At 39.6% G+C, this 288,358-nt stretch overlaps 3 protein-coding genes across 4 annotated transcripts; all 3 read right to left on the bottom strand.

The window, feature by feature from the left end:
• Positions 1-7,945: 7,945 nt before the first annotated feature.
• LOC124863256 (E3 ubiquitin-protein ligase RBBP6-like) lies at positions 7,946-30,431 on the bottom strand. The gene is made up of 19 exons (XM_047357565.1): positions 29,879-30,431; positions 25,597-25,699; positions 24,315-24,363; positions 21,902-21,946; positions 21,698-21,786; positions 21,485-21,569; positions 19,242-19,381; positions 18,939-19,111; positions 18,656-18,759; positions 18,356-18,526; positions 18,058-18,212; positions 16,499-16,601; positions 16,356-16,422; positions 16,149-16,188; positions 15,732-16,058; positions 15,149-15,265; positions 12,496-14,505; positions 10,815-10,914; positions 7,946-9,620 (listed from the first exon to the last, which is right to left on the bottom strand). Exons 1-19 carry the CDS (start codon positions 30,042-30,044, stop codon positions 8,634-8,636), a joined length of 5,031 nt encoding a protein of 1,676 aa, XP_047213521.1. The 5' UTR covers positions 30,045-30,431; the 3' UTR covers positions 7,946-8,633.
• A 10,818-nt stretch (positions 30,432-41,249) lies between these two features.
• Positions 41,250-77,342, bottom strand: LOC124863167 (voltage-dependent calcium channel gamma-3 subunit-like). The gene is made up of 4 exons (XM_047357433.1): positions 76,369-77,342; positions 58,986-59,069; positions 53,758-53,898; positions 41,250-51,409 (listed from the first exon to the last, which is right to left on the bottom strand). The coding sequence occupies exons 1-4, from the start codon at positions 76,583-76,585 to the stop codon at positions 50,898-50,900; spliced, it is 954 nt and encodes a 317-aa protein (XP_047213389.1). The 5' UTR covers positions 76,586-77,342; the 3' UTR covers positions 41,250-50,897.
• Positions 77,343-96,101: 18,759 nt separating this feature from the next.
• LOC124862727 (protein kinase C beta type-like) lies at positions 96,102-241,609 on the bottom strand. 2 transcript variants are annotated; one of them, XM_047356804.1, is made up of 17 exons: positions 241,173-241,609; positions 239,387-239,418; positions 184,967-185,049; positions 171,339-171,450; positions 171,026-171,154; positions 161,958-162,114; positions 158,881-159,015; positions 156,645-156,741; positions 153,521-153,664; positions 142,612-142,785; positions 139,462-139,553; positions 136,544-136,606; positions 135,520-135,658; positions 135,361-135,441; positions 133,688-133,795; positions 129,360-129,500; positions 96,102-99,935 (listed from the first exon to the last, which is right to left on the bottom strand). In XM_047356804.1, the coding sequence occupies exons 1-17, from the start codon at positions 241,349-241,351 to the stop codon at positions 99,780-99,782; spliced, it is 2,022 nt and encodes a 673-aa protein (XP_047212760.1). In that variant the 5' UTR covers positions 241,352-241,609; the 3' UTR covers positions 96,102-99,779. The 2 variants fall into 2 exon arrangements, with proteins under 2 accessions (XP_047212760.1, XP_047212759.1); XM_047356803.1 differs by lacking the exon at positions 96,102-99,935 and adding an exon at positions 120,431-125,695.
• Positions 241,610-288,358: the final 46,749 nt, after the last annotated feature.

The raw sequence follows: 288,358 nt of genomic DNA, 5'->3' as shown, positions 1-288,358 counted from the left end.
CAAAGAAGTTCAGGTTTGGTCTCATCTAACTAGAATACCTTTTGCCATTTGATTGCAGTGGCTCATGGTTTCTGGCAACCTGTAAATAGGACTTCTAATGTCTCTTCTTGCCACTCCAACTTAACGGCCAGATTTGTGGAAGGAACCATAAATAATTGCCTTTTAGACAGATTCTCTGGCCTCTGAAGCCAATTGTTTGCACTGGGTGTTTTTAGGGGTATCAGAGTAAAGAGGCTACATCCCACAGGCTGCATTTCCCTGATGCAAACAATAACAGTGCACTTTATGGCTTTTAGAAATGTCAGCACCCATCTGTTGTTCATGGAATGAAGGCTGCATTACCAACTACATACACAAAATGTAGATTTAATGCAACACAAAACTGAGAAAAAAAAGTGCAATGTTAACCAGTTAGAGGCCACAGTTTGCCAGGCGGTTTGCACTCTCTCAAAAAGAGGTGAGGTTGGATTTAAACCCATTCTTAAACAGGACAACACTGGCCCTTGGCAAAGGCACAGGCTCACAGTCGCTGCAGCCTGAGAGGCTCATTGTTATTCTGCACACAGTTGTGGTCACAGACAGGGCCAGGCAGGCAGAAATCTGGACACACACACACACGCACGCACGCACGCACGCACGCACGCACGCACGCACGCACGCACGCACACACACACACACACACACACACACACACACACACACACACACACACACACACGCACGCACACACACACACACACACACACACACACACACACACACACACACACACACACACACACACACACACACACACACACTAGGGGGTGGCAAGTTGTCAGGACACCTTACAAATGCTAAATTCCAAACCAGATTAAGAAACACAAAAGCAGGTCTAATTTGCATGAACACAATCACTCAAGCTGCAGCACACACATTCCATCAGTTCCAGAGAAACATCTGCCCTCAGCAGACTCCCTCAACACTCATCTCCTATAGAGTATAAAGAACACCTAAACCATCACAAGAGTCTTGGTGTTACCAGTGTTTATATCTGTTGTTTTGAGTGGTGTTAAAACGAATGCGTCTGGATAGGTACAATCGAAGATCGCTGTCCGACTCTGCATGTCTTAAACTTGACTTTGACTTTCCTAAACAGAACACCCACCGCTGTCCAAAACAGACCTTTAGACTCGGTGTACGTAATACTGTGATTATGGTATTGATTGACGTTAACAACCAATTTCCCCACTACTTTTTATCTTTTTCATCATTACGATGTGAACCATCAGCACCACTGTCGCTTAATTTAATGATTAATTTAATGATGATCACTTAGATCCATATCAGACCTAGGATTGAGGACAGTTGAAGCCCATCAAAGTTGCCGAATAAATTATTGGAAAGCATCGTTTTAATGAAATATTGCATCCAAGCAGCCCATTATACTGATGTTGTGATTCAATGTATTCCCCTGGGTACAATCTTCTACTGATCAATGATGAAGGGAATCTTTTCAGGAAATGTTTTTGGGTAGAATTAACTTTGTTTTGACTTGAATGATGAACTATGATTCCTTAAATGGGCAGCACAGTGATAATGCTGTTTGTAGAACTGGGTTTGAATCCTGGCCAGAGCATTTCTCCTCTTTTGCTTTTCATGCATGGGTTCTTTCTGGGTACTCTAGCTTCCTCCCACTGACCTCTCTAATTTGCCCTCAGATGTGAGTTTGTATGGTTGGTTGTCCTGGTGGTCTCTGTGTTGCCCTGTGCTAGGCTGTTGACTTGTCCAGGGTGTATTCAGGACAAGTCACCAGGCTCAGATTGTCTAAATTTACACAGGTAATTCAGGACAGGCAGAGGTATCATTCATACTTGCATGTTCTTTACCCTGCATAGGCAAATGGGATAAAGAACATGGATGGATGGATGTTAGTACCTTCAGACCATCTTAATTACCCAAGTAAATTGACAAACCTACCAATCTATGAAGACATTTCCCATATTTTTTAAAGCTTGTGTTAATCTGCCACAATTTATTTGCCGTTGTCCTCCCTTTTTCCTTTTATCAGACTAAATTTGAGAAAAATATGTCACATTTACTGAAAGCTCAAACAATATCCAAACTCACAACCCAAAAACAGGCCACATAATTACCACATAAATGTGCTAAAATGTATAATGTTGTTATTATATAAATTTTGGACAAATTTATGTATAAATACCTGTACCTGTAAGAAACCACTCAATAGATACAAGTGCAAAGCTCCCCAAACCGTCCTCACAAGTGTTTGCTGATGTAGAGGACCCTAAACAAGCCAATTTGCATATGTCCACACACGAACACGAACACACACACACACACACACACACACACACACACACACACACACACACACACACACACACACACACACACACACACACACACACTCTTCGGGCAGACCTGGCACTATGCCAGAGCTGAAACACCAGCATTCATCAGTAGCACAAAAGAAGGGAACACGGATGAAAGAAAGAAAGAAGAAAGAAAGAAAGAAAGAAAGAAAGAAAGAAAGAAAGAAAGAAAGAAAGAAAGAAAGAAAGAAAGAAAGAAAGAAAGAAAGAAAGAAAGAAAGAAAGAAAGAAAGAAAGAAAGAAAGAAAGAAAGAAAGAAAGAAAACAGGCACACAAATAAGGAGCAAACAGGAAGGAAGTTGCTGCAGCGGATGTTAGGACAACAGGCTACAACACGAGGCTGAAGTATAAATCTGACAAAGCATACATTGTCTCTGGTTCATGCTACTATGGAAGAGCAGGAGGGATGCTTTTATTGAGTGCTACAGGGCGCACCTCTCTGCCTCCCTGGATCGTTGTGCATCCATCTTATCTATTCTCATATGTGCTTTTCACACATATCTGTTAAATATCATTTTCTTTATCATTTCAAATTTGCCTCAAAGCAGAGCCTTTTGTTCCTCTACAGCACTATTGCTACACAGTTGTTGACTTTTAGCTGGTCTGTCATAAATGGTAACAGTGTGCTACCTTCTGTCTGCTGAGTGTCCCACACCAGAAGTAACACACATTGAAGCGCAAAAGGACAATATTTTCACAGTTGCAAGCGTTAGAGCAAAACAGTAAAAAGATCGCATTGAAATTTAATAGCTGAGGCTGAGGATAAAAACAGCAGAGGGTACCTTTTCTTCTGTAAGCGCTGAAGATGCCAGACTGTCTGGAGTGTCCTTGCATCCCTCTGTCGAAGGGTTGGATGACAGCCAAGTCGGGGCATCCCTCACAAACGATTTCCCCTGTTCAGTCCCAGTATCCCTTGGCGCTGGTTTCTTCTCACAGCAATCCAACATGGAAAACACGGAAAGGCACACAGAGGCTGGATCTTTGCCATGTCTTCATGTGGCGAGTCAATGAAGCACGAAACGGTTGGGTAGAAATCAGCAGACAGAGGGCACAACAATCCAAGCTAACATTGGTGAACATGGTTTTTCTTTTGGTGCAACATAAAATCCAGACTAGGAAGCCACAATGCATAATCTTCCTGTGTCAGTGCATGTTTGTCCTTGAAAAGTCCTGCCTCGGTTTGTGTGATGTATGAACTCTGCACAAGAAAATAAAGGAGAATATCTGTTGTGTTCAATGAGTGTGTGTGTTCCTGGCGTACAGATTATATGAAGGGCTGTTGCAGCTCACATTCTTTTGGTTCTGCATTCAGGGGCATGTCCAGAAAGTTTTTAAAGGGGGTCAGATGGTGGCAACAGATAAACTTGGGTTGGCCAAGTTTATCACCAATCCAAACAAGCCAACTAAAACACAATTTCATCAGTTTTACTATGCTGTCATTACACATGCACATCTCAACGGGCCATAATATCACTGAAAAGTTTATTTATTTAAGCAACCGAATTCAAAAGTGAAATCCAAAGTCATCACACAGATTGCCATATTTTATGCTTTTATTTGTATTATTTTTGATGATTTATGTCTTGCAGCTAATTAAACCCCAACATTCAGTTTGTTAGAAAATAAGAATAGTACATGAGGCTAATTCCTAAAAGATTATACTACAAAAATGTCATGTTATTGATGTTATTCATGTTATTGTTACTACACAATCAACTGACTGACATCCTCCACAAAGAAGGTTAGCTACACAAGATCATTGGTAAAGAAGCAGGCTGTCCACACAGTGTTGAGTGCCAAGCACTACAATTGTTGCATTCATGACATCCTTTTCAGTAGGTCGACATGTATAGCCCTTACAAAAGTATTCATCTCCTTTTTTCATATTTTGTTGCCTCACAACCCGGAATTAAAATTGGTTGTTTGTGAGTTTGCACTTTTTCATTTACAGAACACGCCAAAAACTTTGCAGATGTTTTTTTTTTTTTTTTGTAAAGCAAATAGGACAAAAGAACAGAAAACTTCAGCGTGCATAACTGTTCCCCCCTAAAGTTAGTACTTTTGTAGAGCCACAGTTTGTGGCAACTACAGCTGCAAGTTGCTTTTGATAAGTCTCTAAATCTCTTAAAATGTTGGATTGTTTTTCTTGTGAACAGCGATCTTTTTTTTAAATTTACATTTCTGCCACATAAAACTCAATGAATACCTTGGCTGGGCTTATGTTTTGACAATACTACCCCAGCTGTCAAAAATCTTCTCAGAAAAAAAAATTGTCATTCAGAAGTTTTATTCTCATATGTCGGATGCATTCTGGACTAAATCCAAACTGAGCACCATTTCCAAGATTCAGAAATACAATAGTAGATCACTAGAAGATTCCTTGGTTTATATTTTTCCAGTCAGAGGATTCATTTAAAATCCAATTATGCTGCTTCTGTCTGAGCTGTCTATTTATGCAGTCAGTACATGGTTGCAATCAGGAAGCATTAGCTCTTATATGATTAAAACAGGCTCCTCCTCCCTTACTCTATCATTCACATAAACGCCTGTTCACTGAACATGACTGCCAAAGAGTAAGTCAGTTATAACTGATTATTCACCATGTTCATGCTCACACATTTTCTCTCAACAGTTCCAACCAAACAGCTCAGTGGATGCATATTTTTCCACTTTGCTGACAAAATGTATAAATGAAAAGAAACTAGTAAGCTATTGATATGGTGCAGCTAATTGTTCTACATATTTGTTCAGATTAATTAAGAGGTTTGAGAATTTGACAGCAACACCGCACAAAGGAAACTGAAGAAAGTTTTTTTTTATGAACTGAATGCTTTGCTTTCTGGGTTTTAGACTGATGTCTCTGTTCTGATGCATTGGTTGGTTAGGCATTCAGGGGTTTGTTGTCTACCACTTCCTTTCACTTGTCCTAAAATGTTTTGCAGTGCCTGTAATTCTATAAACGTTTGGAAAGTTGAATGTGTTTACAGTTTGCAATAATGTAACATGCTAAGGATTTCCTACCTAATTAACCTGTTAAAACATAGTAATCTATTATGAAGTAGATTTACAGAATTACTTTTCAAATTCTATATCAAAGCACAAAAAGGTTTAAAATGAGCACCATTTAAAAAGCTATTTACATGCCAATTTAATTAAGCTAATCACATCTTTAGAAATACGTTGTGTTAAATGCAGAATGCAAAAGTGCCCACAGACAGACGTGGTGACTGATGTGCTGAAGTGGAGGAGCACCTGTGCCACCTTAAAACCACATAGTGCGGCTTGGTGTTGTTGCATTTTTAACTCCTGCATTGCTGCTCAGTTTCCTGCTGTTTTTAACCAGATCGGGGACGCTCCTGAGCCAGCATGCAGTGAATCTGAGGAGCTTACCTCATGGTTTTATTCTACGTGTCACAGTTTTGGACTCTGTAGCTCCACTGAAAATCAGGCAGCCTAAAACTAAATCTGGGGCCCTGGGTGAATCACCAGACAGGACAGGTGCACCGTCAAGCTGAGCAAGTGGAAAAAGAACAAACTGCAGGTGACAAAATATTAAAGGAATGCTGGCATCATTTTCAAACAAGTGTAAAAAAAAAAAAAAAAAAGCCAAAAGAAAGCTTTTCTCTGATAGTATCCTGTCACAATCCTGGTGTTTTGTTTTTTTTTTCATAATTTCTTTATTGAAAGGATCACATCAACGAGGGCCTCAATGTCACTTGCTAGTAGTGACCCATCAGTCTCTGTTGTCTACTCTGTTGTTAACCAGTCTGAGCCTGTGACTGTCATCCTTACATAAGATTGTTGGTCGCTTAAAGCCTGCAGGTTCTCCACATGATGCTGTTTCTCCGACCTTCAGGCCGCCGCTACAGAGCACTGTTTACTAAAACCAGCCGCCACAGAGACAGTTTCTTCCCCCAGGCTGTTTCTCTGTTGAACATTCAATAAAGTACAGAACAACAGCATACAGATGTTGCAAATACACCTTTTTATTATATATGTGTATATTGTACATTGTAAATATGTATATTCTGTAATGCAATAACAGAACAAAAGAGCAAAGTGTACCGGAGTCAAATTCCTTGTTTGTATGTACGAACTTGGCAATAAAGCTGATTCTGATTCTTCTACCTCTCTGCGGGCTTTTGTTCTTACTATTGCTAACAGCAGTTTGTGTAAAGTTTAAAGCATGCTGTTGTTCAACCCTTTTTCTAAAAAAACCTGCTGTAGATCCCAGCTTTTGCTAACTATAGGCCAGTTTCTAAGCTATTCTTCATTTCTAAAATTATCAAGAAGGTGGTTTATGATTAGTTAATGGCCTTTTTGGAAGAGCACAATATTTAAGGTTTTCCAATGTGGTTTTAAAACTTTACACAGCATCAAATTAGCTCTTTTAAAAGTTTTTAATGATGTATTTTTAGCAACTGATTCTGGTGACTGTTGTTTCTGTCCTTTTGGATTTGAAAAATGTTACTCTCTTGTTTTTGTAAGTGGGTTATCATCAGGGACACACTAATCGACTGGTTCAGATCATACTAGGAAAATCGAACCTTTCGTGTTAACCTTGGTAGCCACTGGCCACGTATCATCCTCTATCATTTGGTAGTGCCAGAGGCCTCAGTTTTGGGGCACCTTCTTTTTGCTGCTTGGCTCCGTATTGAGGAAGCAGAATGTTCCGTTCCGCTGTTCAGCTGATGATAGATTTATATTCTGCTTAAAAAGAAAGATGTAAACTGCAGCTAAAATGTCTTGAAGACTAAAAGACCTGGATGGCTCAACTTTTTAAAGTTCAATGAGAGTAAAACCGTAGTCATGGTTTTAATGACACAGCTAAGACTCCTACTACTAAGTTTGGTTTTTTGGCCCAGTATAAGTTGGCCATTACAAACCTTGAAGTTAAAGTGGATGCTGATCCTAAATTTGACAGCCAGATCAGGGCAGTTGTGAAATCAAGTTTTTTTTTTATCATTTAAGGCAGTTGGCCAAAATAAAGCCCATTCTTCTTAGGAGGCACTTGAACAGTAATCCATATCTTCATTACTAATCGGCTGGATTACTGTAATGCACTTTATGTGGGAGTTAGTGGTTCTTCTATTGCCCAGCTCCAGAGAACAAAATGCCATAGCACATCTCTTCTCTTGTAATCGCAAATATGAGCACATTTCTCCCATTTTTGTCTCACTCCACTGGCTGCCTATATGCTTTTGGATTCATTTTAAAGTTGTTTAGGTTAGTTTTCACTGCATGACTGGTGGTGTGTTTTTTTTAAGTACTTAAAATGTTTGTATTCTGTGTATGTGTAATGGCATTTGTAATTTTAATGTTCTTATGTATTCTGTACAACAGTTTGGTCCTTGTGGTAGTGTAAAGTGCTTTATAAATAAAGCTGGATTGGATTGAATTCATTGTAAAATACAATTTTGATTTTATAATTTTATAAATATTTAAACTTTAGGGTACATAAACTAAATGTGTACTGTAACAAATGTTTTATTATAAAATGTCCTGTTTACCAATTTGCTAACTGATAAAAACGACTCAAGAATTAAAAACAAATAAAACAATATTGCAAGTATGGTTCCTTTTTTTTTATTTCCTCCAAACAGGAAATATCAGACCTTTCTCTTGTAAATAATCAACTCAGCAGCAATCTTTAACATTTACAAAATTAAAAAGAAACAAAAAACAACACAGAGTGTGGAAATCATAAATATTCACAGTATCTGTTCTGAATCAATCACAGCTTCTCTTTAGGAATCCTCTACTGGCACCCCCGTGTGAGGCAAATTAAATTCCTGACTCATTTCCTGTCAGAGGATGATCTCATTCATTTCAGGTGTAACAGGTTCTGTTCATACGTAATGCAGCTGCTGGTGGTTTTCAGTGTGTCAAGCATGTGCATAAGCAACCAACTTAAAATTATTCAAAAACATTCTGAGCCTTGACATTTGATTTTGCACACATTTGTTTTTGTATTGTGTTTAAAGTGCTTTCCTTCACAACTTTTTAGCAAGCCTTTTGGGTTGATGCATGTCAGATATGACAATATTAATGTGATACAGAAAGTACCCTGGAATAATAAAAAAAAAACAATTATTGCAATAAACCCAGACACCTTTTTGGTCAGGAAAGGAAAACATTCAAGTATTTTTGTCTCACAGTAAAGAAAATGTAACAGAGCAGCAACTCTTCTCCATACGTCCTACGTTTGCTGCTTGAAGACTTTTTTGTGCAGCTCTGGTGTGGCCTGTCCTTTTTCTATCAGTATGCTTCTTTACCTTCTCTCTGTTCATCCCTGCTGCTCCTGCGGCTGGCAGATGAACGGACGCTGCTGCTGCTACTGCTGCTGGATCTACGTCGCTCATCTAGTCTTTGGGCCCTTTCCTCCTGACTCCCACTTTCTCGCCCACCCACCACCTCAGAATATTCTCTCTCCCTTTTGCCATCTCCTAAAGTTTTCCTCTCCTTTCCTGGCTTCTCTTCTTTCTGTACCCTGCTCTCAGTTCTGTTTTTGTTTTGCATTAATTCCCAGTCGATTAGGCCTCTCTGAGAGCCGGCCGGTGGCTCGAAGGAGTGCGTGCCTCTGTCCCTACAGTAGCTGTAAGCAGGTGGTGAGTGTTGAGTCCCTGCAGGTCGATCTTTATAACCGTAGTCTGCTGCTGGACGGTGATAACTATAGTCAAAGTGGTCTTTGTCTTTACTATTAAAGTCCAGGGATGCATCTCTGTGTCTCTTGGCTGCATTTTGATCAGGCATATAGGTATATCTGGAGGATTTTCTGCTGTGACTTGAAAAGCTCTGGACACTCTCTCTTAGCAGTCCTCTGTTCTCTGTATTGTTTGAAACTGACAAATGAGATGAGTGAGACGAGGACAAATTTCTCTTTGACACTGGGGCATCCCAGTCTCTCCTTTCCTCTTCCCTCATTCCTTGCTTTGACCTCTCACTCTCTCTTCGTCTTTCGTTTTCCCTTGTTCTCTCTTTGTCCCTCTCTCTCTCACTGTCACAAGAGGGAGCCACAGTAGAGTATGACCCCGATGAAGCAGAGTTTCTTTCCTTCTCCTGGTCTCTGCCTCCCACGGCCACCCTGTTCCTGTCTCTCCCTCTCTCCACTGATCTGAGACTCTTCTGTTCATTGTCTCCCACTGATTCAGTGTTGTTCCTCGTCTCTGATGGCTTAGGCTGAGTCGCTTTAACTTCTCTTGTTGTCACATCTTTTTCATTTTTCCCCCACTTGGAGTGAAGTACCTGAGAAAAAGAAGTCAAGTGTGACTTGTACAGAACAGATCTTTCATCAGAGGATAATATCTAGCACAATGTTTGCTCTGACAGAAGAAGTCGCAGAGAAAGCTTGTTAGATGCAGTCAAAGTGAAATGCCTAAAAGCATTGAGTTGCTGCCATGTGATTGGCTGATTAGAAATTTGCTTTAACAAGCAGTTGGACAGGTGTACCTAATATAGTGGCCGGTGAGTGTATGTGTGTATATATATATATAATCTTTTTCATTTCTAAGCACATAAGGAAGGCAGGTCAGATGAAAAGCAACCTCTCAGAGCTTTCTTTGTTAGGAAAGGCCAGATGATGAAAGATCAAACCTTTTTCCCAAAGCATCAGCTACCAAATCCTGTAAGCTGTGGAGTAGGGCTCTATAGATTAAAACTGAACCCAACAGAGGGAGAAAAAAAGCTAAGCAAAGATCATTTTCAGCATCCACCAATCACAGATTTTGTAGCCATTCCCTGGTTTTATGTAAGGCTCTGACTTGCCTGTACAGATTAACTGTTTTTTTTTTTCAATGAAGAACTACAAATGGCAAAATATCTTTCTTTAGGAAATCAGTAATTGAACTGTCAACAATAAAAAAAAATGTTAATATAAACTTGTTTTCTTCAAAAACAACCCAAATTTATAGAGCATCCACAGAAATCTCAAATTAAAATAAAATTCTCCAGGTTATGGGATTTAGACATTTGACTTTTGGGTGAAATTTCAGGATGAAGCTAAAATGAACTTTAACCTTTACAGGTGAACTTAATGTGACCTTTTCTAAACTTTTGAATGGACATGTCCAACAATGTTTCAGTACTTTTTGCACAACTTGCTGTTCTCTAACAAGGAGCCGAATTCACAACAGGTGTTTGACCCATGAATCAACCAATAAATCCCCTGGTTCAATCAGAATCGGTATTTAAACAGACACACCCAACAACTGATTAACATCACCTCGCTAGCGAGGCTTCAAACAAAATGTTCCAACAGAGATACAGAGAGACTGGAAGCGACACAGAAAGGCATAGAAATGGACGTCCTTTGAACACATCCCACACTGATCAACTCTTCATTGTGAGCAGTGCCCCGTAGAACCAGATGAAACAAGTTGTTGATCCGGTCATAATGCAGCGTCTTCTATAACAACAACCCTAACAGCCCCAGTATATTACCTGTGTAGGTTCAGTCTGTGAGACTTTAGCTCGGCCCTTTGACAGATCTTCCAGTAGTTTTCCCCCTGCGGTCATCTCCTGTCTCCCTTCAGTATCACTGCTGTTGGGTAAAGAGGTTTTAATGCATTTACAACAAACACAAACAGATTTATAAATCACTAATACTGTTGTAAAATGAAGTAAACAAAATAGTGCCCTGCAAAAATATTTACACCCCTTAAACTTTTCCACATTGTCACATTAAGTCGAGCTCAAACTGTATGATTATTGGTCCTCTGGTTTCTGTATGACTACTAATTATATTCAATTATATACAATGACAGTCAACCACCAACAAATACCAAGTAGCATCAGAAGTTGTCCACCACTGGAACTCTCTTGTCCTCTTTTTCAGAGTGATGAGTCTACATTTCCTCCTACTAATCCTCTCCCTCTCTTCATCCTAACGTCTGACTGACAACTGCATAAACACCCTAAACTTCTTCATGTACTGTTGGACTGGTATCTGTGTCAGACCTTCCCAGCGTGATTCTGCTGCAGCGACACATTGTACAGTGTGACAGAGGAGATCCGTTCAAGCTGTGAGCCAACCTAGTGTTGGTCCAACACAACGTAGCGCATCATTTGAAAGGAAAATGACACACGGTTTTCTGAAAAGTGTGGCGTGCATTTGAATTCAGGTCCTTCTAATTAGGACCATCTCAAAATCCAGTGTAACAAATCATCATCGGAAGTCACCTAGAGCTCGGGAAACTTGGAGATTTCTGCCCGATTTTACCACCGATTCCCATTCGGGGGAAGTCTGCATCAGTCTGTACTAGCTGTGGTCACACACAAAAAAAAGTTGTTGGTATAAGATGAAGACTAGAGTCTGCAAAAATCTAAACAGAACCGACCCGACCTCAGGTGCAGTCAAACTGTAGGTAGTGTGAACTGATTACCAACCCAACTGCAAAGGCATGCTACCGACAGCCAAGGAAAAAGAGAGGCTGGGAAACGATTGCAACTATGAGCCCATTTTTCCTAAAAACTTTGCAATGATGCAACATTCTAAACAAACACAAAACAGCAGTAGCCATAATGCAAACTGTCAACTAATTAATCCCAGTGGCAAAATAAAAGCAAGATAAAAGAGACAGAGAGACTAGAATACAGTAAATAATAAAGGACCTCATTGAACTAATCCAAATAATTTAAATATTGAACATAAATTAGTAAATGTCTGAAATGTATAAAATAAAGAGCTTTAGTTGGGGCTTAATTTAACTTTTAACTTTTCTTTTCAGTCGGTTGTGGCAGATGATCGTTTACGTTGAGCCTGTTTCTGTTAAGAGGGTTTTCCTTTCTGCTGTTGCTACATGCATGCTCAGTATGAGGGATTGCTGCAGCGTTAACGACACAATGCGAGCAATTGTCCACTGTCGCTACATGCTCATCCAGGAGGAGCGAATGCTGCAAGTCACTGACTCGAAGCAATCTGCTTCTTTTTAACCAATGTGAGTAAGCATCCAATTCCACTACAACAAATTGAAGTTTCTGGTTTTAATGTGACAAAATGCGAAAAGTTCAATGAACACGTTTGTAGTTGTATAACAAGGTTGAAAGAAAAAGCTAATGAAGTCAAACAAATGTGTAGTCCCTTATTAACTATCATAAATGATAAACATGGAGTAATTCTGACCTGCTGTGTTTTGATGCGTCGTTCTGTCTATCATGGAGGTTTTTTGGTTTGCTTCTCTGTGAGCTTGACCTCACTGCTTTGTCTTCCTTCTGTGCTTCACCTCGGTTTTCTCTGCTTGTACTGCCTTTCTTTAGGACCATCTTCTGGTCTCTGCAGCCATCTTTTCCTTTATCTGCCTCTTCTTCCTTTCCTGTCGTTCTCTCCTTCTTGTCTTCCAGTCCTTTCAGTGCACAGTGCCATAAATCTAAGTCCTCCTCCCCTTTCTTGTTTTTCTCCCCATCCTTTTCTTTCTCTCTAGGGATTTTCATAGACACATCCTTATGGTCAACATTGGAGGTAGCTTTGTTTCCTGACTCTTTAATCTCCTGCCAAATAGATGGTTTCTCTTGTGGCAGAAGTCCAGGGCTTGATTCTTTGTTTTCGTTTACTACAGTTTCTGTATTTTCTTTCTTGAACTTTTCCTCTGTATCACTAGATGGCTCTTTTCTTTCCTGAGTACTAACCCCCGAACTAGAAGAATTCTGTTCAGTCTTCTCGTCCTTCCTTTTCCCATCCAAGTTGATGTTGATACTTATTTTCTTCTGAGAAATCACCTTTATCCCTCCTTCCCAGATGTCTTTTTTAGTCAGAGGCGATGCATTGTTACTTTTCTTCTCTGTACTTTGTGTTCGTCTGTCAGAAGGCTTCAAGGATTCACGTTTAAGGCTGTTGGGCTGTTCTGCAGTTTTAGGTTGGAGGTATTTGTTACTTTTAGTCTTGCTAGGGATATCACTCGGTTGGTTATTTATCTCCTTATCCTGCTTTTTCCTCTTTTTGTCCCGCTCAGGAGTCTTGCTGCCTTCAGGGTGTTGATGTACTTCTGTGCCTAACCTATCTGAATCTGTGCTGGGCTTGGTTTTGTGTTTTCTTTTTCTGTTTTGACAAGAGTCTGAACCTTTGCCTATTCTTGACCCTTGCTCCCTTTCTAAGATTTCCTCTTTGGGTTTTTCTTTTTTGTCTTTGTCTAAACGTCGATTTGGTTTCAGAAGAGCTTGGACTAATTTTAAGGAATCGCTAGCAGTTTCTTCGTGTCCTACTGGTGAGCCATCCTTGCAGCTGTTTGGTTCAGTGTTGCGTCTCCTCTTGTCCTGCCTGAGAACATTTATGGAGCCTGAAGAATCGGAGGATTCAAACTTCTCTGGCTTCTTCTTTTGCTTATGTTTCAGGGGGCTACAGTCATCGACCTTTTTCTTTATTTGTGGATTGTCATCTGTTATCATTTCTTGAAGATTTATTTCCTCACTGCTCTTTGTTAGAAAGTCTGGTAGACTGCTAACCTTCTCGGTGCCCTTCTCCAAGTTGTCCTTCAACTGAAGCTGGGCTCCTGATGGTGCAGAGGGTCCATCATTGGACGAATGAGAGGGTGAAGACTGGCTGCCATTGGATTGAGGGGATGAAAAGCTGTCGCTTGAGGGGTGACATATCGGGGAGCGACGGTCATTTGAGGAATGAGAGGAAGAAGAGCGAATGTAAGTGGAATCCTCAGATGTTGGACAACCATCATCCTTTCTGACTGTTTCTCCCCCTTGTTTTAGGTAGATAGAGTCCTGAGTATTTGGTGGTGGTGGAGGAGGAGGAGGAGGGAAAGGCAGCTGGTGAAAATGGCTGATACAGCTACTGAAATATTTTTTATACCATTCTTGGTACTCCTTCTTCCACTGAAGGTAGCATTGCCTCTCCAGCTTCAGATCACTTATATCATTCAAACCCTTAGAACGTGAGGATTTTCTTGCCTCCCTGGATGAGCGCTCCCCTCGCCTCTTTGAGCTGTGGCTGCTTAAAGCTGACCTCTTGCTGTGGTGGCAGTTCTTCCGGCTGCGGTCCGAGGACATCTTGGACCTAGAATGGGAGCCACTAAGAGGTGAAGAAGATGAGGACGGCATGGGAGAGCGAGACCGTTTGTAGCCAAAAGACCTGGAGTGGTTAGAGTGGCTGTGGAAGTCTCTGTGATTGGTGTTAGGAGAGCGATGACTGAGGAAAAAAAATAAAAAATGGAGTTGGACACCTCTACTCAAAGCAATACATAACGACTGCTGTTCCCTTGCTGGTCTATAGATTCCAAGGTACATCTTTTTCAAAAGGTTAAAGATATTTCTTTTTTTTTTTAAAACAACACTCTTGACACAAAAAAAAAAAATGTAGTTTTATATGTAGCTGGACTTTCTGGAGGTCACACTTATTTAAGTTTGATCAAATGTTATTTTTTGATGCATTTTGGAGAGCATGCCAAGCTTTCTGTACAACCTGTGGAACTTCATCACATTTGATGTGTTTTGCAGTTCAACATTTGACCAGTACATGAAAACTGAATTATCTTTACGTTTAATATTTCAACAAATTTAGGACTTCAAGTATGTTTAACCGTTTAACCCTACCGTTAAAAAGCAACACTCAAGTAAAGCACACTGTTGGTACAAAAGCTTTCAAAGCTAAAGGAGAATGAGTAAAAACCTGATCCTGCCAGAATTTGGATCATAGATGAAAATCTTTTTGGCAGATCATCAGCATATTTTAATCCTTCACAATCTAACATAATGCCCACACATAGTTTAGGAGAAAACAAAGTAAACAGAAAACAACCCCCCTTCCCGCGCCGAGCAGGAGAAAGAAATACCTTGATCTGGACCGGGAGCGGGAACCAGAACGACTGGATGACCCAGAGTAGGAGCGGGAAGATTTGGATTTGGAGGACTTTGAAACAGAGTGAGAAACGGACCGTTTGTGAGGTGACCTGTGTAACAGAAAAGTGAACATTTATCGAGGAACCATTTCCAGCATCAGCTTAGAGAATAGATTTGAACGATTTTACAGAAAAGTCTGACTAGCAGCTTTAATATAAGTCACAAATGCTTGTTATATCGGATCAATTTTAGTTATTCGTTTTACAAAGATAAAAGGGTGTCCGCTTTTAAACTAAATCATTTGGGACGCATTTACGCTTCTTCTCTCCAAAGCAAAACGACTAAATTAATATCCTCCAAGAGCAGCTGTTGTTTTTGCAGGTTAAAATTATTTGAAAAAAGTTGCACAAAATATGATCTACTATTAGATTTTCAAAGATGCAAAAAAGGGATATAAATGTTCCTGAGTAAGAATTGTTTGTTAAAAATGAGTGAGTCAGGCTACAGTATTGCATCACTGAAGTGCAAAACATGGCTGCTTGAGATAGGTGTGAAACATCTGAATATTTATGTTACCTTTCCTTTTTCTTTCTCTGAAACCTGTACCACTCCTTAGGGATTAAAACTGGGATGGAGGATGTGGAAGAGGAGGAGCAGAGGGAAGGGATTGGGGCTCCGGGTGGGATCGGAAGCTTCCAGGTGGGTGTGGTTGGTGGGTATCCAGGGAAGTAACTGCTGAGAGGCTGGTGGGTGTGAACAAATGTGTGAAAAGGAGGGGAGGGAAAGAGAGGCAAAGGTGTGGTTGGTAATGAAGAGCATGATGATGAAGAGGAGGACGTTTTAGGCTGCTCTAAGCTAGATTCAGTCAAGCTTCCAGCAGGATATGTGGAGGTGGAGCAGATGCTGAGGGGGGGGGAGAGTAAAAAGGTATCAGACTCGGAGGCAGAGCACAGAATCAGAACCAGAGAAATTCTTGAACAAATATGACCATACCTGTCCCTAGAGGATGATCTAGAGGGTCTTGTAGTTGAATCTGTGGATTAGATGAAAAATATAGAACTACTCATTCATTAGAGCTCAGAGTACTCTACTGTGTAATATCTATTTAATCTAATTACCTATGGACACAAGAAAATATCAAAACAAACAAAAGAGATCATAAAATTACAAAAACAAAAAGCAGTTTAGAGAGTTACTGACGTGAAGAGGATTGCCTTTGATTCACACAGTCTGTCTGAAGCTGTTCTGTCCCTTCCATAGAGTTTACCTGAACAGACAGAAACATAAAACTTTATCAGGAACACACAGTATGGTTGTGTTTTATTGACAATGAGTCTCCTCACCTGTGAAATCAGCTGGGATGGAGCATCAGGGGAATCTCTGTCTGAAACCAGGTCAGATGGAGCGACGGTCTCTAAGCTATCATGTGTCTTTTCTAATTCCTCCCTGAGAAAAAATATATATAAACTCATCAGCACCACATGAATACTATCACTTATAATGGCATTACCACTGTTTATTCTAGTAGCACAATCTATCAAGTTTAGGAAAATACAACCTTCAATTACAGAACATTTATTCAGTGGAGAAAGATATTAATGTTTAATAAATTCTCAGGTTCCCCCATTATCATTTACAAGCCATTCAAAACACATCTAAGTGAAGCATTTTTTGATTTATACAAGTTGATCAGTTTTCTGAAGTTCTTATTAGTAATCCATAACTTTCTGTTTTTCTGTCTTAGAAATATGACATGACACCGAGGCCCATTTCTTTTAACCAGCTGGTCACAATCCTGGATGAGGACCCATATTTATCTCGCCACCACGCACACTGAGGAGGATTGGAAAGCAAGATGGAAACATCTCGAAAGATCACTGCTGGAGAACTACGGCAAAGAGCAACATCTTGGGGCCACAGAGTCTCCATAATACCCATTAAAAACCATCAACATGCCAGCTGGTTGCTTGGGAATAATTTTAGGATGCATTTGTGTCCCACCGTCACAAACAAACACACAGACATTCCTAATCTCTGCTTGAAGTTTAACTGGAACTGTGGGCTTTGGCCAGATGAAAGCCGGCAGCAAACACTCAAGTACCGGTAAGTATGATCTGAAACGAAGGATGAATTTGTAGAAAGGCACCTCATGCCCACAGGGGGTCTGTGATATTGTGACTGGGTTTTTCTTCCAAAGGACCCAGGTAAGCTTGCTTAAAATGCATGATATCATTTACATGTTGAAATACCAGATTTGAAATAACTTTCTGGTGACCTCAACCGGTGGGTCAACAATGGGTTTTTGGGCAGAATAACGATCAAATTATATATGATTAAATCAAGACTGAAATGCTAACCCAGAATAAATACAATAAATCAATCACATTCCATAGCCATCTCAGTAACCACACCAGAAAACCGAGAGGAACCGAAGAGAGCTTAATAGAGGATCCAGGACTCTGGATGATCTAAATAGATAAGGCAAAAAGGCATGGCCACGGATCCCTCTCACTCCATCTCTGCTCCAACCTCATTAGGTGCTACGGAAGTAGTACAGGTACTGTCCCATTTGCATATGGACATACCAACAACTGTACCACAAGTAAAATCTGTTGGAGATTTGTTGGTGTGGCTGGTTTTAGGTTGTGTGATAAAGCAAACTATAATTTAATCAAAGTTTTTGATCCAAATGAGAAAAAGGAGCAACAACAAATCCAAAAAAAAAAAACAAAAAAAAAAACAGCAGTCAAGCATGCCAGTAATCCTGTCCATGAACAATGATAAATTGTAATGACCAGTTAGCCAACATGTAAGCAGGGCAAACACCACGGAAATACACTCCATTAGAGTACAGGTCATACTGTCCTTTATCAAACATCACTGTTTATGTGTGATAACATACTTGTTGGGTATCACAGCAAGGCTTTGCTCAGGCTGGGGAGAAGTGTTCTCAGAGGAGTTTCCAACAGGGGCAGGCTCTGGAGTTGCAGGGGGCCCATCAGTGCTTTGTGGTAACGATGGGGACGGTTTTGGTTTAGGCTTGTTCACAAGAGACTCCTGATATCCAAACAAGACAAGAACAATTAACTGGATGCAAAACAACTGCAGAAAAGCAAATTTTAGTATTTTGAGAAATGATTCTAACTTCACAAATGTGCCAGATACACACATAAAACTTCATTTCTAAGTATATTAATTACCTGCTCAGCGCAGGGTGACTGGAGAGGCTTCTTGATCTTGTTCTGAACGTTGGGACGGGTCAGAATCAGGACAGGGCTTGGTTTTGGAGCTGTATTCTGAGACTGGGTAGCGACAGACATCGTTCTCTGGCTTTTGCCGCAGCCTAGATCTTTTTTAAAATTGTTAACAGCCTGCGTTGGGTGTTAGAAAAATAGTCAAATTATTGAATTGCATTTGCATACAAGTAGGGAAAAAACATATAGTAAGCCTAGGGTAACAGAGATATTAAAGTATTATATTCAGGTTTTCTGTTAATTTACCTGTCTAATAAATTTATTGGCTATCAAGGTATCAGGGGAGACATCTGATTGGCCACATGTAGGGCACAGATGGTCCTCTGACTCAAGCAAGGTTGTTCGAATACCTGGGGAAGACAAAGATGTTCAGTGGTAAACAACTACTAAATATTTCGAAACATGGGCTTAGCAGCTTCTATAATTTTGGGGGAGACAAACTGGTTCTTGCTCTGCAGGTACAGATACCACAAATAAAGTTATTTAGCATGTGTGTGTGTGTGTGTGTGTGTGTGTGACAGAAACTCACAATCGTCACAGTAGCTGTTTCCACAACAGGGTATGACAACAGCATCACTCAGCAGGTCACGGCATATTAAACAAAGGAGTTCATCAGGTATGGGCTCTTCCTTTTCTTCACATTTAGGTTGCTCTTGTAGAATGAAAGGAGGCTTCTCCTTCTTTCCAACAGCATATGCCTCACTGTGATCAGAAACGGAAAAAACACTAAATCACTTCATATGACACAAAATATCGCAAGACCTTCCATATATAATAAACAGTTCAACCAAAACAAACATTTAAAAACAATGAAACTTTGATGCACACTTACGCATCTATGGCAGGAATTGCATAGCGTCCACAACTGGTCAGCATGACTCCTTTAATATTGGGATCGTCCACCTCAACCATGAAGGAACGAGGGATTCCCGTGCTCTTCTTTATCCGTGGAGGAGCTTCAACATTTTTATCCTGCAGTCAAACACTTTCTTTTACATTTATTGTAAAACATTCAAGCAAGGCTTGTTATGGAAAAGCAGAACAATGGATACATATTGCTGTGGTTAGCAAACACCCACCCCAGTGTCTTTAATCAAACTTTGGAAACCACAAAAAGAAAACAGCAGCCTAAACACATGGTGGCCTGTCAATGTTGTACATCTACACTAATGTCCTCTAAAACGTCGGTGACAAGGCAGCACGGACAGACAAGACTCAACTGAGGTTTTCTGTCAAAAATGCAGAAAACGTCAACACCACCACTCACCAAAACGTCAGCACAGTGGAGGTAGCATCCTGGTCTGTCTGGATTCATATTGCTAGCACTTGTCTTTAACCAGTGGTGCTCAAAGTTAGTCCACAAAAGCAAGTGTCCTACATATAGAGAGGGTAACTAAGCCATTTTGTTCCGGTGTTTTAGAGCTGAGACACATCTTAAAGTGAGCCCCGGCTCAAGGACAGAAGTTGGACATCCCTAGTTAAGGCTCTATGTATTAAGGGTGTTAACGCTAAAATGTCGCAGTCCGGTACGTATTCGGTATACTCCAATCAAGTAAAATTATTCACTTTCCAAGTAAACCCAAATTGCACATTTTGTCCATAAAACTGCTGGTTTGATCTTCATAGACAATCAATGCGCATATATTTTATTTTATTATAATTTTTAGGTAGTCATTTTATACCTTTGTGTAGAATAGTGCTTGTTAGTTAGGTGAAGGTTTTGGACCAGAATAGTAATTATATCGGGGCTATATGGTTTCAATACATATTCACATATATAAAGAGAAGCGTTTGTGTTTATTTCATGCAAGAGTGATTCATCTATCAAAATAAGGTCAAAGTTCCCCCACTGTTCGGTGAAGCATCTGATTAAGGAGTGACATTTAGCGTGGTTTGGTTAATAATTATCAGTTATTAATGATAATTAACTAATTGTAATTATTAAGTGCTTTGAGCCCATAATCACCAAACCAGAGTGTGGTGATTACTGAAATAATAGTCAACTGATTTAGTAATAGAATAATTCAATTCAAATTCAAAAATACTTATCAATCCCAAAGGGAAATTAAATGATGTTGTAGCTCAGATACAGGTTTCTTCAAAGAACTGTTATAGAAATATATATATATATAAATATATACTTGAGGAGTTCTGGATAGAGCATATCTACAGACAAAGGTTTTTCATAATATTTGTAAAATGTATTATTTGTACAGCTTTGGCTTAATTCACTCCTCTGAGTGGGTTGTTCTTTCAGCAAATTGCATGTTTTAGAGTCTGTATACTTTAGTTAATGATTATTCAATTACTAAAAACTATTATTTCAATAATCGATTAATCATTATTAACTGTTTCAGCCCTACATAAAACATGAATTAGTATGTTGAAATGAGCTGATGAAAACAAGTCATTTCATTCAGAATCCGTCTCTGAGGATCTAGCGGTGGAAACATTTCCAATCAGCTCCTTCTCAAACTGGTTTTGAAAGTGACTCCACAGAAGGAAAATGCTAAAGCGGGGCTACTCCCCCTGAGAGTTGTAGCTGGTTCAAATCGGTCATTAAGCTAGCGTCGAACTGAAGGTTCACCATTAAGCGTGGTACCCTGCAGACTGTCCTCTGAGGTCCACCTGCAGCTGTTTAATTGACCTCAGGAGGTTTGAACATTTTACTGTCTGCACAGCTACATCAACACTGCTGTTAAAAGACACGCCTCCTTAAGTATGCTCAGGTGAGACTTAGTATAGAAAAAAAAAAGGCTAATAATCGTCATATTATTAAGGTGCTAGGAAATGTTTTTAAACATTTCCCTTTGACAGGCCAGTCATATCGTTATACACATTTGATTACTGTGCAAGACTAATGCCAGCCAAAGTCCTTTGGTTGGTGAAAAAAGGAAGACCACCACAAAGTTATCCCCCTGGCTAGTTCTTGTATATTAGCCAGAACAGGCCTCTAAAATCTCACAAAAAATAGATCATATACATTTAACTTATCTACAAATCTGGCCGACATATCCATGAACACTGGAGATGCAGGTCAGTCCAGAGTGCATGACATGCACTTGCCAAACTCACTGGACAGTTCCTGATGTGGTGTCCAGTGTTCCCACAGCGATAACAGGTATAGTTCTCTGGAAGGACAGGGCCAAGCTTAGAGTTCCTACAGAAAAAAGGGAAGCATTAGGGGACGGACATGACACACACCGAATTGTAGGCAGCAATACCAATTCTGGATTAATGGATAAATGAGTTAGTATATTAAAAAAATGCCCTGAAAACATCCCTCACTTCATCATTTCACAGCTGGACTGATTCATCATAACCCTGATCTTATCCTCTTCTGAGACATCCGCTTCTGCCAAGTTAGCCAGCTGCATCTACATTAATGGATGATTTAAAGAATACAAGTAAAGTTGGGTTTATTGCCATTTATTTCAAACTGATACAGAGACCCCCAACCCTACAAAATATTCATGATGAAACCAGGCATACCTTGGAGAAAAACCACAAAGCCCTGGTAGAACTTGAGTCACTTATCTGGTAAAGTTGGAAAAAAAAAAGAAGTTTGAATTACACATCAAAATTAAACAACCAAAAAAAAAAAGAATGAAATTATAATTTCCTTTGGGATTAATAACGGACCTTTGAATTGAATTAAACCTGCTCTTGTGAACTGACCAGTACTACAATCTAACTGTGGATAGAGTGGCCCCTTTAAAACGACACACTTTGACCTCTACGTAATCCTGAAAACGAACATTTTCTTTGATTTTAGCTTATGCAGCAGCTATTAAAGGTTCATAGTTAATGTCAGTGTCATTTGTGTGAGTGTGTGTATATATATATATATATATATATATATATATATATATATAAATGACACTATCTTTTTGAAACAAATGCAGCAAAATAGGTAAAGAACAAATAAAATATCAAATAATGGAAAAATATTGATTGCTCTACAACGATAATTGTGTGCAGGTTTGTCACAGGTAGTCACAGATTGTGATTATGGCTTTATTTGATATGTTAGCAGGTTGACATTAGCTTTATTCAAGGTAAATGTTTGAGGACGTAAATCCTTACTGGAACGAACAAATTCAGGAAACCTAAATTGTAAATGACATTATATTGTTGGCATACTTTAATTTTTCTTCTTAGCCGACAGGAAATGATGCCTGGTTTCTTAATTTTCGTTTTAATAACCTAAAAAACAGTGGCATGCATTTTCTCAATCCCCCACTTCTCTAATGCTTTCCCACTAACCAAATTAATTAGGTGACTTCTTACCTGCTGTTCTGTGAACGTTTGTTAAAGAACATTAGGCATCAAAGAGCATCATAAGGACCAAAGAAGACAGCAGATATGACAGGAAGAAAGTTTAAAGCAGGAATATTGCATTAAAGAATATCCCAAGCTTTAAACATTTTACGCAGCCCTGTTAAATCCATCGACTGAAAATGGAAACAGCATTGTACCTAGCTAATACATGGCCATTTACATTAACTGGGAGACTGGCCAAGGAGAGCAATAATCAGAGAAGAAGCCAAGAGGTAACTCTGGAGGAGCTGTAGATTTCCATAACCCCAGTGGAAGAAGCTTGATACATGTGGGGTAAACCAACACAGTTAAAACACAGTGGTGGCAGCATCATGCTGAGAGGATCAAAACAAAAACTTCTATTTGTAAAAATGTCTAAACCTAGATTTCCTTTTCCTTCCACTTGACAATCTTGGGCTGACTTTGTAAGATACTTAGTATGTTGTGGATGTAATGTGACCAAGTGTGTAAACATTTAAGTGGTATGAATACCTCTGCAAGCCACTGCATCCATGGGCCATCACTACACAGATAACAGTAAAAAACTAAATAAAATAAAGGGCAGGATAAGTTTGTATTCTTGTCCATATTACAACAAAGGTGTTCTTTGGTTTACCTTCAATGCACAGAACATTGAATTAAATGTCTGATTATGAGACAAAGTCAGGTAAATGAACTGTAAAAAGCACTCGGAACGTCACACAAATTATTACAAATTACTTTATTGAGAAAGCAAACAAAAGGTAAAAGGGAAAGCAATCCATGTGAAACTTAAATTATTAAGAAGGGAAGACACTTCACCTACTGAAAAACCAGAGAGAACATTAGGTCAGAGAATATCAATTTATATGTGCACCATTTAAAGGGTTTTATTTTACTCTAAATTAAAAGTGCAACATGAAAAAGGTCACCAATGTAACACTTAGCTTAAGGACTAAAGTTAAGCCTGAATTTCTGATCCTTAAAGCTAAAAAATAAAAAAATCACTTTAATCTTCCTTGATTAGACTTCCTATGTCATTAAGCATTAGCATGAAACGTTTCAATAATATTCTTGCTGATTAAAAGCAAGAAGAGAAAACAGCTCAATAAAAATACCTTTTTAAAAAAAGGATCCAGTGGAGGTGGAACCTTTTTTTGTTTGGAGCTGAGGCAGTTTGTGAGACCGGTGATGGTTGTCAGCAGAGCCATTAACTTCAAACAACGGTTGGGTTTATCAGCTGTGAATAGCTGGCCTTCATGATAATGTCCGACCCACCCGTGGAGCTCTCACGCCCCAAACAGAGATACTGAAAGAGGTCTGACAATGACCAGTGTCTGGTGACACAGCAGCGTGTTTGAATAGCAGCTGAGAGGTTAGCAAAAAGGAAACTAAATTTTCCTGCATATTATTTACAATATTTGCGGTTCCAGGTGTTTTTTTCTTGCAGAAAGAAAACCTAACTATAGCTACTCATTTTTGACAAAAAAAAAGTCTTGATAAATATTTAGCTTGTTATATAATTTGTCGTTTACACCATATAGTTCCTGTTGTGTTGATGTTAAACGTAACATTACTGGTTTAAAATATGTGCTGGGCTACCTACTTTTCTGTGGGATCCAAAGGCATTGGGAATATGGACATCTGATCTTTCTCTGAAAGACAGAAGAAATTATGTTTTAATAAACTGTAAAATGGAGATAAAGAATGTATTTACACTTACCAAGCAAGTGGTAAAAGAAAATCTGCCGCTTAGTTTGAGTGGGTGGGGTGGGGGTGCATATTTGGCTGCCTTTTGAACAAATCAACTGGAGGTCTTCACTCTTCAAATACAAAGTCCATTTTGTCCTCTTCCAGGTAGTTAGTTTTACACAACCACGAACATTTAAAGAGTTCCTGCTTTAAATAAATGAAAAGTGTGCTGCTAAGCGCAATGTCCCTTCACCTTTCAATCCTCACAGTATTTCTAAACAGACAATGTTTCGTTTTAAAAGAGCATTAGAAAATCTAGACATACAGTCAGTGTGAAAACGCAGCAGAACAGCAGCTATCGTCACTGACACACGAGTCCGCTCCAATTACAACCTGATCTATGAAAAACCGCAAAACAACTATAGCTGAAAATTACTGGAAAACAACCAGATATGTTCCATTTAAAGATGCAGCAATCCTAACTACTGTGTTAGTGTTAAAGCAATATCCCGAGTCAGTATAGCAACACAGTCTAAGTAATCACACAGATTACAATTTCTGCTAACATTAAACCACATAGCTGATTGATAAATCCTACTTATAATTATCTACCTTAAACCCCATCAGAAAAACCATTTACTAAAGAGTAATTAAACAGACTTTTTGTAACGCTGTTCTCAGAAGCACAATGTTTGGGTGTTTCGTTGTGTGGAGCGGCCTCATTCATTTCCACTAGTTATGGGCCAGTTACTGGTAGGTACACCAAGGTTTTAAAAGGGCAGTAGTTCTGGGGAAAGCATTCAAGTATTTTAAGTGTATTTTATAATGATAATGTTTGGTAAATTGCATAGCAAGCACTAGCCTGAAGGCTGTGTTGTACGGATTCATTCTGTTGCCTTGACCGCTGCATGCCGCATTTGTTACCGCAAACCTGCCACATGTACAAAACAATGTTAATGAAGTAAAAACAGGAAGTACCCATGTGTTTGATGCACACCAACTTTTCTGAATAGTTTTGTTTATTGCTATTCTAAACTCCCCTGTTGAATCTCAGCCTGACTACTGGCATTGAAGGTTTCTCATCAAAAGGGAAGGCATGTAGGCAAACAAGGCTGGTTATTGTCTACTACTGCAGAGATGCCAACATTAATAACAATTTAAGAATTCAACTGCACAACTCAAACATACACACTTACTTGTGGTTGGTCTTGCTATGTGAACTGGACTTTCCAATGATAGGGATTCTCCTGACTATGACAGAGGAGCCTTTGGGGATGTGAACACCATCTTCTGTGAACTCTGAGGGGGAAAGAGGATCAATATAAATGTTAAAAATACTATTGCTTGTAAAAGAATGAAAGATTTTATTTCTGCCATTTTTAAACACAGGTTTTTGAGATGATTCTGAAACTACAAGCAGAAATGTGTAAGGATAAAAATATTTCACTACCGTTCCCCATGCTCTCCTAGAGGACTGCAATGTGGGTTCAAATACAGGCACATCTCAGTAGAGCGGAATATAATAAAGACAACTTGTTTTACTGATTGAAATCAAAAAGTGACACTCATATCTGTTCATTACACAGATCATTCAAGTCCAACATAGAGTTTCTCAGAAAATTAGATCAAACCAATTATCTACCTCTATGAGCTTACTGGTAACTATGCCCATGCACAATACAGAAAAAGCAGTCAATATTTGGTTGGACCTCCTTTTGTTTGAATCACTGCATCAATGCAGCGTGGCATGGAGGCTATCAGCCTGGAGCTTTGCTGAGGTGTGATGGAAGCCCACGCTGCTTTCAGTGTGGTCTTCAGCTGGTCTTTGGGGTTGAGTTATCTTCCTCTTGACAGGACCTCCAAGCTCTTGAATAGGCTTTGCTTCGCGGTCTCTCCAGGCGGCAGTTATCCCTGCTGCTCGTCCACCTTTTCTTTTCGCTTATTTTTACATTAAGATTGGAACCAGCACTCTGAACGGTCAGCTTCTTTAGCAATGACTTGTTGGGTCCTACCCTTCATGAGAAAGTTGTCAAATTATGGGAAATCTGTGAAGTCAGTCATCAGAATGACTGAAGAGACTGGGTCAAAACAACATTTCTGTGCATTAAAAAAAATGGTCTTATGGAATATTTTAATTTTGAGAATGTGAATTTTTGCTTTTAATTAGCTGAAGACAAAAAATAATCAAAATAACAGAAAAAGACAGTAAAATATAAACTCAAAGACAAATCTACGCGGGTTTCACTTTTTGAATTGAATTAATAACTTTTTGATAATATTCAAAGTATTTGAGATCCAGCTGATTTTACTCATAAATGTGACATTCCTTCAATAAGACCATCCGTCATCAGTTCTCACAGATTGTTTTACGTAAACATGCAACGTAATGTAACCATATTTGTCATCCATGTTTGTTAAGATAGAACAAATACAGGCAAAAGCTATTTATCCATCGTCTATACCCGTTAATCCATGCAGAGTCATGGGTGGCTGGGTGGGGCCCATCTCCATCAGTGATTGGAGGAAGGTAGGGGAACAGCTAGGACAGGTCGCCAGTCCATCACATGGCAATGATTTAAAGTAACAAAGAAACCCTACAAGTCTTGTTTTTGGACTGTGGGAGGAAGCCAGAGTACCCTGAGAGAACCCACGCATATAAAAGGAAAGAAAATGCAAACTCCAGGACTGGAACCCAAGACCTTTTTACTGCAAGGTAACAGTGCTTGCAGTACCACTACGCAGCCCAACATATTACATATAAATACATTAAACCAGACATGTCAGTGTTTTTCTTTCCATTTTAAACAGAAATACACTGCTATTGTTTTTCACTGGTATGTATATCTCTAAACATAATGCTTACTGTGATGGTAAATTATTCTGAATAGGGAAATCTTATTTTGCTGAGTTATATATACACACATACAGGGGTTGGACAATGAAACTGAAACACCTGTCATTTTAGTGTGGGAGGTTTCATGGCTAAATTGGACCAGCCTGGCATTGATTGCACATTGGACCAGTAAGACCAGAGTGTGAAGGTTCAATTAGCAGGGTAAGAGCACAGTTTTGCTCAAAATATTGAAATGCACACAACATTATGGGTGACATACCAGAGTTCAAAAGAGGACAAATTGTTGGTGCACGTCTTGCTGGCGCATCAGTGACCAAGACAGCAAGTCTTTGTGATGTATCAAGAGCCACGGTATCCAGGGTAATGTCAGCATACCACCAAGAAGGACGAACCACATCCAACAGGATTAACTGTGGACGCAAGAGGAAGCTGTCTGAAAGGGATGTTCGGGTGCTAACCCGGATTGTATCCAAAAAAACATAAAACCACGGCTGCCCAAATCACGGCAGAATTAAATGTGCACCTCAACTCTCCTGTTTCCACCAGAACTGTCCATCGGGAGCTCCACAGGGTCAATATACACGGCCAGGCTGCTATAGACAAACCTTTGGTCACTCATGCCAATGCCAAACGTCAGTTTCAATGGTGCAAGGAGCACAAATCTTGGGCTGTGGACAATGTGAAACATGTATTGTTCTCTGATGAGTCCACCTTTACTGTTTTCCCCACATCCAGGAGAGTTACGGTGTGGAGAAGCCCCAAAGAAGCGTACCACCCAGATTGTTGCATGCCCAGAGTGAAGCATGGGGGTGGATCAGTGATGGTTTGGGCTGCCATATCATGGCATTCCCTTGGCCCAATACTTCTGCTAGATGGGCGCGTCACTGCCAAGGACTACCGAACCATTCTTGAGGACCATGTGCATCCAATGGTTCAAACATTGTTTCCTGAAGGTGGTGCCGTGTATCAGGATGACAATGCACCAATACACGCAGCAAGACTGGTGAAAGATTGGTTTGATGAACATGAAAGTGAAGTTGAACATCTCCCATGGCCTGCACAGTCACCAGATCTAAATATTATTGAACCACTTTGGGGTGTTTTGGAGGAGCGAGTCAGGAAACGTTTTCCTCCACCAGTATCACGTAGTGACCTGGCCACTATCCTGCAAGAAGACTGGCTTAAAATCCCTCTGACCACTGTGTAGGACTTGTATATGTCATTCCCAAGACGAATTGACTCTGTATTGGCCGCAAAAGGAGGCCCTACACCATACTAATAAATGATTGTGGTCTAAAACCAGGTGTTTCAGTTTCATTGTCCAACCCCTGTATATACGCACATACACACGATCATGTCCTACCTCATTGTTTCCAAGTGTGCCACTAAAAAAAACTGCTAGAAACACAGAAGCAATCTGGACGCTCCAACCATTAGAAACATAATGGGATGAAAATGGAATTCAGCTTAGTTTATATTTGGACCTGGTAAATTAAGGAAGGCTGAAATAGTTTGCTCCTCTATAACATAGATCTATTTGATTAAATTTGCTTTCCTCGGCGAAGTAGTAAGAATGTTTTTTTACTTCTAAATAAGCAGCTTTTGTCCCCAGGAATGAAATTAAGGTTGAAACAAAATTAAAAACAGAAACACCGACAGGAACTCAGAGCACTACACCTTGCAACATAAGGTCCGTGAATATACAGTGCCTTTGGAAAAGTAATCATACCCCTTGAACTTTCTCACATTTTCCCATGTTATAACCAAACCTCATCCAACAGACCGACAAAAGATGTAACAGAGTTGTTAAATAATGCAAAGTTTCCAAAGTGTTTTAGAAACTGTAACCCATTTATAATTTCTCTTCCACTTCACAGGATACACCATTGGTCTGTTTCACAAAATCCTAATTTATTCTAACATAGAAGTCTTTAACTGTAAAGAAAGAAAATGGGATAAAGTTAAAAGACGCGAATACCTCAAGACATTGAAGGTCACTCTTTGTAACCTGTCATTGAATCCTGAATCTACTGTTGAAGGGCGTATCTGCCCAGCGTTGGGTCTTTTCTAAGGAAAAGTCATTAAAAGAGCTTATGATGGATTTCCAAACTCATTTGCAGAATGCTGACAGAGACTTCACTGATCAGGTTTAATCCGCACCTTTTTCCTCTCCCACTTGCTTCTGCTACCGCCTTGGATTGTGCCTTTATCTTAAACCATATGTCTGGGGCTGTATTTAAGCCTTTTGGTCATGACTAGTGTCTGCCTTTTTTTTTTTTTTTTTTTGCCATTTTTAAATCGACATCTCCTGCTGGATGCCAGCGCTGACACCACTTATCTACCCACGTCAGGCCGTTTAATGCATGAGGCGTGAAAGCTGCAGGAATGTTTGCTCATTCATTAAACCTCTTTTGTCCCGGCGTGACTGTTCTGGAGCCCCCAGTCAATCTGAAAAAGAGGTGACGGGAAGTCAGCTCCCATTAGACAGCTGTCAATGCTGGACCACGTGTTTTTTTTTTTCAAACTGTAAACCGTCAACCTGTAATTTAACTGTTAAAGAAAAGCAAAAATAAAGGATATGAAACTTCCATTTACATGCATTAGATTTTTTTTTTTTTTTTTACCTTCTTTGGTCTGTGCGTTTGTGATCTGCAGGTCGCAGTCCCCGGCTCTAAGCTTCTCCCTGGCCATGATCTGCTTTTTCAAGTCAGTCAGCGAGATGTTCGGCCCGTCAAAAACCACCGTGTCGTAGCTGAGTTTGGAGGAGAACTTATAATGAATATGAGCCATGCTGAAAACAAACTAAACGCCCGATTCTGGAGTGTAATGAAGCTCGGCAGCTGGTTGTCTATCTCCTTTGATTCTACTTGCAAGTGTTTCAGAGGTGAAGGGGGGGCTAACCGACGTTAGCAGCAGCAGTTTGGCAAAGAGCGTCGGTGGTCTGCCGCTGATTGACTCCAACTGCCGGATTTAAAGTGGGTCTCACAGGATGACATCTCCCGGTTTCAGTCGGAACAGGTGCGGAGACTCAACCCGGACCGCATTCATTCAGTTTCAAGTCTACTTTTAACTTTTATTCGCTCTAATGTCGCTTTCAATCCCGAGGAGAGTTCGCTGACAGAAACCACCAGCTGTTTCCACAAGCAACGGCTCGTCAGCAAAGTGCACGAGCCAGCCCGTGCTGCGTTCACGTAAACTCCGCACAATACGACACCCGATTCTCTGAAACGCGTTTCCCACATCAGAAGTCTGAGTGAAAACATGTCATAGAGTTTAGAGTAGCTAACGCCTAAACCTATTCAAACTATTATCATATTTCAAAAATGTATATGATTTTCAATTCAACTATTTATCCCGCTAGATTATTTAAGCACGAAACAGTATTTAAAGAGGCGCGTTACTTCCCCCTCCCCCTTCCCCTCCCTCCGAAAACACTGGATAACTTTTAAACGCTAATTTGGATCACTTTTAGTTTAAACACAATATTGTTATTTTTAATAACATAAAAAGTACACTTTGCGTTAAAATGTCAACACGGGGCACACTCCAAAACCTGAAGGTCGACAGAACAGAAAAATTAACATATAATAACTTACAATAAAGACTTTACATCGTAATGTAAAAATTTTGAGATCGCAAATATAAAATCACATCATAACTGTGAATATCTCCGTTACAATCCAGTTGTTCACCGGTCTACCAATGTGCCAACTAAAGAATCCACGAGAGGGAGACAAAGCACAATTTATTTTTGGTGTATTGCAAAGACCAGACAGATTAATTTTTTGGCATTTATAAAGCAGATGAAACATACGTAGTTATTAAGTTCTATGCATGAAATGTCGTGTAAAAGGATTATTATTATTATTACAGACAGCATGACTTTTACGTTTTACTGTTTGACTACAACCACAAACAAATTCTATGGACTGAATTGCCACAAAATAAGATACGGATATTTGTGCTTCGGGGTAGAGGCACTAACTATATATTCATATTTGGTTTATGCTTAAATTAGCTCAGCTCAGTCTTGTTGCTACACTAAAAGCAAAAAAGAGAAAAGGTAAGGCATGTTTGTCAAAGAAAGTTAAAAAAGGAGCAATGACTGTATGAATTAGAGCTTTAATAACATCACCACAGGTGGGGGTGGGGGTGGGGGAGGGGCACCACATAAATACACATGACAACAAAGCATCCAGTTGCTAACGGTAAGCTGGTTGGCTGGATTGAGATAAATGAAGGGGTAGAAAGAACAGATTTGAGAAGTGCATTCTGCTCCCAGCTCTCTTCCTCCTCCTCTGCCTCTTTGATTTATCTCTGTCTTTGCTGCCTGCTCTGCTCAGAGGAGGGATTTGCCCTATCTTCCCTAGCTTAGTGCACAATCGTGAAGGCAGTGGGTGGATGGAAAGATGCGGAAAGAAGAAGAGGAGGAGAGGATGAAAGGGAAACAGCTGTTGCCTTTAAACTGATGTTCTTCTTATACTGATATGATAAACGATATGTTCACTGACTCAGCCATCAAAGGGCAGCTTGGAAACAATTACACCCTCGGTTTTGTGTGTGTTTTCTAAGCATGTGTGTGTGGTTATCCATCTGTAATCCAAGCTACAAATGTTTGAAAATGGGTAAAGTGTTGAAGAAAACATGGCAACCTTTATGTCTGGAATGAAAAAAATACAGCGTTCATGAGAGATGTGGAAAAAGGTAAACTTGTATGATTGTACAGAAAAAGAGTTGTGTCTGTTACAAGAAAATATACAATATGAGGACATAATCACTATTTTGAGTAAAGAGAAGCACAGTTATAAGGTACTATGTACAATGTAGAAAACATTAAAACATGATATGTAACTGTGGACATTTTTTTTCCCTTTATATCCTTGTGCAATATACCAGATAAAATAGAAACCATAGCAACAACAATAAACTATACCAGCATATCAGTGATTCATAAGTAAGTCTTTAGACTAAAACCTGTGCCATATTAGATAAATATTATACTTTAATTTTGTTAAGATGCAAAGAGGTAAGCTATTCCATTTTTAATAAGTGAAGGAGTCTTTTTGTAAGAGCTGTCAATAAGGCAGTGTGGACCCCATTAAGTCACTTCAGTCGTCCAATGTGGAATTTAACAGATCATTTTAAGAGAACTGATATTTCTAGTTTTCACTATACTTCACATATGGAGAGAGAGGCTCCTGAACACTTGTTTTATAAACAAGTTAAAAGTAAAACATAACCTAAGAATTTTTCATAGTGGTTTCAGAGACTGAAGTAAATCAATCATAACTTCCTATATGTGAAGATGTTTTTTTTTTAATGTAATGCAGATATTAGATTAATCTATTGCAATGTGCATTTAGGACAATTGTTTGTCCTGATTTATGATATATAACTATATTACTGGATTTTGCAAAACAATATTAATTAGTGCCTTGCTTCCTAACAATAAAATCAAATGTAACCATGTATAAAGTAAAAATGTCATAGTCAGAGCACAATATCCTGTGGAACTCCATGAACTCCAAGAGTGTGGGATTTCCACTTCAATAAGAGGCAAGAGAACCTTGCAAAGGGTAGCGAGGGCAGCTGAAACGAAAATGAAAGCATCCCTACAATATGTACAAGATCTATGCACAAGCTACTGCAGGAACAGAGCTCAGAACATTGTTTAGGAACCCTCACACCATCCTAATAAAGGTTTAGAACTGCTGCCATTAGGAAAATGGTATGTCAACATCAAACGGAGAACCACCAATGTACTACACAGGTTTCTTCCTCAAGTTATCAAAATGCTGAACTGCTGTTAAGTTTATTTACTTGATATTATTCTATTAATTTGATTTGATTGATTTATTAAAAAACATACTATATCAGTTACTCTAACAAACTAAAATCTATCTCATAATAATGTCTTAAACCAACAAAAAGCACATTTTTGACATTCATTGATAGTATCCTGGCTTATGTAAGACAACTTTGTGGTTGATCCTTTAAAATATAGCAGTGAGGCCTGACAAATTCAACTACAAATCCATAGTTGGAGACCATGAGAAGACTGGTTGGACCATCTGTGCTGTGATGCTGCTCCAAGGAGCAGCTTTTCTTGGATTTAGACCACGTATCTGAAATCGCCTCTACTAACCCATATTTATCCCGTGTAGATCTGCACTGCTTTCAAACAGAAGCAAGCATAAAAATATTGTAAGACAAACATCGTTCCAGTTTTGAAGAAGTTGAACTTTACCCGTCTTTTACTTTATTAGCATTATATTTATCAGTCCAAGCCTGGTGCTCAAGGCACACTGTCCTGCATGTTTTAGATATTTGACACACCTGATTCAGATGACTGCAGTTCAGCAACAGCCTGTCAATCAGCCATCAATTGAAATCAGGTGTGCTGAAGCAGGGAAACATCTAAACCAGGCAGGCCATTGAGGGGCAGGGTTGGAAAACATTATATTATTTTACTAATTACCTTTGTGAACCAGTAAAATAAAATAATATATAATGTTTTCCAACCCCGCCTCTCGCCCATAGACTGCTAGAGATAGGCACCAGCTTCCCCGCGACCCACTATGGAATAAGCGGTAGAAAATGACTGACTGACTGACCTTTGTGAATCTAAATGTTTTACATACAGTGGCTCTCAAAACATTTGTAATGTGACATTTATCCTGCACAATTCAACTGAAAAACAAGTTTATTTAAGAAAAACAAATAAAACAAAGGCTGCATGGTGGTGCAGTTGGTAGCACTGTTGCCTTGCAGCAAGAAGGTCCTGGGTTCAATTCCCAGCCTGGGGTCTTTCTGCATGGAGTTTGCATGTTCTCCCTGTGCATGCGTGGGTTCTCACCGGGTACTCCAGCTTCCTCCCACAGTCCAAAGACATGCCTGTTAGGTTAATTGGTGACTCTAAATTTCCCTTAGGTGTATGAATGAGTGTGTGCATGGTTGTTTGTGTGTTGCCCTGCGATGGACTGGCGATCTGTCCAGGGTGTACCCTGCCTCTCGCCCATAGACTGCTGGAGATAGGCACCAGCTCCCCTGTGACCCACTATGGAATAAGCGGTAGAAAATGACTGACTGACTGAAATAAAACAAATAAAAAAGCTGCAACAATTTTGATGTATAAATCTGCCCACTCTTAAACTAATACTTTGTTCAAACGATCTGCCTCAAATGATCCACCATCATCCCGGTGCCCAAGAAACCCACCATCCTAGGATTAAATGACTACAGGCCTGTAGCCCTGACGTCTGTGGTCATGAAGTCCTTTGAGCGGCTGGTGTTGAAGCACCTGAAAGACATCACAGGCCCCCCGCTGGACCCCCTGCAGTTTACTTACCGAGCAAACAGGTCGGCAGATGATGCTGTTAACGTAGGTCTACACTTCATCCTGCAACACCTCGACCGTCCAGGGACGTACGCCAGGATCCTGTTTGTAGTCTTCAGCTCAGCCTTCAACACCATCATACCAGACATCCTCCACCAGAAGCTCACCCAGCTCAACGTCCCAGCCTCCACCTGTCAGTGGATCAACAGCTTCCTGACAGACTGACAGCAGCAGGTGAGACTGGGGAGCATCTTCTCCCGCAGCAGATCAAAAAGTACTATCTTGTCCCTGTACATAAATGACTGCACCTCATCAGACTCGTCCGTGAAACTCCTTAAGTTTGCAGATGACACCACTGTTATTGGTCTGATCCAGGACGGTGATGAGTCTGCATACAGACAGCAGGTGGATCTGCTGGTACACTGGTGTAGTCAGAACTACCTTGAACTGAACCCACTCAAGACTGTGGAAATGGTGGTGGACCTTCGGAGAACACCACCCCCATACACCCCCCTCACCATCCTCAACAACACCGTGTCAGCTGTGGACCACTTCAGATTCCTAGGAACCACCATTTCTGAGGATCTGAGATGGTCTTCCCACATAGACACTGTTCGGAAGAAGGCCCAGCGATGAAAAAACCCCCCAGAGAGCAAAGTGTACCGGAGTCAAATTCCTTGTTTGTATTTATGAACTTGGCAATAAAGCAGATTCAGATTCTGATTGTTAAAGCACCTTTTGGTTCGGTGTTGGCATTCAGTTTTCTTGAGTTCACACCTCATATCAGTTCTAGTGAATCCAATGGACCTGAGATTTCTTGTAGGAATTTTCTGACATTTGCACCTTTAAGCTAAACCCATAGTTTGAAGAGAAATTACAATCAATGAAAACGATCTTGTTGTACATAGGTGTCAGTCAGGAGAAAGGTACAAATAATGTCACAGACTATATGTACACTGCTCAAAAAAATAAAGGGAACACTTAACACAATATAACTTGAGGTAAATCAAACGTCTGTGAAATTAAACTGTCCACTTAGGAAGCAACACTGATTGACAATCAATTTCACATGTTGTTGTGCAAATGTAATAGACAACAGGGGGAAATCTTTGGCGATTAGCAAGACGCTCAATAAAGGAGTGGTTCTGCAGGTGGGGACCACAGACCACTTCTCAGTACCGATGCTTTCTGGCTGATGTTTTGGTCACTTTTGAATGTTGGTGGTGCTTTCACACTCGTGGTAGCATGAGACGGACTCTAAAACCCACACAAGTGGCACAGGCCAGTACACCAGGAGACATGGAGGAGGCCGTAGGAGGACAACAACCCAGGAGCAGGATCGCTACCTCCGCCTTTATGCAAGGAGGAACAGGAGGAGCACTACCAGAGCCCTGCAAAATGACCTCCAGCAGGCCACAAATGTGCATGTGTCTGCACAAACGGTTAGAAACGACTCCATGAGGATGGTATGAGGTACCGACGTCCACAAATGGAGGTTGTGCTCACAGCCCAACACCGTGCAGGATGCTTGGCATTTCCATTTAAGTATTTTAAGAGGTGTATAAAACATTTAATACAATAAAACAATCCAGGCTATTATTATAAACATTTGATAAGTTATAAATATAAAGCAGCATTTCACAATTACAACATTAAAAGAACTGAATATAAATTTGTGTTTTATGCTTTCTATTGATCCTGCCCAACTTCTTTGTCATCTTTTTGTGACCTTTTCTCCTCTTTCCTCCTAGTTATTCCCCCACCTTCCCCTCCCTCAATCTTGTCTTTCTGCTTGAACAACATTCACAGCTCCAAGGCATTTTTTTTCACGCTTCAAATAGCCATAGTGTTACTCCACTGCAAGCACACACAGACAGAGGCGCTCTCACATGTACATGTATGAGACCTTAAAGTGCTCGTTCCTTGAAGTTTGTCCTTATCTGGAAGCTGCAGGGTGTATTTTCTTTTATTAAACCTTTCCAGCTAGACAGAAGCTGATCTGATGACACATTTAGTTTTTTAATTAAGGAAGTAATTAATGAATCAGGGCAAGTCCTGAATGGTTTCTAGTCATTTTTGCCACATTTCACAAATGTGTTGTTTATCCTTGTGCTAATCTCTTAGTTTTTCTACTTGGTGCAATGAGGTTAAGATTAGCAACTTTCCTTTAAAATATTCAGTTTTGAGAAAAATAAGGACACCCTGTTAAATATTAGTTTCTTATTAAGAAATGTTCACATGTTAAAATGTGTAAAAGTTGCACTTAAAAAAAAAGTTTTACAAAATAACCAAAATTTATCAACAAAAATGTGTATTGTCAATCAGTAAAACGTTATAATATTAGCCCATAATTGACCCTTTTGGCCAAAATAACTTCAGTGAGATGCTTCAATAAGCCCTCTACAAGTCTCTGACATAAGAAACGTTTGCGTCACTCTCGACTTTCAGCTGTGAGATGTTTGAGGTGTCATGTTAGAAGGTTGTTGTCGAGGACCCAAATGGCAACAGGACAGAGGCAGACACATGATGGGAGTAGCATTTAATAATGAATTGAAGAACTTACTCAAGAAAGCAAGTTGAGAGCAGCAGTGGAAACCATCAAAGAACAATGAAAACCAGGGAGCTTAAATACTGTGGAGGTGTAATAGTGACATGGAAACCAGGTGAGTACAATCGACAGAATGAATGGCAGCTGAGTAGGGAGCGAGGCTAAGGAACTGAGGAGATAGGCTAACGATAGGACAGAAACACTAAGTAAACAGAGCTAAATATAGATTACAGACATAACTCAAAATACAAGACCCAAAATACAGAACAAAACAATTCATAAAGTACATATGATCAGGACATGAGGTTTCCTACATGTATGCCTGTTTCATGTTAATGCACAGCACCTCAATGAAATCAACATCTGGGCTTTGACATGGCCCATGACTTTCCATTTCCTAATTCTCAGCCAGTCCTCGGCGGATTTACTGGTATTTTTGGTTGATGATTATGTTGCAGTGTCCAGTTCTGCTCAGATTTAAATTATTCTTACAGATAGTCTCGCATTTTCCTCAACCATCCTCTGATAAATATTCCCATTCATGGTGACTAACACTGTCCTCCTGTAGCAAAACATCCCCAAACCACCAAACTTGTAAACCATGCTTTACAGTTGGTATGGTGTTATTTTTCTCCAATGCTGTTTAGTGTTTATGCCAAACATGTCCTCCGTTCTGGTGTCTAAATAATTTTATTTCATACTCATCTGTCCAAAGAACTATGTTCCAGAGTTCCTGACCGTTGTCTACTTTCTTTCTGGCAAACTTTATCCTGACCTTTATCTCAGAGACCAAATATGTCCTCTTTGCACATCCCTTTTTAAAGTTAAACTTGTGCAGTCCCTCTCTGACTGTATGGGCATGTACCTTCTCATCAATAGTAAAAAGAGCCAGCCAAAGGTCCCATGATGACATTTTAGGGTGTTTGGAGACTTCTGTTAGCATCATGTGGCCTGTGCTTGGTGTAAACCTGCTTGGACGGCCAAGACCTTGTGCGTTGGCAGCTCTTTTGAATGTCCTCCATGTGTGGACTGTTTTCTGTACAGTGGAATGAGTGATTTAATATTTTTTGTGATCCCTTGCCAGACTCATAAGCTACTACAATCTTTTTTCGAAGGCCTCGGACAGCTCTTTCAATCTTGCAATAGAGCTTACTCTCACTCCAATATGCAGGAAAACACCAAACTAAATGTCTGAAATTTGAACAGGCAAACCTCAAATGACACAGTTGTAATTGTACACCTGATGTGACACGCCTGTTTTAGAGATTTTAAGTGGGGAAAAAAGGTGCGGGTGTCATTAACTTTTCAAAATAAACAAATAAATAAAACTTTTTATTACATTTCACAAAACGTTTTAACTCATATTTTCTTTAGTTTTCATTGTTTGGTTACATTGTTTGTATTTCCATATTTATATTTAGACATATATTCATATTTACAATCATGTTAGAAAAAAACAGGGTTTCATGGGGTAATTTTTTCATATGATTATAGATCATTTTGGCCTCATGACAGGTCTATCCAGGGTGTGGAAATAGTCTCCAACGCCAATATCCCATTTTATTTTTGGACCCAGACTGTCAACTGCAGCACAATGAAATCATCTTCAGGTGTGTTTCCTGCTGGGAATCCTCAGTGTCTTTTATGGGCTATTAGCATACTGGGACATTTTCTCTTTTTTGGGCCAATGGAGCTGAAGAAAGCAATCATTACAGTACCCTGCTGCTTGATAAAAGGTTGGGGCTTCAAACCAGAACACTGTGGCAGAGAGGAAAACGGCTAAGATGATCAGGGGGAAGACAGCAGCAAGTGGTGAAACATGGGCCATGTCCACATTTTATCTGTGTAAAGGAGAGGTTGTGAAGGACATGACAGGAGACATTGGCACATTCGGTGGCTGCTTGGAAGAACAAAAGTTGCAACAAATCCAAGAGACTCCTATAATGCCTTCCTACACTTTCATCTCCATATTAACAATGAGGCACTCCATCTGTGACGTCAGATTTAGGATTATTCATGAGGTGAATCTGAGAGCTGCGTTAAAACCTTCCCACTCATGCTATATTCTTTATATGCCCTTCTATGTTGGTATTTTCAGAATATTAATATCAGGCATAAATGTTAGCAGGGTAATTATGCAACATGCGAGGCTAAACCCAAAACACTCTTTCAGTGTGCATACAAATAAGAGTAAATAAAATTACCACACGAACTATGAGTTATGGTTATTTACAAAGCATCATTGCTCTAATAAAGATTATATGTTTCAATAAGAATTCTACAAACCATTAAACCTTTAAAAGAAAAATGGCCACAGAAAGTGTTTTTAATACAGTACCCTGAAGAAGTATTCATAGTCCTTGAGCTCTTTGTACTTTGTTGAAATTATATGTGTTATGCCTACATAAAGTAGTGCATAAATGTGAAGTGGAAGGAAAAGAAACATGGGTTTAATCTGATGGCAACTGCCTGCAGAAGTCATCTATGCACTGAATTGCATCTACCTGTGTGTAACTCAATCTCAGCTGTTATTTAAAACAGAGGTAGGGTAGGTTATAAAACATCCCAACCTTTCATTATCATCGGAATATGGATAGAATAAGGCACAGCTACAAACCAAGACATGTCACCCTGAACTACCAGGCCAGAGAAGGAGAACATTAAGACAGAGAAGCAGCCAAGAGGACCATGGTAACTCTGCAGGAGCAGCAGAGATAAACATATCCAGTAGAATAATCTGTTGACCGGACAACCATTAGCCTTGTACTCCAGAGGTGAAGAAAGCCATAAGAAGTCCTGTCGTATGGTGCTGGTTTAGGGTTGGAGCAAAGTGCAGAGCAGAGCAAGGGAGCCGCATCGTGAGGAGAGAAGTAGTTTTAATAAAAACAAAAGACTTAGGCCGTCTGGACACAAAACATGAAGATTTAAGGTAGCATCCAGGGTAGATATCAAGAGGAATCAGTGGCAAACAATGAAAACCAGAGAGTTTAAATACTGAGGGAAGTGGAGCATGGAGCAATGAACTAGGGGAGGTAATCAGGGAGAGAATCAGGAGCAGCTGGTGGAGAAGGAATGCAGGAGAACAGAGGGAGAGTGACTAATTAACACAGACGAGCATGAAGAGTAGAGGGGTAGCAGAAAACCTCTGAGTGAACAGAAATAAGTACACAAAGAGACTACCAAAAGAACATAAACAGGGAAAAACACATCTAGAGGAAAATACAATAGCAATCCAGGAAAGTATCAAACATCTAAAGAACAGAATCTAATAATCATGCATGAACTGAAATAAAGCAAGTGCAGGACATGGCAGTGAGAAGAAAGTAAACAGAACACAAACTCAAAATCCCAAACACAGGCAGATTATGACAAGTCCAGATTGGCACAAACTATGAAAGTAATATAATAAACACATGGAAGAATATTCTCTGGTCAAACAAAACTTTTTGTCTCTCATGCAAAACGTAAGTGTGCAGGACAACCAGCACTGCACATAACCCTGAATACACCATTGCAATTGTAAAACATGGAGGTGGCAGCATCATGCTCTGGGGATATTGTTTTCTTGAACAGGGACAAGTAAGCTGGTCAGTGTGGGTTGGTGAAAGAAACCAAATACATTGCAATCCTGAAAAAAAACCTTGAGACTGGGTGGGAGAGTGGGGGACCTTCACCTTCTAGCAGGACAACACTAAACATAAACCCAGAGCTACACAGGAGACGTTTAGACTGAAGCACTGACCCTGTATTATTCTTTCTCCATTTCCCACCTTTAAACATATTTGCCCCCCCCTCAGCTCTCACCTTTTTTCCACGCTCTCATTCTCTCTCTCCATTATTCAGAGCCCTGGGCTCTAGCTGTGGAGATAGTCAAACATTTTTATCCATCAGATAGCTAATGTGGAATGATACACATCTCTCTGCAATTTCAGGTTTAGTCAGGAGCGTGTGAACTTCACAGGGTTTTTTTTCTGATGAGAAATGATGAAAAAAATACGATTATTTTTACTGTACATTTAAAACAAAAACATTTAATAGGAACAGCAAGTTGCAGCAAAGCAAAGAAACACATCATATTTTTATAAAGAAGAATAAAAATCCACCACAAACATTTTGAAAAAGAGGTTTCTTTATTTTCTAATCATTATACTATATTCATATAGGTATTCATATTTATATAATGTAAGTAAAAGTGTGCTTTTATTTTTACAGCATGTGTCCATGTCAGACTGCTGTTACTTGGAGGTTCACATTGTAAATTATACAGTGAAAGTGGCTGGCAGTTGTGTGTGTGTGTGTATGTGTCTGCACATGTGAGTGCCAGCATGTTCGTGCATGCATGTGTGTGCATATATGTGTTTGCAGGGGCTACTTATTTCACGACAGGGCTCAGAGGTGTGAAGCAGGATTAAAAAGCTGCCCAAATCTTCAACCAGACATCTGTCACCCATCAACACGCTTTAAGGGGCTTGTTTGAACTTTGCCGCCAACAGTTTTTTTGTTCATATATTTGAAATGGCTACTCAAGGTTTCAGCTGCACGTATGACTTGAGGCTTTCATTTTTGCTGAAAGGAAACACAACGCCAAGTGTGAACCCTAAGGATAGAAAGAGTAACAGCTATTTCCTGTTTCTTTTCCTTATATTCATTTGAGAAAGGTTTAATCCTCCAGCCAACTGCTACAATGCCTGCCAAACACATTCCCTCAAAAAAAAAAAAAACCCAGAAAGATTTATGCTGCTCACTGAGCTCATACTCCAGTTTATCTTGTACCAAAGAGCCTTCAGTCAATTATTGTGGTTTCCTGTACTCCCAAAAAACCCTAGTGAATAACTAATGCAAATGTCACTGAACCCTCCCCTGAGTTTGCTCTGGTGTTTGTTTTTTAACAGTCCTCAGGTCATTTTGTGATGGACAGAGTCAGGTTACAGTCATTTGCCATTGACATACGGAAGTTCTTATTAATGTTGAGCTACATGTGAGAAAGCAGAAAACAGAGAACTTTTCTGAGAATACCCAGCAAACACCTTTTTTCCGGGTCCTTAGTGCTAAATCCAGATAATTTGTCAGTGAGCCAGTACAAGAATATAAGAGATTTTGGAGAGCAATGATTGTTTTGCAATAAAGCGTGCTGTTTTCTGCAGGAGTTTATCACTTTTACAATAAAAGGCTACAACTTTAATTGCATAAACAGATAACGTGTTATTTTTCTCACTAAAACATCTGTAAATATTGATTGTGTGTGCATAATGACTACTACAAGCTAGTTTTGTACACCTCAAACAAAAAATAAGCAACTCTGCCACTTTTGACCAATTAACTGCCTAAATGTCTTTTTTCCAATTCCTGGTGTACCTAAAATTTCTCTCAAAAACTACATTATTCACAAAAGAAAGTACTCTTCACAGGTTCAGAATCCAATATGGCTGCCGTGCGTATAGAAGGTTGTGAGAGTTGATGGATTAAATTACTAATCAGTTTGTATCTTATTAAACCACTAGCACACATATCCCTGTACAACTTGTATTTATCAGCACATTGCTTTTCTGTTTGAATGCAAAAAATGCAGAGAAATCCATTGTTATCATCCTAGATGACACCACAATGTTTAGCAAATCCTACAAATTTTTTACTTGTAGTATTTCCCAGATTCAAGATCTTCTGAGGCATGTTGAATGCAGCATATTTACTTCACACTGATTTAGACAGTTCCATGCAAAGTTGGCGACGAGTGCTGGTTGCATTGCTAGCTAAACCCAAATCTAGCTTTTGACGGAGGAGAATACAGATAGATCTGCGTAACCATATTTGCAGTTATCAAACATGCTCATGAAACATAAGACATTCCCAGTCTATTTAATCTAAGCACAAAATAGATACGTCTGTGATGTTCCTCATAATTTGCTAGCTGGATTTTGTCATGGCTACATAAAGCAAGGAAGCATGTAAGTGCCTAGTGGTGGTAATTGTTTTTGACCTGACAGATCTTAAAATAACTTTCATATTGCTAGGTTGGCAAGCTTGAAAATCTTGAACTCCAGCTGAGGTAGTAATAAAAACGTTTTAGAATCAGTTACACCATCTGACCTGCATCTACTAAAATTAGCTAAACTGTACCACAGTGTGTAGTACCATGTAAGGAAAAGACACTATTATTGGAGCAAATAGGCCTTTTTGAGATAATCTGGTTATAAAATGGTTTTTTTCTACATAAAAAGAGAAAATGATGGTGATTAAACAATAAAAAAAAATCCAATGTTTTGTAGAGAATCAATGTAAAATGAAAGGTTCCTACATGAATAGAATAGCTGCAATCTAAGTCACATGTCAGAAAGCAGAAACTCTGAAAAGATTTTTTATCATATTTCGTATAAGAACTACTTGTAAAGTCAGTTGTTTCGTCTTAACATCTAAAAACATTTTATCCTAGAAAAGCCTCAGTGTAAGTGATGCACACCTTAACTCCCAGATTTGGTTAAACATCCCACTGTTTTCAGCATTCCAATGGCAGCATTAAATATGCTTGGTTAGCCGTATCAACAACTAACCCCGTAGTAAATTTTTAAGGTTAAAGCAGTGTATTTAACTACAGGATCTTTGTGGCAAAAGTTATAACAAAATCATAAATACAAGCTTTCAAGCACCAAGGCAAGAATAATATTGAAATGTTGGCTGCTGATTTATTATAGACTCCATTTAGGAAATTTTGGGAGATAAAAAAAAAACAGTTCAAAGAATTAAAATGAACATAACTGCAAAAAAGGCTAAAAAGGTCTCGAAATCCTCTCAACAGGTAAATCTATCATCCAATTTTCCATATTCTCAATCTGTTAAGCAAAAAGGTTTTCCTCTTTTGTGGTTAATTTTGGTTACTCTTATAATATAAACATTTTTGTTATACCAAGTAATTTAAGACCAGAAGTATCTATCCATCAATTCAGTGATCTTTGTTTTACTTATTTAAGATCAGCTTATACAAGTAACTGCAGTAGGGAAATCCATACATCCTATTCCCCATTGATCCCATACAGCTTCTAATGGGGGGTCCCCAGGGGTTCCCAGGCCAGAGGGGACAAATATAGTCCCTATACAGCGAGTTCTGGGTCTGCCAGAGGGTCTTCTCCCAGATGTTTAAATCACCTCAAATGACTCTTTATAACAATAAGGATCCAGAAACACTACTTCGAGCTCACGCCAATGACTGGGCTTCCCGCAATACCTCTAAGATTGAGTCCAGACACCATACAGAGGGAGTTCATTTCAGCCACTTGTATTTTGGATCTTGAGTATCTTCATTGATACGTAGTGACACTAGCTGAGGGTTACAACGTAGACAGGTTGGTAAATTAACAGTTTTGGCATTCTGCTCAGCTACTTCTTCTTCATCACAGCCACAAGCAATGCTCAAATTACTGCAGAGAAAATCGCAACCTCGCTACCCATGTCCATTTTTCTTATCATTCGCCAATCAAACAGCAAAATACTTGGACTGCTTCACTTGAGTGAGAAAGATGGAGCACTCCACCTTTTCCAGTTAAGAACCATGGGCTCAAACTTAGAGAATCTGCCTTGCATCCCATTTTCACACTGCAAAGTGCTCCAATCAGCTCGGCTTGAAGAAGAGGATAGAACATTATCTGCAAAAATCATAAATGAGACCCTGGAGTTCCAGAACCAGACATCTTTCCCTCAACCACTGCACCTTGAGATGTTGTCTTTTAACACCAGAATCAACATCAGCAATCAAGGGTGGCAAAAAAAGTTGACTTTTTACACCTTCTGCTGATCTGCAAAACACCTGCGTACTGCTCCTTTTCATTCTTAGTTTCAAAGACTGGTCATGGACATTGAGAGAGTGAATAAACTTTTGCCTCCCTGCTAAGATCTTTCCACTGTACCTAATATAGTTTTACAGATATAGACCAATTTTTTAAAGAAAAAACACAGCCAGGCCCGAGCAGAAGGCTGCTACTATAAAGTCTCACCACATCTGGTGGGTAAAATAAGCCCCCATTAGTCCACCAGAACTTACTTAAATCAAAACAGTCTAATTAGCTTGTTTGGCTGAGACTGCCTAGGAACCATGGGGGCATTTAGCTCTGAACCGACTTCCAGCGTGACCCTATGAAGTCATGGGAATCCAGAAAAATGTTATCCTGGAAGCTCCGCAGCTGATGTCGGAGCTGTCTGAAGGCAGGATAGGCAGGCACTGGGTGCATGTGTGAGGATAGGCTAACTCCACACATACACACATATAAACATCACCGCTCACAAAAAAACATGCATGCACAAACATGCAGGACATAAATCCACCTGTAAGCCCTCCTCACACTGGAACTATATTCGTGTCAGTGTTTGTGAGTGTGTGCTGGTAGTGTTAGAGTGCGTATAGCGATTATTTTTGTCTCAGAACTAGCCTATTGAATTCACATTTCAGTTCATCTGGTTGTCCATGTATGATAAGCTGGCTCAGTTTGCTCAAAGCTCCACCTATTGGGTCGACGCAACAGGGACTCATCAGGAACAGTTCGTTTTGTCCCAAAGAAACACTAAATATGACACAGTGATTTTTCATAGAGCAGTATGCACTTAGTTTCTGCACCACACTGGGCAAAGCTATAGCTGTGAGCGGGTGCTGTCTCAGTGTGGGTATCTGTGCATGTCTCAGCATTAAGGAATGTGTGTGTGTGTGTATGCAATTGTGACCATACATGTGTATTTATTCTTGTGTGGCTTTGTTTCTGTACTAATGAGGACAAACATTCCAAAACAGGGAGCCTAATTACCCTCCTTCCCCCTACAAGGGTGACTGTTTTAAGGACTGTTAAGCGACTATTTTCTCAAAGTTTCACACCTCATCGAATTTTTGCTTGAATCGAGAAATACGAATAAAGTAAGCTGGCTTTTCTGTCTAACGTTTCTGCTTTTGCCACAACTTCAAATAAAGCACTAAGAAAATGTAAATATTAGGGGGTAAAAGTTTATTAAAAGCTAATGCTAAACATTTTAGAGATAATTTTATCTACTTATTACCATATAACACGACAAGCTCATTTCTCTTTTCAATCCCTGCCAATTTAAACAACCCATTTTGTGATGGATATGTTGTCCTCAGAAGTATAGGAACTTGCAGGTACAGGAACGTAAAGTGCTTGTTTGTGTGTTACTGTCAGTGTGTATTGCAGTGCTGCACATCTCGCTGGGTAACGCAGTCTCTGGCACCAGTGAGGTGAGGTAAATGTCCACAAGCAGTCCACCGGCTCTCTGCTCGTCCCTCCTGTCAGAGGCGTCGGATGTGATTGAAACAACAAAACCTCACAGCCACGACAAAGTAGAAAAGGAAACTAGAATAATATATTAGAAAGACTACAACTTCTGCTTCCCAACTCTGTACCCTATAATCAATCCCCCTCCCCTAAAATGAACATATATAGTATATAATGTGACAGAGTTTGTCCTTCTCTGCACAGTGGCACCTTTAGGATATTTCTTTGCTAATAATACAATTACTTGTTGATATAGTATCAAAGCTGAATGGTGGCAGAAGGAGAGTCTCAAAAAGCACCCTGTGCTATGTTAGGGTAAACATCCACACAGGTTAGGCCTTGAATGAAGCGTCTTTAAGGTTCCAACCGAGCGTCCGATCAGCAACAGAGATCAGGGTGCTGTTTGAGGCCCGATTTAAGATACAGCAATTAAAAGCAATGGAAGCGAATGGATGTAGCATGCATGGGTTTGAATGGTCGATGCTAACATGGCTCATGGATGGCAGTACTAAATGTGGCGCCTAACAGACCCTAAGGATCTAAGGGGCCCCTCATTATGCTGAACTACATAGCTACAACTGCTGAGTCTGTAAATCCTACACAGAAAAAGAGTATATACAGCAGTGATTCTATGACCTAAAGCTAACCCGGACACTGCGACACAAAGGAGACATTTTGAGTAATATTTGGTACTGGTTCTGAGCAATTAGTTAGCTTAGCTAGTATGCTGAATCTTAACTCCAATAATTTGTAATTATCCTATCTTTCTTTAAGGCAGTATTACTCATCTCTACCTACTGAAAGAAAGCTGGGTAGAAGATGAGCGTCTTCTACCTCTCTTTTGCTCAAAGCATGTTATATTACTACTGAGCTATTCAGCTGGTTTTAAAACAGTTGTTTCTGTGCAAATGTCTTTTGCCTTTTCCACGCTCCCTCCAGTTTTACACCCTTAAAAGCGACATTGCTGCAGTGCTGAGCATAAAAAGCCCTTGTGTGCTCCTATTCTTTAAAAATTAAAAGCCCTTGCTTGGAGAAAAGTGTTTTTCCCCTCCTCCTCATCTGACAGCCCACAACAGCAGCTGATTCTGCAGTTAGCTTGCAAAATTAATATTCACAGGTGGAGGGCAGCTTGAGAGGTGCCCATTTGTCCCTTTATGTTCCCTTTATGGCGTGAAAGACAGGAGATAAGACAGCAGCTTTGTAATTTAAAGAGTTTGAGTGCGATTAGAATATCTTTTATTGTTAGGGTGGTGACTGTCAGAGCAGGGTGTGGAGGTGTCGGCTCAGGGTCGGTTCATCTTTATTTTATACAAAAACAGTGCAATGATGACTTTGGGAGGCAAAAAATACATTTATATACATTTTTGTTCTCACTCAGAGGTCCTATAAACAGAATAAAAAAAGAGCTGTGAAACTGACCACTGGTTACTTGCAGTGTTGTGAAAGAGAATTTGCTGTCTTACAGATTTCTTCAATTTTTGCTTTTTATTATCGCACTTAAAAGTTTCAAATCATTGAATAAGTTTTATTTCTAGAGAAATATGACCCGAGTAAATACAAAGACATTTTCAAAGGATAATTTCATTTATGATTTATAAAGATATTCAAACAAAATTGCTCCTAATATCTGCTTGTGACACCCTTTGCCACAACTGCCATCAAGCCCTTACACCATTTGACAATGAGTCTACTTCGATATGGAGAGATTTTGGACCACTCTTCTTTTCAGAAGAGTGTATTTACACTCTTCTGTATTTACTCAGGTTATCTCTGTCTAAAATAAAACGAAAAAGCAAAAACTGCAAAAATCTGTTAGAGAAAGAATATTTTAACACAGCACAGTATGCTCTGTTTGCACAACTCTTTTTCTCTTGTCAGATGCTTCCCATTTTGTTTTATGGCTTCTTTTTATTTTCACACCTTCTATCAGGTGCTATCAGCAAATACTGGAAGATTAAGTGGCAATAAAACTCTTCTTGTTCTTTTTAAGGACTTGCTAAAGCCTCACTGGCACAGAAACATTATTTATCAGTTAGTCGGCATTATTAAACATTTTATTAACAGAATCCCCGCACAGCTGCTGATAACTGAACCGCTGACACATCTCCTGGATGAAATTAGGCAACAGTGTTTGTATTTTCTAGAATTAAATTGTCAAATTTGGCTACAGATGCTATTTTAGGAATGATCTTTACTTTAGGAATGATTTAAAACATTTTTTGTTTTATATTTGTGTATTTCATCTTAGCATGTTTGGAAATGCTGAGATGTAAGAAGTATATAAGAGTAGAATGTTTTTTTTTTACTAAGACACCATGTTTACACAGGAGGTAGTGGGCAACAGTTTGAATTGAATGCAGCATGTTTTTGGATGTTGTGATGGATTTCATCTGTGTACCTGTCTTTACACTGTGGTCCACATGCAGTGCCATAGACATTTATGGACACTCCTGGTAAAGATGTTTTAAAAAGCCCGAAAATAAATTAATCTTTAACTGCAGTAGCATAATCTTATATTGAACATTTTAGAAAAATCCAACCTGGAATTTGAGCACATTTAATCAGTAGAGAAAAAAAATCCCAGTTGGGATATAATTGTTTCTAAGAGAAGGTTAAGTAAGTTTTCTTTGAGATCGCCAGATTGTTATGTAAATTGTTAATGATCCTATCCACTCTAACAAGTTACCCAGGTTCTTTGGAAGGAAAAAAGGCCCACAGCATCCCAGACCCTCCACCATACATAAAATTGGACATGAGACGTTTTTTTTTTTTTATTCTTAGTGTTGCTTCAAACCCATCAGACCAAAGTAAATTTTCCAGTTAAAGTCCCAGTAGAGCCCAGCAAACTCCAGTTGTTTATATTTGTGGTGGTAAAAGCTTTTCTTGACATGTCAGCCAGACAACTGGCACATACATGTGGGCCCTTTTAGTGGTTAGTTGCTAAAAAAATTAGGCCTCTGTGCTATATCATGATTATACAGAGAAGTTACTAAGAAGTTCTTACAAACTCCGATCAACTTTAAAAGGTAAAGTACATATTTAAAAAAGCTTTTAATAAATTAATATTAAATAACAGTTAAATACCAAGATTTGTGCAATTAACCATTTTCTTGAAATTTTGTGTGAGATTATACTGCTGCAATTACAGATGAATAATTTGCCTAGCATATGCCTAGCTCTTTACCAATAAAACTCTCTATTGGAGAGATGCCTTCTTTGGCTAAAGGGCCATTTTTATCTCTTTTTACTAAAGCAGCCATTCTGATCAATCAAAAACAACTTTACGTTGAATTAATTTGAAAGATGTTCAGCGAGAGGTATCGGGCAGACACAAAAAGTCCATTCCTAGTTAGTTAAGTACATTTTTTGGCACTGCCTTAATATATGTTTCACAGCTCAGTGGTCTCCCTTACACCGACTCCATCCCTAACTTTACCCTGAAAAAATAACGTCCAGAAAACCCTAAGGAAGACAGAAGCTAAATCTACTGTTGATTTAAGTACAGGGAAGGTAGGGCAATAGGATGTGCGAAGAGGGTGTCAGTGAGTTGAGTATGGGGCTACATGTAAGAACATGGAAGGCGAAAGGTGATTTGTGAAAGCAAACAGACAGATATCTGGTTGTCTTGAATTTTTGGGTAAAAAAAAAAAAGAAGAAGTGGCAGAAAAACACAGCTGAAAGGAAGCACCAACGGATCGAACATTAGATTTGTTGAGTCGCCTTTTCTACTGACTCTCCAACAGCTCATCTGCAGCCAACGTTGGCAGGTCCAGTATGGAATCAGCTCAATTCAGTTTCAGTTCTGTTTGAAGTCAGTTAATAGTAAACAAATGGAGAAATAACCAATGCAACAAATGTTAATGCCACAAATTCTCTTTTCTGAAACCAGCTGAACAAAAGCTGAATTAAGCCTTGCGATAAATGTAACTTTCTCACCAATAAATATCATACTTAGAAAGTTAACTGTTCCCTTTATTAATCCAGCTCTACTTCTACCCAAAAGGACAGGAGGAGAGAGGTCTAAAGATCAAATATCACACCGATTTTCTCTTCTTTTCTGTCTTCTCAATTTCACATTAGTTGCACTTTGTCAGGAGAAGTTGCTCCAAACAAGTTACCTCTATATCTGTCTTTTCTTTCCCTTAAAAATGTGTCAGAAAGTCAATTTATGAACATGAAAATCATTAACCTAAATTACAATTGTCATCCTTTATAAGCAGTTATGGATATAATTATATAACTATATCAGGTATACGTGGAGTTCGGAACAACTTCTCCATCAAACTCACCCTGCTACACACTGAGAAACTCTCAGAGGGCAAAGGATTCACAGTTCAAAGGCTAAAAAGTTCACAGTTTACAGTTAGAGTTAATCAAACCCCTTCCTGACCCCATAACCACTGGTATTCCCCTTGTTTGCTTGGATTTCCATTGTATTTCCCCTCCTTCTCTTTACAATACTCTGATTGGGTGATATCTACAGCCAGATTCCTTCAGACTGGTGTGGTCCTGCGGTTGGGGTCCTTGTTGTAGTCTTTAGTGAGCGTGCTGCTCTGAAGGAACTCCCTTTCTGAGTTGAGCAGCCCGCCTATGCCGCCACCTGGTTTGTTGCCTGCATTGCCTGCTTCTCTTGGGTTCAGCGTGTACATGGGCATCTCTGAGGCGGCTGGTCCCGTGTAGCCACCCTTCCCCAGCGGCGATGCGTCTCGGCTGGGGGCCTCGGAGGAACGCATGCTGGAGCGGCGCCGGAATCGGTAGCGGTAGGAGGGAATGCGGCTGAAGGCAGACTTCTTTATGAGCTCGGTTCGGGACTTGGCACGCAGTTTACGGTGCTTCTCGATAAACATGTGCACTGCCAGAACGCCCACCATTTCAGCCATGATGAAGGAGAGGGCGCCAAAGTAGAAGGACCAGCCATACGAGTAGGACTTCTTGCTCTCACTTTGACCGGGGTCTCCAGAATTGGCTGAGATGTAGACAATAATTCCAATAATGTTACTGAGGCCTGGAAGAGAAACATGGAGAACAGAAAATATACACAGGAGGATGAGACAAGTGTGGACAGACTCTATATCCCAATAATAAACAGCAATAAAGCAAAAAGACACAACTTTGAACTTTACAACATCAACATGCTTTAAAATGATGATATGCACGTCTACCACATTTGAGGTGCCTGTTTTTTATAAGTTACGGGTGTTTAAAAGAACAAAATACATGATTATAGAAGGTGGAAGGAAGCATAAACAAAGTATTGAACTCCAGGGCATATACTATCACCTTTCACTCTAGTGAACATGCACACTTCGGAACTGCTTTTCTCCAGGACCCTTCAAAATTTCCTCTGGGATCAAGAGTCTGATGAATGTAACTTCTTACTCCTCTACAGAAAGTGTCTTAGAAATAAATAATAGAAACGCTTTTTAGTGGCTATCTAAAATGACATAAGTCTCATATTACTCCAATCCCCCTTCTGATTGGTTTATCAGCTCCTTGTGACGTCTCCTCCCCCAGAAGCAGAGGCTCCCTGTGAGAGGAGCTAAATTCACACTCAAATGATTGAAACTAACCTTCGGTATTCGGTTGTATTAAATATATCTTCATTTTGATTGTATGGTGCCTTTGTCTATTAATGTAAAAAACGGTGTAAAATTTTACTTTCATGCCTTGGACAGGAGCTCAGCATCATCTAGTAATTTGATTTAAGAACTTTTCCTTAATATCACAAGTGAATCAGCTGATCTCTCATCTGCACCAGGAGCTAGAAAACACGAGGTAAACACATCTTTTAGAGCAAAGATTAACAGTGTGAAAGAACTGGGTCAGAAATTGGGTTTATGGATTCAGTAGAAAATAATCAGCTGTGAATTCAGCAGTTAGCTGACCTACTTAAACTATGTGACAATGATTTCAAAATAAACTGTGGGTAGATAAAACAGTCAGCTTGTACTATTCTGGTGCTAATTAGAAATTTTAAAACTGTTGTATTGCTGGTTTGGTGGAAAAGGCCTCGGAGAGACCTTTAACAGAACAACCGCTGTGGGAGAAAAAAAGCAGACTATCCTTCAGAAGTGGGGGAATCACCTGAGCACAAATGCAAGCAGGTTCGTTCAAAGTTGAACAGTCCACATCTGACAGAAATAAGTCACTCTTTTTACTTTTATGGTGGAAGTTCCGGTGCTGAAAGCTGATGAATTAAGTATTGGTGATAAATTTGTTTCACCCACTGTCCCTCTCAGGTTAAAGCAGGTATTAGGCCTCAGAATTAGGCCATAAAACCCTGTTCTAAAGGCTCTTGAGAGACTGATACAGTGCTGATAAAAGTTAGATCTTTAATGAATGAAATAATGTTATTCTTCTTGTCATAAAACATCCATTTTATCTTTAGTACAAGAGTAGAATTACTGTAATATTTGTATATTTAATTTGCTTAACTCATAATTAGTGAATAGATGCATTTTATGAATATAAAATTTAGGTCTGGGCTGCACGGTGGCACAGTTGGTAGCACTGTTGCCTTGCAGCAAGAAGGTCCTGGGTTCAATTCCTGGTCAGGGGTCTTTCTGCATGGAGTTTACATGTTCTCCCCCATGCATGCGCGGGTTCTCACCGGGTACTCTGGCTTCCTCCCACAGTCCAAAAACATGACTGTTAGGTAAATTGGTCTCTCTAAATTGCCCTTAGGTGTGAATGGGTGTGTGCGTGGTTGATGGTATACCCTGCCTCTTGCCCGTAGACTGCTGGAGATAGGAACCAGCTCCCCCAGTGACCCACTCACTCAATAGAATGTGTAAGGATTTATTCTTAAGGCTGATCATGAGACTATAACCCAAATATAGGTTACTGTAGCTCATGCTAAAGCTGCAGCTGCAACTGCAAACCTTTACCTTCTTTGTGGTATGTTCTTCGCAAATCAGCTCAAAGCTGCTAGATTGGACGAAAGTTGTAATTTCCAAATCTTGTAACAGATTCTGAGTTGGATTTAGGTCTGGACTTGAAATGGGCCATTCTAAAACATGAATATGCTTTCATCTAAACCATGGTAGCTCTGGTTATATGCTTACTGGTGTTGTCTTGCTAAAAGGAGAACCTTCACTGCATTCAAGGCATTCATTAATGGTATCGAACACAAAGTGTAAAATGACCTATCAGAAAGAGCAAATTGTCGGGTTAATCTTGTGACTGTTAAACAGTGGGGTAGAGTGGGTGAAATGTGTCCCTCAACAATGCTGTTCTGCTGTTATCTCTTTACATCAAGTCACAGAGAGCAGGTGATTACCACACTCCTACTCTGAAAGAGGAGAGAGGACACTGACTTTCACAAACAGGGATAGATGCACATTGATGACTAACCTGCAGATACGAAGAAGATTCCTGCGCTGAGGATGACATTGTGTCTGCTCCGGTAAAACTCACTGGCAGCCACACAGAGCCCCCCCAGAAACAGCAGACCAACACTCATAATGGGAAATATACTGGAGGCGCGAACAGCACCTGCATGCACGCAGGAAACAGGGAGGACATTTGACTCACACACACAATGAAATATTTGACTTAATATTATGTTTACTTTGAACTGATTTGAACAGATCGTTTGTACTATGGCAGTGCAACAGTTACATCAGACATAATGTTAAGACATTGGAGTTTCACATTTAGATTTAAAACATAAATCATCATATTCAAGCTGGAGACTTTGCCATCACTACTCGTCTCAGGTGCCATCTGTGTAATGGATTGATGCACAGCTTTGATTGTACATATGTGACTGGGTTACTCTATTTTCTGGACTGCCTTTTTCCTATCATGCCCTCCCCCCCTGCAATTTATTTGGACATGAAATATATATAACTATATAATATGTAACAATTTTGTGCTACAAGCTACAACTAAAAAGGAAAAGTTGGGGACATGACAATGCATGCCATTTAAGTGCAGTACTGTACAATTTTTTAAACCACATTTTATTTCGTTATCCTTTGCTTCCAAGAAGCTAGATTTCCCTCTCATAACAATACCACCCCTTCACACATTTAAAAGTGACAGTCACTGACTCAGTTTAAATGCACTGTGCTAGGAGATGGAGCCAAAACAACATGAACTGCACTATTTAGAGCATGCACTCAAGACACACATGTTGCAGTATTTTGATGCACGCCTGACTGCGCCTGAATTCAGAACGTGTTGATGCATTGCAAGGCCTTGCAACCAGAGAGTAAGCAAGAGGGAGAGATGGACGTGGAGGGAAAAGAAAGACAGATGGAGAGTCACACTGACATATGCACACTGAAATAATGAACAACAGAGAAGATAAATATGAAAGTGAGGCTGCAGCAGGGGTGAAAATTTAGAGCCCCATATATGTGCTTGATGTGATCACACAGTGAAGGATGTCTGCACACAATTTGTGATTTTTGCATCACAGCCATATAGCTTTATATAAAATGTTGATTTTTTGGGGGGGATTTATTAAAAAGATATAATTATTTTGAGCATTATTGGCCTCTGGAATAACAGCAAACAAGCCCTGCCCATTTGGCCCACAACCCTGGGCTGTATGAAAAGCTTGTCACTAGGTCCCAGCTTCCTATTGGCTAATCTACTCTGAATCCTGTGGGTTAATTGGCTGTCTCGGGGGGATGTTGGTCTTTGCTCAGTGAACATTGAAAACAAGACTCAGGCTGAATCTTTTTTTTCTCTCTTGTTGGGGCTTTCTGCTATTACATGTTGCCATAAAACTGTAACACACTTAACATGCTTACACATTACTATATAGACCCTAAAACTCATCTGTAAGAAATAAAACTTTTTATTTTAATAAAAGTCAAACATCTCAGGGAAAAAATGGAGTTGGAGAATCTCCAAGCAGACTGAATCTCTAGTATATGTTTTAATGGGCTAAGCAGGGCACAGGTTTGACTATCTCCTCTGTTTGATGGCCAAAAGTTTACAAATATAAAGGTAAAAGCCTTGCAATATATTTTATTTTTCAAAAAGCTGCATATTGGTCATATTTTACAATGACCGATATGCAGACCATGCAGATCGATTTTACAATAGAGGCATGGAAGAAAAGAGAAGCAATCGAGAACATACAAATAGGCCGGTGCTGCTGCAGCGTGATTTTGGCCCAGGAAGAAATGTCTCTATGACTGAAGCTGCGAATTGGAGTTCAGTGATGCAATTTACAAAGCAAGTCACACTTACCAGCACCACTGGTAAAAATATGTAGAAAGCCTTAAAATAAATGAATTTGTATTGCAGCTGCATAATCCCACACTAAAAATGTAGAAAAAAATCCAACCTTTAATTCAAGTACATGTATTCAGTTGCAAAACAAAATCCCACATTAAGAAATAATTGCTGACACAATTGCTAAAGGACCTGCTGTTAAAACTGTAACACTCAATTTTGCCAGTAGGGCAGCGGTTATTCTTATACAGCTTTTCACAACGTTGGTGCATCCTGAGAAAGGGCTCAATCACCATTCCCCGTTGCACCATCTCTTTAGAAGAACTCTGAAACTGCAGTTCTCGAGTGCTGGTGTCCTGCAACGCTTAGATGTGTTTCTACTTCAGAAAACATGAATTAAATAATTAGGTTATTAAAAGCGTTTAATCAATTGTTGCAAGCTGAGGAGGTAATTCAGCCATTTGACTCAGGTTCTTTGGACCAGAGTTGCATCCAAAAGTTGCATGATATCAGCCCTCAAGGTTTAGACCCCAGACACCAGACCCTAGCTGTAAATCATTTAGAGTCCAGGGTCCTCTTTTATGCACTCTTCTCTAAAGCTCACTTCACATGTTTTTTATAGGATTTAAATCTGAGGAGTGAGATGGCTGCAGAAGAAAGTTGAATTTGTGTAATGTGTTAAAGATTATCACTTTAATCATAGTTCCAAGGTTCATCACAGCTCCCCTGGTGGACCCCCTGCAGTTTGCCTACCGGGCAAACAGGTCGGCAGGTGATGCAGTCAACTTGGAACTATACATTTTATCCTGCAACACCTTGACCACCAAAGGATTTACGCCAGGTTCCTGTTTGTGAACTTTAGCTCGGCCATCAACCCAGACATCTTCCACCAGAAGCTCATCCAGCTCAAAGTCCCGGCCTCCACCTGTCAGTGGATCACCAGCTTCCTAAAGGACTGGCGGCAGCAGGTGAGGCCAGGGAGCATCTTCTCCTGCACAAGAACCATCAGCGCCAGCGTCCCCAGGGGACTGTTCTATCCCCACTTTTTTTCTCCCTCTACACAAATGACTGTACCTCAGTGGAGCCGTCTGTGAAACTCCTAAAGTTTGGAGATGACACCATTGTTTTTGGACTGATCCGGGACGGTGATGAGTCTGCATTCAGACAGGAGGTGGATCGGCTGGTACACTGGTGTGGTCAGAACCACTTGGAACTTAACCCACTCAAGACTGTGGAGATAATGGTGGACTTTCGGAGAACAACACCCCCACACAGCCCCCTCAACATCCTCAACAACACTGTATCTACTGTGGACCACTTCTGGTTCCTAGGAACCACCATTTCTCAAAACCTGTGATGATCCTCACATATAGACAATGTTCGGAAGACTGTACTTCCTGAGGCAACTCAAGACATACAACCTTCCACGGGAGCTGCTGGTCATCTTCTACACTGCCATCATTCAGTCGGTCCTGTCTTCATCCATCTCAGTGTGGTTTGGCTCATCCACAAAACAGGACAGGTCCAGACTGCAACGAATAATCAGGTCTGCAGAGAGAATAATCAGGGCTGACCTTCCCTCTATCCAGGATTTATACAGGTCAAGGGTCAGGAAAAAGGCAGCTAAAATCTCTGCAGACCCCATACACCCTGCACACAAACTGTTTAGGCTTTTACCTTCAGGTGGCGCCACAGAGTGCTGTCGGCCAAAACCAGCTAAAACCAGCTGCCAGAGAGACAGTTTCTTCCCCTAGGCTGTTTCTCTGATGAACACTTGACAGTCGGAGTTCCAGAACAACACCATTCATACTTGAACTGATCCCACATTATATTATATTGTAAAGTCACTTGTGTATATATGTACATTTAAAAAGATATTCTTTATTTTTAAGAGAAAAGTGTACTGAAGTCAAATTCCTTGTTTGTCAGTACAAACTTGGCAATAAAGCTGATTTTGATTCTAATCTAACATCTAGAATAAACCAGATTTTTACATAAAAACTCCTGGTATTTCAAAGAGCTTGTGATGCCATATAGTCTGAATAGGTTTCTAGAACATTTGGAAGAAAAACAGGCCCACAGCATCACAGAACCTACACCATGCTTAACACTGGGCACTTTTCCAAATATTAATCCTTTGTGTCACCCACCTGGAGTGTTTGTTCATGAAAAGCTCAATCTCAGTACATGTTTCCAGTTAAAGTTCCAGGACAGTTTAGCAAATGCCACGTGTTAATGTCTGCGATGGTAGGAGAGAAAAGGCTTTTTACAGGGATACTTCCTCGCCCATAGACTGCTGGAGATAGGCACCAGCTCCCGCGTGACCCACTATGGAATAAGCGGTAGAAAATGACTGACTTCCTAAACATGACATGTAGATAGTGTTTTTGCAGTTGTTTTACTGGCATGGCATTCCCAAGAAGCCACTTTTTCTGAAGCTCTGTAAAATTCAGCCAGGGAGATTTCTTTTTTTTAACCTCCCTTGTCTCCCTGCTCACTGTGTGTGCTATAAAGTCAAATATGGGTCCTCATCCAGCAAGTGGCAATGCGAAATTGACTGAAGGTCATGGATTAATTAGTACATCCTAGAAAATCCATGTACAAAATTAAAAAAGGCTTTAATTACGTTTATTTTGCAGTTTTTATTAGGGGTGTCAATAATTGTGCCACCATTGATTGTGCTAAAAACTATTTTATTTCTCACGAATGGATTTTCCCCCCACTAAATAGTATACTGAGAATTAAATTTTTTGTCTAAAGTTTTTCAGTGTTAAATCCTGCTACTGTAATAAAAGATACATTTTTAGAGGGTTGCCCACATGCTTGTCTGCGTGTGTATGTGTTGGGAGAGGATGCAGGTTTAGACTGACATACACACTTGCTGGTTGTCAGGACGCAACGTGGATAAGTTCATATTACTGTCACAGCTCCAGTCCAGTAACAAACATTAAAACAGCAAGGTAATTGGAATACTATGGCCACCAGTGCTCTTACAATGTAGCAAGGGATAAGATGAAAACCGCTGGAAATAGCTTATGATGGAAATCACTGAGTGACTGAGAACAGTTCTACAGGGGTTCCTGTATTGTTGATCAGATTGTACATGTTCATAATATAGGTCATTGGTCACTCGTTTATTCCTATTATTTCTCAGTTTTTTGTTCCATGTGTAAAAAGAAGAGTATAAGAAAGTAGTTGTGGTGATCTCAGATGCCACAGTTATTTGTGGGAACCTGTAAGGCTCAAAGAAAGTGTTACTGTGAACCTGAGGCCAGACGGCAAAACCAAAGAAAGGTTATGGAAACTAGAAAAAAACATTGTATGATGTTACTTCCTGATGTGAAAGTTGTTTTTATTACAGCCAAGTAAAGATGGGAGTAGTTACTCACGTAGGAGGTATTCAGCAGCATCCGCCTCATAGTCGGCGTCCTCTGGAAAATGATCAATCTTCTTACAAACACCTCTGAATGTTCCTGCAGAAAACAACACAACTCAGTTTAAATCCACAGTTTTTTAATAAAACACAATTCTCTGATGGTTTTCTTGATTGCATCCACAAACACAAGATTGGTTTTGACAAGTGTGTGTTGAGGTAATTATTATGCTAAATTTAAGAGTAATTTGTTAATGAATCCTTTGTCAGCTAAATGAAATTGGCAGTCTAAGAATGATTTCTCACTCTCAACCATCTACACAGTCACAACCAGTTGCTTTGTACCAGCATTGCATGAGTCTCAGTCTGCACTTACAGTCCACATTAAGGTTCACATTGTATTTAGAGTCCATAGGCACATGATTATGTTGGAAAATGGGGGAGCAAATTTCCCAAAATGTAGAGCATTAAAGAATGCCTGTCTGTTTGGTTTGTTGGTGAGTATATGAAATGATGTTGGATTATGAGGACAAATTAAACCTGCCTCCTACAGCAGCTCATTTTGCTGCTCTAACATTAAAACTATGGCTACAACTTCTGGTTATTGTTTTAAAGTGAAACTGTTTTCAGACTATAAAATGAGGCAACCATTTTTCAGTTTGATCCAGACTGAGGTTCTACAAATAAAGATCCTCACTGAATTTTTAGCCCAAAATTAAAGCTGCACAGTAGGAATGCAAAATATATCCCAAATATATGCAACATGCATATCTCAAATAACTGCTTAGCCTGCAAGTACCATCAATTCGGGCTCTCTGTGCCTGTAATATGATTGGTGGCTCTTGCTTAATGCAGCATGAAAGCTTTAGAGGGTAAAGGGGTGGTAAGGTCATCAGGAAACTACAAAAAGGATGTATCAATGCCAAAACAGCAGAAACTGTCCAGAAGCAAATAAAACCTTGGTGTTGAGGTGGAAACAAGGATTTTAAATAAATAAACAGCACATTAAAGACCAAGGAACACAGCGGTCATGTCAAGAATAAAGGAGTGGGGAAGTTTAAAGCAGGGTTAGGTTATAAAAAGTGAAAAGGGCCTCCGAAACTGACAAAAGACAGACAAAGCACAGGATTAATCAGAGAAGCAACCAAGTTTGCCTCAACCGTACAAAACACTGGCTGGTAGAGAGGAGTAGCTCACCTGGAACGATTAGAAAGATTTAAACCATATTGACTGAAAAGCAGTTGATAATAAATATAATCACATGGTCCTACTGCATGGCTTACTGAAAGGTGCAGCATACTCTGAGATACATATAAAGATGATTTAAAACATGTAAAAAACTGTAATCATAATTGAATTGAATTGTGAGGTCAGCCAAGATTCACATCTTTAATCAAAACTAGAAAAAAATAAAAAACACAGCACAAGCCAACTGAGACAGAGAAACAGCAGATGACAGAAGACAGAGCAAGAGCAATCAGGCTGTTTACAGGAAACACTAATGAAAAGTCTTATCAGACCAAGCACGCTGGGACACACACATTCACAAAAAGTTACCACATTAAGGAAAAAACACACAGTCTGCTAACAGACATCAGGAACAGAAACGCAAACCAGGCTCGTTAACATGATGCATGAACATCATCAATCACGCATGTAAGTAAAAGTCTTCAGCATCTACATTTCTGTGTGTGTGTGTTTGTTTGTGTCATATTAAATCGGATGCAGCCTCCTGCGGGCGTGCCATGTGTCGCGCAGAGTGACTCATCCTCATCCCCAACCCTTCACACGCATCCACCAGCATCCCTGGTGTGTGTGTGTACGCGCAAATGCCTGTGAAAGTGTGTTTGTACATGACATGCAGATGTGTAACTACCCCTGGCGTGCATCTTCCCACCCATCATTCAGCCCCATTCACACATGGTCAACACCATGGGAGCAATGAAAGAGAGCGGGATGGAGGACGGATGAAGCTGACAGAGAGATGAAGAGAGGGAGGGAGAGAGAGGAAGGGCTGGCTGAAAGAGGTCTGATGGTAAAATGGCACGGGGGAATCAGAGAGAAAAGAGGGAATAGAGGTTGGCAATGAACAAATGAATGACTAAACCTAATGGCTTTTTTGCACTTGAAGAGGCTCTTTCCAGTACCCACACTCAGAAAATTATTCACAAACTGATTCATCCAGCTCACGCACTTGAGGAAAGTAACCTCGATTTATAGTGTAATAACTTTTACAGGAATCAAGGTCTGTTTAGATACACTTTAATAGTTGCACCATTCAATCCAGCTTCTGAATACAACCGTATGCGTAGTACTGCTAATAATTCACAGCTCTTTCATCTTTTCATTAACGCTTTTCCTTCACTTCTGTCTAAAGTGCAGCGACCCAGGATCTCAGAGGAACGTTTAAAATGATATTCATATCTAGAGACTAAAGGTCTTGCTGTATGCTTACACTCAAAATGAAGTGGTTGCCATGGCTACATATACTTAAAGCTTATTTCTAGCCCCCCTCCCCCTTCTTTGCTCTATGCTCTGTATGGTGGTGATCCACTATGAAGAAGAGCTTTTCACTTTCCAAAGCACTCAAAAAAACAAAACTGTTTAAAGCTGAGAGTTGAACCAACACTAAGAGTTATGATTAAGTTGAATCAGCAGAAAATAATTAGCTGTTAGACTGATAAAAAAATCATCTTTTTAAAAAAGGCAAAAATGCTTTTATAGTAGAGTAAGTTCATCACCTGACTGTAATGGTGCTTTAAGTTGACTTTTAACATGGCTTCCGGGGTGTATGGTCTCTGTGGTAAAGAAGATATTGACAGATGTGCACTAATAAAATGGAGTCCACTGTAAAAGTTGGTATATTGAGGAATCTGGTTATTTGTGGGCATCCATCCATCTATTTATCCATTCATTGTCTGAGATCAGGTCACAGGCCCATTTCAGCCACTTCTATCCAGGATCTTATTCTGATGCATATCTCATGACCAAATGTGAATGTTGAAGTGTAGATGGATTGGTTCATTGGAAGCTTCAGCTTTAAGCTAAGCTCTGTGTTCACCATGACAGACTGGAACAATGCCAACATAACCGCGGATCCCATCCCCATATCCATCTCTCACTCCATTCTTGTTGTCACTCATTCAATAGACACCAAGAAACCTAAACTCTGTTTAAAGCATAAAGAGACTGACCCCTGATCCAGAGGAAGCAACCAACCTTTATCCAGCTGAGAACCATGACCTCAGACTTGGAGGAGCTGACTCTCATCCCAACTGCTTCACACTTGGCCGTGAATCACACAGATTCAAGATGAAGGTCAAGGTTTGAAGACACCAACGGGATCTCCCAATTATGCTTACGATAACCTTAAATCTAGTAGCTTTAGTCCTCTGGCTGTGTGCTGCAATATCTACCCATGAGTTGCCAACCATGCCATGGTGAAAAGGTCAGACCAAAACATTTCAGAAAAACATTCTGCGAAAGATAAATTCAATGCATAACAACTTTTATCTATATAACTCTATACTGGGGTGATGTGTGTGATGTTATTTATCAAGTATGTTTAATGGCTTTTCCCATTAATTTAAGTGATGTAGAACGTCCTGCTGAGAACCAGCTGGATAAACAGTAACTAAGGTAAGAATTTAGATCAATTTTGCAGTCAATGGTGTCAGAGGCCCTTTTTATATCTAAAAATATAGCAACCAGATGTTCATTTTGACCAGGAGACCATTAACTTTAACATAACACAATTTCCTTCAAACATTTTTTAAAAATAATAAACAAATTAAATGCAAAACAAGTAAATGAATGAAAGGTAATACAACACAGAAAAAAAATACATTTATGTTTCTCCAGGGTCATAACCTTTTTAGCAAGTCAGCATCCTGCGCAACCAATTGAATTTTAATTTATAAACTCTTTAAAAAAATAAAGATTTGGCCAACTTAAACTAGGTAACATTTCCTCTTGTTTTGTACTGGGCACATTACTCTACACACATCTGTGGAAAAAATACATACAAGAACAAGATTTAAAAGAAATAATCAAAAGAAAAACATAACAAAAAACAGGATCACCGTCAAATACATTGCCTCTGCATCATCCCTTAGAGAAAGACTGGTCTGTGTAGGTACATATGAGTCACTTATTTGTTGGCTCCCTGATATATCTTTTGATGAGCTACCTCTGAATACTTTATCAGCAAGTGAGTCAGCTGTTGTCACACAGATTTACATCAAGTGTCATAACCAGTCAGTTATCTTTCAGCCACTAAACAGACATGTAAGCACACACAGATAGGAGGAGCGACTAAAATCAGCAGGTGAAACTGGAGGAAAGCGTCTTGGGGAAAGATTTAGGTGTTTTAACATTCTTGTCTAATATTTCATACTTTTTAAATAAATTTATCAAGATTTCTACAAAGGCTTGCAGAGAAAATTGGAAGTTAGAAAGAATTGTGAGGCACTAAAGTGGCTTGTTAAAATAAGACCTCATAGTATGGGCTTAATATATGAGAATAAGATATAAAAATCATCGTCCACCTTTACTTTGAATGGCAACCTATCTATTTTTCTTTCAAATTATGTATAAAATTATTAAAATGGATGCACATATTTGCCCTTTTCAGGACAATTGAGGGAACTGCATTATACTTTTGTCTTCCACATCTCATTGCTTGCTCTGGTGTTGCATTAATGATTTTCTCCCTTTTAGTCTCATCTCTTGTGCTACTGAATCCTTTAGGTCCATGAAGTTTCTTTACTGCCACTCAAGTATCCTAAGTCTCTTCAGTTGTCAAACCCTGTTGACAGAGATTCCCCCCATAATGCCGGTGCTCTTTTGGAAGTGGTGCTGGACTGTTTGAAGCTAAATCTGAACACCATTAAGGCTCTCAAATGTTGAGACTTTTCTAACTCAGCTGACCCAGTTCTTTCTATTTCCATGGTCACAGGTTCTGGCTCTAGCACTGATAAACTGGCTCTTGGCTTCAACTCTGAGACAGGCCAGAAGAAGGAAGTGCTTTCATCTGCAGCTAAAGATGGGGTTGTGGAGAATCCAGATGTTTTGGGCACAATGTTTAAACTACAGATTTAGTTTTGGTTTTTATGTATCTAATTTAAGACAAAAAGACAAAATAAAAATAGTAAAAACACTGAGATTTAACATAAATACAAAGTCAGATTGGCACTGGAATAACATTAAGTCACTGTTTCATATCCCCGCTGCTAATCTATGTCAGGTTTGTGTGACTACAGCTGTTAAACTGAATCCAGGCTGAAAACAGGCTCAATACTTATAATAGCTTTCCAAGTGTGAGCTCATGATATTTGGAGCATATTAGCCAACAACGAATGCAATTCAAACATTGCGCTGTCGGATACACATGAATATTGCGATGACATTAAATTCAAAAATGAATTGTGCAGCCATTGAAGTAGACCACCGGTATCCACTGACAGTCCTCATGTTCTAGATATTTCTATGGTTCAGCCTACCTGAATCAAATATATTCATCATTAGCCAAACCTCTGCAGAATTTCAGAGCTGGCTGAGGAAGTAATTCAGCCATTTCAATTAGCTGTGTTAGAGTTGGAAGACATCCAAGACAAATGGGACACCAGGACCTGATGACCGGATGTGGACACCATTGGTTTCGACTATAAGTAAGGAAGGAAGTTCATTCATTAAGATAACAGCCTCCAAGCAGCAGTATAAAGGTCCCACTGTAGAAAAAAGGACAACTAATCTTCAACAAGGTTTCAAACATCATCTGACCATCCATCAGGTGTATTGCAATACTAAAATCAAGCTTGCTCAGCAGCAAGCATACAAAAACAAAGGACATTTGTCTAAAAGGTCTAGGGTTGCCTAAGGGACAAAATATTTAAAGATATGATCCCTCTGAGGACACAGTGTTATGGCGTTAGTTTTGTATTCATTGCTTAAGAATTATTTGTCCTAAGTAAACAGATCTTTTGACTGAACTTGTAACTTATTCTGCAATCCCTTCTTTCTATTGTGGGCATACCTCCTACAGCCCCAGACTCCACTGTTTCACCCTCTTTCTACTCATTTACCTCCACTAAGACAGGGCATCACCTCAGCTACCTTGTGGGAGGTTGGACACTGCTCAGGACAAAAGACCTGGCTGTCATATTAGCAAAAGAAATGCCTGCCTTTCAATAAGCCATTGAAAGTCCTCAGTTCCCTACAAAATGTTCACTAACCAAGGTTTGGAGCCATCTCTCTGTTTCCTTTTAATCAGCAGCACTTTAGTTAATGTTATTACCCCCCCCCCCCCCCCCCCCCCCCACAACCCCTCCCCTACACCATCCAACCAGCAGTGCTACTGATGCAGTAAGCACGGTTAAAAGCCTTTGAATTCACATTTATAAATATTAACTGTTGTTAGACATTTATTAATATTCGCTAATAACCGTGTGCTCCGTAGTTCCTATGGCGCACAGCATTAAAGTTGCTCCCTAAGAGACCTTTCCCTAACATGCTACTGTTTTCTCTGAGTTAATTATCTTTTTTTTTCTCTCAGGTCTAGTTCTGCTTCTATCCAGCATGACCAAAAACAAGAACGCTGCAGTATCTCCCACTTATTGACCATTTTTTTTTAATTAAGTCACAAAACAACAATTTCATAAACATAAAGAGGACATAACCCTTGACATAAAATATACTGACAAATTCATTCTATTTTCCACTTTGAAAACTTTAAAACATTTCTTGTAGAGGCCAAGTATTTTTAGCAGCTATGACTCTAAGTCTTTTTGTGATGTAACAAACACTCAAAATAACACATAAAATATTGCCTTAAAACAAGGTTAAAACGAGACAAACAAAAACAGCACTGTTATCCCAGACATCCCCATGACCAACTAGCCAAGAGGTGCCAGATGTTCGTCCTTGATCTGTCTCGCTCTCACCAACGAGCAGCATGTGTGCAGAATAGTCAAACTATGAGGCTGGTCGCTGACTAAAACAACACAAGTCTCCATTTGAATTACCTCACTGGGCAGCGTAGCTTATCTGGGAATCCATACAGCCACCTCTGAGATATTTGCATTCATTCACTGCCTCCAGATTTCCTATTTTGCGTTAAAAAAGGTAGCATGGCGACTAGGATCACACAATCTTGCTGTGCAAAGGAGATTTCAACATCTTGTGGGCAAGGAACAGGCAGTCAGAAATGAACTGATTTGACATTTCTTAACTACAGTGATAAGTGATAGGGTCAAGAACTATTAACTCCAGCATAGCAGTAGACAAGGCTTGCAGCTAGACAATTGTTCTTCTTTCAGATTTCTTTAATAATGCATTAAATGGAAGATAAAAGATGGCATAAAATCAATGGAGCAATTTTGCATAAAGTCAGATTGCGCAGGCCAATGAAGTGGTCAGTAATACAATGAGACCAAGTGCCTTAAAAAGCCACGTGCTTAGTAAATAGAGTCCACCTGTGACTATTAAACTCAGTATGATACAGCTGCTTATTTGAAAGGACTTTGAAGACGTTGGACAGCTTATGGAACACTGTTTAGTCCATCATCTGAAAATGCAAAGGATAGCCCAACTGCAAACCTACCAAGACAAATTCAGCTAAACGTGCAGGTGAGACATGAAGAGCATCAATTAGAGAAGTAGCCAAAAGGACCACAGTACCCCTGGAAAAACTGCTGAGACCTCTAGCTCAGGTGGAAAAATCTGTCACAGGACAACTATTAGTCACGCACTCTGCAAATCGGCCTTTATGGAACAACTACTGTTGATTGAAAGACACAAAACGTCGTGCTAAAAGTTTGCCAAACCATGTAAATGAAAAGCTAACATGAAAAAGAAGGTGCCCTGGTCAGATGAGACGAAAACTGAACTTTATGGCCGACATGAAAAGTTTTCATGTTTCAGAAAACAAACACTGCAGATCACCTTAACCACACCAACCTCACTCTGAAACATGGTGGTGACAGAATCATGCTATTGAGACATATGCCACGTTTTTTTAGATTTTTATTTGTAAAACTGTTAAAAACCATTTATCCTTGTCATTCCACATCAAAAATATGCACTAGTTTGTTTTGGTCTTTGACATAAAAACCCCAATAAGATGCATTATAGTTTGAGATTGTGATGTGAGATAGCATGAACATTTTTTTTTAGCTTATGAAATTTGACAAATTTATGCAACGTCTTATCCATGTGGAAGTCTGCAATGCTAATCTGTCTAAGCAGAAGAAGTGCTGAATGTGAGATCTTTCAGACTTTTTAACTCATATAAATTGCTGTGTTTTTTGCTCTCAATCAGTTGGCTTGTTTTACAAAAGCTGCGGGCGTGTGGCCACATGCACCATGCACTCAAAATTGAAATGGTTTTACGAACTAGATAAGAGAAGAGAAGGGAGTGAGCAAGCGACAGGAAAGAAAGTCAAAAAGCAGAGCAAATTGGACTGCTTGTTTCCTCAGAGTGTCTCTGACAGCTCAGTCTGGATGACTGTGCCACTTTCTCTCTGCTTCTCTACCTCTCTCGCTCTCCCTGATTACCTCTTTACGGGCGAAAGAAAACGGGAGAGCAAAGGAGGGGGGAGAGAGGAAGGGGCTAGTTTCCACGGTGATGCCTGATGAAAGAGAACGAGGAAGGTTCTGCTCAGCTGCACACCTCTTCTTTTTCTCTTCTTTTCTCCTTTTCCTCCTCAAACATGTCCTCCCTTTCTTCTGCTTCCTCAAAAACATTCCCCTTTTCAAGTTTCAATTCTTCTTATTAGCTGTTCTCCTAACATTCAGAAAATATCCACTCATTCCATTCCAGTCAGCTGCCTCATCTCTTCTGAGTTCCTATCAGTTTAATAGATGCTTGTTCCAGTTGTTAACAAACTACATGGACAGAAGAGCAGTACATATATGGTGTTGTTGAATGTCACAGTTCCGAGCTGTGGGAATGACTCCTGTAGTAGCCCCCTTACTTTAGGGAGTCTTCTCTACCAGATTTCAGAAGCTGTCTGCTGTTTCATCCAGCAGCCGGGGGCACTGTCATGAGGCACTCTGACTAAAATGCTAATCGAGAATTAGAATTCTATTAAACCAAACCATGGTGCCACAAAGGCAAAAAATATCCAGAGGCTATGAGTAGTTGTAGTCCCTCTGCACTGGCGTACTTTGTTCAGCTTGACCTTCACCATGCTGAATGATTAATGTTCTTAGTGTAGTATTTAATCATAGTTTTCAGTGTAACTACTTTAAAAAATAATTTGCTCTGAAATTGTTTAATGTATTTGAAGTTTTAATTGGTATTGTTTCTTTTCCATCATCGTATCATATCTTTTAGCAAATCACAAAAGCTGAAACAGCTTGTTTTTTGGTGTTTTTAACTATCCTCTTCAAACTGTTAATTCTGTGTAACTTTTGCTGTGATGCAATGTTTCTACCATTACTGAATCTTGCACTATGACAGCTCTCATATATACTTATATGTGTATCATTGCTAAAGCTTTTACAAAATCCCTACTCAGATATCTCAGCATTGACCTAATCTAATGCAACGTTGTACAAAAGCTCTGTTTGCGCTAATGAAGCTTGAAACTAAATATGGCCTACTTTCTGATTAATTCGGCAATAAATTATATGATCGCTTGAGGGCACTGAGCCAGACACCTAGTTGATCCTTAAAAGCAAAAAAAAAAATCAAGACAAGACAATAATGTCATGGCAAAAGTACTTGTAACGTCTGTAACTGACTACACATACAGTTCAGACTAAACTATTCCTGTTTTGCATTGGTTAGGATCATCAAAATTAATTATTTCTACTTGTTAGATGCCAGAATAATAAGAGACTTGTTTTAGAAAAATATTTATTACTTTCATCAAGTCAGGACCCAGAACATGCAATCCCAGCTGTGAAGTATGTAGGTGGCAGCACTGTGTTGGACTGAAGCACAATGCACACAAGGAGGCAGTGAGTTTAAGGTGTCTTCAAATGCATCCACACGTTTGCCTCCATTTAACTCAAATGTTATTAATTAACCAATCAGTGGCTTACACGCATGACTTCATCATCTGGGGTTGCCCAATTCTTTAATAGCAACAGTAATCATATTCTATGTAAACTGCTGAGTTTGAAAAAAGAATAAAAACAAATTTCTCTCTTAGAATTCTGGCACTTGCTAATACAAATGTTTTTTGGTAATATTACCTGACCTAAAAGAGGAAGTGTTTACTCTATTTTAAGGTCAGACAATGAGGGAAAAAGGTTGGCTCTTTTTACAATGAATGTAAATTTATGGTGTCAACTCTATATTTAAGTTTTGTTTCCCATTTTCCTTTCAGCCACTATTATGGACCTTATCACTACTTAAACCATTTATTTTCACTGTTCCTCTAGCTAGGTGGATCATATCCCTCATGTGACTAATTGCTTTAGCTGCATTCACCATCTCCTTCTACCCCCTACACAGCAATGGATGAAGTCACTTGACTTTCCCTGCAGCAGCACGTGAAATCTTAAAGAGCTATTATCTATCTCTAACTAAACCATCCTTACACCTCGTCTATCTTCATGCCAGGGCCCCTTGCTGGCAGGTGACATTGAAACACTCCATATCTTTAATTACCTGGTTTTTTTTTTTTCTGTTCTCTTTCTTTTTGCTAGTGATGTCATTAGTTTATTGGATCCATTTCTTGCTTTTAGAGCCCCTCTTAATCTCTACTATGAGAGAATTTTAGGCAACAGAGTGCCCCGACATTTCCCGTAGATTCACTTGAAACTGAGGGCATGCACATCTCATCCATCACTTTTTACCCACTACCCTTCTGCACCTCCCTTCCCGCGCTTCATTCATGAAAATTCCTGTTTCTCTTCATTCATGTTTTCCCCCATCCCACTGCTGTCTTCTTTGCCCTCATTTTTCATAACACCTCAGCACACCTGCAGAGAAAAGCATTTACTGCTGCAAAACATTCCACAATGACCACATGCTGTTACGTGGGACAATAATTGCACACATTTACAATCATTCAACAGAACGAATAAAAATTTATAATTTCTGCATGTGTAAGTGATTATCCAAAGATACTTTTTATTTGTGGGTTGAAAAAGACTTCTAACAGCCTTTGTCTCATGTTAAAGAAAGACATCTATGCAAAGTTAGCAAGCTCTTGTTACGAAAAACCCATTTCAATTGAAATAGCCTGTAATGTTTTTTTTAGTATTTTTAAATCTTTATTGTGTAAATCAAATATGTTATGTAGCAGACTTGCCTTCTTTACACTAACTAATAAAGTAGACTTGCAGACAATTATATGCACATATGTGTGTTAATATATATATGTATGCCCAATAGCCAAAAATGACATTGCCAAAGGTAATCCAGACTTATAAAACCATGCACACGCACACCATTAAGGAATTTCCCCTTTATAAATCACAGCTGCAGCTTAACGTTTGTGTACAGGGTTCCGCCTGATGTTCTGCTCTCCACACGTCCACATTTAACCATAAATGTTCAATGCAAAGCACCTCATGAAAGTCAATGTGTATTTAAATGAGCCAGCTGATCAATATTATTTCATGGTTAACAAAGGCAACCACGGTGAAAAGAGCAAATAAACGCAATTTCACCGAGGCAGAAATCAAAGTGTTGGTGAGTGAGGTGGAGAGTGGAAAGAATATCATGTTTGGTAGCCACAGCATAAAAAAATCTGATATATTGACTGGTCATATTAACAATGCCTTCCAGGATGACAGACATTATTGTGCTTTGTGCTGGCTGCGATATCACAGAATTATGGATCATTTCAAAGAATTATGTTCCTTAAAGTAGCTTCAGGCAGACAGTTAAGTAATTGTTGATAATGTTTAACACATACCAGTCAGCTAACTCGCACTGGTAAGAGCAGGTTGCTAGGAACCCCAGGGTGGTAACACCTGTAATTGAACAGGAATAGCATGGTTCTGGCAAGTACTGGTCTCTCTAATACTTGACCCAGTTCAGCACATAGATCCAAGAGCAATGCTCTAGGGAGTCTAAATTGGCATATTAGCCAGTCATCATCAGGTGTCAAGAAAACTTGGTGATCCCTGAAACACATTCCCTCCTACTTCTTCCAACAGTGCCAATGCATTGATCGCGCAGCATTACATACAAGTGTTGCCACGGTATTTAAATGTTTTCAGCAGTCAGTGTTAGTGCCTCACACCATTTCACAATGTATGTGTTAATCTGTGGTACCCATCATCCTGGTGATCATCGGGGAGAGGAATGCTATAATGAGAAAGTTTGGTTGAAATGTTGAGCAGTCTTTGATTTAAGATTTAAGTTGGCTTATAAGACTTTTTTTATTTATGTGAAAGGTCCGTGTATATAGTTATGGCTCACCAGCGCAAGCATAAACAATGTGATTTTGAATGCTTATGATAAAGCTGATATATAATTAAAGTTTGATATGGAGTGAAATTGTTTGTCTGAGAGGAATCATGATGCAGTTTGGCTTCAATTTTTCCACCTCTCCATCTGCGCCACCAGTTACCCGTCTCCAGAACAGGCGTACGCATGGGTCAGAATTGCGTGAGGGACCGCACATTCTCCTGTCAAGCTTGTTTTTTATAGATCACAACCTGTGCGTGGAAGGTGAAGTTCCAGGCACCGTTTTGGGTGTACGCCATGTTTATAAATAAGGCCCCAGATGATGATCGAATTTCTGTTTTCTAGCAGAAACTTATGAGGTGTTTAGAATTAGCACATCTATAACTTGAAAGGAAGGGACGTGTAGCATACATGGACAGAAAACTTAAAGATGTATCAGAACATAGCCACTGTTGTTCTGCAATTAGTTGTATGAACGTGAGCAAATGCACATCTACATGTCTGTCAGTGTTTCTCACTGGTCGGCCTGTGTATATGTGTGCATGACATTGTGCTGACATTGAATTAACTGCTCTATCTCAGCTGTGCGTATATGGTGGCTTGGGGATATCCCACATTTTCTCGATTTATTCATGCAAGTACAATTATGTGCATTTGAATATATGCATAGGTGTGTGGATGTGTGTCAGTGTGAATGTCAATGAGTGTGTTCCCTTAAAGCTTTGTACCTGCACCATCTGGCCATATAATAGCCTTCTTTGCCCCCAAGAATGAGATGGTTATGCTTGGCAGTGACTTTCATGCTGATCCATGTACACAACAAGAAAGGGATGAAGCATGCAACGTTTTGGTAACAAATGAAACATTTTGCAGAGGAATAGCAGGACTGAAATTTTTTTTTTTGCTGTTACTTAAAAAAAGAGACTAATAATTCTACCCTTTTCCTTAAAATAATTTCTCAAAGTTACATTTGTTTGCTTTAAAATACGACAAATAGGAGGACCAATCGGTTCATATCCGTTTTATTAAATGGCATGCTAAAATGTAAATGATGAATGTACAACTCACAATTTCCCCCTTTGTTATTCAAATTGATGCAAAACAAGGAGAAAGACCAGGATTTGATCCCCAAACCCAGGATAACTGTCTCCCACCGCAAAGCAGCCAACAATCACCACCTATGACCTGAAAGAAACTAAGGTCTACAAGAAAAATGTAGAATCAAATTTTTAAACACATTGGATGCCTGTCTTTACTCCGTTCACCTTCTCCCAAAGCAAACACAGCAGGTTTTTATTTTATTGTCTGCATTGTCTGTAAAACACAAACACAGCCTACACCTACAACTGATAACCGCTAATATTGTAGCTGCAGAAATAAAAGTGTGCGTGTTTGGCTGCAGGTTAAAGACTTGGTTTGCACACAACAGTAACAAATACCAAGTAACCAAGCAACCAAGTAGCAATCAACTTAAAGAGGCTTCTTCTTCTTTACAATAAAAGAAGGAAAACTATCTATAGCAGATGAACAGTATCTAAATGTCATGGGTTCAAAAGATGAGGGGAAAAAGTCAGAGTCTAGAGATGCAGAAAACAAAAAACATTCTTCAAATGAAGTGAAGCGATGATACAATTAGGATGGCTCTGGGCACCTCTCATGGCCTTCATACTGGGATTCTTCTCTGGAGCAAACCCAAAACTTGCCAGAGGAAATATATATCCTTTCTGTCGTCAGACTGTCTTTGGATGCCCCAGAATGAGCTGGACAGTGCTGCTGAAGAGAGTTATATCCTGCTCTTCTTTTCAACTTGAAATCACCAACTACAATTTACCTTATTGGGTTTTCATGTGAAATACCAACCCAAAGCTGAGCATAATTGTGAAGTGGAAAGAAAATTACACAATGTCTTAAAAATATTCTAACAAATAAAAATCCAAAAAGTGTTGTGTGCGTGGGTATTCATCCTCTCTGAGTGAAATCTTTGTAGAACCACCTTTGGCTGCAATTACAGCTGCACGTCTTTAGAGGTATCTCCATACCAACATTGCTGATTCAGAAATTATTATTTTGAGCTGTCCTCATTGGATTTAGGTCTGCACTGATTGGACCATTGTAATACATAAATATGTTTTAATCGAAACCAGCCCTTTGTTTAGAGTCATGTCGCAGGAAGCTCCGTCCCAGTCCCAAATCTCTTGCAGGTTTTCTTCCAAGGTTATTCTGTATTTAGCTCCAACGATCATTCTTCAACTTTAAGCAGCTTCCTGTTCCTGCAGAAGAAAGGCATCCCCACAGCATGATGCATTCCACCACATATGCATTTTGCAAACAGGCAACAAAAAAATCAATTTTGATCTAAACTGACCAGATTTCCTTTATCCACATGATATTTGTAAATTAGCTGATATGTCCTTTTGTTTTCTTTCAACAGTGGCTAACACCTTGCCACTCATCTATAAAAGCCCAGTTTGTGGACACATGACTAACTATTGTCCTATCAACAGAATATCACGAAAACCAAAGACATGTATAGATAGAAAGAGGTCATATCTATCAGTTTTATAAGTTTACAAGGAAATAGCAAAGCATATCCAAATTTGGAATCAGTCCTCGCCTTTGTTTTTATTACAACGTTCAGCTGTCCTTCATTGGGATACAACAAATTGCCAGTAAGGTCACCTGCATCAAACTTCCCGAACTGCCTCATAGATTTTACAGGCGACTCAAATCTAAGACTCGTGACATTGTCCCCTGTCCTGAGCAACCACTGAACAGAGAAATTTGAGCTCTTACCGTCTAGCAAGGGATTCAAATTGCTGGAGCCCAGGACTAACAGGATGAAAAACTTACTGAAGCTTGCATTTGATTATACAATAAAACTGACTTGTTTTAAAACATTACATTAAAGCTTGATTTCCGATGACAGTTTTAAGATTGTAGTATTTAAAGGATTTTTACTGTGTTTTAGTGTTTTTACTGGTGAGGCTATGAATGTGTATTTTATTTTTCTTGTTATTTTCCTGTAGGGACAATAACAGGTTGAAGTGAATATTATGCCACCTGAGCTATGGTTCTCTGGAGCTCCTCCAGTTACCACGGGCCTCTTGACTGCTTCTCCGTTCAATGCTCTCCTTGTCCACCCTGACCGTTTAGGTGAACAACCATGTCTTGACGGGTTTGCAGTCATGCCATACTCTTTCCGTTATCAGATGATGGATTGAACATAGCTCTGTGGGATGTTCAAATGTTGCAATATTGTTTTATAACCTAACCCTCCTTAAACCTTCTCCATAACTTCCTTCCTGACCTGCCTGCTGTGTTCCTTGATCTTCACGATGCTGTTTGTTCACTGATGTTTTCGTACAAACATCCGTGGCACAGAACAGCTGGGTTTATTCTGACATTAAATTATAAAGAAGTGGAATCTATTGTATTTACTAATTATGTCATTTCTGAAGGCAATTGGTTGTGCTGACCCAGTAACCACTTGTTGTTTGAAAATACATTTAAACAATGTCTCAACTGTCTATAGAGGACTAGGCTAAAATTTGGATATATATTTGGTCTAAAAGTGAAAGTTTCTTAGACATCTAAATCAAGTTTTTTATGTTTATTATACAGTTTAAAAGAGATTGACATGCATGGCAATAAAGTGAAATAAACTAGGCTTAAGCTCAGACATGACAAGCATACTGTCTTACCTGTTGAGATACTAAACACAAGTAGAAATCCAAGATTTCATGCGGTCCTTTCATTGTTTTACTGCTGTCCTGTGCTACTGCTTTTTTTTTTTTTTTTTTACAAATAACAATTATTCCTCAGATGCCTTAGAGACATATTGTCAATGTCATGAGGGCAATTTGAAAAGCACAGATCTGCTGTCAATGTATGAGAGGTAAGTGTTTCCTATTAGAAATTACCATTCACGCTGAGCATATTAATCCAGCGGACTCTTCCTCCGTATATTGATATTTTTACCAGAACATCACAAGTTACACAATTAAATTAGTTAAGTTTCAGTTAGTACTGACTGGAATTTCAATAAATTTTGCAGACTTTGTTGCTGTCTTCATCACTTTCTAATTGTTTGGGATCTATAAATGAACTCATAAGGGCCAAGCTGCACCAGCTAAATGTGCTGTGAACATAAACGAAATACATACGTATCAATCATAGTGACTGCAGACTTAACATTGACACCTCAAAGTTGAAATCAGATGTATTCATCAGTTGAGGGTTTATTTAGGAGTATCAGAGTAAGAGGGGGTTGAATACAAAAGCGAGCCAAATCTTTATGATATCTTTTTAAGCTACTTCGGATTGGTCTATCACATTTAACACAAATTAATAAATAAAAATACATCAATGTCTGTGGTAATGGAAGAAAATGTGAAAAGGTTCAAGCGTATTAATACTTTTGGAAAGCAAGAGAAAGTCAGTGTATTTTTGAAAAAGGTTTTCCAGGTGCATTAACAACCTTGCTCAAGACTACAAGGAAGTCTGCATCCTTGCCAGTAAATCTAAGGAAATTAAGGATTACTCAAGGCAATGGATTTTAACTTTTTGTGTTTGTATACTGCATTCAACAGTTGTTTGCTCCATGAACACCAGTGTCATTCAGACTAAGCTCTGATAGGAGTGAAAGCTGTTTGACTCTCAACAACAACATGAATTTATGGCAAATATCTATCAAAGATAGAGGCAAGAAACATGCAGACCAAGGTCTTCATTGGTTATAATTCCGACACTCCTGACTGAGTGTGGAGGAATGCAAGCGCTAACTCCGGAGAAGGAAATTCCAAGTTCTTGATCATAACCTCGGCTCACACCCATGAAGGCAGAAACACACTGATGCTCCTCTGGTATCGCAGTGTATGGGAGGTGTCTGCATGCGTGATTGCGTGTTAGAGCAGAGAGCTGCACATGAACGCATGGGGTATGGCGTACCCATGCACACGCACACACAAAGGGACAGCTTCGACCGTGAGACAGATAGATAGCCAGCGAGTCAGTCAGACTGATCACGTACCTTCCAGACAGCAGGTTCGCCAGAGGCCGGAGTGCGTCATCACCTCCTCATTCTTGCGGCTCGTGTCGTTGTCGCCGCTGCTCTTCACGCGGCAGACCCCGCGCGAGTACAGCCAGTAGTCCGTGCCGACGGCGATGGTCATGAGGCTGAAGGCGGCGAACGCGCCCACCGTCGTCACGAGCATCTGGACGCCGCGGTCACACATCAGCATCTTCATATAGGCGGCTCCCTGGGTACCTTAATCCTCCTCTCCTCCGCTTCTTCTTCTTTTTAGATTCACTGTTTAATTTCTCTAATTTCGCGACTGGAACAGTCAAAGAGAGGAGTTGCGGGCAGACAGGCACTTGAAAACTGAAAAAATTGTGAAATATTTGGTGAGCATATGGAGGAAAATAGCTGCTTCGGGAAGGTGGGAGGCTGGAGGAAGCGACCACCGGTTGTCCCCAACAGCTCGACACTGCCCACACTCACTCAGAGCGGAGGGTGATGCCACATCCTGCCCTCATGTGTCCCAGTGAATATTTTCCTTTAGCCTTCTTTATATCCGTAGCGGCTCTTCCTCAACAACTCGCCTTTGTAGGACAAATTACTATTTTCTAAACAATTTTCGCCCCTAACTCACCTCGGGGTTTCCTCTTTCGATCACGTCGCTTTAAGCAGAAAAAATCCCATTCCTTAGATAAGGACGACCTTTAGGCTTTCCATGGTAGGTTTATTGACTCGTCGACATATTTTTCCCCCCTCTTCGATGTCAAAGGCTACAAGTCGTCCAAACTCGCATATTTAAAGCCTTCAGTGGTAAGACACCAATCAACTGTTTGGGTTTAATGCGTTTTAAAGAGGCAGGCTGTTTAAATTAAAGGGGAAAAAAATGCAATTCAATTGGACTCAAACACGCCTGAGCCAGTTGTGCCCGTTGGTACAAATGGAAAAAAGAGAAAAGAAGAAAAAAAGATAGCGGTTGCCTCCCCCTTGTCCTCCTCCCCCTCTTCATCGCCTTCCTCCTCCTCCTCATCATCCTCTCTGTCCAACCAACACAAACTAAAATTAACCGCGCGTGTCTCTAAACTCCGCCCGCGGCAGCACCGCTCGGCGCGGATGGGATCGTGGAAAAGCAGCGCCCACTGGGAGCCAATCGCCATCCTCCGTTCTGGTTTAGGTCCCGCCCATCGCCGCATCGCTGGCTGTATTAAAGCACAAAGGTTCTCCGGTTATTTAAACCTAAAGAGAAGATATATCTGGTTGTATGTGTAAAGTAAAACCCCACTCAAACATATTCATACCACAGCAGAATGAATTACACTGGGTTTAATATGGAGATCCAAAAGTGCCACAGTTAAATAAATGAACAAATCAACAAACTATTTATCATAAATTACACTTGAGTGTGTCACTAATAACTAAAATAAAAATAAATTTAATTTCTTACATATATAAATCGTAAAAAGGAGGTCTTCATGGCTTGAATGTCCCTGAAGCAGGAGTCAGATACAGGGTAGGCAGAAGGAAAGCATCTTCTCTGGTTACAGAAACAAACAAAAGGGTGTGGGAGAAATTCGGAGTGACTATGGAGAGGGACCTTTGGTTGTCCTCGTGGAACCTCTGGCAAATATCCAATAAGTCAAAATGGGAATGCTTGGGGACTGCACCCTGTACTGGGTACATGACCAAGTAAAGAAAAGCGCACTTTGAAGGTCTCTTTAATCTGATCACCAGAGGAGGCGGAGTCTGAGGATGCGGGCAGAAGGTGAGTCCATCACTTGGGTAGAGGTCGTCAATGTAGTTTAAAAGTTGCCAAGCGACATAATTTTGAGGGTAGAGGACATTTATCCCAAGATTCTGAGTGCCAAGGACATTGTTGGGCTGGTGTCATGGACACACCTCTTCAGTGTGTCATGGGGAGTTGTGGTGTCACAGACACCACATATTGATAAACCACACTTCTTAGCCTTTATAGGAAAGTCTACTTTAGAGTGTTGTAATAGAACTCCCAACCTAATGTCTAATATTGTATTCAGAAAGAGCAATAGGCTTTCACCCTGGCCAGGGAACTGAAGAGGAGATCTCACAGAGTTGTTGAGGGGGTAATGTGAGTTTGGTTTTCTTGTTTTATGGATATAGAAAAAGCTAACAACTTTGTTTCCTAAGCCGTTTTGTGGGGGTGGGGGATACTCTTAAATCATTGTGCAATGAAAGCAGCAGATCTATCTGCATTCTTGACGCAAAGTAAAGTTTGTTTCTAGTGTGGGTTGGACCTCACCAGGCCTGTCCCTTGTCCCCGATCCTGTTTGTAATATTAATGGACACAATCTCAAAGTGCAGTCTTGGACAGGAGGGTTCATGGTCTGCTCATGTTTGGTTTTTGCAGGCTAAAGGTTTTCCTCTCAAGAAGGTAATACAGGTGAGGACAGTGGCTAGGAAGTAATCCAGCTGGCTAATAGTACGTTTCGAGAGCTGTCCCTGGTGCTGAATGTGGCGCTGTCCTCGGTCCTCATTTCAAACTGCGCTCGCCACCCGTTTACTTCTGCGTCCTCCTCTCCCTCTCTCCTTCTCTGCCTCTCATCCGCCCAGCTGCCCCTGCACCGCACTGATTAGCCGCAAGAGAGGGGGGGGTGAGAGATTGGCAAGTGATGCATGGAGAATCGCACCCGGGAGAGAAGCAGAGACACCACTTAAAGAGCTACAGACCGTTTTTAATGACTCCACTGTAACGAGGCCGCATCACTGCAAGGTGTTCTGCGTTTCTTAACTTAAGGGCTGCACTTTGCAAACGTGTGCGGGCGCGGATGCTTGGTGACGCCTGATTGTGTCTGTCTGTGTGTGTCCATGTGAAAAACAAGCATCCCACTAGATAAGCCTTAAATTATAATGTCTTGGCTCTTTAAGAGGCATGACAAATAAACATGGAGAGCAAAGCATGGTTGAAATCACTGCCAGATCCACCTTAATGAATCGACCTACTTTAATAATTGTTTGTATATTTTTATTTAGTTTTTTTTCTAAATTTTTTTTTCTTTAGAATAATAAATATGTGAATTGTGAAATCAAAAGAGACAAATTTGTTGGTACTCCAGGTAAAGATGTGTTGCAAGCCTTAACAATCAGATTTTTTTTTATTGCAACAGCATAATCTAACGCTGAAACATAAAAATGAAAAAACATATTTAATCTTAGTACATGTTAAAATATCACTTAAAAAGTCCACATTAAAATCAAATATTTAAACTTGGGACATTACTTCAAGAAAATAGTCAGTGCAACAATTAAAACATTTAAAATAACCAGAATTGTGACAAACAAAGCTGAATGATGACCTGTATTTATTTTGTCACCATATCAGGATGGTAAGAGATGGTAAAAAGAAAATATCCAAAGCTTACTGTTGGAGAACTGCAGCAAAGAGAGGCTTTTTGTGGTCACAAAGTCTTCATAATAATCATTAGATGCTATCTGTATGCCATAGAAAAACGTTCTGTCCTAGTAAGAAATTAGGTGTAGTTTGTTCAATTCTGCTAGACTGCAACTGCATGCTTTAGTACAATAAGACTGACATTGTACTATTAGACTAAGGTTGAGCTTTATGACAATAAACTACAAATGCCATGTGGGTTAGGAGTGAAACATAGGATTGATATGCACTGCTGTGGGCAGGTTTCTATTCCAAAGGTCAAATGTTCAATGTTAGAGTGCATGGTATTACCATCTCAGATACTAAGCTGATGGATTCTAACAGAAAATTAAAATTCAGTTGTTAATAATTTCTGTAGGATAATGATTCCATAAATTTGGCCAAATCAGTCTACCATAGAAAACCTGCGGAGTGACCCCAGGAGAAGAGAGTTTACAGAGAATGAAGAAAATGGAGAGCCTACAGAGATTTTGAAAAGATTCCTCGCCCTATGTACTCCAACCTTGTGAAATGTTATAGTAGCAGACTAAGTACGTTTACAACACTCTTGCAAAAAGAGGGATGCAAAAAGCATTAAATTAGACTTACAAACAATTGTGATGCCCGTGATCTTGTTAACAACATTTATTTCTTAACTCTGGATTTTTTCCACCTACTGAATAAATGCACTCAAATTAAAGGTAGGATTTTTCTGAAATTTCCTTTGTGACATGTATGCTTCTGCAAAGAGAAATTTACTGTAGGGCGTCTTAAACATGGGGTGCTAAACATATGTCTACTTCAGTACATACACATATGTTTGCTCAACAACACAAATTCATCTTTCTACACACAGGCGAGCAAGCAACCAATCTCAGTCGAGTGATTTAACCCTTGTAGGCATTTTCTGGCATTCATTTCAAGCTGATTTAAAGTCTTCAATTGACTTAAAGGTAGAGTACCATGACTGGCAAGTGCTGCTGAGTAAGCCAAATTGTCTTATTGTCTTATATTAACAATTACACATAAATAAATACATATCAGAGTTAGAGGTGATAGGTCAAATCATCTTTCTAATTTACTTTTCCTCAGAGAACCTGTTTATGTGTGTGAAAATGTGAGTGTCGCTTGCTTCCTCACATTATCTCACAAGAGAACTCATTAACATAGAAATGACTTCAAGAGGAGAAGCAGGGGGTTACACCTTGGATTAGAGACAGGAGAGAGGTGGAAAAGCTTGACAGGGTAGGGAGGAGGGAGGCATTTTCATATAAGGAGAGGGAAAATAGGAGGGTAGAGATGGGTAGGAGAAGAAAGCGTATTTAGGGATGACAGTGTGCAGAGAAGAAAAGGGAAACACAGAAGTTACTGTACTTAGAAAGAAGTGATATTTTATTGTCAAACTGTTTTGCCAACAAAGATGGAAATAGTGTTTAAGAATATTGGATGGAATGAACGACAAAACCTTTTAAAAAGGTTTGCCTCATCCTCAGCTTTAGCTGGGCAGCTTATACCATTGCAGGGAAATGCATCATGGGACATGAAGTCTGCAATCACCAAAAGCTTCCTATCTTTGCCCTTGTGCTCTTTTCCCATCCCCACTCCCCCGTGCACTTAATTATTTGAACAACAGCAGAAGGAGAAGGACAGACAGAAAGTTGAGGCGGTCGTCGAAATGAGGAGGAGAAAGACTGTGGGGTTTCTGCTCAGTGAACTGGAACCCTTTCACGCCTTTGGCCACTCTTCAGAGATGAGGAGAAGGGGAGGACGGAGGAGTAAAAAGTTAGAGGAAACTGACAAGCTTGCAGAATTTAGAAAGCAAACAATGAACTATCTGGAAGAGAAAAGGAGAGGAAGAAGTGCCGGGTGGCTGACAGATAGAGGACATTGATGAATTTGTTGTGCGCATTATGCGTGTGCAGATGTGATTTTTTGTGTGTGTGTTCTTCAGCAGATGGAACCATCTTCAGGGCAGAAGAGGACATATGGCGATGTGGCATGATGCTCGTATGTCAGAGCAATGATTTATGAAGTCTCTGCAGACAGAGAGAGCCCAATGAACTGGTCAAGGGGCATGAGCATGTATTGGTTTGTGGTTGTTTTAAAAGTGAGGGAAAGTACACTATTATTACTTCTAGACTGGATCACTGTATCTCTCTCCATTGTGGGATTGACCAGTCTCTTCTTCGCCATCTTTTGCTGGTTCAAAATTCAGCTGTCTGTCTGCTAACAAGTTCAAGACAACATAGACATATATTCCTGATTTTGTATTCTCTGGCTGTCCATTTCTTTAAGAAATGTTTTTAAGTTTTGTATTTAAACGTCTAAATCGTCTGGCAACTCAAAGCTCCTTAGTGAAGTTTTACATCCATATATTCTCAGTAGATGTTCTCAAGACCAAACGCTTTTAGTTGTTTCCAGGACTTGGCTCTTGACCATGTTAAACAGAGCTTTTTCAGCTGCAGCTCTTATGCTCCTTGAACCGCCACCTTAACGTGGTGGAGGGATTTGAGTGCTCAAATGATCCTAGAGGCTATGTTGTCTGGGGCTTAAATGCCCCTGGTAGGGTCTCCCATGGCAAACAGGCTCTAGGTGACGGGTCAGACAAAGAGCGGTTCAAGAACCCCTCATGACGACTACGAAATCGAGGCACGTGACGTCACCCGGTACGGCGGAGCTGGGGTCCCACCCTGGAGCCAGGCCTGGGGTTGGGACTCGTCGCAGAGCGCCTGGTGGCTGGGTTGCTCCTCGCGGGACCTGGCCGGGCCAAGCCCGAACAGGAGACGCGAGACCATCCCCCAGTGAGGGACTGGTGCAAAGAGGATTGGGCGGCGGACGAAGGTGGAGACCTCGGTGGCCCGGTCCCCGGATGCTTAGGGTGGCTCTAGGGACGTGGAATGTCACCTCCCTGGGGGGGAGGAGCCTAAGCTTGTGCAGGAGGTCGAGAGATATCGACTAGAAATAGTCGGGCTCGCCTCCACGCACAGCGTGGGCTCTGGAATCCATCTCCTCGAGAAGGGCTGGACTCTCTTCTACTCTAGAGTGGCCCACGGGGAGAGGCGGCGGGCTGGGGTGGGTTTGCTTGTCGCCCCCCAGCTCAGCCGTCTAGAGTTGGGGTTTACCCCAGTGGATGAGAGGGTCGCATCCCTGCGCCTTCAGTTTGGGGAAAGGTCTCTGACTATCATTTCGGCCTACGGGCGGAGTACCCGGCCTTCTTGGCATCCCTTTCGGGGGTGCTGAATAGTGCCCCTCCCAGGGACTCCATTATTCTGCTGGGGGACTTCAACGCCCCCGTGGGAAACGACAATGACACCTGGAGAGGCGTGATCGGGAGGAATGGCCTCCCAGATTTGAATCCGAGCAGTGTTAGGTTATTGGACTTCTGTGCTAGTCACGGATTGTCCATAATGAACACCATGTTCAAACATAAGGATGTCCATCAGTGCACTTGGCACCAGGATACCCTAGGCAGGAGGTCAATGATCGACTTTGTTGTCGTATCATCAGACCTTCGACCGCATCTTTTGGATACTCGGGTGAAGAGATGAGCTGTCCACTGATCACCACCTGGTGGTGAGTTGGATCCGCTGGGGGAGGGGAAAGCCGGACAGACTGTGCAGGCCCAAGCGCATAATGAGGGTCTGCTGGGAACGTCTGGCGGACCCCTTGGCCAGGGATGTATTCAACTCTCATCAGTGGGAGCTTTGACCAGATTCCGAGGGATGTTGGAGACATACAGGGGTTAGACAATGAAACTGAAACACCTGGTTTTAGACCTGGTTTTATTAGTATGGTGTAGGGCCTCCTTTTGCGGCCAATACAACGTCAATTCGTCTTGGGAATGACATATACAAGTCCTGCACAGTGGTCAGAGGGATTTTAAGCCATTCTTCTTGCAGGATAGTGGCCAGGTCACTACGTGATACTGGTGGAGGAAAACGTTTCCTGACTTGCTCCTCCAAAACACCCCAAAGTGGCTCAATAATATTTAGATCTGGTGACTGTAGAGGCCATGGGAGATGTTCAACTTCACTTTCATGTTCATCAAACCAATCTTTCACCAGTCTTGCTGTGTGTATTGGTGCATTGTCATCCTGATACACGGCACCGCCTTCAGGATACAGTGTTTGAACCATTGGATGCACATGGTCCTCAAGAATGGTTCGGTAGTCCTTGGCAGTACTTGTGCCCATCTAGCACAAGTATTGAGCCAAGGGAATGCCATGATATGGCAGCCCAAACCACCACCCCCATGCTTCACTCTAGGCATGCAACAGTCTGGGTGGTACGCTTCTTTGGGGCTTCTCCACACCGTAACTCTCCCGGATGTGGGGAAAACAGTAAAGGTGGACTCATCAGAGAACAATACATGTTTCACATTGTCCACAGCCCAAGATTTGTGCTCCTTGCACCATTGAAACCGACGTTTGGCATTGGCATGAGTGACCAAAGGTTTGGCTATAGCAGCCCGGCCGTGTATATTGACCCTGTGGAGCTCCTGATGGACAGTTCTGGTGGAAACAGGAGAGTTGAGGTGCACATTTAATTCTGCCGTGATTTGGGCAGCCGTGGTTTTATGTTTTTTGGATACAATCCAGGTTAGCACCCAAACATTGATTTCAGACAGCTGCCTCTTGCGTCCACAGTTAATCCTGTTGGATGTGATTTGTCCTTCTTGGTGGTATGCTGAGATTACCCTGGATACCATGGCTCTTGATACATCACAAAGACTTGCTGTCTTGGTCACAGATGCGCCAGCAAGACGTGCACCAACAAATTGTCCTCTTTTGAACTCTGGTGTGTCACTTGGTAATGTTGTGTGCATTTCAATATTTTGAGCAAAACTGTGCTCTTACCCTGCTAATTGAACCTTCACACTCTGCTCTTACTGGTGCAATATGCAATCAATGAAGACTGGCTACCAGGCTGGTCCAATTAAGCCATGAAACCTCCCACACTAAAATGACAGGTGTTTCAGTTTCATTGTCCAACCCCTGTAGAGTCCGAGTGGACCATGTTCTCCGCATCTATTGTCGATGCTGCCGCCCGTAGCTGCAGCCGTAAGGTCTGCAGTGCCTGTCGCGGCGGCAATCCCCGAGCCTGGTGGTGGACACCGGCAGTAAGGGACGCTGTCAAGCTGAAGAAAGAGTCCTATCGGCTGTGGTTGGCTTGTGGGACTCCTGAGGCGGCTGACGGGTACCGTGGGGCCAAGCGTGCCGCGGCCGGGGCGGTGGCAGAGGCAAAAACTGGGACCTGGGAGGAGTTCGGTGAGGCCATGGAGAAGGGCTACCAGTTGGCCCCGAAGCGATTCTGGCAAACCGTACGGCGCCTCAGGAGGGGGAAGCAGTGCTTCGCCAACACTGTTTACAGTGGGGGTGGGGAGCTGCTGACCTCGACTGGGGACATTATCGGGCGGTGGAAGGAGTACTTCGAGGATCTCCTCAATCCTGCCATCACGCATTCCCTGGTGGAAACAGAGGCTGGGGACTCGGGGTTGGACTCTTTCATCACCCAGGCTGAAGTCACCGAGGTGGTTAAAAAGCTCCGCGGTGGCAGGGCTTCGGGGTTGGATGAGATCCGCCCTGAGTACCTCAAGTTTTGGATGTTGTGGGGCAGTCATGGTTGACACTCTTCAACATTGCGTGGCGGACGGGGACAGTGCCTCTGGATTGGCAGACTGGGGTGGTGGTCCCCCTTCATAAGAAGGGTGACCGAAGGGTGTGTTACAACTACAGGGGGATCACACTCCTCAGCCTCCCTGGTAAGGCCTACGCCAGGGTATTGGAGAGGAGAGTCCGGCCGATAGTCGAACCTTGGCTTCAGGAGGAGCAGAGAGGTTTTCGTCCCGGCCGTGGAACACTGGACCAGCTCTAGGGTACTTGAGGGTTCATGGGAGTTTGCCCAACCGGTTCACATGTGTTGTGTGGACCTGGAGAAAGCATTCGACTGTGTCCCTCGTGATGCCCAGTGGGGGGTGCTCCAGGAGTATGGAATTGGGGGCCCTTTACCAGGGGCCATCCGGTCTGTGTACAAGCGGAGCAGGAGTTTGCTTCGCATTGCCGGCACTAAGTCGGACCTGTTCCCGGTGCATGTTGGACTCCAGCAGGGCTGCCCTTTGTCACCGGTCCTGTTCATAACTTTTACGGACAGGATTTCTAGGCACAAACAAGGGGCGCAGGGGGTCTGGTTTGGGGACCAGAGGATTTTGTCTCTTCTTTTTGCAGATGACGTGGTCCTGCTGGCCCCCTCTAGCCAAGACCTACAGCATGCGCTGTGGCGGTTCGCACCTCCAAGTCCGAGGCCATGGTTCTCGACCGGAAAAGGGTGGCTTGTCCTCTTCAGGTTGGAGGGGAGTTCCTGCCTCAAGTGGATGAGTTTAAGTATCTCGGGTCTTGTTCATGAGTGAGGGAAGAATGGAGCAGGAGATCGACAGACAGATCGGTGCAGCTGCCACAGTAATGGGGATGCTGTGCCGGTCCGTTGTGGTGAAGAGTGAACTGAGCCGAAAATCGAAGCTCTCGATTTACCGCTCGGTCTACGTTCTTACCCTCACCTATGGCCATGAACTTTGGGTCATGACCGAAAGAACGAGATCCCGGATACAAGCGGCTGAAATGAGCTTCCTCCGTAGGGTGGCTGGGCACTTCCTTAGAGATAGGGTGAGGAGCTCGGCCATCCGGGAGGAGCTCGGAGTAGAGCCGCTGCTCCTCCACATCGAGAGGAGCCAGTTGAGGTGGCTCGGGCATCTATACCGGATGCCTCCTGGACGCCTTCCACGGGAGGTGTTCCAGGCACGTCCCACCGGGAGGAGGCCCAGGGGACGTCCCAGGACACGCTGGAGGGACTATGTCTCTCGGCTGGCCTGGGAACGGCTTGGGCTCCCCCCGGAGGAGCTGGAGTAGGTGTCTGGGGAGAGGGACGTCTGGGCGTCTCTGCTGAGTCTGCTGCCCCCGCAACCCGGTCCTGGATAAAGCGGAAGACGACGAGTACGAGTACGAGGGCACAACCATTAGGCCAGTCCTTGTTTCTACAGTGTCTTTTATTGCTGGTTTTTTTGTTGTATTGTCAACCTTGTACTTTATTGCTTATAGTTTTTATTGTCTTATATTGTACAGCCCTTTGGTTGTCTTTTGGTTTGTATACCTCTTTACAAACTAAATAAAATAATAATAAAATAATAATAACAAACTGCTCCACACACCACAACCTGTCAACCTCAGCCTTTGTGGGGATACTCACCTGCCTCCTGGAAAACGTCAGCTTCCTTTTAAACCTTGTTGCAAATTACCAAACTTAATTTTATGCAATAACCACCTACCTTTCCTCCTCATCGTCATCCTGAAACCATTCACTCTATCTCGTGGCAATAAACTGTTTAAACCTTCCTCAATTGTTCGCAGTTGGTGCCTGCACAAAGTTCTCATTAACAAACATAATGACAGTCTGCTTCAAAAATTCTCCTTCACAAACTGGTTCTCATATATCATGGTTCTGCTTTGGGACTGGGGCTTTATTTGACACTTACCACTGTCATTGTTATTTCCTGGTGGCCTAGCCCATACTCCATTTTCACAGGAAAACTCACTGGTTTCTTTTAATTTTTATAATTCGAGAAACCCCTTCATTCTGTATCGGCAGTCATATTTAGTAAATTAGAAAATGTGTTCCGATCAGACTCGTTAGTCAGATTAAAATTACCTTTCTAAATTAGCAACCTTTAAGCAGATATCAAACATACTTCTCATTAGGCCCACATTTCTGCATTAAAATGTTTTTTTATTGGTGTATTCTAATCTTAAATGTCTTGTTTATTAGCTGTAAGTGAGATATCATCATAATTAACAGAAATACAGGCTTTAAAACATCAGTCTGTGTGTAAATACTCTATAATGTGTTTTACTTAGTGAATTGAGTTAATGAAAAAAACAAATTTTCAATAATATTCTAATTTACTGAGTATGACTGTATTGTCACAACGTAATATTTATAACACTAGCTGAAGTTTACGTTCTAACAACAAACAAAAAGGTAAGAAAAAGTTAGATTGTATGCATTAACAAGATTTTTATAGCTTGTTTTTTTATAGCTTAAGAGTATAAAATTTTATGTAGGTACAGTTTTAGATCTTTTACAAAGAGGTTAAAAAGCTTTGTCCTGTTAATTTTTACTCCTAATCTGAAACTTTGCAAGAATCAGCCATTTTTGGTGTTACATGAAGCGCTTCTCTCTTTTATTTCATTTCCACTGGTTAGCATACTGCCCCCTAGGTCTTGGAGAATACTGCAGCAATGTCAGCGTCAAGTATAAACGGCTACAGCATATGTTCAGGCTTTTGCACCGTCAGCAGAGTCCTGCGCGACACTACGAAGTGCGACTATAACTGAGCCTTAATACTTTCTGCTTTTAATATTTTTTTTAAAACAATTGCCCAGGAACGTTGTACTTAACCTTTAGCCGCATAATTTTCATTTGCCACTATATGTGTCACACTTTAATATTTTCTAGTGGATTCTGGTAAAAAATTTCCTTATTATTTATTTTGTCAAAACTTGGATTACTTTAAATTTTCTGCTTCTAAATTCAGACAAGACAGAAGTTGTCGTCTTTGGACCGGAGTCTCTGAAAAAGAAACTGCTTAGTCAATCAATAATGTTGCATTAAATTGACCTCTGCTAATAAAGTAAAAAAGCTTGGTGTTATTTATGACCAGGACATGTCATTTAAACCCCATATTAAACAGGTTTCTAGGATTTCCTTCTTTCACCTGCAGAACATTGCCAAAATTAGAAATATTCTATCCAGGAGTGACGCTGAAAAACTAGTCCATGCATTTGTTACTTCAAGGCTGGACTATTGTAATTCTTTAGTATCAGGATGTCCACAAAATGAAGTTAAAAGCCTTCAGCTGATCTAAAATGCTGCAACAAAATTGAAAAGAGAGATCATATTTCTCCTACTTTAGCTTCTTTTCATTGGCTCCCTGTTAAATCCAGAATAGAATTTAAAATTCTCCTCCACACATATAAAGCCCTTAATGATTTAGCTCCATCATACATCAGAGATCAAATTGGCCCCTATTCCTAATGGAGCATTTCATTCTCAGACTGCAGGTTTACTGGTGGTTCCTAGAGTCTCTAAAAGCAGAATGGGAGGTAGATCCTTTAGTTATCAGGCTCCTCTCCTGTGGAACCAGCTCCCAGTTTTAGTCCGTGAGGCAGACACCCTGTCTACCTTTAAGGCTAGGCTTAAAACTTTCCTTTTTGATAAAGCTTAGTTAGAGTGGCTTACGTTATCCTGAGCTATCTCTGTAGTTATGCTGCTATAGGCTTAGACTGCTGGAGGACATAATGACAACTTTCACCCTCTTACATTCTCATACTACTCTCCAATTTTCTATCTCTGTTTTTTTCTCTACCTAGAAGCTAAATCTGGCCTGGCTGTGTTCAGCTGTGACACCTTCCTGGAGGGGGGCATTGGCTGAGCTGCTGCCGTCAACAATTTAATGTTCTTCTTCTACAGATGATACACTTGGCCCTGTCCTTCAGTGTTTAATACAGTCTCTCCTAGACGTAGCTACTGACTGAGCTTCTACTGTGACTAACTGTTTGTGCTTTCTTTCATACTCTAGACTTGAAAACTGGCGAGTTCATCTGCTTGGCTGTCTTTTCTAGATGAAACCACTAAAGGAGCTACTACTATTAATGTTTTATTTTTCTTTCCCATAGAAAGTACTCCTGGATCAGTGCTTCTGTGTTCTTTTTGTGTCTCTGCTCTGTTCTCTCAAACTCACAGTTGGGGTTCCTATAAAAAGGTAGTTTTCCTTTCCACTGTCGCTACATGCTCAATGAGGAGGAGTAAATGCTGCAAGTCACTGACTCGATGTAATCTGCTGTTTCCTTAGATAGAAAAAACGTTTTAACCAATTTGAATAATAAACTGAATTTGACTGCACTGTTTGATAATTAGGATTAATTGGAATGTATGTACCCGACTTGAAATCTGTATGATTCAACTGAATTGACTTTGTAAAGTGCCTTGAGACAGCATGTGTTGGACAGCATGAATTGGCGCTATATAAATCAAACTGAACTAAAATTCCCATCACTCTTTTGTGGTATGATATGGTGTAAAGTAGTTTAAATTTTATGCTGCCTCTTGGTTAGATCCTTGTTGTAAATAGGAATTAGTTCACAATTGATTCTCCTGGATAAATGCAGTTTAATAATAATACTTGAATTAGCCACCTTTTCCTGCAGTTGAAGCTGATGGTGTTTTAGGGTATGTCTCTAGGAGCTTTGCACATATTTGCCAATTCTTTGCAAAGTAGCCCAAGCTCTAAAGCATTACATTTGAACTTTGGTAATATATATCAGGTCTTTGTCTTGTTAGAGCCCCTGCTCCATTCTCAAGTCTTCTGCAGCTTCTAACAGGTTTTCTTCCAGGATTTCCAGCACCTCCAATGCATGATGTGGCCACCACTATGTTTTATCATGGCAATGGCATGTTCTGTTTAATAATTAGATGAAATCTGAAGGCACTTTGTAGAGCTGGGTTTTTTTATGGGTATCAGTAAAAAGGAGGTAAACAGAAATGAAGACCACACTTTTCAGGATTTTACTTGTAAAAAACTGTGAAAACTCCACTTCACACTTAGTTTGTGGTTGTAACCAGACAAAATGTGACAAAGTGTAAGAAGTATAAATATATTTGCAAGGCACAATAAAATAATAACAATAATAATAATAAACTGTTTTCAGTGTTACTTTAAATGCCCAAGGAAGAGGACAAAATAGGGACACCACAATACCATTTAAGACTAGTTTAAAGCCAGGAATCTAGACATAATCACCTTTAGTGTTTTAAACTTTTGTGCGATAGTGTGTAATTGAACGACCACCAGTGAGGCTAGCTCAGCGACGTGGCATAACAAGTTTAATTGCGTGAAGGAGTGTCTAACAAGTTTGCTTAATGGCAGCATCAGTGGTGCTGCAGAAGTCTGAGAGAGACCTAGTAAAAGGAGAGGGCAAGCAAAGAAGATGGTGTGAAATAAATCCAATAAGCTCTACTTTCATGCTCCTCACTTGAGCGCTTTTAAGATGCAGTGAATAAAATAAATTAGAGCTTCTTTTGCTATTCTTCCACCTGTGTTGCTGCAGTATGCTGTTGCTTAGTGCAGCCATCACCACCCCTTACTCCCGTCTTTCCATTAAGCACCAACAACTTGTTTTTTTCTGTTGCATGTTTCTGTAAGTTGATTACAGAGCCTTGCCAATAGCTACCCTTCACAAACAATCCATATGTGTTTAGTCTTTTTGCAATTACCATGCCTTTATGTTTTAAACTTTAACATGCATACTGAGCTCTGTAGAGTGAGATAGAATTTGTTTTTTCTGAAGATTGCACAGGACAGGAACATCCACTCCAGGGAAGACTGACAGTTGTTTTAAATTTTTACCATTTGTGAATACTCTGTTTCACTGTACTTTCTCTGAACATCGAATAGTTTGGAAATGCTCTTACACCCAATTGCATGTTTAAGATCATTACAGATGTCTTTGCGCCTTGGTATTGTGTTAAGACACACCTACAGGGGTTGGACAATGAAACTGAAACATCTGTCATTTTAGTGTGGAAGGTTTCATGGCTAAATTGGACCAGCCTGGTAGCCAGTCTTCATTGATTGCACATTGCACCAGTAAGAGCAGAGTGTGAAGGTTCAATTAGCAGGGTAAGAGCACAGTTTTGCTCAAAATATTGAAATGCACACAACATTATGGGTGACATACCAGAGTTCAGAAGAGGACAAATTGTTGGTGCACGTCTTGCTGGCGCATCTGTGACCAAGACAGCAAGTCTTTGTGATGTATCAAGAGCTACGGTATCCAGGGTAATGTCAGCATACCACCAAGAAGGACGAACCACATCCAACAGGATTAACTGTGGACGCAAGAGGAAGCTGTCTGAAAGGGATGTTCGGGTGCTAACCCGGATTGTATCCAAAACACATAAAACCACGGCTGCCCAAATCACGGCAGAATTGCACCTCAACTCTCCTGTTTCCACCAGAAATGTCCGTCAGGAGCTCCACAGGGTCAATATACACGGCCAGGCTGCTATAGCCAAACCTTTGGTCACTCATGCCAATGCCAAACGTTGGTTTCAATGGTGCAAGGAGCGCAAATCTTGGACTGCGGACAATGTGAAACATATATTGTTCTCTGATGAGTCTACCTTTACTGTTTTCCCCACATCCGGGAGAGTTACGGTGTGGAGAAGCCCCAAAGAAGCGTACCACCCAGACTGTTGCATGCCCAGAGGGAAGCATGGGGGTGGATCAGTGATGGTTTGGGCTGCCATATCATGGCATTCCCTTGGCTCAATACTTGTGCTAGATGGGCACGTCACTGCCAAGGACTACCGAACCATTCTTGAGGACCATGTGCATCCAATGGTTCAAATATTGTATCCTGAAGGCGGTGCTGTGTATCAGGATGACAATGCACCAATACACACAGCAAGACTGGTGAAAGATTGGTTTGATGAACATGAAAGTGAAGTTGAACATCTCCCATGGCCTGCACAGTCACCAGATCGAAATATTATTGAGCCACTTTGGGGTGTTTTGGAGGAGCGAGTCAGGAAACGTTTTCCTCCACCAGTATCACGTAGTGACCTGGCCACTATCCTGCAAGAAGAATGGCTTAAAATCCCTCTGACCACTGTGCAGGACTTTGAAACATGTTTTACATTCTTATAAACAGGGGCTGCAGATACCTTGATGGTACACTGAAATTTAGAATTGCTCACATGAACAAGAGTGTTGTGAAAGTGTTACTGTCAGAAAAGACAAATAAAATAAGCTATTTGGCCACAGTGACAACAAATATGTTTGAAAGATGCAAAGGCTTTTATTTTGTAGAGCATGTTTTCTCTTATTTTGAAAGTCCAGCATGGTTGTCCTTTCAGGTCCGGGTTACTTCCACTAGTTATATAGAACCTGCTTGCTATTTTAAAATCATTGTGTATGCTATTATGAGCTTTAAAAAATCAATAATAATTATGGAAGGTTGAGGCTTTTATTTTGAAAGTTTTAGTGCTCTTCTGAAATCATTGTGTATGCTATTATCAGCTTTCAAAAAATCATTAGTAAGCATGGAAGGGTGATGAAAGAAATTGCCCTTTAGGGTTAATCACAGTTGTCTGTGTGTTGAAACAGCAGTACATGCACAAAATGGCCGCCATGTAGTTGCCTCCTATGAAGATGGTCAAAGGGTTAGGGGTCGGGTCATGTTTAAGCCATAGAAATGAATGAAAATCAATGGAAGTCAATGAAAGTCCTTAAAAAGATAGATGGATGTGTGTGTGTGTGTGTGTGTGTGTGTGTGTGTGTGTGTGTGTGCTTGTCTGTGTGTGTGTGGGTGGGTGTGTGTGTCCCGCTGGGAAAGAGTTAGTGGTAGGGTCATGTTTAAGCCATAGAAATGAATGAAAATCAATGGAAGTCAATGAAAGTCCTTAAAAAGATAGATGGATGTGTGTGTGTGTGTGTGTGTGTGTGTGTGTGGGTGTGTGTGTGTGCTTGTCTGTGTGTGTGTGGGTGGGTGTGTGTGTCCCGCTGGGAAAGAGTTAGTGGTAGGGTCATGTTTAAGCCATAGAAATGAAGACAATAAAGGGAATTCCTCACAAAGATAGTAATCCATGTATGTGCATGTGTCTGTGTGTGTTTGTGTGTGTGGGTGTGTGTCTAAGTGTGAGACACAGAGAGGCAGAAAGAAAGACAGAATCACATCCAGACATATACCGTAGGAGATACACAGAGCTATAAATAGAACAGTGAGGAATGAATCAGCCAATCAGCAAAGAGCGTCAGTGTAACTTGACACCTGCTGTTTCTCACTCACGCAGCACCTCTCTCTGTGTCTCCCCTGGTCTAGGCTTTATAACATGGAGGCGCATGCTCCCGAACGACTGGCCATAACTCGGAAACCGTAGGGGCGATCGATGTCATTCTTGGACCGTTTTTATCAGAACGGACAGGGGAACGATAATATTCATCCTTTATTTTTGAAAATATAATAATAAAGGCACAACACTAGGTGAAAAGAGAGGGAAAATGGAGAAAAAGACAAAAATGCCTGAATATGCTCCCGAACAAAGTCTAATATCTCGGAATCCGTACATGGTATTTGAAATTTTTTTAAACTGTGGGCGACAGCTAGCCCTCATCCCCAATCATGGAGATTTTCATAGCTCTATGTCATTCACAGTATAAAATAGGATTATGGAAATAAATGGTGTCACTCATGGATTACAGGTCAAGCTCTCATTGAAAATATATGGGAGAAGGCCTACAGAAATCTACTGAATCTTGGCGATCGAGGGTGTTTTGACAGAAATCTATGAGACTTAGAACAATTTTGAAGTTATTGTGTGAAAGCAGAGGCCCGGCACTACAATCTGACCGAAAATTGTGACTTTAGAATGAAATCTGTGGCCGTGAGTGCCAGTTGAAACTCATTTTTCCTGAAAAAATCCCCTCTTTTTACACTCTAGTAACTGCCATCTCCACTGTTAAGAGTGTGATTTTCTCGCAAACTTTGTGTCGCTTGGAGTCTAATTTTAGAGAAACCGTAGCAGTTATCAACAAACCGTTTTCATTTCTGAAGAGCCGGCGGACTTTCCTACAAACTGAAAGTCAAACTGTGTTTCTAGGTGAAAGTATGGCGATACAGTAGAGGCTCAAAAACAGTGAATTTTGAGGATTCCTTCCGCCCCTGACTCCATTCATTCCTATGGGATTTTGGGGCTCGGTTTTTCGTTAATTATGTCGCCATGGTAACTCGAAACGCCAATAAAAGTAATAGCACACCTCACGGGACCGAGCCGGTCGTTTTGATGTATATATTGTGGGGGTGCACGCTGCAGTTCGGGCTGCATTAACGGAGACGGAAGAAAAATAAATAAAGAGTCCAGTTTAGAGGTGAATAGTAATAGGTGCCTGCAATGCATAGGAGAGCAGATGTTCAACTTCACTTTCAGGTTCATCAAACCAATCTTTCACCAGTCTTGCTGTGTGTATTGGTGCATTGTCATCCAGATACACGGCACCGCCTCCAGGATACAATGTTTGAACCATTGGATGCACATGGTCCTCAAGAATGGTTCGGTAGTCCTTGGCAGTGACGCGCCCATCTAGCACAAGTATTGGGCCATGGGAATGCCATGATATGGCAGCCCAAACCATCACTGATCCACCCCCATGCTTCACTCTGGGCATGCAACAGTCTGGGTGGTACGCTTCTTTGGGGCTTCTCCACACCATAACTCTCCTGGATGTGGGGAAAACAGTAAAGGTGGACTCATCAGAGAACAATACATGTTTCACATTGTCCACAGCCCAAGATTTGCGCTCCTTGCACCATTGAAACCGACGTTTGGCATTGGCATGAGTGACCAAAGGTTTGGCTATAGCAGCCCGGCCGTGTATATTGACCCTGTGGAGCTCCTGACGGACAGTTCTGGTGGAAACAGGAGAGTTGAGGTGCACATTTAATTCTGCCGGGATTTGGGCAGCCGTGGTTTTGTGTTTTTTGGATACAATCCGGGTTAGCACCCGAACATCCCTTTCAGACAGCTTCCTCTTGCGTCCACAGTTAATCCTGTTGGATGTGGTTCGTCCTTCTTGGTGGTATGCTGACATTACCCTGGATACCGTGGCTCTTCATACATCACAAAGACTTGCTGTCTTGGTCACAGATGCGCCAGCAAGACGTGCACCAACAATTTGTCCTCTTTTGAACTCTGGTATGTCACCCATAATGTTGTGTGCATTTCAATATTTTGAGCAAAACTGTGCTCTTACCCTGCTAATTGAACCTTCACACTCTGCTCTTACTGGTCCAATGTGCAATCAATGAAGACTGGCTACCAGGCTGGTCCAATTTAGCCATGAAACCTCCCACACTAAAATGACAGGTGTTCCAGTTTCATTGTCCAACCCCTGTACCTTAATACTGACGATAGTTTAATTTTATAGCTTCTAGTTTGATTTATAAGAAAATGTTTATTATTAAATTATTCTTAAACGTATCTTCCTGTTAAATTGATTGCAAATATTCTATACTATTTAAATATGAGATTATATCTCTTCACTTGTGTTTTTTGTTTAGATTCATGGCTGATACCTCCATAAACTCTTTTCCGTTCTACAACTGATGAAAGGGAAGAAGATAAACAAAAAATACCTGAACATCTTTTCCTGGCTATTTGTAGCTCCAATAAAAACCTTACATATCCTACAATTACCTATCTAAACATTATTTTTAGGATAAAAAACATAGTCAGTGAATTGTTTTCAATGTGATTTATTATTTTACAGCCCCCCAAAACATGACAATACATATTTTCCTATCGTTTAACTGTTTCACGAAACACATTCTCGTAAAGTATCTTCACTAAAAAACTAAAGGTCATCCTCCGGTGCAGGAATCAAACATTGTTAGGGGCGTAATCTTGACTAAAGGCAAAGCAGAAATCAGAAGATGGCCTAGTGGTACCTAATCTGATGTGAATTTTGTGGAGGAAAAAAGAAACATATAACAGTATGGGTCAGAACCAAGAGAAAAGAAGAAACCCATAAATAAAATAAAAAAACCATGCTGAGACAGAGAAAGGTCAAGGAAAAGGAAAACGGGAGGAGACAAGAAGAAAGCTGGAAGAGAAGAACAACAGAATAATAACAAAGGTCAAACAATAAAACGACACATTGAAAGGTACGATCAGAGAAAAGGTTTGGAAAACAGAGGGGAGTAAGGGATGGAGGACAATTTCTAGCCAAAACAGTCAATGCACAAGCTTTTGTGGTTGAGAATTAAACGCATATTCTGATTAAACCATTTGTACCCCTAAAAACATCTGTTCCCATGCATATTAACACAAATTGTGAAATGGAAGACTCTTTCTTCTATGCATTCAGAAGCAGATTATATGTACAAATAAAGCAGGGCATAGTCCTTTTACGTTTGTGAATAACTAGCATAATAATCATAATCATAGATTAAGCAACACAAATTATATCTACTCTTCATTTATAAAGCAATTATTGCACACCTACACCTAATAAAGAATAAATTAATATTGAATGGAACAAGATATGAGAGAGATTATCACGTGCATGCATAGTATACTTCTAATAATCAAACATAACCAAGTAATGGTTGATTGCTTCCTGTAATCTTTCTGTAATTCAGACTTCCTTTGTTGTTTGCTTGCTCAAAAAAAAGTTCAGTTTTATATTTTTGTTAAAGAAATAAGCACAGAGCAGCAATATGTTTAGTAACTGAACATATTTGAGTTCACTGAGCTGATCACATGAATAGATAGGCTTCTGTGGGGTTACTAATGAGAGCTTCAGGGTCTTCATATCAGCAGATATTTACACTCTTTACTGGAACAGAATATACAGCTGTATACTTGTAACAGATCACTACATATATCTGACAGTATTTTACATGTACAACATCCAAGCAAAACAAAAGTAGACTTATATTTCCCAAAATATGAAACACTATGAAGGTGTATGTACAAATATGTACAATAACAGCACATGGTATCTATAACACACACATGTGGATATGGTTTGTGCTGAATTAAAAAAAAAAAATCTAGGTCTGTCCAGTGGACCTGAGCCATATGCCTCATATGACTCCACAAAAATGTTACAGTGCTCTGCTGATATTGATACTTCAGTCTTGGATCAGACTCTGTTTATTTCTTCTATTAGTTTGTTAGACGGCACAATGTTATAAAAAGGCTTTACTGAATTTGAGCAAATTCAGAACTATTTATCTGTTTGGCAGTAGATGCATATTAAGTGTTGTGCATGTATTTTAACGGGGAAAAAAAAGATTACAGATGGCTTAAATAAATAAAAAATAAATTAAAAAATTCTGAAAATTGAGCAGGCATGTATTTAAATATAGGCCTCTTTAACATGATACAACTAAATTAAATCCTTTGCAACCAAGTGTCTTTAGAAAACTCCTGCTTAAATCTAGTCACAGCCTGCTGTGTGAAGGCCTCGGTGGTGTCGTGATCAAAGAACACCTTGAAAATCTGGGATTTATGGAAGATTTATGGAAGAGTGGAAAGAAGGCGGCCATACGATGTCCAGTTTGAGGTTTACCACAATCCACATGGGGGACACAGCAAACGTGTGGAAGACGAAGCTTTTCTTAAAAAAGACCAAAATGTAACTTTTTTACCTACATACAAAACACGATGGGTGGGAAAATAAAAACACTGATGAAACATGGTGATGGCAGCATCATGCTGCATGTTCACTGGAAAACGAATGGAGCTATATACTCGATAATCCTAGAAGAAAACCTCAGACAAGGTGCACAAAACGTGAGACTGGGGGTGTGCTCCAACTTCAAGAAACCCCAAACACACTGTGGTTTAGATAAAGCACACACAAGTGCTTGAAAGGCCCAGTCAGTCCAGACCTGAATTCCAATTGAAAATATGAGGCAACAACTGAACTTTATATTTACAGATTCTCTCCATCCAAACAGACCAAAGCTGAGCTATTTGCTAAAAATAATATGTCCACATTTAGAGAATCAGTCACTAGACCTGCTCATACAGACATACTTTTAAGCTCTCTAACTAGTAGTGAACCCGGGGTCAAATGGAAATGTCTGCAACACGTTTCAGATTTTTGTTTGTAAAATATATAAATGCCATGTATGGAATTCCTTGCACTTTGTGATTCCACACTACTTTGAGTCGGTCTAGCACATACAATCCTAATAAAATAAACTGAAGCCTGTGGTTTTAACAAGAAAAAGTGTGCAACATTTTAAGTGGTATGAATACTTCTGCAAGGCACAGTATGCTTACATAAAAAAACAATCAATGCAGGTATTGTTAAATGTATTGCAAAAAGGGAAGAAAATGGCAGTATTCCTGCTCTTATTGCCGAATGTAAAATCACTTGCTTGGGTGCTGTCAAAGCAGCTCACACATGCTTCTGCGGCTGTTTTTATGTGCATCTGTGCAGGTCCCTTTGATGTATGTTGCGTTGCTCGCATTTCCAGTTAATGACAAACTTGGCTGCCACTGAGGTCTTGGCAGAAGTATGAATTACATCTAGGAAAAAGTACGATTAAATAAATAAAGACGCAATTTTGGAATGAGCTGTAGAGAAAGCAATGTCACAATCAACAAAAGAAATATGAAACGGGGTAAGTGAGGCTTGTTCATCAGACACAGGCTCTCTTATAGCCTGTGTGAAATATTTGCAGTGTACCTAATGCACACAGATTAAGGGTCAAAGTACAACCTAATGGACAAAATACTAATATGCACACGGTGCCAATCTGACTGGATAATGGAGGAAATCCTGGACACTTTCACCCTGAATGGCTGCAAAAATGACTGTCAACAATTATTCTAAAAACATGGAATCATATTCCAGTAGTAACAAAGTCTACTACTGTACATTTATTTCTACAAAGACATGAAAACATACAAAACTTTACATAGCTACCATAACATAATGGCACATCAGTTATGCTGTAATAATGCTTTTAAATGGGGCAAATGGAATGAGTAAAAAACAGATAAATAAAACCAGTGCTTTTAACTTTTCTATTTAAATAATGAGGGCTAACACAAGGAGATTACATAAAAAGACTTAAAACTGTTTAAATTGATATTTTAAAAGGTAACACTCAGAATTGGATCAGCAGTCAGTCAGGTTAGTCATTTTGGGTTTGATAATATATTTCTATCAATTTGATCTAATTTTGGGAAAGGAAAGCTTGTAATCTCTTCGTCTCTTTTTTCAAAATCTTTGGGATTAGTTATTTATACAAACCTAAGTAACATCTAAAAGGGAAGCAAGCATTTGGTCAGCACACACAAAATAAGAGACATTTTTGTGGGATTTTTTGCTTCGATTTTATACTAAAACCCTATTTTATACCTATCTGTGTTGTATGTTCAGGTCCATTCTATTGCATTAATTTGGAGGAGCCACATATTCGGAGTTGTTGTAGGAGAAGCCAAGGAACTCGTCTTGGTCCAGGTTCATGATGACGAGTTTGTCCGTCGGCGTCAGGTCCACAGCCATCTTGGTAAACTCCTTGTCGAAGTTACACGTGTCCCGGCGGTTTCTCTGCAAGTGTTTGGAGGTTATGGATGGAATAATGGAAGGGAGTGGAGATAAAAAATTTAAATTATCGAAGGGGGGTGGAATGAAATGTTTGGGAGGAAGAGAGCATAATGCCGTTAATCAATTCACCTTGCATTTTCAACTTAAACCACAAGTTTTTTTTCATCCAGCATTCAAACAAATCATTTAACATGAAGTGTGTGACAGTGCATCACAGGCAGTGCAGCATGGATGAATAGTTTATCTTTTATTTCATAAGTTTTTTGTGTTATTTCTCTTTTCTTTTCAGGCCAATCTCACCAGGCACACAAATGTTTTTCTTTATCTTGATAATAAAAAAACTGCAGACTTAATCTAAGTAAGTACTTTAACTACCACATTAACAAAAACATAATTTTACCGCCAGTCAAAAAAAGATGTTTGCGAACCGTTGGTTATCTAGGGGTTTTAACTTACAAGGTATTTCATATGTATGTATTCCTTTGGAACAAGTTGAAATGCGTTTTCAGCCAAACCAAAATCCTACTCTCTCATCTCAGGTGCCTGAGCAAAAATAAAACTGCTTTACTGTATGACCAAGCAATAAAAATAACAAGACATAACTAAGTGTGATAAAACTGATAACTATTGGTCCTACAGAAGTCCTGTGAGCAGTTTGGTGTTACCTATACATGACAAATCCAGTAAGGATGAATCAGTATCTGTGTTTGATATCAGGGTGCTAGAGAAAGTATTGTTTAATTATGGGTTTTAATATGAACAGCATGGCTCTCCACCTACGGTAGCATCACATCAGGGGCAGCGCCAGTTTACTGTCAGTTGGTGCACTAAAATGGATTTCTATTGCTTACTTTCATGTTCAAGCAATGGAGAGTGGGAATCACCACGTAGTGGACATGGTAAACTCTGTGAGAAAATATGGCTGAAGTTGGTGTTTGATTCAGAGCTTCTGGTTCAGTGCTACACCAGAGGACTATTTCACCTCTTTTGTAATAAATTTGAGCTGCATTTGATCATCTGTTTTCCAAGATCTAAATATTGAACTGGCGTATTCTTCACTGAAAAAAAACAGTTGCTTTTTTTCCACATCAAACCATTTTCAGCGCTAAACTGATGATATTGCTTGCTTAGCAATTTCTGTTTCCACCTCCACAAGCTTTAGTTTCAGACCCCATAAACTTTCTTTATCTGTACCAATTCTGAGTGTGAGGAGGTATGAGTGCCACATAGAGCTGCACAAACAGCTCATATTTTTAGAATAATCCTTGAACACTATTTGTGCTTCATTTGTTAAACACTGTATGGCATTTAATAATACAAGCAGGTGTGTTAATAAATACTGTACATTGTGTTTAACTACTGTTTTCCAGATTATGACAAGTGATAAAATACCTTGCCACACAGCTGTAGGGCCAAATCTTAATATTTGATACATATTCATAAAACATTTATAAATGGAGTATATCATATGAACAGAAATGAGCACCATGATATCGCTATTAGGCCTTCTTATACAGATGGCTAATTGTTTCTGTAGTACAAGCACAAGGTTTCCACAAACGTGTCTCAAAGCAATGAGACAATGTTGCCATAGAGGTTTTCACAGTTGTATTTCCAGGAAAGGTACTTGTACATTACTTACCACTATAATGCCTTGTGTCTCCTTATGGAGGCCTTAAAAAACACAAGATCAAAAACATTGGAGTGTTTACTGTGTAATGAAGATATTATCATGTCAAGGCATCAATGCCAAAAGATGGTAGACGTTGTTAGGTCCAGCCATTGGAGAAGAGGAGGACTGAACTACACACAGAAAACAAAAGAGACTGGTAAATCCCAGAATGCAGAATGAATCAATTTTCATAACAACTCCACAGAAGAAGGAGTACTCCACAGCAGAAATCCCTCTGATGTCATAGAGGTTTAAAAACAAGAGCAGAGTAGTGTTCTTCTTTGTCCGCAGTTCTCCACAGGCTGCAATGGGGAGGACACATACGTAAACGTCTTGATCTCGCTGTCCAAGTAAAAGACTGCATCTTTGAAGAAACCTTGGATCCAAAGTTAGGTATAGTCTGCTGTTTGTGTTTTTGGTGACTTTACCCTGGCTGAAAATAAGTCTAGCCTTGACTGGGCCATTATATCTTGTTTAACCCTGTGCGTTTAAAGTTATTATCCTGCTGGAAGTCTCGGTTTCAAGTCTTTTGTGCCCCCTGACATTCCTTCCTCCAGGATTGCTCTGTATTTGGCTCCATTCATCTTCCCATTAGCTCTGACCAGCTTCCTTGTCCATAAAGACAAGCCTCCCTACAACATGATGCTGTCACCACCATGTTTCCCTCCTGGGAAGGTCACTTCAAAAGCCAGTTAGTTGATAAGGACTTTATCTCGAGGTATTAGAGTAAAGGAAGCAGAATACAAATGCATGCCAGTTTTCACATTATTATTTTTATAAAATGTTGACAGCTATATGTAATTTTCTTTCTACTTCACAATACTGTTCTTTTTTACATCTATCAGATAAAATCCAAATCAAATTTGTGGTTGCAATAATAAGAAATAACCATGAATGAACAGAAACATCTTGTGATTATAGGCACCATTAGCATAAAGGTGTCACCAAAAACCTGAAAAATTAGTGCTACTCCAAAAAGTAAAGCATTTAAGAATCTGATTAGAGGTCACATAGTACATAAGGGCGATCCCACATACAGGCAATCAAGGAAAGTAAATATGGACTAAGCAGAATGAGAAAACGTTCAATGTAATATACAGTAAATTAAGAAAGGAGAGAGAGAAATTTGAAAAACTGCAGTACAGACAACTGTGACTGGGAGAGAAATGTATGTTTGTGTAGTAGTAGAAGTAGCAAAAGGGTTCTCTTGGACAGGAAGGTGTCATTGCAAATTTCACCTCAGTTGGCATGTGATGGAGAAAAAAAAGGAGCGAACAGGCTATTAGAAATGGAGGGGTGAGGGGACAATGTTCTGGATGCAGTAAATAAAAATGGCTCCTTCCAATTCACATTCAGACACACTAAGAATTGTATCTTGTCATTAAGCTTATTGAGGTAATAAATGCTAGACATGCTCAAACTACCGCTATATTCTATATCCACCTAAAATATGCTGCTTTCTCAAGAGCTGAAAAGGAGATGAAACAGGGAAAGCCACAGTCAGGAAATTTGCCTTGTGATGTATTACATTTCCAACATGGACATTCATGACTTCACTTTTGATAGCGCAAGTTAATACTTTCTATTTCAGTACTCAGTCCTAGATATTCTATATTTTTCTACTTTAAAACATATGCCATACATAAGCCTTAATACACCTTGTCCAAATCTTCTTTAGAAAAATGTTAACTTCTCTAAGACAGACTTACAATTGCCTAAGATATCAAAGATGAGATGGTACCAGTTGGCCCGTCAGGGAGAGGCATCGCCCTGTAAACCCTGAGGGTGAATTGGATCATTTACTATGATCTCCTAAGATCTGATCGGGATTTAAGGGCAATTTGTGGACTGACTTGACAATAAGTAGATGGAGATAATATGAATGTTAGCTGTGCTTGTAAATCTAGGGAGCAATAAACGAAGAACCTGGAGATAAATCCTGACAGAACATTTACCGTATTTTGTTGTTGCAGAGTAGGTGTTTTGTTCAGCTGTGGCAGTTGGGGTCGTGGGGCTCAATGCCTTAGGGAATGATGCCAGCAGAAACTAATTAACACAGCTGTGGTTCATTTCTAATTAGTTTCTCTCTCTTTCATGCAGCAGTGAGCTGGGACCTGGTCAGAGCATGACAGCCGACAAGCCCATTGGGCCACATTCACTGCCAAGCATCTTGCATGCATTTCCTTGCAAAATGAAACAACATACTGACTGCCGGCTGTGGTATCAATGATTATCCTTTCGGCTCTACAATACCGGAGTTATTTTTTAAAAAGAACTCTATTTATCTACCTTCTTATTAATGTGCAAATACAGTTTAGGGGAAATAGATTTTTTTAAAATAATTTATTTGGGGATTGTAAATCAGTTTTTGGTGAATCCATGAAGACCCACACTATAATCTTTGGGTTTATGTGCTATTTGATTACATCTTATTACCTACTGGTGTAGCATGTTTCTAACTGTGGTCTTGAAATATACATTTTCTCAAAAAGTGGAAAAAATACAAGATAAAAAATATATTTTGATATATTCTCTCAAAATAAAAACATCAGATCATAAATAAATGCTACAAGTGGAATTTATATGCATTAAGAGAGCTGCATTTGAGATCTGATGCCTCTTGCCTTCGTCTGTGGCCTTACACAACTTCACTGCAGTCCCAGTGTACCTTGCCTTATGATCCACTTAACTTTCTTGAACTTAAGAAAATTAAATTAAAAAAAATCTCTTTTGGGTCACCTTTTCCAGAGGGTTGGAATTATGACATAAAACAACAAGAATGGACATGACAAAGTCCATTTGACTATCTGAACATATTTAGGATCTTTTGATTCACTTTTATCTGTCCCACAACATTATTCTACTCTTCTACACCATCGATTCCAATTTTATGCATAAGGCCACTTATACAGATTAGGGGAGCACATCATTAGTGAGTTCTAGTGACTTTTAGGACACCTGATAGCCACTTCCCTCGCAGAAGAGCTAGCAACAGTACCTAAAACTGGTTCAGACTGCAAGCTTTTCCTGATCAGATTGCTCCTCTTGTATTAGTCTATAAGAGCATTATGGAAAATCCTTTAAATAACAGTATAATAACTGTAAGGACCAATATGCTGTAATGTTTCAGCGGCAATATGGATGGTTTTCTGTTTAAAATAAGAGCAATACAACGATGGCGCATATCTGGTGTAAGTATAATGAAACCAAGTATTTTTACTCAAGGTTATCACATTGTGAGCATCTCATGCTGGTCAGTGCCCAGTTGCAACAGTGAGTTTGGCCAGAAGTTTGATAAATATAGTTTGATTAATATGAGATGGGCTTGCAAAGCAAAGATGTGCAGAATTATTAAGAATATGGGCTGCTTTGGGTGCCAGAGCTGCTTTTTACCTGGTACTACATAAGTTTAAACATGTAAATAAGATTTTTAACTTCATAACACCTTCAATTGGTGATCATATCACCTTACATATTAAAAACAAATTGATAATTTTGAATATTTTTATGATTCCCTTGCAAACATAAATCTCAAACATATGAACTGTATTTTTATGTGTATAAATCTGGATGAGGACACTGAGGAGCCAAGAAAAACGAGTACATAAACATTTAAATCTCTTCTAATATTGTGTGTTACAAATCAAAGAGATTAGAATCTGAAAGGAAAGACTGTAGGAGATGAATACAAAAAACATGAGGAAATCATAGATCACAGAGATAAAGAGTATATAGCAAGTGCATTCAAAAAGTAAAGAGTCTGCTCATCAATGAAGAGGACAGTAAAGGACAGTAGAGCTTTAAGCGTCACATAAACCACGAGGTAATATTTCCAACAAAACTGTCAGTTCTACCAAGGCCTAACAGAAGCTTCCTTTACTGTTTGTGCTGGAAGTCAGTTGTCCCAGCTTGCACAGGTCCACACCCAATACCTGGCCATAATACCTGCAAAAGACCTCATTTCAGGACAGACCTGCATTCCTAAATAGTGTAAAACTCCTATGATTTGCATGCTGCCCCAAGATAAGGAAGAGGTTAATAAACATTTCTTTCTTATTTCTGCCCTTTAGGCCAGTGCTCCACAATCCTGGTTCTCAGGGCCAACTATCCTGCATACTTACATCCCTGATACAGCACAGCTGATCCAAATCACAGCACAGCCTCCTCAGCATGCCATTACATTTAGCAGAAGCCCAATAATTACCCATTTTTTAAATAAATTATCTGGCATCAGGGAAACATACAGGTCCTTCTCAAAAAATTAGCATATTGTGATAAAGTTCATTATTTTCCATAATGTCATAATGAAAATTTAACATTCATATATTTTAGATTCATTGCACACTAACTGAAATATTTCAGGTCTTTTATTGTCTTAATACGGATGATTTTGGCATACAGCTCATGAAAACCCAAAATTCCTATCTCACAAAATTAGCATATTATTAAAAGGGTCTCTAATCGAGCTATGAACCTAATCATCTGAATCAACGAGTTAACTCTAAACACCTGCAAAAGATTCCTGAGGCCTTTAAAACTCCCAGCCTGGTTCATCACTCAAAACCACAATCATGGGTAAGACTGCCGACCTGACTGCTGTCCAGAAGGCCACTATTGACACCCTCAAGCAAGAGGGTAAGACACAGAAAGAAATTTCTGAACGAATAGGCTGTTCCCAGAGTGTTGTATCAAGGCACCTCAGTGGGAAGTCTGTGGGAAGGAAAAAGTGTGGCAGAAAACGCTGCACAACGAGAAGAGGTGACCGGACCCTGAGGAAGATTGTGGAGAAGAGCCAATTCCAGACCTTGGGGGATCTGCGGAAGCAGTGGACTGAGTCTGGAGTAGAAATATCCAGAGCCACTGTGCACAGGCGTGTGCAGGAAATGGGCTACAGGTGCCGCATTCCCCAGGTCAAGCCACTTTTGAACCAGAAACAGCGGCAGAAGCGCCTGACCTGGGCTACAGAGAAGCAGCACTGGACTGTTGCTCAGTGGTCCAAAGTACTTTTTTCGGATGAAAGCAAATTCTGCATGTCATTCGGAAATCAAGGTGCCAGAGTCTGGAGGAAGACTGGGGAGAAGGAAATGCCAAAATGCCAGAAGTCCAGTGTCAAGTACCCACAGTCAGTGATGGTCTGGGGTGCCGTGTCAGCTGCTAGTGTGGGTCCACTGTGTTTTATCAAGGGCAGGGTCAATGCAGCTAGCTATCAGGAGATTTTGGAGCACTTCATGCTTCCATCTACTGAAAAGCTTTATGGAGATGAAGATTTCGTTTTTCAGCACGACCTGGCACCTGCTCACAGTGCCAAAACCACTGGTAAATGGTTTACTGACCATGGTATCACTGTGCTCAATTGGCCTGCCAACTCTCCTGACCTGAACCCCATAGAGAATCTGTGGGATATTGTGAAGAGAACGTTGAGAGACTCAAGACCCAACACTCTGGATGAGCTAAAGGCCGCTATCGAAGCATCCTGGGCCTCCATAAGACCTCAGCAGTGCCACAGGCTGATTGCCTCAATGCCACGCCGCATTGAAGCAGTCATTTCTGCAAAAGGATTCCCGACCAAGTATTGAGTGTATAAATGTACATGATTATTTGAAGGTTGACGTTTTTTGTATTAAAAACACTTTTCTTTTATTGGTCAGATGAAATATGCTAATTTTGTGAGATAGAAATTTTGGGTTTTCATGAGCTGTATGCCAAAATCATCCGTATTAAGACAATAAAAGACCTGAAATATTTCAGTTAGTGTGCAATGAATCTAAAATATATTAATGTTAAATTTTCATCATTACATTATAGAAAATAATGAACTTTATCACAATATGCTAATTTTTTGAGAAGGACCTGTATAAGGGCAGTGGGTCATAGGGATCAGGGTTTGGGATGACTCATTATTTCCAAATACCATTAAAACCTTAACTGGTTTGTTAACTAGAATATAGCACATATGATACATATAGGTATAATGCCAATTAAAACATTTTCTTGTCCCGGGTACGTAGATTATTTTTTTCATTGTGTTAAACAAGGCATTGAAATTGAATTACAAAATAAATTTCTGTACAATCCATCATTAATGTGTTATGCAGCTTAATGCTATAAAATCGCTAGATGCCAGTAAGGTGCTTCCAATTGATCCTTGGTATGGGTATAATGTGCATCAACAGGCAACGTCTATGCATTAAGACTGCAAGCAGTTTAAGACTATTATGTGACATATCTAACAGAGTGGTACACTTATTTTCATTAAGCCTTAGTTTAACAAAAAAAACTTCATTGGGGTTTAAAATCCATTTTCAAGAGTTCCTTGGAATTAAGGTATCCTTGTATTGGGCACCTTCTAATTCCAGAACCCTTCTATTGGGCACCTTCCAATTACATTAATCTATCCGGTTCTTAGTTTTTTACCATATGACAGAGGATCATTGGTTAACATTTGTATTAAAATGATCTTCTTAGTAAATGTAAAAGCAATGCAAAGGAAAATAAACTCATTGCAGCGTTTCTCACAGAGTAAAGTGTTTTACACTAGTACAGCCAGATCTTAATCCTCCTTTGTTGGATTTATCATCTGTCGGCTTGGAGAGTTTTTGCAAATCTGCATTTGTATGTCCAGTACGTTACAATTTGCCCTGTGATCAAATTTCTTTTTGTGAAACCAGTATCTTTGTCACCCACTGACACTGACAAAAAGTATATATTTTCCGCAAGGGTTGATTAAGGGTTCTTAATTGAAAAAGATCTAAAACGTCTTATTTTCTATTACACTATTGCGTATCTGCCAAGTGTTCAATGCCTGACAAGGATACTGTTTTAAGCAAAACAAAATCCAACCTCACTTTTCTTCTTATCTGACACTGTAAAATATGTAATTTGATCTCCAGATTAGTCAGGCTGTAATGGATTGTTTGTTTTTTGGAATTATGGCAAATGTTACAGCAGTGAACAAGTAATAACATTTAATAAATCTCATGCCATACTATGCAGATGCTCAGTCTGCACTGAGGAAGCTTAACAGACCTCAGCATATCAAATATTTCAAGTAGCTCCAACAGGAGAGCAGTCAGGCCTATTTTCTAAGTAACTGAGCTAAAAATTATTGGACCACTTAAAGCCACTCTTATACCATTCATAAAACATTGAGCTTTCAGCCAAAGATGGTCAAGCAATAGGAACTTTATCCACAACTTAAAGGTCCCTGGCTCATTCTTATATTTATTTTTTTTATTAAGCCAGCCTGGGGAAACAACTACTTGGAGGAATGAAAAGGTTAGATCGGAATCAGAATCATTCCAACTTAAACATCTTACCAATATATCTCCTGGTGGAATATATGATTTGTAATTATTCAAAAATTCTGGTTATAATTCCAATTTACACATATGAAGTCGATTTTATTATCTGACCGCTGAAACCTCTGCTTTTATTGTAAACATTCACTGTCATCAGAGAAGTGCAATCAGATGCTGCTGCATATTCTTTGTCTCAGACTGTTTATTTTATCTATTTGTATCCCTCTCACTTCAAATGAAGGGTGTCACAATGTCCCTCTGTGATGGCTGTATGCTAGGAACTCACAGGAAGGAACTCAGCAAGTTCTTGGAATAAAGGTAAAGCTCTTTTCCATATAAAACATCAAATCATTAAATAATGTAAGATAGACTCTGGCAGATTTTGTTTTTCTTTTTACTTGTAATAATAGGGCTACTAAATTCTAAATATAGCACAAGACCAATGTTTCTGTATTTTTGGCTCCGTGTATTATTCCCCCTCATAACTTAAGGATCTCACAGTGATTTTGATGAGAAAACCAATGTTGTGTGGCCTCCCCCTTCAGACTTTTAAAGGTCACAGTTTTACTGTTTTCTCCTGTCAAAATCACCTAGTACACAGGGTACAGTGTGGTAATTTCCCTTTCAGCACCGCTCAAAAACAGACAATAAGTTTTGTTTCATTAGATCTCGGAGTAGTCTTACTGACTCATTCAGGTTTTCCTCAAATCAAAACCTTTAAATGCAAATTTGCAAAAACTGGATGCATTGAAATCTCACAGTTTCTGTGTAATACTCATAGCGAAACATTACGTTTTCATTCATATAAATGAAGTAAGATGGAAATGCTAAGTGCCTCATGGACAAGCCAGTACTCAGTATTTCTCAGGGTAGCAGTCAAGACCATTATTTATCTGATGGGTAATCTCATGGTGATAAAGACATCTGCACTAAATTTCCCAAGAAGACTATTTACACGTTTATTTATCAATCATGCATGTACATAATAACACACACAGCTGCCAGCAATGTAGAGCGGATCATAATGTGCTCCATCTGAGCTTGCTTCAGTTGCGGTTAATGCTGTGAGGCACAGAAAGAAAAAACAAAAACTGCATCGGACAGATGGCTAGATAAATATCAGCAGCCTTTGGTACTGATGCACAGATAGAAAACTCAGAATAAACAGCAACACTGGGGTATATAAACACGTAGTTTCAACATCACTGTGTTCTTAGAGGCAGTGGCTTTAATAGAGGAACATGACTGCCGGTCTCTCCTTGCTTCTCCTCTTTCCCTCCCTTCCTGACTCTCCTCCACCTCTCTTTCTCTCTGCCAGTTCACGTCTTTTACATGACGAGAGGTTTAGTGGGAGACAATGTCCACCGAGGATGCGGGGAGAGTGGGGTGGCCTCAGGAAAGGGGATATGAAATGGGGAGGAGGGGAGGGTGAATAAAAAAAGGCGGTATCGAACACTGACCTGTTTTGGGCTGATAAGCGGATGCTGCTTTGTGCTAAAGCCACTGGCTTTAATTTAGGGGCCACAACATTTGGAATTAATTATCACACACTACAGCAGCACTGCGTCTTACACTATATGCAGAATATTACATCCAGCCCAATACAAACTTTATGCAGCTTATATGCTGGAATTTCCTGTTACAGAGGACTCTCTCTTGCTTTATAATAAATCTACGTAAAATACAGCTGCTAGTGTGCAGTTAAAAATTGTGGATATTAAAGCCACTGCCTCTAAGAACACTTTGAAAATAATGTTTTCAAAGGTAAAACATTATTTAAGACTACATTTAATATAAGAATTAAGTAGAAAAAGCAAGTAAGCCATGTTTGATCATTAAGGTTTTACAATTTAGGACATGATAAAAGCATTCCACTGCAAGGTCTTCATGTAAATAAAACCTAAGATAAGTTGCAAAGGGTACGTTCAAAAGCAAGTAGTATAAAAGTAAACCCAAAAGAGGGCAAGGAACTGTTTTATTTTTGTAGAAAATACTTATATTGTTTGTTTGTTATTTTATTCTGGCTAATGCATGATACTTACATTGTTGCTATTATGCTTTTACTAAACCATTTGTTACTGCTGCTTGTGATTAAAAAATAACTATGCTTTTCAGGATAAATTTCACCTGTATCATATTGCTTTCTTGCTGCTGCTGCTCCTACACAGAATTGACTAATACAATCTTAATATGTTGTCTTTGTTGTTGTTTAATTCATTGTTTATAATATTTGATGCTTCTTCTAGGGTGCAACTGTATAACTGGGCAACAGGACTACAGATTAGCCTTTGGTTAATTCTGGCATGTTACAGGTATACTGCTATAAATATGTACTGTCCTGGTAAATTAATACATAAAAACAAAATGACTTTGCATTGCATATTAATCTGGCAGGTGAATCAAATGTTTTTGAAGCATTTTTGAATCTATATTTAAATTGGTCGTGAGATGCCTAGACATTTGAATTAGGTAAACCTGAACTATTTGACTGGCCAGATGCCATATGTGTGAGAACTGAACTAACAAAAGTACAGCCACAAGTAAATATAGCATAGCTTAGGCATGGCCCCATTTGCAGTTCGAAGGTGTCCGATGAATTTATGGAGTCGTTATTTGAATACAACCTAGATTTTTTATTATATATTTAAAAAAACCTCTGGGTTATATCTTTGATTTGAATGTGCTGTTGGCACAGAAGCTGGACGGTTTTAAATGGACACTGGTTTAAAACCTCCGATCCAGTTTGTTGGGTTAGAGAAGAGACTAAAACCACCTGCATCCTGAGTGATCCCGTCGTGCCTGGAAAGCACTTAATTAAGGTGTGAATGTACACAAGACGCATTGTGGATGGTTTTCTTCAGACCACCTTCAGGGGTTGCCTGGAAGTTTGGTGGTCAGAATGCAATCTGTCCTGGGTCACATTGAAGGACCACCCACTGACCTGACATGACGCCACTCAAGCAGCAGAGATATATGGACGATCTCAGTTAAAACAAGGAAAACAAAGTTATTACCAAAATCAGTACTACTGGAAATAACAAGGATTTTTTTAGATAAACTTTTTAATTGTTGGAATCTACCTAAGTAAAACACATTCCCTCAAAAGTCAGGACTTTATTTATCAGTAGATATCAGGATGCTGTGTCTAGTTTTTATAATTTGTTTCGAGCTCACTGAACCTGCTGCTGCCACTGCATTATAAAATATAGCACAAAATCTCTGTATATGTGAAATATCCAGTCCCACTGCACATAAACATCTAAAGTTCTCTGAACTGATTTTACAGGTGAGCTTATAGAGTGTTTGTAGCCAAAATAACTCCACAACAAAGTGGCTTTATTAAATCTCAGCTGTACTGATTTCTGAATGATAACTTAATTCAAGTGACTGGATGTATATGAAATGTTACAGAAACATTAGCAAACCTCTTATTCGCCCAGCTCAGAGCACAATCTGTGATGTGGCTATGTGTTTATTTGCATGTAAAGCGGGCAACTGTGATCCAATCATGTTAAGTTATTTATCAGTAAAAGTCTCCAGGTTATGAGGTATTCTAACTTACTCTTTTGTAGACTTAACATTAAACAATAGTAACAAATTTTTTGGGCTGAAAACCTCACTCAGTATGCTGTGTAAAACCAGTAACTTTTAGAGTGTTGAGTTCGTTCAGTTTGAAGTCATAGTAGGAATAAAGCAAAATGATGTGTGGCAAGTCGATAACACATTGAAAACACTAGCGATCACTGTAGGAATTTTTTTTTTCAACAGCATCAATGGTTAGAAATAGACCAGAACCAGATGTTGTTTTGTTAAGTGTAACACTTGTCTTAAACCAATATACAGGTCCTTCTCAAAATATTAGCATATTGTGATAAAGTTCATTATTTTCCATAATGTCATGATGAAATTTTAACATTCATATATTTTAGATTCATTGCACACTAACTGAAATATTTCAGGTCTTTTATTGTCTTAATACGGATGATTTTGGCATACAGCTCATGAAAACCCAAAATTCCTATCTCACAAAATTAGCATATTTCATTCGACCAAAAAAAGAAAAGTGTTTTTAATACAAAAAACGTTAACCTTCAAATAATCATGTACAGTTATGCACTCAATACTTGGTCGGGAATCCTTTTGCAGAAATGACTGCTTCAATGCGGCGTGGCATGGAGGCAATCGGTCTGTGGCACTGCTGAGGTCTTATGGAGGCCCAGGATGCTTCGATAGCGGCCTTTAGCTCATCCAGAGTGTTGGGTCTTGAGTCTCTCAACGTTCTCTTCACAATATCCCACAGATTCTCTATGGGGTTCAGGTCAGGAGAGTTGGCAGGCCAATTGAGCACAGTGATACCATGGTCAGTAAACCATTTACCAGTGGTTTTGGTACTGTGAGCAGGTGCCAGGTCGTGCTGAAAAATGAAATCTTCATCTCCATAAAGCTTTTCAGCAGATGGAAGCAAGAAGTGCTCCAAAATCTCCTGATAGCTAGCTGCATTGACCCTGCCCTTGATAAAACACAGTGGACCAACACCAGCAGCTGACACGGCACCCCAGACCATCACTGACTGTGGGTACTTGACACTGGACTTCTGGCATTTTGGCATTTCCTTCTCCCCAGTCTTCCTCCAGACTCTGGCACCTTGATTTCCGAATGACATGCAGAATTTGCTTTCATCCGAAAAAAGTACTTTGGACCACTGAGCAACAGTCCAGTGCTGCTTCTCTGTAGCCCAGGTCTGGGGAATGCGGCACCTGTAGCCCATTTCCTGCACACGCCTGTGCACGGTGGCTCTGGATGTTTCTACTCCAGACTCAGTCCACTGCTTCCGCAGGTCCCCCAAGGTCTGGAATCGGCCCTTCTCCACAATCTTCCTCAGGGTCCGGTCACCTCTTCTCGTTGTGCAGCGTTTTCTGCCACACTTTTTCCTTCCCACAGACTTCCCACTGAGGTGCCTTGATACAGCACTCTGGGAACAGCCTATTCATTCAGAAATTTCTTTCTGTGTCTTACCCTCTTGCTTGAGGGTGTCAATAGTGGCCTTCTGGACAGCAGTCAGGTTGGCAGTCTTACCCATGATTGGGGTTTTGAGTGATGAACCAGGCTGGGAGTTTTAAAGGCCTCAGGAATCTTTTGCAGTTGTTTAGAGTTAACTCGTTGATTCAGATGATTAGGTTCATAGCTCGTTTAGAGACCCTTTTAAAGATATGCTAATTTTGTGAGATAGAAATTTTGGGTTTTCATGAGCTGTATGCCAAAATCATCCGTATTAAGACAATAAAAGACCTGAAATATTTCAGTTAGTGTGCAATGAATCTAAAATATATGAATGTTAAATTTTCATCATGACATTATGGAAAATAATGAACTTTATCACAATATGCTAATTTTTTGAGAAGGACCTGTACTGCCCATGCAGTACCTCTGCAACCCCTAGGGGAGAAGATCTCTGCTCTACATTTAAGGAAAAATAACTTTGTATTTTATTTTGAACTGTTCATATCTGTGTAAACAGAAAATGATGCACAAAAATAATGCAAACAATATTATATTTGATACAGCTATGATAAAAGTATGTGATTTATTTTAGTTATAGTAGAATTTGTTCCTGTCATATCATGAAACCAAGGTACTTTTGCTCAAGGTCAATATACCTTCAGAATAAAAACAGCCCAGAGCCATAAACTACAGAACATAACAAATGTTGCAATAATAAGCAAGTACCATATTGAACTATTAATAATGTTGTGTAGCATTTTTAAAATAGTTTTAAAAAAGTGTGTCCTAAATGTGCATTTTTGCACCAGAACGTGTCAGGACGCATCAAGGAATAGACTCCACAAGCCCCTTTGCAAAACAAATGTTCAGCAAATGTCACATCTTTCAACAGACTGAAGATATAATTTGTTGATTTACAAGCTGAAACAGAGCGGGTAGAAAGTATTTCTTCAAAATAGGATAGGCCGTTCCCAGTTATTTTCTGCATTTAATCTCAATGAACTTGAACTCAATGCATCTAGCTTCTTATTTAATTCACAAAATAGAGGAATTTATCTTCTTTTTTGACTGTGAGCAACAACACATTTGATATTTCTCTAAATGCCAAACCATTAACCTAAGGTGAATCATTTATCATATCAGACAAAAAACCAAACAGCACTATGGCGTTTTATTGCTGCAACCATCAATAACACTCACAATGCCTAAAGATAGCAGACTGATCCAGATAATGTTCATGTCACATCACAGATTTGAATAATGTATATAAATTAGGTTAACTGCCCAAACAACACAATGGAAAATGTATTTAAAGTTTTAGATGGAGGTGGTTGTGCTTAGGGGAACAAAATGAAGACAAATAATCTTTATAAACCCTGCATCTAATTAAGACAAAATAAACACACAATGATTTAATAAGGATACATAAAACAGAATTTGGACCTCTATATGGCTGAGGTAAAAAAGATTTTGCATTAAAGAACTTCCTTAACTTCCTGTTGCCCTGACATCCCACATCATGAAGGTCCTTTAGAGACTCCTGTTGGCCCACCTGAGTAAGCAAACAGTAAACCATCAGGACCCCCTTCAAGTTTGCTTATCGCTGTGGAGTTGGAGTTGAAGATGCCATCATACACCTGCTTCAACAAACCCACTGTCATCTGGACAAAGCCAGTAGCACTGTGAGGATCATGTTCTTTGATTTCTCCAGAACATTTAGCACAATTCAACCAGATGTTCTTTGTCAGAAACTCCAGAAGACTCAGGTGGAGGCCTCAACAATCTCCTGGATCAAAGACTACCTGACAAACAGACCACAGTTTGTGGGACTGAAGGGTTGTGAGTCTAACCAGGTAGTCAGCAGCACAGGAGCACCACAGGGGACTGTACTCTCACCATTCATCTTCACTCTGTACACCTCAGACTTCCAGTACAAGACAGACTCCTGTCATCTGCAGAAATACTCGGATGATTCTGCAGTCGTGGGGTGGATCAGAGATGGACAAGAAGCTGAGTACAGGAAGGTGGTGGACCGCTTTGTGGCATGGTGTGGAAACAATCATCTCATTTTGAACGTGACAAAAACAAAGGAGATGATTGTAGATTTTAAGAGAAGCAGGAATAAGTAAAAAACTATTTATATCATGGGACAAGAAGTGGAGGTGGTGGAGGAGTATAAATACATCGGTGTTCACTTGGACAACAGACTAGAGTGGAGATGCAACTGTGAAGCCATCTACAAGAAGGGACAGAGCAGACTGTACTTCTTGAGGAAGCTTAGGTCCTTTGGTGTTTGCAGCAAGATGCTGCATATCTTCTATAAGTCTGTTGTGGAGAGTGTGATCTCTTCTGCCATCATCTGCTGGGGAAGCAGCATCAGAGCCAGGGACTTAAAAAAACTCATCAAGCTGATAAAGAAGGCTGGCTCTGTTCTGGGGACTCCTCTAAAACCTCTGGAGATCATTGTGGAAAGACGGATTCTTCATAAAATGAAGAACATTATGGAGAACCCTGAGCATCCTCTTCATGAGACTGTCCTACAACAACAGAGTGTCTTCAGTCAGAGGCTTCTTCAGATCTGCTGTAAGACGGAGCGCTACAGGAGATCCTTCCTGCCCACAGCCATCAGCATCTAGAAGGTTTCTTTGAAGAAACCTTCATAATATGAGCTATAACAACATTTAATTTACCTTTAGGATTAATAAAGTATTTTTGAATTTTGAATTGAATTTTTAATAGTATTAAAGGTATTAGAATCTCTGTCCAAAGCTCATTTAATATTGAAAGATTGAGTAGTAGACAAATTTCCCAATCAGACATTTGAAAATAAATAAATGTACTAAAACTGTTTAGAACCCATTACTATTAACAATGGTATAAAACTACATACACAAGTTGGGCATAACATTATGACCTTCTGCCAAATAGTGCATTGGTCTCACTACTGTCCAAAATACCTGTGACCCGGCGAAGTATAGACCTGACTAGATCCCTGAAGCTGTGGAATCTGAGTTCAAATGTTCACAGCAGATCTTTTAAATCATGTAATTTCCATGGTGGGGCCTCCATGGATCAGAACTCTTAGTCCAGCACAGATCTGACCAACCATGAAGTGCAAAAGAATACAAGCTTAATCAAACCAAGCCACCTTATTCCATCATGCTGTGGACCAGTTTGATGCCCACATTCCCATTGTTGCTGGTTTTAAGTGGTGGACAGGGTTCAGCGTGGGATCCCTGACTGGTCTAAGGCTATGCAGCGCCACACACAACAAACTGCAAGGCTGTATCTATTCTGACACTATTCTATCAGAACCAACATTAATGTCTTTTAGCTGTGGTAGCTTGTCAATTGTATCGGACCATGGGCCAGCCTTTACTCCCCACCATGATCAGGCTCCTGTTTCTACTTTGGACCTCTTTTAAAAGAGACTGACCCCTTCAGGCCCCACAGGAGCTGCAGTTTTGGAGATGGTTTGAACTGGTTGCCACCACAGTTTTGAAAAGAGTAATGTTCACTTGCTGCCAATAGTCAGTCCTATTCACTTTACCTCTCAGTGGTCACAATGTTATGTCTGATTAATGTATGTTGCAGTAAGAACAAACAAACACTTAACCACATTCACAACATACTGCAACAATGGTAGTCAGTAAGAGTCAAGTTTTCTACAGTGGCCGCCCCATAAATCAGGTTTGACACTAAATCGAAGGAATAGCTGCATCATGGCACATAAAATGCAACAGGCAAAACAAGTTAACTTATACCAAACAAAATTTAAAAAATGTGGTTTAACTTGGAAAAAAACGGATCAAAAATAGTGGCCTGGCCACTCCTAATCAGAAAAAAGTACACTTGATACAGTTGTTTCTGTGCACTTTGAACCAACCTAGAATTATTTGAAATCAGTGGATATTAGAGGGTGGTTGTTGACAGGGATACCTACATTTCATTACTCGTACTCGTTGTCTTCCGCTTTATCCGGGACAGGGTTGCGGGGGCAGCAGACTCAGCAGAGACGCCCAGACGTCCCTCTCCCCAGACACCTCCTCCAGCTCCTCCGGGGGAAGCCCAAGACGTTCCCAGGCCAGCCGAGAGACATAGTCCCTCCAGCGTGTCCTGGGCCGTCCCCTGGGCCTCCTCCCGGTGGGACGTGCCTGGAACACCTCCCAAGGAAGGCGTCCAGGAGGCATCCGGTATAGATGCCCGAGCCACCTCAACTGGCTCCTCTCGATGTGAAGGAGCAGCGGCTCTACTCCGAGCCCCTCCCGGATGGCCGAGCTCCTCACCCTATCTCTAAGGGAGTTCCTGGCCACCTTACAGAGGAAGCTCATTTCAGCCGCTTGTATCCGGGATCTCGTTCTTTCGGTCATGACCCAAAGTTCATGGCCATAGGTGAGGGTAGGAACGTAGACCGACCAGTAAATCGAGAGCTTCGCTTTTCGGCTCAGCTCTCTCTTCACAATGGACCGGCACAGTGTCCCCATTACTGCAGCAGCCGCACCGATCCGTCTGTCGATCTCCCGCTCCATTCTTCCCTCACTCGTGAACAAGACCCCGAGATACTTAAACTCCTCCACTTGAGGCAGGAACCTGGCTCCATGGTGGGACCCCGGCTCCGCCGTACCAGGCGACGTCATGTGCCTCGATTTAATCGTCGTCATGAGGGGTTCTTGAACCGCTCTTTGTCTGACCCGTCACCTAGAGACTGTTTGCCATGGGAAACCCTACCAGGGGCATTTAAGCCCCAGACAACATAGCCTCTAAGATCATTCAAACACTCATACCCCTCTACCACGTTAAGGTGGCGGTTCAAGGAGGCAATGACATTTCATCACTTTTCATAGATTTTCAGATTTCTCAGAAGGATTACCGGCAAAAGCCAAATATTATTAGTATATAAAAATTTGACTAAAGCTGTTTTTACACCAATGACCAGAGATTCTTAGATTTCTTAGAAGGATTTTATTACAAAAATGTCATGCCAGTGAAAGCCAAACATTATTAGTATTTAAAAAGTTTGGACTAAAAATGTTTTATACCAGTGACCCAGCTTATTTGAATGATGGGACCACAACTGCCTCATACCAGCAACCTCGAGGATTAATATTATCATTTTTCTTCAGATGAATTCCTTACCACAGAGGACTTAATGAGCTAATTACCTCTATTAGAAAGATTGGATTAGAACCAGCTCTTACCAGTAAACTCCCATGGATTATTAATGTCATTTGATTTGTTTTTCTGTTTGATTTTCTGTATCATTGAAATGTTTTGCTCATGTACAGCGCTTTGAGTGCCTTGTTGCTGAAAAGCGCTATATAAATAAACTTGACTTGACTACATTGATGTTTGAAAAATTCAGACAGTCCCATTATTTAAGATAAGTTACACCATTTTGCCAAAAGTACTGGGTTATCCCTTTACAGTGTTGAATTTGGGCATTTCAACCAGGTCTAAAAAAACATAACTGCCTTTTGTCAAGTATGAAGTTTAGTGCAGAGGGGCTTCTGGTGTGGGACTGTTTTTCAGAATACTGGGTTTTACCCAGTTTCACCCAGACTATATGCAGACAGTTTCTGAGAACCAGCATTTTTGTTCGCAAAAAAAACTTATTCTTACACAAATCAGCCAGAAACTATTACTCAAAGTTAATGGTGTCCAGACCTTGCTTGCCATAAATTTTACCTCTAGCTTAATGTACCAGTCGACCTAATTAGCACTGTTTTTATCTTTAAATGAATGGATCTCAGTCCTAGCTTGCATTTTCTGGTCTTATAAACACTGCAGTAGCAGCATTGCAGATTTAGCCTCCCCATTACATTTTACAACAGCTCAGTCAAAAATCACTGCATGTAATTTGTGTCCATGCTTGTTAACACTTTAATGTACTACGGGTAGTAAATGGTGCAGGATATAATTATTAGAAAAAGGTGCTGTGCAGCCAGTCAGAGCAGCAGCACAACAGCTTGTATGGTGGATTGAGAGCAGCTTTAGAGGCAGCAAGGAGTGCTTGAGTGGTTTAGCAGGGTTGTGTGTATGTAGGCTGTGTTATGCATGTTATTTCCTTGAAGTCATCAGACCTACGCTTCCCCATCACAGAAAGGCTCTTATGATAAGTGGCAGCCATGAAATATGCACAGCCTGTCCCAGCCTGTCTGCCTCGTTTCAATTTTGCTTTGCATTCTCATCCCTTCCCTCCATCTTTTCCTCTCACCACTATTTCTTTCTAACACCTTTCTTCCTTCATTTCTAATCATTAATTAGTGATTTTCTCTCCTCTTCTTTAAATACATTTTTTTTTTCCACTGGTTGGTCAAAGACCACCCTTTCTTTCACCTACTATAACCCCAACCTCTACCTCTTGGGCTCGTTCTCTTTAAGCCTATTGCTTTTTTATTCTCTTTTACAATCACATCATCTTGTATCCCAGTGCCAACAAAAGCATTTGGGAGTTTAATCATACAATGCATTGAAGTTAAAACTGAAAGATATGTGTTCAAGGACAATAAAGTGTACAAAGTAAAACACAACTTTCGAATTGTTTATTTAAGGAATGTCTGCTATTCTAGCAATACCCCAAAAAGAATAAAAAAAATGGAAAAAAAGGAAATTTGGCACATGGAAAGCATTGTAAAAAGCATTTTTCTGCATTATTTGAATCTTCACACACAAAACACATAATACCTTTAAAAGCTTTGGAGTACCGGTATTACAGAAAACATGGATCATCATAATATTTAAAAAGTGAGTAATCCTAACTGTTAAGTTTTTTTTTCCATGCAAAGTTTGTTTTATCTGTTCTTTTTTTCAACAAAAGGATGGGTAGAAAAAACACCATCCTTCAAGTAAGAACTCCCCATTTACAATACTGACAACACGTAGAGTTATATGCATATAAAAATATTTGACACAGTAACATATTTTTGCATAACATTGTTTATATTTTTGTGTTGAAATTCAGCAGGAAATGAAAAATCTGACAATGTAGCTAAAGCACAGGTAATGAACAGATTTAGACCGAGGTCATACAAATACAGTAGATTAATTTATTCTCAGAGTCATAACTATATTTAACATTTGAAAAGATGTAAAACCAAACCTTTCCACTGTTCCACAGCTCTTGATATTTGAAGCTTTTGACTTCATAGTACCTTTAATATCAAATTCTTCACTTGTTAAATTTTTTCACAAATTCGGTTTGCAAGACCAAAAGACATTAAAACAACAGCTACAAAAAAATACATGGTGTTTTCCTGGTTGGTGGAGACAATCATGTGTCATGCTTTACAGTATTCATAAATTAGCTGCATGGACCAACTGAGGGACCCGTACAGAGGTGGATCTTTTGCATAAGCGTCAAACTCCAGTCCTCAAGGGCCGGCATCCAGCAACTTTTACATATGTCGCTGGTTCAACACTTCTGAATCAGCATAAGATCAAATTCTACAGCCTCCTGCTAATGATCTAATTATTTGATAAAATGCATTGAAGAACAGACACGTTTAAAAGTTACAGGACACTGGCCCTCGAGAACTGGAGTTTGACACCCTTGATCTATTGTATTCATTTGCAAACTTGCATGCACACTGAATTTCATTCAAAAACTGTATTTGATCTGCAGAAGACTAAAGTAAAGTCTGACATAATATGAATGCAAAAAAGCTAAATTAGCGTGTACAGTGACACACTGGACAACTTCTTATGATACCTTCTACTTCACTTTTTGCCTCTTTCAAACATGTGGTTGGAAGTAAAGTAGAAAACAGTGAATATTGGGCCTGTTATGGTAATTATGTTTGATTGGACAAATTCTCATTCAATAAATCATTGGGTTAGTGATTTTATTTAATTTTGTATTAAGTCCATCAAATGCGGTTTACATAATAGTATAATCCAGATGAAATCGTATCCTTGTAGCAACCAACTAATTTTAACTCATCAAAATATTGTGGGTGTAAGATTAAGTTGTAAATAAATAAAACACCTTCAAATAATGTACATTTCACCTTATTAATTGTCACTGTTGCCATCTGTGAAGAGGAGCTGCAAAAAGACAGTTTGACACAGAGGGCAGTACAGCTAAAAAAAAGTAGTTCTTGGATATTTGTTTCTTTGTTCAGGTACTATAAAAATGGTAGTAAAAGCCTGACGTTTTCCTCTGTTTTTTGCAGTGTGATGTATTTGGGGCTGTACAGGATCCTGAACCATGTTAAATCCTCCAACCTAAGCATTTTATTTGTTGACCATCAAACCTACCTCTTTATGTATAAGATCTAAATAGAAAAGGGAAACGACTGAATACAAATGTGTAAAAATTGATTCTCGATCAGATTAAAAGAGAACAGTGAGAAAATGGCTTTGTTTTCTTTCATTGGCTTTGACAATACTGATTGTGAAGAATGACAGACAATAAAAGAGCAATTCGTAAGCACTGGGAAATGAACACAACTGAGTAGCGGTTAGCCGCTAACAATGCAAACGTTAGCGTCCACTTTAGAACTTCCTGAACTAAAAGGTAAATTGAGTTTTTTATGGGTCAGAACGGCATTTGATTGTCTCCAATTCAAAATCTAAAATAATTAGCTTGTTCAAAGCTGAACTGGTAAAAACTACTCTGACCAGAGAATCTCTTAAATATAGGCTGAGATTTGTGAAAAGACAACAAGGGAGCATTTTAATTAGGACCACTGTAGAATTGAAGAAGGACAAAACCCACAATACATGGAGAAATCAAACCTGGGCTGGATTATTTAGGACTGATTACAGATTCTTTAAAAGTTTATGAATTTAGAGACTTTAACTCTGTTTCTGAAACGAAAAATTAGGATTATTTCTTTTACCAAAAATAGAGTTGAAATATCTTTCCTGTGAACCCAATATTTTGTATTTTGTATCTCATGAGTTGGATGCATAGTTACATGCCTATTGAAAGACTGAGAGAAAATATCAAAACAATGTCTAAGAAAGATCTAGAAACAGTGCTAAAATAGCCACTAGCTGTGGGTATGCACAAAATGTGCTTTCTTTGCATGTTAATTTTCAATTTAATGTTTGCTTTACTGTCACAGCACGGGGATAGATAAGCATGCATTTGTTTTTGAGTACGTGTCTTTGCCATAGCTTGATTCAAATTACCATCTTTTATCTTTTATATATAATAAATAAACTTTATATATATATTAAAAGAATAAAATTGTGGGTTTTTTTACACCTTTGCATCTAGTTTTCCGAACTTAACTTTTCTATCGCTTAAAAAAACCTGCTTTTCAATATTTTCGATCTTTTTCAAACTTGATTTTGTCTACAGCTGGAAAATACAAATATGAATCCAGACTTTCCTCCCTTTTCAAGATCTCATAGAAATGATCTTTTTAAACAATAAAACAACGCTTTGTCACGGAAAACCGTTCTGCAAATTGGTTCAACATTGCTGTCCTGAAGTTGGACTTAAGCTCGGTTTCTGACTAATTAATTTGAAATGAGCTAAAATGATATGAGGAGGAAGCAGTCATGCTAACATTCCCCAGATGAGTAAATGTAAACACAGACACGTGAAAGTGTCCATGTTAAAAAAGAAAAACAAGCCAAAAAAAGGTAAATGGTCACATACAAGTACCATACGCACCTGAAAGAACCCACATGTGCATGTGCACACACACATTCTGCAAACAGATGTGCAGGTATAGGAATCATGCATTTGTAACGTAAACAGAAAGGCTTGTTTCCATCGAAGGTAGAAGAAAAAGTAGAAGAAAAAAAAGCGTTATCTAGATAATGAACTACTTCAAACCTTCCAATAACACAAGTTCCCCAACAGCATTTCACTATTATGATCCAATAGATGGAAAGCAGTAACATGCACTAAGAACCGGATATTTGTGGTACCGATCTGACTGTACATATGATGGCTTATTTGGGTAAGGTGAGGCTTTGTAACATAACTTACAATAACACAAGTAGAAAACAAATCCTAGAGAAATTCTTAACAAAGAAACCATGCAAGTATGTGAAGCATTCCAGATTCAGATAAGGATAAACATACATACACTCATACAGGTATATACTCATTAAAATGCACAGATCTAGCTAAAATGTTCAAGTTTCAACCCCCCAAAAACAAAATTTAAATCTCAAAGGTCTTTGTTTTCACTCTAGGCCTTTATTTGCTAAACGTTACTGATATATAGTAATACATAGTAAGCTTTTACTCCCCATTTGGTTTTGAGTTGAATTACTATCGTGTGATGAACGTAAATATGGCCCAGAGTTTTTTTAAAATTCTAGTTTAAATTGAGCAATTTAGGCTTGCCAATATTCTTCCATTCTTTGGTTATGCACTGTTAATTAAACACAAATCTTTGTTCACACTGCAAGAAACACAAGCTAACAATGATTCTAAAAAGTTTGGGGTGAATCAGATTTCCATGCTTTCTCTACAAAATTTTTCACTGTATCATGCATATCATTATAATATACTAGTTCATACACTGATGCTGTATTTTGTTTTACTATGCTGTAGCAGTAACTGGATAGCAAAAGCATGAAGGAAACATTTATATCTACAGTGTCTTGCAAAAGTCTAAGTAACAACTTAAAACATCATTGTGTTTATTGGGACTTTATGTAGTAGACTAACACATACAAATGCACTTTTGCAGGTGAAGAAGTGAGCGATGGTTTTCAAAGATAAAAAAAAAAAACCTGTGTGTCACATGCAGTTGTATTCAGCCCCCGTTACTTTGTAGAAACGTAAATACTCTATAAAGCTGCCCTTTGCTTCATTTATAGCTGCAAGTGTTTTGTGGTAAGCCTCTACCAGCTTTGCACATCTAAGGATTGAAATTTATGCATAAATAGCTCAAGTTCAGTCAGAGTGAATGGAGAGCACCTCTGTACATCAACTTTCAAATCTAAAAAAAAAAAACAGTCAATTTTGGTCTATCTGACCAAAATATCTTCTCCCATGTGTTGACTGTCTCTCCAACTTGCTTTGTGGCAAACTTTAAAGGGGACTTCCTTCAACAATGGTTTTCCTCTTTCCCGACTAATAGTAATTAACTGACAGTTGTCCTGTCAATCGGATTCTCTTCCATGAGCTGCAAACCTCTGCAGTTCCCCCAGAGTTACAACTGGTTTACTGTTCTTGCCTGTCCTATTTAGTTGGACGGCCATTGTCTTGGTAGGTTCTTTTATTTCCTTTAGGAGTATCAGAGTAAAGGGGGCTGAAGACCAATGCATGCCACACGTTATATTTTTAGTAATACAAAATGATATGAAATGATAATTTTCCTCCCACACCACTTTGTGTTAGTCTATCAACTAAAATCTGGATGAAATACATCTGAAGTTTTGTTGTAAAAAAAAGTATTAATACTTTTGCAAGACACTGTAGTTATTTTAGCTATGCTTTTATAGTTCCAGTGCGCTACAGTTCATGCAGTTATGTCTTGTACCTCACATTGGGGTTAACATAAGAAATGTGAAAATGAGAACAACACATCTGTGCTCGAAGCTTTATCTGTTTCCCTTGATAGCCTGATTATGTGTGTACTGTGGAGCTGTCTGTCATGAGCATGTCAGTGTGTGAGTCCATGTTTCTGAGCGTGGAGCTGAAATCAAGCCTGCTCGGTAGCAGCAGCGGTAGCGGCACTTGCTGGGAACTCAGCGTTGATATAGGAGAATCCCTGGAACTCGTCCTGGTCCAGGTTCTCAATCACCTCCTCGTCAGGGGGGGTCAGCACTGGCGGGTTGCGTGTGAAAAAGCGGTCAAAGTTCTCGGCCTCCCGTCCACACTGTCAAGGAGGGCGGGAGAGGGGATGGATTGGAAAGAGGAAGAGTGGGGATGGACAGGAATGGATGGAGCGGGTGAGGGTAGAAGGAGAGGAAAAACAAAAGAAAAGGAAATGGAACCAAGGTGTGAGATGACATTACTTGGAAATGGTTTCAAATATCAGAACAAGCAAAGTGACTGTGGTGAGCTTGATTTTATGCTCCGAGCAGGAGACAATAACTGCAGCACACCTCATTTTTGCTTTCCTTTTTCAAATATTTGAAGCGTATTCTCAAATTTCAAACAGAAAAAGCCTCAAACATCCTGGAGCAATGCACTACAATGACCCGGCAACCATTCATGTGTAATGAAAGGTTCACAAATCTGGTATCCAAAACCCTACAGATTCTAATTTTATTTTATTACAGTTGGAGCTAGAATTGCTGTGGCTTTCTATGTACACAAGAACACCCTCAGAGACATAACATAATTATTAGAATAATTGTGGGTTAATTGTAGGTTAATTAGATGTTGCAGCTGTTGAGATCTGCTGAGATGTGATAAACCAAATCAAACCATTTACTCAGATGTAATGGAGCACTTTAAATAACTTAAAATCTCTTCAGGTTATTTAACTACATAACTAATTTTAAAATAATGTGTATGTAACTGAAAACGTTAAGATTCATGATTTCCTTTCAGACAGAGACCCTGGATTTCAATTAAATTTTGCACAAAGGTTACAATTTTCTTCTGTTTTAGCAAAGACATTTTGGGAGAAAAAGTCTTTCCTTAGGATGACTGCAAACTGAAAAAAGGAGCTTAGTCCCAAGAAGGATTTTTCTTTATGTACATTAAACAAGCTGCGAACTCTAAAACAGTTTTCCCATGAAAGTACTTCACAGCCACTCGTTTTTCCCCATCTCTATCACTACACTGAGCTTTAATTAACACGTCAATGGTCCTATATTTTCTGACATCGCCCAGAGGAAAGCTTTAAAGTTATTAAATCTATATAACTCCAGTCTGCTTAGAGATTTGGGGAAATAAACAAAGTAAGGATCAAAAAAGTATTTGAACTTGGCTTCCAATTTTAGATAAAAGGTAATTGGAATGGAGGTTCAGAAGTAATTGAGCATTTTATGGACCGGTTATTGGTATTAATGCATAAAGTTATGTTTTCAAAACCGCAAACAATTTGCTACGGTTTCTTTTAATGAGATGCTAGAGAAAGCGCCAGAGTTTTCCAGAGTCTTCTCTGGTTATGGGGAGAATAGGGTAGCAAAGAGCTGCCCCTCCTCCACCTGTTGTTGAACACTGTTAGTCAGCTAACTGAGGAAAGGCCACTACACGTTTCCCTCTCTAACAAAACAAAAAAATTCAGTTTTGCCTTTGTGGCTTTCACTTTTATTGAGATAACACTGTTTTCAAACTACGGTTTTCAAGCTACGAGCCGCATGTTTGTCAAGCAGCGGACTGCAGGCTTGCTACTTGACCAAATAGTCAGACAATTTAACCACCTAAATATCTGATATTTTGTTAAACTAGATTATAATACTCTGTTTTTTCAATAAAGACTACAACAGCAAAACAATATTTTGTAAAGTAATCATACTTACTTTACACTACTACTGATTTAGCAAGTGTTTATATTTTTGCTTAAGTCGGTTTTGTAGAATGAAAAAAATTTTTAGCAAATGTTACAAGTATAAGTGTAAAAAATAATACATTAAACTATTTTAGCAGCCGTACAGATAACTGTTGCTGCTCTGTTTTGAATAAAATAGATCATGGTATTTACATTTTGTAAAAGTACGATATGATAGAACACTTAGAAATCCTTGATATGCCTTGATAACTGCACCATGTCTGATTGAGACAGGGACAAACGACTGCACAATAGGGAATAAGATGGATCAGGCATGTAACCAAGTTAGTTGAAGTCAAAATGCTTTTTTTAGAAGACATATTTGGCAGGTTAGTTAGTTTGGCATAATCTTGGTGTTTTTAAACAACCAGGTGTCTGTTCTATGCTACATCTGGTCAAAATGTTTGAAAAAAAAAATTGACATGGTTTCAAGTGACTAGTGTCACTATTTTTGTAGTGCACTCCATGACAGGTATAATTTGAGACTGAACCCCAGAGCATGCAAATGAAACAGAAATACCTTGAAAACATTTAACACTGAGAGGACAAATAAAATGTGTAGATGAGATGAGTTTAAGCATGGCAGATATGAACAGATGGAGAGGCGATGAGGGAGAAAAAAACTGACAATCGATTGCTGAGAGGACAGATGAATGAAGTCGCACAGCGATGACTTCAAATGAATTTTCCGAGTGATGGCATGAATGTTTGTGTGCTGGGTAAATGCATAAACCAGCTGGTCTGTTTCTTGGTGTACGAGTCCTTCAAACATTCAAAAGATAGTCTGCCCTCGCATTAAGTAGATTCTCCAAAGGAACTGATTGCATTTTGAAACCAGAAAAGATAAAAATAAGTTTTGATCAGTATCAAATTCTTCTAATAAACAACATGATAGGGCAGGTTTTAGGTAATTTTAATAAAAGAAAGTAATAGGACTTTGTCAAAAATAACACAAATCAAAAACAAACTCCCCTCAATGAAGTAGGCCACCTAAAAGGATCAAAGAACCTGCTTCTGATACTAAACCTCTGCTAGTACCATCCAGAAAAGACTAAAGTTGTTTGTTCTTATTATTAGAAAAGATAAAAAGAGAGGAATAGTACGAGACAGGGCAGAGGCCTGAGAGACGATAGGTGTCTGAAAGACGAGATCAAACTGAAAGAAGAGACAGATACAGACGGAGAAAAGATCAGACAGCTTCTGTCTGCACTCACACCAGAGGAATTTACACTAGATTTGCTGGTGTTGCAACAGCCAAGTCCCCAAGATGACCTCTGTTTAAAATAAACCCACATGCACACAGATGCATGCTTATACGCAGCCGCATTAGTGATCAAGCACACAGTCCACCAAAAAAAAAAACAAATCAAAAAAACGAACCCTGCAGGCAGAGAAAGATGCATAAAAAGCTCAACTCAGAGAAATTAAAAAAGGAACTTTTAAGCAGCACAGTGGCCCAAGGCTGTGAGAGCGTCCGTATGCATTTTTGTGTGTGTGAGCATTAGGTGATATCATTCTGACTACATTTATGATCAAACCCATCTTGTCAGAGAAAGAAAAAAAAATTACAAAAGACGCAGAGCTATTTTCAAGACTTTTTGCAGAAACGTTAAGGACGTGCACCTTCTCCCTTGAGGTTTATTCCAAAGCGAAAAAACAAAAACCCCCTCTGAGATCATGCAGAGGACATCTGCACCAAACTGCAAAGCACCGATTTTGTGCATGCACAGTAATGCCACAGTGGTGTTATCATCACCACCATCATTATATCTATTGCATCCCTGCCACACATCCTTCAGCAATAACATCATTATGTTCTGACTTACCTGTGCACAACATGCCATATAGGAGAGATACAGTGTAAAGTTATTGGCAGAAATAGATAAAAATGCGAAGAGAACAGAATGTGAGAGTGAAGAAAGACAAGAGGAGAGATCCAGCATAAAGTTGGCAGTCTTAGGAATAAACCTACTGCTCTGTGTGCAGGTGGATGTGTGTCATTTGCACTTCTTGTGTTTGATCTGCACATCAGACTTACAGCTCTGGGTTTGAACGGGGGCTGTACTTCCTTGTTCTCCAGTTTCTCCCAGTCCATGTAGCGGAAGAAGCTGTGGTCTCTGATATCCCGCTCCCCCTCTGGACCACAGCCCAGTCGTTTGGCTGGATGCTTTGTCATCAGCTGCACAAAAAGGGAAAATATGAAAACAGGTTTGCTGCAGGCCACTCCACCTGTTTCCACTAGCATTCTCCACTTTTTCAGCCTAGTGGATAAGTGACTTTTTCCTATTTTCTTCAGCTCTGTTTTCAGGTCTTTATTAGTCTGCAGTACATGCAGAAGCTTCTTCACTCCTACATGCATTGTTCCTTCACTATCTCCTTTCACCAAATTAATTATTTATGAACTGTAATTCATCTGCAGTTGTTCATGTTTTACAATGAACAAGTCTGTCAACGGGAGTACTGCCTAATTTCATTGTCGCATTTGTGCTTGAGCTGCTGCATGAACATTGTTAACATCTATGTGAATGTCACAGTGAATGAAGATGTACAATACAATGCACAATAGAGTCATCCTGGTCCACTGTAAAACCTGCATGCAGAAAACAGCAATGCCACATGCTTCCATCTGCTGAAAAGCTTTATGGAGATGAAGATTTCATTTTTCAGCACGACCTGGCACCTGCTCACAGTGCCAAAACCACTGGTAAATGGTTTACTGACCATGGTATCACTGTGCTCAATTGGCCTGCCAACTCTCCTGACCTGAACCCCATAGAGAATCTGTGGGATATTGTGAAGAGAACGTTGAGAGACTCAAGACCCAACAATCTGGATGAGCTAAAGGCCGCTATCGAAGCATCCTGGGCCTCCATAAGACCTCAGCAGTGCCACAGGCTGATTGCCTCCATGCCACGCCGCATTGAAGCAGTCATTTCTGCAAAAGGATTTCCGACCAAGTATTGAGTGCATAACTGTACATGATTATTTGAAGGTTGACGTTTTTTGTATTAAAAACACTTTTCTTTTATTGGTCGGATGAAATATGCTAATTTTGTGAGATAGGAATTTTGGGTTTTCATGAGCTGTATGCCAAAATCATCCGTATTAAGACAATAACAGACCTGAAATATTTCAGTTAGTGTGCAATGAATCTAAAATATATGAATATTAAATTTTCATCATGACATTATGGAAAATAATGAACTTTATCACAATATGCTAATATTTTGAGAAGGACCTGTATGTTTAATTTAGGTCTCACCTGACCAGAGCACCTTCTTCCAAATGTTTGCTGGTCTCCATGTGGTTTATTCACTAATGTCCTCTAACAAACATATAAGGCCAGTGGGAGTGGTGGCCTAGCGGTTACAACAGGAGGTTTGTGTTCCAGAGGGGACACAAGGGGCCAGGTTTGTATCCCACAGATTACCACTCTGGGTCCCTGAGCAAGACCCTTAGCCCCAGAATGCTCCCCGGGCGCCGCACAATGGCAGCCCACTGCTCTTTATAAGGGATGGGTTAAATGCAGAGGACATATTTCATTGTAATGTACATGCGCAATGACCAATAAAGATGATTATTTATTTATTTATTTATTTATTTTTTACAGAACAGCTCAAATTAATTTATACACTCTTGTACTTCATTTGCTACATATGTGATCTCTGAAGGCAGTTGGTTGTGATGGATTTTATTTAGGGTTATCAGAGTAAAGGGGTTATATATGAATGGATGCCACAATTTTCAGACTTTTATTTGCATAAAAGAACTGCTAATATCATGTTATTTCCACATCCTAAATATGCATCGATGTTGTGTCTATAACAAAAAAACACAAAAGTGCATGAGGTCACATTCTCATTTTCTGCTGTCTTTTTCATGTTAAAGCACACATTGCTTTAGGCAAGGCTCAAATATATTTCTTCTGTTTTTTCTTTTCTACTAATCATAAATGGAAATTTCATAATTTATGAAATTTCATAAAATGTCACAATTTAGCTAAAATATAGAACATCTTACTACTACATGTACATATGGTGTTCAGTTTGTGTCCTGCTACCTTTGGATTTGTTAGGACAAATGACTGCTCATTCCTGTGAAGTGAGGACATCCAGTTTGTAACAACACACCAAGCCAACATGATAACTGCAGTATATCATATGATGCATGTGCATGTAGGTGGTCCTTCAGATGAAATGTGGAGGCAAGACAGGGTTCAAGAAGTGGAGTGGGAGGGACTTTGATCACTTCTTCTAGACTCTGCACTCATGAACCCAGTAAAAGAAATATATGTCAGCAAGGATATGTCAACAGCTGTATTCTCTAACTGAAAAACTACAATAAGATATTTTGACAAGAAGGATTTGAGACCATAAAACTAACTAATTCGAATTCAACTTTCCTTGGTCAAGCACTGAGGTCACAAACAAAAACATTATAGTTTTTCTATGCAAATTAAATGCATAGAAAAAATGCATTAAAGAGAAAGCACAGATTAAATATATAAAAGGTACCTCCCCAAAAATACAGTAGCAATGCATTCTATGTGCCCTTTTATAAGACTTAACATGGTATGGAGGAAAAACAGAGCATAGTTTTGTAGATGCTTTTTTGGTTTCTTTTATTGTTTTACTTTATATAAAATGTGTCTCTTTAACTTTAGTCTCTTTAGTTTTAGATTTTCCTTAAGAAACACAAAGAGCTCTGAAACATTCATAATTTTTTAGCGTACATGTTTTACCACCAAACTATTTACATTTATTAGTTTATTTTTATAAGGAAAAGAATTCAGCATCAAATAATAGTAAACGCTTAAATATTTGTGGTCTCAGCTAATTTGCAATGCCTATCCATAGGTGGGCTTTTGGTTACATAAAAACATAAATATTGCACTAAAAGAATAAAAATCATTAAGGTCTAACAGTACAAAATGAAAAAAACAAAACACAATGCAAACATTAAACAATGAATGATAGCGATTATTAATAATATATAAATGATGCTTCTTAAGGAACTACTTTAGCTTTAATCTAAAAGGGTGTCAGTCAGTGTTAAGTTTTAGGTTGTCGTTAAGGTGTTGCACATGTTGACCCTTTGTACAGAGAAGGTCCATTGTGCCAGAGAGGTTTCATGTAAAGCCACCTTAAAATGTATTCTAAAACATTAGAATCCAAAAAACAGAGTGAAATCATTGTAAGGTTTCATTCGTACATCAAATGTTTTCAGAGAAACATTTGAATCTGGCAGAGTTAGACTCAGCAGATCATATAAATCGGTTATTGGAACCAGCTGAGAAAACGTCTGTCTCTGCATCTCTATTTTTGTTCTCTGTGTATACCTGAAAGTCAATGCTACTTTTTCTTTCATGGAAATTACTTGTAGTGTTTAAAAAGCCAGGGCTCATCCAGTCAAATGCACAGACACAAAATGACTTAACCCACGCAGCGCTGGCAGGGAGCAGAGGGAACCGGGGGTGGACATAGTCGAGCTTTCATGCTCCACTGAAGATTCACTGTCGTAGCACTACAACCCAGTAATCATAACTAATACATAACATACAGCCTGTGAGTGCCTGACTGTGTGTGTACGTGTATCTTAGTGAACACATTTCTATTAATTTGCTGATGAATGACTTTGCTTTTACATTTACTAGAAATGCCAGTATGACTAATATCAGACCAGAACATGTTCAGAGTACTTTCATTCATTAAAATAAAGCTAAAAAAAAAAGAGATTAATCTCTGTTGGTTTCTACCTTTAAAAACAAAAATATCAGTTCTTTTAAAATAATGATATGCAAACAACCTTCTTCAGACTAGTTCGTTTAGTATATGCATATCTTTTTGTTTTTTAACCTTTCTTACATCCATGACATGAACAACTGCTCTAGAGAGACTACATGATCAGAGTAAAAGGACTGAACATATGTTACGGCAAACCATCTATCAGCCTGTACAAGCAATGTTCGTATTGTGTGCGTGTGTCTGTGTGACGTTTGTTGCGGTCAGCGAATCTTAGAGTTAGCAGATGAGACAGAGGTTTATTAGAGAGGACCGACTCCATTTTCTGTAGTAATCAGCTCACCCTAAACCAACCCACCCACACCCACTAGACCAATACAGCTGGGAGTTGTCAGAGCATCATTTAGTAAAGGCTGATCTATTTCCAAAGAAACTAAGCAAACCACACACACTTAAGCTATCAGACCATAGTAGAATGTGCTTTCTACAATTATGAAGGACATTTTAATATATTATACTCTTCCGTTTACCCCCTTTCTATCATTTGTTCCAAATAAACTAAACAGCCTCCTTGTTAGTCTCTGTGTCTGTTTGATACGGCAGGCGTTTGAGCATGAATACTCACTCCTTTACATATGCCGACAGCTTCCTTAGACATCGACTTCGGATAGGAGACGTGATGCTCCATTATGGACTGAAACAACTCGTCCTCATCCTCACCGTCGAATGGGGGCTGCAGAGGAGAGGGAAGAGTTGAGGGAGGAAAAGGAATAAGTAACACAGGAAAGATAGAGAGACTTCCAAACTTAGAGCCATCTTTTGTAAAGATTTGAAAAAGCCTTAAAATAAATGCATTTTGTATTGCATTTGCATAATCTCACACTAAAGCTTTTTAGTTGACTACATTTATATAGTGGCAAAAAATCCCATGTCGTAAAATAATTTATTTTTAGGAAACTCACTGTTGGCACAATTATTGGCAACTTTTGTTCAACACCCTTTTACCAATAGGATCACACTTACTGTTCTCCTATAACATTTCACAGAGTTGGAGCATACAAAGAGACCATTTTATTTGCAAAATATCTCTAGATCATCCACAGTCTGGGTCCTCCCTTATACTCGCTTCTCTTTAGCTCATTCCACAAGTTTTCTTTGGGATTCAGTCTGAGGACTGGGATGACCATGGAATAACACTGATTTTGTGTCTAATGAACCATTTCTGAGATGATTTGGCCTTGTGTTTTGTATAATTATGTTGCTGAATGGTCCAGTGTTGACTCAATTTCACTTAAATGTTAAAGGCCACAAGATTTTTCTTTCAAATCTCCTAGAATTTCAAATTCACGATGCTATGCACTCTAACCAGGTTCTCATGGTCTTTTGAAGAGAAAGAGGCCCATTATATCACAGATCCTCCACAGTCAGTTCTAGAAACTCTGATCAGTTAAAAAGGTTAACTATAAATTAAAAAAATGTTTCAGTTATTTTAAAATGATTGTAATAGGTACCAAGAATTATACCACTGGTGATTTTGTCAAAAAATATTAACATGGGAATTCTGAATAATGCACTCAGATTCGAGGTTTGATTTTTCTACATTTTCAATGTAATGTTATGTATCCCTTTATCTGAGTTTTATACATGCATAGATAATGAAAGTAATAATGCTAAAAGTAAAATAAGATCAGTTATAAGATTTATTTTAACATCTTAGAGTAGTTTAGATTTGACTTTATTGTCATTGCACATGTCACAAGTACAGGCAACAAAATGCAAATTGCATCCAACCAGAAGAGCAGAAGTAATGAACAAAAAAAAAAATCTAGTATATAATGAGTGCAAGGATTAATTGTGCCACTATTGCTACAGGCAATTAGAATAATCATAGCATATATGAAATGTGTATAGATTATACAGCATTAAAAGATAATTGAGAATCTATAGAGTGTACAATAATGTAATGAATACATTATATATAAAAGTACATACATGTGTTTATTATGAAGGCAATAGAAAATAGTATGATGGTTATATACCTTAAGCTGTGCTGGGTGGCAGTGCATTATATGCAGTGTAAACAGTTAGTCTGGGGTGCTAAGATGAGGGGAGTGGGGGGGTTGGCAGGGTGGGGGATGGTTCCAGACTTGTTCATAAAATCTGTTTTTCCAATTAGTTATCAGTATAGCCTTTGAATTACACAGAAATAATGCTGAGACATTCCTTCTATTTTTTTTATTTGATATATTTGTTTTCTGTAAAAACCAAAATACAAATTTCATAAAGTTGAAGACCAACCTGCCCAGCCAACATTTCATAAAGCAACACTCCAAAGGCCCACCAGTCCACAGATTTTCCATAAGGTTGATAGGCAATAATCTGAAATTAAAGAAGAACAGTTGTAATAATCAACAACATTTAATAATCCTGAAAACACCCCACACACAGACAGAGTACCTCAGGAGCGATGTAGTCTGGTGTTCCACAGAAGGTCTTGGTCGTGATTCCGTCAAGCATATTTTCTTTACACATACCAAAGTCTGCGATCTTAATGTGGCCCTCACAGTCCAACATTACATTATCCAGCTTCAGATCCCTACAGTGGTATAAAATTGCATTTTGTCACCTTCTGTGTTTGAGCAGTATATATGTGTTTACAGCAGTTCAAGTCTCAAAAGCTGCTTGATTTGTTTTTACTAGGTAATTAATGTAAAATATAAAGATCAAAATAATCCAAAGTGTGTAATTGTGAATATTGTTGATCCTTTCCTTAAAAGAGCAGGGGGTGTTTATAATTAAATGTCTTGTGAGACTTGTTTCTATTTAACACATGTGTCAAGTGATGTTTCATCTCTTTTCATTTAAGACAGCAACAAAATTTGGATTTTCTGAGCCACATTGAAAATGGTCCATTTTACAACAGCCCTCAACAACCTGAAAAACTCCTACTGTACTTCCTAATGTAAAACACGGTGGAGGAAATGACATGTGCATTGAGGACATGATGATTGGAGCTAAATGCCAGATATGAAATATTTCTATCTAACAAATATAGCAAGTGCCTTTTGAATACCGCTAACATTCATTTTTGGTTCAAACAGGAGAAGGAGTGCAGGTAAGATGGCCAGCTGCACAATGTACAGGCACTGCTCCATTTAAAGAAATATATATATTTTAAACACAATCCACTTAGCCAGAGCATAGCACTGCTGACAGATTGAATGAATAATTGAGATCATCTTGCTCTTCAGATGCAGAGCCAGCAGGGAACCAAGATTAGGCATGTGTTTCCCATGTAGTGGCGGAGAGTTTTTATATGAATAAGGTGGATCTACTGTTTAATGAATGCAACATGCAACTCTTTTTACCTTCCAACAACTTGAAGAGACAGACTAATATTTATGGGAGTGAATATCGGTCTTTTAGTATAATTTTGCTTGATTGCTATCTTTGTGATTTAGTCAGTGAGTTTGGATGTTACCTGTAGATGATGCCCTTTTGATGTAGGAAAAATAAACCAATGGCTATCTCAGCAGCGTAGAACCTACAAAATAAATGAACACAAACAGGGAAACAACAGCACCAATTAAAGTGAGGCTGAGAGACAGTGAGTAAACACAGGGGTTAATTTATGTGTATGTCTGCACAAAGGTCGGAGCTGTCTTCTTAAGGCCAGAGAACAGCTGATAAGATCAACAGGAAGGGCCTCGACAGACTGACCACGCAGGCAGACATGTTTGGATGGCAATGCATGCATATGATTTGTTTATACAGTGCACATAAAAATGCCAGCAGACAATCTGAAAGTGTGGAGGCAGGCGAGTCTGTTTGTGTTTGTTAGTTATGCCCACAATGCAGGAAGATAAAGTAAGAAGAAAGTAAAATTTAATGTGTTATCATTGACCACAGAGAATACAGGTCCTTCTCAAAAAATTAGCATATTGTGATAAAGTTCATTATTTTCCATAATGTCATGATGAAAATTTAACATTCATATATTTTAGATTTATTGCACACTAACTGAAATATTTCAGGTCTTTTATTGTCTTAATACAGATGATTTTGGCACACAGCTCATGAAAACCCAAAATTCCTATCTCACAAAATTAGCATATCATTAAAAGGGTCTCTAAACGAGCTATGAACCTAATCATCTGAATCAACAAGTTAACTCTAAACACCTGCAAAAGATTCCTGAGGCCTTTAAAACTCCCAGCCTGGTTCATCACTCAAAACCCCAATCATGGGTAAGACTGCCGACCTGACTGCTGTCCAGAAGGTCACTATTGACACCCTCAAGCAAGAGGGTAAGACACAGAAAGACATTTCTGAACGAATAGGCTGTTCCCAGAGTGCTGTATCAAGGCACCTCAGTGGGAAGTCTGTGGGAAGGAAAAAGTGTGGCAGAAAACGCTGCACAACGAGAAGAGGTGACCGGACCCTGAGGAAGAGTGTGGAGAAGGGCCGATTCCAGACCTTGGGGGACCTGCGGAAGCAGTGGACTGAGTCTGGAGTAGAAACATCCAGAGCCACCGTGCACAGGCGTGTGCAGGAAATGGGCTACAGGTGCCGCATTCCCCAGACCTGGGCTACAGAGAAGCAGCACTGGACTGTTGCTCAGTGGTCCAAAGTACTTTTTTCGGATGAAAGCAAATTCTGCATGTCATTCGGAAATCAAGGTGCCAGAGTCTGGAGGAAGACTGGGGAGAAGGAAATGCCAAAATGCCAGAAGTCCAGTGTCAAGTACCCACAGTCAGTGATGGTCTGGGGTGCCGTGTCAGCTGGTGGTGTTGGTCCACTGTGTTTTATCAAGGGCAGGGTCAATGCAGCTAGCTATCAGGAGATTTTGGAGCACCTCATGCTTCCATCTGCTGAAAAGCTTTATGGAGATTAATATTTAATTTTTCAGCACGACCTGGCACCTGCTCACAGTGCCAAAACCACTGGTAAATGGTTTACTGACCATGGTATCACTGTGCTCAATTGGCCTGCCAACTCTCCTGACCTGAACCCCATAGAGAATCTGTGGGATATTGTGAAGAGAACGTTGAGAGACTCAAGACCCAACACTCTGGATGAGCTAAAGGCCGCTATCGAAGCATCCTGGGCCTCCATAAGACCTCAGCAGTGCCACAGGCTGATTGCCTCCATGCCACGCCGCATTGAAGCAGTCATTTCTGCAAAAGGATTCCCGACCAAGTATTGAGTGCATAACTGTACATGATTATTTGAAGGTTGACATTTTTTGTATTAAAAACACTTTTCTTTTATTGGTCGGATGAAATATGCTAATTTTATGAGATAGGAATTTTGGGTTTTCATGAGCTGTATGCCAAAATCATCCGTATTAAGACAATAAAAGACCTGAAATATTTCAGTTAGTGTGCAATGAATCTAAAATATATGAATGTTAAATTTTCATCATTACATTATAGAAAATAATGAACTTTATCACAATATGCTAATGTTTTGAGAAGGACCTGTATACTGACTATTGACTAATAAGTAAAATAAAAGCAGTATGGCTATGGAAAAACAGGTTGGAAATATATCATCCACCAAGAATGGAGAAGAAACAGCTACCTCCTTTGTGGTTCGAATGCTTAAAAAGCTTGGTCATCCAATACAGAGTTTAGAATCATGAATCTTGTTTGTTACAATTTGTTGCATTTACCTAGTTTTTAATTTGATTTTTTGGACTATTTGATGCGAATGATGATGAACTTATACCCTAAATAGTGAAATTTGACGGAATCAAATAAAGTCTTTTAAAACCTCTTTTGGTGTGCTGTTTAACAGTTAGATGAACCTAATATGTAAACGAGATTCTACACAGAAGGTTGGGTTTAGGCAAAATAAGATTACCAGCAACAAGAACAAAAAAGTGAGTGAGTTTACTTTAAAACCAAACACCCCCAAATCATGACAAAAACATGAGGAAGAGGATATTCTGGTTAGGCAACAAATGAAATCTGACTTGGACAATATATCAGGAATTGCTCCATTTCATAACGGCTGTCATCAAATTAATACACACTGTTTCTACTGGGAGGCACAGTGGTGGTACTATTATGCTTTGTGATTATTGTCCATCTGCTGATGGAGAACTGATGATGAATAAATCTAAACAGGCCAGATTTGAAAAAAAGCATGCTACTCCACTAACAAATGCTAACCTGCATGCTTGCAGAGCAGAAAAACTACCCAGAAAAGATACATGTTTTAATTACAGATACTGTGTCTTGCAGAAGCAACTATGAGATGAATTAACAATCATGCTGCTTGGCTTTTTTACTGAGAGAAAAACATCATGACTGAGCTGTGAAACATCTATAGTATCTGCTGAAGATTAAGATTTGAAATTGATGGCACAAATGAGGTGCATTTCTGTGTACTCACACAGCGTGGGGCTCTTTGAACTTGCCAACCTGCTGTATCTGATACATGAGGTCTCCACCATTTATGTACTCCATGACAAAATATAAACGGTCCTAAAGAGAGAAACAGAAGAGCAGTCAGAGAGACGAGGGTCAGAAAGTTATTTCTATAGCACTTGATATCTAAGACACAGTTAAAAGGGTCCTTTGACAGTCCTGTGTCATCAGGAGAGCAACAGCAATATAAATCTGTCTATCATCTGCATAACTGTGGAAGTTTCTGCCATATTTCTTGACAACAATCTTTTAGATAAGATAAGATTAGATAAGACTTGAAGCAATTCCAATCAGTACCTTAGGGGCTAGCTATGGTGTCAAGTGTACATTGGTATTGCATGACCCACAGCATCAAGGGCACTTACAACAACCAGCACAAGCACTGAAAACTGTCAACTATTGCAAAGAAAAAAATTATTTTGTCCAGGGGTAGATGGTTCACATTAGGCCAAGGTCTAAAAACACATACCTACTGAAAACAGAAGGAACAAAATGAAGAAGAAAGAGGGCAAAGAGAAAGAGGTGACCGAGTTGTTGTACGCAGAGCCAATCAGTCTGAAGTAAGATCATTTTAAGAACCTATTTTCTTCAGTTATCTACTGAAATTGCCAATATGGTTCAGCATTTCAGAAAATCATAGAGGGATTTGGTTTGGGCCAGCGTGTGGTTGTGTGTGTGTTCTGTACAAAATACAGAGAGGTCTGTGTGTGCTATGATCTTTACCGTCTGATAAGCCTCATAAACTGACTGTTTAAAAGCAGTATGTTGGACTTGAGTGTCTTTGATTAAAATGTATTTTAAATGTACAACAACTTATAAATGCCTTTATATTTGTTGATGTGCAATAAATGTAGGCTACATTTTGTGGCTAAAGTCCTCCTCTGCTGATTAAATGACTGCTGAACTGGATCAGCACATTCACTTTTAGTTATGCATGTGTGTAGATCAGGTCAGCTGAGATTGTGGTGTCTCTTGACTAAGTAACAACACATCACTAATAATTGTGTGAGTTTATATGAAATGAAATGACATGCACTGAAGGCTACATATAAAACCACCAAGCTATATTTACTCCTCTGTTGACTCATCTTCAGTATAATGCGGATTATACATCACAAGTTGAGCATGACTCGAGCATGAATTCAGGATGTGTATTCCAGCTGGGAGCTGGTGATGGCAGGCGAGGTAGCTGCTGTTAGGACCACAGCGTTCCCTGTGCACCCTGCAGCAGCATGCTGCTCTTACAATTGTTCCCATGTAACCTGACAATGCAGAGACCAACAAAGACAACTCAGTGTGAATCTGTACATTTTTCCTTTAACACTGAAGTCCATGCAGGTTCTTTATGTTTCTTTAGCTGCAATTTTAAACTGCCTATAATTTCCAGTTTGACAGTAAAAAGTCACTTTTGAAGCTTTGCACCAAGAAGGTTGATTTGCTCATCAAGTATGGAAAGACTTTGCACATTTTAGCATGTAATTTATTTCAAAATACCAAGCAGACTAGACAATTAAATGTAGCAAGAACAAGAAAAAGTGGGAGATCTATCAGCCTAGTTTTAACAGATAATGTCTAAAATGGGGGTACCTTCAGAAATCTGGAAAAGGTGGGGCCAAGTATTCAGCCACAGCATCTTCCACAAATATTAGTACTCCTGATAAAGATTTGCATAAAGCAGAGTGGGCTGGGCAGGATTTTACATAAAAAACATATATATATATTTCTAGAAGGTTTACTGGGGTCACAATTGTTGGTGAACATAAAAATTCCCCATTCAATAAATGCAACTATAACCTTTTTTACATATAAAAGAAAAAGAAATATTCTCTGGGGTAAAAATAGGACCAATTTCTCTTTGCCACTCCTCAAAATGGGAAAGACAAGAGAACATGTTGTTCAAGCTAGGCAGATGTCTGTTGACACCTGGAATTGTAACAATTTTGTCAACACATAAACCCTGCCTAACCCTAAGAAGGACGGTCAGGGAGGATAAAAAAAATCTAAAAAACAGCTCACTGTTAGAGGACTGCTGCAAAGGGTGGCATCTTGGGAGTCACCAAGTCTGTATGAAAACCATTAGACATCACCTACATGCTGATTGTTTGAGAGATATGCCAGGAAAAGGCTGTTTGTGTTTACAAAAGTAAGCAAGTGGAGTCTGCTAAAGACTACTGGGACTTTAGCTGGAACTGTGCACTTTGGTCAGACAAGAGTATTGAGATTTTCAACAACAAACACTGCATGTAAGTTTAGTGAGATACAAAAGGATGAAAATGTAAAATAAAGTGCATGGCATCACGAACTCTTTCCGATAACAGGAGATTTTTAAATGCAATTCTAGTGGACAGAAAACTGAAATGGGTCATGCCTGGATCTTTCAGTAGGATAGCAAAAACATATGACCAAAATCAAGGTAGAAATGGTTCATTTGTGAGCCTTCTTCCATGGCCGTAAATGACCTAAGTCCTACTGAAAACCTGAGGGGTGAGCTGAAGAGAAGAGAGCATAGGAGAGGACCCAGGACTCTGGACGTTCTAGAGAGATACTGTAGAAAGGATTCACAGAAGGTGTACCAATAACTGTGCAACAAATAAGTTCATGTTATGAATACATTTCTAAGAGGACATTCTTCCTCACTGAATAAAATACTGAAAGGCTGGATTTTTCTAAATTTAAAAATGTCCACCTCTGCTGGTGCTTGTTTGTTTCTTTACCAGGATTTGCAAAGAACAGTGGTGGGAATAACCTTGTTGGTGTTAAACTACTATGTTATGTCTGTCAAGCTGGGTGTAAAATTGAACCGGCTTCTGTTAAAGAAAATCTATTAAGAAAATTATTTTTGCAAAATAGGACGAGTTTCATCTTCAATGAACAGAAGGGGATTACAGATTTCTTGTCATCATGTTAAATTGAGTTAATATCTTTTCACTTCATGTTTGGAATCTTTGCTGTAATTTGTGATCTAAAAGACAGATTCATCCTCGGTTGATAATCAAAAGTTCACCTACATTTTATTTAATTTACTTTAAGTAAATAAAGATGACAATTCTGATTTCACGAGATGTTTTCTTCAGTGTTAACAAAGCAGCTACGAGAATAAGACCAACCAACTCACCATAGTCTGGAAGGTGGAGTGCAGCTGCGTTAAGAATGGAGGCTTTCCGCTCAAAGCTAACACTCTCTTCTCCACCATGGTGCACTCAACGTCGTCATCTTGAATAACCACATCCTTCTTCAGGATCTTTATGGCATAAAGTTCCTCTGTTCCTTTACGCTCCGCCAGCATCACCTAGAGAGGAAGAGGAGAGAAACAAAGGCAGAGGTGAAGAAAACATTTAATCGATAGAAATAGAATACAGGGGTTGGACAATGAAACTGAAACACCTGTCATTTTAGTGTGGGAGGTTTCATGGCTAAATTGGACCAGCTTGGTAGCCAGTCTTCATTGATTGCACATTACACCAGTAAGAGCAGAGTGTGAAGGTTCAATTAGCAGGGTAAGAGCACAGTTTTGCTCAAAATATTGAAATGCACACAACATTATGGGTGACATACCAGAATTCAAAAGAGGACAAATTGTTGGTGCACGTCTTGCTGGCGCATCTGTGACCAAGACAGCAAGTCTTTGTAATGTATCAAGAGCCACGGTATCTAGGGTAATGTCAGCATACCACCAAGAAGGACGAACCACATCCAACAGGATTAACTGTGGACGCAAGAGGAAGCTGTCTGAAAGGGATGTTCGGGTGCTAACCCGGATTGTATCCAAAACACATAAAACCACGGCTGCCCAAATCAATAAATGTGCACCTCAACTCTCCTGTTTCCACCAGAACTGTCCGTCGGGAGCTCCACAGGGTCAATATACACGGCCAGGCTGCTATAGACAAACCTTTGGTCACTCATGCCAATGCCAAACGTCGGTTTCAATGGTTCAAGGAGCACAAATTTTGGGCTGTGGACAATGTGAAACATGTATTATTCTCTGATGAGTCCACCTTTACTGTTTTCCCCACATCTGGGAGAGTTACGGTGTGGAGAAGCCCCAAAGAAGCGTACCACCCAGACTGTTGCATGCCCAGAGTGAAGCATGGGGGTGGATCAGTGATGATTTGGGCTGCCATATCATGGCATTCCCTTGGCCCAATACTTCTGCTAGATGGGCGCATCACTGCCAAGGACTACCGAACCATTCTTGAGGACCATGTGCATCCAATGGTTCAAACATTGTATCCTGAAGGCGGTGCCGTGTATCAGGATGACAATGCACCAATACACACAGCAAGACTGGTGAAAGATTGGTTTGATGAACATGAAAGTGAAGTTGAACATCTCCCATGGCCTGCACAGTCACCAGATCTAAATATTATTAAGCCACTTTGGGGTGTTTTGGAGGAGCGAGTCAGGAAACGTTTTCCTCCACCAGTATCACGTAGTGACCTGGCCACTATCCTGCAAGAAGAATGGCTTAAAATCCCTCTGACCACTGTGCAGGACCAAGACGAATTGACGCTGTATTGGCCGCAAAAGGAGGCCCTACACCATACTAATAAATTATTGTGGTCTAAAACCAGGTGTTCCAGTTTCATTGTCCAACCCATGTATTCTGTACACACTTCATGGTTCAGTCATTGCTTTTCTCAAGACCTTAAAAACAGAACAAATAAAAAAATTGTGGAAAGAGATAAAGTGATTAGGGAGGAAGGGAAAACATTACCAAGACAAGAGAAACAAACCTCAATCATCAGGTTTTGAGATGTCACAGTGGGAAAAGAGAAACTGTAGAGGAAGGTTTCTGACACACTGATGACATACTGATATGTTTAAGATTGCAGATCATTAGCAGAATTAAATAATCATAAAATAAATACCAATTCGTCCTTAAACAAAATTGTGCGTTACAAAGACTATACATCTGCTAAATGTAGCTTGAAAATATAGAAAAATAACCACATCAGTCTGTTTGTCTCACTTCTAGTTCATGTAAAAGGTCCATGAAGGTAAAATCTGATTAAGTGTCCAAACTAAAGACAGAAGGTCTTAGATCACATCACTCCCTACCTTAGTCAAATCTAACTTTAAGGCAGGGGGTTGGAGCCTTTAAGAGGCAGTTACATCTCTGTTAGATTTTTCTCTCAGGTTTGATAGTCCCTTTGTGTCTCAGTTCAGCTTCATTCATGTCAACTAGTCTCCCTCCCTTGGCTTCTCTGCTTTCTGCTGCCATAGCTGCTCCACATAATTCGACGATTCTGTGTCATTCTTTGCACTTCCCTCGGTATATAAGCTCACTCGTTGTCGTTACTCATTGCTGGATTCTTCTGTTAATATGTCCGTTAGGCCGCTTGACCTCCGTTTCACTTCCGGTGCTCCCTGACCTGCTTTCCTTGTGATTTGTTCCTTGTAAGTTTCTTTTATTTCATTATCATCATCTTGGAGCCCTTATACACCTCAGTTAGATGCTGCACTTTTGGTTCTTTAAACCAAATTATGACACTGAATGCAACTTAGGTACCATCAGTGGTAGTTGCACTACTGTTTGAGAACTGTGAGTTTAGATTTTCTATTTAGGATTAGATTAGCTAGTTAAATTATTCTACATGGATTACAGGATTGTTAACACCTTTTATCAGTTTTATTCAAAAGGAGAAAGGTTAAAACATTACCAGAAATGCTGCAATATAGTAATGACAACACAAGTTATTATCTATTAATTAATAATGCATAGTAAAGGCTTAATTCATTAAATCTAAAATTAAGAATAGATTCATTTTAAAATACTTTAGAATTTTTATGTGTTTAAATTAGACACATTTGTCAATATTTCTCGCATACGGTGCACTCTCTGAGAGAATAAAAATTGGTTTACATGAGCTGTAACAATCTGACAGTCACCAAGACTTAGTGCTTCTCTAAGATCTTTCTGTGGGGATTCTCTTTGCCCTTCAGAACATCTGGGAATGACACCAAGAAGAAAAGAAACATCATACAGAAAAAAGCGAGAGAAAGAATACGGGGATTTTGAAACTTTGTTTTTTCAGAAACTTCAGTGAGATCAGTTTTAGAGGTCCATGAAGGACAGTTGATGTATGAGAAAAGTAGGATTTAAAAGCAAGAATAGGTCAGCAAAGTGGTGTGAGCTGAAGGTGAACAAAGAAGAGAATGAAAGAGGAGGAGAAGATTGGCAGCTGTAATGTGTTCCAGATGTTCAAAAAGTCCTGGAACACCCATCTTTAAGATCATTATTGGGATGGCATTAAGTTAAAGGAGCTTTGTAAACAGATCTACAGTTCACCTTGGTTAAACTCTCTAAAGCTGTGTCTGCAGACGAGTGGACATTTTCTGCTATGTCTACACCTCTCATGTAAATGGAGTTTCTACAGAATTTACAGACATGTAGAAAAGGACACCCAACAACAACCTGTGTTTTTCTAATATACATAAACATATGGATATGTAGTATTAATTTTAAAAATACAAACAAATTCAAGCTGATGTATGACTAAAATGATATATTGTTTAAATGCAATTAAAATACATATTTTTCCAAAGATAAAAAATTTGATATGACTGATATGTGAATATTTCCTAATAAAACTATTCATATCTGGCTGGCAGAAAGCCCCCAAAAAATACCAAAAATACAAATATTTTAGAAAAAGAACTAAATCTGCAAGAAATTGAATCTTTATATGCTGCTAGAGAGAAATAATCAATTTGTTATTTTTTAAAAATCCATGAAAAATACAGTAAAATGGGACCATACATGGCGTGGCAGAAGAGAGGACAGTTCATATACGGAGGCTGTTTGGCCATACAACTATTAGATTTTTGCAGATGGACCCTGACATTTTTTTTATATGAAGACGCTTCTAAATCCAGCAAGTGATTTAGGGGTTAATATATATTTTCACCAGAGGAGAGCTGAAAGTAAGCAACTCAGGTGTTACTGCTTTATACATATTCAGGTATGATAATGTAGAGAGGTTAGTGGGACCAGTATTCTACTTGAAGTGGAGCACAAATGGATTCACATAGTCATCTATGTGTGAAGATGTGCCAGTGTTTTTGCATGTCTGATGGCGTGCACTTTGTAATTTTGACAGAAATTAAAATATTTTAACATTAAAATCTGGTGGAAATCTCCAGCACAAATGTGTGTGTGTTTGTGCATGTATTCAGCATATGGCGCAGTGTGACTGTATGTAAATAAAAAGTATTTAACAATGAAATGGCGACACCAAAGGACACCATCTGGCCCAAAGACCATTTGCACAACTACAAGGACAAGGTCAGAGTAAGAAAACAAATGGATAAGGAAACCAGAGAGCCATGTCATAAAACCCTACAATAAACTAGATGCACAGCTCAGAGCAATGACAGGACCATCTGAAATATAGAAGTGTGTTACTCAAGGTGAATTTGGCTACAAAGTTATGCATGGGCTTGAGTGTACTTTGTGAACTGTGGCACGTGTAAGTGGTTCATTCATGTAAAGTTATTTAGGGTCATTTGCCAATGAGCAGTCTAGAGGATATTAGCCGACCAGTGACGTAAATAACGCTGAACATTGTTTGATTTATTTGCCGATCTTGCGAGGGAGTTTATCCAAGCAAAAAAACTAACGCACCCTCTGGGATTCTCTGTTGAACATTCAATAAAGTACAAAACAACAGCATACAGATGTTGCAAATGCACCTTTTTATTATATATGTGTTTATTGTACATTGTAAATTTGTATATTCTGTAATGCAAAAACAGAACAAAAGAGCAAACTGTACCGGAGTCAAATTCCTTGTTTGTATGTACGAACTTGGCAATAAAGCTGATTCTGATATGTGTGAAATGTCTGACAAGGTCTGCACAACAAAACTTACAGACAAATAAAAGACAAACAACCAGATAGCAAAAAGCCTAAATAACCTTCTTACAACCAAGGTATGTGGAATACCATCTCTGATTACACAACAAGTCAAACCTTAAAACAGATGGGCTATAAAACTGCAGAAGACCACAACAGAAGCTATTCATGTCAGCTAAGAACAAGACACTGAGGCTACACCAAAATTGCATAATAACAGATTGGAAAAACGTTGCCTCATCTGATGAGTCTTAGAGTCAGCAGCAACATTCAGATGGTCGGGTCAGAATTCGATATAAGCAACATGAAAGTCTGGATCCATCCTACCTCATATTAACAGTTTAGGCTGCTGGTGGTAGTAGAGTAATAAGGTTCGAGGGTGTTTTTTTTGACAGTCTTTGGTCCTTTAGTACAAGCTGAGCATCGTTTCAATGCCACAGCCTTCCTGAGTGTTGTTGCTGACCATGTTCCTCCCTTTATAAACACAGTGTTGCCATCCTCTGATGGCTACTTCCAAACAAAGCTCAAATCATCTCAAACTGATTTCGTAAACTTGATTAAGAGCTCACTGTACTCCAATGAATATTTAGCCAGTTGGACAGATTCTCACAGCGGCAGATGCTCACATGCTAGAGGTCACAGAGTGTTGGAAGCACAGATGAGGAAGATGGCAAAGAAGAAAATAGACATATATCACAATTGATATCATCATTGCATGTTACTGTGGATTTGGAGAATAAGCCATCTGGACCGGCTTGACCAGTACATGGAAGACCAGACAGTCCAAAAATGTATCTTTGTATTGCTCAAAGACGCCACATAGCAAAGAAGCTATTTTTTCTTGATAGTGCCAGACAGCACTTAAGCATGTCACTATTTCAGATCCAGCTGTCCACACTGTGAGACCTATATCTGAAAACAGAAGGTAGATGTAAATAATTAAGTAATTTATCAGAAACAAAGTGTAGCTTTAAGACAGCCTTGTGACGATTTAAGAGATGGATACCTAAGCACTGATCACAATAACAACAACAGTCTTTGGTGTGGACACTGTAACCGAATGACGCAGCCTCAAAGTGAGCTATTTTTAGTTTCATCTAGGTGTTTCAAAATGAAATTGGTTGAAGCAAAGAAACCTCAGAAGGTATTTCAAAGGAAAGGATATTTTCAAATACATCTTAAAAAATATCCACTTTGAGAGGCTGTGACAGCAAGAAAAAAACGTAATAACAGGAAGGCTAAAAAGAGCACAGCTTGGTGGCTCTATTTATTTTTTACCTTTCAACTACATTTTTACCCAGTTATTGAAATTATTGTTGAGGCTATTTTGATGTAATTCCAGGTGTTTTTAATTTCAAAATGTCAGTTTTTTTAAAAAGGTAATTACTTCCCATGGCCTATTTATTTCAAAATGGCATTTTTCAACTGAATGACTTGGCCTGTCAATCAGGGGAAACAGGGCGGAACCAGTTTTTTGATTGGTTGCTCCTTTACCAAGACAGAAGCAATCCCACACTAAGTATCAAGTTAGGGCTGAAGGTGCAATTCAAATAGGGCTGGTGATGCACCTGTCTCCGTGTCCTCTGTTTGGAGGAGGGGAGCCGAAGTACTATCGGTCACTGTTTTGGTGTGGGATCGTCCGATTCCTGCCCAGCATTGAAAAAAACCAATGCATTCTTCTAGTGAATATTGGTCTGCTATGGAGAATTCCCCTTGTAGAGGAGAGAAAGTGGCTGCATTGTCACAGTATATGTTTATCCATTACAGACTACTCAAAGCGATTTTCACTAGAGGTTAAGTGCCTTGCACAGGGTCACATCGACTTATGGCAGGAGGAAGCTGGAATCGGACCCACAAGCTTCTGATTGCAGGACGACTACTCTTCCTTCTGAGCCACAGTCGCCCCATACTCAAAATAAGTAGTGGTTTAGGCATTAACTAAATCCTAACAATATAGTAAGTGAAACAAACTGTCCAGCAAGAGAGAAAAAGATCAATAAAAAGAGGAAAATAAGTAAGTTGTTGATCAAACTGTTTACTTCACTTCATTTTACTGGTGCCAAAATAATGCAAAACTACATATTGTACAAACTATATAGTCTTGACTTTACATTTTTTCATTTAAATAAGTGTTGAAAATTGTCTCTTCAGGTAGTACTCCTGTCATTTCTTAACATCACAAATATACACTACAAGACAAAAGTTTGGACACATTTTCTCATTCAATGGTTTGTATGTTTTTATTACGACCTCTAGGAACTCCTTCAAGACTGATGGAAAACCATTAAAGGTGACTACCTCATGAAACTTAATAAGAGTGAATAAAACAAATGGTGGCTGTTAGGAAGAATCTAAAATATAAAAGATGTTTTGAGTTATTTCATGATTTGGTTTGCTGCATAATTCTATCTACTTTTGCTTCATAATTCTGATGTTATCACCATGTTTCTACAATGTAGAAAGAAAGAAAAATAAGGAAAAGTCATTGAATGACTTTTGAATGGTAGTGTACAAACATTTACTCATCATAGCAAAGTCACATTAGCACACATTATGAGAAACATCAATTTGACCTGAAGAGGCATTTAGTAGGGCTGAAGCACAACATATTCACTCTCTTTATAATTTGTTTTCCTTATGTCTTGAGCTGCAAAGCGTACATGTTTTTTTTTTCACTTATTCAAATAAACAAGAAAGAAAAGCGAATCTTCTCTCTGCAGTCTTTCCTCATTGTTTGACGCTAACAGGGCAGATGGCAAATAGTGGTCAACAACCTTAGATGAAAAGACAGCAAGGTAAGAAGTCATTAGTCCTTTATCACACAAGGTTCTAAAAAAGTTCAGCCTCTGCAGTATTGTTCTCCAACACAGCAACCTTGCCAGACTAATGTGAATTGCCATGGCAGCATGAAACCTTGTAATAAGAAAACTCTGACCTTACGCATTCACTTTACCCTCTCATTGTGATGTCTAATCTAGCAAAATGGCAAATGTGTGTGCAGTGTCACTGGAACTCTCTATACTGCAGGCTAGTCTGACAGAAAGTAGTGAAAAGGCTTTTAAATGGCTGAATGTAAAGCAACACGGGCATACGAGTAGGACTGGAACGATTTATTGAGTAACTTACTGACAAAAATTCCTCAAGGGAAAAACTTTGATTCAGTGCTTCATTTAATCTATGTGATTTTGTACTGCTTAGTGGTCATATTGATTTACGTGGACATTTATCACTGTCGCACAACATGGTTATGCTACATTATGTGCAATAGAGAAAGATATAAATGCAAAAGTTTGAAAATCAGACAAAAGGATAAAATACCGCAAAGGTCTTTATACTGAATAAAACAATTTTCAGAAATAGTTTAGATACCACAACAACAACAACCTTCTGCTGTCGGATATTAACAGCATATAAAAGGCCAAAATCAAACAAACACATGTCCTGAATCAGCATGCACAAACTCGGGTACAGAGTTGAATAGATGTCAAATGTGGACCTACAATAACCATAAAACATAAGGAGTTGTCCAGTCTGAGTGAGCATTCTAATGCACTGATCTGCAACATTCTCTGAAAGAGATTTATAGCCCCCACATTTATTGGCACTCTTGGTAAACATTTCTAAAAAGCACTAAATTCAGCAATAAATTCACAGTCTCACATGGAAACACGCCAGCTTCATCCAGTCTGTTTGCCACAGTTCCAGTTATTTTAAATGGGTCTGACTGTAAATACGGACACGTTTAGACAAGTACATGTTTTCTTGGGGCTATTTCCTGAATAATAAAGAATAGCACACATCTGCATTACTCAAATTATATCTTCCTTTGCCTTTCCCATTATGAAAAGACACTAAACAAAATGGGTCTCTGCGTCACATCATATTTCTACCCCAGGAATACCAGAAGTCAGAGATTACTAATATAAAAGGTTCTGGGTACTCTCAAAAATGTAAATAAAGTAATGTATGAATGCTTCAATTGCATTTATTTTGTAGGAATTGTTAGTGGTGCAACTAATTGTGATTCTGTTAAAACAATAAACATGTTATTTTTCTCACTAAATAAATTTGGATTTTTTGTCTAATACCTTGCCAATATGCTTCTGCAATAAAACTATTTACTTTAAGGCTTTTTAAAGTCATCTTTCCTGGGTTACGTTGAGTTGTACATCTCCATTATAGCCTGATATTATCCTCATTCCAAGTGTGAGTGGCAATGTGCCTGCCTCATACTTATTCAGTATGAAAAACATGGCATTCCCAAAAGAACACAGACAAAACCTTTGGGACTGTCCTAGACATCCCGACATCTAATCCTCATGAACGAATGATTCTTATACCTAAGTTAAACATTATTGAACTGATCTCTAAGTAAGTGCATGCATAGTTCTGAAAACAAACAGGGGAAATGCTAGCTTCATGATCTTTAAACAACTATAGCACCACATGTATATCCTAATCCTTAATATGTGTATTTTGTTATTGAGGTATGTACATTTTTTTAGCACTAAGCTTAAACATCTAGAGTAATATGAGCTGAAATATGATCAACAGGAAGAAGATCAACCATGTCGTCTGGATTGCGAACTGATCTGTGACCCCAGCCTGACCTCCGATCCAATAATGATGCTGGTATCAGGCTAAATACTGATGTTGACTCAGTTTGGCACCATCTCTTAATGTAATTCTATTTACTAGCATGCAGACTTTTATGGCATCTTAAATACTTGTTTTGTTTATATTTTAATAAATATTTTGAAGTATATTTACCAAAAATTATATCGAAGCAGTCCTTTGCAGTTGTAAAATTATGGCGATGACAATTATGGTTTGGTATACCGTGCAGCACTAACTTAAATACTAAAATATTTAATAGCTGAAGCCCTACAAATAAGGTCAAACACATATTTGCCTTTGTTCTGCTACACTGGTGCATAGCAAGGCAGTAAAGGCCAAAAACAGACACATATTCTGTTCCAGCCCGTGAGATATATGCGCATTTGTTTTAGATCACATTGTAAGAATGTCCTCAGACAACTGAAAACAGCAGAAATGTGATGCAGAAGGCCTCAGACTCTCGACCATGTAAAACCAGCTCTGAGGGTTTCAGTTTCAGCATCCCACACAAATCAAGAAACCCTTCAAGTGAGCCATGTCGCATGAGTGCCTGCTCCTGCATTTGGTTAATGTTTGCCTGGTAAGTAAAGACGTGTGCATTAGGTAATCTGTTTTTTTTTTGGGATTTATGCACTAAACATGTGAGTCAGGTAATACCGCTAATGACGACTCCAATAATGAATGAGGCTCTCCATGGTGACGCATCAGTGTAGCTTTAAATCCCTGTTACCATGGAAACAGGCAGCTGCTGTACAGGTCTGACACAGACAATGGTTTTTTTTTTCTTCTCCCTCTTTCTGTCGTGCTCTATAAGTCACTCTCAGTCTTTCTCAACCCACTCCCTCCATTCAGCTTTGACTCCCACTTTTCCCCGAACTCTTGTCTCTTTCTCTCACGTTGCATCCTCCTATTTTTTTAATTTATTTTCCTTAATTTCCATTCATTCTTTCATGCCACCACTCCCCCTCCTCATCTCTGAGGCCCTCCTCACACCTATCTCACTGACTCGCTTTCATTCACCCTGACGTTTTTACCTCTCTCTCTCAATTCATTCATGTCATCCTTGTCGCCACGCATCTCATCGCCGTCTCCCTCTCCTTTCATCACTTTCAGCACTTGTCATGTCTTCCTCTTTGCCTCCTTCCCTTCAACCATTTCTATCTCCCTCTGCTTAATCTTTCTTCATTCATTCTACACCTTTTTCCTTTTTTTCTGTCCAAATTTTTTGTTCTTTCATCTTTTGTTCCTAGATCTAACTTTTAAAGCTCAGTCTATGTAAATCCCCTGAGGTATTCACTATGCCACACTTTTAAAAAAGTGGTTTTTCGTATGCATGTTGGCTCCCTTGCATATGAAATGTTCTTTAGAATCTCAGTAGCTAAAATCGATGCCTCATTATTATTATAATACCATTATTTCTCTGGCACCATGGACATTACCTACAAACAAACGAATGCATGCACCACATCACACAGCAGACAGGTTATCATGAGCCAGTAATTTAAGCAACAAAAAAGGATGTAAACACATGAGAACACATTATTCTTACCTTGCCAAAGCTGCCCTTGCCCAGGACCATCAGGAAGTTAAAGTCGGACAGTCTTATGCGATCTTGGTTGCCGTTGGAGTCAAACCTGGAGGCTGCATTTGCTGACTTTCCCTCTGTGTTCTTGCCTACTGCGATTTTAGCCCTCTAGATGAAGAAGAAAAAAATTAACTAAATAGACTTTACATACTTCTTCAGTAATTGGTGCTGAAAATTCAAATTAATCCTGAACACGACAAAAATAAAAGAAGTGACTATCAAATGCAGGAAGCGTCATTCTCCCCAACCATAATCGATGGAGAGCAGATTGAAACTGTCTCATGCAACAAGTACCTGGGCATGGTTTTGGACTGCCATCTAAAGTGGGTCTCATGCACTGAAAGAAACTGAGGTCCTCTGGAGTCAATAACTCAGTACTTTTAATGTTCTATTTTGCTTTTACTGAGAGTATTTTAACCTTTTGTGACACATGTTGGTTTGGCAGTGCTACAGAGGCTCAGAAGAAATCCTTGAGACGTATAGTGACCACAGTCAGCAAACTGTTAAAATATACAGGATTTGGACAATGAAACTGAAACACCTGGTTTTAGACCACAATCATTTATTAGTATGGTGTAGGGCCTCCTTTTGCGGCCAATACAGCATCAATTCGTCTTGGGAATGACATATACAAGTCCTGCACAGTGGTCAGAGGGATTTTAAGCCATTCTTCTAGCAGGATAGTGGCCAGGTCACTACGTGATACTGGTGGAGGAAAACGTTTCCTGACTCACTCCTCCAAAACACCCCAAAGTGGCTCAATGATATTTAGATCTGGTGACTGTGCAGGCCATGGGAGATGTTCAACTTCACTTTCATGTTCATCAAACCAATCTTTCACCAGTCTTGCTGTGTGTATTGGTGCATTGTCATCCTGATACACGGCACCGCCTTCAGGATACAATGTTTGAACCATTGGATGCACATGGTCCTCAAGAATAGTTCGGTAGTCCTTGGCAGTGACGCGCCCATCTAGCACAAGTATTGGGCCAAGAGAATGCCATAATATGGCAGCCCAAACCATCACTGATCCACCTCCATGCTTCACTCTGGGCATGCAACAGTCTGGGTGGTACGCTTCTTTGGGGCTTCTCCACACCGTAACTCTCCCGGATGTGGGGAAAACAGTAAAGGTGGACTCATCAGAGAATAATACATGTTTCACATTGTCCACAGCCCAAGATTTGCGCTCCTTGCACCATTGAAACCAACGTTTGGCATTGGCATGAGTGACCAAAGGTTTGTCTGTAGCAGCCTGGCCGTGTATATTGACCCTGTGGAGCTCCCGACGGACAGTTCTGGTGGAAACAGGAGAGTTGAGATGCACATTTAATTCTGCCGTGATTTGGGCAGCCGTGGTTTCATGTTTTTTGGATACAATCCGGGTTAGCACCCGAACATCCCTTTCAGACAGCTTCCTCTTACGTCCACAGTTAATCCTTTTGGATGTGGTTCGTCCTTCTTGGTGGTATGTTGACATTACCCTGGATACCGTGGCTCTTGATACATCACAAAGACTTGCTGTCTTGGTCACAGATGCGCCAGCAAGACGTGCACCAACAATTTGTCCTCTTTTGAACTCTGGTATGTCACCCATAATGTTGTGTGCATTTCAATATTTTGAGCAAAACTGTGCTCTTACCCTGCTAATTGAACCTTCACACTCTGCTCTTACTGGTGTAATGTGCAATCAATGAAGACTGGCTACCAGGCTGGTCCAATTTAGCCATGAAACCTCCCACACTAAAATGACAGGTGTTTCAGTTTCATTGTCCAACCCCTGTATATGGACAGAGTTATGAGGAAGGCAAACAAGATTATAGAAGACAATATACTAAGATACTCAAAGATGAGCTGCTACCTTCTCTGTATAAACCGTTATGAACGTGTGTGTATTTGTTTGGTGTTACATGGGGGCATGCATCTTATGTCACCAAAGTGACCTTCCAGACTCTCTGTCTCTGTCTTTTCAGCTCCTTGCTATCCTCCTGGAAGGTTACTCCAAGAGGTATCACAAGTGCTGGTGTGTGTGTTTATTAATGTGCAGTTGCTGCCGCAACTCCCAGCCACCTAAAGCCGTGACCTTAAGGAAAAGGGGGGACAACAAGAAATAAAGCGTGAAAAGCACACAGGATAGTGAAGAATTAGAGCACAAAACAGACAACAGAGGGAGATAAGAAAGCAACATGAACACTTCCATCCCCTTCACAGAGTTTCAGCTTTTCTCTCTGGAAGAAGATTCTTAGTCCCAAAATGTAGGACCAGGCATTTTAAAAACAGCTTTGTTCCGACTCCTGCTAGCAATAACAAGCTGAAATGATAATGATAAAGATTTTATTTCTCATGTATTTATCGTATTTTTAAATCTTGCTATCCTCTTCTGTGTGGTGCATTAAACTGATTTATGGAGCTTGGAGTACATTTAGCACTGTTATATTTATTATAATTATAATTATTATAATTTATTATTATATTTATTTATTCAAATGGTTCTGGGTGTGTTAAGATGTTTGTATGAATGTGTAAACGTTCTGAACAACTGCAAAACAAACCTACCTACAGATACTGATAAAGTAACCTTGAACCTTGAGGACAATAAAAAGAAGAAAAATCATTATAGCCAACTGCAGCGGATGCATCGCCACATTTAAGGAGTATTGTGTTGCAATTTTCCCAGTGCATCCCCCTTAGTTATTGTAAACTACAACTTTACACGCTTTCTGAAAGAATCTCCTGTTTGCAGCTTGGAGTCAGCGTGACACAAACAGAGAAAAGAAGAAGGATGGGGAAAAAAGGGAAAGCACAGTTTGGGGTGATCCTCCTCACTGCCAAATGTGTTAATGAATGGGCCTACTGGTCAGCTGCCCCCCCAGCCACACATGCACAAACACGTCTGGACCTAACGTGTGCCAGACCGGATGGCACTGTAAGTGTGCCTGCCAACTGCTAACAGCTCTCCCAGAGTGGCTCTCACTCAGACACACACAGACACAGAGTGGCCAAAGCCAACTGCTCACACACATTCCCAAACATACAATGCATTTACACACACACACACACACACACACACACACACAGGCACACACACCTCGAATTTCTGCCGTAGCTCCTCGTTGCCCTCCTCTCCCTCTGGAGCCACAGGAACATTGAAATACTCGCCTTCTTCTTGACAAAGGAGCTTAAACCTGAAATAAAGAAATGTTCACAGTTAAATTACTGGACTTACACAGTTAACTGTGGTGTAACTATTGTTTTATAGGAATAAAGGGACACATTTAGCCCATAACAAATCAAGTTATTCTTGACTACATCACAGACCACACAGCACCACCAGCACATGGCTTTCATCAGACATAAATTGATTTATTGACACAGATATACCCTTCAGCACCATGAAATCTGATAAATGCTGCCTGAGGTGACAACTGATGTTGAATTTGTTTTTTAGCTAGTCTGTAGGAGGCATATTCGTTTAAAATTTATGTCAGAGCCAAAAATGCACACTGCAGTTAGAATGTATTTTAAAAATTCCATCTACAGTACCTTGCAAAAGTATTCATATTTGTTGATGTTTTCCATATTTTGATATGTTGCAACAATAATCCTAAATGTGTATTATTTTATGTAACAGACCAACACAAAATGGAGCAAATATGTGAAGTGGAAGAAAAGTGATGCATGGTTTCCACATTTTTCTGCAAATCTGAAAAGTATGATGCGTATTAATATTCAGGCCCCCCGAATCAACACTTTGTAGAATCACCTTTTGCTGCATTTACAGTTGGAAGTCTTGAGGGGTATGTCTCCACCTGTTTTGCACATTTCAAGAATGAATTTCTTTTCCAAATTTTCTTTGACCAAATACCTTAAGCTCAGTGAGATTGGACTCTGAAGTCTGACCACCTTCTCTGTCCTTGCTAAAAAAAAAAGCATCTCCCCACAGTGGGATGCTGCCAGCACAAGTGGGAATGGTGTGTTTAGGGTGAGATGCAGCATTAGTTTTCATCCATATGTAGCATAAGGTTCAATGCTTGTCTTAGTCTGACTCAAACACCTTATTCCACATTTGCTGTGCCTCTACATGGCTGGTAGCTTCCATAAAAAATTAAATTGTCAACTGTTTGGCTAATAGTTATGCTGTTTAAAGATTTTCCCACCTAATCTCTCAATGTCTGCAGTTCTTCCAAAGTTACCAGAGGGGGCCTCATCCTGCTTCTCTGATTAATGTTCTCCTTGCCTGGCCTGTATGGCCAAATTTTGCTAATTTGGCAGATTAACCGAGTTCTGTTTATTGAACAGAGGTCTGTGAGATGTTCGAAGCTTGAGATATTGTTTTATAGCCTAACCCTCCTTTAAGCTTCTGAAAACCATCTATCATTTTCCCTTTACTTCACAATTCTGCCCCACTTTGTGTTAGATTATCATACAAAATTCAACAAAAAATTTAAAAAATAGAGGTTTGTGCTTGTCATGTCTCCAAATATCAAAATGTTTAAGGTCAATTAATACTTTTGCAAGGCACTGCAAAATGTATTGCAAACTTATTGCAAGCTCATTGATTTTCTTGTGGAAGGCAGACAGTTTTGCTTGTAGAAAAGAAATATCCATTTAACTTTGGAATCATATCTTTATCTTATAAAAAACACATTACTATAGTAAATTAGTATATTCATTAATGTCCATCTTGAAGGCCGTTTAAACAAAGTAGTTACACATTTGTTGATGTATAGATGCTGTATCTTAATCCTAGTTTCTATTTAACGTGTCATTTAAACCTAGCATCTATTTTAAACGGTAACAAATCCTAACATAGGGTCTTTTTCTTTCTCAGCCTGTCTGTGTCCCTTTCCTGTAATGCCAGCAAGTGTGAGTCTTTGGCACTGAACAGAAGTGGATTAGAGGAAAACTTGCATTTTAAAAGGCTCACTCTGAATATCAGGTGTGCTAAGGCATCCTTCTACCTCCCACCTTCACCTCAAAAGCTGGCATCTCATTAAAAACCTTGACAGAGCAGTGTCAGCAAAAAAAGAAAAGAGAGAGAAAGATTTAGAGAGATAGTGATTGGGCTGCAGACATAGGGGGAGGGAAGTGGAAGTAGGGGGAGCGAGGGTGGAGGAGAGAGATAAAGAAACAGAGATAAAAAGATGGGGGAAGAGCTGCTCTGGCACTGAATATAACCAGATTAGCAAGAGGAGCTCCAAAAAGTTTTTTTCTCTTATCCTACAGTAATGAACAAGGTCACCTTCACTCTCTCTCCTGCTCCTTCTTGTTCTCTGCCTCAAATCTTTCCACCTCTACTCCTTTCATTCAGCAGTTTATCTTACCAGCCATCTACCCCTTGTTTCTGGAGCTCTGAGATGCCAAAGGACAGCGATCCCATGAAGTCATTGCGGCTGGTCAAGTCCCAGTCCCACACCTCCACTGAAAGACGGCGGTCCTTGTCGTACTCCTTCAGGTGGCTGGAGGAGACATGAGGTGATGTTTTGTGAGTGCCAAAATTTCCTGAGTATAATCCCAGTAAACACCATGTTTTATAGGGAAAACCATCTTGTTGGACATTTTAAAACATTGTCGCAACAGGACCTCTTCAGTTTATTGTGATATGTCATAAAACAAGCAAAAAAAGGCACATTTTTGTTTTGTGGTTTCTGTTCATTTAAGAATAAATTTCAGTCAAATGAGACACAGACCATGTGTGACAAGTAAGACTCCCTTCACACTTGATTAGGAGCTGCAGTAATGTGAAGAAAATATGACTCCTATCAAATATGCAGTCTTTTGTTAAACATATTTCACATATTTGTGTTTTTTAAATATTTCTCCAGAAAAGTGACTTGAATGCACTTGAACGACAAAGATTTATCAGCTAGCAGTTTTTTTTCTGACTGAGGAACTTCCTATTAGCGACTCTTGCCCCCTTATGCCTGAAATACCTTCATTGAACACGTAGCCATCTATCGGTCTCTGACGTCAACTGTGAGATGTTTGAGGGCTTTTTTACAGCCCGTTTCAAGTCTCCCTCTTTACTGGTATGTTTCGGGTCATCATCATGTGTAGGGTCCAGTTCTGCTTCAGCTTTATTTTTTTTTGAACAGATGGTCTGGCATTTTCCTCAAACACTTTGATACACTAGAATTCACGGTTAATTCTGTGATGGTGGTCTGGAGAAGTACTGCTGCAGTAAAACATTCCCAAACCATGACAATCCACTGCTGTGCTTTACAGCTCGTATGAAGTTTTTTCCCTTTAAAGCTGTATCGGGTATATGCCAAAAATGTTCTCTGCTGTGGTGTCTAATTCCAATTTTAGACTCATCTGTCAAAAGCATATCATTCCAAAGGTCCAGGTCTTTGTCTGTGTCCTCTCTGGCAAACTTTGTTCTGCCCCTCATGGTTTTTGTAGAGCGCAATGGTTTCCTCCTTGCACACCTTGCATGTAAATTAAGGTTGTGGAGACTCTTACTGATTGTACAGGAATGTAGTTTCATATCGACAGTAGCAAGAGCCCGCTGTAGGTTCAGTGATATTATAGTAGGTATTTTAGAGTTTGTGGAAACTTCCTTTAGCATCATGCAGTCTGCTCTTGGGGTGAACTTGCCTGGTCAGCCAGACCTGGGCATGTTGGCAGTTATTTTGAATGTCCTCCACTTGAAAACCATTTTTATATACAGTGGAGAGGTTGATTTCATATTCTTTTGGGACCTTTTTAAATCCCTTACCAGACTCATTAGCTGCTACAGTCTTCTTTCTGAAGGCCTCAGACAGCTCTTTCAATCTTACCACATTGCACAGTCAGGAGCACAGCAAGCTAAATGTCTGCGGTGGTAACAGGGCAAACCTCCTTTAAAATGCTGAATAATGGTATTTTAATTATGCGCATCTGATGTGATATGTCTGTTTATGATTTTAGTCATTTGAAGTGGGAATAAATGTAAGTGCTTCTTAATTCACTCCTCACCAGAAATCAATTTGTTTTAAATTGCATTTTACAGAAAATTTCAAAATGTATTTTCTACATGTTTTGTTTATTGATATTACCTGAATTAAATGGTGATGTTAAAACTGATATTAAATATCCATAGGTCCAAATATGTTAGAAAACCACAGGCTGTTTTACAGTTTTCAAATGGTGCATGAGTTCAATTTTCACTCAGAAGTTGAAACTTCTAAGTTGGAATCAACAGAAGGTTTCCTGACAGGCAGAATCTCAACCGGGTTATGGGTTTCTTATCAACTCTGAAATAATCCAACACTGCAGCCTTGTTTATAAAACTTTGAGCAAAACATTTCGCTGCATTTTGAACTTTAAGACAAAAATGTCTCAAAGTAAAAATGCTGTAAATTACACTGCTCATTGCTTATAGCAGCTAGCATGGTAACAGTGCATATATGAATTAGTAATGCTTTGAATTCAGAGGTAATTGGAACACAGCTTGAAGCGCTACGAGCACTTACTCCTGGATCACAGTCATCAACTTAAATCCTAGATGCTCTTTAGAGACGTTTCTGAGAAAAACCAACGTTCAATGTGCTGGAACACAATGTGCTTCTGAAAGTAAATTTTTAACAAATAAAACAAGAAATTACAAAGCAACTAGTTACATGAAAGGAGTTCACACGGAGCAAGCTGACGAGGCGTGAGGAACAGAAGACTCTGACAGATACTGAATGCAACCAGAGGGTTTAAATACTGGAAGGAGTCATTACTGGTACAATGAACGAATATGAACTAAATTGGAAACGACCTAAAGAGGACATGGCTAAAAATTAGTACTCTAGAGGGAAGATAGACAGATCAGGGAGAGCTAAGACAATTAAAAAACATGGCAAAAATAATAAGCAAAAAGTAAAAGCTTATAAACAACTACTGTAAACCAAATTCAGGGAAAGAAAAATATGACCAACAGAAGAATCTACAGGACATTAATATAAAACTACATGCAATACTAGAGTCAAACAAAACCAAAGTGTTAGAGATTAACACAAATAATGGCCCAAGTACCATGATTAGTACTTGTACCACAGTTTGAGAACCTTAAGTTTATGTAGTCACACTAAATCCATTATCCAGTTTAATAAAGCAAAATGTTCCTTTATTTCTTATTTCGGTGACTTGAACATCTGCATTGAGATGCCTGCAGTTATCAATCTCACTCTTCTACTGAACTAATCGCCATGAGGATTATCAAGGGTGCAGCAGTAGCAAAACAACCCCACAAGCAAGGTTTTCCAAAATACAGGAAGCCAGATGTTTTCATCTGAGTGCCGGCGGTCACACATGCATGGGAAAAGCAGAACAATGGAACAATTTCAAAACAGGTATTTGTTTAAAAAAAAAGACAAAGAAAAAAGTGAAAGATTGACATAAATTAATGCAATAAGAAGCCATTATACTTCCTTACAATTTGAAGGTCTCATTCCATACGGGGTTTAGGCAACACTTTATAGTCTTGGTCTTCTGTTTGCTTTCACTGCGTGGATCTGGGATCAACTTCAGCTTCACGTAGGGGTCTGACAGACCATTGGGGTCCATAGGAATAAGATTCCTTGCCTCTTTAACTGGAAAAAAGTAAAGAAAAGAAGAAAAAGCAGGTCAAAGTCAGAAAACATTTTATCTGCAGCCTACTGAGTTTTTACATTTGAAAAAAATCTGTTGAAGGGGCAGTGGCCCTCTGGTGGTGTCCTAAGGATATGGCATCTTAAATTAATGAAACTGTTAGCTTAAAAAAGAAGGTCTTTTTGCTGGCTGTTTGGATTGAAACAGAAAACTGAATGTGGATAGAAGTAAAATAACACAGCACAGATCTTACTGACAGGTAGCTAGTAAGTCGTAGCAGGTTTTTACTCTTAGATTCTAGTAGGACATTAATGTGGAAAGAGTGATTTTTGCTTTTCAGCATTGCTGTTACTTATTTCTAGAGTTCATAAATACTCTATGCAGAGAAAGAATAATAATATATTTTTAAATCAAAGAGGAAAGACTTCCTTTGAAATGACAATACAACATTATTTCTCATAAACTTGAATGATACAGTCCTAACCTTAAACGGGGTTGCCAGATCTGACCGTAATGACCATGCAGGTTGCCAGCTAACACTAATCCTTTCTTTGAGACAGTCTGTGCTTGGGAGGCAATTGTATTCTATTGGTGTAAATCTCCTGCTTGTACTGTTGCCCTTCTGTGTGTATGTGTCTACTAATTGTTGTGAGTCAAGCTGTAAGTTCACATAAATTACCAGAAGAAATGCTGCTGTGTCTTGGGCCATGCAAGGCTACCACTCCGTAAAAAAAGCTTTCCCAGCTCTGATACGCAGTGTAGGTACACATAAATATGTTAGAGCTTCTGTATTTGTGTTTTGTTGAAATCAGAAAAGGACAGACGGAAAAGCTACGTTTTGAAAGAAAGAAAAACATACAATATTTTGTATAAACGTTTGAATATACGCACTTTTGTATATATGTATATTTAAGAACATACAGATATATGCATAAATATATCTTATAACGCATAAAAAAAAAAAAAAACAGAGAGTAAAGTGTACTGGAGTCAAATTCCTTGTTTGGATGTACGAATTTGGCAATAAAGCTGATTCTGAAGGTAACATTTTTACACTGTAAAAATAACACAAACAATTTTAAGAAATTAAAAAAGAAATAAAAAGTATTCCAAGGGTTTTTCTTTCTAACAATGCCACCTCCTTCAGTTTTACAGTTTTTGTTTTGATTTCTTTAGATTTAACCACAGGGTGATTTTTGTTTTGTCTATAAAACACAATAATCCACATAAAGTTATTTTCACAGGTCACATTGAAATTGAGATTTAGGTTCAAAGTAATTTCTTTAGTCACTGAAAAAATTCCAATCTATTTGAAAGAAACAACTAACAATTGTAACTGAGCAGAAATAAAACACCTATCCATAGGATATCAGATAATTTTTACATTCTATATATAGAACTGCCTTACTACAGTTGCACCTAATATAACTCTACCCTCAATGCATATTGGATTTAAGGGCAAAATTCTAAATTCTTCATGTGTTTGCAATAAATAAATTGCAAATTGCCTGAATTCCAAAAAATGCAACCTTACTAACCAAAAGCACAAGAAAGACAGCTCAAATTTGATCTACAGTAAGTAAGCCAAAGAGGTTTGGGGATTCCGTTCTGTGGATCAATGAATCAAAACTAGAACTATGAATCAGTGAAATACATTTCAGCATATGCTGAAAGAACACCATGCCTATTGCAAAGCATGGCGGTGGCTCAGTGGTGCTCTGAGGCTGCTTTGTTTCCTCTGGCAAGGATAACCTGCAGCATGTCAAGGGAAAGAGGGATTCAATCAAGTATCAGGAAATGTCATGCCGTCTGTGAGGAAGCTGAAGCCTGAGCATCACTGGACCTTTACACAGAAATATGATCCCAAGCATATCTCAAGGTCCACCATGGTTTGTTTAGAGAAGAAGACATAGAAAGTACTAAGGCCATCATACTGCCCTGTTCTGAACTCTATTGAAAATCTCGTCGGATATGAAAAAGATGACTGCACCTAGGAAACTCAAAAATATACGTTATAAGTACGTATAAGTTGGAGGCCTTTACACATGAGGAGTAGGCTAAGATTCCTCAGGAACACTGCCAAAAGCTGCTGTCTGGCTATAAATCATGTTTTTAACAGGTAAAATCAGCAAAATTGCATTCTACTAACTACTAAAGATGGTTGTCATAAGTTTTTACCATCTCTTTGTGAAAGAACATAGGCTACCTTATGCACAATTTTATAAAAATCTTAAGGTCTTAAGACGGCATGCAACTTTGATTTGAACCAGGATGGAAAGGATAGCTTCCCAGTGAACTTGTGGTTTGGGAAAATCCCAAGAGATCAGGAAAAATGCTGCTGCTAAAGCATTACTCTTTGCTAACCTCCAATAGGTTAACCTCAGCGAGGACCCCAGCATTAAACTCTCAGCAGAGCAAGTCAATAAATATTAGATGATGCCGGTTAAAGTGACCATCAAATAGTGGTGGAGGAGAGCTGTAAAGAGGGTAGAATACAAAATAGTCCCAGAGGACACAGAGTAAATAGTGATCTGTCATTGTGACTAAATGGAAGTATCTGCTCAAGCGTACATATATATGGAATTTAATGCCACTCTGTGTTCTTGCACATTGCATGTTCTAAATAAAAAAGGACATGTAGAGGTCTGTGTATAGCTGAGGGGGGTACATGAGAGGAAAGAGGTGCATTTATGGGGCCAGTGTAACAGCAGAATAGTTTATGTGTAAAGCACCATGGTTGCTGGCAGAGCACCCTTTGCCTTGTGAAACAATTTCTGAAGTCTGAGGAATTCTGGTGTGTCAAGACCTCTTTTACCCCAAAATGTGCTGAAAAATGTATGTTGTAGAAGGTGACAGAGCAGATTGTACAAAGAAAGCTCTTTGAGCTGCAACCTTGTTGAATGACATCTTGTTAAAGTCTGTCAATAACTTATCCATTTTTATTTTAGTATGAACTGTTGATTAAAACCCATCATTATTTTAGTATGAACTGTTGATTAAAGCCCGTCAGATATGACCATGATTGACACATTCTGCATCAGGATGACATTTGATTATTTTTATGGGATGTTCATTTAATTTTCACTTCAAAAATGTCACAATTTGACAATTACATATTTCTAATCATACACAAAACTCACAATGATTCTCTGAATTATGTGTTATATCCAGCCACTCTTTTTGAAAATAAATTTATAAATTTACTGTTAAATTAAAATTGTTCAGTTTACTCCTCTGAAATCAATTATCTGACAGTACCAAATCTTTAAAAATAGATTTGAATAAATGTATATAAATCAGGATTATTCCTTTAAACGCATAGTTTTATGTCATATTTTCTGTGATGTCCGAATCAATTTCAGTCAACTAAGAGATTAATCAGGTGTTCACAAGTAACGCCCTTCATACAAGAAAAGGTTCCATGATTTCCAGGACCTCTAACACCGTTTAGATGTTGCTAAAATGTTAAACCATATGCTTAATCTTACAGCATATTTATATAGAACTGAATGAGATTTTTATATTATTAAATATACATACTTAGAGGAAACCTCTTAAGAGAACTGGTAATGAACATTCAGAGTATCGTTATCTGATTGGAGGTTTAACAGTGGCAAAGGTTCTTTCAGTGGCTCTTTCTCAATCTCTGAAACTCAAACATAAGGTTTTGTGTATAATTTCAACTCTGAAATAATCGACTTAAGCTTAAAGAAAGTGTGTAGAAAAAAAATCAAAAGAGCAATATTCAAAGTTTTACAGGTTGTGACTCCAGCCTTAAATTAATTAAGGGAACGCCTTAACTTAGGGCTGGGGCTTGTTGTATCATCTTTCAGTGACTCATACTGGGTCTCTGGACCTGTGGTTCTGAATGAGCTGTTTCTCACTTTAGTGGAATTCTTGACACATCTGCTTGACCCTGGCCATAATGTTGCCTCTAGAGAAGAACCAGCGGTTTATCTGGCACAGGCCTTGTATGTTTGGTGGTTCCCCTATTCGTAATTCAGAACCAAAATGTAAACAACTAACAGAAAGGATCTTTCTGGATAAGCCAGGTTTCGTCTCTACAGCACAAAGCAAAGGCAAATGTAATGAAGCTTGCTGGATCTTTAATGATTAGGTAAAGAGGAAACAAAAAATTACGATGAATAAAACAATTACTGAACAGAAGTTTAACTAAGTGGATTAAAACTGCCGAGTGTTTCCATCTAGACTCTTCTCTAAGTCAGTAAAAAGCTCACAGAAATCACCCCATTGTGATGTCTTTGGGCGTCGATCACTGTGGAGTCAAGTAAACGTGTGATCGAGGCACACTATACAATCAAGGCCACAAACAGATCTATTATTCTTTCAAACCCTGTTGTTTACATCAGGCTGAGACAGTTCAACAAATACTTCAGGATATACATATAACACAGGCTGGAAGCAGCAGTCTAATTCAAGGCCTACTGATATGCAATCCGTTTAGGAAGGACTGGACAAGAATGCATTCATTTCAAAAAGCTTACTGAGCTCTAAACTAGAAGAAAAGATCAAGAGCATGATACCAAATGCACTGAAGTTCATCTAAGCCAACAGTTTCTTGTCATAACAGCTTCATGTTCTGACAATCTGAGGTGCATCATCTTTGGAATAAAATATTATTTAGCTCTGTCCAATGCCACAATGAAAGCACTGTCTTGATTTGGTGTTTTTAATAGGGTTTAGATTATGAGTTGTTGATTTCAGCTGCTTAGTGAGTTCCTTTTTGTTGCAACCAGAGGACTGTCAACAAGTGATGCACATAGCAACAGCACCAACAAGGACATTAGAATAAATTACTTTATGTTCTGCCAGTCTGGTGATGGCATGATAGACTGCTTTATACTCTGTGAAGCCAATGGATAAACTGCAACCAGACTCCTCCCTGCAGGGTCAAGGACCCAGATACACTGCTAGCACAATATTGAACCACCATGAGTTCATCACACAGGTCATATGCATGCTTTAGACAGACAATTCATGTGCTCTTTCTCATGTAATGGTGAAAGCACTGCGTTTTTAACGCAGCCCCGACAACCTATTCGTGTTGTGTTTGATTTATGGTGTGCTCTTTGTCTGGTGTAAAGGGGACAGTAGTGGTACAGCTTTGGTTTGAAAAGTCCTGTGCACTTTTAAGTCATTGTTTGAACATATTGATCTCAATAACTCCTTGGTTTCTGACATTATGTTTTCTTAACCATATGTGTCCACCACATCCCATTAGGGGCAACAAAACAGGAGGGCATCTGTAAGATTTTGGTTTTATACCCTACACTGCATTTGTCATGCTGGAGTCTCTTTAAAAGAGATGCCAAGCCCTTTCTGTTCCCCTGGGTTTTGCATCACTCTGATCTGCCTACGACGAGATGAAGGAGGTGAAGAGTTACAACACATCATATCAGAGTCACTTTACACCAGCAGCAACAGCTTCATAAAATCCAAAATCAGAGTCAACACAAAAACATCTCTCAGTGGAGGAGCCGTATTTTGTTTACCAGATCCTGCTTTGTTAAGCTTAAGGGAAGATACTTGTAGTTTCTGCTCGTTATTCACCACCACACTGGATCCACACTGATCCCTGTTGGCAAAAAAATAAATAAACTGCTCCTGCCTCTGCCTTTTACTGTTAAGGATCTATCACATAAAACCGAAATTATGTCACAAAATAAGTCAATTCTAAAATAAACCATTAACTTTAGGTTCATATAATAAAGCAGGTAATTTTTACTTGGACATTTAAGATTTTGATTTAGTTCATCATTCTGGTCTGCTAAGTGGATTTTCAGCTTTGCTGCTGTCCAAGCAGTGTGTGTGATAAGTGCGCTCTCTTATCATTTCCCATAGTAACGAGCGGCTTATTTCCTGTGTTTGAGCGTGGGAACCAGAACCAAAGAACAGACTTAAACAGTGAGGAAGAAAACACAGAGCAGTAAGGAAGGAAATTTCTGCATATTTGTTTCAAGTCAATAAAGTATTCCTTTGTGATAACATAGAATAAAACAAATGATTACTACTTTAGCAATCTTTTAACATCAAGAACTGATGATGTAAAACTTTCATTCATATGGCAAAAAAACTTCAGGTCAAATAAAAGACAGTAGTGAGCTGTTTGTAGAGTTTATTTCATAAAACTCAAGGTGAGGCCTTAAATCCACGAACATTGAATCAGTTGTCAAGTATGGTGGTGATAGCCTCATGCTGAGGGTCTGTAAGCTTCTGGGATAGCCCTCTTAAAGATTCAACCTCAAGTGATGTTACTAAGCTTTAAATATCATGGTTTCATTGAGTCTGCAATTACAATGGTCACTTAAATGTGGATTTCTTTTAATATTATTCCAGATTTATTTTTACCAATCTGTGGTTGAGTTTTGATATCCAATCAGTATTTTTCTTTTTTTTAAAATGCAATACTAAAAAAAAAAAAAGAAAAATCTACAATCTACAAATACAATAGTATTTTTTTAGCCTTTTGCTGCCACCTGCAGGTAAAAATAGTCAGTAAAGGTAAAAATGGATTTCATTAAACCAACCCTATTTAATGTTTTAGGCTAAAAGTATTCTAAATAAAGGTGAAAATGCCTCTTTAAACCATGTTTGCCTAAAACTAAGATTATGAGCAAAACCAACATTAAAAGAAATGCATTACGGTAGTTTCTTAAGTTTGACAAGGAGACGGATTTCTGCGAGTTTTTGATTTTAAGAAGACAATTGAGAAAAAAATGTACCAACCAGTCAAACACAACAGCAAGGAGTGTAAATACGTCAATAAATCAATACTTGCTTTTTACTGAAGCCTTGCAGGACGGGCTCTGTTACAGTAACATCCAGCTTACAGCCCCTCAGCTTCAATATTAAGAAAGCTGTAAAATACAAACACTGCAATCCTGACAGCTACAAGAAGGAAAAGGAAAGTAACACGTAGATAAATGTACATCTCTGAGAAAGAAAGAATACATTTTGATCTGAGCCTCTATGGTCTTACAGCTGTGGTAAACAGACATGTGGTTTTTTGGGTTTATTTTGTGAGAACTAATGTCAGTCCTTTATTTCTGCCACACAATTAAGTCATTAAGCATTAGTCAAAATATTTACAAATTTTCCCTGATTATCAGGTACATATGAGAGTAAAAACCCAACTAAGAAAAGTTTTATAGGTTTTTTTGTCAATAGAGACAGTGTTCTACTTGATCAGCTAGGCCTTAGTTGATTTTGGTACATTTCAGCTGGATTCCTGTCCAACACAGTAACCTGGCTGTTGTGCCCTATTAAATGTGTTTGTAGATTGTAGATTTAGTTTTTAGTATTGTATTTGAAAAGGAAAAAATACTGATTTACATATTTAATTGGTCATTGTTAAATGCATCTTTGGCCCGTAAGATTTTCATGGGTCTAGAATTACTAATAGTACATGTCTAACAATGTTAATCATTACAAATAGTTAGAAAAAAAACCCAAAAGGAAGACAATATCTTAATTACAAAAAAAAAAAAAATAATAAATCACAGTAATAATAAGCCCTGTGTTAAAGTATTAAATAAAAATAGTAATTGGATTTTAACTATCGTCACAATAAATGTAAGAAATGTAATGTACTGACTGTTCTAATCTAAAAAAAAATGTGCACTGATATAAGTACAGTTGTAAAATAAAGACGTAAATGTGAAATTGAATGCAGCACCTTAAAAACGACATAAATTGATATTTTAAAATATTAATTAATAATTAGTTGGGATTATTGTGTATTCTTAAACGTCTTCAAAATGTCTGATATTTATAATTCAGTCTAACGTGTTATTTTTGTTCATTATTGCAGAGACACTGTATATGGTGGGGGTGGGTGGGTAAAGGTTATTACCATATTTTCCGTAATCCCCACAAAGTCAAAATAATAGATTAAAAAATATATATTTAAACATATAAATACACCACAGAAAGCCGCAGACAAAAAAAACAACAAAAAAAAAACGTCAAGCTTCTAAAATAATCAACTATCTGGTTGAATGTTTGACTGCTTTTCTTTGCCGAAAACAGCAGAATTGATTTAAAACTGTTGGTTTCCTGGTTTCTTGGTATAGACTCGGTTTTTAAGCATGGTGGATACATTTTCAATGGGGTTAAGCTTGTGGTCCATTTTAAAAACCAAATGTTTGCCTGCTTTAACCGTTCCAAAGCAAGTTTGGGTGAATGTTTAGCATCATGGTCAGGCACCCAGTTGTGTTTCACCTTGCTTGACAGTTAGTACATGGTACATCACCCTAACTCTTTTAAAAATATGTCTTGTCATTCAGGCCAAACAGATTACATCCAGCCTCAGATATGGCCCAGACCTCAACCCCATTCAAATGACAGATCCATGTCAATAATCCACTAATTTAATTGAAGTCTATGATTTCTGCTAAAAAAAAGTGATTAAGAATTCAGCCACAACTATGACGTAACCAGTTGATACCTGAAAAAGCATTTGGTTTCTCTGTAGCTTGGTAATGGACCTTTAAATAAATCACATAAATCTTTAAAAAGCTTAAATTTATGAGTTTCATTCTCAATAAAAGTGTTTGTGAACTTTTGACCAGAACTGCATCTGCATGTACTATTAGAGTTTTTCAAAAGAAAACAAAAATGCTAAATAAATCAACATATCACCTGAAAATGTAAATTATATTGCTTCAATCTTAAATTCATACACATGGCAAAATAACATTAACCATGAACAAAAACAAAAGAAATGAAGTCTAAATCTGCGTATTCAGAGGAAGGCGTGTGATAGACATAAACCAAGTGTCCTCATCGTTCATCTCTGCCATCCTAACAGCAGAGGGAGACAAACACCTGCATTTCCCAGCAGATGTATTTCTGCTCTGTATGCGTCTGCATGTCTTCCTAAGATAAACTTACTGGTGACCGTGAGAACATTAGTCTTGACCTCGGCGCTGATCTCGATGCGACCTCTCCTCTCAGTGTGGTCCGTCCCACACAGGTTCGGCACATTGGGCACGCAGCGCTTGTGGATGTTCATCATACAGTCTGGAAAACACACACAAGGCCACGTCCCAGAACACTGATCAGATAAAATGTTTATGTTTGGATATGTTTTAAAGAAGTCATACATTCAAGCACATGCAAATAAAAGTAATTGTTAAACAATTTCATGTAAATATGGACAAATATGATATTATATGAGAGGTTAGGTGTAGTTTGGAGCACGTACGGTCACATCTCATTCCCTGGTGTATGAGGCCATAGAGTAGGGAGCCACAATGGTCACAGAAGGTAGGGCTGGAGTAGGTGTGGATCTTAAATTTATGCTTTGCCCTCGGGTCCTGAAGAGAAACATTAAACGAAACAGTAAAAACTGGTTTCACACTAAAACTATGCCTTTATGGGGTTAAACATGTCATATTATTTGATCAAATGAGAGCAACTTTGCAGAATCACACAACAAATAAATGTTCTTCCATCTATTTCACCATGAGCCATTCATCACAGACTTTCCACCGCTGAGAACAATAACAGGAAGTTTATTTGGGGGCAGGTGAACACAGAGGGGGGTAGGTGCTGTAATCTGATAGGTTTCGTCTGAATTGCTTTGTTCATAGCAGTTATGCGAGGCCACAAAAGCAGCCACGCTCAGAGCTTAACTGCATATGTATGTCAGTGAGCGGGTGTACAGATCTGTGAGCACAATAGGACATTGTTTAAAGTATGTACTGAGCTGTTAAACAAACAAAAACAGGCATACAGGTTTTTGAAGAACTTACTAGGTGACGGCGCATTTTTTAAACCCATAATCCATGTGGAGACATTAATTATTAGAAGCAAAATGTACTTGAGACAAACCTCTGTGTTTGGTTTACCTTTGTATCCCATCTCAAAGATTAATTATTTCCAACCAAATTAAAGCAGCAACATAATTTGGCATAAGCTAATAAGCCAACCCTCTTTAAAAACCTCTTCTGCTGCTGGTTGTCATTTATTGTTTATCTTCAGTAGTCCTAAATAAATGATGATTTCTGTTTTTGGCTGTGTGAATAAAATTCTTGCTTGTGCTTTTCTAATGTTTACAACAGTTAGGTTGGATGAAGAACAACTTTCAACTTTAATTTTCAAGGCAAAGATTCCAAATCAGATTTGGGTATGGACTTTGGCTAGGCCATTCTGACACATGGATTTTCCTTTGCTTTGTCATTGTATGATGATGCCTCACCCATGTTTCTTAACAGCAGTTTTCTGGGTGAGGTGAAGTGTTGGTGCTCTACCACACAGCACTTTGAATGTAACGAAATGTTTCATTTTGGTCGCTTCTGACCAGAGTGTCTTCTTTCACATGGCTACTGTGTCCGTTGCATTGTATGAGTTATACTTCAAATGGGACTGCATGTTTTTTTTTTAACAATAGCTTTCTTTTTGCCACTTATCCAAAATGAGTTAAAAAACTGTTGTCTGAGATGTTTAAGCTTGGGATGTTGTGTTATTACCTCATCCTGCTTTCAACTTCTCCACAGCTTAATTCTTGACCTGTGTTCCTCGGTCCTGGTGAAGGTGTTTATTCAGTAATGTTCTCTAACAAGCCTCTGAGGCCTTCACAGATTCATACTGAGATCAAAATATGCACAGGTAGACTCTACTCACTAGTTTGGTGACTTCTGAAGAGAATTAGTTACACTGGAATTTACTTGGGGGTATCAGTAATAGGGGACGAACAGATATTCTCTTTAACATACTTTTGAGCAAATATTTTAAACCATATATTGTACTTTCACTTTGTGTTGTGTTTGTTTTGGTCGATTATATAGAATTCAGCTGAAATACACTGACATTTGTGGGTGTATTGTCATCTGAAATCACATCTAAAATGCAAAACATCTAAGTAAAAAAATTTTGTGTGTAAAGTTTCTGCAGTAGACAAACATTTCCTGTGCATACGGAGGGCACCATCCGCCTGCTTCAGTCATCTTACCATCTGCATATATGTATAAGATTTTTACCTTTTTGTCTTCCTGTTGTCTGCAACGTGCTCATTTCTGCACATTAACATTCATAAGTTGCTTTTAACCGAACATTAGAGGCTTTACGTGGGAGTGTGGAGTGTGGCATATGAGGCCAGCCACGTGCACATATCTCCAGGTGGACTGTAATTTCTTAGGGGAACAATGCCTTTATGTTTCTGCATAATTTTATTCTGAATCATATGACCTGTTTTATCAATAAAAGCCCTAAAATGTTTTCCATAGCTCTCAAACAGCAAAAAGCAATTATTGTTTTTTGGACATTTCTTAAGACTGATCCTGATTATGTTCTATAAGGTAAAAATTTCAGACAAATCCTCTTCATGAAAATATATTCAAACATGCAACTGGGGTGGTGGAAAAACCAAGCTATTTTTGGCTGATGTCTTTCAAGTGCCCACGTGAGCTCATGCATGTGTGACACCTGCAACCACTGTGGTGAGAACACACACCTGCACATGAGCTCTGTGATAGTACAGATGTCCACAGGGAAGCTACATATTTTCAGTTTTCAAATATTTAAATTTAACAGCCTGAACAAATGACATGATTGCATTCTTACTCCATTCCACATCTTTCCTGGCATATTATGTAGCATTTCGACGGTTGTCTCAATTAAACTTCTTTAAAAGTCAAAGAGAGTCCTAGCATGCAACGTGCCTTTGTTATGCTTGCATGATTTTCATATCTGCCTTTTTCTTTTCCTGTCTTTTAGAAGAAGAAATGAGCAGCTGGAAGCTAGAATTACATGTAGTCCAGAAACCTCAGATTAACAAAATAAAAAAATCAAAGAAACAAAAAGACAGAAACTGATTCACCATCAACAAATGTGAAAGTAAACATTTAAAAGAAAATCAAGCACAGTCTCACAAATCTTTCTACAGACATGTCTGCAGTTATGGTCGGCTGAACGTAAGGATAGCATACCAGTTGTTCCCTGGTCTACTTTGGCAAGTTGTGCCTTTTTTAGAGGCGGAAAAAAGAGAACCTAAAATTTGTCAATAATTATCTTCTTCTTTAAATGCCTTCATTTTTTAAGGCTTTGGTAAGTACTAAATAGAACTATGGTGTTTTTTTTTTATAGCTGAGTAACAACAAAATAAAAGAACAAATATACATTTGACATATTTGAAAATAAAATTTTCTTTAAGAAAATTAATAGAATGAGAAAAAACTAGGAAAAATAAAGTTTGTTTTTTTCTTTAGGGTCACTTTGAAACCTTCAAATCTAGGCTATTTTTCAAGCTGTGGTTGATTGAAATTATGATGGCCAACACGTGTCCTCTGCATGTGTTAAGAACATTGATTTAAATGACTAGATTGGGCATCACGTGACTTTTAGATGACACACATATAACACACATAAGCTATTGCTATGCATTGAGTCAGGACTGCTGCAGCAGCAGCGACAGAAGTACACCAAAGTGGTTCTTGTGGAATGCCAATAAAGAATCTAAGTGAGATATACACATGAAATGTAATTTGTGAAAGATTTTATAAAAACTATGTATGGCATGAAAAGTAGTACAGTGTTTAAAATACAAAAACAAAACATTTTACCTGGTTAAATATTATTAAATTTGTTTTGCCCCCCTTATGTTCCTCAAAGTGGAACTAATCTCCTTATTAAGCTAGTTGTGCTGGATAGGCTATGCCAGGCTATGCTCTCTCTCTTTAGTGGTCTCAGTGTGTTTCTGCATTGCTGTGACAGCCTCAGAAAAAAAGGAGGGGCTGTCTGTCTTCAGTCTGGGAGTTTCTGTCAGATACCAGAGTGAGCTGCACAAACACCATGGACTGTTCATTTAAAATAAAATCAAGCATGACTCAAACCAAAGCTTCGGTGCTACTGCTTGGCGACAGCTAAGCGGGCCAAACCAGCGACCAGGCTACTGGGAAATGTCTCGGTGCAGCCAATGGCCAGTCCATCCCTGGGCCCAGGTGAAATAAGTAACAAGAACCCTCTTTTAAAATAACAGTTTAGAAATTTCAGTATCAAGGCCAGAAACCAACCATGTGTGATACAATAATCAGAACCGCAACTGTCAGCTTGAGCTGTTAAAAATCAATCGACAGCATGGCAATCTTTGTAGCACAGTAGGGATACCTCTCAGCACTATACAGCACAGTTTCCACACTGCTTATAAATTTAAGTTTAGGGAGAGTACATATTTCTGTGTATCATAATATTGGCAATTTTTTCAGCTTTAATTTGAGCCAGACTTCATAAAAATCGGATAAGAAATAGGGTGCTATGACTGTCCATACACAGGTCAGAAGAGAAGCTTTGCCATAGAGTAAAACAGTTTTAATCTTATTCTAGGAAAATGCTTCATTAAAAATAGCTGCTTGATGCCTCAGAACTACTACATAAAAACACATACTAACATTTTACCATACTTTTTGAGTAACACCTAACACTTTTGTTTTTCTGCCTACATGATTAATATTTTCCAAAAGTGTCAAACTTCTATTTTACTTTGTTTAGCAAAAAACAGGACCCAACTAAAACACCAGATGGTAGACAGGGGAGATCCTAGATTAGCAAGTGGATTATGTGATATACAGTCCTTGGAAAAAGAAAGCTTCAATGGCTTTCAATACAGTCAGTCAAAAACAGTACAGCCCCTTGATACAAAAGCTTGCAGAACCGCCTATGGCAGCTGTAGTCTCCTTCTGTATGGCATTATCAGTCTCTTACACTGTTGTGGAGAGATTTTGGCCAACTTATCTTTAAAACATTGATTCAGTTCGGTTAAAGTTGTGCTTTGCAGAAATCTGTTTTTGCATATCTATCTTAAGGTCCTAACTCAGCACCTTAGTCCATCTGAGTTCTGGACTCTGACTAGGTCATCGTAACATGCAGTTTTTTTTTTGTTTTCCTGTTGTTGTTTTGTAGAGTCGCTGGTCTATTTGGGATCCATGTACGGTTTTATGACCCAGTTTAGGCCAAGATTCAGACAGATGGTCTTAAATTTCACTCTAAAGAAACTTTGGTATACAGAGAAGTTAATGGGTGACAAGACCTTCTGGCTATAAAACAAAATCAAATCACCATCCATCCGCTACCATCCCTTATGGTAGGAATGAGGTCTTTGTTCAAGACCTATTCTGATTTTACTGTCATGGACTTTATTTTACTGTCATGGACTTTAACATTTAGCACGCTAACACACATGAAAATGTGATGACTGTGAAATCTGAGATACAGCTCTTGGGGTTTTTGCAATTTCTTTGAGGATTGCATGTTCTGACTGTGGTGTGAAGTGTGTCAAGTCTCTCAAATGGGTTCCTCTTATATAATAAATTTTTTGTACTATAGAATGATAGACTTGTAACCCTTCTCAGATTGATGGGCAGCAACAGCTGCATGACTAAGGTCACTGTAAACGTCTTTCCTTTTTGGTACTGTGTAAACAAACACCTATTTGCCCCAGAGCAGCAAACAGCCAGAACTCCTGTTTTTATAAAAATGGTCAGACTTGCTGGTGATCAGTTATCCAGCTGTCTTTGATTAGCCAAACCTGACTCCTATGTCCCATTTTAAATTCTATGGAAGCAGCAAAGATTTACTTAGTTTTCAACAAGGCTGAATTTGGTATTATGAAAAGTTTCATTCAACCATAAATTTAAGTTATGCATTATGATGTCGACATTTTTGACTTATTTTCATGTCAATGTCTATTCTCGCTCTCTGCATTCCTTTGTTTTATCAGAGCACTCTCCTGTCCAATTATGTTTCCTGCCAGCACTATTAGTCATCTCCCGCCAACACACAAATCAAACACATGCTGTCATGTTATTGGAAATGTTCTGTGAAAGACAGGCTTCAGAGTGACTTTGTGATGTTTACATTTCTTTTCTTTCTTGAAATTATCCACACAGGAAACTATAGAACACACCCATGCCCATATTTAGCAATAGTTCTAAACTAACTGTGCTAATTGTGCAGAACATTATGTCTGCTTTTATTTTTATAAAGTAATGCTGGATGGCTGATGAGTTGGTGTTAGCTTGTTAATTAGCTGCATTAAGTCTGCAGCACTCTGCTTTTATAACCTGCAGACATTATAACTTTTGTAGCTTTTTGCATATGTTTGTTTCAAAACAGCATTAATGTCTGGGTGTTTCCCTTCCAGATATACTTCTTCTTTTTTAATCACTCATAAAGGTTTAAGCAAATTCCTCAATATTCAGCCATAGAACACAACTGACCGACAGCTTGAAGCAACAGGTGGCAATGGGCAATATTCCTTTACTCTGCATGTGAACCGAGAAAGCTCTGCACTGTCTTTAGCTTGTCATTATACATATCATAAATGGTACAATAGATTTTAGGTTGTTTGCTTATTTGAAACCATGACTTTTTACAACTGTGGAATTGAACCTTCAAGACGTAAATCAGTCCATGCCCAATACAATATCCGTTAAACATGTGTATGCTCTTAAACCTCTGAGTTCTATACCATTAGCAAGCAGCGGGCCTGAAATGTAGGTTTCATTAGGGGACATCATCCCTCGACTTCTCCCACAGGGAACCCTTTCTATTAACCCAGATCTATAATTGAATTCCTCTTTTAAACATACACAGCTAACAGAAGGGAAGAAAAATGAGAGGTAGTATGGGAATTGTGAGCCACAGACAAAGAGATGATCTTGCAGACAACAGAATAAACTGTTTTTGGATTTGGCGGTTGAGGCATCACTCTAGATAACAATTTTATATCTGTTTTTAAATAGATGTACATCTTGGTGATTTCCCTTGCTGTTGGTAAGAGTTCTTCGTTCTCCGCTGTATTCCCATATCTAATAATAAAATAAGCAACTAGTTTGCAGCAGAGCTAGCCTACATTCCACGGGGCGGATATTGTAAGGTCATGAACTCAATAAAGAAACAACATGATGATGGTGACATGGCCCCATAATTAAGAGCAGAAGACCCCTGGGTGGAACGGATTTAAAATAGACGACATACAGGACGGTTTCAGGTTTGGTATAAAGGGAGAGAATGTGAGAGATATTTTCATGGAAGGGGAGAGCTACAGTACATGCAAGCCAAATATAGAAATGTTCAAGTGTCAGAAATGAAGAGAGCTGGCAGAAAATAGAAAGGAGATGACAGAGATGGATGGAGAGATTTGAAGTGACAAACGGAAAAAACAGAAGCTTTATGCTGGCTTAAAAATAAAAGATGCCCGAGAGGTGATATTTTAACTAGTTCTGTTGACTCTATTGAAATACCTCAGGTGTCTTTTACAACATTCTTAGGGATTATTGTTGATGAGAATCTGACTTAAAAAAAACTAATTGACTAGATTAGCAAAAATTAAATAAATAGATACGTTCACCATCTTGTGACTGGAAACCCTTTTAGAAATGTTGTAATATAATTTAATCTATTCTTATATTCCATGTTTGGTGTATGGTTTGGGCATGCCCCTTTCCTAACCATTGTAGTACTTAAAACATGCTTTGTTAGGAATGCCACATGGTCAAAGCAGTTTCATCAGATTCTTACAATTTCTGATATTAATCTACTTTTTACAGATACACTACCGGTCAAAGGTTTTAGACACACATTCTCTTGGTTTTGTTTATGTTTATGACTATTTACATTGTACATCGATTCTCACTGAAGGCATCAAAAAAATGTAAAACACCTTTAAATATGTTTTATATTTTAGATTCACTAAAGTAGCCGCCCTTTGATGACTGAAATATTAACCTTTGGCCATCTTTCAATGAACCCCTGGGAAGTTCATTCTTGTCTTCTCTTTGGAAAACCATTACAGGTGACCGCCTCATGAAGCTCATGGAGAGAATGCCAAGAGAGCAAAGCAGTGATCAAGCAAAGTGTGGCTATTTTGAAGAGTCTAAAATATTGAAACATTTAAGAGTTATTTCACACTTTTCGTTATAATCCCATGTGTTCATTCACAGTTTTGTTGCCTTTGGTGAGAATCTACAATGTAAATAGTCATGAAAAAAAAAGAGACCAATTAAGTGAGAAAGTGTATCTAAAACGTTTGACCGGTAGTCTGTGTTTTTATTTCAAGACACATTTAACAATTATGATATTGCTGAGTATTTCAAGGTCTATTTTCCAACAAACTCGCATATCCATTTTTATTTCAGTCCCTCCATTCTCAAAGATTTCTCGATAGAAAAGGCATTTATTTTTATAAGACATAGTAATGCTAAACTATAGAATATGTTTCCCCTAATCTTATTGCTTTACTGTTTTTATGAAATCCTTGTTCATAATTTCCATTTTTACTGATATAAACAACAACATATTTAGATATGGGGATATAGATTTATTTTCTAAGATTATTTAGTGAACAATATATTGTGGATCTTATGATTGTCAAAAGTCTTCAAACAATGATAAAATACCAGGTGATGTAACAACATGAGACCACAATAAATCACACAAAACTCTTCTGCTGTTAATTTGGATGTATGTTTGAACGTTTTGTGATGCTGAGAAATAAAATGTATCTTCAGCATTCTAGCAGACACTTTATGGTTTTGAGTCAAAAACATCTCTGGGTGATGCACAGATGCACACTTAAAAAACCTTCTGCAATTCTTTCCATGTTACTGTTAGCCTCCTCGCAGCATCCCTGACAAGAGTCTTTCTTTTCTTTTTATCACTATTGGAGAAATAACCAGTTTTTATAATGTTACTGAAACCTTAGCATCAGTAGATCATTTCAGTTAAATTGCTAATGAGCAAATGTTCTGATAATAATAAAAGGATAGCTAAACTTTACTTCAGATTCCCAAAACTGGCAAGTGTGAGTTAAGGACCGAATGCTAAAACTGAACTAAAATGTGCTTCAATGATTTTTTGAAGCTCATCAGTGTAAGGGTGTGCATACTTATGCAACACGGTTATTGCAACTGTTCAATTTTTTATGTTATCCTCCAAAAGATTTGTTAATTTTTCATCTAAATAATATAGAACAAATGTCAAATTAAAGGTAATTTATTTACATCATAAAAACTTGGCATTTTAACAGGGGTGTGTAGACTTTTTGTATCCTTGTAAATTCTTTCAGCTTTCTTTTTCTCTGCAACAGGCTATTTTCTTCAATGTTTTTGTTTTCGGCTCAATGTCCTCCTGCATGAACATGTTTGAAGGTAAATCATCCATCCATCGTCTATACCCTATTGCTCTTACAGGGGGCGTTGTTCCTATCTTTAGCAGTCATTAGGTGAGAGGAGGGGATACACCCTAGACAGTGTCGCCAGTCCATCTCAGGGCAACACACGCACACCCACACACACCTAAGGGCAATTCAGCGAGATCCAATAAATCCAACCATCTTCCTTCAACAGTTTCTGGACTGTAGAAGGAAGCTGGAGTACCTGGAGAAAGCCCACAGAAAGACCCCAGGCCAGGAACGTAGGACCTTCTTACTGCAAGGCAACTGCGCAGCTCCTGCTTACACATAATTAAATCCATTGTTTTAGAAAATTTGAATATTGGAAAAATATTGGAAACTCATGGTGTCACATTCTAATCAGCTAATTAACTCCAAACACCTGTAAATGTTGCATTCCTCATGTCAAGCCACTCCTGAACCACAGACAACGTCAGAAGTGTCCTACCTGGGCTGAAGAGAAAAGGAACTGGACTGTTGTTCAATGGTCCAAAGCCTTGTTTTCAGATGAAAGTAAATTCTGCATTTCTTTTGGAAATCAAGGTCCCAGAGTCTGGCGGAAGGGTGGAGAGGCACAGAATCCATGTTGCTTGAAGTCCAGTGTGACGTTTTCACAGTCAGTGATGATTTGGGGAGCAGCCATCTAACAGGACATTTTAGAGCACTTTGTGCTTTCTCCTGCTGACAAGCTTCATGGAGATTCTGATTTCCTTTTCCAGCAGAACTTGGCACCTGCCCACACTGTCAAAGGTACCAAAATCTGGTTCAATGACCATAACATTACTGTGCTTGACTGGTCAGCAAACTCAGTTGATCTGAACCCCATTGAGACTCTATTATCTATTATCAAGAGGAAGATAAGAGACACCAAACCCAACAATGAAGACGACCTGAAGGCTGCTATCAGAACAACTGGGGCTTCTATTACACTTCAGCAGAATCACAGACTGATTGCCTCCATGCCACGCTGCATTGATGCAGTAATTAATACAAAAGGAGGCCCAGTAAAGTATTGATTACATAGAAATTAATATAATTTTAAGAAGTCTATTTCTGTTTAACGCCATTTTTATTGATCTTAGGTTATATTAAAGTTTTCTGCGACACTGAATTTGGGATTTTTATTATCTGTAAGCAAAAATGTATCAAAATTACAAGAAATACATGCTTGAAATATTTTACTCTGTGTATTTTCATTTTCTGAATTGAGTGACAAAACATTGTTTCACGATATTCAATTATTTTTAAGATGTATCTGTAAGGGCAATTTAAAGAGACCAGTTAACCTTAGTCATGTTTTTTTTGGACTGAGAAGGAAGACGGAGTACCTGGAGAGAACCCACGCATGCAGGGAAAAACATGTAAACTCCATACAGAAACCCAAGGTACGTTAGCCTATGTAAAATGTACTTATGCAATATTATTGTTTAACACAAAAGAGGTTTTAAACTTTCATAAAATGAAACAAATATTAGTAACAAGATGAGGAAAAATAAATGCTGGCAAATTTTTAAGGTTACATTTGGGAAAAGAGCTTAGCCCTTAGGGAGTTGCGGAAAACGAAATTATAGAAGAGAAGCTATCTGAATCACCGCGCCAAGAAAGAGCTGCAAAAGTATTCAACTGAAAGACGGGGAAAATAACCAAATTGAATTTTAGACGCAGCGACAGTGTTATCAGTCAGAAAGCCGACAGGAGAACACAAGTGTTTCCTCTGGAGCGTCTCACTGACTGTGCTCGTCAGACTGAAAGGCCACTCCAAAGGGAGGTGAAAACAGGTGGAACTTAAGAAGGGGTTTTTGAGACTAATACCGAGACAAGGGCAAATCAGTTGGTTCCCTAAGATGAGAGAGTGGATTTGCATTTTCTTTTTAAGATCCGTGACAGAGCGCATCATAAAAGCACTTGATGTTTTAAGAGCAGAATGAAGAATGACTATAAATGGCCTTAGTTTGAAACCTGTTTGGATGGTATGTATTTATTTACAGTCAATGAGGAAACTACAGATTTATTTTCTTAAATGGCTTCTACAGTATAAAATGACATGCTAGAGTGAGTCCTATCTGTTCTATTACAGTGTAAATCCAAAACTAAATCCATTTTACTTAGAAAGCACATTAAAAAAACAATTTGTTTTACAAAAATTATTTACAGTACTAAAACAGGTCAAACCAAAACACAAACAATAATAAAATTAAAAATAATCAAAAACAATAAAAGCAGAATTAACAAAGACTGTAGTAAAACAACAAACAAACCCCCAAACAAAACCACTACAAATAGGTGTGTTTTTAAGAGAGACTTAAAAAAAGCAAGGGAAGAAGCCTGTCTTATACATAATGGCAACTTTTTCAATAATTTTGGAGCATGACTGAAAAGGCTCAAGCTGCTCTGAGCTTCAGCCTAGCTTTTCGTACAACAAACAGAAGTTATTTATTGAAACCTAACGCTGAAGCATGTCAGAGAGGTATAAAGGAGCAACACAATTAACACATTCAAAAGCCAAGAAGAGGATTTTAAAATCAGTTCTTTGGCACATAGGAAATGTGAGGACAAGACAACTAGAGAAAGACAGATGTTGGCTGCTCAACTGTATCTGCAACAGGGTGGAGACATCTGACTGAGGTTCATGAAGTGAAAATGTTTAATCAATCAACATTAGTGCCCCACTGCTCTTTCACCTTTTTTCTTTCCACGTGTCCTGTGCACAGCATATCAGGCATACAATATGGAGAAGCTGCTTGCCTACATGTGTCAGGGCAAATTTGCTCTACAAAAAAGGATTTCTCAAGATAAAATCCTAATTGCATGGTGGACTTTATTAAATTAAGACTGGATCCAGTATCAAAGGCAGGCCATATTGATGTTATAGTAACTGGTGTGTGTATGATCTTGTGTTTGTATGAAATAAGTGTGATTGTGTTAAATGGGTGTATATGAGCAAGTTTGTCACCTGCAGGTGACATGGCTGGCCCGACACATCCCCAGGAGCCAATGCCACCAGTTGGAAGCCCACTACTCCCGGATGCGGCCTGAGCACCCAGACAAACAACACCACACCAGAGGGGGTTGTGATGAGTTTGCGCCAGACATAACGTTTTTCTTGGTGGCTGAAAAGTTTAATTTTTCTCTCATCTTGCCAGAGAACTTTCCTCCACACATGCAAGATGATTCATTTGATGGTGCTCTGGGGGAACATCATTATCATTTTTTTATAATCTGACCCTGACTTATACTTCTCAACAACTGTGTCACTGACTTGTTTGGAGAGTTCCTTGGTCTTTATGACGTGATGCTTTTTGCTTAGTGGTGGTGCAGCCTCTGGGGCCTTTTAGAAAAGGTGTGTTTATGCTGACTGATCATGTGACACTTAGACTGCACACAGGTGGACTTCATTTCACCAATTATGTGACTTTTGAAAGGTAAGGTAATAACTTTTAGGGCATTTATAACTTTTTTATAAAGATGTTTTCCTAATTTAACTTCACCAACATAAACTATTTTGTGCAGATCCATCACATACAATGAAATTAAAAAACATTTAAATTACAGGTTGGAATGCAACGAATACTTTTTCAAGTATAGTAGTTCAATACTTTTGCAGGGTCCATCGTCCCACACATCAAAACCCTACTGATGTTTGTTGTTGCATGTGTTAGGGAGGAGGGGATGAATCCCCCTGGGGGCCAGCTCCCCAACCAGGGACCTGCTGCTCTATTACTGACGCATAGGTTTAGAGATTTTACTTGATGCATACAGTGCCTTGCAAAATAATTTATATCTCTTGAACTTTTACACATTTTGTCATGATAAACCACAACTTAAATGTATATAATTGAGCTTTTATGTCACAGACCGACAGACCAAAGTGGTAAATAATTATAAAATGGAAGGAAACGGATACATGGTCTTCAACATTATTTTCAAACAAAAGTCTTAAAGGTTTGATGTGCATTTATATATAGCCACCTTTACTCTGATACCTTTAAGTAAAATAAAATGCAACTAATAGCCTTTATTAGCCACCTAATTAGTTAATAGACCTGAGAGGTTTGGTAGAGAGCACTTGTGAACATAAAGCATCATGAAGACAAAGGAACACAGCATCAAGGTCAGGAATAAAGCTGTGAAGAAGCCTGAAGAAGAAATAATATCCAAACTTTGAACATTACACACAGTAATGTTCAATCCATCATCCAAAGATGAAAAAAGAATGAAGCCAAACTACAAGGCATGGCCATCATCATTAATCAGAGAAGCAACCAAGAGGCCTAAGATGGATGGAGCTGAATGCAGGACAAACCTAGAAGAAAACCTGTTAGAGGCAGCAAAAGACTTGGGGGGAGGTTCACCTTTCAGCAGGAAAATGACCCTAATGATATAGCAAGTTCTACAATAGGATGCTTTAGATCAAAGCATATTCATGTATTTCAATGGCCTAGTCCAAGTCCAGACCTAAATCTATTTGAAACAAATGCACCTTAGGTTTTCACTTTTTAAAACATTCTGAAAATCACACGTCTTTTCATTTTACTTTTTAATTATGCACTACCTTGTGGTGGTCTATCAAACAATATCCTCATAATAATCATAAAATATATTGAAATTTGGAAAGATTTTGAAGTATTAATAACTTTGCAAGATACTTATTTGACTGTACTCACATCTGAGGCAGGTCCTTTGTCCGCGCCTGGACAGGAGAAAGTGACAAACTCATGGCAGCGTTTGTGAACCACGAAACAACACACTGTGAAAAGAAATGGGGGGACAATGTATCACAATTCAGTCTGAGCCCGCAAAGTTATGCTTCAGTCTATAATCATAATTTCTTTAGATTTTACCCAGAATAGTTAGCAGCTATATATAACAAGATAGATTCTCACTGGTTGTTTAAAGTATTATTGAGAATCACAGCATTTCCTGGAATTTATCGATCTGATAAACAGATGTCCTAAAACAAGGCTCATCACTGCAAGCTGAAGCCAAAATGGAAAGCAAAACAACTGGAGAGAGAAGCACTCAAATACCACGGGTGTATAATTAGCTAATTATTCTCTTACTTAAGACTGAGAGGTATATTATGGGAGTTTCTGTTCTATTTCCCCATTAGTTTCAGTCTGAATTATTAATAGCTGAAAAAAAAAGACAGAACGGCATTATTTATACACAAAGCAGTTTAAAGTTTTTGACCCAAAATGGAAAAGCAATAAGAAAATTTTGATCAAAGTCAAAAAATAAAATAAAAAGTATAATAATGAAATTTAAGCATTAGATAACAAAAGAAACAGCAAAATATCCATTTAAAACCAATAAACAGTCAACACTTAAGACAAATAACTTTTTGGTCTTAATGGAAAAGCTGCATTAAACAGTACTATTTTCACTCCTGATTTAAAAAAAATCAACAGTTTCTGCACATCTCAGGTTTGCAGGCAGTTTGTTTCAGAGCTGAGGAGCATTGAAACTAAATGCTGTCTCACGATGTTTAGTTCTGGTCCTGGAACATTGAGTCAACAGGGCTCTGGTAACCTCAGGCCTATGACCTGACAAGCATCTCTGAAAATGTATATAGGCACAAAACCATTCTGCGCCTGTTAGACTAATAACAAGATTCTTTCCTTTTACACACTGGTAGCCAGTCCAATGTTTTAAGGACAGGTGGGATCCATTTTCCTGATCTTTGTCAGGACTCTGAGTAGCAGCGTTTCAGAGGAGCTGCCTGATAGATCTTTTTATAGACAACAGTAAAGATGGTCTTACAATAATCTACTTGTACTCGTCGTCTTCCGCTTTATCCGGGACCAGTCCAGACGTCCCTCTCCCCAGACACCTCCTCCAGCTCCTCCCGAGGAAGGCGTCCAGGAGGCATCCGGTATAGATGCCTGAGCCACCTCAACTGGCTCCTCTCGATGTGGAGGAGCAGCGCTCTACTCCGAGCCCCTCCCGGATGGCCGAGTTCCTCACCCTATCTCTAAGGGAGTGCCCGGTCACCCTACGGAGGAAGCTCATTTCAGCCGCTTGTATCCGGGATCTCGTTCTTTCGGTCATGACCCAAAGTTCATGGCCATAGGTGAGGGTAGGAACGTAGACCGACCAGTAAATCGAGAGCTTTGCTTTTCGGCTCAGCTCTCTCTTCACCACAACGGACCGGCACAGTGCCCCCGTTACTGTGGCAGCCGCACCGATCCGTCTGTCGATCTCCCACTCCATTTTCCCCCCACTTGTGAACAAGACCCCGAGATACTTAAACTCCTCCATTTGAGGCAGGAACTCCCCTCCAACCTGAAGAGGACAAGCCACCCATTTCCTGTCGAGAACCATGGCCTCGGACTTGGAGGAGCTGATCTTCATCCCAGCCGCTTCACACTCTGCTGCGAACCGCCACAGCGCATGCTGTAGGTCTTGGCTAGAGGGGGCAGGCAGGACCACGTCATCTGCAAAAAGAAAAGACGAAATCCACTGGTCCCAAAACCAGACCCCCTCCGGCCCTTGGCTGCGTCTAGAAATCCTGTCCATAAAAGTTATGAACAGGACCGGTGACAAAGGGCAGCCCTGCCGGAGTCCAACATGCACCGGGAACAGGTCCGACTTAGTGCCAGCAATGCGGACCAAACTCGTACAGGGACCGGATGGCCCCTAATAAAGGGCCCCCGATTCCATACTCCTGGAGCACCATGACAACCATGACAGCCCAACAACATCCAGAGATTTGAGGTACTCAGGGCGGATCTCATCCACCCCCGAAGCCTTGCCACCGCGGAGCTTTTTAACGACCTCGGTGTCTTCAGCCTGGGTGATGAAAGAGTCCAACCCCGAGTCCCACCCCTCTGTTTCCACCAGGGAATGCGTGATGGCAGGATTGAGGAGATCCTCGAAGTACTCCTTCCACCGCCCGATAATGTCCTCAGTCGAGGTCAGCAGCCTCCCACCCCCACTATAAACAGTGTTGGCGAAGCACTGCTTCCCCCTCCTGAGGTGCTGGACGGTTTGCCAGAATCGCTTTGAGGCCCACCGGTAGTCCTTCTCCATGGCCTCACCTAACTCCTCCCAGGTCCCAGTTTTTGCCTCTGCCACAGCCCGGGCCGGAGCACGCTTGGCCTCACGGTACCCGTCAGCCGCCTCAGGAGTCCCACAAGCCAACCACAGCCAATAGGACTCCTTCTTCAGCTTGACAGCATCCCTTACTGCCGGTGTCCACCACCGGGTTCGGCGATTGCCGCCGCGACAGGCACCACAGACCTTACGGCCGCAGCTACGGGCAGCAGCATCGACAATAGATGCGGAGAACATGGTACACTCGGACTCTATGTCTCCAACATCCCCCGGGATCTGGTCAAAGCTCTCCTGGAGGTGGGAGTTGAATAGATCCCTGCCCAAGGGCTCCGCCAGGCATTCCCAGCAGACCCTCACTATGCGCTTGGGCCTGCCAAGTCTGTCCGGCTTTCTCCTCCTCCAGCGGATCCAACTCACCACCAGGTGGTGATCAGTGGACAGCTCAGCCCCTCTCTTCACCCGAGTGTCCATAACATGCGTCCGAAGGTCTGATGATACGACAACAAAGTCGATCATCGACCTCCTGCCTAGGGTGTCCTGGTGCCAAGTGCACTGATGGACACCCTTATGTTTGAACATGGTGTTCATTATGGACAATCCGTGACTAGCACAGAAGTCCAATAACAAAACACCGCTCGGATTCAGATCAGGGAGGCCATTCCTCCCGATCACGCCTCTCCAGGTGTCAATGTCGTTTCCCACGTGGGCGTTGAAGTCCCCCAGCAGAATAATGGAGTCTCCGGGAGGGGCACTATCCAGCACCCCCAACAGGGACACCAAGAAGGCCGGGTACTCCGCACTACCGCTCGGCCCGTAGGCCGAGACGACAGTCAGAGACCTATCCCCAATCCGAAGGCGCAGGGATACGATCCTCTCATCCACTGGGGTAAACCCCAACATGAGACGGCTGAGCTACAATAATCTAACCCAATGAAAACTAAAGCATGAGTTGCAAACACAAAAGAGATGCAAACACACAAACACAAGAAACAACTGCAAGTTACAAAACAAATGCAAAGGAAAAATGCTGACGGCCGAACGTGATGATCGCCAGCGCCGACGCCATCAGACCCAGCAGTCTGAGGCATAACTTGAATTCCACATGTGTGCCTCTGCAAAAGAGTACCAGACATGCATGAAAGGCTTTTACTAGTTCTGTTGAACTAAATTCACGGAAACACCAATAAAAGTGATTGCTTGTACCGAGGTAAAGATGCTCTTTCCCCAGTTTATTGTAAAACCTAGAGCTGCCAGATGTGAACAGAACAGGGCTCAGTGACAGACAAAATTCAAGTACCAGACACTTGTTTATCTTTCCGTGAAACGTAAATCTTAGGTATATTCTGTGAGGCGGGTATATAGGAATATGAAAATATGCGTCTTTTAAGTCTACGGAGACAAAGGAATCTCCTTGAAAGCCTCTCTCCCTCAATCTGAGATGTGGTGGTCTCCATGAGGGTTTCTGGCCTCTCAATCCCCAGTTTTTTTGTTGCCTTTCTGCAGACATTGCGCAGGTCCGTTGCAGTCAGGTTTGGTGAGCCGCTGCGACTGGTGTCAACTGTTGCCAAGGCTATGCAGCCGACGGGATGGTATAAGGTGCGCAGTCCTGCTCATCATTGTCATACCTGTGACAAATGGACTCCATTTCAGATTCAGACTCAGCATTAGCAAAAGTGCTGAAATCTGGAAGGGCGGCCTTGTCTTCTTCTGGGTCCGTTAGTGGTAGCGGGGGACTGGCTATCCCATCACAGAATCAACCACCGACAGACCACCTTAGTGCATGTGCCTTTGCCGACGAGACTTAATGGGGAGCCGTACACAGTGCTCACAGCTTGCTGGTGATGTAAATGCGTCCCCGGCAACCCCAGACCCTAATGCTGCAACCCCAGATACGAAGCGCAGACACAATGGGTATCTGCCCCAGCTATGAAGATACTACTTGTGCAAGTTCAAGATGGTGGCTTGACTCTATCCATGGTGAGAACAAGTGCAAGTTTCTCCGTTAAGAGTGCAGCTAGTTTGGTGACCAGTTGCACCTCCTGCTGTTTGGCAACAGACCAGCGTTGGAAAAGACGCACAGTTATTGAGAAGCGTTCAGCGACCGAGTTGTTAGCTCGCTCTGTGAACGGTTAAGCTAACTCAGTAGTTACCGCTTTGACCGTCTGAGAGGTGCTTCTGGGACCGAGAAGAGGTGTTAGACTCACCTGCGTGATTTAAATGAACAGCAAACGTTTAACCCGAAACAGAAAGTGACTCTCATGAACTGCCTCTGCCTATAGAGGTTAAGTGTTTTAAAGTTAGAAGACCCAGGTTGGTAATACAGATGCTGGAAGGGTTCACAGAATGTTTAAAAATATGGAATTGTGTGCGGATAAGGTGTTCATACTTAGAGCATGTCCTTGGATTTTTGATGATTAGAATCAAATATGTCAAGCTAAAACATGTACAACATTTAAAAATTAGTAAAACTTCAACAGACGGTGCCTGTAATCATTGCCTCTGTATCATTTTTGATTTTGATAGCTGTGGTGAGACATATTTTATGTAAAGAATATAAAGCAATATGCACACAAATTGTTAGATCATACTTCTAAAAAATAACTTTAAGTGGTCATCATATCGTACTGCAACAAGATGCTGTATGTGTGATGTGGATGGTGCCAGGCCTGTGTGTATGTGTCACGTGCTGGTTGCAGACATGTTGTCAGTTAGACGCATCAAAAACAAGTCCTGTGTTTAATCTTTGGCATCCAGTGCAAGGAAGACAATGAATGTGAGTCTAAGACTGTTACATGCCAAAATGCTTTGTGGGATTGTTGTAATGATTGGTTCATCTTGCATTTTCTTTTGTACAGCCAGCGCTCACAGCCATGTTTTTCCTGGATATTGTTTTTTTTTTTTTTGGTCATGAATGTGTTATATTTTCTACTTGTTTTCTTTCAGCCACTTATAAAACTTTCTTTTTTATTGCTGCCAAAATTAATGATTTGTACGTTTTTGGTAGAGCTACAACAGAGAAAGAACTGACAAATATTGAACCTAGTGTTTTATTTTTTTATTATTTTCTTATAATATTTTCCCAGTTATTGTGTCCTGTGAGGCTACCCTTTACCCAGGTCCACATATAGGAAGGGAAGATAGGTGTGTATCTCTCCATATACATTGTGTGAATGTGGAGTGGGTGGGGGTGGATTTCAAAGCTCTAATGAAGAATCCTTCTCTCAGTCTTTGTATTTTTATGTGCCACTTTCCAAAAGGAAGTAGTTTAAACAGTCTATTGACTGGGGTGAGTGGGGTCTGCAGCGATACATCTGGCCTTCTTAATCCATCCAGCGTATCCTGAGTCCAGATGTGGGAGTTGACATCCCATAATGCTCTCTGCTGTTTTCACCACCCGGGCCCAGTTCTTTCTATCTTGTGCTGTACAGCTATGGTACCACACGGTCTTGCTAAGACAGAGAACGCTTTCTATTGTGGCTTGTTCACAAGCAGCCAAGAACAGAATCCAGTTCATTTTAGCTTCCTGATTAAGATGAGCCTTTGTTGTGCTTTCTTCAGCAGATGCAAACTGTTTAGACACTGGGTCAGGTCAGATGTCATGTGGATAGCCAGGAGCTTGAAGCTGACCACAAGCTCTACCGCTTACCCACGTAAAAGGAGGGAATCATGTTCTGTCTTCCTTGACATCCCGTAATCCATAATGACCTCCTTGGTCTTGCTGATGTTCAAGACAATGTTGTTGTCTAAGCACCACTGTGTCTGTCATAGGGCAACTTTCCTAAAGAAAGATACATTTAAATGTGTGAGGAGACCTGCTAAAGTTTATCCGCTTTACAAGTGTCTCTCTTTCTATTTTATTCTCTAAGAGCACATCTTTATTACACCTAATCTAATACAGTTCTAAAGTAATAACAAAGTGACTTTTTTGCAATTACTCAAAGACAGCCAGGTATGCAGAAATAAATAAATCCTTGCAGTTACTCTACATCGGTTACAACAAATTGGTCTTGTGTAATCAAATTTACAGTGGTGTTCCTGTTCCTCTTCTGAAAACAAAAAATGCAAATAAGGAGAAAAACAGAAGCTAAAATAAACTTCCATTTGTAAACATTCAGCCAATATTGTTGTCAAATGTACATAGTAAAATCAGTCTGGCGATAAAGAAATTGCATATTGCATCACTTCACTGTGCTTTGATAAAATGTTGCAGCTCTTTGGCAACAAAAGTTGAAGGGTCCGAATATGGAATTTTCTGCCTTTAAATGACTGAGATTGAAAAACTCTTTGAAGTACTTTTGACAAATGTTTTTGTTGGAATTAAAGCAAATTACAGATGCTCTTGGCTGCAGTGACTTAACTCTTAGAAGCAGCACTTATTGCACAGTATTTAAAGGCAAGTAATGAAACAAAAGGATTATGTGCGTTTGTCTTAACACCTCCGCTCTCTTATTGTAACTCCTGCAGTGTTGTCATTTAGTCAGACTTCGGACTCTATATAATATATATATATATATATAATGTGCACCATCTTCTTATCAGGAGAAGCTTCTGTCCCTTCTGTCTATGGGCTTTCAAAAGCTAAACATGTGTTACACTTTTTCCTCATTAGACCCACATTTGTAGAAAACAACTAAAATGCACATCAAAGAAATCTTATGCAATCTGCAGCCAACTGATATGAAAGGCATGACGTGGTTCCACTTTCCAGGTTGGTAGCATTCAGCAGAGCACAAATGTGGAAGCGATGATGCACAACGAGCCTGTCATCTCCACCCCGATCAGTGTCAGCTCCACGGACAGCAAAGACAAGCACAGAGCATAAAATATCACAGACGCTTAGAGAAACTGTTAATATAAAAGTCCTGGAATCCATATGTAGAATGACAGATATGCCCAAAGAGAGGGCATATCTGTAAATGTACTAAATGTGCAACATAGGATTACATGAAAGCTGAAGTCAATCCAGGTTACAGAATAAATAACACAAACAATAATCTCTTTAAATTAATTATAGTGTTTTGGTCACTTTTAAAGATTGTGCAGTTGCAGTTGATTATGTTTACAGTGCACTGACTATCCACTAAAGGCATGATGAGTTTTGAAAGTTTCATCATTGTCCGCTGGAAAGATTTTTGGTATCAGCTGTGGAAGTTTGATGATGTGATGCATGTAAAATTAGATAGATCATTTTAGTATCAGATTTGCGGCCAGAAATAAAAGCAGTCAACTTGCTTTAGATGCTTTAAAAGGTAATTTCTGGTAAGTTTTCATCGCTGATCTAAATCTTCCAATCTAGACTTATCTTTATCTACTTTATTAGGTCTATCAATTTAAGAATAGGTTATGATGCGGAAAAGAGTGTAGGTTGTTTGGACTAAAATGACATTAATTAATATTTGTGCCATAATTAACAGTTTGCAAATTGGTGTTTATAATCATAAAGTTGTTAGTTGCAACAACAGGGAAGCTGGCAGTAGGTCATAAGGAGATTTTTACTGGGGAGACATTGTCAAAATTAGTTTTGTATAAAAAATAAAAACACATACAGAATTAACTTCTGTCAGCGTGAAATCTAAGCTTGTTGTCTTTTACATGTGGTAATGCATACTACCCAAAGAAATTAAATAACCCGTTAACTTTGTACAAACATTTTCCTGACCGATATGTTATCGTATCTCCTTATTGACATATTTACTCTCAATGATGACTTCAGACAGCAGATTAAAACATTCTGGATAAACTTGATGAAACAACTGGAAAAAAGTCTAGCGGACAGCAAAAAATGTCTACAGCAAACCAGTTTGGCAACACTGCGCATGTCTCTTCTTGCACCAATTTGCACCATGATTCATCAGCAGATTAAGTCTAATTTTAATCATGTTTGGGGTGCGGCAGTGGCGCAGGGGTAAAATGCACAATGCATATTCACATATTCAGAAGTTTCAGTCCTCGATGCAGCCCATCAAGGGTACGACTTCCAGCCCAGGCTGGACTGTCGCTGCATGTGTTCCCCCTCTCTCCACCCCTTTCCTGTCAGCTTACTGTCGAAAAACTGTCAGAAAAAAAAAAAGCCACTAGTTCTGCTAAAAACTATATAAAAAAAATGTTTACATGAACTTTAAAAAAATCACTAGTGTGTGTGACCTCAGATTTTTCAGCCTCAGGAAGTGAATGCAGTAGACTACATTGGCCTTGAAGATGAACTTGCCGCCCTCCAAGATGATTCAGTGTCAGAAAACTACCAAACATATTTGTGAGGATATAACATACAGTCTAAGCAGAAAGGTATGCCAAGGTTTTAAAAAGGTTTCAAAACCACAAAAACGTTCAGTCATACTGTTCCTACAGGTGGATGTGTTTTTAATAAGATGCTAGAGTACATCTGGATGTAGAGAACAGCAACATCCCTACCCCACATGTTGCTGCACACTGATAGCCAGCTTGCAGAAAGAAGGCTACTGTACTACGCTCTTCCTTACAAACGACAAATTTGTCTATATGGAAATATTTCTGGTTGTGATAAACTCGGGGTGTCATGGGGTGTGAAAAGTATAGGGACACCAACCATCACTCCTATGAAGGTAACAGTATTTCAAACTGCTGTCAAACTGATTTTGACCTTGTTTTGTCACTTCTGGCCAGAGGTGGGTAGAGCAGTCAAAAATTGCACTGTAGTGTTACTTGAAAATAAGTTTTGTCCAGTAGAAATATAACGTAGGGCCAAATGTATATTACATATTATATATATATAAATATTATGTAAACGTAAATATGCTGCACATCTCTTGAATTCTGAAAGAAAACAGCAGTGTTGCCATGTTACATTTTACTTTTCAATAGTGCCTGCATTACTTTGCTTTCCACACAATAGTTTTGTTTAAACATAACTTATCCTTAATGTAACATTGTCATGGTAGCATAAAGTATTTTTTTAACCCCCATTTCAGAGTTCAATGGGTTCTTTTCACAGCACTATTATGTGACATAATAATTACCATAATACATTTCTTTAAATAAAAGTAATGCTTTCATTTTCTTCTTCAATAATTTTACCATCAGATGGCAGATATGGTATCATATTCAAGTGAATTCTTCCCAGCAGCTTTGAGCAGAGGGAGCATAATTAACGGAAAACACGTTCTCAAACACACACATTACAACACACATGTCCACCTGAATGGTACTTCACTCCCACGTAATATTCTCTCTCTGGTTACACCACCTACACATAGCAATGATAGTGTATTGCACACACACATAGAAAACCGCCCCCTCACTCAAATGACATGAGATTGAAAACACAGAACGTGCAGGTGGAGGGATACGAGTACAAATAGGAATGGTGTGAGCTGTGCGCACAGATTGCTTCAAGGCGACTGCTCTTTTCTAGCTTCCGCTACTGCCAAATCCCTAGACAAAACACTCACTTATACACACACACACACACAGTCGCAATGATGGTACTAAAACTGTACTACGCGTTTTCAACGGTATGACCCGAGGGCCAAAACAAACATATAATGAAAATAGAGCCAGGACTGAAATGCGATTGTCTTTTCTGTAACCAGAATAATTAGTGATCTCTTCATCTAATAGAAAAAAATCCATTTATCTGATGCTTTTTAAAAAATTTATGAATCTATCTAATCACACAAATGCAGAGCAGTGGGTTGCCGATATACAGGTCCTTCTCAAAATATTAGCATATTGTGATGAAGTTCATTATTTTCCATAATGTCATGATGAAAATTTAACATTCATATATTTTAGATTCATTGCACACTAACTAAAATATTTCAGGTCTTTTATTGTCTTAATACAGATGATTGTGGCATACAGCTCATGAAAACCCAAAATTCCTATCTCACAAAATTAGCATATCATTAAAAGGGTCTCTAAACGAGCTATGAACCTAATCATCTGAATCAACGAGTTAACTCTAAACACCTGCAAAAGATTCCTGAGGCCTTTAAAACTCCCAGCCTGGTTCATCACTCAAAACCCCAATCATGGGTAAGACTGCTGACCTGACTGCTGTCCAGAAGGCCACTATTGACACCCTCAAGCAAGAGGGTAAGACACAGAAAAAAATTTCTGAACGAATAGGCTGTTCCCAGAGTGCTGTATCAAGGCACCTCAGTGGGAAGTCTGTGGGAAGTAAAAAGTGTGGCAGAAAACGCTGCACAACGAGAAGAGTTGACCGGACCCTGAGGAAGATTGTGGAGAAGGGCCAATTCCAGACCTTGGGGGACCTGCGGAAGCAGTGGACTGAGTCTGGAGTAGAAACATCCAGAGCCACCGTGCACAAGCGTGTGCAGGAAATGGGCTACAGGTGCCGCATTCCCCGGGTCAAGCCACTTTTGAACCAGAAACAGCGGCAGAAGCGCCTGACCTGAGCTACAGAGAAGCAGCACTGGACTGTTGCTCAGTGGTCCAAAGTACTTTTTTCGGATGAAAGCAAATTCTGCATGTCATTCGGAAATCAAGGTGCCAGAGTCTGGAGGAAGACTGGGGAGAAGGAAATGCCAAAATGCCAGAAGTCCAGTGTCAAGTACCCACAGTCAGTGATGGTCTGGGGTGCCGTGTCAGCTGCTGGTGTTGGTCCACTGTGTTTTATCAAGGGCAGGGTCAATGCAGCTAGCTATCAGGAGATTTTGGAGCACTTCATGCTTCCATCTGCTGAAAAGCTTTATGGAGATGAAGATTTCATTTTTCAGCACGACCTGGCACCTGCTCACAGTGCCAAAACCACTGGTAAATGGTTTACTGACCATGGTATCACTGTGCTCAATTGGCCTGCCAACTCTCCTGACCTGAACCCCATAGAGAATCTGTGGGATATTGTGAAGAGAACGTTGAGAGACTCAAGATGAGCTAAAGGCCGCTATCGAAGCATCCTGGGCCTCCATAAGACCTCAGCAGTGCCACAGGCTGATTGCCTCCATGCCACGCCGCATTGAAGCAGTCATTTCTGCCAAAGGATTCCCGACCAAGTATTGAGTGCATAACTGTACATGATTATTTGAAGGTTGACGTTTTTTGTATTAAAAACATTTTTCTTTTATTGGTCGGATGAAATATGCTAATTTTGTGAGATAGGAATGTTGGGTTTTCATGAGCTGTATGCCAAAATCATCCGTATTAAGACAATAAAAGACCTGAAATATTTCAGTTAGTGTGCAATGAATTTAAAATATATGAATGTTACATTTTCATCATGACATTATGGAAAATAATGAACTTTATCACAATATGCTAATATTTTGAGAAGGACCTGTAGTTGGGTAAAAAGAAATGCTTAAAAGCAGTAGTTAAGGTGAGTCTTCCAGTATTGAAGCGGGGTGTAGTTAAGTTTCTCTTTAGGTGGAAAATGTATTTTTTTTAACCATTGAGTACAAGGTAGGATGTTATGACAAAAATGCAAAGTAATGACATTTGATGTTGTTCCAGTGGACACAGATCAACACGCAGCTGAAATCAGATATTTACAGATAACCTTTTTTTCCACACTGTCTGACGTAAAACCTGACTAAACTTTTGCTGTTTTAGCTAAGTTTAGATTACAAAAATTATTTCTTTTTGTTAAAATCCAGAATAATGAGAGAATTGTTTTTTACATTTTTGTTATGACTTTTTCACAGTCAAGACTGAAATCAGAGAGGAAGAAGACAGATTAGACTTTGCAAATGCACTAAGAGACAAATATCTTAAGTTTTGAAGACACGTCCTGTGGTCTGATTATATTAAAATTGAGATGTGTGGCCATGGGGATCATCATAACATTTGGAGGAGAAAGGGAGAAGCTTGCAAGTCCGAAAACATCATCCCATCTGTGAAGTACTGGGTGGCACCATCATGCTGTGTGGGTCTTTAGGACAGGAGGGACTGGGCCTTTAAAAAATAGACGGCATCACGAGGAAAGAATATTATATGAAAATACTGAAGTAGGATTTCTTGGTTAAGAGGTAAATGTTAGATGCCAATGTACCTCATGACCCAAGTCATACAGGAGTTCTAAAAAAATAAAAAATAAATTGTTAATGTTTTAGAACAATGTTCTCATTATTCAGGCATTTAGTAAATAGAAATATTTATGGTAAACCTCACATAAAACAGAAAACGATTAACTTTATTTAATTTCAGACAGGAGAAAAAAAGTTGTGTTTTGTTTTATACAGAACATGTAATTATTTGGTTTCAAATGTACTTCCTTTGAAAAATATGTTTCGACTCTCAATGTAAGAACAGTAATCAGACTTCTTCTTTTCTTTTGACCTGTTTCTAATTTTGTCTGTTTCCTGCTTTTTTTTAAGGACTACAAGCTGATTTGGGTAACGTTTGTTTTACTTTAGCTATTTAATGTATAAACATTCAGCACAAAAGAAAACTAAATATGTGATGCATGTTTCCTGATATAGTTTTTAATTCAGTTTAAAGTGAAAGAATTACAGTACATGACTATTCATATTTATGAAATAAAACACTCAATGTAATATTGCCATGTTTCAATCACTGGCCAAATTATTGGTGTATCACTACTTGAGAACAATAGTAGCAAAAGTAACTAAACTGTCATCCAAAGTTAGAGCTATTGTAAATGATAAATCAAGAACATATGCAAAGAGCTAATATATGTGCCTTTGTTTCAGGGATAAATTACCACATGTGCAAACTATGAACATGCCCAAGGGCTCCAGAATTGATCAAATATATCAATGCACCCAGAAATTAGCAGTTGGTAAGAAAGCCCAAATTTACAGCTTGCACTGCAGTGTCAAGGTGTTTGGGGGCTCGAAAGTCTGAAATTTTTCCAGTTAGTATGTACCACAACTGCTACTAGATCACACTAACAACAACAGTTTTCAATGTGGATAATGTTACTGAGTGATAGTTCATTTTGGCCGCAATAAGGAACATGACTTATGACCATGAAGGGCTGAACAGAGTACACCAAAGTTGCTCTGTTTCATCCTACATAGCTTTTTGCCTTTGTTGTGGAATAATTCAAATTTAGAAAAGTGGCAAATATTGGATATCTCCAAGTTATGGTAAGGATTTACATTCTCCACACAGACTGATGTTTATAGTCAGTAAAGCTAACGGTGCTAATCATATTAATCATTAATGTAAGATATTAAAGACATTAAAGACAGTTTCTTTATATAGACATGGTTGGAAGTCGCATCTATTTCTGATATAGATTCAATGTGTGTTTCATGGCAGGAAAATGAGAAAAGGTTATCTGAATGCTATTAATAATGGTTCTTTAAGAGATACCTGCATTAGCTGAAATCTATATGGGTGGGTCAGAGCTTTAGGAAAACCACAAAACCCTGTTCATTTCATTTGTAGACGTATCGTTTTTATTTACAACGAAGTGTTTAGCAGAAGTTAAGGTTAGAGACCACATCTGAAACACTTTCCGGTAAAGTCTATAAATGTCTTCCCGTGCCTCATTCTTCTCAGTTGCAGTGCCCCCTTCCTCCTTTTTTCTTGCCCGTTGCTTATGTCCAGTCATTAAGGCTGTTTTAGAGGCTTTAGTCTTCAACGCGGTAGTCCCAGCCCCAGCGAAAATTGCCGCATGTCTTTCCCTCTCTCTCCGCCTTTGTTTCCTGTCTATCTACTGTCAATTTTTTTTTTTTACATAAAGGCCACTAGTGCTGCAAAAAAATCATTAAAGAAAAAAAATTGACTGCTTTGTATTTTCCTCACATAAATTTATATTCTCTCCCACGGAAATTCACACAAACATTTACTGTATTGTATATTATTCTGCATATTTCAACTATTTAGCTTAACAATCTGGCTGCATGATTTTAATTAGCCTTCATATTGGCTGAAAAACAATTATTCTTTCTTTCTCTGGAGTTGGGAGGTATTTGCCAATACTCACAGATTTTTTGTTCAGTTCAGTAACAGCAGTTGGAACCAAGCTGTTTTTATAGAATTTGGTCCTACATTTAGGGACTAAGAATCTTCCATAGGGAAGATGCTAAAACTCTCTGTGAAGGGGATGAGAGTCATCATATAAAACAGAAGTGGCTATCATCTTTACCTGTGTGCTGTACAGGGATGAGACTGATTGATGGGGCTCTCCGATTAGTCTAGACAATAATTTCATAACCTGCTGAAGGGAACTTCTCTTTTAGAGTTGTGTGACCAAACCATGACATCGAGGAAAATAATAAGACTGATTTGATAAAGGCGAGATAGAAAAGACTCAATATAGTTTGATCAGTGTTAAAATGGCAGATTTTCCTCAAGCTGATGGGGCACTGATATGACACTGCCTCACACTTAGCTTCAAAATTCTGGGGTCTTTCTGCATGGAGTTTGCATGTTCTCCCCATGCATGCGTGGGTTCTCACCGGGGACTCCGGCTTCCTACCAAAGTCCAAAAACATGACTTAGGTGTATTGCCCTTAGGTGTGAAGGAGTGTGTGCATGGTTGTTTGTTCTATATGTCTCTGTGTTGCCCTGCGATGGACTGGCGACATGTCAAGGGTGTAGACTGCTGGAGATAGGCACCAGCACCCCCGTGACCCACTATGGAATAAGCGGTATACAAGATGAATGAATGAATAGTCCCAATGTATTTGTAAGAATGCACACTCTCAGTGGCCTGATCTTTAATTAAAGTGACTTTGTGATTTTATCCTAAAAATCAGGGATTATGTCTTTAGTCTTATCAGTATTAAGAAAAAGATAAGACTCCTCACACCATTTAACAAAGTCGTTGATCACTGGGCTATGGCTGTTTTCAATCTGTTGGAGCAGACTAACAATGACAGAATCATCAGTGTACTTTATGATGAATCTGTTGTTATATCTGCTCTGACACATGTTTGCATACAGTTTGTATACCACAACAAACCTGCAAAGAGAGGGCCGCCCAACCAAAACTCACAGACTGGGCAAGGAGGGCATTATCAGAGAGGCGCAGAGACCAAAGATAACCCTGAAGGAGTTCCACAGCAGAGACTGGAGTATTTGTCCATTGAACTGAAATAAGCTGTACACTCCATAGAGCGGAGCTTTATGGAAGAGTGATTATAAAAAGTAAATACTTGGTGTTAAAAATAAGTTTTAAGTTTACTAAAAGCTCCCCAGATGTATGGAGGAAGGTGCTCTGGTCAGATGAGACTAAAATTGAACTTTTTGGCCACCAAGGAACACTCTATGTCAGGTGCAAACTCAACACATTCCATCACTCCAAGAACACTATCCACACAGTGAAACGGTAGGGGCAGCTTAATGCTGAGGGGATGTTTTTCAACCGGAGAGACTGGGAAAATGGTCGAGGGAAAGATAGATGGTGCTTGATAAAGGATATTCTTAAAATAAACCTGTGTTAGTCTGCCTGTGATTTGAGACTGGGACGGAGATTCACCTTCCAGCAGGACAATGAACCAAAGCATACCGCTAAAGCAACTCTTGAGTGGTTTAAAGGGAAACATTTAACTGTATTGGAATGGCCTAGTCAAAGTCCTGACTTCAATCCAATTGAGAATCTGTTGTTAGACTTGAAGATTGCAAAAACCATCCAACATGAAGGAGCTGGTGCAGTTTTGCCTTGAGGAATGGGCAAAAATCCAAAGTGGCAGGACGTGGCAATCTCATAGAGACCCATCCAAAGTGACTGGTAGCTGTGATCGACTCAAAAGGTGGCTCCACAAACTACAAATGTTTAGCGGGGAACAGTTATGAACACTGCGATTTTCTGTTATTTTTTACAGTATGTTTGCTTCACAATAAAAAAATTATTTAAACTTGTAGACATGTTCTGTAAATGAAATGCTACAAACTCTCTCACAATCCATTTTTATTCCAGGTTGTGAGGCAACAAAACATGAAAAATCCACTGTACACAGTGGATTCTGGGCTCAGAAGAAAAATATTACATGATAATACATGACTGAAATAAAAACAAAATAATGTGAAGAATCTTTACCACCTTTATCAAAAATAAATATAAAGATGTAAAGTTTGTAAAGTTTGAACTTTACCAAATGGACATTATAGACATTAGACATATAGACAATATAATATCCATATCAACATAACAGAATATTTCCTAATAAGTGGCAGTTTTGTTGATTAAAAAACAAATCTATTTTTTCTTTCTGTGAAATCAGTATGCCCTAATGCTGCAGAAGAATAAATATGGACAATTCTAAATTATGTGTCAACTCCTTACTCTATGGCTATGCTTGTAAATCACGCACCTGTCATAATCTGCCCGTTTGGGGTTTTGAGTTTGTGTTCTGTTAACTTTCTCTGCACTGCCATGTTATTCTCTTGCTTCATTTCAGTTCATTCAGATTTATTAGATTTATTCTGGTGTTTAGGTTTTTGTTACTTCCTTGTATTTCTATGTTATATGTTTTAATTTGTAGATCCTTATAGATCTGGTTCCTCCCCGTTTATGTTCTTTTGGCAGTCTCATTGTTTACTTATGTCAGTTCACTTAAAGGTTTTCTGTTACCTCCTTTCACTCCTTATCCCCCTCTGATTAACTCCTAGTGTTCATTGGTCCATTCTCCACTCTACCTCAGTACATACTCCCTTATTTTCATTGTTCTCCATTGGTTCCTCCTGAAAACTACCCTACATTCTACCCTGACTTTCACTGTTCTGTCTTAGACCCGCTTGTATTTTCCGTGTCCTGTCTGCATTTGTAAGTTACTGGTTCCTATTACAAAACACTTTCATCTACTCACCATGCTGCTTCCTCGCTCTTGTCTGCACTCGGGTTCTGCAAAAACCTCACCCATTATGATAGCGGCTGCACGGGTTGGACAGACGTTTCATCATTACCACAACCCTCCCTTGGCTCACAAAGCTGGGTCAGTCTTTGTGGGCCTATAACTATCTAGCTTGGCAAGTCAGAGGCGTAACAGAGGTTGGCTGATGTTTACCCATTGTCACATTAGTCCTTTCACAAAATACATGGAGATGGCTAAAAGGCTCCTTTTCATTTTCAGGACCAACCTTTCCATATGTGGACCAACCTCCTTGGTCCACATATTTCTTCCAGCACCAAAATCTCATGAGTCAGACTACACCAAAGTCTATGAGCCACGTTCATCCTTTCCCAGCAGCTAGCCTGAAAATGACTGACAAAAACAAAACAGAAAAACAGTAACTACTACCCAAGTTTTTTTTTTAACAAAACACATTTTTATGCTTTAATCTTCTTGAAAAGGGAGAAAAACAATAATCCACTGCAAAGTCGCACCTTGCTAATGGCAGTTTCAGTGTTCTTGAACATCAATGACCCGCAACAGCTCTGACAACTCTTTCTCCTATGGTAATCATCATTAGGCCAGCAAGAATACCCTGGACTGGTAAAGGATGCCCCCACCAAGGGTTTTTAATTATATTTTTTTGGCCATTGACTGCTGTGATCCTAGTTTTATGAGACTTAACAGCTGCATTTCATCCTGTGGATTACAACATCTTAATATCTCGTTTACAGCATTTTATAGGCATTCGAGGTACTACTTGACAGAAAGGACCTTTGCTTTTTACTCCTGGGGTCCTTTAGTGGGTGATCCTCAAGTGGCTATAACATCTTTTAAGTGCTTTCTTGTATTTGTGTTTTACGTTGGTATGGCCGTTTGGCACTGTATCAACTAGAGGGCAATACTGAGTTAGGTTTAGAATATTGCTGTTCCCTGACTCTCGCCATTCAATCTGACTGAGCTTGAGCTATGTTGCAAAGACGAATTGGACATAAATTCAGTCTCTGGATGTACAAAGGTATTAGAGGCAAAGACCTGTATCTGTAGCTATGGTTAAAGGTGGTTCTAATAAGTATGCAATCAGGGCTGCTGTAGTAAAAATACATGCCCCACTTTTATTATTAATCATTTTATTTGTAAAAAAATAAAAAGATTGTTGATTGCTCTTTACAGGCAATCAGTACTGACCAGTACAGTTGCAGTCACAAATACCCTGAGTCTATGGCTTAAAATAGTATATCACAGGGTTGCATGTTTACTCAATCAATCAGAACCAGTTACCCGCTAATATTATGCAACAGCTTCCCATCATGGTCCCTGTATTATTACAGTGTGAACACAGACTGACTGCATCTTTTATTACAGCATAAGTGCATCATCTCATATGAACATGGACATTTTGCATAGGACTGCCTACTTGCCTTGTTAAAAACACAGATTAAGCCATTCGCTTTACTCTCTGAGCCAACAAGCTAAAATCTTTTTATTTTTATTTACACTGTCTTGGGTAAAAATGAAAGGGTTAGCATTGAATACACAGGTTGTATGATATTTCAGTCATGGCACTCTTATCCTCTGACCCATATTTATCAGTATGTTTTGCCATTAATCTCTTCCTGCAGTTTTTCTTAATCTCCTGCTCCATTTCCTTAAGTCACCCATTTTCAATTGCATTATTTTCCACCAATCTCCTCTCCTTTGCTCTCAGTGTTTCAGTATATTCTGTTTATGAAATGTTGGCAGAACACGAATGTTGTACACAGTGTTTCCCTCTAATGAGCTGCCAACATGTGGGTATTTGTGTGTGCTTGCAAGACGTAGTGACAAGCTGTACAGCGATGTCCCAGATTTAAATGCTGTCGAATTCTGCAGCCACGTTTAGAGGGACAGAGATTTCTACTTTCTAGCACCTTTCTACCAATAGCCCTGACAATATGTCATAAAAAAGTTCTCATATAAACTTAACCATGTGTTCCATTGTTCAGTTTGTGCTCAAGACCTAAACATCTGGTCAGACATGAAAGAAAAACATTCAATACAGGGCCATGCAAAAATACTCACACCCTTGAACTTTTTCACATTTTGTCAGGTTATAACTACAAACATCTAAATATTTTACTGGGATATTACATAATAGATCATCACAAAGTGTATTGTTGAATAATTTTCAAGTGGAACGAAAAATGTTCCACTTCAACATTTTTTTTATACTAAACCGTGTAGAACCATCTTAGAACCAATCGCACCTGGCAGTTGCTTAGGGGTTTGTCCAGCTTTAACATTTACAGAGCGAAATGTTTTCCCATGCTTCCTTCAGACAGCATCTGTGAACAGCCTTTTTGTCTTCTAAGGTGAGCTTCTGCCTCAGATAATAACTTCCAGATTTCCCCATTACTTAGCTCCTTTCATTTTCCAATCAACTTTGACCAGCTTCCCTGCCCTTGCTGAAGAAAAGCATCCCTGAAGTATGAAGCTGCCACCATCATATGTCAAGGTTGGGAGGGCGCATTCAAGCTGAAGTGTAGTGTTAGTTTTTCCTGCCACACATAGCACTTGTAGGTGAAAGGTTTTGACTTTGATTTGACCATAGCACTTTCGTCCACAAGTTTGCTAATCTTCTGGCTAGTAGCAAACTATAAACAGGACTTCTAATTGTTTTCTTACTCCCACCATTTCATAAGGGTTTCATAAGGATATGTGAAGTGCAAGACAAATAGTTGTCCCATGGACAGATTATTTGCAGTTCCTGCAAGGTTCCATGGGCTTCTTGGCTGCCTCTCTGAATAATGGTCACCTTGCCCATCCTATCAGTTTAAGTGGACGACCATGTTTCGGTGGATTTGCAGTTATGCCATACTCTTTCCATATTAGGATTATGATTTGAACAACGCTCTGTGAGATGTTTTAAAGTTGGGATATTGTTGTATAACCTAATCCTTCTTTAAACTTCTCCACATGTTTATCTCTGACCTTTTTGCTGTGTTGCTTTACCTTCATGATGCTTTAATAAACCTCTGAGGCCTTCACAGAGCAGCTGCTTTTATAATGGGATTGAGTTACACACAGGTGGACTTTGATTACTAATTAAGCGACTTCTGAATGCCATTGGTTCCACTGGATTTTATCTAGGGGGCTCAGGGGTTTGAATGAAAGCTTTAAGACTCATGGCAGCCCCACTATCTGCTCAGTTAAGCTTACGTTCAACTGGTAATATTAATATGTAGTTTTATGGTGCATGTTTTTTTTTCTTTATTAGTTAAAACTATTGCTATTGTACTTTTTTGCCACCAAGTAGTTGCTGTCAGTAGTTGCTGTAAATCCCCCCCCCCCCCCCCCCCTTTATTTTATTTATTTATTTCTTCTTTTACTCTTTTATATTTCTCCTTACCGTGGCTACACTTGCGTATGTGCTACACCAGCATTGTTTTGTTAATTTTCTACTTTTAAAATAAAAAATAAAAAAATTTCTTCATTTACTTGTTTAATTATTGACATTACCACACAAGGGAATGACCCATTTGTCTTATAGTTCTGTTGTTTAGTCAGTGGCCATGCCCTTTCCAGGGCGTACCCCGCCTCTCACCTAATGACTGCTGAAGATCAGCACCAGCTATGCGTAATTAGTTAAACATTTACAAACCGCATCGCTTTCACCTTTTTAACAACCTTGTTTTTTTGGGGAGTTTTTAACGTGTCCTGTCCAGCAGAGTAGCGTGGAGAGAATTGTTGCCTGAGTGCCAAGAAGAAGCCCAACAGATTTACTTTCACAAGTGGAGCATTACAGCTAACGCTATACTGCTGCGCTTGATATATATATATATACAAATATATAAACTTCATTAGAAACTACTTTGGAATTATTTCAGATGCAATAGACACGGAGACAGAAATGAAAAGGAAATTTAAAAGAAGAGAGAAAGAGAAAGAGGTGGGGCTAAAAGGAAAAAGGGAGAGAAGGAGAAAATAATAAAGTAGAGAAAGAAAGATGAGAGAATACAAGGTAAGACCCTAGATGACTGCTTCTACACCTGCAGAAGCATATATAACAACAGCAATGTTACTGAAAAGTGCACGGTACTAATGAATGCAAGATGTATTTAGTGGTAACTCCGGCTCAATATAGAACATCTGTGTATCTATTAACACCTGAATCCAAACATCTGTGGGTGTAAGTGTGAGTGTGCTTGTGTATATAAGGTTTCTTCATAAAAAATGTGATGTACAGATCTGAGCCACAGACATCCAAATGCCACCCAGAGCACGGGAACCCCGGAATGACCACCGCCGGGACTTCCGCAACCCCCCCAGTGAAGAGCAGAGGAGAGTCCCAGGGGAACCACCCAGCAGCCACAATGCAGAGCGGATCCAGCCATGGACCCAGAGACCCGAGGCCCTGGGGCACATCAACCCCCAAGCAGAGGCCCGACAGAACCAGGGGCCCATCTCCCGACAAGCAGTCGCTGGGAGTGAGCCGTCACACACCAAAGCACCCAGCCCCGGACACCGAGAACCACCGATATACCGGTGGGCAGAGGCACCAGCCACCAGCAGGGAGTGTGGTGGGGAAGAAATAGGCCCACAATTGATGGGGGGCCTATGCTTATCCAGAAAAGGGAGCAGCCCAACACCCAACTTGACACAAAAACATGTCCACACAGTCACAATCACACCTTCCCACCCTTATAGGTACACATAAAAACACTCATACCCACACACCCAACGTAAAGACACACAACAATGGATGTCGTACACTCACTCACACTCCCCATACATAACTCTATACTCGCAGGTCTAGGTACCGATACCTCAGAGTGGCAATCAACCCCCGGACCCAGGAGGTGGTCCCCTTCATTCCGGGGTCAGGCAGACTCACCAACCCAGACTAGTGCCGGCACTCCCCAGACCCGAATGAACCCGGCCCAGACCCTCCATGAGAGAGAAACCAAAAATAAATAAATAAATAATAAATAAATTTAACTAAATCAAAACAAATTATTTAAATGAACATGCGCCAGCCGGGTTCCTGCACCTGGGCCAACCAGCCACCCCAGGCCAAGCATAACCCACCAGCCGCCCCACTGCAGGTACAACTTTGTTTTAAAAGTTAGTCGTTTTAATTAAATTCTGTCATGAAGACTGTAAATGGAGCCAAATGTGAAACAGCAGGAACAATACAAGCTAAATCAGCTGGCAAACCTCTCAATCCCAGGAATATCACTGCCATCTTGATTCCGATCTTGTCCTATTTGTAGTGTTGTTTAGCCAAACAATTTAATTTTTTTGCTCTAAAAAAATATCAGTGGGAATGTCGAAATGAAGTATCTGAACTGCAAGATGAAGATTAGCAAGACTAGGTGGTATAACATCTAACAAAGCAGTTCAGATTACAACACACAGACATTAGGAAAGTTAATTCTTCATTCTCTATCATTTCCCAAATTACAGCCATATTAATGCATTATGTTATTGGCAATATTTCACCAACTAAACCTTTCATGTTCACAGTCTATTGACTGACTGGGATCAGCTACAAAACACCTGCATTAGATCTTCTTCCTTGACTGCAGCCAGGCAGACCTGGCACAGTGTTTAAACAGCGTGGAGAGAGGTCTTGGCGAGCTAGACTCCTGTTGCCATTTTTGTTTCTTGCTCTTCCTAGCGTCTCACAGTAAAGGAAAACATCCTCATGAGTGGGGTGGAAGACACAAAGACAAGGATTTTGCAACAAGGAGTAAGATGAGGAGAGCAAGACGATGCAAGAATCGAAAGAAGAATAAAGTCAACGATCAACACAAAACGTATCATTCACCTTGGGCGCCTCCCCACGTGTCTGCATGAGGACATATGTGTGTACGGGCTTATATAAGGGGGTGAACAGCCTACGCCAATGTATAAATACCCACGATGCTGCTGGTGGAGCAGGGAGAAGGGTCACAATGAGTCAGCATGCCCATATCACTCCTCCTCCTTCTGCTTCCCATCAACGCATCCTCTTTTGTCCTCCTCCGGCTCAACATCTACAATTTCTTTGGTACGGTTATACAAAAGCACAAACGATTTTACTTGGCAGGCAAAATCTGACCTCCAGTTTGTGATGACTGCAATATAAGTAATGTTGCAAACAAAACAATCCATTACACTTTTATCATGTAAAAGACAAGGTTTCTAAAAGAAAACAGTAAATTGTGAAGGGGAGGCTGCTACCAGAATACAGTGATTGCAACTCTGCAATCGTTTAGATTTAATTGTTTGAGGACAGAAGTGTAAAAAGTGTCGCCTGGAGCCATTTGCGGAATAGATTTGTGTGGCCCCTAACTACAGTTCAACAATAGCACCAATGTGACTAATCCTTGCTTTTACATGAAATTTAAAATCTTAAAATGGAAAATATTGGAAAAGTATTCAACTTTCACTAACCATGTTTTTTGTTTTATTTTAATATCATAGCTTAAAAAACCCCCACAAACATCCAGTGATGTTTACTCAAAAATAGGCCATTTATTAAACTTGTGAAAAGACAGCAAGCATTTCGAAGATCCTTGTCCCAATGTTGTTGCTGAGAACAGATTGAAAGAAACATGTTTAGTCCAACAAAACAGAAATGAATCGATTGAAAAAATGTTTTTTTGAAATTTAAATTGTATGAAATTGTACACCTTACTTTTAATCAGGCAAACATTTGAGTCCCTCTTTATTTTTTAGATCTCCACTGACTTATAGACCCATTTTCTTAAAAAAATCAAACAACTTTTAAAGTTTCTTTAAAATATTACTATTACTATTATTAATATTACTATTTGCACTTTTATTTTTAAAAAAAAAAAAAAAAGATTTTTGTTGCCTGCGAATGTTTGCAACTTGACAGTTTCTGTCCGCATGACAAAATGTTTGGACACAATAAAATAATATATTGGAAAACTTGCGGTTCACATGGATTCAGATTGAAACTCTGTACATCATCTGAATGCTTCAATGACAAAAGGAAGAAAAGTTGAGATCTGAAAGCCAAGTTATCCATACATTCACTAAATAATCAATATACATGTGCTACGGTACATGAGTTGTCATCCACATTAATGATGCAACTAACTGGATGACCGAAGGCAAAGGAGAAGAAGAAAATGTTAGCAGGACTCCAGCATTGTTGGGCTGTAAATTACTTTGCCAGATTTGATCACTGCTCTAAATGTGGAAAACATAAAAAAAAAATCATGAGCCATAAGGGAAGGGGCTGGGCTGATATCAAGGTAAACAAATAAACAAAAACTACAATTTTCAATCTTAACATTCCTATAATATGCCACAGAAAGCATTGTTGCAAAAACTGTACACTAGATACGGATTTTAAATTTGGATTTTAAAATTGTTGGCTGATTTTCAAAACCTGGGAGATGCCACACGTGACAATAAAAAAATCTTAGGTATAACAGGTTCGGTGCTAAAGTGTGTGGTGTTCAGCCACACGGCAAGCACAACACACAATACATGAACAGATTTCACTCACAAACATTTGGATTTCAGACGGGAAATCTCACAAACCCTCTGAAGATCAAATGTGGGTTCAGAGTAATTCCATTCATGTTTCCATCTCCTTGCCTTCTGATTGGCTATATGTCACATTCAACAGGCTGTTTGCTCGTTTGTCCTCAGGGAACACCCCACAGGGTAGGATATCTGGGCAAGACAATCCAACAAGGTCAAAGCTGTCCTGAGGTCCTTCCGAGCAGACTAGATCACTCTCAACACACCACGCATGGCAAGAATATCTCATAAAATAATCTCAATAGCCATAACAATAATCTGGGGATGTCAGAAGGGTGAAAATCGGGGCACAAATCGACATAAAAATCCTGCCATGTGTACCAGGCATAAAGCCATCACTCTTTTATAAACTAATTAAAACTACAGCAAAAAAAGCTATACTAATTAACCAGCTTGTGATATTGACGTTACTTAGGAGTTTTTTTTTTTATGCGCATATTAAAATAAAAAAAAAACTATAGGAAATTGTCATAGATAATGCTATTATGCCTGTGATAGTAAAGAATAAATGGTACCTTTCTATTTAAAATAAACCCAATTAGATCAAGGTAAAATATTTTAGTTTTCCTGTATGTTTATGTAGCTATGTCTTTGGTAACATGTCTTAGAATTGGGTTAATACTGTTTTTTTCCCCTTTATTTTAAATTTTGTTTTCTTTTATAGCCCCTTATTCCTCTTTCCATTCATATTTTTTTCTGTAAATAAAAAGATGCTGCGGTATTTTACTAATTATTATTTTATTTATATTTTTTTAGCATAGTTTTTGAGTATTGGTGTACCAGGAGAGGGGATTCCAGGTGGCTGTATGTGAATTTCAAGCCCCATTACTAAATATAGTAGTTCTATAAGTGACTGCACGGTGTTTGCTACAAAATTCAAAGGCTACTCAGAGTTAAGCCCAAAATCATTTATAGACGTTGCAGCTTTAGATTTAAAATTACTTAATGTAGCCAAAATGTTTCTGATTGACAATGACACAGGTATCTCTCAAAATATATTAAGATGATGTTCAAGGGTTATGACTTTATAAAGAAAAAGATTTGTTGATTCGTTGAAAGTCAAATATTATTTACACCATCCTAAATGATTAATGGAACAGCATTTATTGGCATTACAGAAATCGAATGCTTCTCATAGTCGCACAGATGTTTTTTGGGTTTTTCTAATGGTATTATTGAGCATTCATCTTTTACAATAAGCTCAAAGTTGTCGAGGTTGTAAGGTCTCCTTGCCATCACCCTAATCTTTAGGTCCCTCCACAAATTCTCTCAGAAGTCAGTACTCTGGCTGGCCACTCCAAAACTTTAATATTACACAGAAATGACTTAATGACTGAAGACCTCTAAGCCTTACATAATCATCAATAAATTATTAAATAAAAACATTAAAGTAATATGAAGGTCTCAACAACATGTGATTAAGAACAAGGCTCTATAATAATAATCAAACACATGGAGCAAATTGCATCAGACTGTAAACCATCCCACCACATTCAGTTTCATTGAGCCTTTCAGCAGATCATTACTCTGCTGATCATTGGGTTGAATTTGAATTGGCAAGAAAGGAACTAACATTTAAAGAAGTAGTATTAATCTCGTAAAGCTGGACGAGCAACTATTCCAGTAATAAATAACTCTTTTACAGACTTCCGCCAAGCGCTTTTTGTTTGTTTGTTTTTTGCAAATATTTAAACTGTAATTGGGACTGAGAATGTTATGGTTTTTAAATTAGAAGAACCGTGAAAAGCAACCCAAAACACTCGCTGTGAAAATAATTCAATAATGTGTTGCACCTTCAAATGAAGAGAATGACAAGACAATCAATTTCTTCCTTTTTCAGGAGTCTGGCCAGATTCATGCTTTGTTTTATATCTGATTCAGCACTGTGCCAGCTCTGTGAAAGTTCTGGCACATTCTGATTTTATCTGCTCCAGCAAACACCTCCATCCGTATTCTCTCTCTCACGTCGTTCATCTCTCTCCTTACCTCTCATTCACTGTCTTGTCTGAATTTATATCCATCAGACCCTGAGCAGACAAGCTCCATGGAAGCCTGCCATGATTCACACCACTAAAATTCTTTTACGGAGAAGTAGAAAGACTATAAACTAATTACACGCCAATGCATGAGGAGGTCCAGCAAAGCTGATGCAAAATGAGGTAATAATTTACTGACCGGAGCAATGGCAACCAACCAACTGGTTACTGGAGATAGACATTGAAACCATGTAGCCAGCTTCAAACAATTTGTGAGAGTAGTGGCCTATTTCTTTTTTGCAGCAGCAGCAGGAGCAGCAGCACTAGTAGCCTTTATTTTTTCAAAGTAGGCAGATCGAATCTAATCACTTTTCAAGTGTATTTCTGCTTTTAGATTAATTTCTACTTTTTTATCACGTAGCCCTCCGACTATAAAACAAACCAATATCTTGCATTTCGTCTGGCCCTAGTGACATTTTTAGATGTGGTTAAAAAACCATAGATTACCCGATAAGCAAAGGTCCGTGTTTTTTTTTTGTGCTTTATGGAAAAGTGATCCGAGTTAATAGGCATTGGATGGTATTAGATTATCTGAGTATTTGCCTCTTTAATGCACTGAATATTATCTTTTACTCATTCTGCTCTTTATTGAGTAATACTGGGAGTCATTCAACCAAAAAGTAGCTGTTTAATTAGTCAGGCTATCTGCTCAGCTAGGCAGTCTCCAGTGAACATAATACCATTAACTGTGCTCAAAATAGTTCCAGTGTTTTTAGCAATGAGAAATATAAAAAAAAAAAATTTTATCATTCTTTTAAGCTAGGGAAGAGAGTAGTATCCTTTCTTAAGCCAGCTGACTGGCAGTGCATAGCCACACATGGCGGAGCAGCAGCACTGTCGCTATACACTTTATGCAACATCCTGGGTTAATTCGGCACTTTATACCTCATCTCGATTAAAGAGACTTTAAACTATGGAAAACTATAATAAAAAACCTTAATGGTTTTGATAAATTGGTATATCTCGATAGTAACAGGTCCAACCTTGTAAATAAAACAAAATGCAATTTGCACTTTTAGAAATCAGATTCTATTTTTAAATAAATTCAGCACTATAAATTAGATTTTTTCAAGAAATTATGTTTTCCCCCATTGTTTATTTTTCTGACTTACATGTTTTACAATTGAACCACAAGTCTAGTCACATGCTTGATGTGTACAATTTCAACAAGCCAAAAGAAAAACATGCAAAGATTAACATATGATAAATGTCTATGAAGACAGAAAAACGATTTTTGGTAAAACAAAACATTCAGTGTTTTGTAAATTTAAGTGCTTAAACACCTACCTGTAAATCAGTTACGCATACTTATATTTCATAAAATGAGATATCTGACATGTTTCACAAAAGGAGTAAAAACAAACTTTATTTTTGTAAAGTAACAATGAAATATGAAGTTGAAATTCACTTACAATTTCAACAGCATTACATGGTCTACATAGATATGATTGTGTTTGACATAATCATCAATGATTTCAGGAACCTCAAGTCTCCTATTTGGGGTTTTTTATCAGCAATTGCAATATGAGATCATTTAACAAAATCTCCCAATTAAGGTATGTGTGATTAAGGCATGACCGTTTAGGCAGTTTAGCTTACAGATCTTTTTTTCATAATGAGCCAGGTGTACATCACGGTCCATAAACCACTCTACTAAGTACTGAGCTGACCACATGATGAATGTGTAATATAAATGTTAATAATGTCATTTGTCCCTGTTCACCAGCAATATTCTGCAGGTCCCTGTGCAGTCAACCATGTTTTAACCATATAAACATAAACCCAAAAAGTGAATTTAAATAAACAAATTATAAGAAACAGGTAAAACGATGTGCAGAACAATTTACTGCTACCCACTTTTGCAGAATTTATTTCATAAGTATGAAATAAATAATTTTACAAATACAAACAGCAAAATTATGAAAAAAAAAAAACATTGCTACCAATTGGACTGGAGTGTACAACAGTAGACCCCTGGGATGAAACTGAACCCGTAAATATGATTAGAAAAAAAACCGCATGTTTTAACAAAAGCATTTTTTTTTTTTGGCATTTGCTAAAACATATACTAATTGAACTCATAGCTGCTTCCCATTCTTCCTCTAACCTGCATGTTGCTGTCTACTTCAGTACCAATATGAATACATTCAAATGCAAGCAAAATTCATTAAACACAAGATTAGTCATTAGGGAGCCCCTTCCTCAGTCATTTTCTGCGTGTTATTAAATATGGAAGCAGAAATTCAGCAAAAAAGTTCCCATGTGAAGTACTATAAATGTGTCAAAATCAAACTTTGAATTAAGCTTTGCACAGTGTCTTGTAACTGAGGTCTAGCTACTGGTAGGAAGGTATACTGAGGTGTTAAAAGATTTTAGCTTAAAAACGCTAAATCCCTGTAAAACCACTAATCTCCCAGTATCGTTCCTACAGTTTAAAGTCCTCTTAATGAGATGCCAGACAGCGATTTCCCCAGCCATATGAAGCATGGAGTAATCTAATGCTGCTTCTACCCAAACCGTTGCTGTGCACTGGTAGACAGCTGGGTGAAAGGTGTGCTGCAATACTCCCTCCCTAACGGAATCGACAAAATCAGCTGTATGAAAATATTTCCAAGTGCAAAAAAACAGTTATAAAAAGTTAAAGGAGCGCCACACATCACTCCTATTAACCATAACATTGTCTTGTAACCATAGTTGGTAAAATGTGTAAGGTACTAAGCTAATATTAGCGTGTTAAGCTTGTGCTACTCTGTAAAGAGCAAATTAGCAAAAATCTATAACAATCTGCTCATTAATCACTTGAAAACTACTAATAAATTGAGTTGTTTTTTTATTCTATATTTGGGATTTAGTTTATGTTTAAAAATTTTAATAATAATTGCCCTGTGGGGGGTGCTCCAGGAGTACGGAGTCGGGGGCCATTTATTAGGGGCCATTCGGTCTCTGTTCAAGCAGAGCAGGAGTTTGGTCCACATCGCCGGCACTAAGTCGGACCTGGATTTCTAGGTGCAGCCAAGGGCCGGAGGGGGTCTGGTTTGGGGACCAGTGGATTTCATCTATTCTCGACTGAAAAAGGGTGGCTTGACCTCTTCAAGGTTGGAGGGGAGTTCCTGCCTCAGGTGGAGGAGTTCAAGTATCTTGGGGTCTTGTTCATGAGTGAGGGGAGAATAGAGCGGGAGATCGACAGACGGATCGGTGTGACTAGACGCCTGGACTCCTTCCTCGGGAGGTGTTCCAGGCACGTCCCACAGGGTGGACGCCCAGGGGACGTCTCAGGACACGCTGGGGGCACTATCTCTCTCGGCTGGCCTGGTAACTCCTTGGGCTCCCCCTGGAGGAGCTGGAGGAGGTGTCTGGGGAGAGGGATGTCTGGGTGCCTCTAATGAGTCTCCTGCCCCCGCGACCCGGTCCCGGATGAGGCGGAAGACGACGAGTACGAGTAAGAATAATAAAGAAAAGCTATAAATAACATTATTAGAACTCTAATAATCAATGTGTTATTTCTGCAGTAACCAGAATAATTGTTTCTGTTGTTTCAAATCAAAGCAATTTAATTATGTCCTACTTTTGTTTATTTGTGTGTAAAACTGTACTACAGTCAAGCTGTCAATTTTTTACTTCATGTCAATGCTTAGATGCAAAGATGATTATTTATATGCTAGTTTAATACAACAAGCAGCTGTTAATCATCCCCACAAAGTATGATAGAATTACCCATAAAAAATATATTTTAGAATAAATTATTAATGGCAATTTTGAAAGATAGTATGTTCAAATGAGAAATTGTGTTTTTTAACAAGCTGTTCATGTGTGAGCAGAAGAACTAATTGTGAACCAGTGTGGCATTTATTCTGTTAGCCTTTGCACTAACAATAATTGATGTGTGTGCCAGTGTGCGTGGCTGCTCTGTGTGTGTCTAAGTGTCTGGAGGGCTTTCTATGTACTCTTTCTGCAGAAGTACATCTACCTCCGCAATCACTGAACATGTCCAGTCAACACACACACAGCAACACACAGAATCCTGTAACCCTTCTGTATTTTACATCAACTTTCACTTTTTTCTCCATCCCTCACATCTCCCTCCCTCTGCCCTTCACTGCCACTTCCTTTCAGCTTCTCTTAACTCCCCCTCAAACAGAACCTGCTGTTTTGGGCCAGACGGCAAGAAAAATACAGAGGATAAGAACAAAAGATTGGAGAAATGGAAAGCGGAAGTTTTTGCAGTAGTTGTGTTTTTATATTCCTGTTTCCTGTATTTAATTTGCAGAGAAGCAGTCATTATCCTCATTGTGATGCTTTATCTGGTGATTTCCTCATTAACTCAGGGAGAGAGAGGTGGTATGAAGAGGACGAGGGAGAAAGAGTGGGAGAGAGGACATGGAGGTGAGAGTGGAGAGCTGCGGATTACAAAAGAGCTGATGAGATGCTTGAATACCGAATAATGGACAAATTACATCTTACAAAGATGTCTGTATTCACAAAAAAAATAAAATAAAAACACTTATCACATTATTGCTATTAATAAGAGCATATTGATTTCCTAAATAAGCCTTCCTCAAGGAGTCTGATCTTTAGTTCTGAATGTTCTTTAAACAAAAATGATTTCCAAATATAACTTTTTGGATACATTTTTCTGATTTATCCAACATACTCTTCAGCAGTTATAATATAGAGCATTACAATTAACCTGTGAAATGGATTCAAATACAGAACATTATGTACAATGATGGACTCACAGTTTCATATGAGCTTTAAAACAGAGGTGTGTCGATCAAGTTTTAAAGGTCAAAACCAACATCCAGTCTTCCTTGAAGTCTCATTTACTTAGTTCTTTCCAAAGACTATAAAATATTAAAACCAATTTGTGTAAAGTCAGTTTTAATTCAATAATTAAATACTGAGATTAAAACATAACATTGCAGATGTTTGAAGATGTTAGATCATATTTAGGGGTATCAAAGTAAAGAGGGATGATAAAATGTGCTTTTCTTTATAATAAAATTTGAAAACTATTTCCTTTTAAAATACCAATAAATACATTGGAAATTGTTGTAATAGCTTGACAAAATATCCCAAAGGCTAATACCTTTACCGTGTATCGGCATGGCGGACATCAAATTCTGAGCTAAGTTTTAATCCTGGTACTCAAAGCAATAGCTCTCATATTCTGGAATAACCTGGGATATGGTATTACTGTATTCAACCACTGAACACGGGGATTAAGAAATGATCATGCTGGATTCAAGATCAAAAAACATGGAGGAAAGAATGGATCGCGTGGTTGAGGGACTAAATTGCTGCACTACAAGGGAGACTGGCTAAAAAAAAAGAATGTAAAAATTGAAGTAAAGACAGAAAAAGAGCTCTGAGATGCCTGTACTTCTGTCAGCATGTGCCCCTGTTGCTAGGTTACCATCAAGAGATGAAAGGGTTAAAGTATCTCAGGAGCAACAGTGACACAGTTAGCTGGTCTGCGTCAGAGAACACACACAACTTTAAAACATACAAAAAAATGGAGTGAGACACAACAGTGTCTGGATTCCTGTTTAGATTTTGCCGTTGCAGATATGCACCAAAGCAAAGTCAAGATCATTTACAGATTTATTCTGTGTTTGTCTTTTTGTTCCCCTTAGATGATTCAGATCAAATTTCAATATCAGACAAAGACAAACTGAGCAAATAAAAACAGCAGGCATTTTGTAGATGATTTTATTAAAACAGGAAAAAACTGCAGATCTGAATCAACCTGGCTTTATTTGAATATGTAATTTCCCTATAAAAGCAAATAACTGGTTGCTGGTTTTTGAAATAGCAGATATTAGGTTTCTGCATCACTGTTCATGTGTTTTGGCCCACTCTTCTTTGCAGAATTGTTTTAATGATGCCTTTCTGCAAGCATTAATAGCCTGTTTAAAGTCACACCACAACATCTCTTTTTTTTTTAACTCCAGACTTTGACTAGGCCACTCCAAAACCTTCATTTTACCTTTTTTGGGCCATTCAGACATGGACTTACTGGTGCTTGCCTTGGATCATTGTCTTACAATGTGTTCACAAACTGATCCCTGGACATTTGCCTTCTGATGTTTCTGGTACAGATATGGTTCCATCTATTTAATCATTTAACAGTACTGACATGTAACAGACATGCTGACTAATTTATCAATTTAAAAGGCAAATGAAGCTTGCTGAGACATCATAAACATTCATAGCTGAGTTTAAAAGGCCCAAACATCTTTATTCGAGGAACCTGCAAAAATATAAGAACCAAAAAACTAAAGGAATTACATAACCCCATTCTCTCAATTTGTAATCCAACTTGTCATACAATCGTATTCAGTTTCAAAGAACACTTTTAAACCCAGAGTTGCGGCTTTGTTCCCTCAGCAGTTAGTAATCCAGGTGGGCCATCACACCCACACACCATGACTCAGGTTTTAGACATTTAGCTCATCTCATCATGCACACCAATTTGCCCTGACTGCAATGGACAATGGATAGAGTTCAATCCCCTCACCTACGCTACAGACATCCAAAACAGAGTGGGGCATAGGTCCTGTGATAATGCAGGAGCCAAGTGTTGGAATAGTGAATAATTAAAGAACAAATGAGCAAAGGTGATTGATTTTTGTGGTGAGAGTGGAGTGGGTGGAATGCAGTTAAAAACACCCGGAGAGTATAGTTACACAAACAGAACAAGGAGCCAATACTTTACTTAATATTTTGTGAAGGAGAAAAAAAATATGCAGAACAATAAAATGACACATAAATAAATTCCCAGATTGGTGTCAAGCTAATGTTGCATTATTCCAACACAGCGTTTAAGCGTTTCCTTAAAGGAGCAAAGCAATATGAAGCTTATACAATATGTATGAAAAGCCTTAAAATAAATGTATCTTTCACTGCAGTAGCATAACCTGAAATTTGCATAAAATGCAACTTTTATTTGTTTTGTTCACAAAATCACATGTGGCACAATAATTACCATTGATATTAATAGTTTGTACAACCCTCTTTGTCCAATAGGACAGCACATAAGCTTCTCCTGTAACATTTAACAAGGTTGGAACATCAAGAGAGAGGGATCTTGGACCCTCTTAGCACTAAGATCCTTTAGATCCATGAATCCTTTCCTATGCTCTCTTTTTTTAGCTCTTGCCACATGTTATCTTCAGGAGTTAATCTTGTGTCGGGCAATGACAGAAGGTTAACATGCGATTGATGCTCCGCCAGACAAAAAAAGTTGTGTCTGGTGAACCACTTCTGTGTTAATTTGGCCATATGTTTCAGATTATTATCCTGTTGAAAGACTAGATGATGACCCATTATCAGTTTTTTTGGTAGAAACCACCAGGTTTATGATTTTTCAAATTATTCACGCTGACATGTTGTATACTGTGGTTCTTGGGGCCTTTGGAAGAGAAACAGCCCAACAGCATCACTATGCACAACAGTGAGGTGTTTTCCTCCATACTGATCGTTTGTTTAACTGCTAACCTAACTGTAGTGTTTGTTGCTGAAGAAAAGTTCAATCTCAGCATAATGTCTAATCAAAGTACATGGTATATGTTAAAGTCTCAGTAGAGTTACGCACACTCAACTTAACCTCTTAAGCCCAAAGGAGTTTTGTAAAGTTTGAGCTCAAAATAACGTGCAAATCTAACAAATTTTTTCTGAGAATTGACATACTCTATAAAACAATCATTATGTTAATAATTATGTTTTTCAAATGAGAGTAATAATTCTGGCCTTCCTTTGCTGCTGGTTGAGTAAAACCTGGGTGGATTGCGACATAATGTATTTTTGGAATCGGTGAGCTCTCTGCTTACAGCAGACATGCTGGTTGTGTGTGTAGAAGCTGTGTGGTGAACAGCTGAGACCGAGTTTTGCGGTTAAGTGAATTTGTGAAAATTGTTTATTTTCAGTTTCAACTGCCTGTAGTTTTAACTGTTTTGATGTTTTGCCAAGATTCTACTATTTCTGTGGATACCACATGTTTATGTTTAACTAATGAAACTTGCAGTAAAGAAAGTAGAAGAAAACAACAGTTAAATTCTGCCCCCTGTACTAGGGGTTGAGCTTAAGAGGTTTAATTACGTCTGTGATGGTAGGACAGAAATAATTTCTCTTTCTGGATTCACCCATAAACAATGTATGGCATATGGATAAAATCTAATAGTTGTTGTAGACCAAAAATATGCCACCATTCATTTCATTTTCTATCAGTGAGATTCGGAGACGATCCTGCTTATTGTGAGTAGTGATACGATGAATATGGGGTATCTTCTCATAAAATATTTCATGCGAATAAAACATAAATGCATGGATTACTAATTGGTTCTTAGAACCTTTGAACTATTTAAAAAGTAAAGTAGGTTATACATTGAAGAAATCCTTCAGGTACACCTATTTTAAAAAGGATTGCACCAAAATTCTACCACAGGTAATTAAGTCTTAACATAGGATGCTTTTCACATTGCATAAATGTACTCAACTTAAAGGCTTAGTTTTCCTTGATTTATTTTAATGTGAGACTATGCACCTGCAGTAAAAAACAAATTAAAGTTTATTGTGTACAACAGAGTCTGACAAACACAGCCAGCTTGACCTAACATAATTGCATTATATACAGTCACAAAAAGTGGGAGTGTGCCTTGCTAAACAAAACCAAACCGGACCCTTTTGATCAAGAAAAAAAAATGTTTTAAACTTGTTCTAAACTCTAAACTACATGGAACACCTACCATCTATCACAAACACCCCCAGGGAATTTCCTGTGACCAATGACCTCATAACAACGATAAAGGAAGCAGAAGCTTATGTGACTATGAGGTAGATCAGGAGATTCAGTTTTCCCAATTACAAAAACAGGTGTTTTCAGGTGCATTTGCATCTACCGTTCTTATCCGTCATTATTTTAAAACTCTACTTGTGGAATATAAATGAAGACTGGATATTCGGAGATAATTAAAGATTATGACTAGAGGCCAGTATATCCATTACCACTATCTGCGCTGGAAATTCCAACAATGATGCATTTTATGGCTTTTTTCCCTCACTTTGTCTTGAGTCTGTCAGTCATTTTCTACTGCTTCTTCCATAGCGGGTTGCGGGGAAGCTGATGTCCATTTCCAGCAGTCTATGGGCAGGAGGCGGGGTACACCCTGGACAGGTCCCAATCCATCGCAGGGCAACACACAAACACACAGGGCACATGCTCATTCACACACCTAAAGGCAATTTAGAGAGACCAATTAACCTAACAACCCCCAGCTGCGAGTCGAACCCAAGACCTTCTTACCACAAGGCAACAGTACTACCGACTGCGCCACCATGCAGCCCATCCTGAATCTGTAAATTTGGCACCCAGGCTCTGGGTAAGGGATCAGACAAAGAGCGGTTCAGACACCTTCATGAGAACCACTAGAACGAGACATGTGATGTCGCCAGTACAGTGGAGCCGGGGTCCCATCCTGGAACTAGGCCTGGGGTCAGGACTCGTCAGCAGGCGCCTGGTGGCCGGGTTGCTCCTCACGGGACCTGACCGGGCCAAGCCCAGAAGAGAGACACATGGCCATCCCCCAATGGGCCCACCACCTGCTGGGGGAACCATGAGGGGCCAGTGCAAAGAAGATCGGTCAGTGGACCAAGGTGGAGACCTCGATGACACGATTTCCAGATGCTTAAACTGGCTCTAGAGACATGGAATGTCACCTAGCCGAGGGGGAAGGACTCTGAGCGGGACGTCAAGAGATATTGGCTAGAAATAGTTGGGCTCACCTCCATGCCCACCATAGGCATTGGGCTCTCTTCTACTCTGGAGTGGGCCTCTGAACCCGAGTGGTGTTTCTTTATTGGACTTCTGTGCCAGGACACCCTAGGCAGAAGGTCAATGACCTACTTTGGAATCGTGTCTTTGGACCTTCAGCCACATGTTTTGGACACTTAGGTGAAGAGAGGGTCTGAGCTGTCCACCGATCACCACGTAGTGGTAGGTTGGATCCGTTGGAAGAGGAGGAAGCCGGACAGTCTTGACAGGCCGAAGCGTATAGTGAGGGTCTGCTGGGAACGTCTGGTGAAGCCCTTGGCCAGAGTTGTATTCAACTCTCACCTCCGGGAGAGCTTTGATCAGATTCCAGGGGAGGTTGGAGACATAGAGTCCAAGTGGACTATGTCCTCCGCCTCTATTGTTGATGCTGTCGCGCATAGCTGTGGCCGTAACGTCTGAGGTGCTTGTCGCTTCGGGAATCCCCGAACCCAGTGGTGGACACCAGTAGTAAGGGATGCTGTCAAGCTGAAGAAGGAGTCTTACTGGTTGTACTTGGCTTGTGAGACTCCTGAGGTGGCTGACGGGTACCGCAAGGCCAAGTGTATGGCAGAGGCAAAAACCTGGGCCTGGGAGGAGTTTGGTGAGGTTTACCGGTCGGCTTCGAAGCGATTCTGGCGCCTCGGGAGATGGCTGGCCTTGGACATGAGTGAAACATATTTGCAAGAAATAGCACCAATAAGAGGAAGTGAAACAAATCTATATATAAAAAACCAGGATCATAACCCTGAAAATATAACATGAAAGCAAATTATGAAATATTAAGAAACATTCAAGTCAGCAAGATGAACTGACATCATAACCAGTCCATCCATCCAGTTTGTATACCCACTTTTTCCGTACAGGGTCACAGGGGGGCTGGTGCCTATCTCCAGCAGTTAACGGGCGAGAGGCAGGGTACACCCTGAACAGGTCGCCAATCTATCTTGGGGCAACAAAGAGACACACAGGACAAACAAGCATGCACACCCATTTGGGTGTGTGCATGCTTGTTTGAAGGGCAATTTAGAGAGACCAATTAACCTTACAGTCATATTTCTGGACTATGGGAGGAAGACGGAGGTCCCGGAGAGAACCTGCAAACACCATGCAGAAAGACCCCAGGCCAGGAGTTGAATACAGGACCTTCTTGCTGCATGGCAATACTGCTACCAACTCTAATCGCATAACCAGTCAAAGTGCCTTAATAACATAAGTTTTTACCTGGTCCATGTGTGAACAAAATTAAAGTGCAAAGTTCTTGTAAGGCAAAATTCCCATTTTAGAGCTAATTCTCATGTACTTGTTTTTTGTCAGCTTTTCTGAGCCGAGAGACAACAACAAAAAAATCAATTTATGTAAACACTCACAATAATTTTCACTAACTGCACTATTACTTTTACCAGCAAACACACAGCCGGATACAGGCTAAAGCTACATATACTTACTGCGATAAAATTTTATGGATGCAATAAAAAGGCAGTTATTTGCCTTGTTGGCTGTGGGGAATTATTGCATGGATCTGATAAAGCGGAAAACTCATATCCTTTTCAGAGAGGCTGTAAAGATTGCCTGGTTACCTACTGAAGGACGACAACAATCTAAAGCCAGAGGTCAATAAGGTGGAAAGGCAATGGTGTACAATAAAAGCAGCAGATGATAGAGTTCAGTCAACACTGACAGAAGTATTTTGCAAAAACCTTTTTCACTGAGATTTTTTCAAAATCTCTTCAATATGTGACCAATGTAAGATCTGAAAACCTCGTGCCTATTTACTTTTTGCTAGAAACAACCACAAGTGCAGTTTTTCAGAATACAATTCTTTGCTGAGATTTGTAATAACTTTAATATGGGTGTACAGACATTCAGCTCACAAGATGAGACAACACTTAGGCAACACTTAATAATAATTCAGTTCATATACTGTATATGTTTATTTATATTTAATCAGTTTGTATATTGAGGTTTTCACACTTGTGTCCATATTTTTCAAAATGGGAATTCTTATTAATTCTCACACATTAAGAATTAGGCCACAATAAAATGTAGGTTTCCTAAAACTCTTCATTGTTCAATAATTGAAGTCAGATTAGACCAGTTAAGCTTGTTTTTAACAAAAAAATGGAGATGATCAAATGCAGTCAAGGTTTATTTTCAAAACACTAATAAAACCCTTTAGTGTGGCGTCATATTAGAACCTTCAAATCAGATATTAAAGTACAAAGAAAACATTGGGGCTTATCTGTCCCCATCAATTTTTCTTTCTGCCTAGTAACAAAATGCTTTTTCACACAAGGTGTGTTAAAGGTGGTTGGGCATGTCACCAGATCATATCGTTTGTCCCGCAGGTATTTCTGGAGTTTGTGGAATTCATGTTTTATTTCCTAAGCATTGATATTCTTTTTTAAGCAGAGGACAAATTACACATTTGGATTAGTGTAGTTAGGAATTTAGTGTATGAATAAAGCTAATCTAATGTTTAAAGAATGTAAAAAATCTTGTTTTAGAATGTTCCATTTTTATTTCAGTTTAGGTATTTTTGATGAAATATGGAGTAAAATATTCATAAAATGCTCAAGTTTCATATAATAAAAAATTTCATTGTATAGGATTTTATATTACACAAAATTTATAATGATTGGGGTTCTGATGTTTCTTATGTATGGTTAGTTTCATTAAAGCTAGTGAGGAGCAAATCCCTCTTATTAAACTTGCCTACAACTTAGAAGCAAAGCAAAAAGACTATATGCGTACAGTCGATCTTTAGTGACCCTAAGCTGGTCTAAAATGAAAACAACTGATGTAAAAGTCAAAGATACCCAGAGACAGTTGGAAAACACAGAAATCTGTGAAAAATTGACAAGATTTTGTGATTGTGTTCTAACTCACACACTAATAATTATGTGCAGGGTGCTTCATTTATTATATTTTATATGTCTGACAGTGAACGTTTTTTTTGTACCCCTGGCGATCTGGACAGCTGTTTATGTTCCAACACAGAGTTAACTGGGTTTTACAAAGCTGATATAATGTCCAACAACACTTGACACTTAAAATGTATCATTTATTCCCAAAGGATCATAGCCTAAAGTCTTCATCTCGCGAAGCTGAGGATCTTTGCTGAAGGATGAGTTTTCAAAATAGTAGGCTAACGTTCAGTCATCTGATTATGTTGTTTATACATGTTGTTTAATTTGAATCATAACATGTTTTCCTTGCTATTCCAGTTAGTCATGTAACAACAAAACTTACTTGCTTCATAAACTAGTGCTTCGACTAAAATATTATTGTGTTGCACTCATATTTATACCACCGTCAGTCTAAGGGAGACCGGATTTGTTTAATCAAATTGACAAATTACCTAATGCTACAATATTCCATATTTTATTATCTCCAATTCCGGTGAGTTTATCCACATTTTTGTTCAGTTTTTGGAGATCGAGAAAGGCTGCTTTAAACCCTCATTTTACATGCATGTGTATCGGGTACATAACATGCCCAAGACTGTACAAATGGACAAATGGTGGGTCATTTTTGACAGCTGGTTTTCATACACAACATTTTGAGGACAAAAATGAAAAGACTGGCACCTGTCTCAAATTTTTAGGAGACTTAAATGTTATTTTACTATTTTGCACCTAGCCCCTACACTTTTTCCATCCATTTGAACCCGCTTATACTTTCCAGGGTCGCTGGGGGGCTGGCCAGCAGTTATTGGGTAAGAAGCTGGGTACACCCTGGACAGGTCGCCAGTTCAACACAGGGAAACACAGAGGCAAAAAAGACAAACAATCTTGCATGCACACACTCGTATCTAAGAAAAATTTACAGAGACCAATTACCCAAATAGTCGTGTTTTTGGACTGGTGAAGGGAGCCGTAGAACCCAGTGAGAGCACAAGCATGCATGGAGAGATCATGCAAACCTTATGCAGACAGACCCTGGCCTACTAGCTGCAAGGAAACATTGCTTAAAACTGCTCCACTGTACAGCTCCCTTATGCTTTGTCTTAAAGCAAAATTACTGTATGACCACAGGTAAAGGTAATAGGAGGAAGTCAAAGACAGGCAACAAAAGACAATTGTCCAATCGAAAACGAAAGAGACATAAATGTCGTAGAAAGAACAGACAGGGTGCCTTGGTGTTGGAAGGGTAAAACGTGCAACCAATGTACAGAGGCTACAGTCCTCGATGCAGTCGTTCGAGTCGAGACCCGTTGACCTTGGCTGCATGTCTTCCCCCCCTGTTTCCACCACATTTCCTATTGGTCAACTTACAAAATAAAGCCCACTAGTGCCACCAAAAAAAAAAGAAAAATGGAGAGGAAAATATTATTTGCTATTCACTTTCAGGATGCTTTCTTGAATGTTTAAATGATTAAAATGTGTGACATCCAGTATATAAGAGTTCAAAATTCATGTGGAGGTTGTCTTATTGTGTGTGCTTGGCCATTAGCATGCCAAACAGCTCAATCCACAACTGTATGAGGCATACTGAGATCTTTCCAAGGTGTCGCTGTAGCAACAGGCATGCAGTCGCCTCAAATGTGAACATCAAGGACACCTGGGCCCTGCAGGAGATTGTCTGTCAATCTGTAACTCAATTCATGGTACACACGCACAAACAAACAAGCCGTCATTGATCAGAGTCTTTAGACATGTGAAAGTAGATCAGCGCAAAAGGAGCTAGTCCTTGGTGACAAGTAAAATTAGACTTAAACCCACACAAACTCTCTCTTGCACACCTGTGGAACATCAACCACACATACACAGAAACATAAGACAGTTAGCATTAATGGTCTGATAAACAGCCAAACCAGAGAGAATCTGTTTTCTCCTCAGCAGCTTGGTTTTTTGTGCTCTTTTTCTCTGTGATGGCAATGTGGAACACATGCATGAATGGTCCCAGACATTAGCCCTGCTCTCAAACATGCCACAGCACACACAGATCTTTAACACTATCCCACCATGAACTTACAGGAGAAAGTTATTATAGACTGCAGCACAATAGGTAATACTGCGCAAGAGATGATATAAATCTTACTATAAACACAGCTAGCACTTTGTCTTTAAATTTTACTTTCTTTGCAAAATTCCTTACAGATTTACAAGATTTGCCTTATCTCTAAAAAATTCTGATTTTTTTTTTTTGGTAAAGGATACATTACATATAACAACTGAACATCTATTGGAATTACATTTGCTGGTGACCAGAATTGGTCTATTTTTACAATCAGGTCAGGAACACAGAAATCCTATCTTTTTTTAATGAGTAGACACACAAATCTTAAAAGTTTTTTACGGATTCTGATGACCATGAAAGGAAAAAAAATCCCTGAACATTTTCCCTTTTTGAAAATTTTCTTTAAAAAAAGAACAAACAGTCCTTTCCCATAGCTACCAGAGTAGATTTTATTGATATTTTATAGCTGACAGTTGCCACCATTTGTGAAGGGAACACTGTCTTATCATAATGTGTGAGAGGTAGCATGTCTAAAAGTAAACTAAACATCTTACTGCCATCCCCGGTTGTCAACTCTTCAGTAATAAAAAAAATAACTTGGCTGTCCTAAAAGTCACTAGACCTTGTTAAATGAGTTTATTTAATTTGCTGGTCACCTGCATGTAATTGTAATAGATGCTGCAGGACTGTGGAGAGTCATTTCATTCAAAATTAAATAAATAAAAAAATAAATACTGCTATTGATAAATTATTAATAAATATTCCATGAAATATATACATATCCCCATGAAATAAAACAAAATAATTATGTTAAAATAAATTTTTATCTTATTTATTTAATTAATTTCAAGATTTATTTAATTTACTTAAAGATTTATTTATTTATTTATGTCATAATGCAGTTCTATTTTGTGACACTTTTATTTTGTAAAGCTACTTTACGTAGTTCAGTGACTTTTACTTTTTAACCCCGTTTTTCATTTTACGCCCTTTTTATTTCATGTTCTTATATTCAAATGAGGGGGCAGAGTTTTATCTGTGGGGCGGCGCTGGGACATTAGGGCCGAGCTCAATTTGTGGCTCAGGCCGGCAGAAGCATGGCGCTGCCTGCTAGAAGACAGCATGCCGGAGGGACCCAGGGGATTCTGCGAGGATGCCAGAAGGTAAGAAGGTGCCAGACTGGCCGTAAAAGCCTGTTACGGCGGTTGCCGCTGTTTTTGTGGAAGCTGTTTGTGCAATAAGTCTTCGTCATCCTTTCAGCACGTCATACACACACATAGTGCTATTTATTTTCCATCCAAGTAAATACAGCCACCTTAAGTTATGGGTCTAACGCTGTTTATTAAATAATAACCAATAATGACATCATCATCTGAAAGTAATTACTGACTAACAGGCAAAAGTAACAATAACGACATCCCATTTGCTGATAATCAGCATTGGCTTTCACAAAAACAGCGGCAGCCACTGTGGCAGCATGTTAAAGGCTTTTACAGCTGGTCTGGCAGCCTCGTGGCACCTTGTTGCAGCCCTGTGGCCAGGGACTTCCATAGAGTGCCAGCGTGTTTTTAAGCATTTATATATATAAATAAATTTACTAACAAAGTGTGTTAATTTAGCAACATTTATCTGTCTCGCAGAGGCTGATAACCTGCTTAACAAGCCAACATTTGTTTAACAGGCTCCCATCGTTCCTTCTGAAAACTGACAATGACAGACCTACTAACAACCTGTGACACTGATGTGTACATTTCAACATCTTTAAAAATATATTGATAGCTTTTCCACTGTTTGTTTTAGGGTTTAAGGTTTAACCATAGATCAATAAAGTTAGTTTTTTCATGTCCCTGCCCGGTGTAACTGCTGCTCAACAACTAACAGAATCATCTTTATTGCATTAATGTAATCAACATTTTAACCAGTAGAATTAATATTATTCTTTCACTGTTGACTACATCTTGGAATGCATTTTTTATTTTTTTTTTTAAATGCAATAATACTGTCTAACTACTGTAGTTTATTCCATGTTAACATAAACAATGAATGTCTCACTGGCCCATGCCTGAACAGTAGTATAAATTGTAAACTCACATTAATCCGAAAAAATGACAAACATCAGCATCATCATAGAGTGTTTTTTCACCTAGACTTTTTGATTCAAAGTATTTTGCTGTACGCAATGGCCACAAGCTGTTTCGGGCAAAAGCTTTTTGTGTCTGAAAAGCAACGGGGAATGATGGAGAAATCAATGCACCATAATGCTGCAATATGTCTGGCACCATCAATAAGTTGACTGAGGCCCACTGTAAAGACTCCAGCAGTAAGTTACCAATGACCACATAGTGCTGTTGTATAACGAGAACCTTTACAAAACATTGCAAATAAAGTGCTTGAAAAGCTACTTGTATCAGGTCAAACCTGGACTGTATTATTGGTATACAGACTTACAGAACTCATGCAGTGCATTGACTGTATGTCAGCTGTGAGGCTTTGCAAAGCGTTGGTTATTGAAAGCAAGATGTCTGTAAAAGAGCCCCTCCAGGCACATGGCGAAAGATGGAAAAAACACAGATAATCTAAAATAAGGTGTGCAAAGAATGTTCATTTTTAAGACATTAAGGGGAATTTATTATCCATCAATCCTCGATGTCCCCTTAATCTTTTCAGCTTCACGGGGAGGCTGGTGCCTGTCTCCACAGGTCAGTGGGCACGTTCAGGGTACACCACACACAACCATGCATGCAAACGCAAACAAAGGGGCAAATTAAAGTGACCAACTGACCTGACTGGACACTTCATACACAGAGAGAGCCCACACATGCACAGAGAGAACATGTAGACTTCAGACAAACCAGTTGAAGGAAATGAGAACCCAAATGCTATAAAATGCTGGAACAAATCACAAAACAAACAATTGTTTATTACAGTTTAAGTGATAAACTAAATGTACTGATTGTCAGTGACTAAAGAAGAGACAAAAAGAAAGAAATATACAAATAAAATGTGACAAATGAGTAATAGGTGAGTGACATTTCGAAGCAAAATCCAAGTGCAGCACTGGCAGGAAAAAAAAAATACACAAAGAACAAAGGGTGCTAATATTTTAAAAAAATTTTGGAAATTTGAAAAAACATATATAATACGATGAAGTAAATAAAACAAAGCACAAACTGAGCCCCAGAAGGATGCTGGATAATGTAACCCCAAAACTCTATACCTAGGGCTACATTGATGGAGCTAAAAGCACTAAAAGTGTTGATATGTTTCTCTGTGTGGTATGTGGCAACAATCTGCCAAGTAGTAAACTGCCTGGGACAATAGTTTAATTTCTCACGAGGAATTTGACTTATTTTTTCACATTGTGATACCTCAGTGATAAATTATCTAATTGCAGAAAGCAGAAGATCTGCTCCCACACATACTGTACGTGGGAGACGTTGAAGCTGCAGGGAGTAAAAGTAGTTTTTTTACCAAAGGATTCTCCTCAGTTGATATACTGTGATGATATCTCCAAAGATAAGCCAACATATTGGACATGTTACCAGCAGCAGGACCAACACGTGTTGTACAAGGTCGCAGTTCTAACCACTTCCTTACCATCATTATCCATCTATCTGAGCTTGCATCTTGGGATAACTGGTCCAGAAGAGTATCCTAAACATCTCCTTCCCCAGTGACCCCCTTCAGGTCAGGGGGGCTAAGTTGTTTCCAGGCAGGAAGCAATTCAGAGTCCCTGCAGTGGTTTCTGGGTTTGCCAGAGACCTCGTGCCAGTGGGGAGCATCAAGAAAACCCCAAAAGGGAGACACACAGGATGTATCCTGATCAGATGCATATATCATCTCAGCTGTCTGTTTCAATGCAGAATAGCAGCAGCTTTTCTCCAGGCTCCACCCAGTTGGCAAAGCTCCTCCTATCTCTAAACCTGCTGTAACACTGTAATACACTACAGTATCTCCGACGCTTTTGATGCGCTTTCAATTTTAATAGTAGTGCATGTATACGGAGATTATGGAGTGGAATTACCAGTGTCCTGCTGCTTGTCCCCGGGTGCTTTACTTTAGTATGATGTCACTCTCCTTTGTTTTCTGATGAAAGGATCAACTGACCATCTGTGAATGAAATTTCAATGCGCTATGACTTCCCCCAAGTGGTTAGACAATTAATAGTTAAATTAATCAGATAATGCCTTAAGTTTCGAGGTGGGTCAATCACTTAAATAGTGTAGCATGAAATTATGCAATGTTACAATTGTTGTTATATTTGAGTTTCATTTGCATCAGTTCTGTATCAGTGGCCCTCATGTGCACTTTACATGCCATGATTGAGCTCCACCGGTCATGTAGTAGAACATCTAAAAAAACAAATCTGTGGCATCTTATGTGTATGCAACAGTGTTAACTGTGTATGAAGGAAAGGTAGGACTGTTATTTTCCAATGACATCACATCTTTCAGTACCATTGACACCAAAGCCTGATATGCAATTGTGTGACGGGGGTATGTGGCAGTGTTACCCTACAGCACAGAGAGGTTCGCACTAGTCAACAATCCGCTAATCAAAAAAACCATTTTTTAAATAGATTTTTATTTTAGAACATTCATCATTGCCAGTGCAGTCTTATTTTGTAATGCCTGACTGATTTGCACTTCTGCCACTTTCAAAAGCTAAATGTTCCTGCTGCCATGTACTCCAACTTCAGGTCTCTTTTATTTACAGCTATTTCATACCTAACCAGGTATCTTCACTTTGTCCCTTCACTATTGCTTACTGGTCTAAAGCTTTTTTTGCACGTAATGAACAATACCAGCATGTTCTAAACAGAGAGAGGTAAACCACACAAGACAGATTCCTTTCAGTAACTGCTCCAACCTTAACTTACGCTACATGTTATGTAAGCTAAGAGTTCTCCTGAAGCTGTCAGGATTGAAATGATCCATAATTTTGTTCCTTGATCAACACTTGCATCTGTCAATAATCAGTCTTTGCTTGTTGTTGTTGTTTCCACTCTTCTTTCTTTACATGTACTCTCTAAGTGTGGCCTTCTCCTCCTCTTTCTTCATCCATCCATCCATCCATCCATCCATCCATCCATCCAATAGAATAGATACTTATTGCCTCAATTGGGAAATTCTGCTCAGTGACTGAATGCATGACACTGGCCTTTCACATCTTATATACAACTTATATACAAACAAATAAAACATAAAAAATAATCAAGTGAGATACACAATCTCCATCAGTGGAACACTTGAGCTATTTAGAAAAAGCATCAAATCCGACAACTAGCACACAGCCACTTATGTTAAAAACGGGGAGAAAAAGAGAGGTGGAGATAGAAGTGAAAAGCAGAAGTAGAGAGAGGAAAGAAAAGAAAATGGAAAAAACAAAAAAACAGGACGGAACGGGGAAATAAATACATAGCTTGTGAGGAAGGTTAAGAAGGTAAAATTAGTGTTTAAAACTGAAAAAAGTAATGAGTTCGAAAGGGCAGATCAGTGATGTTAGGAACATGAAGGTAGAGAGGAAAGACAAAAAATTGGAAGGCAGTCAAATGCTTTAACCTTTTCTGTGGCATAGAGGACCTCAGCTATAAACCTCAATATGATCTCAGGGCGCGTTAATGCATGAAAACTCCTTTTGTTTTTCTGTGTGCGTTTTATGTGTGTGTTTGTGTGTGTGGGAGGCGGGTTTTGGATTCTTCGGCCTCCTACCCACGCAGGTTGGAGTTGCAGAAGCACCTGAGCAGCGATCAGACGTGCACATTTCCACCAGCTCATTTGAAGCTGTACCGAAGCATGAAAAAGCAAAAATAAATCTGGTGTTTACGTCCAGAAGAATTGTGCTTGGGGTCCAAAATGCTGCTGGATGACTCCCAGTTTGGCAACATTCAAGTAAGCTTGAACAAACCTCCTAAATTGGGCTTTTTATAACTATATATTATCGGTTCTGAAGAGCACTAATAGCTGCAGTATGCAGTGGCTTCATGGGCTTGTTTTAGGTGCCATCTCCTCTTATGCACGCCTACACCATTTAATCTTCCCTCTTTTCTACCTCACCTTCCCTACCCATTATCTTCTGCGCCTGGCAAAAAAAAAAAAAAATCATTCCAGCCAACTCTCTGCTGGAGTATTATACCCGCACACCTTTTTTTTTTCACCCATTTTCAACCATCTGCCATGTTTTATTTACAGTAGATTGCCCTCATGCTGCCATAACCATCACATAAAACGTTTTGTGGTGGGCATTATATACAGCATGTATATATGGGATTTATTTAGGACTCTGAAGAGGACATATCCCCTGTTATTTCACTGTCCACCTTTATGTCTTAATATGCAATGCTTTACAAAAAGAAAATCATACTCCTTTAACTTTTGTCATGTTACAACACCTCACTGTGTTTGATTGGGATTTTATTTGATAGAATAACACAAAACAGTGCATAACTGAAGTGGAAAGAAAGTGGTACATACTTTCCTTCTACTTCATACATAATATCCAGTGAAACTAAATGCATTTAGAAGTTACCTACTAAGTAAATAGAGTCCACCTGTGTGTAATGTACTTTCAGTATAAATAAAGGTTTTAAGTGATTGACTCAGAGGTTTGTTAGAGAACATTAGCAAAGCAGTATCTCAAGCTTCAGACATCTCACAGAGCACTGTTAAATCCATCAGCCAAAAATGGAAAGACTGTGGTAAAACTGTAAACCTACAAAGGCACCTCTCTAAACTCAAAGACCGGGGAAGTATAGCATTATACTTGGTATACATGGTAACTTAGGAGGAGATGCAAAGATCCTAAATTCACATGGCAGAATGTGTCGCCAGTATGGTTGGTTGATTTTAACTTAAATTTATATTACGATATTTGGTGGAATACATTGCAATACCGATAAAAATGATGATCAAAAGCATGGGCGGGCCATATGACGATGAGAATTAGAAAATGTTGAGGAGAAAGAAAGACCCTTGAAGGGTCGCTGTGAGCCTGGTACCTATCTTTAGCAGTTACAGGCTGAGAGGTGGGGTACACCCTGGATAGGTTACCAGTCCATTACAGGGCAACACAAACACACAGGATAAACAACCTGCATACACAAACTTTCCTATCTAAAGGGAAATTAGAGTGCACAGTTAACCTAACAGTCCTGTTTTTGGACTGTGGAAAGAAGCCTGACTACCCAGCATGCTAGCACAGGGAGAATGTGGAAACTCCATGCAGACAGACCCCAAGCTGAGATTCCAACACAAATAGAAAATAAATGTACTATTAAAACTATTTTTTGAATAAACGGTAAATTACATTTTTAATAGTGCTTTTAAAAAAAAACCAGTTCTTTTATGCATCGTATTAGATGGCAAACGCGAGCATAAGGTAGTTAACTTAAGGCAGGGAAGAAGTTCAATTTACGTTTGTTGTTATCATGATAAATCATTGATGTTATCACAATGCAAAAAATTTACAGATAACAATCAATGATACAATAATTGTCCATCCATGGTTGACAGAACATCCGTTAGTCATGCACTCCACAAACCTAGCATTTTCGGAAGAAAGCCATGTTGAGTCATGAGAAGTTTCTATTTAAAGTGTGCCACAAGCCACAAAGGGGACACAGCATAAGTGAAAGAAGGAATCATGGGTAAAGATTTCAGGCTGATGGTTTAACCTGGTAAGGAAATGCCAGCAGCTGTACACACATCATGTTACAACTGTTATAGCTGTTCCCTTCTGGCACTTGACACAAGCATCTTTTCTCTCTAAGAAAATTTCATGCAGTCCTCCCCCAAATTCTATGTCCTTCCTATTTACATTTCCATCCTCTGTCTCTCCATGTTCTCTCAATGAATTCCACCCCCTCTTATTCAACGAGTCTTCCTCCACCTCCTTTCTTACCTTTAAATCTTTCCGTCCATCTTTTCTATTTGTTTTTCCTCTACTAATTCTCCATCTTTCCCCTTATCATCTCCTACTTGTGAGATGTCTCACAACCCTCGCCTTTCATGGTCTCCTCATTGTATCTCTCGCTAGTTCTCTAAAGGGATATTAGGTCCATTAACTCTGCGAGGAGACAGTGGAGGACACTTAACAGCGGTGTTAAAAACCAAAAGCCAACTCATGCTTAACACACTCAAATGTGCATAGACACTAAGACGCAAAAAGCTATCACACAGAAGCATTACAGTGCATGCAGTCTTGCACCAGCAGAAATTAAAGAAATAGGCGACCATTAAGAGGAACATGAAGCACATGTATGTAGACACTCACAACAAGTGCAAAATATACTCAAACCTAATAATAACACATTCTTAGAAATAAAGATAAAATAATAAAAACAATGTCCCTGCAGTCAGGGCTACAGTGTCTCAAGAATTTGGAAAATAAAAAAATCCCATTGAGGCATTCAGGTTTCACGTTTACAGCAACACAACTGCAGGAGTCAGATGCCTCTACCCGCAACATTTCTCACAACTTTGCACCAAGTGCAAAAATCAGACGGCTTTACAACTTGTGAACATCCAAATAAGTAAACAACTGTTCTTACCCAGAAACGTATTTTTTATTCATAAAAAGTTATTTTATCAGAGTAAAATAACAAGTCTGAAGATTCAAGAGGGTTGCACATAAAAAAAATCCGCAGTGCTAATTTTGACTTTGCACTTATTCAAATTAATCAAAGTAAAATCTAAAAGGATAAACTACTTAAACAAAAAGCTTGTTGATGGGCAAATAACTACATAATAGTCATGTTACCAAATTCAATATTAATGAGTTAAAAATCTCAAGGCATTGCACTCTTTTTAAACAAGGTCATTACTCTATTTTGTTTTTCATGGATGGTCTTACAGTTTCCTCAAACATTGTCTCATAAACAATAGGACTCATGTTGGAATTTATGATTGTGAGGTGAGTCGGTCCTGCTGCTGCAAAGCATCCCCAAGGCCTGACATTTCCACTTGTATGCCTTCAGTTAATATATAGTAAATATGGTTACGTGTACTGGTGTCCAAATAATTTAGTTTTAGTATCTGTCCAAAGAACATTATAGTTAGAAAGCATGCACCCCTCTTCCCCAAACAATACAGTTGAGCTTGAGCAGACTCTTTCTGATTGTGGCCTACTTTCAGGGTAAACTTGCATGGATAGCCAGACCTGGGCATTTTGACAGTTATTTTAATGTCCTCCATTTTTAGACTATTTGCCAAACAGTGGAATGGCTGATTTTAAATTCCTTTGAGACTTTTTTAAGCAACTTACCGGACTCATAAGCTGCTACAGTCTTATTTCTGAGGGCCTTAGACAGCTCTTTCAATCTTATCAACGTGGTCTCTCACATCACCAGCCACGAGCACACCAAAATAAATGTCTAACGCTTAAACACGACAATCCTTTAAAATGCAGAGTAAAGGTGTTCTAATCATAATTACCTAATATGATATAAATATGTGTAATCCTAGTAATTAAAATCGAGAAATAACTTGGAGGCGTCCAAACTTATTCCTCACCTGAAATTGTGTTTTCTGTTACACTCCACAGAAACATTTAAAAGGCGTTTCTTTCGTTTTTGGTGATATATGGTGATATATATTCTTAGTTTTTAGCATATTGCCAGTGATTTATTTGGCCTCTTGGATGGACTTTTACTTCCGTCATGCCTACAAGCACACTCAGATGGGATGAAGGGGACAACGTGATGATGAAAGCAAGAGTATGGGTTACTCATAATTGATAATATCATTGCAATATTCAACAGTAATTTTGCAATGTTCTTTATTCCTGACACCATAGAGTCCTAGTACATGTTATGTCATATAGTAATACTGTATTCATAACAATAAATTCATTCAAATACCACAACAGGCTAGATAAGTCAGGTTTACGCATAAGTCTTTCAACTTTATTTACAACACCAAAAAAAACTGGCAGGTAGAAATTACTTGACAGCTTTTCTGCAGACAGTGGATATTGTTTTCTGATCATTCAAATGGTCACTAAAGTAGTCTACTTTGACTACTGCTCTGAAGAGTGGCTATCTTTTTTCCCACCTGGTAGTAATGAGCACACATTGGTTGAGCTGGTTATGAACTTTACCACAAGATAACTGAACTGAAAACAGCATCACTACAAACTAGCTTACTCACAACATTTAGTTGAAAAGTAGGCTGACATTCTGCATCTCCATGTGGTACTCCAGCTGCAGTTTATTGGACAACAGGGCCCCGCAGAGGATAGTGAGGGAAACTGAAAGGGTCACTGGAGTGTCTCCACACACTGTTCAGAATGTGTTTAAGAGCAGCTGCAGAAACATGGCTTTGAACATTGACAGAATCTCCTCACATCCTCTCTGGGAACTTTTTGAACTGCTCCCACCAAAAGCAGAACGACCAGCCAGTTACATTACTTTTTGCCTCGAGCTATTAAAATGCTCAACCGCCGTTAAGATTATGCATATTTTCTTGATTGTGCATGTTCATATTTTGAAAGTGACAACAGTCAAAACCCAAATGCACCCTGACCTGAGCGCAGTAAGAGGAAACAAAATGATGTCTGATTCTGTGGAACTGGTTAAAAACAGAATGTGATCTCTGTACAGCAAGTTCTCTCAAAAGCCTCACGTCACAGTTTCTAATTATACAATGTTCAATTAGGTACACACCCTATATATTTTAAATAAAACAATAAAGGATTGACTAATGTGAAAACATTCGACACCACAGAGGCTTTCAACAGAACTAAACAACATCTGATTAAGCCGTAAAAAGGAAACTCACTAGGCCACATCCTTGCTAATTATATGCACTGTTACATGAGGCTGTGGGTTGTCTCTGCTGCAGTCTGAGCTGTACCAGCTCAGACTGCAGGATGGATCCTAAACAATGTTTAGGATCCATCAGCATACTTTGGAGTGGAACCCATTTCATTCAGGATAAAAGTCATTCCAAAATTTAAAAAAAGTATTTTTTTTTCTCCTCTTCTAACTGTTTAAAGTATCACCAAAAATAGACATATATTAATGTTGAAATACATACCCAACTTCCTTTTTTGCCACTGCAAAACTGTGCCAAGTGCATTTAACAGAGCTGATTAGCATCTTGCTAAACCTACTCTAAATTCAGACAGATGGACTAACTATTCAGGCCTTCTGGACAATAAACAAGCAGGTGTATCTGCTTGGCTACAAATAGAGCAAACATATATACTACGTGTGAGATATCAGCTGGTAGATCTCTGCCCCATTCTCACACTCTCCGTGTGGTTCTCTGAGAAGAAGTGAAGCACACCCAAACACAAGTGTCTCGCTGCATTTCCTTTTCTGTATGTTTGTGCATCTGTTTGACCTTGTAGAGAAATTCCCTGATTGATAATCTGTTCCAGGAGGAAAACAACTCAAATCATACATATCATTACATTCCCATGGAGCAGAGTAACTAGGTTGTTGCTGTTTCCTTGGACTCTCACTAAAACACACATTGCAATCACGGGTTTGGGTTTTCTCAAACAAATAAGTGGTAAAATACTTTTGTCTGCCATCCATTTCCCCTGCAGAGATACTGAGGGCCCCTACAGTGTATACTTACCCAAAAGGCATACAACTGACATCTTACACATCGTATATACACAAGTGCTAATTACCAGCTAACCCACTGCTGTATTGAAAAGCACCTCCTACAGCCAACACAGGGCTGCGTCTGGATGTTTCACTGTTGCTAAGGAACGAGAAAATCCTTGAACATCCAACTGGCTGTAAAGACAGTAGGGGAAAATACAACCTAGACTTCAAGCAAACTGAATAAAGATAAAACTGCCAAAAGCTCCTCCACATTTTTGTCATGTTCCTGTGGTAGATTTTATCATTTATGGAGGGAAGACCAGAGAAGAGGGATGCTGACTCTGTCTCTAGTGTTTGAGTCCACGGAAGCAATGAGAGCAGATTTAAAGATGGGTTTGCTATGTTTTTATTTTTTTATTTTCTTTGTCTGGTCAGATAATTTATTCATGACACAGGGTAAGACCAACACAAAGTAGTGCGCAATGTTGAATTAGAAGAAAAGAAAAATCATCGTTTTCAATAGTTTTGCAAATAACAACTGAAAAGTGTGATGTGCATTTGAATTCAGCCCCCTCTGAGTTAATGTTTTTACTGCAATTACCTTGGCAAGTCAGTTCAGGCTCTACAAGATTTGCACATTTATATATTGACATTTCTACCCATTTTACGGGGTAGAAATAGCTCAAAATCAGTCAAAATGGATGAAGAACATTTTAAAATACCAATTTTCAGGCTTGACACAGATTCTGTTTTTTGCAGTCTCTTCCCATCAACTCTGACAAGCTTACCCGACCCTGCTGAATAAAAGCATCCCAACAACATGATGCTGCCACTGTGTTTTTACGCTAAGATCAAATTATACACTGATGGCCTCTTTTCACTAATTCACTAATCACTGATATTTTTAGAGTTCAAAATGTCTGAGCTGTTTTACAAAGCCAACTTCCTAAAAGTGGGAGCAGATAGTCTGATTATGTCAGATGTAATCACAGTGTAAATATTTACTTGCTTCGACTTCAAGATTTCAATCTACAAGCGCATTCCACTGTTCCACCCCCTATTAGCTCTAACAAACAAAACATTCATAAGCATTAATTAATAATCATTGTTATTGCCAGTTCTATGTTTTCACTGGCATTTATTCTATTCCCAGAGCTTTGTGATGCTGTTCTCTGTGCCAGTCAAAATTAATTGCACACCAGGGATGTTGGGTGACCTGTTTTAGGTTTAAAACTGAGAAAACTGCTTCTTCAAACCAATTGTAAATGCATTTAAAGAACAATGTTTGACATGTTTAATTTTTGAGTGAATTTGTGACTTTGACTCAAATAGGGGCTGGTCAAACACAAGAACAGAGCATAGTGTGTGCGAACAATTAATTGACCTACCTTGACACTGGAATCCCTGCTTGCCAAATCCCCTGTGGAGAGAACACACAGAGGGAAAAATGTACACAAATGTTACAATCTGATTAACCAAACACTTGGATTGATCTATAACTTTGGATATTTGCATAAAGCAAAATGTTAAAACATTGAAAATTAAAACAAACCTGTTGACACCCACAGAGGTGTGTCAGAACAGGCGGACATACAGATTTTTTATTTTGGTTTGAACAGGGCTCTATTTCGAGTGGACACACTCAAGTTTATAGCTCTGCTGGGAAGAACTGCAGCTGCACATAGGCTAAATGATCTGACACACATATCCACACAGAAAGACACACACTCAGTCCAGTGCATTTTCATGTTGTAGCTACAAATAGATAATCTCCACAGGTGTGAAATCTCCCAGTGAACTCATTGTTCTTTTTCATAATGCTTATTGACCTAGATAGATAGATAGATAGATAGATAGATAGATAGATAGATAGATAGATAGATAGATAGATAGATAGATAGATAGATAGATAGATAGATAGATAGATAGATAGATAGATAGATAGATAGATAGATAGATAGTTTTCCAGCCAGTGGGATCTAAAGTCCCAAACATAATCTTCTAGGTCAAATCACTTAGCCATTCACAAATTAAAAACCTTGTCACAGGTCTGAACTAACAGCCATTCTGGGACTGTCGCAGAGATAATAATAAATGGGACAAATTAGGCCAAACCCCAGCTCTAAATTCATTTAAAGACCTGGGCGGATGTCTAGTAAACCCGAGTGGCCTGTATGGATGGTGACATGTTTGCACAGGTTACTGAGAAGCAGAGGGAGTTCTAGCATGAATAGTGCCCCAGGCAAGTCCCTTCTTTTGTCTCCCATCCTGCCACTGCCCTACACACAACCTAGAAAAAGAAATATTACTGTTCTGAAGCCCATCTTGCAAAAAAAAAAAAAAACTAGTCTGTCTTTATTATTTAATTCATTTAACAATCATTAAGGACTTAAAAAATTTTTTATCTGCTTGACATGAAGCTTTTGAATTGGATACCAGCTCTGGCATCATTAGCCTCCTGTTGAAAACAGTTATGTTTTCTTACACTACTTAAAGACTGCCCAACATTTGGGGGAACCCCCTTCCTATTACCTGGAAATGCAAAAAAGTAATAGTGTTGCTCCCTATTTTATGCCGCCCTGTGTGGTTAGCCATATCACTCATAGAGCAAGACATTAAACATCTGCCACTAAGAAATTAGAAAAAAATAAATAACTGAAACTGGCACTTAAACATGTGTGTTTGTTTAAAAGACCATTTTATTTATTTATTTTTAACCTCCAAGGTTATCCCAGCTGGCAGGCTTGCTCTTAGAAAATCTTTTCTTATCTGCTCTCTCTTCCTCAGCCTACTTCATCCCATCAAAGGTCGGTCTGCCGCTTTCTCTTTTAACACTACAGCCCACATATTTTTCTGTCTTCCTTTTTTTGCCAAAATGTGCAGATATAGTATCAACAAATGTGATAAGAGCTGAAATCGTTGGTTATTTTAGGAAAACTACAGCCATTGTAAGCCACCTCCGTACTGAATTTCCGAAGGGCAGCTCAGTAGAGTAGTAAAGTGTTTGAATGTGATTCACTTCTTTATAAACTCGAAATGTTACTATATAACTTCTTAAGGTAACCCAAATAAAAGGTGGTGGCAGCATTATGCTGTGGGAATGACTGTTCTTAAGACAGCAGTTTAAAAGCCCAAATGCAACAGATAATGAACGTCCACCCTCCCCCTCCTCACCAGATGAAGTCAGTGCAGTGGCTGCAGAAGGTGGGCTGCTTGAAGAAGCGCGCGATGAATTTGTGGTCCTTCACCTCGTGCACGTTCTTCTGCCGGAGCGCACCCTGGCGCGCGAAGCCCCGCATGGGCTGTTTGGGTCCGTCCTCCCCGTCGCTGTTGGTGGCCGCCGAGTCTGCCATTCTCCCGAGTTCAGGGGCTCTGCTCCGCGCTGTTCAGTTTAAACCGCTCGGCAGGTCGAAGTTGTTGGTGCTCCGAAAAGGAAGAAAAAATAAAGAAAAAACGCTAATTTAAGCAAAGGAAAATATTTTTAGTGTTGTTTAGAGTTAATAGAAGTGGCTGATTTTTGTTGAGGCGATGCTGTGTTGTCCGTCAGCGAAATGAGCTGCTGTCGCCGCACTGGCTTCCCTTCCTCCTCTTCCTCCTTTTCTTCTAAAAGCCCCGACAGCCGCTGATAGAGAGGAGAGAGAGAAACACGCAAGAGAGGAAGAGAGAGAGGCAGAAAGGCTTTTTCGCAATTTTACTCAACATTTATGCCTGTTATTGAGCTTAAATAAAGCCTGCTTGTTTCCCAGCTTTGCTTTTAAAACAAGGCTGTGGTAGAAACAATTTGAGGCTGTATTCTTTCACAAATAACATAAATACAATTAAGGAAATGGTGTCATTTGAAATTCAAGTGTTAATGTCTTAAAACATCTAATTAAATTTGAGGTTCAATAAAAACACATTTTATAGAGACTAAGCGCTCAATTCAAGAGCAAGCAAAACTCGAGTTCTGACTCATCCTTAGAATTTGCTCTCAAAAGATTATTTTTAACATCCTGAATGAATTTCATTTCACAGTTTCCCAAGATGCATTGCATAAATTTTCGTACTTCTGCGTATTATGTTATAGTACATGCTGAGGTTAAGGTCTCTACATTAACCAAAAGAACATAGTCAGATAGATGCCAAAAAAGTGAAAACAGTTAAGAGGGCTTATTTTTTAAGAGTTTATCACCAGCATTACCATATAAAGTGTACCTTGCAAGTTGTGCAGGTGCCTATCACTTTCATGCTTCAAGGCACAAAAAAGAAAACTGAGGAAAAGAGATTCCTCTACAAAATTTTGACAATTTATCAAACCCCTAACCCTTTGACCAATTTATATCGTGGAGGTGTTGCAAAACGTCACTTACTTAGAAATGAAGCAAACTAATGTGCATAGAAATATTTCTAAATTTTCTACTTTTTCTTTCATCGAATTCTCACATGGATAAGCAGGATGTGTAGGCACGAATGAAAAAGTCCAACAAGAACAAATAGCAGTGTTTAAGCTGTGTCTATACCTCTTTCTGTCTAATGTCTCCAGTGTGCTAGGTTTTAGTGCACCAGGCAGCCCCAAAGCACATACAATGCACCCAGAATGCATTGCGGTGTGACACCTGCGAGCATTCCCTTTTGCCTTCAGGAGTCACCAAATTAGTAAATAGATTCCACCAATCTGTACTTTATTCTCAGTGTAAATCAGGGTGGTAGGGTCCCTGGAAGAGTACCACAAAGAAAGAAATCCATGGAAAGTATGACTTGCAGTATGCCAAAAGCAAAATCCAGTAGAAGGCGGTTGAAAGAGATGAGATGAAACTTCTTGGCATACATCCAAATTACCAGGGGTTGTGGGAAAGCTAGCACCCAACTTCACTTTTGACATGCCATCTCCACTTGGAAAGAAGGTGGTGGCAGCATCATGCTGAGGGAACAATGTTTTTTAGCAGGGACAGAGTAGCTGGTCAAAGTTGACTCCAAGAAGGATGTGGTTAAATACCTGCTTATACTTTATTAAAGCTTCTTAGAGCAAGACTTTAGACCGAGAAAAATGATAACTTTTCCTCCAGGACAATGACCCTAACCAGCCAGAGATACGATGGAGTGGTTTTTATCACGTCATATGTGTGGCTTAGAATGAGCCACTCAAAATCCAGCTGTTAATCCAGTTGACGATCTGTATCAAGGTTTGGAGCAAAGTTAACAGTCAGAGACACTATCCATCCAATCTAGTTGACTTAAAAGGGGGGTCAAGAATTTCAGATTTAATCATAATTTCACATTCATTGTTCGCAAAGTTTCTATCAATTCTTGTAAGCGGGATTAAACTCTGTATCTTATACAGTACACTGCTAATATTAACTTCCACCTTGATTTAAAGACAAAAGAGCTCATTTTAGGTCCAAAGTCCCAACTGACTGGTCTGTGCTGTCCACACACACACACACATACACACAGAGAGAGAGAGAGTCAGCTGGCTATGAGTGACCTAGATGAGATTGATTTAGCTGCAGGACAGATGACAGCGTACACGGTTCAGCTTGGTCTCATCAAATCAGTGTTTACTGTAGATTTAGCCACCGGTTCAAACGGCTCTCTGTTTTTAACCATATTGGTCTCCATTTACCACCCTCACCTCCTACATTAGAGGCGCATCTACCATTGTGGTTGCATAACTGTATCTAGACAGCTTTGAAAAGAGGAGAGCAGCTTAATTTGCAATGGTTACAGGCATCTAGAGAATTATATACCTATAAGCAGCTGAAATAGTATGTGTGTGTGTCTAGACTGTGGGAGCACCTTGTCGTATAGCTTCAATGATCTCTTTTATATATCTCCACTTACTAGAATGCAGTGTAGCTTTTCCTCTGGACTGTTAAACTATAAGATCGATAACAGTATTCATGGCAACAATTTCCATATTCAATACCATTGTTGATGTTAGGCTGGAAACAGCTGGACAATGACACATTTTTTCTTATTTTATGAATCTATGGAAAATTATTCATACTTGGGTGATATTTCGTAAAGTGAAAGTAAAATGATATATGGGTTTTAAACATGTTTACAAATAAACAGTATAATAAACATTGTGTCATTTTCTTCCATTCCTCTTTGCAAAATATCTTAACCTCAGGTTAGATGGATAATCTCAATAAAAATCAAGTCTGGGCACAGATTCTAAATTGGATCTACAGGGGTTGGACAATGAAACTGAAACACCTGTCATTTTAGTGTGGGAGGTTTCATGGCTAAATTGGACCAGCCTGGTAGCCAGTCTTCATTGATTGCACATTGGACCAGTAAGACCAGAGTGTGAAGGTTCAATTAGCAGGGTAAGAGCACAGTTTTGCTCAAAATATTGAAATGCATACAACATTATGGGTGACATACCAGAGTTCAAAAGTGGACAAATTGTTGGTGCACGTCTTGCTGGCACATCTGTGACCAAGACAGCAAGTCTTTGTGATGTATCAAGAGCCACGGTATCCAGGGTAATGTCAGCATACCACCAAGAAGGACGAACCACATCCAACAGGATTAACTGTGGACGCAAGAGGAAGCTGTCTGAAAGGGATGTTCGGGTGCTAACCCGGATTGTATCCAAAAAACATAAAACCACGGCTGCCCAAATCAATAAATGTGCACCTCAACTCTCCTGTTTCCACCAGAACTGTCCGTCGGGAGCTCCACAGGGTCAATATACACGGCCGGGCTGCTATAGCCAAACCTTTGGTCACTCATGCCAAAGCCAAACGTCAGTTTCAATGGTGCAAGGAGCGCAAATCTTGGGCTGTGGACAATGTGAAACATGTATTGTTCTCTGATGAGTCCACCTTTACTGTTTTCCCCACATCCGGGAGAGTTACGGTGTGGAGAAGCCCCAAAGAAGCGTACCACCCAGACTGTTGCATGCCCAGAGTGAAGCATGGGGGTGGATCAGTGATGGTTTGGGCAGCCATATCATGGCATTCCCTTGGCCCAATACTTGTGCTAGATGGGCGCGTCACTGCCAAGGACTACTGAACCATTCTTGAGGACCATGTGCATCCAATGGTTCAAACATTGTATCCTGAAGGTGGTGCCGTGTATCAGGATGACAATGCACCAATACACACAGCAAGACTGGTGAAAGATTGGTTGAAAGTGAAGTTGAACATCTCCCATGGCCTGCACAGTCACCAGATCTAAATATTATTGAGCCACTTTGGGGTGTTTTGGAGGAGCGAGTCAGGAAACGTTTTCCTCCACCAGTATCACGTAGTGACCTGGCCACTATCCTGCAAGAGGAATGGCTTAAAATCCCTCTGACCACTGTGCAGGACTTGTACAGGTCCTTCTCAAAATATTAGCATATTGTGATAAAGTTCATTATTTTCCATAATGTCATAATGAAAATTTAACATTCATATATTTTAGATTCATTGCACACTAACTGAAATATTTCAGGTCTTTTATTGTCTTAACACGGATGATTTTGGCATACAGCTCATGAAAACCCAAAATTCCTATCTCACAAAATTAGCATATTTCATCTGACCAATAAAAGAAAAGTGTTTTTAATACAAAAAGCGTCAACCTTCAAATAATCATGTACAGTTATGCACTCAATACTTGGTCGGGAATCCTTTTGCAGAAATGACTGCTTCAATGCGGCGTGGCATGGAGGCAATCAGCCTGTGGCACTGCTGAGGTCTTATGGAGGCCCAGGATGCTTCGATAGCGGCCTTTAGCTCATCCAGAGTGTTGGGTCTTGAGTCTCTCAACGTTCTCTTCACAATATCCCACAGATTCTCTATGGGGTTCAGGTCAGGAGAGTTGGCAGGCCAATTGAGCACAGTGATACCATGGTCAGTAAACCATTTACCAGTGGTTTTGGCACTGTGAGCAGGTGCCACGTCGTGCTGAAAAATGAAATCTTCATCTCCATAAAGCTTTCCAGCAGATGGAAGCATGAAGTGCTCCAAAATCTCCTGATAGCTAGCTGCATTGACCCTGCCCTTGATAAAACACAGTGGACCAACACCAGCAGCTGACACGGCACCCCAGACCATCACTGACTGTGGGTACTTGACACTGGACTTCTGGCATTTTGGCATTTCCTTCTCCCCAGTCTTCCTCCAGACTCTGGCACCTTGATTTCCGAATGACATGCAGAATTTGCTTTCATCCGAAAAAAGTACTTTGGACCACTGAGCAACATTCCAGTGCTGCTTCTCTGTAGCCCAGGTCTGGGGAATGCGGCACCTGTAGCCCATTTCCTACACACGCCTGTGCACAATGGCTCTGGATGTTTCTACTCCAGACTCAGTCCACTGCTTCCGCAGGTCCCCCAAGGTCTGGAATCGGCCCTTCTCCACAATCTTCCTCAGGGTCCGGTCACCTCTTCTCGTTGTGCAGCGTTTTCTGCCACACTTTTTCCTTCCCACAGACTTCCCACTGAGGTGCCTTGATACAGCACTCTGGGAACAGCCTATTTGTTCAGAAATTTCTTTCTGTGTCTTACCCTCTTGCTTGAGGGTGTCAATAGTGGCCTTCTGGACAGCAGTCAGGTCGGCAGTCTTACCCATGATTGGGGTTTTGAGTGATGAACCAGGCTGGGAGTTTTAAAGGCCTCAGGAATCTTTTGCAGGTGTTTAGAGTTAACTCGTTGATTCAGATGATTAGGTTCATAGCTCGTTTAGAGACCCTTTTAATGATATGCTAATTTTGTGAGAGAGGAATTTTGGGTTTTCATGAGCGGAATGCCAAAATCATCCGTATTAAGACAATAAAAGACCTGAAATATTTCAGTTAGTGTGCAATGAATCTAAAATATATGAATGTTACATTTTCATCATGACATTATGGAAAATAATGAACTTTATCACAATATGCTAATATTTTGAGAAGGACCTGTATATGTCATTCCCAAGACGAATTGATGCTGTGTTGGCCGCAAAAGGAGGCCCTACACCATACTAATAAATTAGGTGTTTCAGTTTCGTTGTCCAACCCCTGTAGGTCTAGACTTTGATTGGAACATTCAAACACATGAATGTGCTTTCATCTAAGCCATCACAGTGTAGCGAGGTCTGTATGTTTAGGGTTGTTGTCCTGCCAGAAGCTAAACCTCCATCACGGTCTCAAGTCTTTTACATTCTCTAACAGGTATTATATCAAGATTGCTCTATATTTAGTCAAATCCATGGTCCCATTGATTCTGACCCGCTTGCCTGTCTTACATGCAATAGTGCATGTTGAATGCATTTCCCTCCTGAGTCCTGTAGAGGTTTAAACTATTGATTTGGTTTTAGGGTTTTTTTTTATTATAGAAAATGGGTTAGTTGAAATTGTCCTTTTTGTTGTTTATTACTATTTGATTTTACTAATAAAAATTATTTTGCATTACTTTTTTGTCTCTTTACTTATTGTTACACTCATCATTCTAGACAAATACAGACAATGTAACATCTGTCTTTATTAAAAAAAACATAATGTTTCCACCACCATGCTTCACAATGGGAATACTGTGTTAAAGGTAATGTGCAAAGTTTCTAACACTTAAGTTATTTGAAGATCTCATCTTAGCAGAACATGATCTTCCATATGTTTGCCTTATCACCCCTACATGACTTGTGGCAAACTGTAAAGTGGACTCATTAAGGCTTTATTTCAGCTCTGGTCTCTATTTATTAGATAGATGGATTCAGGATTATTGTCTATAAATCAGCAAAGCTTGTAAAAGGTCTTGATTTGCACTGCCATGAAACCACACCATGCTGCAAGGACACATGTCATCATCAGACTGTGGGGGGAAAAAAACATGTCAGATTAGGAATGGTAGGATTTGAAAGGGCACGCAGTGGACCTCAGCACAGATAATGCCCCAGAGCATACAAATTTAGCTAAATGCAGGCAAGTTTATTGGATGTCAGTAGAGAAATTCAAACCATCCTGAGAAAAGATGACGGGATTTTGTAAGGTGGAGAAGAATGCTGCAATGGCTGCTTAAGCCACCTATTTGTCATGTTTTAGCTCGATTTCAACTTCTAAAATATACAGTAATTAAATGCAAAATAGACAATAATGAAACAACCAAGGATGTTTAATTATTATGTAAAAGAAGGCACCTGCTATGGTCTTCAAGCAGAAATTGACTGCTAAGTAACATTTGAGCTCTAATTTACATTAAAATGCTACAATTTCCAAGTCCTTTGTCAACACTAATTTAAATGTGAGAAGCTGGGAATCCTCTTATTTGGCCCATTTACAGTTTTTTTTTGTAGATGAGACCTGGATATCTATAAGGGTTGTCAGTGCCCTAGTTTTGGTTCTACCTATGTGTGACCAGTGTTGTGATCAACCAAAGCAATAAAAACATACATTTCCTTGTAAAAAGATCAATTATTATTGAGGTGTTCATTTTTTTTAACATGGAAAGCTTTGTCATGTGCTGGCGTTCATTTTTGGAGTATGCAGCCAGGAGGGGAAGACATCTTGGGACTCCAGCGACCCATAGTGAGAGCCATCGTACACAGACAGAGGAAACATGGATCAGTGGTGAACCTTCCCAGGAGCTAGTCAAAATTAGAGTAGAACACATTAACGACCCATTGAGGAGGTCGCAAAAGAACCTGGAATAGCATGTAAAGCAATGTAGGCCTCACCTGCCTCAGTTATGGTCTGTTACTATGACTCAAAAATAAGAAACTAGGCAACAATGACACCCATTGGAGAGTTCCAATGCCAAAACATTTCTAAAACGTTAAAGTGTGACAAAAAACTGCTAAGAAAAATTGCCACTGTATTTATAGAGGGAGAAATAAAAATAAATTAACCAGACAGACAATAATTACTAGAAACACTGCTAATAAAACATTGAGTTGGTCCAGATTTGTCAGCTTAGAAATATTCTGGCAATGACCCCTATGACAGACCATGATGGCCTAGTATGAATCCATCTGGTAAATATATATTCTGAATGGCTTTGTCCATCATCTTGAGAACAGAGTCCTCCTCAGAGATGTTTTGGAGCCGACATCGGTTACATTGCACCTTAAGGCATTGAAATGCTCATCGGGTGCAGTTCTGACACTTACAGCGATCACACTGTGTTTTAATTTCTCTTTCAATGTTTAAAATCCGCCCCTTTCTCCTTTCTTTTCCTCCAACTAACACTGTTTATTTCTTGGTATTTCCTTCTGTGAGGAGACTGATTTGTTACATAACCCTTCATCATTAAGTGACTTCAGCCCAGCTAGCTTCTCACAAACGCACACACACACACACACACACAACAATCACACTGCTGTATTATCTTCATTTATTGCTAAGAACGTTATGCATTTATCTTCACGTTATGCAACTCCTTCATGTCTATGAGGATGTTTATTCCTCTTTATCTCTCAGTGGATCTCCATATTGAATCTCATTTCTGTGTGTATTTTTTTGAAGACTAAAACATGGTTCAAACATCATTGATCTGAAACCACAGCAAGCTTATTCTTCTGCTTTCACGCCACATTTGCATAACAGCATTTCTCTCACTCTTTCTCTTTGGCTGTGTGCACAAGTGTGTCTCTGTGCGGCTGAATGCATTCGTTGCACATCACTGTGCCTAAAATTGTTATTGTGTGTCTGCATGTGTGCAGGCTAGCCGGGTCCTTGATGGACAGCTGCAGCGGCGGCACTCAAAGCTCTTGGGCAGATGTTTTTTATTTTTTTGTTTTTTTACACTGAATCTGTATAAAAGTCAGCATCATAATTGACTTTTCAGATCGAGTGCTTTTTCCAAGAGACTGTGGTAGGAGTGGAGGAAATAATTATTGGATCCCCTGCTGATTTTGTGTGTTTACTTACAACTAAATGAACAGTCTCTAATTTATTATGGCAGATTCGTTTTCCAGCAGAGAGACAGAATATCGGTCAAATGTTCAACAAAAACATAGTACACAGGTTTATTCAGAGAAATATGAATTTGATCTCCAAACACAACATGAGTAAGAACCTCATGGACAAACACTCAATGATCTTACTGATTCTTCTATACCAACTCCATTGGCGAGTGCTGTTCTCCTGCCAACAGCTAACCCAGACTCATACATCAGATTGTGAGACAAAGTGGCATGATTCCTCACTCCAAATAACTTGTCTCCACTGCCCTAGAGTCCACTCCAGTCCGCCATGGAAATCCAATCCAGGACACTCTCTAGGCACTGTTCTTAAGCTAATCTGAGAGCCACATGACGTTTTGAGGTTTGTAGCTACTCACTCTGCAGAAAGTTGTTGACCTCTACAGGTCCTTCTCAAAATATTAGCATATTGTGATAAAGTTCATTATTTTCCATAATGTCATGATGAAAATTTAACATTCATATATTTTAGATTCATTGCACACTAACTGAAATATTTCAGGTCTTTTATTGTCTTAATACGGATGATTTTGGCATACAGCTCATGAAAACCCAAAATTACTATCTCACAAAATTAGCATATTTCATTCGACCAATAAAAGAAAAGTGTTTTTAATACAAAAAACGTCAACCTTCAAATAATCATGTACAGTTATGCACTCAATACTTGGTCGGGAATCCTTTGGCAGAAATTACTGCTTCAATGCGGCGTGGCATGGAGGCAATCAGCCTGTGGCACTGCTGAGGTCTTATGGAGGCCCAGGATGCTTCGATAGCGGCCTTTAGCTCATCCAGAGTGTTGGGTCTTGAGTCTCTCAATGTTCTCTTCACAATATCCCACAGATTCTCTATGGGGTTCAGGTCAGGAGAGTTGGCAGGCCAATTGAGCACAGTGATACCATGGTCAGTAAACCATTTACCAGTGGTTTTGGCACTGTGAGCAGGTGCCAGGTCATGCTGAAAAATGAAATTTTCATCTCCATAAAGCTTTTCAGCAGATGGAAGCATGGAGTGCTCCAAAATCTCCTGATAGCTAGCTGCATTGACCCTGCCCTTGATAAAACACAGTGGACCAACACCAGCAGCTGACACGGCACCCCAGACCATCACTGACTGTGGGTACTTGACACTGGACTTCTGGCATTTTGGCATTTCCTTCTCCCCAGTCTTCCTCCAGACTCTGGCACCTTGATTTCCGAATGACATGCAGAATTTGCTTTCATCCGAAAAAAGTACTTTGGACCACTGAGCAACATTCCAGTGCTGCTTCTCTGTAGCCCAGGTCTGGGGAATGCGGCACCTGTAGCCCATTTCCTACACACGCCTGTGCACAATGGCTCTGGATGTTTCTACTCCAGACTCAGTCCACTGCTTCCGCAGGTCCCCCAAGGTCTGGAATCGGCCCTTCTCCACAATCTTCCTCAGGGTCCGGTCACCTCTTCTCGTTGTGCAGCGTTTTCTGCCACACTTTTTCCTTCCCACAGACTTCCCACTGAGGTGCCTTGATACAGCACTCTGGGAACAGCCTATTTGTTCAGAAATTTCTTTCTGTGTCTAACTGAAAAGAGCCGCAATATTAGCTGGAGATCAGATACTCATGCCACTGACAGTAGGTGCTTTTGTTTTTGGTGCTGATATCAGAAAATACATTTACTGTACATAGTGGAAGTCAAAGGAAGAAAAGTGACAAATCTGTGCTTAACACAAAGATCGATGACTCTTTACTATCGTAGCACTGCAAGCATGCCCTGAAAAAGAATCTATCACAGTAGTACAGATGTGAAAAGGTATTTGGCAGATTAGCCACCTGGATAGTTAACGCAAACAGTGCAAATATGTATATAAAACTGCTTGAAGATTAACTAGTTGTGGGTTAAAATTATTTAAAATTATTAACCTATTTAAGATGTGACAGGACAAGTCCATACATAGTTTCACTAGCAATAACCTCGCCACAAACATATGAGGTTTTTTGAAGGAAGGGGTCGAGGTGATGGATGGATTGGGTGTGAGGATGGGTCATCTGGGGAGAGTTGCTGATGAAGGCTTGGGAGGAGAACATTTAACATTGGGGTGCAGTCTTCAGGAAATGGGACCTGCAACAAAGAGGAGTGGATCAAAATGAAGAATGATACTACGAAGTAGGGGAAAAGATGATGGTGAAGGAATGAAGAAGAGGATGAGAGAGGAGGTGAGATGGGGTTGAGGGTAAGGTTGCGGTTGAAAGAATGTGACAAACCATGAAGAATGGGGGAACTGGGTACAAGTAGTCTGCTGGGTAATTAAAGGTGCGAGGCCCTGCTCCGGAACCTAAGTTAATATATTAACTTCCTTTTGCAAGACCCTGTAGGGACATCGGGATCTGGATAGTTAATTTCCTGTCAAATGTATCAGCTGAGAATTTGGAGACACAAAGACAGTTGGTTCTTCAAAAAGTATACAGTATTTCATACAGCCTCCTATTCTCAATATGAAATTTTTTTCGGTATTCTTTACATGTAGAAAAAATAAAAAGTGAAACAAAACAGAAGAAGTCCAGGTGAGCATTTTGTCATGATTCTGGGCTGTTTGGCTGCATCGTTTCTGCCTGTCTGCTGCTCAAGCCATGATGATGATTGTTTTCAATTGCTCTTTCCTAGCCAGCTCCTAATCATCTCTCACCCACTCCACCTGCTCACCTGGCTTTATAAGCACCACATTGACTGACAAACAGCGGCAGATTATTGAAAGCTTTTGTGTGAGTAGTGTCCAGCGGTCCTTTCTGCCCTGCCTGATCTTGTCTTTGCTTCTTGGATTTTTCTGTTCTGCCTTGCCCATGTTGAATACCTCACTGGCTTCTGCTCTCTGGCTCTTCTGCCTCCCGACCACCTCTCCCTGTCTTACCTCTGGATCTGTCTTTCTGAATCTGCCTTCCTGTGCATGACTTTGTTACTGTGTCCTGGACCTTGGTTCAAGCTTCTCCCTCGAATCCTGTTGCTCCAATCTGCTCTTCTGGCTCTGACCCAGTTTCTGTCCCCTGACCACAAAACCAGCATTTCCACTGGGTGAATAATCCTGAAAACCTGTATGACGTTTTCCAGCAGTTGCCCTGCCATCACCCTAAGGAGCTGAAATTCAGTTTCTTGGTTCCTTCATGGATTCTGAAAAGGTTAGTGACTTTATTTCTGAGTTTACTATTCTCAGTTTTTGGCTCAGCCACTAACCTGTATGTCTGCCTCAGACGTTCCTGAGTGCTGCTGGTGGTTTCCTGCTGAACATCATCCAGAGCTCTTAATCAATCTTTTGTATCACATCTGTTGTCAGTCTGAAATTTCAGGTCCTTAGAACCTCCTGTTTCACATTTTGGGAAATTTCATAGCCAATTGCTGGAAGAATGACGCTATAGCACATTTAATTCAGGCCATTTAAACTTAATTCAGTAAAATATCAATTGTCTTTGCTTCTAAAGTTTAGTGGAGCTGGTTTAAAACACAACAAGACATCTATGTGCTGCTGTGAGGATTTAAATGGACACACCTGTGTTGGCAAGTCTGATAAAGGCACAAACACCAAAATCGATGGATTCCTTAAAGGCACCTCAGAATCGTACTCTCCGGCACTGAAACAGTAGCCTAATACTCCCTCACACTGCTTTTCTTGCTGTAGCTAACTCCCACTGTTGTCCTGAGGAGGGTGTAAACAAAGTTTCTGTTTCGCTTCTCACACCTGAAGCCATGTTTCAACTGTTGAACTGGAAGTCCTTTTTAGCATGGGGTGGGGGGTTTAATAATGTGCACAGAGCCCTCAGAATGAGATACTGGATAAGCCTGTGGGAAGATTCAGAAATTGTGTATTGATGAGCTGCACACTCACTCTGCAATTGGAGGTTTTAAATTTTTGTATTAAAAAAATGCAAACTTCTCAGTTTCTCTCATCCTCCACAGTATACAATCATGGTTGAAAAAAAGTATTTTTCTATTTAGTAAAAAAATATATATTAAAACATGCATCTGTACTTAATTTTTCTCAAACCCTCCTATTTGTAAGTCATTTTGGTTTTTTATATATCGACATGGTAGAATCGGTGGTAGCCTACATGTTTTTGTACACTTAGGCTTAGATTTGAGAAAGGATCAAATTATTTTACATTAAACCCCCAGAAATGACAAAGGGTGTACTTTTTTTTTTTTTTTTTTTACCTTGACTATACTTACACAATGTAACAGTTAGACTAATGATTCAATTTACAAGGCCTTGCAAAAGGATTCAGAACCATTTTTACAACATAAAATCCAGACTTCAGGAATCGTCTAATTAGGTTTATTTTTTTAATGTCATTTAGCCTCAACGTAGGGTACACAGGAAGCATGTGGAAGAAAGTGTTCTAGTGAAATGCACTATCATCTTACTTGGGGGCATGCATACTTTGGAGGAGCTGTAGAGATCCACAGCTCAAGTGTGTTGACACAATAATTAGTAGTCATGTACTCCAAAGATCTGGATTCTATGAAAAAGTGGCAAGAATATAGCTATTTAAAAAAAAAAAAAAGGAGTCAGAAGTCCCATTTGCAGTTTCTCACAAGCTGGGTGTGGGGCACCAGTGAAAATGGTTAACTGGGCACAATTTGGACATTTTCACTTTAATACTGAGATAATGTAAATGGAAAATGCTCTGTGTTCCAGAAATCTAGCAATGCACATTTAAATAACATTTAATCAATCCATAGTTAAGTGGGGGCAGGGAAATCATGTAGCTGAAGACAGGACAAGGCTGATCCAAGTCAAAGCAAATTCATATTTATCCTGTTTTATATCTGACATAATCTAAATGTCCACTTTTTTAAGAAGTGCACAAAACGGCAACCATTTTGATTTGATCAAAAAAAGCAAAAATGGTAGTCAAAGCGTGAACGATGTTTCCATCTCTGGTTCAGCATCGTACAATTATTAGTGTGCAAGAAAATGTGGAACATGAAGGTGAAACGGCACTTGATAGGAGACCGGGTTAAAGGCCAAAATTAGCTCATTGTAATTCACTGCAACAGTGTTTCATGGTCTATATACAGTGTCTTACAAAAGTATTCATACCACTTGAACCTTTAAAATTTTTTTGGTCATGTTACAACCCTAAACTGACAAACACAAAATAATGTATAATTGTGAAGTGGAAGGTAAATAAGACATACTTTTGAATTTTTTTTTAAACTGACATCTGAAATTTGGATTTAGACCCTCCAAAAATGTTGTGTATAAAATAGAACACCACCCCCACATACCCTCCTGACCATCCTCAACAACACTGTATCTACTGTGGACCACTTCTTGTTCCTATAGGAACCACCATTTCTCAAAACCTGAGATGGTCCTCACACATATACAATGTTTGGAAGAAGGCCCAGCAGAGACTGTACTTACTAAAGAAGTACAACCTTCCACAGGAGCTGCTGGTCATCTTCTACACTGCCAGAGGGTCCAGACTGCAATGAAAAAGCAGGCCTGCAGGAAGAATCATCAGGTTTCAAAAGACTTGACCTGAGGTGGAGCATATTTAATTGGACTCTGCAGCATGACTGGAAAATTACTGAGCTTTTTTTATGCAAGGAGCAATGGGCAAATATTTATCTCAAGACATGGAAAGTCAATAGAGACATACTCCAAAAAAATGATTTTTGTAACATTTTTCTTTCACTTCTTTTTTAAGCATTACTTTTGTTTGCTTGTCACCTAAAATCCCAATAAAACACATAAACGGTTGTGACTGTAATGAGACAATTTGTTAAAAAGCTCCATTGGTATAAATACTCATGGGAACAAGGAGATCAGGGAGAAAAATGGTGAGGGGACATTTTTACCTACTGCCTGATGAAGATTTTGTATCTCTCATCAGGCAAAACACACCCACGCAGCACCTCATTATGACCTGGCTCTTGCTCCTTCAGTCAAATGTGACGCCTCCCATGTCTTCTCAACCTTCTTAAATAACTAGACATCGCCCTCTAGTGGTTATGAGCTGCAGCGTTTGCTTCAGTCCACAATCTGATTCAAATTCAGTTCACACGAATCATCAATTTACACAGAATTGTTGATTTCTGTTTGGTAATTTTTATCTTAAGCGACCAGCTTTCCTTTGCTCTTTCATTTTTCACTCTCATCTCTGCAAATAGTACTGTTTGGTGATATGGTCTACTTTACATTGGCTGTTACACTGAAGGCATCTTTGCCACGCAAAATAATAATACAAATAATGATAATGTTTCAACAACACAAATACACGTTTACAGATTGGATAAGATTTTAGCTCAGTTTAGAAACTACCATCAACTGCCACTATAGGGAGACAAAGCAACATTTAAGTCCTATGAAGCCTGGCTGTGACCTGACGCCCAGATTGCTGCACACAATGTATACAGAAGAACTAATCCTTTAGATTCACTTTTACCATAATGGGAAGAAGATGTCTGATTTGAACGTCAGCTAAGGTTTCTTTGTATGGAGTTTAATGTTCTCACAAAGGCTGTTTTTGTGCGACAGTCCGATGTGATGCATGATGATCTGATCAGTAAATTTAACTGGTTTGTAAGGTTGCCTATTTCAGCCATGTGTAAACTTGGTGCAGGTTCCTCTACAGGTCCTTCTCAAAAAATTAGCATATTGTGATAAAGTTCATTATTTTCCATAATGTCATGATGAAAATTTAACATTCATATATTTTAGATTCATTGCACACTAACTGAAATATTTCAGGTCTTTTATTGTCTTAATACAGATGATTTTGGCATACAGCTCATGAAAACCCGAAATTCCTATCTCACAAAATTAGCATATCATTAAAAGGCTCTCTAAACGAGCTATGAACCTAATCATCTGAATCAACGAGTTAACTCTAAACACCTGCAAAAGATTCCTGAGGCCTTTAAAACTCCCAGCCTGGTTCATCACTCAAAACCCCAATCATGGGTAAGACTGCCGACCTGATTGCTGTCCAGAAGGCCACTATTGACACCCTCAAGCAAGAGGGTAAGACACAGAAAGAAATTTCTGAACGAATAGGCTGTTCTCACAGTGCTGTATCAAGGCACCTCAGTGGGAAGTCTGTGGGAAGGAAAAAGTGTGGCAGAAAACGCTGCACAACGAGAAGAGGTGACCGGACCCTGAGGAAGATTGTGGAGAAGGGCCGATTCCAGACCTTGGGGGACCTGTGGAAGCAGTGGACTGAGTCTGGAGTAGAAACATCCAGAGCCACCGTGCACAGGCGTGTGCAGGAAATGGGCTACAGGTGCCGCATTCCCCAGACCTGGGCTACAGAGAAGCAGCACTGGACTGTTGCTCAGTGGTCCAAAGTACTTTTTTCGGATGAAAGCAAATTCTGCATGTCATTCGGAAATCAAGGTGCCAGAGTCTGGAGGAAGACTGGGAGAAGGAAATGCCAAAATGCCAGAAGTCCAGTGTCAAGTACCCACAGTCAGTGATGGTCTGGGGTGCCGTGTCAGCTGCTGGTGTTGGTCCACTGTGTTTTATCAAGGGCAGGGTCAATGCAGCTAGCTATCAGGAGATTTTGGAGCACTTCATGCTTCCATCTGCTGAAAAGCTTTATGGAGATGAAGATTTCGTTTTTCAGCACGACCTGGTACCTGCTCACAGTGCCAAAACCACTGGTAAATGGTTTACTGACCATGGTATCACTGTGCTCAATTGGCCTGCCAACTCTCCTGACCTGAACCCCATAGAGAATCTGTGGGATATTGTGAAGAGAACGTTGAGAGATTCAAGACCCAACACTCTGGATGAGCTAAAGGCCGCTATCGAAGCATCCTGGGCCTCCATAAGACCTCAGCAGTGCCACAGGCTGATTGCCTCCATGCCACGCCGCATTGAAGCAGTCATTTCTGCCAAAGGATTCCCGACCAAGTATTGAGTGCATAACTGTACATGATTATTTGAAGGTTGACGTTTTTGTATTAAAAACACTTTTCTTTTATTGGTCGGATGAAATATGCTAATTTTGTGAGATAGGAATTTTGGGTTTTCATGAGCTGTATGCCAAAATCATCCGTATTAAGACAATAAAAGACCTGGAATATTTCAGTTAGTGTGCAATGAATCTAAAATATATGAATGTTAAATTTTCATCATTACATTATAGAAAATAATGAACTTTATCACAATATGCTAATTTTTTGAGAAGGACCTGTAGTTATAGCTCACGGTGGCTTGTTTAAGGGGGTTTAGTCAGTGTCTTACATGCATTGGACAACTCTCTTAAAATGTTGACTTTGACAAAATAGCTTTTAAGTTTTAGAGAAAACAGCCTAAAATAAAAATAGGACATTTTTGTTTTTTTTAAAACACTGATCTTTTAAAAATATTAATCAAATTGAATGTTTCTTTAAATTATTGTGGAAACTAGGACACAAATAAAATTAAACTCCATCAGTACAATCATTAATTATACCTATTTACTTTCCACTTCTAAGTCTCCTTTAAATGCACCACTCCCACCATATATAAAAAGAAACACCCAAATTTCAGTACTAGTTGCTCAAAACACTCATTGTTTTGTTTTGCGCTTTATTTTTTTATTGATTTCTATAGTTGGCCTACATGTGTGACATTCCCGTTGTTAAGAAGCACAGAATTGCAGAAGCACAGGTTTTTTTCTTTAAAAACTGTTAAACTCAACCCATTTGGGGTTATTTTCCTAAACCAGCCCTTGGTTAACTGTGGAGCAATTTAGGTCTGGGTGGGCTGATTTACCTCAACAGTTGGGTTATGGGTTTGACCTAGCATGCTGGATTAGGCTTTCAATCCAAAAAGAATGGTTAAAGTGACTAATGTTTACCATTAAGCTACAGAGTTAAACTATTCAACTATTTTTGATGTACTCATACTCTGAATAGTGCATTTGTTATAGGATCAAAGATGTGGAATTCACAGTGTTCAAGTTCGTCAGGACGGGGTACGTTATTTTTGCAGTGATATTCATATTTACGGATCGGCTCAGTCTGAAAATACAATTTCAGTACTCTATGATTATCCCAAGTGGTCAGATAATTATGAGCCAAATTAATGGAAAAGTAGGGCAAGCTGTCAATTTTTGACAAGTTTTAAGCATCCAGCTTGCCAGCTGAGTAAATCTGCATCAATGTGTACAGTATAGTGTGGCGTGAGACTTAGTAATGTTATTGTCTGGTTACTGCTGTTGCAGTTGCATCAGTTATGTAGCAGAGCTACATAGCTGAAGTAATATGTGGTATCTATCTGGCAGAAAAATTTGGCATGTCCAAGGAAATCGATTGTAGTGTGGATTATCTTTTGATCACATAATGTGTACACAAAGAAAAGGTCCTTCCACAACCTGAAAAAAACGGCAGCTATGCAGTAGAATGAGGGGAGTACAACTTACATGTTTTTAGACTTTGAGGCAAAGCTGGTTCTTGATCTGGGGATTACCACATTTCTGAATGGTTTGCTTCAGTCCCATGACCACATGCCAGCAGTACATGTCTGTTTCCATGGCAACGTAACGCTCGCTCATGATGTCTGCGCATGTCTGTTTGCCGGGTAGTACTCCCAACTTCTGTTTTTCTCACATACGAGAGGGAGGATCCTTCAGGTTTTACACAGATTGAAAAGCAACTATGGCAGACTCATTGCAACCCCACATTTGTTATCTAATACTTTACTTTATTACCCTTCAGTGTATACTTCCCATTATCCTTTAACATTTACATGATTTGGAAACATTCGGTTTGTGTTAAATATTCATTCTGAGTACATAGCACTGTATTGGGACTATTGCCTATGTTGACTTTATAACCATCCCTTTATGTCCAGCTTGTGTGAATGCTGAACATAATTAGTTCTAGGTTGTGCTGACTATAAGCAACTAAAATGCTAATCTTTTTTGAAGGGAACAAATTCATACTCTAGTGTAATCCAAAATAATTAAAGCAACACACTTACATTAGCATTATTATACATAATTTCACAATTTTACATGTTCTTATTCCATCCCATGGAAAAGGTGCAGTGAAGTCTGATCAGATGGCTGTTTAGTTGAAAAATGGCTGCCTGTGAAGAATGACAAGATGTCTTTTTAGTCTCTTCTCTAACACAACAAACTGGGTGACAATCTTTTACTCATTGTTTGGCTAAAACTACGCTAACCTATATCCCAAAAGCATCAACCCAGCAATTGGGTTGATGCTTTTGGGATAGAGCATAAACCCATCAATTGGGTTAAAGAAATGACCCAGCAGCTTTTAAGAGACTAAGTTAGAACATTTCTGATTATTTTTAAAGTACAAACGATGTGGATTTACATTTCCCGACAGTGCTGAATATCTTCAACCAATGAATGGAAAAAAATAATAAGAAGAATAATGAGCTTTGACAGGAAGTATAAATAAAGTTTTGTATAAACTACTTGGTTCCTGTTTCTGCTATGTCACTTTCGACGAGGACATTCATTCTTTGAAATGTAAACCTAAAAATTCCCAAGAACTGTCTCTGTGTGAGTGGTCTTCTGAGAAGAAAAAATATGATTTGCTTACTGACCAGTTCCCCAGAGTTGTACATTTAATCCATTGGCATTACTATTTACTCACACATTTCTGTTCATATAGCAAATATAAAGCTCATGTTAAAGGCCTCAATCAACGACTTTGTAGAAAATAGCTTTTGGACTTGTGGTTTTGTTCTTGTTCGAAGAATATATTTTTAAAAGTTTTATAGCAGGCTTGTCCAAAAGTACAAAGAATTGACCTGGATGGATTTCACTGAATAGGACAAGGAAGGCAGTTGTCCTCTGTTGTCGTCTTTAGGGTTATTGGTTTTAACACCAAAGTAACTGAGAAACTGGAAGTGAAGCTCTTAGGAAAAAGAAGTGTGCATTCCATCAGGTGGGAAATGTTGACACAATATAATAAGACATTTTTATATATGTAATGTAGTTTATTTGAATCACAAATATATTATTCTCATACCTAGTTTCAGAGCTGACGGTCAACATCTGATGTTATGCTGGTTCTAATTGAACAGTGCCAGAACACACAACTCATTTTTTGCACATGGATCTGCATACTGCTGCATATCATCACCACTGCAAAACACCCCAAAATGGTTACATGAGCATCAGATCCAGACCGTGGACCAAAGCAATGGTTTGAGGGACATATCAAGAACTTTCAGTTACTTAGGTGGCAACATATACCACAGACCACCTTCAGGGGTCCTGTGGAGTCCATGCCCAGAGGGGTCAGGGTGTTTTGGTAGCAATGGGTGACATACACTCCAGTAGTCTGGGTATCATAATGGTTAATCTGATTAGTCCATATATTCTGAAATAAAAGTTATCACTCATCTCCTAGACGCAATTTCTGGACTTATGAAAAGTATTTCTTTTGATACTAATCGTTAGTCCAGACGTCCAAAAAACATAAGTTCTCTCTCTGTTAAAAAAAACCTACTACCTCTATACTAATTAGCCTTATGCAATAGCAGGGTGTTCAAAAACAAAATAATCTGTCTGATGTGTCTGGGTGAGTTTTCTGTTGTACAGTATAGCACTAAAAGGAAGTGATCAGAGACCGTTGAAGGCCAATTATGCTAAAGTTGGTATCAAAGTTGCAGATACTAAATTTAAAGGGCTATTTCACTCTAGTTTTTAGGCAATCTTGACTACAATTGATCATCTCTTGTCAGGTCAAATCCAAACGAAATAATTTGACACTGACATTTTTGTTAGTTTGTATATCTTACCCATTCTTTTTAACACAGTAAAAGTAAAAAAAACAACAACAAAAAAACAGATCAAAGTTAAGTTTTTGTCATAGAAGGACTTGTAAAAAGAGGGATTTTTCCAGGGCACAAGTCATGCGAGAACACCCTCTGGCAGATCATACCAGCTTTTTAAATGCACATCTTTTTACAAGTGACTCACAGATTAACATTGTCAGATCTTGAAGCTACACCACCATTAGTTTCTTTGTGTGTGGCAAAAATTACAATGCTAGAATGTAGCTTCACAGTTGCTAGTCATCATATTACTCATAATTCAAAACAATGGCTTGTACCAACTTGCACACGTTGAGTGTGACCATGCCTAAAGTCAACTGGATCTAGTTCAAACCTGTACTGTGCCATGAGAAGACACTACCCAGTATGAGACAAGCCCCGGAACCCTCTCAATAAACACAGTGAACCTTTTTTCTCTTTTGTTATGGCAGGTTAACTCATTTTAGATCATCATCACTGTCCTAAGTAATCCAACAGTGACGTTACCATTCAGACAAACCAGACAAAGTATGAGGCAACCTTTATCTCAGCGTAATCATCCAGAACTTGCCAAGAACTCTGGCAGTAACTTGTCATTGTGCTTATGGTCTGGCCTCAAATGACCTGACTGACAAGACCAAAACGCAACAAAGCCTCAGGACAGCCAGCATATCTTGATACTAAAATATCTATTTATATTCTGTGTGTCTCCTTGTAATTACTGTAAATGTTTACTGACATCCCTTTCTTCTGAAGTCCTAAACAATCATAGAGAAGTTTCATTTCCTTTTTTATAGTTTTGGAAACCTTAAATGAAGTGTACACTGAGGACGGACAAACATGGGCAAAAAGTCTCTTTTTGTTCTAACCTTTACAATTTTAGCCACAGTTAATAAAATTATCCACAGCATGATGTTTATGTCACTTTCATTTCATCATTTAATTGCTTTGAAAGTGAAAAGTTACATCCGGGACATCGCATGTCTTTGTGTAAGCAGACACTGTCTTTTTATAAACACAAAAACAAAGGCGCCAATAAGGTTTTATACATAATAGATGTCTGATACAACAGGTATTATAACAGATATACTAATAAGTTAACAAAGATGCTTCAAAGATCAATATAAATAAACTGTGTTTATTTATATGGTTTACAGTTTAAACACTCAAATGTGGTTTTTTTTTCAAACATAAACAACAATAAGGGTAAAATACTGAAAAAGACGTACGCAGGTGCATCTTAAAAAATTTTTGATAAGAAATGTTATGTTATGGTCTGCACAATCATGATGAACACTGCTAATATGACACCTCTCTAGCGCAGTTATTGCCCATCTCCACAAAAAGGGGAAGCCACAAAGGTCGTAGGTTAAGTAGCTGACTGTTCACAGAGTGCTGTATCCAAGCATAATAATGGAAAATTGAGTGGAAGGAATAGCAGCCATATGCAGGACCTTGGCTACCACTGTCACATTCTTTGTTGTAAGCCAGTCCTGAACAAGACATAATGTCAGAAGCTTCTTACATGGCCTAATGAGAAAAAACTCTGGACTATTCATTTATTCATTCATTCACTCATTCAGCCATTCATTTATTTATGTAGCACTTTAAAACAACCAGCTAAGGTGACCAAAGCACTTCCAGTAAGGTCATAAAAACACAGGCAGAATCAACAAAGGAAACATAAAAACATACAACCATAAAAGCAGACCAGAGGAAAATAAGAATCATAGATAAAATGCCAGTAAACTACTTCATATTAAACGTCTTCCTGAAAAAGTAAATATTTAGTTTAGAAATAAAGATGCCTGTTTCAGTGGTGGAGCAAAGGTCAAAGGGAAGTTGGTTCCAGAGTCAGGGTGCTGCCGCTGAAAATGCCCAGTCACCCACACGCTTAAGTCTAGTCCTTGGAACATCTCAAGTTGATTTGATGACCTGCCATGTTCTGCCATGTTCAGAAAGATGTAGAAATTACTATAAATAAGGTAGGGCCAGGCCATTAAGAGCTTTAAAAACAAACAATAAAAGTGTGAAATCATTTCTAAAAAGGACAGGAAGCCAGTGTATAGAAGGTAAGATAGGGATGATGTGCTCATGTCTAGAGGTGTTGCTTAAAAGACAGGGAGCCACATTCTGGACAAGTTGAAGACATTTGAGGGAAGACAGAGACACCAATATAGAGTCAATTGCGATAATTGAGTCTAGAAATAATAACAGCATGAATTATCCAAGTCAGGACGTTTTAAAAACAGTTTAACTTTGGCCAGAAGACGCAGATGGTAAAAATATAACTTTACCACAGAGTCGATTTGTTTATTGAATTTAAACTCCTGATCAATTCTTACCCCTGAGTATATAACAGTGTAATTTAAAAGGCAAAGCACGCACTGTTGCTCAATGGTTCAACGTCCTCTTTTCAAATTAATATACTTTTTGCATTTTGTTTGCAAATCAAGCTCCCAGAGTCCAAGAAGACAAGTGAAGAGGCAGAAAATCCAAGTTGCTTGAGTTCCAGAGTGAAGTTTCCACAATAAGTGATGATTTAGGGTAGCATGTCAATTGGTGTTGGACCATTGTGTTTTATGAATTCCAAAGTCAGTGCAGCGTCTACCAGGATATTTTAAAGCCCATCCTTCTTCCTTCTCCTGACAAGGTTAGTGAAGATACTGATTTCATTTTCAATTTGGACTTGGGGCCAAATGTACCAATATGATCTCCTGGAATGTCAAACAAACTCACCTGACCTAAGCTCCATAATAAATCTATCCAACTGAACTGAAGGCCACACCTGATCACCTACATGCCACATTGCAATGATTTAATTCATGCAAGAAGAACTCTAACAAGTTACAGTGTTGCAGAGTGGAGATCCTGTACAGAACATGGACATACTTTTTAGAAGCCAACATTTCTGTATTAAAAATCCTGTTTTTATTGGGCTTATGTAACATTCAAATTTGACAAACTGAAAGTGGGGTTTATGTCAGCTGTTAACCATAACCATCCAAATGAACATTAAAGGCATTTAAAATGTCACTCTGTGTGTAATGAATCTATAGTATCATTGTTTTATTTTATTGTTGTTGCTCCACATACAGAATGCAGTAAAAAAGCTGTTTGCTGAACTGAAAATTGTGTGAAAGAAAAAAATAAGGTTCAAAGTTTCCTGTTTCAATGACCCCAAACATATTTCTAGCCTGTTACTGGAAAACCCATGCTTTTCTCCAAACATAACATTGTTCAGTTTCTTTATCAGATTTCCTTTTTGTGTAATACTTTGAGTTCAAAATGAGTTTCACAGGATGTTATAAATCATGGCAAAATTGTCACATTTGTTGAGGTTTGTGAGTGGGTTAGTGTAGGTGTGCCTGTGTGTTTATTAATCACAGGCCAACTCATACTGTTTAGTGGAAAGCCTAATCTGACGATTAGCACCTGCAGAGAAAAGCATGCTACCATGTTTGAGTATGCATTACTGTTAAAGGAAGGAAGAGGAGGAGTCAAGATTTTCTTGCTGCAGCTTTGACAGTTTTTTTTCTGGGTAATTTTGCAACTATCTGTATTGGGGCTTTGCTGATTTCTGAGAGTTACAGAGCTAATTATCAGTATCACATTTCCATTTCTAAAATGCAGCATAAAGGCTTATCAAAGCATCTAAAACAAAGATAATTAACTTAATCATTAACTGGGTTTCTGGGAAGGACAGATCAAATCCATAATTGTAGCGTGTAAACAGCCACAAAAAGTAACCATTGTAGTTAAATGACATTGCATGTACTGGCATCTGTTAAATAGAGGTGGAATAAAAATGAACTGGCTTGTTCTTTTTGAAAAAAACGTCTAACTTTGTTCTAACCTCCACCACAGTTATTGGCATCCCTGGTAAAGATATGTAAGAACTGTAAGAAAAAAATATTTCATCTGTAGTTCCAGTATTATAAGGTTCACACTGCAAATGTTAGAGAAATCCAATCTTTAATGTAAGGCTCTTATTCAGCAGGGAAATAAATCCCAACTGAAAGAATATTTTCATCAAGATCATAATTATTATCAACCACACAGTTGCTTAAGAATAGATGATAATGAAAAGTTGTTGAATTTATACTTTATATTGCCGGCTAATTGCAGTGTCTAAACTCCAGGAAATGACACGGATACGCTCATTACTTAAAAATTGGAAAGAAAAGAGAACATGCTTTCAGATAAGATACTGTAGATGTGTGATCATATCCATCCATCCATCCATCCATTTTCTATTCAAATGTAATCCTTGAAGAGTTAAAGGATCCTTATAAGTCATAAAGTGTCTATGAGCAAATAACTACTTGCCTAAACGTGCCCATATATGCAGTCAGAGCCATATTTAAAAAATTTATAACAACCAGAACTGTGATAAACATGTCCCAAGTTTATTTAGCTGTCATAGGCAGTAAAGGGGAAGGTAACGGGAATCTATTCAAGACTGGTCACCAAATGTCAATAACAATCATTAGATGCACCCCACCTAATTGTTTGAAAACTATGTCACAAAAAATTAATTTCCATCCAAGCAAACCAAAAGGTAAACATGTAGAGTTTGCCAAATACAACTGGGACTTTAACCTTAACCTTGTTGAAAAAAAGAACAGATTTTCTATATAGTTTGTTTTGTGATTAAAAAAATATTTTGTTTTAACTTAATTACCCACTGATGTTTTTGGAGGAGATTTTTGTTTTTCTTGTGCATTTTTATTTGGGTTTTTGTACAGGGTTTGGGTCCAATTAGTTTAATTAAAGAGACTAGTTTTCCTTTAAAGTTCTATTGTTAACAAGTAAACTTAACTTATTCTGCATGGGTTACACAAAAATACATCTTGTTGTATGAGATGATGCTTCAGCGGTGTTGGGGGTGGATCAGTAGAAGAACATCCAAACGGAAGCAACAAGGATAACATCAAACCTCTGAGCCAAATATTCTCCAAGAAGAGATGGGTAGTCTCTTCTTACAAAGCCGTTTTCTTTCCACTGCCCTGAAGAAAACCGCATTTGAAACTGCATCTTCGCACACCTGACGCATGCACCAGTCTGAGCAGATCGCCCCAGCCACTAGACAGAGAGTGGCCGCCACTTCTCCTCTGTTCATCGGACCTGCTGAACTCAAGTGCTCTCCAGTTCATCAGAATGGTTCACAGTAAGAGGTTGTGTCTGGGAAAAGAAAATTGGTTCAGGATAAAGGAATTTAAATATTGATTATTTCATTGCTTTTTGCTTTGTTTGTGTTGCTTAACTGCTTGAGTGCTAACAGGCCACTGAGCCTGATGCTACAAAATGTGTTTTGGGATGTGCTTTCAAGTTGCGACACACTTTATTTTAATGAGTGGTTTAAGCATTGATTATCTGGTAACCGAAGCTTGCTCAGTTTTTTTGTGTTTTCCCTTCCTCTCCTCACACTAACCTCTTTAAAATATTTGTGCATAGTCCTTAAAAAATGCAAAATTGTGTTTCAGTTGTCCTAGCTCCTAATGCTAAAGTTCTGGCAATGCTAAGATGAGAGCCACCATAAGTTCTGCTGTTCTTGTTATACAGCTAGTTCTGTTTGTGCCGTGACGCTGGCAGTGCTCATACACATGTTAATATTTGTATTAGTAGTAGTTAAAAGCACATGTGGGACTTAGAGAGGTTGCTAAATAGCGCCGCAGCCGCTATTTTCTTTGTTGTTAACTGAACCACTTATCTCGGATGTGACTTCTGCCTTCCATCCGCCTAATTGTGAGTCCATGTGTTTTGCCATCTTGTTAGTCCATTACTCCGTGTGATGGCTATTTATCACAACTTTAAGAATCAATTGTCCAAATTGTTATTAATTTCTATTTCAACAAAAAAATGTTTTATTTTCCCTTCTGCTTTACGATGTGAACTGGTTGTCTGAACACCTAGCAGCTGTTGTTTTTTGTTAGCTTTTAAATGCATCCATTCTTGTGTGTCCTTATGTTGAGTGTGTGGGTGTGAGTCTTTGTATATGTACGCATGAGGATGGGAATGTGTGATTGTGATTGGGTGTGCCTGTTTTTCTGCCAGGTTGGGTCTTGGGTTACCCTCTCTCCTGGATCATCTTAGGCCCCTCTCAGTGATCCCAGCGGAGGTCCTACCAGGCTCTGGGGAGCCTTTGGATCTCTGCGGCTCCAAACTCCTGCCTCAGGTCCTGGGGAGCAGGTCGGTGGCTCTGCATGCCCACTGTTGAATATTCTTAGGTAAAAACCTTAAATACACAAGTGTGCTGACACATACACCCACATGTGTTTGGATTCAGGTTTTTAGATACACAGATATAGGAATATACTCCATATTTAGCTGTGACTGCGGCCAAATACACCCTGTATCAATTAGTATTTTGTGCTTTTCAGTCATATTGTTGCTGTATATGCATTTGTTTTTTGTCCCCGTGTTTTTTTCTTTCTTTTTCTCTCTCTTTCTGCAAGTGTAGAAGCAGACTTCTAGGAAGTAATCTTGTATTCTCTTTATTTTCTTTTTCTCCTCTATTCTTATCTCCTCTCACTTTTAACTGTTGCCCCACCTGTCTCTCTTTTTGTTCTTCTTTTTTCACCTTTCATTTCTGTCTCCATGTCCATTGCATTTGAAATAATCCCAAAACAATTTTAAGTTTTTTATATATGTATTAAGCGGAGTGTTATAGCGTTAGCCGTAATGCTCCACTTGTTAAAGTAAATTTGTAAGGCTTCTTCTTGACACACAACAATTCAAAGTGTTTCTCTGCCGGACAAGACACGAAAAAAAGAGAAAAGATATCCTCGCTGTTGCTTAACTACACATGATCTCAACAGGCTTAACAACTAGCTGGAATGGTGTAACTAGGATTTCTTTATTTATTGTTAGTCCCTGAGTCTTGCAAAAATATTGCACAGAAGAAAATATATCATGCAATTGAATCGGTTTGTTTTGGACTGGCATGAAATTTTACTCTCTCGTGTAGTTTATCAGATTCAAGAAAACTGAGAACATTTGAAAAATGTGTGATTAGTTGCTCTGCACATGATGGTTGCAGTGCTACATGCAGTGGCGGCTGGTGGTGATATCTGTAGGGTGGGCTAACAGATATATATAGATAATAAAATGCTGCAGATTGGATTCCAATAACAGAAGCAATCCGCGAACAGATCTGTACCAACAGGCTGTACCAAGGCTGATCTTTGTAGATCTTGTCAAAGCATGCCTTCGGGTTTTCTTCCAGTTAAAACACAGTGTGCACCGTACGGCTCTTGAAGGTCCACCGTGTTTGGCCCGATGCTGGAATTCTCCTGCTGCACACTTCATTGAGGACAGCAGTTTTTTTAGGGGACTTGGAATTTTTTTTTCCAAAAGCTAAAAGATTTGCAAAAATATTCTGACAGGTGTAAGCGATGAGCGTGCCTGTTGAATGATCAGTTTTAATTGATGGGCATAACAGTGCACAAACACTGTTCCCAATGTGACTTGTGCTGGATTCGTGTTTCTTATTTTGTCCTTTAAATGTTTTAAATCAACAATTCCTTGCTGTGTCCAAGCTGTATCTCCTCCAAACAGCAAGCACGGAAAGCAGAAAAGAAAATGTTTAGCTATACTTGCCATTAGCCAGTCCTTTCACTGAAACCAGGCAACAGAAAAACTCTGGTTTTGCCGCTTTTCTTTTTGCTGGATTTGAATATCCTTTGGTCTATCTGCCCCCAACCTCTTCACTTCCATTTTTTCTACAAAAGACATTAAGGAAAACGGGTGAGAAATTAAATAATCCACCTCATTTACGTTGATCTTGCTCGCCATCATACCCACTCTCCACCAAACCACACCAACATACACTTGCGCTCAAGGCACGTGATTGTACGTCCACCTTTATTGGCTAAAGCCTGTGGCCTTGGGCTGACCTTGGGCTGAACAAAATTAGCCCCAATGAGCCACAAACTGAGGGGGCGTGACAAGACATATGTCAATCATTCTGAACCACGAAAGACATAAAATGATCAGGGCTGTGAGAAGTTAGCCCTTTGAAAAGACTGGGATTTTCCCCAGACTATTTAGAATCAGTTATGTTGTAAATTTCACAAAATGTTATACAATATTTTTCATTTGTTTTTATTATGCATTTTAACATTTTTATTTTAAACAATAGGGAGTGCTTAGCCCTATTAGCTCACTTATACCAGCCGTCCATGGCTACATGTTATGTGTTTTGGAAGGTGCTGCACTGAAAAGAAGTCTTAGTGAAAACAAAAACGTTCAAATGCAGAAATTTGCAGGTTATACAATAAAACAAAAACAAAAAAAACAACTTCGTAAATTAGCTCAATATTTAAAGGGTAATTTTAAAGAGTACATTGCATCATCTGTTGCTAAGGTGTGACAGCAACTCAGAGGGTTACTTTCACTTTCCTTTTACGAGAAAACTGATCATTTCAGGTTCAAGAGTACAGTCAATCTTCTGCAGGCACAGGTGCAAGCTTACCCAAATAAACATAGATCATATGCATTTGCACACCTTCCCCCAACTGCAGTTGTCTAGTAGACAACTGCAGTTATCTGTCACTGTTTGAGTTATGTTTGGAATGTGTGCTTGTTTAGCTTTTTAGACCTGAAACTGTTTTTGGAACTGTGTCCTCTGCTTGCAATTTTCCCTGAAAATAGGAGGAATTGACCGTTGACCTCATCTTGGCAAACACTAAAACTTTTTTAGTTGGTCAGGGCTTTAGATTTCAGTTTCAACCTGACAACTTTATTTCAACACATCAGTCCCAAACCAACCAACGACAGAAATGTTGATCTCTTTGGGATCATAGGAAATGGATTTATAGAACTTCACAGCAAATGCAATGTTTAAACATCTTTACCCCAGAAGGATTTTTTTATTTTATTTTATCACATCTCTAGTCATAAAAACCTGTGGGGTGAGGTGAGGAACATTAGAGAAGATCCAGATGAACCACAGGGATGGTCAATGGTCCCTTTCTCTGTACGTATGCTCCAACCTTGTGAAATGTTATAAGAGATTAGAAAACAGAAGTGGGTAAGCCTTCAGGACTTTAGGAAACAATGTGTGAGCAAAGAGCAACCCACAAATGTTGATAAAACATTTTAAATTAGTCATAATTAGTTGTACAATATTTATTAGTTTCTGTTATACAGTTACAAACCTGCCTGTCCTCTCATAATTAATTCAAATGTGAACCAACCAATACTCTAAACAAGTGTTAGCTGACCTCAGAATTAAATGTTCTTAAATAAAAATATTTATTAGATTTTTCTATACTTTTCAGTGTGAGACTATGCTTCCCCAATATATGATGTTATCACTTTTTACATAATTCAACATTATGGTCATGTGATGCAACCTTGTTTCTAAATTCAGATCCAAAGGCAGAACAGTTGGAGCCATTCTTTAGCTTTGCAATAACTTTCTTCAGCTGTAAACTGTTTCCTCACAGTCTTGCATCACTGTGTAATGTTACTGCATCTAGTTAGCTTTTAAATTAAAACCTGCATAAATGAATTCTTGTGGATCACATTTATGTTTAAATATACAGCATCACTTTTGAACATAAGGACATAAAGAACATTATTTATGTCATTCCATAAAAGCCCGAAGACAACAGTTAGACTTCCAAGAAGAGCTTTGACTGCAACAGGAGCAAAGTTAAATTAGCAAGTCCAAAACATAAGATATGCTATGAACACAGAAACACAAAGTGTGCACTTGAAAGTGGGCTGCTTTCTGCCTAGGTTTCAAAGACAAAATTTTCTTTGACACTACCATATCAGAATGTGTTTTTTTAATGTAATACTAAACACTTTTAACCCTTTAAACTATCTAAACCTGTGCACATTTTAATAAAAACATGAAACAAGAAAAAAGGAGAAAAAAGAGGTTTTGGTTAACCTAAGCGGGGGGAGAATCTTGTTTTTATATAAATTACTTACTACTTTAGAAAATAATTTATTATTATTTACGGACAGCAAAAAAAGGAATGTTATAAAAGAAAATTATTTTAATAATGTGCAAATAATTAAGACATTCAACTACCAACAGTCCATCAATATGTCTATCCTTGTACTCTTAAATACCAAACTGTATTTCCATAATGGTCGTGAAGGTCATTGAAAAAACTTTCATCATATTCACATAAACAGCATTTTCCATTCAGGATGGAGAGCAGTGGGGTGGTGGTGGGGGTAGGATGGAGCCTGTCCGAGCTGTCACTATGGGGTACGCTGTTGACAGATCATCGGTTCAGCAAAGAGTGGACACAGAGACAACACAACCATGCAACATTCATACACATAGTTCATAGTGCTTTACAGGAAAATAAAGTAACAATAAAAAACATTCAAAGAATACATTTAAAATGTAGGTAGCAGATAGAGAGAAACATCAAAAAACACCTTTTAAATCAAATTAATATCTTAGAAATTATAAAACAAATTGTACTGATAATGAAATATTTGGTCTTTATGGGGAAGTGGGAGTAAACACTAATATTTTCTGTCCTGGTTTAAAGTAGCTAATAGTTTTGTAACATCTCAGGTTTCAGGGAGTTGTTCCCAAAGCTGAGGAGCATGGAAACTAAATGCAGTCTCATCTTGTTTACAGTAGTGCTCCTGGGAACACTGAACGGACAGGTGTCTGATGAAGTGAGCAGTTAACGTGATGCATTCCTGACGAGCAACTCCAACCTGATTTTTTAGTGCTTTATAGACCATGAGCAAGACTTTAAACTCTATCCTTTGACAAACAGGGAGCAGGTGAAGTGACTTAAGGACTGGTTTGATGTTTCATTTTGTCGGTGTCATGATTGTTAAGGCACATTTACAAAACACCAACATGAAAATAAAAGCATACAACAGTTTTTTTCTGTATCCTGTTTTTTCAAGGTGGTGGTAGGATGATTCTGTAATAGTCTTTAGGTAGATCATTTGGTTTCTTGCATGCCTTATCAAGTCAAGCTGAGTGCTGCTCTCCAGCCTCACATTTTAAGGGGCCAAAAACAATTGCGTCTTTTCCGCAATAAGATGGAGAAAATCCTGACATAGCCACTGACTGATATTATGAACACACTAACTGAAAGTGCTACCACGTTTTCTTTCTGTTTTGATTTGACTTAATGTTAATTCAGCTCGTAATATATTATAATGCAGTTACAGTTAAATGAGCGAGGACAAAACTGACAGAAAAAGTTTTTTTTCCTACTTCATAAACTTAGCGCTTTGCTTTGAAAGTCACAAAATTGAATTGAAATGTTTCAGCTTCTCTCTGCCCAACTTTCCCAGATAGCCGGGGACATCTGAACACAGTGAGCAGAGCAGGTCACATGTTACAGGGGAGAAAAACACATGGCATGTTGTGGAAAGAACCCAGGATTAAATGATCAAAAAATTATCTGAATGGCCTATTTTACAATTTTGCCAGCCGTAGATGTGAAAAAAGGGCGTGATATTTACTTACTGTTGAGACCAGTTTTATCTGCATATGTTATTTGGAGGTATAGCTGACAGAGGTCTGAAGGAATTTGGTACAGAAGCCACCTGCATTGGCTTTGAAAATACAAAAATCTTGTTGGCTGGTCCTCCATCCATCCATTTTCTATACTCACTTATTCCATACTAGGTCGCGGAGGAGCTGGTGCCTATCTTCAGCAATCCATGGGCGAAAAGTGGTGTACACCCTGGACAGGTTGCCAGTCCATTGCATGGAAACACATAGGACAAACAACCATGCACCCACCAATTCACATCTAATGGCAATTTAGAGAGACCAGTTAACCTAACAGTCATGTTTTTGGACTGTGGGAGGGAGCCAGAGTACCCGGAGGGAACCCACTCATGCACGGGGAGAAAGACCCCCAGCCAGGAGTCAAACAGAGGACCTTCTTGCTGCAAGGTAACAGTGCTACCTACTGCGCCCCCGTGCAGTGGCTGGTCCTTTTATATTGAATCCAGTTGCCCTAACCAACCACAAATTAATCTGCTGAAAATTTTAAAATAGTGTTACATTGTAATCTTTCCTCCCTTTATTTATTTTTTCTCACTATTTTAGAGCGTTGTCGGACTTGGAGTCTCCTTAATATTTTCTAAATACAGTCAGCGATAACAATAAGAAAAAACATTAATCTGTATCTGTTTTAAGAATTCTGCTGCATAAAAAATCTTTTTTAAGGGAAACGGGTGTTGCCCTTTTTCTCACCAGTCTAGATAAGCAAACTGATTTTTTTGGTTTTCATTCATTTGATTGCTTTTCCCTTTCCATCACAAGTGTTTCAAATGAAACACTTGTTAGGTTTGACTTAGTGAAAAATCACAAAAATCTACAATGTCTTGTGATTCACAAATCTTAAAGAATCTTTAATAAATGATTTTGGGCTCATCTCAACCTGCATCCACTGCATTAAAAACCAGGACTTTTGGAGGCCTTGTTGAATGATACATCTTCTGTATCAACTGGAGCTGGAAATGTGTTGTCATTCTGTTATTTTCAAGGAAAATTGCCATGATGCTTCTCATTTTTCCTAGAGATTTCAAAAGGGGAGGTCTGTAAATTAATTCTGTAGAAGTCCGAATTTTAACTCCCGCACAAGTCACTGGACTATTCTTGATTTTACCAGGAAACTATTTACTTCTGTGGTGACATCATACATTTCTGTGAGGACATGTGTGTGCAGACCAAGACCTTCTGCACCTTTGGGAACAACAAGCCATGGTTTACTCCACACCTCAGGAATCTGCGCAGGGAAAAGGAGAAGCTCACAGCAGTGGAGATTTGGCGCGGTACAGGCAGGCCAGGAACAGACTAAAAAAAACATCAAAGCAGCCAAGAGAAGCTACAGTGAGAAGTTTAAGAACAGCCTTTCCACTGGTGACACTTTAGCTGTATGGACTGGTCTGAGGAACTTGACTGCCTATAAGAGACCCCCACCCATCCTGAGCAGAATCCTCGCCTGGCTAACCGTCTGAATGGCTTCTATTGAAGACATGACAGGAAGCCGTTCACAGCCCAAACCATCTCCTCCACATCCCATTCAGGAACAAATTATTCGCATAAAGCAACCAGCCCCCTACCTTCAGATCCTCCGCCTGCACTAAAGATCTCTGAGGAAGATGTAAATAGGCTGTTTCAGCGCATGAAAACAAAGAAAGCTGGAGGACCTGATAACGTCTCCCCATCATGCCTGAAAGGATCTTCAACAAATCACTGGAGATGTGTGAGGTCCCCTCCTGCCTCAAATGATCCACCATCATCCCAGTGCCCAAGAAACCCACCATCCTAGGATTAAATGACTACTGGCCTGTAGCCCTGACGTCTGTGGTCATGAAATCCTTTGAGCGGCTGGTGTTGAAGCACCTGAAAGACATCACAGGCCCCCTGCTGGACCCCCTGCAATTTGCTTACCGAGCAAACAGTTCGGTAGATGATGCTGTTAACGTAGGTCTACACTTCATCCTGCAACACCTCGACCGTCCAGGGACGTACGCCAGGATCCTGTTTGTAGACTTTAGCTCGGCCTTCAACACCATCATACCAGACATCCTCCATCAGAAGCTCACCCAGCTCAACGTCCCAGCCTCCACCTGTCAGTGGATCCACAGCTTCCTGACGGACCGACAGCAGCAGGTGAGACTGGGGAGCATCTTCTCCCGCAGCAGATCAATAAGTACTGGTGCCCCCCAGGGATGTGTTCTATCCCCACTCCTCTTCTCCCTCTATACAAATGACTGCACCTCAGCGGACTGGTCCTAAAGTTTGCAGATGACTGTCATTGGTCTGATCCAGGACGGTAATGAGTCTGCATACAGACAGCAGGTGGATCTGCTGGTACACTGGTGTAGTCAGAACTACCTTGAACTCAACCCACTCAAGACTGTGGAAATGGTGGTGGACTTTAGGAGAACACCACCCCCATACACCCCCCTCACCATTGTCAACAACACCATGTCGGCTGTGGACCACTACAGCTTCTTAGGAACCACCATCTCTGAGGACCTGAGATGGTCTTCACACATAGACACTGTTCGAAAGAAGGCCCAGCAGAGACTGTACTTCCTGAGGCAACTCAAGAAGTTCAACCTTCCACAGGAGCTGCTGGTCATCTTCTACACTGCCAGACCCCACACACCCTGCACATAAACTGTTTAGAGTTTTACCTTCAGGCCGTCGCTACAGAGCACTGTTTACTAAAACCAGCTGCCACAGAGACAGTTTCTTCCCCCAGGCTGTTTCTCTGTTGAACATTCAATAGAGTACCAAACAACCTCATACTGAAGTTGCAAATCCACCTTTGTATATGTGTATATTTGTATATATGTATTTAAGGACATAAAGATATATGCATAAATATATCTTAAAATGCATAAAAAATAAAAACCCAGAGAGCAAAGTGTCAAATTCCTTGTTTGTATGTATGAAGTTGGCAATAAAGCTGATTCTGATTCTGATTCTATTACATTTCAAATCTATAAAAATGCTAAGTAAAACATTTTCCTTCTGCAGATTTTACCTCAGCTAACCTACACACCCCCCATCCTTATTTAGCTGCGGCTATTAATAAAATCTGTCATCATATCATGATAAGTTGAAGTTACAATCTCAAACTCCAACAACAGAGTTGACATGTGAGGGACTGAAAAATTACCAAAAACATAAAGCTGAAGGCAAAACAAGCATCATTCATTTTCTGGAACAGTGAATCCTTCCCATTTTAGTAAGAAGTTTCTTAGTGGATTAGCAGTTCCTCAGAAATCATGTCATCAGAACCTCTTTATAATGATAGTGAAAGTAACGCTGTTTGACTGGTTTCGTTTTTCCACTCATTTATTGCAGGTGGAAAATGACCCAAAACACTGTACCGTATTTTCCGCACTATAAGGCGCAGTTAAAAACCTTTAATTTTTTTTAAAAATGACAGTGCGCCTTGTAATCCGGAGCGCCTTATATATGGATCAATTGATTAATTGTTTGACTGGTTGTACACGGCGCTCTGTCAAAATGTTTCAGTACGACTGGTAAACTACAAAGTCGCACCGCTTGCAGCATTACGGCTACCGTAGTCAGGGGTGTCGCCGAAGTAATAGCGGTAAACACCTGTACTGTGCTTACTCCTAGTCCAACACCACTTGTGTGTGTATAACGACCCCAAAATTGCACCTTTCAAGAGACACGCTTACGATGCTGAGTTCAAACTCAAGGCTGTCAGCTACGCAGTCGAACATGGGAATAGAGCAGCAGCGAGAGAATTCAACTGTTAACGCTACTATATTGTGAATGTACTAACGTTTGATTTAGTGCATCAAACTGTTTCTTTTACGTGTTTACTGAATCAGGGAAAAGTTCCCTTGTGTGTATAACGTTTGAATGTACTGTTGCAGGAATTGCCTGAACTATATGTGATTAGAAGCTCAGTGTGTGGGGTGTATGTTTCGTGTGTGTGTATGGAAGATGTTGACATTACTCCTCCGGACAGAGGTGGCGCTGTGTGCTGCTGTAGCTGAGAATCAAGAGTGAAGGAGTGACGTCGGTATTATTGTGTGTGTGGGGTGGATAGAGACGGCGGTGTATGAGTCTGTAAGCCCTGTGTTTTTACGTGCTGCAAAGTCATTAAAAAGAACCCCGAATCTCGTCAACAACTCAGTGGTTTGATGCTGTTTCTTCATGCTCAACTCAGCAACGTATGAGTGAGGGAGTTAACCCCGAGGAAACTAGTAACTTCGGCCCTGGAGAAAGCGTCTCCCCTGTGTCATCAGACTACGGTCAGGGGACAGAAACAGGAAAGGTTAACAGTACTAACGTTTGATTTAGTGCATCAAACTGTTTCTTTTACGTGTTTACTGAATCAGGGAAAAGTTCCCTTTCACGTTTTAACTAACGTTTGATTTCAACTTCAACTTCATAGACTCCAATGCATTCCTAACGTGCGGTTGGCTCTATTCAATAGAATTCTATGTAGAGGAGACCTTACCATGAGAGTGAATGGAGTTATCAGAACGCTGGTTTGTAGTGTATTAATAAAGTTTGACTGACTGTTTTGTTGACATTCTCTTTAGCACAGCTCCATCTAGTGGATGCATAACGCAACCCCAGTCAAACGTTTGACTGCAGTAGCTTCTATTCTATACGCCTTATAATCCGGTGCGCCCTATGTATGAAAAAAGTTCTAAAATAGGCCATTCATTGAAGGTGCGCCTTATAATCCGGTGCGCCTTATAGTGCGGAAAATACGGTAGTTAACATCCCAGACATGAATAGGGCTTCGTAATGCTTCCACGGAAAGACAACAAAAACAGAGAAGATGCTGCGGATCAAAAACTTCATGCAATAAAATCATCATTTTTGAAATTGCTGGGTTTAGGTGTCTGTACACTCGTACTCGTACTCGTCGTCTTCCGGGTTATCCGGGACCGGGTCGCAGGGGCAGCAGACTCAGCAGAGAGGCCCAGACGTCCCTCTCCCCAGACACCTCCTCCAGCTCCTCCGGGGGGAGCCCAAGGCGTTCCCAGGCCAGCCGAGAGACATAGTCCCTCCAGCGTGTCCTGGGCCGTCCCCTGGGCCTCCTCCCGGTGGGACATGCCTGGAACACCTCCCGAGGAAGGCGTCCAGGAGGCATCCGGTATAGATGCCCGAGCCACCTCAACTGGCTCCTCTCGATGTGGAGGAGTAGAGGCCCTACTCCGAGCCCCTCCCGGATGGCCGAGCTTCTCACCCTATCTCTAAGGGAGTGCGGAGGAAGCTCATTTCCGCCGCTTGTATCCGGGATCTCGTTCTTTCGGTCATGACCCAAAGTTCATGGCCATAGGTGAGGGTAGGAACGTAGACCGACCGGTAAATCGAGAGCTTCGCTTTTCGGCTCAGCTCTCTCTTCACCACAACGGACCGGCACAGCGACCCCATTACTGTGGCAGCCGCACCGATCCGTCTGTCGATCTCCCGCTCCATTCTTCCCTCACTCGTGAACAAGACCCCGAGATACTTAAACTCCTCCACTTGAGGCAGGAACTCCCCTCCAACCTGAAGAGGACAAGCCACCCTTTTCCGGTCGAGAACCATGGCCTCGGACTTGGAGGAGCTGATCTTCATCCCAGCCGCTTAACACTCGGCTGTGAACCACCCCAGTGCATGCTGTAGGTCTTGGCTAGAGGGGGCCAGCAGGACCACGTCATCTGCAAAAAGAAGAGACGAAATCCTCTGGTCCCCAAACCAGACCCCCTCCGGCCCTTGGCTGCGCCTAGAAATCCTGTCCATAAAAGTTATGAACAGGACTGGTGACCAAGGGCAGCCCTGCCGGAGTCAAACATGCACCGGGAACAGGTCCGACTTAGTGCCGGCAATGCAAACCAACCTCCTGCTCCGTTTGTACAGAGACCGGATGGCCTCTAATAAAGGGCCCCCGACTCCATACCCCTGGAGCACCCCACTGGGCATCACGAGGGACACAGTTGAATGCCTTCTCCAGGTCCACAAAACACATGTGGACCGGTTGGGCAAACTCCCATGAACCCTCGAGTACCCCGTAGACGGTATAGAGCTGGTCCAGTGTTCCACGGCCGGGACGAAAATCACACTGCTCCTCCTGAAGCCGGGGTTCGACTATCAGCCGGACTCTCCTCTCCAATACCCTGGCGTAGGCCTTACCAGGGAGGCTGAGGAGTGTGATCCCCCTGTAGTTGGAACACACCCTCCGGTCACCCTTCTTATGTAGGGGGACCACCACCCCAGTCTGCCAATCCAAAGGCACTGTCCCCGTCCGCCACGCATGTTGAAGAGGCGTGTCAACCATGACAGCCCCACAACATCCAAAGACTTGAGGTACTCAGGGCGGATCTCATCCAACCCCGAAGCCCTGCCACCGCAGAGCTTTTTAACCACCTCGGTGACTTCAGCCTGGGTGATGAAAGAGTCCAACCCCGAGTCCCCAGCCTCTGTTTTCACCAGGGAATGCGTGATGGCAGGATTGAGGAGATCCTCGAAGTATTCCTTCCACCGGCCGATAATGTCCCCAGTCGAGGTCAGCAGATCCCCACCCCCACTGTAAACAGTGTTGGCAAAGCACTGCTTCCCCCTCCTGAGGCGCCGGACGGTTTGCCAGAATCGCTTCGGGGCCAACCGGTAGTCCTTCTCCATGGCCTCACCGAACTCCTCCCAGGTCTGAGTTTTTGCCTCTGCCACCGCCCAGGCCGCGGATAGGACTCCTTCTTCAGCTTGACAGCGTCCCTTACTGCCGGTGTCCACCACCGGGTTCGGGGATTGCCGCCGCGACAGGCACCACAGACCTTATGGCCGCAGCTACGGGCAGCAGCATCAACAATAGATGCGGAGAACATGGTCCACTCGGACTCTATGTCTCCATATCCCTTGGAATCTGGTCAAAGCTCTCCCGGAGGTGAGAGTTGAATACATCCCTGGCCAAGGGGTCCGCCAGACGTTCGAAGCAGACCCTCACTATGCGCTTGGGCCTGCCAAGTCTGTCCGGCTTTCTCCTCCCCGAGCGGATCCAACTCACCACCAGGTGGTGATCAGTGGACAGCTCAACCCCTCTCTTCACCCGAGTGTCCAAAACATGCGGCCAAAGGTCTGATGATACGACGACAAAGTCGATCATTGACCTCCTGCCTAGGGTATCCTGGTGCCAAGTGCACTGATGGACACTCTTATGTTTGAACATGGTGTTCATTATGGACAATCCGTGACTAGCACAGAAGTCCAATAACAAAACACCTCTCGGATTCAGATCGGGGAGGCCATTCCTCCCAATAACGCCTCTCCAGGTGTCACTGTCGTTTCCCACGTGGGCGTTGAAGTCCCCCAGCAGAATAATGGAGTCCCCAGGAGCGGCACTATCCAGCACCCCCGACAGGGACGCCAAGAAGGCCGGGTACTCCGCACTACCACTCGGCCCGTAGGCTGAAATGATAGTCAGAGACCTCTCCCCAACCCGAAGGCGCAGGGATGCGACCCTCTCATCCACTGGGGTAAACCCCAACACGAGATGGCTGAGCTGGGGGGCGACAAGCAAACCCACCCCAGCCTGCCGCTTCTCCCCACGGGCCACTCCAGAGTAGAAGAGAGTCCAGCCCCTCTCGAGGAGATGGGTTCCAGAGCTCACGCCGTACGTGGAGGCGAGCCCGACTATTTCTAGTCGATATCTCTCAACCTCCCACACAAGCTCAGGCTCCTTGCCCCCCCAGTGAGGTGACATTCCGCATCCCTAGAGCCAGCCTAAGCATCCGGGGATCGGGTCGCCGAGGTCTCCACCTTCGTCCACCGCCCAATCCTCTTTGCACCGGTCCCTGATGGTTTCCCCTGCAGGTGGTGGGCCCACTGGGGGATGGTCTCGCGTCTCTCGTTCGGGCTTGGCCCGGCTGAGTCCCGCGAGGAGCAACCCAGCCACCAGGCACTCTCCGACGAGTCCCAACCCCAGGCCTGGATCCAGGGTGGGACCCCGGCTCCGCCGTACCGGGCGACGTCACGTGCCTCGATTTTGTAGTCGTCATGAGGGGTTCTTGAACCGCTCTTTGTCTGACCCATCACCTAGAGCCTGTTTGCCATGGGAAACCCTACCAGGGGCATTTAAGCCCCAGACAACATAGCCTTTAGGATCATTTGAGCACTCAAACCCCTCCACCATGTTAAGGTGGCGGTTAAGGTGGTGGTTCAAGGAGGGGTGTCTGTACAAAAATGCACAAATGACGTTTCAAGATTTTGGTTAGTTGGAACCAGTTTTCCAAAAAGTATAGCTCAACACACTAATGTGCTCCTACTGATGATATTTTCCAGTTTGCTGAAGTGTTAGGCTAATGTTGGCATCCATACTTTCTGTTGTGATCTGTACTAATTTGGCTCATATGGAGTTTTTAACGAAAATTCAACATGGAAGACTCACCTTCACCACCGCCGCTCCACCTGGTTATTCCTCCAGAACACTCTAATCAGAGACGGGTCCGCTCTTCTCCTTGTCCAATCATCTCCCAAGACATGATATTTAAAGACCTTCATCATGGAAGACACTGCTCGCTGCTGAGCTTCGACCCTCCTCCTCCCCTTTCTCCATCATCTGGCTCTCATATTCCTTACAAACTTCTTCAGGCCACTCCACCACCTGGATCGGATTCCCAGGAGGGAAGACGTACCTAATCCTAATCCTAAAATGGCCTTTCTAGCTCACGTCATCCTCAGACTACACGTCTTCCTCGAGGGTCCGAGAGCCAAATAGATCAATAAACCTGCAAATCATTATCTCTTTGTTTCTCCCTTTTTGAGTCTTTCCAGGTTGAAATCATATTTCAGTGCGGTTCCAGTTAAACATGTACGAACAAACCTTACAGAAAATGCGCCAAAAACTTGGCGCTTTGCTTAACAGGTGTTCCAGTGGTCCGATTTCTGAACACAGCACACAGAGCAGGTCAAATGACAAACCGGGAGCTGCAGCGGCAAATACAATTTTTTCTCTTTGCTTTACTGATTCCCATTCCGATGCTTGATTTAAAGAATTGCCTTATAGGTGCTGGAAACTCAGTGGCTTTAAAGTGCTATAAAATAACACACTATCTGTATGAACTCACTCATTAATGATATTCTAGATGCTTTAAATATTGCTAATGACTAGTCTCTTTTTTTGTCTGATAACTAAGCAGAGTGCAGAGCAGGCTACATGACACAAGAAGACCAGGAGGAGCCACAGCAGCCAAAACAGCCTCTCTAAAAAGGCTCTCTTATGGTGAAGAGTGAAAACAAAATATTATGTACAGTTTACAACAATTTTACAAACTTTGCACACAGAAAGTGTGATTTAAAAAACTTATAGGTAGAAATTGCAGCAGCATGGCTGTTAGGCATGGCAGCAAACATAAAGACAGTACAACAGCATGTATCAGTGGGTTTAGCCAGGGACTCTGATGTTGATCGTTTAATAAATACATGATTGGGAACCCAACTCCATACTTGAGATAAGATCTAGACATCCCTAGTTTAAATATATTTGCTGATATGTTCTTGGTACTTCATTGAATGAGCATCTGTTTTAGCATTAGTTCTTGGAACAGACAGGATGATGAGAAAAGAGGGAAAGACTTGGAGGGTAGAAAACCAGACAGCACATGATCTATCCATCTTCCATTTTCTTGGAAAGTTGAATTTCAGCATAACAGGGGAAATGCTTTCTGAGGAGATCCCTGCTTTCTGAGGAGTTTTGATGTCTAATTGAAATGCTCCAAAGGGTCTTTTGTTTCCCAGAAACATTGAGAATTCTCAGATTACAGTTAAGACAGCTTTGCCTTAACGCCTGGATTACAGGGTTCATCAGGCATATGGCCTGATATTTCCCAGACTGCACAGCAGGTTTATCTGCTTGGTTTCACTTTCTCTATTGTACAAGAAAATACCTTTCCCCTGTAGGCCTTACAATAATCAGTAGGTATTCACTGAACTGCAGCTGCAGAAATCCTTCCTCTTTCCCTTAATCTCCATTATGTTTTGACAGATAAATACAGGAACTACTTGATAAAATTTATCATCCTGGAACTGAAACCAAGTTTTCTCCAAGGCCTGTTGGGTCTTGTCTTCTTCTTGCACAAACAATAAAGTCAGTAACTTTGAGAAGGAGCAAATAAATAAATAAATATAATAGGCCATTGTTTTTAACTTCAGGCGACCGATGTTGACATTGATATGTTTTGACTGGAAAAACTTCAATTTGTTTGCCAAATAAGCTGATAAAAGCACGAACCAAGAAATATTTCCTTACAAAGATTATGAGAAAAGTCTCTTTTTAAATGTGTTATACTCTTGCTATCAATTTTTGTCAAGTCAAGTAATTAAAGATAAGGGAATTTTGGGTGATTACTTAGCTGAGTCAAAAGGAAACTGCAGAACAATAAAAAGTGACAATAATGTTGTATGGCACTCTTTATAGTCTATATCTGATCTAAATCACAGATCAGAACACTGCCAGAACATCTAAAACACAGAGCTCTTAAGGAACATTCATACGTTAGAATTACATCTCTGAAAGACACCACATGGGTTTATTGCTGGAAGTTAGGAACATGACACGGAAGCAAGAAAAACCCCAGTGTTTCACAGAAGACGGTGAATAATCCAAGCAATAAGGAAAATATTTGCCATCTTCATAATGAAAGTACTCCCTGTTGTGTAACAATACTGAAAGATGGGAAGTGGGTTCCTTTTTACTGGAACACTCATCGCTGTCTGTATATAGATGTTTATTGACAAAAGCAGCAATAGCAGGATGATGTAGAGAAGGAGTCCAATATGTTTATTTCCTTGTACAGTAGAAACACTCCTTTTCCTTGTGCTGAGGTTATCATAGACAGCAACAGTTGAACAAGGAAACAAAAGTCCCAATATGCAGACGAGACTGATGGAAACGTTTCAGAATGAATGAACAGATTGATGCTGAGCGAAAATGGCTGCACCTCAGTCATACAAAGGTTTTCATTGTTTTAGACAAACACAGGTGTCACACAGCACTTACACATATGCACATATTTGTGTTCCTGCATGTGACCTTCTGATGATATCTTGCTCTGATGGCTACAGGTCTTTCAGATATAATGACTAGCATAACTTGCTTTCAAAGAAAAATAATACATGATTTTAAAAATAATAATAAAAACATCTGAAAAGGTTTAACCTGCAGTTCAAAACAATGAAATTTACTCTGACAGCCTTTAAAAAAATCCAGTTCAGCCTTCTAAAGTCACCCAGTTTTTAAATAGAGACCATCGGTGTGTAATTTCATCTCAGGATAAATCCAGCTCTTCTGTGAAGCCCTCAAAGGTTTATTAGAGAACATCAGTGAACAGGCAGCATCATAAAGACCAAGTGACTCAGCAGACAGGTAAGGAATAAAGCTGTGGAGTCTCCAGAAGGTATGCATTATTTGGAGAAAAAGCCAAAAAGGCCCATTGTGGACTGATTGCTGCAAAGTCAGTGACTCAAGCATTCAACTGGGTTTTCCCAGATAGAAAACATCTTACCAATTTCAATAACAAACTAAACTTGATTGCATTTTTTAATAGCTAAGATTGTATTGTGGCAGCTGCAGTAATGGGGGCGCTGTGCCGGTCCATTGTGGTGAAGAGAGAGCTGAGCCGAAAAGCAAAGCTCTCAATTTACTGGTCGGTCTACGTTCCTACCCTCACCTATGGCCATGAACTTTGGGTCATGACCGAAAGAACGAGATCACGGATACAAGCGGCTGAAATGAGCTTCCTCCGTAGGGTGGCCGGGCACTCCCTTAGAGATAGGGTGAGGAGCTCGGCCATCCGGGAGGAGCTCGGAGTAGAGCCGCTGCTCCTCCACATTGAGAGGAGCCAGTTGAGGTGGCTCGGGCATCTATACCGGATGCCTCCTGGACGCCTTCCTCGGGAGGTGTTCCAGGCACGTCCCACCGGGAGGAGGCCCAGGGGACGGCCCAGGACACGCTGGAGGGACTATGTCTCTCGGCTGGCCTGGGAACGCCTTGGGCTCCCCCTGGAGGAGCTGGAGGAGGTGTCTGGAGAGAGGGACGTCTGGGCATCTCTGCTGAGTCTGCTGCCCCCGCGACCCGGTCCTGGATAAGCGGAAGACGACGAACGAACGAACGAACGAAGATTGTATTGTTAGGATTGTATTGGAATGTCTGAAATTGACTTTGAAACTTTCTAAATGATTGGACTGAAATGACTTAAATTGGATGGGTGCTGTTTGCTACGTGTTATTTAGAAGACTCAGCAAACATTTGGAACAAGGTGGTTTGGTCAGATAAGCCTGAAATCTAACTTTTTGAAGTGTCACCCCAAATCCACTGTGAAACATGGTGGTGGCAGCATCATGCTTTGGGAATGTTTATCTTGGATATAATCTGTTAATGAGGCAACTACAATAGTCACTCAACAAATCTGGCCTTAGTAGAAAACTGGCAGAAGGAATCCTTAAGAAATCCTGTTTGCAGTTTGCAACAAGCAATGAAAAGGAAAAATGTGGAGTAAGGTCTTCTGGTCAGAAGAAACCAAAATGCAAATGTTCTGCCAACATGGAGAACACTATGCATGGTGGAAAACTTACAGTGCACATCACACTAGATTAATTTCAGTCAGTCAGTCATTTTCTACCGCTTATTCCATAGTGGGTCACAGGGGAGCTGGTGCCTATCTCCAGCAGTCTATGGGCGAGAGGCAGGGTACACCCTGGACAGGTCGCCAGTCCATCACAGGGCAACACACAAACAACCATGCACACACTCATACACCTAAGGGCAATTTAGAGTGACCAATTTACCTAACAGTCATGTCTTTGGACTGTGGGAGGAAGCTGGAGTACCTGGTGAAAACCCACGCATGCACGGGGAGAACATGCAAACTCCATGCAGAAAGACCCCAGGCTGGGAATTGAACCCAGGACCTTCTTGCTGCAAGGCAACAGTGCTACCAACTGCACCACCGTGCAGCCCTTATTTCAGTTCAATTCAATTCAATTAAAAAATACTTTATTCATGCCAAAGGGACATTAAATGTTGTTGTAGCTCATTTTATACACACACAAACACACCATCCCCATCTGTAAATATACGTAATCATTCCAACGAGGTCAGAGGTAATGGAAAGATGGATGGAGCTAAATACAGGGCAGTCCTGGAAAAAAAAAAGCCTGTTAGAGCCAGTATCAGTCCTTTTTCAAGGCATCGTATCGTTGCATTTCTCTAAAGTAGAAAGAGAACAAGGTTAAAACACCAGCTCCCTTCTGCAGAGAAAAAAAGGCTTGTCATGACTTGCTAATGCTGATTCATTTGCTAAGGTTCAACTGCCACAGTTGACAGACAGGAGTAATGTCTCAAAAAAAGCACATTAGACAGATATCTGACACAGACCCAAACTGTGAACCACAACAACAGAGATTTTAATAATTGTTCATCCTGGTTGGGGCCTTTCACAAAGCCAACACTAATGAAAACAAAACAAAAAGACAGCAAAGATTAGCTATAAATATTTATTGGAAAAAAAGAACAAATTCTTCCAGTTCCTTTTCACAACACGGTGTGACACAATGCTCTTTATGACAGTGGCTTTCATTTGCAAGCGCCTGCATTTAGACACAACACTATTGTCTCTTCTTTGACCTCTCATCTTTTAACAGAAATGAAACTCATGGTGCAGGCCCGTGTGTCTAAATAAACGCAGGTTACATGATCATAATCAAGAAGTTAAAAGTCTTCCCATGTTACAAAACTGCACAGCACAGAGACTAATAATACAGAAATCCCTAAGGCTTGCAGGGAACCTAACAAAGACATGCAGCAATAGTAGAATCAGCACAGCGAAACTGCTGGGATGTGTTTTTCATTAAGCTGACTCTTAACTGGAGAACAGTAAGACCCAGTCTCCTGTGAAATCCCTCCCCCTGCCGGGCTTTGAGTTTCTTTTTCTCCCTTATTAGGCCTGGCTGTCATTGATTCAATGATGAAAATAATAATGAAAAAAAAAGTTCAAAAAGAGCACCAGATATCCATAAAATGCTTTCTGATGGTTGCGTAAATTAACGTCAGCTCAATTCATGCATGTACAAAACAAAAGGAGGGCAAGTTTGTAAGTTTGGGGGATACATTTACCTGTTGCTAGCCTGTTTCTGCTGAAAGACACGAAATCACATCTTACCAAAATGCAGATGTGTGACATGCAGAGAGTACACACCATCAACCAGGTATGACAGGACCGTTGCACAGATCTGAATCCAGTTTGGAAGTGAAACGAAACCACTCTGAGCTCAGTTTGATAGCCTGAGTAATATAATATAGCGCTGGCTCTTTAACTGACCTCACATGCTTCCTTAGGTTTCTGTTTATCTTTTTGGGAACCTGAGAACATCCAGCCAGTCAAGGGGTTGCTGCTTGTGTTTGCCTGAATCGCAATATCGAGTTTCTCCTCTGAGAAGCACTTTCAGTCCCGAATGTTCAGTTGAATCCAGCAGAACTATGCCGGCACAGAGTGGAAAATAAAAGGTGTATCACAAAGTACTACAAAAAAAAAAAAAAGTGACATTAATGTCTCTATGTATGTATATTTTAAATGTGTCCTGGAACACAGGTTTGTAACGGATACAATAAAGAGATAATCAAGAATGAGGAGTCACACTGAAGGGAAATTGCATGAGAGTTTAAAAAAACAGGTATGTCTGCTTCTTTTTGATAGAATTACTGACACATGCTATAATTAGCCGACATAAAAGCGCGCCAGACTAGGTGTCTACAGACACATGTCTCTGTCTCATTGACAGATTTGAAAGCTGATGGGATGTGCAATAAAACCACCCAACCAGTTTTTAAAAAAAGCTTGATGATCTCAATTCAATGTGATTCATTTATCAAAACCATAATTCTCAAATATAAGGCAAACATAGGGATCAAATATAACTTTTTAAACTGATTAAGCACTGAAGATATGAATCACAGAAGCATATTTTCAGTGAAATATGCTGTTTCAGTTGCGTTCTGCAGAAGGGCCTACAGTAAAAAAAAAAAAAACAGAAGTGGCCACTGGAGTGACTTCATTTTCATGCCCTGAGTCAACTGGTTTGTCTGTAGTTTCTTTTTTCTAATTATACTTTCAAGACAGCTTTGAATTTCTATTTAATTAAGCAGACAAAAATACACAGTCATACAAGTTTTCTGAGTAAAAGATACTGGCAAATAGAAGAAAGAAAATGATCTAAATGAAGTTATAGAAGTGAGGTTT

This window comes from Girardinichthys multiradiatus, chromosome X, assembly GCF_021462225.1.
Source record: "Girardinichthys multiradiatus isolate DD_20200921_A chromosome X, DD_fGirMul_XY1, whole genome shotgun sequence".
Taxonomy (NCBI): domain Eukaryota; kingdom Metazoa; phylum Chordata; class Actinopteri; order Cyprinodontiformes; family Goodeidae; genus Girardinichthys; species Girardinichthys multiradiatus.
The sequence above is the reverse complement of the archived record's forward strand: the minus strand, read 5'-3'. Positions and strand labels throughout refer to the sequence as shown.

Bases quoted from the DNA above. Each gene is read 5' to 3' on its own strand.
- LOC124863256 (XM_047357565.1), bottom strand. From the start codon at position 30,044: ATGGCTCATATTCATTATAAGTTCTCCTCCAAACTCAGCTACGACACG. The intron at 16,602-18,057 runs GTATGTTATCAC...ATTTTTTCTCAG, and splicing joins CTTGCTGTGATACCCAACAA to GGAGGAATTAGAAAAGACAC. The intron at 16,423-16,498 runs GTGAGGAGACTC...CTGTCTGTTCAG, and splicing joins CATCCCAGCTGATTTCACAG to GTAAACTCTATGGAAGGGAC.
- LOC124863167 (XM_047357433.1), bottom strand. From the start codon at position 76,585: ATGAAGATGCTGATGTGTGACCGCGGCGTCCAGATGCTCGTGACGACG. The intron at 59,070-76,368 runs GTACGTGATCAG...TGTTTTCTGCAG, and splicing joins GCGAACCTGCTGTCTGGAAG to GAACATTCAGAGGTGTTTGT. The intron at 53,899-58,985 runs GTGAGTAACTAC...GCGTGCATGCAG, and splicing joins TGCTGCTGAATACCTCCTAC to GTGCTGTTCGCGCCTCCAGT.
- LOC124862727 (XM_047356803.1), bottom strand. From the start codon at position 241,351: ATGGCAGACTCGGCGGCCACCAACAGCGACGGGGAGGACGGACCCAAA. The intron at 171,451-184,966 runs GTGAGTACAGTC...GTTTCTCTTCAG, and splicing joins ACAAAGGACCTGCCTCAGAT to GACCCGAGGGCAAAGCATAA. The intron at 153,665-156,644 runs GTGTGTGTGCCT...TTCTTCATCTAG, and splicing joins AGCTACGGCAGAAATTCGAG to AGGGCTAAAATCGCAGTAGG.